A 288358-nucleotide genomic window follows, 5' to 3' on the forward strand; every position below is an offset into this window, starting at 1 on the left:
CCACTCAGGTAGACATTCATCCTGTTTTACCTAGAAGCCTCTCCAGCGAATCTTCACTTACCATGAAACAGGACGAAAGGAGGCCTGAGTCAGTGCCATTGAGCACCAAAGTCCCTATTAGACCTCCGGAGCCAGTAAAAGAAGTGGTGGATGAGAAGCAGAGAAGAGAAAGCTTTCAGACATCAAAACCTCTTGACATTTCCAAAACAGATAAACCTTTTAAATCCAAATCTGAAACTAGATGGGGTCCAAGGCATGGATCCAGAGGGAGAGAGGAAAGTAGCGATAGACCTGTGAGACGCTCTGGGCCCATCAAGAAGCCAATCCTCAGGGACATGAAAGAAGAAAGAGAAATGCGAAGAGAAAAAGAAGAGAAATTTGTAAAGCCAGAGAAGGAAGAAAGGAAGCAGTCTCCAGCTCTATCAATGCCCAGCCCCATTCAAACAGTGAAGAGTGAGCAAGATAAACAAAATGCGGAGGTGGCAAATGTACCAAAAGTGTCACATCCAAGTACAACCCACTCAGAGAAGTCTCCAGAGACGCCTGAACCCACACCCAAATCTGTGGTCCAACCAGCTTCAAACAATCAAGCAAACAAGGAAGAGAGGGTTGTTAGAGTTGTCAACAAGGAGCACTCTTCTGATAAGCCAAAACCAGACTCAAGACCTCCAACAGCTTCTCAACCACCTCCTTCCACAATACCACATAAAAGGGAGGCAGTCCTGCCCCCCAGGGCTTACAGGAAAGATGCCAGAGACAGAGACTGGTTTCCAGATCAAGGGTATAGAGGCAGAGGCCGGGGAGAATACTATTCTAGAGGAAGAAGTTATAGGGGGTCCTATGGAGGAAGAGGAAGAGCAGGGAGAGGACAGAGCCGTGACTATCCACATTATAGAGAGACAAAACCACAGTCTGAACAAGTGGCTCCTGGAGCTTTAAGGCGAAGGGAAGAAAGCGAAACACGCAGTGAAAGTTCAGACTGTGAGGTATTACCAAAGAGACGTAGACAACGTGGTTCTGAAACAGATTCCGACAGTGAAGGACGTGAGAGTGCAAGTGACACTCCACTTTCTGACAAGGAAAGTGCAACCAAAAGCAAGCCACGTAGAGATGAAAGGGCAGAATTAAAAAGAATACCCAAGTCTGCTTCAGCTGTAAAATCTGAAGGGGGAGCATTCAAGTCTGAGTCAAGGATTCCAGAGAGACACTTCTCAAGAGAAGATGATTCCAAAACAAAACCCGGCTTTCTTCCAAAAGGTGAGCCATCCCGAAGAGGTAGGGGTGCTGGTGGGTTCCGTCGTGGAGGAAGAGACCCTGGAATGCGTTCAACGCGACCTGCTCCACCGAGAAGATCTGCCTATCGGGACAATCAGTGGATTCCTAGGCAGCAAGAGACAAGACCACCACCTCCTCCAAGAATGGATGAAGTTGAAAATAGAAATCAAGATCACCCAATGCTGCCTTCAGGAGAGAAGAGGCCTCCAATTAAATTTGAAAGGAAGTTTGATCCAGCCAGAGACAGACCTAGAAGACAGAGGCCTACACGACCACCTAGACAGGATAAGCCTCCAAGGTTCAGGCGTTTAAAAGAAAGAGAGAGGGAGGATGCTGGCAAAACTGTCGAATCTACCGGAGTTCCTAGCCAAGGTGTGCCGGCATCAAGCACTTCTCATGAACTCCCTTCAGATTTCTCTGGTAACAAAACTCCAGACTTGTCCAATCATAACTCCTCCGATCAGGCAAATGAAGAATGGGAAACTGCCTCAGAAAGCAGTGACTTCAACGAGAGGCGGGAAAGAGATGAACGGAAGGCGGCCACATCAGTGAACACCCAATCTCCCATACCAGTGAAGGCCACCGATGGCTTGGCCCAGTCCCCGCCCAAAAGAGAGAGTGCTAAAAGGAGCTTCTCCAGCCAGCGTCCTGGCATGGATCGTCAAAATCGTAGAGGCAATACTGGTGCTCCTAAGCCTGGCAGACATTACTCAGGACCTAGGGGTGAGAGAAGAAGTGGCGCTTCTTTGCAGCGGCAAAAGAGAGGGTAAGTCTTTGTAGATTCAGGCTGCTCTTTAATTGTAGAGAAGTATTTTACATTTTGACGTGCAAAACTATTGTCATCTGGGATTTTTAGAGGCAACCCAGTCATTGTACGTGTAAATTGGTGTGAAATGATTAAACATAACCAAATGCAGTTTGCTCTAATAGTTTAATACACACCTTTTGTCTTTTTTGTAGGCCGTTTGATGACCATAGCCAAGGTTCAGCGGCTGTAGATTCATCTGGTGCCAGCGGTAATATTCATTCTTATCACTCTTACCACCCACACTCTGAAGAGGTGGGAAGCATGTCTGTACAACAAAAAGGGTTTAAGGAAACGGCAGGAAAAAAGAGAGAGGAACAAAAACCAGTTGTAAAAAAGCCTAAGGAGAAAGTAGATGCCTTGTCCCAATTTGACCTAAACAACTATGCAAGTAAGTTTAAAATGTATATGGTTAGATGGTCACAGTGAGTGTTGTATGAAATTATTTTGTGCAAATGGCTGCTTTGAACGATTAGTGGGGGGGGGGTCCCCATGTTTCTTTTTTTTTTCCCTTTTTTGCTCATAATATCATTCTATAAATGACTTGGTTTTGGTTGGTTAATTTGTTGTGATTTATCGTTGAACAAATTTTTAGAATGCAAGTCACTGGAAGAGAAATGTTATTGCGCAGAATAAATATGCTTTTATAAATATAATATAAATGCTTTTATACAATGCTCTGCCCAAGGACACATGGCCGGGGAGAGACTGAAAATGCAGAAATATTCTACGAACATTTTGTAATCTATGGTACAACCTGACCTGAGAAAACAGGCAAACGTAAGATGACCACATGTGGTACAAGATAACACTTGATCGTTACTGTAGACATTATGCAGTAGTGCCATCTCTTGGGAATTACTTAACACCTTTATTTCTTAAATATATATATATAATTATTGGTACACTCAGATCCACAACTGCTTAAGAGGCACATCTGGTATTTGGGAGTTGTATCTGTGCGGGTGTAAGAGGTTGTCTTTGGAAAAGGTATAACTGATTAAGGAAGGTTGTGATATCTCTAAAGAGATATTGGCTAAATTATTGGTTTTCCGTCTCTAAACCAACGTTTTCACTCAAATACCCTTGTGGCGTTGCTAGAATAAAGGAGACTCCGTTTTGTTAGGGTACCATAAACTTTTATTCTAAAATTAATATAAAGATGTAATGGTGTATTCATCTTTTACCTTATCTATTGTATTTAGTGGTACAATTCACTTTGTGCCAGCCACAGTGGGTTATATAAGGTATTGTAGTAATGTAAATACATGATAGGATTTTGACTATATTCTAATTTGTTTTGATATATATATATATATATATATATATAGTTCTTTATTGACTGTTTAATTCCCTTTTAGGTGTTGTAATTATAGATGATCACCCAGAGGTGACAACCCTTGAGGACTCGCAGTCCAATTTGAATGATGGGTTCACAGAAGTAGTCTCTAAGAAACAACAAAAGCGACTGCAAGATGAAGAGCGTAGAAAGAAAGAAGAGCAGACGGTACAGGTGCAATCTGTCTTTAGTGATCACAAAGTGGAGTAATACCCACTATGTGTATACTGCTCGCAGCAGCCATATTAACTTCCTCTTATTAACGTTATTGACATTGAGCAAGGTCTTTGAAATGTATAAAGTGTCAAGTGCTACATTCTCTCTTCTCCTCAGCATTACTTAAGGCTGTCATTAATTTTTTTAGGTGTGGAGCAAAAAGGGTTCTGGCGAGAAAGGAAGAGGTCAGAATTCCAAGCTTCCACCAAGGTTTGTGAAGAAGCAACAGCAACAAGCAGCCGCAGCAGCATTGCAAGTCCAGTCATCTACACTGTCTACTCCTCTGGCAACCCAAGGACCGGCAGCTAGCCAGCCTCAGACTGTCCAGCCCCAGACCACCGCAAACGCACCCACCAATGGTGCAGAGTTTCCTGGTCCTGTGAAAGCACCACCCGCCTCACAACCGCCTAATGCACTTGGTACAGATCTGTGGGAGAACAAGATGGCTGCTCCCAATGTTTTGAATGACTTAACCAAGAAACGTAAGTGTTGCAATAATGGTAAAACATTCACAATTTTTCTTGGTAACTTTGATTGACTGCTATGTTATGTTTTTTATGATGCTTAAGCAAGAAAAAACTTTGTGCTGTGAAAAAGTATTTGAGCCCTTGTTGATTTCTTCTATATTCAGCTTTGTCGAATCTTAAGTTTCAATTAAGTAGAACCGGTATTTCATAGTGAAGTAGGCTTAAAAGGTCTCAAAAAGCAGCGCATGCCACATTCTAAAGAAGTTTGCTTACCCGGTCTTAGTTTTTGACATCTATCTGTCTGGAAAGGGGTAACAAAGCCATAAGGCTCTTGGACTCTACAAATGGGCACAACTTGGAACAGTGGTGAACGTGGGTTATATTGGGTTTGATTGGACTTTTAAAAATGTATGTTGTATTAACTCATGTCGTCTTTTAAAAAACAAAAAAAAAAAAAAGTAGGATGATAAAACATTTAAATGTGACAAAAATAGAAGAAATCAAGAAAGGGGCAAATACTTTTCCACAGCAATAGTTGACACGGCGTTGTGCCAGCTCACACGTAACATATCTTTTTGGTTTTCTTTCCAGTTGGCCATATAAACCCTCCTCAGCCACCGTCCTCCAGTGCATGGAATAAACCCCTCACAGGGTTTGTACCAGCCTCAACTTCTGAGGTACTGTATTCTGTGAAAGTAATGCAAACATATTAGATTCTTCCATTTCTTTTCAATTAACATCTAGGTAACTCAAGTGTCCTATTTTCCCCCCTTTAGGCTGCTAAGAATGGGCACGAGGGAGCTGTAGACTTAACAATGGAAACTATTCAGTTTGGCGCTCCAGCATCCGGCAGCAGTGATAATGAAGTTGCTCCCTCTCTCCCCGATAAAACCATTGAATCTTTGCCAGAGCCCAAGGAGCAGAGACAGAAACAGTCTCGTGCTGGTCCTATTAAAACACAAAAGGTAATGCATCTATTGTAGCACGCTAGATCAACACACTTTAGCTTTAAAGTTACAGTACTTTTAACACTGTGTGATGTTTTTTATCCTTTTGTTTTTCGTAATCACTTGATAGCAAAGATAGTAGAGTACAGTTAATGTATGATATTTAGATCTAGGTTTCGTTTGATTTTTTTCTTCCTGGGAACTAGGTTATGTTGATAGGGCTTTAACAGCAATATCATGTAATAACTTTTGCCATTTTTTAGAATTGTCCAGAGTCTCTCAGGTTTAACTATTTTCTACAAAAACCTTGATAGTTTAGAAACACATTGAACGCCCCCCAGCTACGTTTGCACGCTTTTTAAGATCACTAAAAGTGTCTTACTCGCTCTCAAACCTTGCAGATTCCAGATCTCGGTTTAATTCAGAGCAAACAATATAAACCTGGACCCATTGGTAAGGAGCGTTCCTTGAAGAACCGTAAAGTTAAAGAGGTGCATCAGCCGGAGCCAGAGACTCAGGAGAAACCAATCTCGGCAAATGTACGGACGCCAGAGCCGGTTCCATCAAAAGACAGCAAAGCTGTAGCAGAAGTGACCACTGAGATTAGCAGTATGCTGTCGGTGTCTGCACCAGAGTTTGGAAGCAGCTCTAAGGTACTGGGTTTAATCTTACAAATTTACATGGTTATCAGTAAATCAGAGTTATGCTAAAATTATGTTTTTTTGCATACATTTAGATTTTGTACCCATCTTAACTTCCTACCGCACCGTAGCCTGATATTTGAGTGGCGTTATTTGTTTTACTGGGTTTTTATTTATAATTTTTTTCGTGTAACTACAAAGAATAGAAAATCCCATAACACACCTTATATTTAGAAAACTTTTGTTAAAGTGTTTATTTGAAATCTATTTTTAGGACTCTGTAATGGATTATACCAGCCCATCCACTGCGCTACCGAATACATCTGCATCTGGAAATTCCAAAATTGAGTCTACCTTGGTTCCAAATGTACGTTTGGTCCTTTTTTTGTTTCTTCCAATTGTGATCGTGGTGTGTGTAATGTAGAATTGGAGTAACTTCTACCCCTTTTTAAACAGTCAGAAGGGAAAAAGACAAGTGCATACCAATATTTAACACAGTAGAAATGCTTTTCTCATTAATCATATTGCACTATATGTATTTTTTCATCCTATCCAGACAAAAGTTAAATGTAATATGTATCAACTTAATTTCAGGTTCCTTTGCCCCATTCTCTTCCACTGACCAGAAGGGAAACTCTTCAACAGAGCTCAGGGCTAACGCCAGTGTCTCCAGCCACTGTTGATCTCACTCTTAAGGTATGTAACGATGTATAATAAGAGTGGACCTTGCTTTAGGATTGGTTAAAAATTCTACCAAAATATAGCTAATAATGTAAGTCCTGCAACAACTGCAGACGTAATATAAAGGATGAATGAATGACAACGTTCTTAAACATTCAGAGTGACTGCAATTTGTCACTGTTTAGGTCTCACCTTTTAATTGCTCAAAAAATATTTTTCATGCTCGCCTTTTGTTAAGTATTATGAATTTCTGCCGTCACGGAGAATTTTCAGTGTTTTTTTAAATTCAAAATGGAATCCTTATCCCATTTTGTATGTTGCTGGGGACCTTAAACAACACTTGGCGACACTTCCTCAAGGGCTGAAAAAGTGGTGTAATTATACAACTCCCTTATGTACAGGTTTTACCAGTTTATTAGTTTTACTGATATCCTGTATTCATGAAGATTTCTCTTTTCTTACAGATGGAGTCTGCACGCAAAGCCTGGGAGAATTCACCAAATGTTGCAGAGAAGGGGTCACCAATCACCTCTGCAGCACCCCCCATTACCAGTACGACAGCTGTGGGAGCACCCATTACCAATGCCAGTAATGGAGTTGGTGTGGCATCAACCAGCAGTGCTAATCCAGGACCTCCTTCACAAAGCACTGTACCATACAGCTCTTTCTCTAGTGCATCTATGCCTCCCATACCAGTGGCTTCAGTTACACCAACAACGTCTTTATCGGGTAACAGGACATAGCATTTATACATTCCATTGTGCCACTGATAAAACGTGCATTAGGCTAGAGTTCTGCTCTTTTAACAAGACTTCAAGGAACGTGTCATTTTTGTTAAATGTGTTGTATGTAACAACTAACAATTCAATGATTTTTATTTTTTATTAGTGTAAGTTTTTTTGGGTAAGTTTATCCAGGAGAAAAAAAAAAGATACTTGTGTGAAAAAGTACACCATCTCTGAATTCTATGGTTTTATGTATCGGAACATGACAATCTGTTCTTTATCAGGTCTAAAATGATTACTTTAAGTTATTGTTGCTGAAGGTGGTTCTACAAGCTATTTAATCATAAGGTGTACTTGGTTCTTCACACATAGCTTCTCCATTTTGGCTTTACTTTTGCTGAATAAATCATGACCAATTCATCTGTGGGTTGTATTTACCTATTATTTAGACCGACTAAAGAACAGATTATTTCATTCTAATGCTTTACATATCAGGACATAACAGAGAGGTTGTACTTTTTCACACAACTATTTTTTCAGGCATCCTTACCTGTGTCAAAATCTCTTCTGTGTAGGTAAGATGTGCGTTCTTGCTTACTTAGGCTTCGCTAAAATGAGCATGGTCATTGTGTTACCTTTTATGCAAGCATCTGGGCATCACTGTCTCCATTTTACTCAACTAAATTTTTAGACCAAATAGCTAATAGGCTTGGCTTTGGTCTGGTATACTTGGTTGATATGTTTATCACGTGCGTATTATTCCACTAATGTACGGTTTCCTTTGCCATTTAGGTGCTGGAACCTACACCACGTGCTCTCTTAGCACAAAAACCACCACAGGCTCTGACCCTCCAAATATATGCAAGGTGAAACCACAGCAAGTTCAAAGTAACAGCAACATGCCCTCCGCGAGCCACTTCTCCCAGCTAAGCTGCATGCCGTCACTCATGGCTCAGCAACAGAGCCCACAGGTTTATGTCTCCCAGTCTGCAGCAGGTATACTTCAACTTCTTACATCTGTTATTGTAACATATAAAGAATAGACTTCACAACTCCACAATGTGTGTAACTGCTTTCAGGTAGTGTTTTGCTCTTAAGTTTTCCTTATCAAGAGAGAATCGCATGGATAAAATGAAGCGATCGTGTCGCATTTTTTGGAAGGAAAGTGTTAAGTTCCTGATAAAATACACAGTAACTGCAGTTTTGATAACAATTTTGGGCTTCCTAACACGGCAAAAATGTCTATGAATTTTTATTACTGTATACATTAATAGCTGGGTAACTTTTTTTTTTTTTGTATTTCATCACAAGGGCCTACAGCTCAGATCCCTGCCTTCTATATGGATGCTAGTCACCTATTCAACACTCAGCACGCTCGATTAGCTCCACCAACTCTGACACAGCAACAGGGATTTCAGCCAGGACTGTCTCAGGTATCTTGTGCTTCATGGGGCCATACTTTGTAGTTTATTTGAACGGTTGTTTCCGTGGGAAGAGTCTATAGAGTCTCGGCTCCATACATTTTAAGAGGAACTAAAGCTACCCATTTATGTGTGTAAATAGAATGTTTAATGTTTGCTACTGTCTGCCTCATTTATATTTCTAAAGAATTCGAAAAATCTTTAGTGTTAAGAATACATCCTAATTTATAATGTTAGTTTCTGATCAATTAATAAATTTTGTCTTTAGATTCCAATTCCAATTTATGCCCCCCTGCAAGGACAGCATCAAGCCCAGCTAGGCTTAGGGCCTGGACCAGCGGTGTCTCAAGGCCAGGAGTTGTTTACTACGTCCCTGCAGCCATACCGGTAAGGGGATATTGCTGATATTCTACATGTCCTGCTTTGTTGAAAAACTTGTACAGAACTTTAGTAAGATATGAGCAAAACTGCAGATTGTACAGAGAAATATTGATCTTAATGGGGCACTTCAGCTATCGTATGCACTTTCATTACTATGATAGCTGCAAAGTCCCTTTAATTTCTATGATCCATTTTGTAAATACATTGGGAAGAGATTCTGCCTATTCTCAAACCCCCCCCAGCTAAATTCCCTGTAGGAGATGTTTGGCCGAACCTCTAACCCTCTTAGGGGTCTGTTCAAATACCTGTGTGCTTTTGGGGAATGTCGTCTCATTGATTTCAATGTGAGCACATTCCAGCCAATCAGTGGCAAGAAATGTCAGATCATGGAAGAAGAGGGCAGCTTTTTCAGCAGAATTGCAACTTTGTCAGATAAGTGCTTTTACTTTTTTGAGTACTCTGTAATTTAACATGCATTCTTCTATAGTAGGTGTCAGGGGAATTGCATTGGTTGTTGATCTGGTGTGCCTCTGCTTTTGTTTATTGAATACTTTTATACAGTCAAAAATGCTAATTTTCAGGTTTTTTTCTTCCAGGTCCCAACAAGCGTTTCTTCAGAATAGCCTCTCTCAACCCTCTCCTGTCATGTTATCTGGAGCAGCCTTGCACAATTTCCCTGGGCTCCAGCACCAAGATCTAGGAAAGGCTCAGTCTAGCCTAGCATATCAACAGACCACAAATACACAGCCAATCCCCATTCTGTATGATCACCAACTGAGCCAATCTGGATTAGGTGGTTCCCAGCTAATTGATACTCATCTTCTACAGGTTTGCACTTCACTTCACAAATTACTTCTAGAGTTTACGGTTTTGATGACAAGCTTGAATGTGGCTTGGCCATCAACATTCAGCTATCAAGACTTGTGAAACGTTGTACTTGTTTTTTCACCAGACACGGCAAGGATTGGGACAGCCATCAAGTCTGTACTCTGGACAAGTCCAGCAGCCCAGTCAGACCAACTTCTATAACACTACTCAGTCTCCCTCAGCACTTCAGCAGGTGAGCGTAACATGAGGTTTTACAATTCTTCAGTAAGTGCCTTGCGAACAAAATCTCTTGACACGCATCTCTTGAAATGGTGGCCACGAGTTCCAAACAGGCCTCTGTATGTATTCATATATTGACCTTAATATACGTGATCTGGAGCAATGCTTTGAGTATAACCCTATTTAAAATCCTTTCAGATGACGGTACCTTTGCAAGGGTCGCAATTGTCGTTGCCTAATTTTGGTTCCACAGCTGGGCAGCCTTTGATTGCCCTGTCTCAGACAATGCCCCCAACACCACAAGCTCAACACCAGACTCTGTCTAGGAGCCAAGTGAACCAGCCTTACAGAGGCCTGATCCCTTCTGGCAATCAGCATGGTATGATTGCTGGCCATGGGAAGGTGAGAACATAAATCCACGTAAAGCTTCTCTTCATGATATTCCGATTTTAAGAGCTCTAACAGTTCATTACTATTTATTGAACACCCTTTTTATCTCCTACATCTATACTTATCAGAGTGAGATATAGTTACATGGCATAAGGTAGCATTACTTTAGAGCGTGAACTCATTTAACCTCTTCAGTCCCAGGGGATTGTTGTACCTTGCTGAGATATTTTGCCAATTTTGACCCCTTTTCCATGTTTGATGTACCTACACAAATTACACATCCTTTTTTCCCGGAACAAATAGGGGCTTTTATTTGAAACCGTAGCAACATAGAAGAATTTCTTCTGTCGAACAAATCCCCTTATTAGACATGACCCACATACATTTCTTTTCATCTAGAGGGCAACATGCATCCCTTACATATAGTACCTTATATGGTAGTATTTTTAATAGTTTGGAAAGTTCATACTTACATGTTGAGTTATGGGATGTATGGACGTTTATTTTATTTTGTGTACAGATGTCTGATATGGATTTGAAGCATTATGGCTCTGCTTTGGATCATGTAAAGCCTGGAACGCCGCCTGTGGCTGGGAGAAGTACCACCCCCACCTCCAGTCCTTTTCGGTAAGTTTGACTTTAATCACATAACTGCTTGCAAATTTAGTATAATTGTAGGGATATGAGAAACTGAACATCCCTCTCGGTAAGCTGTCACTTTCCATGATTTTTTTTTTCCGTCCTTGTGATAAACCTTCATATGGTATTGCTATAAAGTTTGCGTTCGGTATGCTTTGTGTTACTTTTCTGTCCTTGTGTATTGCAAGCATTACGCTTGGAGTTCCAGTTTCATACGAATGTAGTCTTTTCTGCATTCATAAGTAAAAGTCTTCTGACCTGGATTGCTTGTGAATGTGTTCTGTCCTACATAATTTTACAGAATTGCGCCTCTTTTTTTAATCCACTATTCCTTTTCCCATAGGGCCAGTTCAACCAGTCCAAATAGCCAGTCCAGTAAAATGAACAGTATGACTTACCAAAAGCACCAGTTTTCTTCAGCGGCTGGTGTAAGGATGAGTCAGCCTCCCTTCCCAACACAATTCCCTCCTCAGGTAATAAGTTCTGTATTTCTGATGTTTAAATGCAGTCATCACGGGGTTGCAGCATGTTTAATTAATTTGAGGTTTGGGTTCATGCATACACAGTTCTGATGTGAGGTTGGAAAAGTGGTCTTATCACAGGTAGGTTCCCGTTTATTAGACTGCTGCATTGGATGCTATGAGGGCTATTTTTCATGGTTTGTAATATATAAAGTGGTACTTGATACTGGTAATCCTTTGGATATCTTGAGCTTACCCTTAGCTCTTATGGTTTAAAACATTCCCTTTGTCCAGCTGCAGCGTGGGACTTCATAAAGATTTCATTATTGCCTTATGGTGTCATTTTTTGGTACTGACGCATGGTACTGAATGTCATCTGGTCAGCATATTGCCTTTTTATGTTGGTCATACTAGGCAAACGAATGTGCTGGCGCCAACAATACTTGTGCTATTGATCTCTGTAACTTTCCACTTGGAATACAAATAGTACAAAGGGGTGTATAACAAATGTATTTTTAAGGTTTTGAAATGAAGTGTATTGAGGTGGCATGTTAAAGCTGTATTAGCTCATAAAATATTGATTTGTTAAGCAGGTATTTACTAACTTCAGTTGTGTGCACGTATAATCTAAATGAAAACAGATTATGTTCTCAGTCAATTAAAGTTGGAGTCCTTTTCCCTCAGATCCTCTCCCAGCCTAGCCTTGTCCCACCTCTGGTGCGTGCGCCCCACCCAAATACCTTCCAACCGCCTGTTCAGCGCCCACCTATGGGACTGCCCAATCAGATGCCACCACAAATGCCCACAGGACTGATGAACCATCCTCGCCTTCATCACATGTCCAGACCTCCCCCTGTTCCACCTTCAGGGATCCGTGTTACCCCTGCCCACGCTGCTATGAAGGCAGAGCAGGATTTGAAGGTCAGTGTGGTTTGTGGTCTTTTTTGGGTGGGCTAATCACTAATGGTCTCATCCCATCATCCCAGTTCATACAATATATATTTTATATATATTTTATATATATTTTTATTTTTTTTTGAAAGTTTTGAGTTTGTGCCATACTATTTAGCACTGACACAGTTCCAACGATTTGCTGTTGTGAGAATCTTAGATTTCCCAGACTGAATGGTTTGGAAAACTGTAAACTAGATGTGGTGGACGAGGCTAGTGACAGATTTGCAGTGCTTCTTGGCCAGGACCAGACCATTCTCTGGAGGCTAATACCTGTTGCTACGTAACCTTTACTTATTACATATTTCATATTATATTAATCTTTATGGGTGCATCTTGTTTTGGCTTTAAAAAAAAAAAAAGCTAGTTGCAATATTCTACATAGATCAGTCCATCCCCACTCTATTTTTAATTTTTTATTTTTTTTTAAACTTGGCTTTACCTTGCTTACTCTTAATTCATGGAACACATCTGTGTTTTTGGTTTTCTTTTTCCCATTCCCTTAAGGCAAAACAGAGAGCAGAGGTTTTACAGTCAACACATCGCTTCTTCGAACAGCAGCAGCATCAGCAAAGCAAACCTGTTTCAAAGCCTCCAAAACCATCTCAAGGCCCACCTAAGCCTTCAGACAACCTCCCAGACTCGTCAATGGTTCAACAGGAGAAAATAGAGGAGAACTCGCCGCCTGCTGCTCCAGCAACAGTGCCGACCTCCACAAAACCTATTAGAACTGGACCAATTAAACCTCAGGCCATAAAAACAGAAGAGACAAAGTCATAAAAGGCAGCATGTAGATGGTTATGTTCTGAGCGTTACAGAGTTATATTGATCTTTTTTTATCATTTGTTTTGTTTACTGAGTTACAGCAGCTGATAAAAGTAGGAATATGGGTGTAGCAGCAGCAGTTTAGCTAAGGATTGTGTGAATGAGACTGCTTTGGCGGCCCTTTCAGCATCTTAAGTTCTGAGAGGTAGAAGATTTTATTTTTTTTATTTTTTTTTCTGTTCAGATGGGTTTATTTTTTGACCCCCAGTTTTGCTCAGTTTGTCCCTGGCTGTCAAAGTCTGAAACCTGAATCCACACCATGGGACGATAGATTACAGTAAAGGATTGAATGGTTGGTTAAAAAAAACAAAACACTATAATAGTGGAGTTTTTCCATTTCATTAGCCACACGGAACCAGAATGAGCGTGCATTAAACATGATACATATATACCCAAACACGCTTTATGGTCTTGTTTAGGGTTCTGCTGTTTGGCTTCATCTATTGGGCTCACTTCTTCTGGGCTCAGATCTCATTGATCAATGAAAAATAATAGTGTTTAGTCTTTCAGATCACACCGGTCAGACTCTCCTAAAAACGTTCTAGTCTGTTGGATACGCTGGTGACAGATGAATTAAAAGGCACTAAGCATCTGATCTGCCAGGTTTAATACAAGCTGTCTGAGCCACTTACACTCACTTTGGCTACCACAAGACAATTATAAGGTCTACTGTGTAATGTCAGTGACCTAGCTGCTGTTATCTTTTATTTTTTTTCTTCTAAACACAGCTAAGCTAGAACAATTTAAAATATGCCAGTGTTGCTGCTGTCTTAACTGTTTGGAGATATCACTCTGTATACTGTACCTTTAAAATTCAACCTTCTTTTGACCACATTTTTGTTACTATTTTTTTGGCAGAAAGTAAAATCAAGATAAATCGCAACTTTTTTTTTTTTAAATAAAATAGAAATTGAAAAAAAAAACCTCTATTATTCTGGACCTTACACAAGACTGTACATTATGAAATGATTCAATTTTGTGGTAAAGTTCTTCGTTTGGGGAGGAGATCGTACATACGACAGGGAAGCTGGCAGATTTTTGCAAGCTATAAAGGTTTCAACAAAGTCCGAGATGATATTTAAACAGGGCAGTTTCGGTCACAAGAGCAAAGGACAATCTGCATTATAAAATACATCCATTAAAGTTGAGTGTTAGAGCAGCAGTACTAGTTTGTCTCTGTATATCAAAATAAATTCTGTTTGACACTCAAACTAAAAACTGGTGTAACAAAATTGAGTCTTGTAACTCCACTGGTGGCATTGAAGGCTAAGTTATTATTGACATGCCATTCACTGCAACATTGACTTAATTCATGGTTATGATTTCAAATCACAATTACATTTTGACTTGCGCATACCATAGTTGCTGATACACATAGGTACTTTCAGAGGCACAGCCATGGTTAAGTTGTACTTTTCCTGTTGGGTTTTTAATGTATTTTTTTAATGCAATTAATGGGTACAGCATAGGACATTTAAAATTCTCCCGCTTATGTGTTTGGCAGTGTACAGAATTTACAGCCAATCTGCCTTTTTTTTTTTTTTTTTTTTTTTTTCGTCCACTCACATGATCTGTTAGAAGAAAGGGGAGAAACATGCATTGTATTAAATATGTAAGCTCTTTATTTACGTTTAGGTTTGATTACAGGAACTAATAAAGTATTCTATAAGTGAAAGTGTCTGTCTAATGCATTAACCAAAGCACAGATATTAAACAATCCTGGGGCCAGTAGGGCTTGCTGGGAGGTCACATTAGTTTTGTTTATGCACATGCTGACTTTATTTTCTATTGGTTTGTGAAGTTGCAGTAATATTGGTACAAAATGAAACCTACAACCAACCTCTTTATAGTAAGTTAGAGTTGTTCAACATCCTAAAGTCTTCATATACTCTCAACCTGCATTAAAATTTGCAATTGAGCAGTAAGCCGGTGATTCGGCCGTGCCTTGTGGATGAGTAGCTTGCATCAATCAGCCATAACTTTATGACCACCTGCCTAATATTGTATAGACACACCCCCCCCCTTGGCGTCCAAACCACCTCTGACCTGTCGGGGTATGGACTTCACTAGACCTCTGAAGGTGTGCTTTGGCAGCCGGCCGCAGGTCCTTGTAAGTCCTGTAACTTGTGAGGTCTTTGTCCAGTGCATCCCCCAGAAGGTCGATTGGATTGAGATTTGGAGACCAAGTCAACACCTTGAACTTGTGTTCCTCCAACCATTCCTGAACAAATCTTTGCTGGAACGTGTCAAAGTAACATCCGCATGAATGGCAGGACCCAAGGTTTCCCAGCAGAAGAGTGCCCAAAGCATCACATTGCGTCTGCAGCCTTGCCTTCTTCTGGCATCATGTGCTCAACAGGGAAGCGATGCACCCGGCCATCCACATGATGTAAAACAAAAAGGTGATTCATCACAATTCACCTTCTTAGGTGAATTGAGCATAGGAACTCGCTTTCACCTTGTGAGTTCTTATGCTCACATGCCCATTGTGTAGGCACTTTTGGCGGTAAAGATGCTTTTTTGAGCAATCGTTTTGATCTCCTGCTGGTTCTACTTTGTGGTTAGTTTTTCTCTTGTGGTCACTTCAGGATTCCCATTTGGAGAGGTCACAACATTTCTGCAAATTTCCCTCCCCCCAATCAGGATTAGTAACGCTTATATGTGCAACTACCACCAAGCCAGCCTTTATTATTCCATATTCATTGTTGCTGTATTGGCCATCACCTTACCAGCATTTATTGTCCCTTGCATTTTCAACTAACTTGATGTATTTGTGTTGTATATTATGCTAACCTATCACTTTTTATCTACGTCTGACAAAACTTTTTTTTTATATCAAAATGTAGAGATTTCTCAATAAGTTCCTTTCACTATTCTGATGCAGGGAAATCAAGAACTTTCATTATATATAATACACATGTACACCATTTTTACAAACCTGACTGCCTACTTTCCAATCTGCCTAAAAAAAACACGTACATTTATCATTGCTTATGAAGTGTCTGTTTGCCCCAAGACCTTTTCACTACACTGATTGACAGTTTTCTTGAAGAAATAGTAATATACGCTGCATACTCACCAAGCCATAAAGTAATGTACAGCAATGGAATTGTATAGCTAAAGCCTATAACTTATGTCATTATGACCCAAACATACCGGTCTTTAGTGCGATACCAAGTAGTACTAAATCAGGACTTTTTTTTCAAAAATTATTTTATAATAAAGAATGGGATCCTAACAAACCTCAAGCCCACAGACCTTGACAAATATAACGAATCGTTGATCCAAACTCCAGGTCTCAGGAATGATTTTACGAGCACAAGATATCCTCTTATTGTCTGCACTGTCTAATAATGCATAATGTAGGCTCTTCCAGGAGCCAGACAAGCCATGTGCTATGGGTGCAAAAGAGGGCAGGGTTTATTGATAGCTCCACCCACTCACACCCTGTTTGTTTGTAAAATCATAGAAATATATAAAACATAATCATTTTTAATGATGAGAATATAGAAAGACACATTTTTGCTTAAATTTTCTTCTGTACTGTAAGAGCCACAACTGAACATTAACCCAATTTATGTTTAGCAACATCTCCTGATTACAGTCATACCCAACATGCATATATTATTAATGTTTCAGAGGGCCACGTCCATGCTTTACACATTAACCTATATTATGTATTTTAATACTATTGGGGTGTTGTTTTTTTGAATTACTTATAGTGGAAGGGCTATAAGGCACTTTTTTTTTATTATTTTTTTTTTTTTTTGCACTGTTCCTAGCACACTATGGCTTGGGAGCCCTTTGGGGTATCTGATACATTTGTATGCCAGTGATGTAAGGGTGACATCACTGGGCTCCTCATCAATTTCATTTATCTTTCAATTTCCTTTATCTTTCAATTTAATTTTTTCCCTTTCCTCCTGATCTGTTTGTGCTCATCATAATGTGATCAGTAAACATGGCTTCATGGCCCTGCATTGCTGATTGCAATAATTGCGATCAGCCAACAGGAGAAGCAATGGGGGAGAAGCTCTCCTGGCCTCAGGTGAACCTCCAGTGGGTGTCATCATTTCCCTGATATTTGCCAGGTTATAGTCTGTACTGCTTTCACATCATTTAGAGAATTTCCCCACATATCGTGATTTTTTTGATATGATGTACTGCTTAAAAATAAGCCTCCCCTTAAATCCTATCAGAGATTCATCAACTAAGATGTTCTTTTATTAGGGTATACACCTATGAGAAAGGTTAAGATAGATCTAATCAATAGGCTTAGTGCCTAAAATTTCCTGATCTGTCTGAGATCACTGTGGTCCCGGAGCTTACAGTAGACTGAGTTAGCTGGCAGATATCGTGTGGCATATCTATTTGTCTCCAAAACTATATTGTCAAAAACTTAGTAAAAAAAAAAACTAATTATTAGGCTCATAACTCTCACAGTTGATGACAGGCTGGCTTGACATGATGCAACTTCAGGGCACACCGTGTTCGGAGGTACTCATAGTTCTTACTCATCTGTGGTACTCATTTTGAAGGTGCAAGAAGGGCAACAAAGTTATTTGAAGTGTCAGATATTTGGTCAACATCCGATGTTGTTCTCCTAGAACACAGCTGCTCTTACAGATGCCAAGATGGGAAATGTTTTGGAAGTCAGTGGGTGATCTGGTGGGCAATCAAGGGGTTAAAATATAGTGTAAATGCTGTGGAACAATGTATCAATACGTTCTCTCACTCTCCCTGCAGCACAAAATTAAAGGAGAGAGAGGCAGATCATGGAGACAAAGATAATGTTTACTAACATTGGGTTTGTGACATGGATGATCACCAATCACAGCGATCACATGACTCGAGGGGGTTATGAGGCAGTAACCCTCATCATGAACCGGCAGATAGAGGTGCACACGGGGGCGCACTGCTGCACGTTCCATAGGACATCCTGTGTCACATAGGGGTTAAAGAAAGACAATAAAAAAAAGATTTGTTGAAATCGCTTACAGGTGTGCTTTGACATCGCAGAAAAACTTAATGCTATTCTGATGAACAACTCAAAAAGCAGCCCCCTGTCTGATGATCCACATCCTAGCAAAAATAGCCTATTGTTTCTTTGTTAGTACTTAAAGAACAAACCCAACGTACTATATGTAATAAAAATCTCACAGTTTTGTTACAGCTTATAATAAACTTAAACCTTAAATACCATTAACTTTTGCAATGAACCACTTCCAATCCACAATGATGTTCTATGGCATCCACCATGACAGCATGGATCGTCATGACAACCGACAAGTTCACAAGTGCTAACGTCTTCCTCGCATCACAACACAAATCATAGTGATCACAGGTGTTTAAATGATAAAATATGTTTTCGGTTGAGATGTGTCTAAAAACTAGATTTGAAAGGGTTAAATAGGTTTTGCGATACCCACAAGATATAAGACAAGGGCGAGACATATCACAGGCCGAGGAACAAAGGTGTTTTATTTATAAAGCACACTTATTCTGAAAAGTGGTCTCATCACCATAGCAACCGATGGAACGTTCCTGCAGTTTAAGTTATATTGGCTGCTATAGAAATAAAACAACTTTCCCAACTTACATAAATAAATATCTCTGGCTCCCCAGCGTCCAGCGTGCAATTTCCTGGTATGTTAGTGATCAGCTTCGTCAGGTGTAGTCTGCGAGATACACATGATTGCTGGGTGTGGAAAAGATTATTTAAATGTGGGCATCGCATAGACTTGGGAGTTTTTAGAAAATGGCTTCAGGTGGGAATGCAGGGGGCTTTGCATTTGTAAACATGGGTATATATTTTACTGGTGTTCTTTTGTAAAGTGGTTAATGCCAAACCATTTCCAAAGTGATAAATTGCTTTCCTGAATTATAGAGCTCAATCTGCCATTACAGTGCATTTGTTTCTTGTTATAGTCACTGCTTTGGGAGATGGGGCCCAAGCCATGTTTTTTTTATATATATATATATATATATATATATATATATATATATATTTCTTAATGCTTTAGTTGTTTTTGTGTAGTACAATTTATGTCAAAAAATATTTGTATTTTGTCAGAACTGTTGAAAAGACGTGAGAAGCTAGAGATGGACATTGATCATGCCAACAAGGTTAGTCTGTATCATTACCCACATTGTATGCATCCTGTTTTCTAAATATGTCTTGGAAGTTTATGTATGTGGCTGTAATAGTGCGCAACTAAACACAGGCTGCTGGGTTTGTATGATAAATAAGACTATTGCGGTTCCTGCTTGTGTTTGGTAATAAATATGTACATATGTGATATAATTACTGTCACCTCCAGTGCTTGCTTGGCAAGCATTTTGGGGATAGGGTCCAATGGGACACCACTGAGCACACGTATAGAAAGCTTCTTCCAATTTATGCCAATGGCTCATTAGTGGTGTAAAATGTCAGATCACGGAGGTTTAATTAGTGGCTTAATTTTTATGCTGATTATATAGGTTTAGCAAACGCATATGAGTACTTATGAAGTACTTTAAAATGCATTAATTGTTGGGTATTCTACCTGTGATACTGGTGTGTCCCTTTAAGTGTTAAATAGAAGTGCCCTGTTTACATCAAGTTAGTATTTCCGTTATACTTTATAAACCATAAATTGCATGAAGTGCAACATCTGATACTAATGGATAAAAGCTGTTTTGAGCTGTGTGGTAGGCAGAAATTCTTAGAAAGTCCTGAAAACAAGAACAATGTCTCTTTGATACAGGAGTACATAGGAGATGAGCCATTCCGGGATATCACAGACCTGCCTGCCAAGCTAGAGAAACTCAAATGTAAGTGGTATATGAATAAGCTCCTTTTGTGCCTGGGCTTTTCCCCCCAACAAAAAGGCAGGTACCGGTTTGGCATATGTCTATACTTTTTCTAATTATCTATTAAGGAAGCTGTATGTTTATATCCCCCTTCCCTTTCCAATACACACACACCTCTGGAGCACATATAATTTTCAGTTTTACCCAATGCAAATTAGTCTAGTTTATATGTATATTAAAAGGCATTCTAGGTAGCCCAGTTAGCAAAGGGCACTCATGACCCCATCCGTTTAAATGTAAAAGACTGTAAGACTGAAAGAGGCTATGGAAAGAGAACGGGCAGAATTGGATTGCTAGCAATCGGTTTAATGGAGCTCTCTGCTGAAAATGCATCATGGTGGATAGAAATGAACAGAGGCTGAATATGCTAGACCGTGCACTACAAGAGTGTAAAAACATGGCGCACAGAAATGCATCTCCTTCCATGAGGTTGCAGTTGACCAGGGCTGCCACTTGCGTTTTGTGAACTGAATTGGCATATTTCAACCTGTTAAAAGGTCATTGGTGCTTTCATACAAAGAAAGCCCTCCTTTCAGATGAACACATCAATATTTGATATATTCTAAATTTAAACCTTCCAGTCTCAAAAGAAAAGACAAACTCCAGTTTGATGTTAAACTACAATTAAATTTCCCAGACGACATGCATTTGGTTTGACATATTAGACACAAGCCAGGTGGCTGGAGTGGTGGTGTGGTAAATATCGGCGTTGAAAAGGCAAATAGGGCAGGAGGAGTGGGACTAGTCCTCTTGTGGACTGTTCACTGCTTCTCAGAAGGCTATTGATGAGTCAGTGGGAATCTTGGACGGAAACCTGCTCCCTCCTCTACACCAGGCAGGTCATGGCAAACTAGAAAGCATCCTTTACACAGTACATTAGGCACCAGTTGTCATCAATGGCCTTTTCCCTATAGACTCCTTGAGTTAAAGCTCCAGGGCCCTCAACAATATACTGTGCTCAGTGTCTGTCTGTGTTGCCCCCCCCCCCCCCCCCCGGCATGTATAAATCTCCTAAGGGAGTGACCTTCCTGAATGGCCATTCATGCCATGTTTGATGCCACACTACTCCAAACAGTCATGGCTGGACAGCAGCGGGGCCCTGAAATGCTCTCAGCAGTGTTATTGGCTCTGATAAGGTAGATGTACTTCATCTACCCTGCCATTGTGAATCATCCTTGTCTTAGTGTGCAGCATTACTGCTTCCATTGGACTGCCACACTCAGTGAAACATCCTTAAACGAATGAGCCTGGTGTAAGCTCGTTTGAGCAGGGCCCTCTTCATCTGTTCCTGTAAGTCAAATTTTTGCTATATACTAATGTCCTGTCTATCTGTTGTACAGTGCTATGGAATCTGATGGCACTATATAAAACAATAAATAAATGTGACTATGCAACTTCATTTTTTTAATTGATAGCTCAACTCAAAGATCATAGGTTTTAAAACAAAATGTAATAAAGCATTTATAATTTGGGTGTTCAGATTTAATTTTTTTTTTCTTTTCTCCTTCCAAGATGCATTCATGAAACATGACCCCACCAGCAGAGGAGAGATCGGTATGTATTTACCTTTCAAGAATGCACAGACTTTGAGGGCTATGTTGTTAAAAAACTAAGGAAAAGAAAAAATGTCGGTGCGCTAAGCTAGTCTCAGGCTCAAATAATACAAATGTATAATATGAGGCCTACCAAAAAACTAAGTGCTGTTATTTCAGCATGTGTATATATACTCTAAGACCTCCCGTAAACACAAGGAGCAATCAACCTGTGAATCTTAAAAACCTGTTCCAGGGAAACTTTCATATAACATAAAACATTCCCTCACTCCAAATCACAACAGTCCTATTCCTTTAATACATCTACTAACGTGGCAACTTTGGTGGTTCAAGAGGTAGTTCTCACAATATATTCTATTCCTTGCCTATTTTACTATACAACATCTGACTGCTATTGTTTATTTACAGATTATGTTTCCCTCCATGTCCTGACTCGAGGTCTTGGTGTTTTCAGAACATTGGCAGACTGGAAGAAGAGGGTGCAAGAGATTACCGGCAACAGTACAAATGTAATCTCATACAAAGACTGTGCAATGGCAATGTTGGGTCGACGCTCTACCATGTGCCAGAGGTAACAATTGGGAATTTCAGTCTTGGTGTACTCACAAGGGTGTTTGAATAGCTTCCCATGTCTTATGGGGGGGCCGTCAGTGATTAACAGATCTCCTTCGAACCCAGAGATTCTTATAGAAACCTGGCCAAAAGCTTCAGTGCCTAGTTGATGTATCCTTTAAATTAATGGGGGACCATTTGTCACAGCCCCAACCTCTATAAATATTGTTGTATGACACAAATGGAAAAGCAGATTTAAATGGTTGGGTAAAATCACATTATGGTTTTACCACTTCAGTATCTAGAGTTTCAGGTTTACTAAGCAAATGTTAGCGTGAATAGTCCGGATATGAGCTTTGCTGATATTGAAAAGACATTTCTTATGGTGGCAAGGGGAGGCTTGTTCAAATGGCATTTGGATAAGACCAGGGAACTTTGCAGTTGGCTTAATGCATTTATTTTCACAGGATAATGAGATACAATGAGAATGGGGCTGTTTTTGAGAAGAAACCTTGTTTATTGGACAACATGACTCCTATCTATGTCAGTTACCTGGAATATGCTGTGCATCCTTCCATTTCTTCTCCAATTACATTTTTTCCTCCACCTCCCCCACCGTCCCCTGCTGATATGGTTGCTGGAGGAGCAAAGGAGACCTATCCTGCAGCTTAAAGGTTATTTGGAAATATGGGCTAGTGGCTTGGCATTTGTTTTGGTACTTTGCTACATATAAATAAATTTGTATAAAATTTCATGCAGCCTGTTTTTATTGATATGTTACTGTATGCTCCAAAAATGGGTCTTCTAATGGGTTGTGGATGTTGGTGAACCAGTAAATTACAGTAAATCTAACCAAATACATTAGTGGCAGTGAGCAGAATTAGGTACTAAAGCTTTGTATCTAAATAGGAAAAGTACAACAATGAGGATGAAATGTTCTACCATTCAGTCTAAATTTGGGGCACCAATGCCGTTTACCTTTTATTGTTGGCTCAGCCGGCATTGCTTTCCACTAGGCAAATTTGGACTCTTGTGGGGGGGTACCCCTAAAGTCAGATTAAGAAAACAAAATGGCCAAACAGAATAAAACTGGCTCATATCCTGCGCTGGCAGTAAGTACGATTTAGTGGGTGTCTACAGAATCTGTTACATTCCTTAACTACTGTGTCTTACAGAGTTCAACTAAAGTGGATGGTGTTCTGTTCTAGTATTGATCCTTAATCAGCTGGATAGCAGGCTGTTCCAACGTTTATGACAAAATTATAGATGCCCCAATGGCTTATCCGAAGTCTTATAAAAATAGAGCAATAAAAAGTACTCAGTAATATTTGCATTTTGCCCAAGGTACTGGAAACCCTGGGGACACCCCTGTCTGTAACTCCATGGCTTAGCAAATATAACTTTTAGTTGAAGGAACAGTTGATGTGTATTATACACATGTAATGTAACTTCCGTTCTAATTAGACCATGCGTGTAAGAGCAAGTGTGTTATGAGATTTTAAGACATCTCGCCTTATATTTACTTAGATATTTTGTAATGCAACTCTGATTTCATTTATAGATGGCAGCTAATTACTGATGCAACATTAAATATTGCTTTACAGCTATAGCCTTGTGACATTTCAAAGAGGTTTGAGTCCTGAAATCAAAAAGTCAGGGTCGAGCCTCGACCCTTGTTGTGAGGTATGTGCAGTCACATAGAGCAGGATAAAGCCACAAAGATTAGTACTTCCTATGATGTCTCACACTGGCACCAACAAAATTGTTAAAATTGTATATTGATGATCTATTGATAGACTGACCTAGTAGATAAATATATGCCCATTAGTTATGCTACAGCTGGGGGTTCATACAGGTGTTTAGGTTGTGTGACATGTTGACATATGACCCCTGGTATTTGTTTCTCTCATCCACATGAACAATATGCCATATGACATAGGATTAAGTTTGACAGAGATTGCCTGGACATAGATCTGCCACAACAGCCTATAGAGATGGAATGACTAAAAAACTGGTTGCCAAAAACTCCTTTTCTGGAGAAACTCCCTCTCTCCATTACATTTCATAGTTATTGATCATGTACTACCTACGAGGCGGGGGCATATCTGAACTACTACTACGCAGAGAAGCGATTAGGATTGTGACACTGGACACTGTTGTACCAAAGGGACTAAATGAGTCTTCCTTGTGTTTTTAGATACAAGATTAAAAAAAAAAAAAAGTGTGGCTGGTATATTTTGTTTTGTTTTTAATGTTTACTTTGCACAATTATGCAAATCTTATTAATAACTTTAAAATAAAAATATCACATTGGTTGAGAACGATAGCTTGGAATATGTGGCTACTCAGCAGCATTGATGAAATCTAACAAATATGTATTTGTTACCTTGCACTTCCAATGTACAATTATGTGAAGTCTCAGTCTGGAAAAATCAATATCTTATGTTAACTATACTCTATTGATGTCAAGCTTATGCTTTATAGCAGGGGTGTCCAAGGTTTTTCTGCAGTGGGCCACTTCATCAGAATTGTATACGTGTGCGGGCCGCACTCCTTTTTCACTGTGAGAAAATATGGCCTTTAATAAAATATGCAGATTAAAATAAAGTAAATGACACAAAACCTTTACTTTTCCTCTCACTGATTTCTGGGCCTAGAAAGTTTTGTGACTACAAATTCAGTATTCTGGATGAGTAAAATAAAAATGAAAGTTCTATTTATCCTAGGGATGCACCAAAATGAAAATTCTGGACCAAAACTGAAAATTCAGGGTTCACTTAGCCGAAACCAACCCCCCCCCCACCTTTAATAAAAATAATCCCACAGTTTTAATAAAAGTAAGTTACACACACTTTTATTGAAAGTAACATACCAAAATTGGACAAAAAAAATCAACAATATGACTTGGCTAACAGCAATCACACTCCTTTTATACCCAGGCAACCAGTAAATGCTGGAACCTAGGCATGATGGGACTGTGATTGCTGTTAGCAATCACACTCCTATCGTGCCAAGTCAGCCAGTACATGCAGTACAGGGTGGCTGTAAGTGATGTGCAGACCCCATACTGCTTGCAGCATCAATACATAAGGGGGGCAGCTAGCCAGGTTTCAGTATGTACTGGCTGACTTGGCATGATAGGAGTGTGATTGATTGCTAACAGCAATCACAGTCCCATCATGCCTAGGTTGCAGCACTTACACACCCATGCTATCACACACACACACAAATTCATTCATTCCCTCAATTACGCATACTCATTCAAACACCCTCCCTTACCTGCACTGCAGCTTTCTCGACGCCGCTCACAGACTTCAGCAGGGGGCGTGGCCTCCCTCTGCGTTCTCTTGTACTGCACAGAGGAAGCAGGACGGGAGCAGAGTCATGTGATGTCACGTGAACTCTGCTGAGTTCCGCTTCCTCTGTGCAGTACAAAAGACCCTCCCACAGGTAAGTAGCAGGGCTCTTATGATGTCGGCTGCCGGTCTCACGCGGGCCGCACCTCGAGGTGCCGCGGGCCGGATGTTGGACGCCCCTGCTTTATAGCAAAGCAAATGTAAAAGACAGATAAAGTGTTATATGAAATAAAGAACTCAAACATGTATGCATGCTTTTGGGTTTATTTTATTTAGCTATTTCTGTACAGCAATTAAGTCATCTGCATTATTATTAGCACAGACTATATTTTACATATAGATGTAACATGTTATATTAACCATTATTACATTTTTTTTCTTACGTATTCAAAAAATATGTTTGATCTTTAGGGCATTCACAAATGCTCTATTAAGGATCCCTGTTTGGTTCAATTAATGACATCACAGTAATTATATTGCTTATTTATTATAAATTTTAAAAGGAATGCATATTTATATAAAATAATGACTTACAAAAACAGGACATCATTTACAAAAACATACCGTATTTGCTCGATTATAAGACGAGGTTTTTTCCAGAGCAAATGCTCTGAAAAATACCCCTCGTCTTATAATCAGGGTCGTCTTATAATCAGACCTCAAATAGGTCTGATTATGAGACTAAGATCCAGATCCCCCGCAGCGATGCAGAGGACCTGGATCCTCCTGTGTTAACCCCCCCCCCCCAACTTACCGGTGCTTCTGAGTCCCCGGTGCTTAGTCCGGGCTGCGTGTAGAGCTCTACACGATACAATCGCGTAGAGCTCTACACGCTTCCCGGACTAAGCACTGGGGACCCAGATGCAGGGGACCTGGATCCTCCTGTGTTAACCCCCGACCCAACTTACCGGTGCATCTGAGTCCCCGGTGCTTAGTCCGGGCTGCATGTAGAGCTCTACGCGATATAATCGCGTAGAGCTCTACACGATACAATCGCGTAGAGCTCTACACGCTGCCCGGACTAAGCACTGGGGACTCAGAAGCACCGGTAAATTGGAGGGGGGGGGGGGGGCATAACACAGGAGGATGCAGGGGACCTGGATCCTCCTGTGTTATGCGCCCCCCCAACTCAGAAGCACCGGTAAGTTTGGAAGAGGGAGGGGGAGTGTTAAATGGGGGGTGTAAGGCATTTCTGGAGGCAGAGTGCTCTGTGAAATGCTTTTTAACCCCTTTAATGCCACTCTGCCTCCTGAAATGCCTTAAACCTCCCTATATGCCATAATATGCCTTTTAATCCTCTAAGTGCCAGAGTGGCATATAGGGTTAAAAGGCATATCATGGGGCACAGTGGCATATAGGGTTAAAAGGCATATTATGGGGCACTGTGGCATTTAGAGGGTTAAAAGGCATATCATGGGGCACAGTGGCATATAGGGGGTATAAGGCACTTCTGGGGCAGATGTGCATAACTAGGAGGCAGGTTGGAAAATAGAAGGAAATAAAACCAAAATATTTTTCTCAAGCATAGCTTTTATTAAAAAAAGTGTTTAAATGAATTAAAATTTACTGGTAAAACTTTTTTCCTATAGGGTCGTCTTATATTCAGGCTTTTTCTTTTTTTCCTAAATTAATATTAAGATTTGGGGGGTCGTCTTATAATCAGGGTCGTCTTATAATCGAGCAAATACGGTATTTACTATGCGTTTAACTGTTTCTCTTTTTTTCTGCTGCCTATTTTTATGGTAAATAAAGGTTAATTGACTTGAAGGATGTTTATTACAAATACAAACCTTAAAAATAACATTGAGTTATTGCTCTAATAGCCCTTTGAGTTCTGAGAAAGTGGGACATACCTTCTAAGTGACCAGGTGTTTTCCCTACTCATACATAAAACTTAAACCTGTTTCTCTGGTATTGCTGTAAGACACCTATGTTTCCACATCCAGTCAACAGAATCTAAACTACTTTACTTCCATTAATTGATGAAAATTAGGATTGGTTTTGCTCCAGAGACAAATTGTAATGTGCTCCTTCTGCCTATTATCCATGTTTGTCAAAAATTATATTGACTTTTTTTTTTCTACAAATAGCTAAATTATTTTAAAGGTTTGGTGTCCCTTTTAAAGGTTAATTTCCCCTTTGTATGTTTGAAGTTATAACATTTGAAATTAAGCTTTCCGTTTAAGTTTTTCGCTAGCTATTTTCTCTTTGAAACTAAATCTAGTGGAAATGTGAACGATAATAACTTGTGTATTGTACTAGCAGGATTATGAGATAAATGAGAAAATATACAGATCAATAGCTCAACCGACATAAACCATATGCAAAATATTGTGTTAATTATTTGCATTTAGGTCTATATATGAAAGGAGATAGAGCCAACCGCTTTCACCTGATCCATAAGATTACTTGAAATTTTGCAAAGTATGCTGTATTTCATGCTCTAACACATACAATGAGTATACACAAAGAACAGTTTACAGTGTAAACTCTTATTATGGCATTATGACATTTACAGATCACTCCAGAATACATTTCAAAATGGGGGGGGGGGAATTCTGCTACCAAATTCCCTTACCCCCCAATATATATATATATATATATATATATATATCTTTGTGCCCCTTCCTTTGAATATTTAACAAAAATGTATAAGATAAATGGGTGCAGATACTAGGCAAATATTGGCAAATAATGGCAAATACCGTATTTGCCCGATTATAAAACGAGGTTTTTTTCAGAAAAATACCCCTCGTCTTATAATCGGGGTCGTCTTATAATAGAGGTCTGACTATGAGACTAAGATCCAGATCTCCTGCATCTCTGCAGGGGACCTGGATCCTCCTGTCTGATAACCCCAGCTGCTGCGGACAGCAGCGGAGGTTGCATATGTGCGTACCTTCTCACTGCTGGGATAGCCCGCCCACTCCCGGGGAAGCAGAGCCGGTCGGAGAGATCAGAAGAAACACCGGGACCCCGGCGGCACTGTACCGTCCCAAAGTCATCAGCGGATCCGGTAATTTTCTGGAGGTCATTGTGTGCGATCCCGTGGGAGCTGCAGTAAGCGCCTGGTGAGGCATCACAGTGAGTGAAGTGCCTTAGTTGCTTGAGTGTATATTAGTGTCTGGGTATCTAAGTGTCAGAGTGGGTATGTAAGTGGGTATATTAGTGTCTTGGTGTGTAAGTGACCCCCTATATGCCACTCTGCCCCATGTTATGCCTTTTAACCCCTATATGCCACTCTGTCCCATGATATGCCTTTTAACCCCCTATATGCCAGAGTGGCATATAGGGGTATAAGGCATTTCTGGAGGCAGAGTAGCATATAGGGGGTTAAAAAGCATTACATGGGCAGAGTGGCATATAGGAGGATAAAAGGCATATCAGAGAGGGAAAGTGGCATATAGGGGGTATAAGGCATTTCTGGGGGCAGGTTGGCAAATAAAAGGAAATAAAAACAAACAAAAAAAAAAGTTTACATGAATTAAACTTTTTTCCTTTAGGGTGGTCTTATAATCAGGCTTTTTCTTTTTTTTAAATTAATATTCAGATTTTGGGGGGTTGTCTTATCGAGCAAATACGGTTTTTAGCATTCCTACTAATTTATTCATATAGGGATATGGGAAAATTAGTTTCTATTCCTGGCAATAAAGCAAAAATGGAGTGTATCTGGATGGCATCAGAGCTCGTATAACTTACGAATAAGTAATATGTGTAATGTATGTTTCAGTGCCATGTGAGCTTTCAACCTTAAATATGTGAATGGTATAAGATGGGCAGTTGTTGCTATACCAGAGCCTTGGGTCCAATTAAGCAAACCTGAACTGGTTATCAAACAAAACAGGCAAATGCCCAATGGGTTAGGGCCCAATAACCCTCATCCACCCACTATTAAACTTGCGCCATTGTTGCATGCAGTTGCCTGCTTGAAACATATAGCTTCAATTTACACTTCTTCCTTAAGTTTCATTTTTTTAAAAAATTGTATCATGCGGCTACTTGTATCCAGCAGGCAGTTGCATTCATATTATATATGGGCCAGTGGTCTAAAAGTACCAGGGTACATTTTACATCCCAACCCACTCTTGCAACCCACATTAACTGTATTTTTGATTTACAACATTATGTTTGTGTTTTATAATAAGGATTTTACCATTCCTGGGTGTTGAGCTCTAGTCCCGGAGAGCTACAAGCGCAACTTTGTTACGCCACAGAGTTAACAATTAAATTTTCTTTGTGAAACTCTAACAGAGTTTTAGATCCAGAGGACTTAGACCGGCATGCCTGATATTGCCATTGCTTTGTATTCACTAGTAATATTTAGCATAATAGGCCACCTTAGTGGAGCTTTTCTCATTTTCTTCTCCTTGCCTCACATTGAGGTTTGGTATTTCTATTCTGCATTCTTTCAGATTTACTAACAAAGTAATTGGAATTTTACCCCATCATAAATAGTATTTTCTAACCTGTGCCTCAATATTCTGTCTCACTATGAACTTCTAATCAATAAATCTCAATTATAAAAATGAAACATGTAATATAAATGTGGTTTTAAATAGAATTAAGATTTCAATAGCAGCTCTGAATGTCACATAATTCTACAAAGCATTGTTTTTTTCCTCTCCGTAATTGTCGGATGTTTTTTTTTTCCTGCAGAAGAGGGACAATATCCAATGACCAAAGCACAGCGAATATTATAGGACAGTGCATAAGTGGTTATTTTTCTTTGCTTTCAACTGCCTAACTGTGGTAAAGCTTAGCCTTCCCTCTGCCACCAGCCACTCACCCACCCTTCCCTTTAAAATGTTATGCATTCTTGGCTTCAACTCACATCTTGGACAACCTCACATCATAAGTTACCATATTGTAATTGTCCCAACCATAAATTCTTTTCTCAGTCGGGTTATAATCAATCATACTGGCATAAGCATACTGATTCTGGAATGGGACACTTATTTGACGATGGACACCTGTGTGAGTGTCAAAAGCATGATTGACTGTGGTACTGGTGGATGAATAACTTCCAACAGTATATAAAGTACCACAGATCATGAATGCATTGGCCACCGACTGCTTACGCAGGGGAGTTTCCCAGGTCTGCTTAACTTCTAAAGTATTAGGGTCCAGTTGAGATATGACTATGGACCCTTTAGCTTTCTCAGTGCTATAGATCACCCAGAGACCTGTCTCATCAACAGCAAGGTCAATGTCAGTATATCCACCCCAAGAGTAAGGAAATTTACCATGGTAACCAGCATTTTGAAGTTCCCTCTGAACAGAAGCTGTTTCTGTCAAGAAATCATACTTAACCAGAATTCTAGATTTGCGTCTGGGGTAATAAAGAGAGCCTTTGTAGATAACAGCTCCATTGCTCTCCATGGGACGAGGCAAAACATAAACTTTAGTTGGGTAACCTTTGACAAGCTGATCTAAGTTCTCATATTCAAAGACTTGACGTATATCTGCTCCTACAGTATTGACCCTCCAGATGGTTTCTAGGGTAAAGGGGGATACTGGCTCAGGATCTCTCATCCATACTCCATATCTCCCAGCAATGTTATCAGCCTTTCTGTAGGTAGAAGGTTCACTAATCCAGATGAGTTCCCCACAGCCACCTACAAAGAAATCAAGTCATTCCATTATTGTTCTTTATTTCATTGTAAATTAATGTTGTGTGAATATAAAACTAACAGAAATTGTGGAGTGATCATATTTATGGTAATTATTTCATCTTAAAAGGAGTAGATCAGCTTTTTTTGTTGCCCTAATTGTGATCGCTATTGTTTTTTAAGAGCATGTATTACATGAAAAAATCAAGTGTAAATCATACTTGGGTTGCACAATATAATTGGAAACATATATTTTCACTGGTTAACTTAATGATGTGTTAAGCCTTACATTTATGGTCTGGTGGGGATTTCATAATGGAATATTATATGTTAACTACATTTATTGGAAAATATTTAGAATGTTTTGACTCCCACAATAGATGATTTTGAAAAAGAAATAATAAAAATCCTTACCACCAGAGTTTGTGTTCTCTGCACTTTGGATGGTAGAGCGATCCTCTGGAATCATCCTAGAAGCTGGTAGGGCAGTTAATTCAGACTTCAGCTCCTGGTATCCTGTACCATCTGCTCCCCAACGGGATGCTGAAAATACAGAAAACATTAGTTTCACACTTCACAAAGTATTCAGTTGGTTTATATATGCTTTATGAGACAAAAATGGGAAGTATTTTCCATTCATTATATATATTTAAAAAAAAAATTTTCACAATTTGATATCACGTGTGTGGAGACACTGGTACTTTCACTATATATTTTTTACTTCATATTAAATAGACACTATCAGTGTAGGAAGGGTGAGGCAAGAGAGGCACTCGCCTCAGGAGCAGCTGCGAGATGGCGCACAGCCACCCGATCAGCAGCTGCAGCACTGGTTGGGAAGATAACAATCCCCCTCTATCTGGCCCAACATTAGGGAGCGCAAGATCTGTCACTTCAGACCTCAGCTTCCATACTTTCTAATCACTATGCACCGGCAAAAGGATGCTGAGCGCCAGGATATGGAGTCATACCCCCGCGCTCTGCATCAATAGCCGGCCCATAGTTATTAGGGTGCTCCCACAACAGGATGGAGGATTAAGGATGAGAAAGGTAAGAGTTGGGGAGAAAGGGGTGTAAGGGCAGTGTATGTGTAAATATGTGTGTGTTGGTAAGCTCATGCATATGTGTGTGTGTAAAGGCAGGCAGTGTATATATATATATATATATATATATATATATATATATATATACGTGTAAATGGTCAGGTGTGTGTAAGGGCAGTGTAAAAAAAACACCTCTGGAAAAAAAATTGCTGAGGGGGCACAACTTTCCATTCTTGCCTTGGGCGAAAAAGGAGCTAGCTAAGGCTCTTGGTGTGCCCTAAGACCTTTCTGGACCTGCCAGCACCCAAGCGTCCACTGCTACCTTACATGTTCCTAAAATGTCTGTAGGGATTGTTTCCTATTAAAATATACCCTTGCAAAATAGTAAAACTTGAAAAATCAACAAGAATAGGCTGTAGATTTCTATGAGGATTACATTTCTATAAAGGCTTTGCACCAGAACTGCCCTTTATACACTGTCCCACATTTGCAGGCAGTGTGCAGCTCCCACATGGTCATTTTGTGATGCTCTGCAGCTGAGTGCCACCTGGTGGCCCCTCAGGTGTGGTGGGTGGTCCCTGGTGGGTAGTCCCACACGCCACCCAAACATGCTCCCTCCTGGGTTGGGCCATGAGCTCTCTACGCGTCAAACCACAGCAGGACACCAGAAATGTTGAGCTTATAAAAAATTTTTATTTTAAAATAGGGGATATCTACCCTAATTTGTTTTTCTTCATTCATATTTCAATAGTATATAGCCAAGTGAGTAGAAATATTACCTTATTATTAGTTACAGTGGTAGCCCCATGTTGAGTCCACGGCACTTAAAGGGAAAACAAAAATATTCTATTGCCCTGCTTATGCCATATCACACCAATTCTTTGCTCTCTCCATTGGCTTCCTATTAAATGGAGGATTTATTTTAAGATGGGCTTGTTGACATGTAAAGCCCTAAAGAACCAGGGCCCCTGTTACCTGAAAGAGTTATTATCACCAAATGTTCTAACTCGCCCCGTTCAATCTACACATCTTTCTCTTCTTTCAGTGTCCAGAGTGCGGACAAAATCAGGCTCCAATGGATTCTGCCATGCTGCTCCTACACGCTGGAACACTCATTCAGTCACATTCAGTCAAGGAAGCCTCATCTTTAGAGACTTTTTAAAAAAAAATAAAAGACTACAACTCATAGTTTCTCCCAAGCATTCAGCTACATCACTTTTATTGTTCCACATTAATGTCTACCCCTGTAAAGCATTTTGAGTCCCACTGGGAGAAAAGCTCTATATAAATGCCTGTTGTTGTTGTTGTTGCAGGTTGACCATCAAAATCTTCAGCAAGTATATTAGGTGGATACTTTCCACCCACCGGACTCACTTTTAATTATAATTTAATTTAAACACAACTAACTTTCTTATTTTGCCTTCCATGAAGTGAACACCAACATGTGTATTTTCTAAACACACAGCCCTGTGGAATTAAAATTTGAATCATCACTTACAAGCCATAAATACCTCACTGACACCTGATCCTGGGAACTTTCCAGTGTCCCGTTACAAGATCTTGCTAATTGGTAAAGCATCACTGAAAATGGGAAGCACATAATCTGTGATATATGACCTCATGAGGCCAAACTGACACTTAAAAACAATCTGCTTCAAGTCTTCCAATGTTTTTGTGCACTAATAGCAGCAAGATCTCAATTTTAACAGGGAGTGTTTATTGAAACCTAAGTATCTTGGTTTTCAGTTTATTAGGACTCTCTCGTATATATATATACAAACAACAAACACTTTAGTTATTAACCATTTACTACAACACAGCAATTGCCAACTGTGTTAAAAAAAAACAGTCCTTGGGAAAGCCGTCACTTGTCAAGAGATATGGATATTCTGAATAAAATGGTCTATTCACTAAAAGGTGGAGTTGTCAGGAGAGTTTGCCTGGGAGCTGTATTTTTTTCCTCCCTTACTTCACTAATTAGTATAGTTTCTACAGGGTGAGGAACTAAGCTAGCACTACATAATGCGTAAGTCAATTTTTAAATTACTTGCGATTCTTCAAGCTCCCGCTAATATTATTAAGATATAAATTCCATCCCTTCAAATTAGTTTTTGAACTATAATCTCGCATGCGTTATTATTTATAAGTCTCTAGACAAAAACGTCTTAGCATCATCATCTTAAAATTCTTGAAGTGAAGTTTAAGGATGGGTATCACTCTATGGGAGATCAGGATTGTGCAATCACATATTTTACCTACCCCCCTGGAAGCCATAGGATTAACACTTTCAGCGTAGGAAACTCTTTGGGAAACAATGACGGTTTTACAGATATCAAGTTTCAGATATTATTTTTGTGTTGTGTATGAGTTAATTTGCCAATATCAAATTTCATTTTTTGTAAAAAGAAAACTCCTGTGTCAACATGCTATTTTTATCAATAACAAACCAAACTCTTTTCTGCTAAATTATTTAAATCACTCTTATTGTTTGAAGAAGCGATTTGTGTTGAAAATAACCGGAGAGCATCAAAATGCTCATTATTTTCAATGAAGCAGATATTTGTGTTGCAGGCTTCTCACCATCAGTGACTACCCATGGACCCTAGAATTGAGGTGGGCTCTGCTATGAGATTCAAGTGATGTCCTACCACATTTACATCCTCCACCCCTTTCTATTAAATTAAGTGCAAGGCTGAAAGGACAGGAAAGGGTCCTACTTTGGTGTCCATATGTCCTTAAGCATCTTGATGCAGGTCCCTCACCTACCATAATCAGGCTATGTTAGGAATAAAGAGCTAACATATTCTGCTATACTATATAAAAGGCTGCTACACATGATGATATTAGAAGTTTGCATATACCAGTGAAAACAGCATTGTGGACACAGATTTTAGATAGTTGGGCTATATATATATATATATATATTGTTATTATCAAGAAAAATCCACAGAATGGCATCTACCTAAAAAAGATAACAGACATTGACAAACATGCACACCGATAGTCTTGTAAGCTAGTTGTGTACATAATACATGCATAAAGACAAATGCATAAACTAGCACACTTATTGTCACACACAGTGACATGTTCTTATGGATGTATCCATATCCAGTCTCACGCACATTTACATACGTTGACACATACCTAGTGATTCCTCAGCATTTATGTAAGGGGTGCTATAGGGGACCATGTGGTGCCCCCTTCTTTGTGGTGCCCTACTGCACCACTCGCACAAACCTAAGGCCAAAGCATACTTATATATGGCAGAACAAGATAACATGTATTAGCAAATGAATACAAATATAAAATGATGGGGCAGTTTCATTTGCATTAAAGGTATCTCATAAAAAAGTGATATACTCTTACTTGGGGACATTACATATTCAAGTTGCCCACGACAAACCCATAGGTTTCTACCTGCAAACATTGTGAACTTCTGTTTAAGTATAAAATTAATCTTTGCTGAGGTACTCACTTTGTCTTGGTGACATCTGCTGCTCCTTGGCCCTGGAAACCTCAGCAACCTTAGGGCATTGTCCTTGAAGAACTCTTTCCAACCTCGCATTCAGTGTCTGCTTTTCCTCTTCCAAAGTAGACTTCTCCTTTAACAGGTCAGAATAAGCCATCTCCAGGCTACCTCTCTGTCCTTCCCATTCATCCTTTTCCATCCTCAGTCTCTCTACCTCTTGTCTCAAATTTTCATGAGCTTGGGGGACAGGGGTTGGGAACCCAGATACCTCTGCTCCAAGAAACTGGTTAACCACCTTCTCCAGCAAACTGATCCTGGTTTTTACTAAGTCCATCTCTTGACGAAGGACCGAGTTTTCACGCTGAAGGTCTTGGATGGCTGTCATAGCCTCTCCAGGTTCTGTACAGCTGCCTTCTCTGGGACTGGGTACAGTAAAAGTATAGGTGCACTGTCCTTGGCGGTCATTGGTTTTCCGATATTGGGGGCTTCCTTGTGCCACCCATATGAGAAGTGAGAGCATCATTTGAAGACCAAGAGACCCCATTGTCTTGCACTGTAAAATATGCTGACACTGTATAACTAATTAGGAGCTCTGAAATATCTTACTAAAATTATATATGATTCTTTTTTAAAAGTATAAAAGTATATAAATGTATGCGGCCAGCAAAGCAAATACAGGGTTCTATGAGACTCAGCCTGTTGAAGTACTAATTCCCTCTTCTGTGCCTGTTCACTTTACCTTTCTTTTATAGAGTTGGGTTGGAAGAAGGACGAGGGGAGGCGTGTTTGGGAGGGTGGGTGCTGGATAGCATGAAAGGAATCTTCCAGATTCCTTCTCATGCATCTGAAATGAGGAGTGAAAGTGTCTGGAGTCATCTCATGTTGCAGCTTCTCTGTTTGTAACTGTGTCTGTTTACAGCAGGACTTAGCCAACATGTAAAATACCAGGGCTCTGGTATACCTAAAAGAACAGCAACAGGAGTGATTTAACCACGTACTATACAGTAGCAAATAATGCTACGATGATTTCATGTCTTTAAAAACAGAGGGCCAAAGGGTCCTATTATTATTATTATCAATTTATATATATATATATAAATCTTGTGGTAAAGTGTATGGGAAAGTGGTGGATGGGGTATATATCTCACCCGGTTTTCTCAGCCAGGCACGTTAGCAGACATCCAGGAGGATACATGCTGCTTTAGCAGGGCGTAGTCTGCTAGGGCTCTTTTGTTTAAAGGTACATGGGCTGGATTACTTGGATAAGTGGGAGAGCTCCAGTCCACACCCCTAGTCCACTATGGGTTTTCCTTACTCCCAGGAGTCCTCAGGTGAGGCTTCCTATGCTCATTACTGGGAGGAAGCCTTAAAAGAGAGGGCTGTTAGGTTTGTAGTGTGTAGGAGAGACAAGGAGCAGCTGCAGCCCACCAGGTATAAAGCGTTACCTATGGACAAACTTTAACTTTACTTTAACTTTACTTTAACTTTACTTTAACTTTACTTTAACTTTACATTAACTTTACTTTAACTTTACTTTAACTTTACTTTAACTTTACTTTAACTTTACTTTAACTTTACTTTAACTTTACTTTAACTTTAACTTAACTTTACTTTGTGCCAGACGTTAGGCTTGTAGTGGGATAGTGAGGTATCCTGATGTTTAGTTAGAGCCGGACAGGCTTAGAGTTTGTTTTGTCTGCAAGGTGCTCTGTGCCTACATCATTTAAATAAACACTCTTGACTTTTGAAACCTGCTGCCACTTGTGAATACTGTCATTGCTGCCCCATGTGTGAGCTGTTCCCTACAATATATATATATATATATACACCATTACATAAGTTATGGTGGGTAAAAGGTGATGGAAACCCTTCCACTTAAATTTAAGGGGTAGTAGAAGTATTATTAAACACTCATCTACAGACACCAGACAAGCCAGAAGTCTTGTTTTTCCCTCAGAAATCTCATGATGCTTTGACAACCACAAGGGATTCTGGGTAGGTGCATGCAAATAAGGTTAACAATTATCACCTTTGCCTCTATATCCACTTTATAATATATATATATAATTAGTCCCAACACCACGCTTATTACAGAACATTCAAAGGGTATCTCAAAACTAAAATACATTATGTAAAGAGGGCCCTGCTCGCAAGCTTACGATATTTTGATATGTCAGACCAATTACAATTGTAATACATTACAAATAATGAAACATAATCAGGGCTGTCAATTGAGTTCCCAAGCAAACCTCTGTTGTTGGGCCCCATAGATATATTTTGTATATTTGAGTGGACACTACATGCCTCAGTGATTACATCAAAGGAGAACTCACTTAACGCATCCTTAGCAGATATTATGGCCAAAAATGTCACTAAATGTTTTTATCACAGAGATGTATAATTAACCACTTACTGTACATATTCTTAAATATGCCAGACATTATGATTGCTAGACATGTGCACAGTGAGCAAAATACTTTTTTTTTTTTTTTTTTTTTTTTTACAAATTTGTTTTCAAATTTTGTTTATGACCTTTCGGTTAGGAAAAAATTTGGAGGATTCTTCTTTTGAAAATGATGCTGTAAATTTCTATACAGAGGACCCCTAATAGGAAACCCCCTAAATGCTGTACTGGTGATGTCATCAATGACAACACAGGGGTTCACTTGTGGCAATTCAGATCCATGGGGTCATAAAAGTCTGCTGTCTCTATAGAGTGTACACTGCTCTCTGATAGACAGGAGCGTAAAAAAATAAGTAAAAGAAAAGGTGCTGCCAGATAACGTGTACAGGGGGTAGTATGAGGGGTCAATCAAATAGTCATAGAGGTGACAACAAAAGTAGGGGAGAGGGAGATACTGAAGAAATAAATAGTGAGGAAGAAATAAGAAAGAGGGAGGAGAGAATAATGGAGAAATGATTGCATAATGCAGAAAGAGCGCCAAAACAGGTCGTAATTGCACCAAAATGGACAAAGGAATGAATATTCTGAGGATAACGAATATTCAGAGGTATCTTGCTCATCTTCGTTTTTTGTTGGACCCTGGCAGATGATGCTTTTGCTATTGTAAATCCCCTTGTAAAAATGGCCCTGCTTATATGTATTCAATCAAATGACACTGCTATGTTGCAGGCCATGTTTTCATAAATTCTCATTAGTTCTAATACATCAATTAGAGATTAAAGCAGATTCTTAAACTGTTATTTTAGATGCTATGCACATGAACTCCAGATAATAATAATAATGATAGATGTCGAAGCTTCCACACAGATCCACAAGGGGTGTCAAGAATAAGTTGCATGTAGCTAGTACTTCCACTATGGCTGGAAGGTCCACTATGACCTTCCAATATTCCTTAGGTGGGCTTTCAAAGCTTTTGATGTGTGTCAGTGTTTGTTGGCCAGGACAGAATAGTAGTGTATATTAGACTTGTGCATTCAGATTCGTATGAATTGCAAATTTACCAAACTTTGGTATATTTAGCTATTTGTAGATGACCCAAAAAACAATGCCAGACCCCCCCCCATGAATCAGATAAAGAAAACTAAGCAAAAAGATAAGATTTTTCATCCGAAATTCATGGGCCCACGTTCACTCACACTCTCTCACACGTTCTCATTGACTCTATCTCTTTCACGCTCTCTGTTTCCCTACCTTCTCTGCTGACCGCTTCCGCTGACCACTTCTCCATCTTCTTCTGCATTTTCTATCCTCTCTTCTCTCTATCTTCGTTCGCATCTCCATGGACATAACCCTTTCTCTATAATGACAGCACTTGCGGTGAAGTCCTCTCTCCGATCCTCCAATTGGGGTAAAGGACAACACCTAAAGTGCCGCCATTTTGCCCTCACTTGAACGGAGAGCAATATGATGGCGCGTGTCTGGTGACGTCCTTTCCTGAGATCTGTATCCACCATACCGAGGGAATATAGCCTATACTGTCCCACCATATTCACTGTTTTCACTAGTATGTATTATATTGGTGAGACATTCTGGAATTGTGCTGGAGAGGTAAACCTGTCTATGGGTGCACATGTATGAATCAATTACATTACTGCCATTAAAAATGTATCAGAGATCACCAAAGGGGAAAAATCTAAATGATTAGATAAATAAATTACCAATATAGATATATTTTTTCTGAAAAAATGCCCCTTGCCACTTTTACTCTAAGTAAAAAAAAAATGTATAAAATCATCATTATCCCCAAATCCCTTAAGTCAAAAGTATTAAAAAATATGTAATATGGGGTAATATGTAAACATGGATGTGGCCCTCTGAAACATAAAAAAATGTGTATGTGAGGTGTGACTTTTATCAGGAGATGTTGCTGAACATAAATTGGGTTATTTTTAAGCTGTGGCTTTAACAGGGCTAACACGGTTTATTTATCTAAAGAGATGTGTATGAGTTTTTTTAATAATGCCATTACCCCACTCTCCCTCGACCTCTCTCCCACCAATTGTTTCTCAAACTGGCTAAACTAATTTACAAGCACCTTAAACTGATGTGTCCTGTACCTTATCAGTCTCCATCTTGCCCCTTAACTCCTGCACTGCTGCCCATGTCTCACTTAGATGTTTGTAGTTGGCATTTCTTTTGACTTGACAAAGGGAGGTTCATACTCATGAAAGTTTGTCCTTAAAATGTAATGTTAGTCCATTAAAAGGGTATTATTTTTATATTACAATACTAATTTATTTTTCTTAAAATGTACACTACTGGACTAACACTGCTATATCAAGCTACATATATTATTGTACAAGAAGGCCATAATTCTTCTGAACAAAGTGATGTATAATTTGCTGGGGGTTCATCAATAATGCAAAAGGGGAATAATGCCAACATATGGCAAAAAGTACAAAAAATATTTTGGTCCTTTCGGACTGAAGGGGTTAAGAATCGATAAATTACTCAAATGAGTATTAGTGAACTTGTTTTGAAATGGGTGTGATTTCCAGTCTTTTTTTTTATGATGTGCCTCTGTTTTTACAGGCTAGTTAAAAAAAAAAAAAGAACTTAGGTAATTACAAGTAACTTTTTTAATGGATTCATAATTTTCTTTGTGACTCTAAGTATAAAGAATGTGTTGTGAAAAAGTAGATTCCTGGAACCTGTTAATATTTTCGTTCTGCACCCTGAATAGCCGATTCACTGAGGAAGGCTGGCAGCATATGTGCCGTTTGATATGGTACCATGTTATGTATGGACAGGCTCCATGGCAGACCCTTCAGAAATGTGATACTAAGACAGGAAAAAACTGATATTGGCAAATGTTTCACAGTCTTACAGTGAGGACAAAAAAAGGATGGGAGGTAATTGGCATAATTAAATTATTGATGAAGAGATCAAGGTGTCTTTTAATAATTCTACACTAATTAACTTAAAACATTTTACTCCTGCAAGCGCTAACTAGAGATATATATACAGTGCGCGCCACTAATATTGGCACCCTTGTGAAATATGAGCAAAGAAGGCTGTGGACAATTGTCTTTATTATTTAACCTTTTGATCTTTTCTTAAACAAATCAGATTGCTCTCCACTGAGTTTGTACAGGATTTTGAGTGCCAGCAACAGGTATGCTTCATAGAATCACAGAACTTAAAGGCAGGTTAGAACCACTCAGTCCTGCTCATTTTTCATACTGTAAAAGAAATAAGGTTAAAGGGGTAACAGCTGCAATGATTATTTTCAAGCAAAAGGAACTGATTTAATAGAAAATGAGCATGCAGTTGGTTTGGTAGGATACCTATTATCCTGCAGCACAATAACTTTTTTTTAAAGATTAAATAAACTGTTCGGTTCACATCAACATTTGTTGCATCTCTGTATCTACAGGAACATTTGTAATTCATTCCTTTTATTGCTTTCTTATGTGAGAATGTTTATTACTGTGTCCAATCAAGAAATATGTCCTTAAGTAGGTTTAACTAATATTACTTTCCCAGGAAGCAATTAGTTATGGTCTACTGCTGGGAATTAACTTCTGCTATCAGTAAGTCTTTAATTTGGGATCAAGTCTATTACATTTAATTATCATTAAATTAGTTTATTAGTGATTATTCAGTATTCACTATGAGCAAGTAGAATTTGCTTGGTAGTTGGGTTGCTAAACCCATGGATGGACAGTATTTGGCCCTTGTTCTCGCATATTACCCATTAACCCATTGGGCAGCTTTCATCTTTGAAAATATGAAAAATATAATATGACAAACTGGTGAGGCTTTTCTTCCCGATCTTCTTATCTTTTCTTTCATTGTTCATTGGTGAGATTTGTTCATTGTTCTGTCCACGAGGTTAGCTATCTTCCGCTTTTTTTTTTTTCTCCTTTTAGTTGTATACTAAAAAAAAATGCTGGATTTTTTTGTTTTGTGGAAAGCTTTATTTCACACAGTTTTTTTCTTTCAATGCCATTTCATAAATAAAACGTTTTAAAGAGTCTTCTTATTTATTTTGGAAGGATGAGTATGCAAAGAAGATCAAATATACTTTGCTAAAAACATGTAATTTTTTTAAATATGTGTATTGTGGCTTTTAGTTTTTAAAATTTCTTTGTAGCATGGCGGTTACTCATGTATCAACCTTTTACATTTGACAGTAGATATGGGGCAATCTCTGGCATCCATGTTCACATAATGGATGGAACAGTTTTCTTTCATTCTTTTAGACCCTCAAAGTCACCAAAATCATGTGAAAGGTAAGCATTATTGGTAGTGTTGTTCGGCATGGATATACACAAGGGATGACTAGAGTTTTGGTCCGTTCTTTGTTGTCCAGTTATGAGGTCTACTATTTTTTTTAAGTTACCAGCTAAAAGCAACAGACATCAAATGTCCCAGTTTTGGAAAGTGACTATTGGAAATGACCCATGAGATACATAGCAAATCAAGAACAGGTTTTGTTTATTGTCATTAACCAAATTCCATAGATTAGCTGGAACATGAATGGAGATTCTTTCTATTATGTAATATTGAGATTTTTTTCAGTGGAGAGCTGGCGCCTTCTGGCCCTAACCTCATCAACAGCTTTCTTTCTGGCTGCCTCGCTTTTACTGCGGGCTCACATAACATTGTCTCCCTAGACCAGTCCAGAATTGTTCACAAAAGGCGGTCCTACGTGGACCAGGCCAGTCTAGGTCAGACAAACCCCTTTGCCTCCACCCTGCCCCTGGATTTAGAACTGTTTCCAATTAAATTCAGCTTTTTTGGTCATAATCATTAAATGTTTTAATTTCCTAAGGGAAAACAAAAATAACTACAAAGACAATACAAACAACAACGTGGACAGTGGCCAACATTGACATGTTCCATTCAACAAAGAGCCCATTACTCCTTATCCTTGCGCATGGTATCATTTACAAAACCTGAATACATATTGGAGGATAGCCTTATTTAATGCAATGCTTCAAACATAAAACTCAAGCTAGCCCTGTCAAACGCACTCTAAGCATCCAAAGATAAGGGCAGTGCAGCTCTCCCAGAGCCACGGGACAAACGTATCAGATTAAGGGTTCTGGTGGTGTTGTGCCTGGCTTACCTTCCAGAGACAAAACCATTTTTTTTTTTAACAGGGCATGAATCTTTCAACCATAGTTTTTGAGAATTCATTTATGTCTTATTCAAAAAAAGATGGACATCTTCCTCTCTGTCTATGCATGCCACTTATCTCAAAGTACTTCCTAATTTTATGGCCCAATCCTTCTAGAGTGCTAGTGAGATTGTAAAATGGTGCCAAAAGTTTTTTCGTTAAGCGAAATGCTTGCTGTGATTGCTTATTTAACAATGTAGATAGCTCATCATGCTTCTCCCAAAGCTTGGCTAATGAACCTGGGGAGTTAAAGCAATAGTTGAAATAATAGCAAATCCTGTAGAAAAATTTATTTGTAAGATATATTCGTCTATAAATACATTCACAATAGTTTTTGTTTTGCACAGGGCTGGCATTGAAGGAATAATGATAAATAGACAGTCCCATGTAGTTTATTGGTTTAGATTCCCTTTTGTGTTTTACAAGCTGCTGAAATGATTGAATGGCCCACCCAGACACTTGACCTCCCCTAAGGGATAAGACAAAACTCTGAGGAATGTCAGGGCTTAGATCTTGCTGTAAGTATTAGAAGGTCATTGATGAAGGAAATTGCACTTTAATTTAAGAATTGGTCTCGCATTTTCTTTTGTTGTATCTGAGTACAGTGCATGTGATTTTCATGTTCTTATCTCTAAGAATTTCTGTTGTAATATAATGTTTTATTATCCTTATAGACATCTGTTCTTTACTATTGCGTTAAGATTCCAATTTTTAGCATTTAGGTTTAGGAAAGCAGAATAACCAGATCATAACTAAGCAAGTTACATAAACTTGCGGCCACAAAGTTCAACGACATTTAAATTTTAATTAGACTACGCTGGGAGCTCAACTTGCATACTGAAATACGGTGTATTTGAGTACTCAACCTGTTTGTCTCATTTTTGTCTTCCGTCGCCTGTATCAATACAAAGGGAATACAAGCATCTGTTTGCCTGCTGTAACATGCAATGGAGTTTATGCAAAATAGACTACATGTGTTAAGAATATATGCACACAGGGACTAAACCCTTCCTTTAATAGTTTGTTTCCCTTATATTGTGACTTTGGTCAGTCGTAGAGTTAATTTTTTTGCAAGCATAGAGAAATAGTGCATGTTTTAAATTTGGGATGCCAAAGGAGATATCTATGTAATCCTCCACTAGCCTTAAATGTAAAATATTTTCCAGATGCTAGTGAAAAATATTTCATTTTATATTATGTTCAGCTTTTCTTGTTTAATTTTCCAGACCCTAAAATCCAAACTGTTTGTGTCCTCGGACATTAACAGCTGGGACAAAGTAAAATAGCCTGGTGATGACTTAATATACCAATTATCGAAGTGGAAAAACAAACTTTGTGCACCTCAGTTTATTACATTACAATGGAAAAATCAGTTCTTCTACTGGAATGGGAGGCTAGGGGAAGAACGGGTTATTGTTGAAGTAATCCATCTAGAAATGTGTATATATAATTATTTCCTTAATGTTGTATTTCAGCTTAGGCTTTAATCATACTTCACATTATGTACTTGCATCCAACCATATACATGATTCATTAAGTCCTGGGTGGAGAGGAAACACATTTTGTATATTTGTTCCTTTAGACAAGATGAACAGTAGGACCAGTCCTACAAGATCCTCTTTACACAAGTGAATATCGTGTTGTGTATTAGGAGGCACTGGGTGGTCTGATAACAATCCAAACAACAGAGGAATAAACGTGTGTGTTATACATCTCATTCCGTTTGTCTTAAAGGATTTGATGATCATGTAAAGACCACTTGCAAACCATAGTAACCACAGGTAAATACGATGGAACTTATTGGTCAATGGCATACAATATATGATGAAGAAAGTAATCATCATCGCAAAAAATGTATCACAGAACCATTCACTATACTAGTCCCATACAAGGAGTTGTCCACAGTCAAAATCTGGATTCCTGGTTGGGTAATGTAGATTACACATGAGTTTGGTCTCTGGATTCTAGTTGCCATCTCTTAGAGAATGTGGTACATTTAATTTTTATTTTATATTTTGTAGTAGTGTCAGCTTAGTATCAGTTTTGTTTACTGTGAGGTGTCCTGATATTTACAATTTCCATTACTTGTAATCCACGTTTCATTTTTTATTGTCTTTATTGTGTTTTTCTAAAGTGATTCCTAACTTTTAACTTGTTGTTTTTGTCTTAAAGCATGATCCTTAAGTATATCATTAGTACTCTTAATATGAAATACCCATTTTCTTGAATATGTATCCATATCTATTTGTCATAATGCTCTACCAGAGTTTGGACTGGAGGCTAACACCAAAAATTACTGCAGTCTTTAATGGTCACAATTACTCTCAAATCTTTTTTGCCAACAAATAATCTATGTCTGGTTGATTATGGTCAAAGTTCTCTTGGAGGTCTATATCTTGGAAATCAATTTACTCCCTTTGCAACTGTTATGTTGACATAGATTGGGTCCTTCTCGGTCCTCATGGACTTAAGGACATGCAAACCTGTCTCAAGTCGGCATTTCATAATAGCCTTATGTACTACTTGACAGATATTACAGTGGGGTAAAAAAGTATTTAGTCAGCCACCAATTGTGCAAGTTCTCCCACTTAAAACGATGAGAGAGGCCTGTAATTTTCACCATAGGTACACTTCAACTATGAGAGACAGAATGGGGGGAAAGAATACAGGAAATCACATTGTAGGATTTCTAATGAATTAATTGGTAAACTCCTCGGTAAAATAAGTATTTGGTCACCTACAAACAAGCAAGATATCTGGCTCTCACAGACCTGTAACATCTTCTTTAAGAGTCTCCTCTGTCTTCCACTCGTTACCTGTATTAATGGCACCTGTTTGAACTTGTTATCAGTATAAAAGACCACAACCTCAAACGGTCACACTCCAAACCCCACTATGGCCAAGACCAAAGAGCTGTCGAAGGACACCAGAAACAAAATTGTAGATCTGCACCAGGCTGGGAAGACTGAATCTGCAATAGGCAAGCAGCTTGGTGTGAATAAATCAACTGTGGGAGCAATTATTCGAAAATGGAAGACATACAGGACCACTGATAATCTCCCTAATCTGGGGCTCCATTAAAGATCTCACCCCGTGGTGTCAAAATGATCACAAGAACGGTGAGCAAAAATCCCAGAGCCACACGGGGGTACCTAGTAAATGACCTGCAGAGAGCTGGGACCAAAGTAACAAAGGCTACCATCAGTAACACACTATGCCGCCAGGGACTCAAATCATGCAGTGCCAGACGTGTCCCCCTGCTGAAGTTTGCTAGAGAGCATTTGGATGATCCAGAAGAGGATTGGGCGAATGTCATATGGTCAGATGAAACCATTGTAGAACTTTTTGGTAGAAACTCAACTCGTCGTGTTTGGAGGAGAAAGAATGCTGAGTTGCATCCAAAGAACACCATACCTACGGTGAAGCATGGGGGTGGAAACATCATGCTTTGGGGCTGTTTTTCTGCAAAGGGACCAGGACGACCGATCCATGTAAACGAAAGAATGAATGGGGCCATGTATCGTGAGATTTTGAGTGAAAACCTCCTTCCATCAGCAAGGGCATTGAAGATGAAACGTGGCTGGGTCTTTCAGCATGACAATGATCCCAAACACACCGCCCGGGCAACGAAGGAGTGGCTTCGTAAGAAGCATTTCAAGGTCCTGGAGTGGCCTAGCCAGTCTCCAGATCTCAACCCCATAGAAAACCTTTGGAGGAAGTTGAAAGTCCGTGTTGCCCAGCGACAGCCCCAAAACATCACTGCTCTAGAGGAGATCTGCATGGAGGAATGGTCCAAAATACCAGCAACAGTGTGTGAAAACCTTGTGAAGACTTACAGAAAACGTTTGACCTCTGTCATTGCCAACAAAGGGTATATAACAAAGTATTGATATGAAATTTTGTTATTGACCAAATACTTATTTTCCACCATAATTTGCAAATTAATTCTTTAAAAATCAGACAATGTGATTTATGGACTTTGTTGTCTCATTCTGTCTCTCATAGTCGAAGAGTACCTATGATGAAAATTACAGGCAGGGCGTGGCCGACCAGCATCTAAGATGGACGCATAAGTCCTGAGCTCCCGCACATCGCGCCCGTTAATAGGCTTCGGTTTTCTGCAATATCCCCCAAGATGGGCAAACATCTAAGCTAAACACCCCGAAGCCATCGGGATCCAAGGATAGATCCGCTCTTACCTCCGTGCGCTCATACCGTCCGACCAGGACTCCCGCGACTCCTCGCAAAGCCGCCATCTTCCCCCACAAGCCCGGCTAGTGAAGCAGGCGACGAGGACCGCTGCACCTCAGACACCTCACACTCACCCGGTAGATCGGTTATGGCACGACAAGCTCGACTCCCTACCCTCTAAAGAAGACATTGCGACAATTATCGACCGCGCCACGCAAGGCATCCATGTGAGTCTTTCTGCTATACAAGCGGACATCCGCCATATTGGCGACCGCGTGGCCTCTTTGGAGGACGCGCAGCCAAAGATCTGCAAAACCGTCGACGCTCTTAATTCCCAGCTACGGGACCAAGCCGATGCTCTGGTGCAACTCACTAGGAAACTGGAAGATCTCGATAACAGGGGCCGACGAAATAATCTGAGGGTCCGTGGAATACCGGAATCGGTTGCTCATGATGATATCGCCCCGACGCTACAACTCATCTTTAATAAGATACTCAACAGGCCGACTGACAGTCATCCATTTTGACAGAGCACATAGGGCTCTTCGACAGAAACCCACGGGATCAGCACCCCCCAGAGATGTCATCTGCTGTCTCCAAAGCTATCCCCTGAAAGAAGATGTAATGCGACTTGCTTATGGGACTCGCACCCTATTACCATTTTACAGGACCTCTCACCACTCACACTGAAGGCCCGGAGGATGCTCCGTCCTGTCACACAAGCCATGCGCGAGGCCAATATCCCCTACCAATGGGGTTTTCCGTTTGCTCTCCTGGTCTGCCGTGGCAACGCTACCCATATTATCAGGCACGCCAGTGATGTCCGCCAGTTTACAGAGGACCTTGGTCTGCCAGCATGCGAGATCACCGACTGGGAGCCATCATTTTCTACACCAGCGACTCTACTGGATCCGTCTCCAGATTGGTCCCCCAGGCCGTAAAGACGGAAGAGGCATAAGAACCAGGACACCCCTTGATTACGACGCTCTACTCGATGGGGTCGCCTCCTTTTTGCTTCTCAGGAACTTCTTCGTTACCCCGGCAAAGATCTGACTGTTATTGTGACCCACGGACGCTATGCAGTACGGTCTCTTCCTTCCATTGCCTTGTCGCCTGACCAGGGTATCTTTCTCTTCCTTTGCTCGTAGGATTGTGTTTTACCGTGTATCCTCATCTATCGCACTTTCTCACCTGTACACGTGTTTCTCACTTACATTGCCGCCCGATGGCTGTATATACCACGTCTAGCGCCCTTTGTTGCTGTTTCCAGCGGGGTGCACTCACATTCATGTTGTCACGAACTATACTTACCCGTACAGCGGGTAGCCGTGTACCCCCTGCTCGACGCGTCCTCCAGCAACGCGGTCTGCAGGCTTCCCGACGGGGGCTTCGCGCATGCGCGAAAGCCAGTTCTCTTAAAGGGACCGTGTCCCGGAAATTGGGCAGGTTTCAGGGGGCTTCTGGGACTACTTAAACAACTGGCACCTTTCCTAAGGTGCTCAGTTGTTGTTTAGAGTTCCTGAAAGCAACTCAGCGGTTTGTTTCCCTGCTTCCCTTAAAACTCTGTTAACCCTTTCCTGCCTGTTCCTGATCCATCCTGCTCCTTGACCCTTTAATCTCTGTCCCAGTTCCCCTTGTTTGGTTTTCTCGGCTTTGACCCGTATTTGGATTTCGACCTCGGCTTTGTCTTAACCCCTGGCTTACTGCTCGGCTGCTCTGTGTTAACCCTCAGTCTTCTGGGGGGTCCATGTTATCCGTCTACTTACCCAGAGTCTACGTTAGCTCCTCGTCTGCTGTTCCTGAGTCCGTCTACTTACCCAGAGTCTACGTTAACTCCTCGTCTACTGTTCCTGAGTCCGTCTACTTACCCAGAGTCTACGTTAGCTCCTCGTCTGCTGTTCCTGAGTCCGTCTACTTACCCAGAGTCTACGTTAACTCCTCGTCTGCTGTGAAGTCTACATCTCCCGTTCCCTGCTCAACTCACTACTAGCAGTCTGCCAACAACCTGCTATCTAGTGAGTAGTGCATGGTCCGGCCTCCCTGCACAAGGTTCCTCCTCTCCTGGGCCAGGTAGGCTTAACACATATTTACGTTTTATATTTAATCCTCTCCTTGCTATGGGGGCTTTTTACCCAGGGCTAGATGGACCGGGACACTTCTCCTCTACCTCACTTTAGTCACCTTTACCGTAACCACCTTTGGCAGTGACTCATAGCAGGTAGATTTGCTCACCCCCCCCAGGGCCTACTTGCTTGGCCCGTTTCTAGGGTTCAGGCACAGGATTTCGACCTTTCCCAAGGTCGTCTGGCTCAATACTTGATGCTACGGCATCCAATATCGTTGCATACGATTGCTGTTATGGTTTTGTTTTTTGTGGTTTGTTTTTCTCGTTTACTTTTATTTTCCCTTAATTTTTTCATGGCTCCAAGGATGACACTGTCCCAGTAGGGTTCCTGCAGATGTCCGCCTAATGGTACCTGATATAATCAAATTTACATCACTCAATGTTAGAGGTTTAAATAAACCCCAACAGAGATCGAAAGTCTTATACACCTTACAACTCCAAAAAACTCATGAAAATCTAATAGGGAGTTCCGACTGACGGATAGATATTTCCAACACGTTTTTCTGGCAAGTGCCCCTGACTCGAAAACAAAAGGTGTTGCCATTCTTATCCATAAATCCGTCCCATTTCAGCTTCTGGACATCTGGAGGGACCCTGAGGGTAGGGCCATATTTCTGAAATGCTACATCGGTACTCAAAAGGTCACAATAGGTAATGTTTATGCACCTAACCGTAACCAGACCTCTTTCCTTTGTGGTATGCTGAATAGATTCGGTTCATTCCAAGATGGCTTGAATGTCTTTGGGGGTGATTTAAATATGATTTTGGATCCGCACAGAGACTCCTCCGCACACACATCATCCATTCCCTATTCTATCATCAAAAAAGTTAAACGGGCCCTGCACCTCCACCAGTTGATTGATACATGGAGGTCGCAACATCCAACAGCTAAGGACTATACCTATTACTCACACATTCATGACCGCTACACACGGATTGACAGCCTGTTCCTCTCGCACCACCACCTTCTACATTTGCACGACTCTGAAATTGGCTTACAAACCCTCAGTGATCATGCCCCGACACATTTCACACTACGCCTCATTTTTCATACACACAAACATTGGTGTTGGAGACTGAATGATAATCTAATAGATAATCCCCACCATGTTGCAGATCTCACAACGCATCTCCGCAATTATTTCCAGGATAATGTTACGGATGAGCCTCCCTTCCCAGTGGTGTGGGAGGCCCATAAGCCGGTAATGCGTGGTCACCTGATTAAACTGGGTTCCACTCTCAAGAGGTTAAAATTGGCCTCTATCCTCGACATCACACGCAAGCTCCACCGCTTGGAACACTCACACAAACTCACACTGGCCCCTGAGATACTGACCCAACTACACACTCTGCGGGAACAACTGGCCTCCCTCCTAGATAGCGCTACGAAATGACACTTCCTCTTGACTATGAAATTGTTCTATGAATGGGGGAACAAATCAGGCAAACTGCTGGCCAGGGCTCTGCGTGTTCAAAGAGCCTCCTCTTGTATCCCCAAAATTAGGTCCCCAGACGGTTCTGTTCATTATGAATCTCATGACATTGCTAAGTGTTTTCACTCCTATTACAAAGCCCTCTATGACTTAACGCCCCCGGCCGCCGGCTCCCCCGGACACTTAAACCGCGTTGAGGATTATTTAAGGAAATTCTTGCCCCAGCGCTTGGACAGGGATGCGATAGCCTTTTTAAATGCTCCTGTTACTGGAGATGAGATTCAGGCAGCGTTAAAATCTACTCCCCGTGGCAAATGCCCTGGCCCAGATGGTTTCACCACTGGGTACTATTGCAAATTTTTCCCCGTTCTGGGCCCACATCTAGTCACCCTTTTCAATACTCTGGCCGCTGGAGCGACGTTTGACCCCCAGTCCAATGTCACACACATTTCGGTTATCCTCAAACCGGACAAGGATCCGGAATTGTGTGCCAATTATCGCCCCATATCCTTGATTAACATGGACATAAAACTTTTAGCCAAGGTGATGGCTCTTCGTCTGCAACACTACATCCCCTCCCTTATTCATAAGGACCAGGTCGGTTTTGTGCCGGGGAGGGAGGCCAGGGACAAATCCATCCGCACCCTTAATCTCATCACGTATGCACGCACACACAACATCCCCTACGCCTTGGTCTCTATGGACGCCGAAAAGGCGTTTGATAGGGTCTCATGGCCGTTCTTATTTAAGGTTCTACAGAAGTTAGGTATCCAGGGCCCCTTCCTCAACCTACTAACTGCTCTGTACACTAACCCCTCTGCTCACATAAAAATTAATGGCATCCTTTCAGAGCACTTTACCCTGCGGAATGGCACGCGACAGGGATGTCCCCTCTCCCCATTATTGTTTATTTTGGCTATGGAGCCCCTGGCTCAGGCGATACGAGACAATGATTTGATCACTGGTTTAACCATTGCCTCCACCACCCACAAAATTGCCATCTACGCCGACGACATGTTGTGCATGATCACCAATCCCCCCCGTCTCCTTGTCACATATTATTTCGGAATTCAAACACTTTAATACTCTTTCCAACTATCAAAATAATCTGCAGAAATCGGAAATTCTCGGCATTAACATTCCTGACAAATTGCGTTTGACTATGTCCCGTTCTTTCCCCTTCAAATGGCAGGACACGGCCTTTAAATACTTAGGTCTATGGATCCCGTCCGATCTCTTACACCCGCGCACACCATCCTTCCAGATGTCTTTGGCATACCATGGGCTCAAGCACTATGTCTCCTCTTTTCTGCCGGATACCCGGCTCACCAGACCTTTATCGGGGTTCGAGCAACTCTGCCTATTAGATTCTGAACCCGCTCACTTGTTATCTCGGTTATACGCAATGTTGCAGACGGTTTATGGGAACACTAAGCCCTTTTATCTGAGTCTCTGGGAAAGGGACCTACGAATTTCCCTATCAGATACCGATTGGGACAAAATACTCCAACTCACTCACAAAGGTGCCATTTCTAGTCTGGTTCAGGAGTGTAATTACAAGCTTCTGTCCCGCTGGTACAAAGTCCCGGCTGATTTACATCGTTTCATTCCCCAGGTTTCCCCCCTTTGTTGGAGGTGTGGGGTTGAGGACGGCACCTATAGGCACATATGGTGGGACTGAGCTGATATCCGTACCTTTTGGCAAACTGTGGTGAGGGTCATACAGGATATTATAGACCCCGACTGTGTGACCTCGCCCCAGGGTTTACTCTTACACCACACACACTCCTCATTCAACTCCTATAAAAAGTCATTGGCCATACATCTGATTCAGGCAGCGAAGGCCACTATACCCCGATTCTGGAAGACACCTGGTCCCCCCCCATAGCTGCCTGGATAGCAAGGGTTAACCTTCTTTCTCACATGGAGGACCTGGTGGCTTCTGCTCATGGTCGTGAATATGCCAATGGGCTTAAATGGCTACCATGGTCGACTTTCGTCTCCTCTTCTCACGTGCTTGACCTCTCTCACAATAGTTGCGGCCTTTCCACAGTATTGTTGGTTGGCCGATTCTACTCTTGTGATACCTCTCGTATTCCGCTGTCAGGCCCTTAGGTTCGCGTCAATATACTCTGTGAATACAAATGTGTTATTCCCTTGGAGCGTGTTTATGTTCATATGTTTGTTCTTCTCCACTCACTGTTTATCTTGGACAACAACGTTGTGACATGTGCATTGCTACAGTGTTTCTCCCGATACTTTATTGTTCACTATATAGTAACATAGTAACATAGTTCATAAGGTTGAAAAAAGACCAAAGTCCATCAAGTTCAACCTATATACATATTGTGTCCCTACTGTGTTGATCCAGAGGAAGGCAAAAAAACTCTTATGAAGCAGATGCCAATTGCCCCATACCAGGGGGAAAATTCCTTCCCGACTCCAAATATGGCAATCAGAATAAATCCCTGGATCAACGTTCTGTCCCTATTAATCTAATATCCATAACTTGTAATATTATTGCTTTCAAGAAACACGTCCAGGCTCCTTTTGAACTCTTTTATTGAGTTTGCCATAACCACTTCCTCTGGCAGAGAGTTCCATAATCTCACCGCTCTTACTGTAAAGAACCCCCGTCTGTGCTGGTGTAGAAACCTTCTTTCCTCCAACCGTAGAGGATATCCCCTTGTTATAGATACAGTCCTGGGTATAAATAGGTCCTGGGAGTTATCTCTGTACTGTCCCCTTATATATTTATACATAGTTATTAAATCCCCCCTAAGCCGTCTTTTTTCCAAACTAAATAACCCTAATTCTGATAATCTTTCTGGGTACTGTAGTCCTCCCATTCCCCTTATTACTCTGGTTGCCCGTCTTTGAACCCTCTCCAGCTCCACTATATCTTTCTTGTACACTGGTGCCCAGTACTGTACACAGTATTCCATGTGTGGTCTGACTAGTGACTTGTACAGTGGTAGAATTATTTCCTTGTCGTGGGCATCTATGACCCTTTTGATGCACCCCATGATTTTATTTGCCTTAGCAGCAGCTGCCTGACACTGGTCGCTACAGGTAAATTTACTGTTAACTAAAACTCCTAAGTCCTTTTCCATGTCAGTCGTCCCCAGTGTTTTCCCATTTAATACATATTCCCAGCCTGGATTTTTCTTCCCCATGTGCATAACCTTACATTTATCTGTGTTGAACCTCATCTGCCACATCCCAGCCCAAGCCTCCAACCTATGCAGATCCATTTGTAATCGTGCACTGTCCTCTATTGTGTTAACCACGTTACAGAGCTTAGTATCGTCTGCAAAGATTGATACTTTACTATACAATCCCTCTACAAGGTCATTAATAAATATATTAAAAAGAATAGGACCCAAAACTGACCCCTGTGGTACCCCACTAGCAACAGTAACCCACTCAGAGTATGTACCATTAATAACCACCCTCTGTTTCCTATCACTGAGCCAGTTACTTACCCACATACACACATTCTCCCCCAGCCCAAGCATTCTCATTTTATGTACCAGCCTTTTATGTGGCACCGTATCAAATGCTTTGGAAAAATCAAGATATACGACATCCAGCGATTCACCCCGATCCAGTCTTGAGCTCACCTCCTCATAAAAGCTGATCAGGTTAGTTTGACAGGACCGATCCCTTGTAAACCCATGCTGATATGGAGTCATACACTTATTTTCATTGAGATACTCCAAAATAGCATCTCTTAGGAAACCCTCAAACAGTTTACACACAACAGAAGTTAAACTAACAGGCCTATAATTCCCCGGGTCACTTTTTGTCCCCTTTTTGAATATTGGCACAACATTTGCTATGCGCCAGTCCTGGGGAACAGACCCTGTCACTATAGAGTCCTTGAATATTAGAAATAGGGGTCTGTCTATTACATTACTTAACTCCCTTAGAACGCGGGGGTGAATGCCATCTGGACCTGGTGATTTGTCTATTTTGATTTTTTTTAGGCGGCACTGCACTTCTTCCTGGGTTAGACAGGCGACATGTACTGGGGCAGTTATCTCATCCTGCTGTATATTACCTGGCATTTCATTTTCCTCTGTGAATACAGCAGAGAAGAATATATTTAATAGATTAGCTTTTTCCTGATCCCTGTCTATAACTTCTCCCTCATTACTTTTTAAGGGGCCAACACTTTCATTTTTAACCTTTTTACTATTTATATAGTTAAAGAACATTTTGGGGTTTGTCTTACTCTCTTTTGCAATGAGTCTTTCTGTCTCCACTTTTGCTGCATATTTTATTTTTTTCCCGATAGCTTTTTAGTGCTTCCTCACTGCCTTCCTGTTTTAGTAGCTTAAATGCCTTTTTTTTGCCATTTATTACCCCCTTTACATTTTTATTTATCCACATTGGTTTTCTCTTGTTCCTGACTCTTTTATTCCCATACGGTATGTACCTTTCACAGTGAGAATTTAAGATATCCTTAAAAATCTCCCATTGAGTGTCTGTACTCTTGTTTTTGAGGACATTTTCCCAATTTACAGTGTTAAGGGCTTCTCTTAGTTGATCAAACTTTGCCTTCCTAAAGTTCATGGTTCTTGTGGCTCCTCTAAGAGTTCCCTTATTGAAGGACAAGTTATAATGTATCATATTGTGATCACTATTTCCTAGATGCCCCCTGACCTGCACATTAGTTACTCTGTCAGGTCTGTTGGTTAATATTAAGTCCAGTAGGGCGCCCCCTCTGGTCGGGTCCTGTACCATTTGGGACAGATAATTATCCTTACTTATAGTCAGAAACCGGTTTCCTTTATGAGATTCACAGGTCTCTGTTTCCCAGTTTATGTCGGGATAGTTAAAGTCCCCCATAATAACCACCTCATTGTGATTTGCTGCCTTGTTTATTTGCTTTAATAATTGATCTTCTGCTGCTTCCATTATATTTGGTGGCTTATAGCAAACCCCGATCAGTATTTTATTATTTTTTTTTCCATATATTTCTACCCATAATGACTCCACATTATCATTTCCCTCACATATATTCTCCTGCAGTGTGGCCTTTAGGCTGGACTTTACATAAAGGCAAACTCCTCCCCCTTTTCGTTTTTTTCGATCCTTCCTGAATAGACTATAACCCTGTATGTTAACCGCCCAGTCATAGCTATCATCCAACCATGTCTCTGTTATACCCACTATGTCATAGTTTTCTTCAGACATTATCAACTCCAGTTCGTCAGTTTTATTGGTCAGACTTCTGGCATTAGTAAGCATACAATTTAGAGGTGTATGGTTTTTTTCCCTATGAAGCCTATCCCTATTGACTATTCTAACCCCTCCCTCCGCTCCACCCCCAGGTACATTTATAAGCCCCAGCTTTCTATCTACACTATCTTCCCCTTCTATATTGTAGTTTCCCTCCCCCCCTTTACCTAGTTTAAACACTCCTCCACCCTTCTGGCCATCTTCTCCCCGAGCACAGCTGCACCCTCCCCATTGAGGTGCAGCCCGTCCCTACCGTAGAGCCTGTATCCGACAGAGAAGTCGGCCCAGTTCTCCATGAACCCAAACCCCTCCTTCCTACACCAGCTTCTGAGCCACTTGTTTAGCTCCCTAATCTCCCGCTGCCTCTCTGGTGTGGCACGTGGTACAGGTAATATTTCAGAAAATACTACCTTGGAGGTCCTTGCCTTAAGCTTGCTACCTAAGTCCCTGAAATCATTTTTAAGGACACTCCGCCTACCTCTCACTTTGTCATTGGTGCCAATGTGCACCATGACTGCTGGGTCTTCTCCAGCCCCCCCCAGTAATCTGTCAACCCGATCCGCGATGTGCCGAACTCGAGCGCCAGGCAGACAACACACTGTTCGGCGATCCCGGTCTTTGTGACAGATCGCCCTGTCTGTCCCCCTAATAATTGAGTCCCCCACTACCAGCACCTGTCTGGCCTGCCCTGCGCTCCTCCTTCCCTCCTTACTGGAGCAGACACCCCTCTGGTGGTCAGAGGCAGTGACTTGCTGCAGTACTGGTAACTCTGAACTAACATCCCCCTCATCTGCCAACCGGGCAAACTTGTTGGGGTGTGCTAGATCAGGACTAGCCTCCCTGGCGCTTTTCCCCCTACCCCGCCTTCTAACTGTAACCCAGCTAGCTGCCTGACTGTCCTGTACCTCCATCCCGCTATCCTCCCCCACCTCTATCCCCGAGAGAGCTTGCTCAGTGAGCAGCAGACTCCTCTCCAAGTTGTCAATAGATCTCAGTGTTGCCAGTTGCTCCTCTAGACTCAGGATTTGTGCTTCCAAATGAGCAACCCGCACACATCTCGCACAGCAATATGCACCCTCGAAGCGCTGATCAAGGATTGCATACATTGAGCAAGATGTACACCTGACCGCATTGTCAAACATGGAGGACATCTTGGCAATGGGGATAGCTCAAATAACTGGCAAAAACAGACAGTAAGGTGCAATATATATATATATATATATATATATATATATATATATATATATATGGAATCACAAGGATTTATACTTTACCCTCCTTCTTGCTTTTTAACTCCTTCTTTGCTTGTAACTCCTCACTTAGAGATGTCACTTAGGAGATTCGCCCCAGCTCAGGATTCGCTTGTGTGTCCAAGCTAAATGCAACTGCAAAAGCCAAACAGTCAATATTCCTACTGGGTCATATTGTCGTTAGATAACGGATGCTCTGTTACTTTAACCCTGCCTCTGGCAGTTTCCAACATGTTCTTTAATGCTCTATGACCCACATTTACATGACATTCTGAATGAGGTGCCCATGTTACTTCTGACTTGCATTGTGTCAATGTACTTGATATGTCTACTGTGATTTTGTCACATGCTTTGTCAATAAACAGTGTTAATACAAAAATTACAGGCCACTCTCATCTTTGTAAGTGGGATAACTTGCACAATTGGTGGCTGACTAAATACTTTTTTGCCCCACTGTATGTGGCTCTGGTATTTTAGGGAGAGCCTTCAAAGTTTGCTATGAATTTATATACACCCCAAGAACTTTGGGGTCTATTCGCTAAAAGTAAGATTTCAATTATGTAGGGCTAGATCCACCCTTTATATTGAATAGTGAAGAAATGTAGCTGAAACCATAGCTCCATTTAATAAATAAAGCAATTTGATTTTTCATTGACACCTTGTTCTATACTATACTGAGGCAAAAGAATTGGCCTTGAAAGTTCAAGTGGGACAATGTCAACATTACATATCTCATATTCTTTTGCCTCACATAATAACATGTCTCAAATGAACTAGAATGCGTATGAAGAACTCATCCCATGAATTTTGTGTGCACTGTAGATGAAAATATAGAGCCGACCATATGTTTGTTCATTTAGTTATTTCACATTCAATGTTTCAAGAATTACATAATTTTAAACTGAATTTGGCAGGCAGAAGCAACACTAACCAAACGATATATACTGCAGAAAGATGTCCATAAATACTATTTGTAATGTTTTTTTTTAACTTTATAGAAACAGTCGTCCATAATTTTTAAAATGTTTCTAGTGGACAGGATATTTAAAAGTATTGTTTTTAAATACTTAATATAAGGAGTCTACCAGATGTTTTAAAAAGAATGCTTGTAAAATATATTTAAGATTCCATTAGGGAAATACAAGAAAAACAAAAACTGAAACGAGGTGGAAATATTGTTGGCCACTGGTCACTCTTTGGTTTTCCATCACAAGATTCATGCAGTTTGTCGAGCTGCTTTAACAAAGTATGCCAGACAGCTACTGAGCAGACTGATAACTGAAAACTGACCAACAAAGTAAAAAGTGTTGACAATTTCTATTTCTCAAATGTTATTTTTTTGAGGGGGAATGAAAAGATGGACAAATGAAACAATGCCAATATTACTTGGCTTCACTGTTCTTTCAATAAAAGTTGTTGACGTCCACACTGCTGAACAGGGACAGCTCAAGGTCTTAAATCGTAGCTATTCGGTGGAGACGGCCTAGAGGAAGTTCATATTAAGCTCGGCTTTGTAGTTGAGTGACTTTCTTTCACGTTTTTGATAAAGTGCAAGTTATTATATTCTTTTCCACCCATAAAAGTTACCAACCATGGGCTCTCGCATATTTTTTGGTAGATGAGGCAAAGTTAAGTTTGAAATTGGTAATTCTGTCCATCCTCCCAGGTTCATTACGTGTGTTGAAATCCCTGACATATTGACATGTAGTGGGTGCACATAGTGTAACCAGTTGAGCAGTATATCAAAATCTACATGATACTATTTCATTATTAGTCAGGATAATTTCATTCTAAGATAGCAGGCTTTGGCTCGCAGATCCCTGTGTACTACTGTCTGTTTAATGTCACAGTAGGGACTCCTTACAAATAAACCATGAAGTTTTTCTAAATAAAAATATAAAGTACATATGGCACAAGTGACCCTCCATCTTCATCCAACACAAGACAATGCTATTCCTCCAACACGGCCAGTAAACATTTATAGAGATGTATTTAATAAAGCAAAGAATGAAAGAAAAAAAATCATGATACCTTTACAAGAAACATCATATAAATGATTAAATTATATAAATAACAATACAGTAATTAACATCTGATCCCAAATATACAAATCTGTTTTTCAAAACACAAGTAAGAGAAGCTAACACACTCAATTGGGCATTTTAATTATTTCTGTAAAGGAAGTAACCCAGTACTAAGGCATCAGCTAGTCTGCGTATGGTCTTCTGCATAGACTGGAACTGCTGCAAGTGGTCAAATATAGTAATTTATTCAAGGAATAAAATCAGAATTAAGCATACTAATAAGGGTAAGGACCAAGGTATAAACAAGCTGTAGGGCATTGAGGGGATAGGAAGGTTTACATTCTGCAATGTCAGGAACAGACTCTTTCATTGCCAAATCAGTATCAAGATATAAACCTTTGCTCCAGCATGTACAGTTTTGCTGCATTCTCACTAAAGCTCTGTGGTGCTGTTGAAAGCTGCTTGGCGAAGGGGAATACACATTGCCAATAATGGGTATTTAACCCCTTAATGACAAAGCCTGTACATGCATTGTTTTCAATGGGTTTAGGGACCACCCATGGTCCATAAGGGGTTAAATCCAGCCAGCAAAGTCCCGCACTAACCTGCATTCATCTGTATAGAGGGAGGGCACTATACAGTACATATCTAGCAGTGTACCCAATTGACAATTATGGAGGCAGTTATTTTCAGGAGCTGTCTGATATATAATAGTTTACTGCTTATAAACAGACATCTCTACATTTTCAACTGTGTACCGCGGCTTTTCATTAACTCGAGCAAACATCTGGTATTAAATAAAAAAGTGGTAAACGTCCTCTGCAAACATAGGGTAGACATCTGTAAAGTTAAAGAATATTATATGTTGCTTATGGGTGGATTTTGGGGCATTTAAGGGACACCTGTATCGGTTACATATTTGGGATCTATCCACTACATGGGGAAGAGACCTTTCACTATGCATTAAGAGGATTCAATGCTGCCAAGTTTGACCTGCTAAAAGGACACAATTGATGACATGATGCAGTTAAAACTGTGAAATTTCTGAAATGTGGTCACATTAACCAAACAGGCACAGTTAAAGCCGGTGAGGTTTATTCTATAAACTGGTAATTTGAGCATTTTAGTTCCCTGACTCAACTATGCATTAGAAAAGCCCACCTGCTGTATTTGTCCCCACAAAAGAGGCCTGGCCTTGCATTATATTTGGTTAGTGTAGGGAAAGGTCAAGAAAGTCATCTCACACCAATAAACTTGCGTTATCAGGAACAACTTAGCCCTTCCTAAATGCAGTATTTATCTTCAACCAGCTGCCCCCACACCATAATCCTTACTGCTGAGCATCAGGATATGGCATCATATGCCATTGCTCTGCTGTTTAAGGACCAGGCTACAATGATCTACAGAGGCTGTGCCATCTCGGCCATCTTCTGCAGTATTAATGGACCACCTGGCAAGTCCAGTGACCTCCCTCTTAATTGGCTTATTGAGCAGCATTGGTACACAGAGCGTGATGGCCCAAAAGAGTATGGCTTTTAAGTGGCAGGTCTGCATCCACATGCAGGAAAACTGGTCTTTGAAAACATGCCTGCGGGTAGATGGGATCACAGGACACTGCTCAATAATACAGGTGCAGAATTAACACACACAGCTGCCTCTTCAGGTGTAACAATGCAATTTCTTGCACAAAAGATTAGCAAATGCCCTTAAAGATTCCTTGAAAATCGCTTCATATTTCATAAGAAATCCAAGCTGCTAAATACGTTCAGGAAAACATTTTCTATCTGCATACAGGACCGGCTTATACTATGAATATACTTCAACCCTTTCTCCACAGAGAGATCACTACTTAAGAATTTTCACCACAATAAAGCTAGTGTGCTTGTTATTATGTGAAGAATGCAGTTATGTATAAAACGCTACGTTACGTGCAAATTTCAGTGTTTGTGCAAATCCATCTTAGTTCCAGCCTTTCCCTTCTTCGTGGTGCAACAATAAATATTCATTAGTATAAATGAGTTGCTTTGTTATACACCTAATGAGCAGATTCGGAAAATAAGATTCAGAAATACACATTGCATTCTAATGAATGACACCTGACCTGATGCTTGTGCAAAACAATTTAAACAAACCAAAATACAGATAAATAGAGGTGCTTGGGGTAGATTCCACCTTTGCTTGCTTTCTTGCTTGCTTGCATACACAAACGTCTCTGTGTTAGGTCAGGATCACCAATTGAGTGCCTTTTGCTTGCAGGTGATTAGCAATGTACTACAACACAATACATTGCACTCCTCTTGGGTGTAAGGGGGTTTAAACAACAACAGAAAATGTACACAGTTCTGTACAGAGGAACCGGTTGAAACCTTTTCTCCAGAATATTTGCTCATGAAGGTACTTGAGCTGATGGTTAGGAGCGGAACTTCATGATAAATGGAACTGTGTAGGAAGAAAAACAGAACAGTTACATACTAAGTTAAGACCATATTGCAGCGTAAAAATTATTCATAAAAAGACGGATTTAACATTAAATCTGTGACTACAATAGGGAACAGGGAAGCCTTGTAGGACCACTGCACGGGAAATTGGTGAAAGTTTCAAAAGAAAAAAAAAAAAAAAAGTACATAAATGGGTTGAATGCCCATATTGTGCAGCACCTTAAGTTCTCTGCTGAAGACTGGCATTCAGTCTAATCTTTTATTTTGGTATACAGATGGCACAATAGTCCATTTGTAGCATATTTCAAAAGTAACCAGATGCTATGTTCCTACTGTGTCCCTCCAACTTCCAAAAACCCCAGGCAAATGCTCAGACAAACAGTTCATCCTTACATCTTATCTCTGCACTTTTTGTTCCAGATTGTCATCCTGGCGTTATATAAAATTTTGCTCACTCTGGATTACCGAGCAGGTAACGTGTCCAACATATCAGCATTAAGAAATTACTCTGATATCACTACAGAGATTTTCATACAAATTCACAGATCGATGGAAAAGATTGGTTTAAAGTTGAATTGCCAACAAGGTAACCCAAGAATGCTACTTTGTGTCTGAGGGAGTTGGGGTTTTTCCATGCGTTACGCTCCATACATTTCCCCCACACGGTGGACGTGACATTTTATGGGTTAGTAAAATAAACAAACCCCTGCGATGAAGTTTAGAATAAACCATATGTGGGACACAGCCATTTAGCTCCTTTTCTCAGGATCTGCATGACTATTGCTTAATGTTAAATAATTTCACCTTTTTCTAATAACAAACTGTTGTAGATTGGTTCTGCCTGCTTTTGAAATGTAATGGGTTACATATGCTATTTTTGCATTATGTCAAATACTCTTTTTAAAAAAAAAAAAAAATCACTAAACCAATTCAACAAGCCATGGGTAGATTTAATAGATTCATGTAATTATGTTAAATTCATTCATTCACGTATATTGACCTCTGAAATCTGTGGATTTAGAAGTGCTTTGTTGCTACTACGTAGCGATTGGGAGCAGATCAGCTAAACTACATAGTCATGCACAGGCCCGGACTGGGACAAAAAATAGGCCCGGGCATTTAAGCCTGAGCAGCCCATTATTTATTTATTTATTGTTAAAGCCCACCCTTCATGTACCATCTTTGCATTTACTCACTCATTCACACAAATCATTAACACATTCATTAATGCAGTCTCACAAATCATTCAAGCAATTCATCCACACATTCGCATACGCATTCACACTACCCCCTCTCCCCATCTTATCTGCCCCTTCTCACTATGTTCCCCCTTTTCACTATGTACCCCCTTACCCACTTCTCAATATGTACCCCCTCTTATTATCTATCCCCTCTCCCCATCTAACCCTCCTCTGGCCCTTCTCACTGCACCCCCCTCCCTCACCCTACTTACCTTGTTGCCGGAGCAAGCAGCAACTGCGACCGGGCCCGCGGCAGGGCCGGATTGACTTAGGGGCTGATGGAGCTGCAGCTCCAGGCCCCTACCTTAAAATAGGCTCAGTCAGGACCGGACTACGGCCGCATTAACCCAGGGCCCCTTAAGCCCGCCGCAACTGTGACCGGGTCGGCCACTCTAAGGAGTCAGGAAGCCCCCACCAGGCCTTAGGGGTCTGCGGCCGCACAAGGCTTTATTTAACATGGAGGATGTACAGTAAAGTAAAAAAAAAAAAAAACAACCCCCCCCCCGATGTTTTAATTTAAACCCTGTGCGGCCGGACACCCGTAAGGCCGGCCCTGGTGGGGGCTTCCCGGCCCATTAGAGTGGCGGACCCGGTCGCAGTTGCGGCGGGCTTAAGGGGCCAGTGCCCCTTATGCCCTGCGTTAATGCGGCCGTAGACTGGGCCTATTTTAAGGTAGGGGCCTGGAGCTGGAGCTGCAGCTCCATCAGCCCCTAAGTCAATCCGGCCCGGCCGCCAGTCCGGGCCTGGTCATGCATGACTTACAGTGCAAGTTTTCTTTAAACCATGCTAATGATACTGCAGTCAGTAGCAGAGTTAAAAAAATAAACACTAGGTGCACCAATGAATCTAATGAATAGTGTGTGGAAAAGTAGGATTTGGACAGCAAGGATGAAGGACTACTTACCGATAATCACTAGCAGAACAAGGATAATAACAAACGCCACAATTACTTTCATCTGAAAGAGAAATCATACTGTCAGTTACAGAAAGCCTTCCAATCCAATAGGCATACTATTGAAAAATATTAAATATATACACAGCATGAAACCACAAACTCATTTCAACATGTTAATGTAAATGCTTAAATGTTAATGGGAACAGCTCATTCTCACCTTACAATCTCTCCACCACATTTGTCTTCTGAGCTGTCTTGATCTGCTGCTGAACGCTGTGGCGTTGTCAGATAAACTTTCTGTGGTTCAAAACAGGCAGGTTGCAATTAGCATTTAATAAATGGATGAAACAAGTGATTTATGAGATAAAACCACAGGGGAAAATAGAACATGTCATTGTCTCTAAGATAATAGTTGGAAAGCATAGGAAAATGACAGAAATGTAGCGTCCATGTTCCAACACAGATCTAGAGGAACAAGGAATTGAGGGGAAACAAATAAACATGTACTGCTGGCTACTAAAACAAAAGGTGACTTTACAGAAGACAGAAGCACATCGCTATGTATAGTCACTTCCATAGCTTCTCCAGGATCCATTTAATTTGCCGGCTTACCTGACTTGTCTTGCAGTTCATCCAACCGTTCCCCCCTTTCTATTACTTTGGTGATGTTTTCCTGCATAACATCAATGACTTCATCCACCTGGTTCTGTACTCTGCGAGAAAATCAACATGGCTGCAGTCGTTCTGTGCAGTAAAGCAGCAATCACCAACACAAGACGTTAAAGGAACACTAATTTTATGTAAATAAAACCATTTAAGACTTTTAAAAATCTCTAACGTTTCAAACTATGAAGCATCTTATTCTGCCTAACAGGCTAGTGTGCCACTGGTGTAGAAGGCTGCCAGCTCCCATCAGTCCTTAAACCTGTATACATTGCATGCAGGAGGAGATGTGTCTCCCTGATACTCCCTGGGAAATCACTGCCCCTTTACAAGTCACATACATTTTAGAGTTGTTCTCAATTCCAGAGAAAGGAATGCAAATTCCTTCCAGCAGGATAAAGGTTACTATCAATGTATTTACGAAGCGTCAACATGTCCAGGATCTGTCTATTAGACACGAGCACAACAAGTGGGGTACATTACCTTCTTGTCCGATTACGTTTGTTAAGTCTAAACGTGTAAAGGGGACAGGCACTAACAATCTTACACTCTACTTGACACCATGCATCTGTTATGTCCAAATGACCATAATTAGTTAGAAGTAAAGTAAGCTAAAAAAAAGTATCTCTCAAAACAACTCAAAAACAGCAAAACCGCCTTTAAAGCCTTCAAAAAATACATTTCCCTTTATTTGGAGGGGGGGGGGCAGGTTCATAACCTTATATTCAGTTTAATGCCGAAGATAAAATCTCTTGGCCATCGACATATGAATCCAGCTGCATGTGGCATTGATATGTCGGCATGACTCACGGCAGGATGTCTGCATAGAACATTATGAAACAGTGGCGAATAGCTTAGCATTATTTCATAGTTTGCAAAATCTGCTCGTCTTTCACGCTTACACATATAGTAACTGCGCAAGCGATATATTTTACCAAACCCTATTTACAGCAAGCGGATCACTTTCTTTCCTGCTGGGAACTATGTGCTTATACGCACTTTGTAGATTTACTGTCCCCTAGTCCTGAACTGGAAACCCTTCTGTTTTGGTGTCCCAAGAGCAAGGGTCGCATACTAGCATTCGTGACCCCCCCCCTTTATATTTTCCTTCGGGAGAAAGGATGGACTGGCTTTAAGCCCACAACTATATCAATGTCTCCAAGAGCTGTTGGTAATATATTTACCCTTTCAACATCTGAACTTGTTACAGTGGTAAGCAGCTCAGCAATTCAGAACAGTAAAAGGTTAGTCAAAGTGAAGGGGTTAAGGGTGGCACAGATGTTTTGGAACAAATTATTCACAGCCTTGCGATTGAAAAAACATCCTGTTTTGGCTTGCTTTAGACGGGATTTTATGTGCATTCCGGCTCGCTGCTTCCAAATGATACACGTGTGGATTGAGGCAATGTGCAGGACTGGCGACAGGACTCTCTTCACAATACATTTCTGGCATCTCCAATAGGAACAAGACAGCCAGTGACCAGAAGAAGCCCCAGAAATGCACAGACTCCGCTAGCATATCCTTCATTCTACTAAAATTTATCTCCAGCGCAGTGCTAACGCAGACAAGAGCCTGTGCATGCTTTTAATATTTATTCAGACCTTTTCAAAAGATTTGACGCTGCATACAATAGAGAAACGTAGTCAAATCATCTCAAAGAAACACCATAAACCCCCCCCCCCACAAAACCAGCAAGTAAACCGGGTAAAAAAAGAGCGCCAGATTACGCGCGAATGATCGAGAGCTCGGTGCAGGCTGAGAAAGTTTGTGGTGTTGTGCATCTTTTTAATGGCAACTCGATTTGTTCTACTCTGATGTTACTCTGAAAATACTATTAAAAACCTCTTATTATTACCCCGTCATACAGCTCACCGCACAATGTATTAACACATCACACGTCTTTTTGCCTTTAAGGCCAATACATCCTCACCCACATACGGCTCAAAGGTAATTTCACCCCATCTGCTTCTGTATAGCCGTTTCCATTTGCCTGTATATAGTGTGAAAACTAAGAGTTCTCAACACTGCTGATTAAACATGAAGTTGAAAATATCCCCAAGAACTGGTATTTCTTGGACATCATGATCCCCACATACACTCCTTCACTAGAAATTGAAGAACGGATAGTCACAACTGTTGTCACAAATAGGAAGAAAAGGAGGGTGGGTTGCTCTTTATGTATGAAATAGTTTAACAGTTTGATCTGATAAAAGGTAAGGAGGAGAGCCTAGAGAAGGTTTCGGTAACACTGGAACTTCAAAATAAAGGTGTTTATAACATAGGTGTGATATAAAGACCCCTTGGACAAGCAGTGGAGCTTGACCACCTAATAGCTGAAGAACTAGCTAAGATGTCAAACCAAACAGCTGGGTCAGCCACATGAAGAGTCACCCAAGATTTTTTACATGGATTGTATACCATAGTCAATTGGTACCAACGTGAACAACAGAACAGAAAAGAGGGATTTGGGAGTAATGATTTCTGAGGACTTAAGGGTAAGCAGGTAATACAATGAGGGGTAGAAAGAGCAAGCAGGGTGCCAAGTTGTATAGTGAGTGGTATTAGTAGCAGAATGAGAGAGGCTGTTCTATGACTGAGATCTCTGCTTAGACCCTACCTAGAGTATATTATAAAGCTCTGGAGACCACATCTCCAAAAAGGATACTGATATACTGGGGAGAGGTCAAAAGGAGGGCTACTAAAATGGTAAATGATTTGCATAGTAACAATCAAGAAGGACCATGGGATCTCAATATGTATAGCTTGGAGGAAAGGAGAGAGGGGAATTGTGATAGAAATATTTAAATATTTGATAATATTGGTAAATATTAGTAGAAGAGGGTTGGAGGTTTAGATGCAATAAGGAAGTTTTACTTTACTGAGAGGGTGGTAGGTAAATGGAACAGCCTGCCATCAGAAGGGGTAAAGGCTAATACAGTGAGAGAATTTAAACATACATGGGTTGTTTAGATATCCTAAATTTAAGACAAGATCAATGACTAACTAAGGTCTAATGCAGAGCATGTGGAAAAATGGGTAGAAATGGGCCAAATGGTTCTTATCTGCCTTCATATTCTAATCTATGTTTCGACGACCCAGCAACTTTTTTTCTTGCAGAATGGTACTGTAAAATGTGTGGTTGTTGCAGACAGATGATGTTTTGACTTATCTATACTTCTCTGTTTACCAAATAATTCAGATGTTTCCAATTAAAAGTCAGGCTCAATATTTTCGTAAATTTAAACATATTAAACTTAAAGCTAGAGACTCAAACTATTAATCTATGGAGTTTATAGGATAGAGAAGAGCAGGGCCGGCCCAAGGCAAAATGCCGCCTGGGGCGAATTTTAAAATGACGCCCCCCCCCCCTTATCTACCCTTCCTCCCCCCCCCCCTGTACTTGCCTTTCAGCAGTCCTGCGGCGAGTCTCCCTGTTTGGTCTCGGTGCCGGCTTGTAATGCCGAGCGCCGGAAATCTTCCGGCACTCAGCATTACAAGCCGGCACCGAGACCGAACAGGAAGACTCGACGCAGAGGAGAGAGAGGCGCCCCTTTCTCTCTCTTTCGCTTTAAAAAAAAAAAAAAGTGCCGCCTGGAGCGGTTGCCCCACTCGGCTCCATTGTCGGGCTGGCCCTGGAGAAGAGAACGTCATCTTGAAAGTTCAGATGGACCTCATGAATCATTTCATTGGATTATTCTATATCTTTTATGGTAGAGCGCAAACTTAATAAACGTATAAGCTAATTGAATTATATTACATACCATTTCAATGTTCCCAATTATCTTATGATCTTCCCTGAACATATATATATATTGATAACATTTGTTTGAGGGTTAGAGGCAATTCTTGTAATGAGCTTTACAACTACTGCTCACAATAACAAGTAAGTTACCTTTAGAAGTATGTTGATGAGAAACAGATACTGGGTAGTGCTGTGGATGCATTCGAAAATAAGCCAAAAACTCAGTTCTCTTCATTAATGCATTCTCCGGCCAAATATTTTATCTCATAATACTGAAATTCTTTCCTGGATAAATACTTTCATAATAAAGCCTCATCTGAAATCTCTGTGAAATGTAATAATGCTTATGAGCTTTAGCAGAACGCAATCATTCCACAGTAATTTTGGACCACAATGCTACAGGAAGATGGAACACAATCAATAATATTATTTTGTTTGATACAGAGTGGTTTTGGTGGTGGAGTTATTTAAAGGCAAGATGGATGCACCAAGACAGGTGAGCAAAGGTGACAAGTCCGGTGAATTTCTTTCCTGAGCTGACCTAAAGCCACCATGCATTAATAAAGCGAACGGTGAATACAACTGGGCAGTAATGGATCTGGTCCTCCAGACTTACTGTCTGATCTTGTCATTCCTTGGTCCAAACTTAGGTCCAGAAGGTCCCCTCCTGGCAAGAAAGAGCTTTCAGTAAGTGATATATCATGTGACTGCAGATATGTATCACATTGCTGATAGTCTGCTGTACAGTTTTTGTCTATCCCAAATGCCTACTTATACTGGAAAAAAACATTGAAAACCAAAAAGTACAAAGGGAAACAGCATTTTGATACACAATCACCCTTATTATGCTCACGTAGACTTTGTTAAGTTGAATTCAACAGGGTATTACAGGGTATTACAGGATGTAAGTGTTATATTTACTTTCTATGCACTGATGTTATATAGATATGATGGCTAGGTCTACTAGACAAGCACACTAAAGGTGGTCTAATAGCCATGGCATAATGATCATTCCTTTGTTGTTATGGCAATAAGACCACTTTTCAGCATAATCCCTTTTTCTACAGTGGCATAAAAAACCCTTTGGAGTTTCCTGGTTTTCTGCATTAATTGTTACTAAAGTGTGATCTGATCTACATCTAAGTCACAAATAAAGACAAACACAATGCGCTTAAGGTAATAACACACAAACAGCACTCGTTCATGTCTTTATTTTAACCCATTAAACATACACAGTTCTGGTGAAAAAAGTAAGTGAACCCTTGGATTTAACAACTGGTCGAACCTCCTTTGGTATCAATAACTTCAAACAAGTGCTTCTGGAAGCTGCAGATCAAACTTTGCACACATTTAGAAGGAGTTTAGGAGCCACTTAAACTCACCCATATTCCTAGAATGTCTGGTGTGAACAGCTCTCAGTCATTCCACAGCATCTCTAATGGGTTAATGTTTGGGCTCTGTCCACAGCATCTCTAATGGGTTAATGTTTGGGCTCTGTCCACAGCATCTGTAATGGGTTAAGTGTCTGGGCCACTCCAAAAGTGGATTTTCTTTTTTTGAACCCATTGTCCTGCTGCATCACCCAACTTCTAGGGAGCTTCAGCTTACTGACAGCCACCCTGACATTATCCTGATAATTCATTACCCCCTTGATGATGGCATGCTGTCCAAGCCCTTAATCATGATGCTACCTTCACCATTGGGATGGTGTTTTTTTGTGGGTATACAGTGACCTATTTACAACATACAAACATTTCCCCAGAAGCGTTGTGGAGTAGTGGTCGTGTCAAGGAGATCTTTGGCAAACTTCAGGTGAACGGTGAAGTTAAATTGGAGAGAAGGGCTTTCTCTGTGGTGTCCTGCCATGCACTTCATGCCTGTTCAATGTTTTGCATACGCTAGACTCATGGACGGAGATGTTAACAAGTCCCAATCATCCCTTCAAGCCTTTAGTCGTTACTCTAGGGAGATGCAGATGCTCCTTGAGAATAGCAAACTCAATGTTTTAGTGGTCAAAATAGCTCTAAAACACACATCTAATCCCATTTCATCAATTGGACTCTAGGATTGCTTACTCCCGACTCTAATTAGCTTTTGTTGAAGTGATTAGCCTAGGAGTTCACATACTTTTTACACCCCACCCCGGTGTGTGTTTGTGTTCAATATGGACTAGAACAATACAATAATTGTATGTTATTAGTTAAAACAGGTTTGTGTTTGTTCATTTTTGTAGCTTAGATGAACATATCCCAAAGGTTAAAAATGTACGTGTCCAAAGAAGGGTCCTCTGAAGCATGGAACGCTTAGGTGAAAATGTATTATTCTTTGAACATTAGCCTGTATTAATTTAGTACACATTTCACAATACTAAAGTGTAAAAGAGCCAAATGTAATGCAACACAGCTTTTTAAAAAAATATATATATTATTCCTGTAGGAGGAAGTTATGTAAAATGTCCACATTAAATGCACTTTTAATGGGTATCTTGAAATTTAACTTGGCTGCATCGTTAACTAAATAGAAATATAAAAAATACTGTTCTTTCTACTGCCTCGTATAATTCCAGATCCACAAGGAATAAAACCGAGATGAACAGACGTAGGGTGTATAAAGTATAACAAACAGGCTTTTGTGCCAAGACTGGCAAAAAAGGAGATTTTTTTTTTTTTTTAATACGCCGATGTGTAAGTAAAATATAATTTCCTCTATTTTTGTACAAAATGTCAGCTCAGAATGTATTGAAATATAGGAGTCACTGTCCTGTCTTTTAAAGTAAAGTGAGCATCATTATGAAATGTGTATTAGATTTTGTTATTTATCGATTTATATAGCATCATCATATTCTGCCGTGCGGTCCAGTGTGTAAACGGGACATAACAAGTGATTCATCACAAAGTATGGAGGGCCCTGTTCAAACTAGCTTGCAGTCTAAATCGAGGTAGGGGTATATTATACAAGAGGTCAAAGTGCCAAATGTTTGAGGTGGATCAGCCACATAAGGGTATCTCATTGTAAAAATATAGAAGATCTTAGGAGATGGGGTGGTCCATTAGAATCAAGGCTAAGAATCCCCGATTTAAAGGGTAAACCAGGAAAGACTAAAGTGTCTCAACAGATGCGTTGCGGAGGAAAGTAAAGACGGAGGAGATGAGACACAAATATGTAAATTAGGGCTGCAACAACTAATCGATAAAATCGATAATGAAAATCGTTGCCAACGAATTTCATTATCGATTAGTGAATCGATTTTTATCGATTATTAAATGAGGGTTTTTTCCAGAGCAAACGCTCTGAAAAATACCCCTCATTATATAATCCGTTTCAGTGACTCACAGCAGCAGCTCCTACTTACCAGCCCCTCCCTGTAATCACTGTGACAACTGGCCCCGCCCCCTTCCTTCTCCCAGAAGGCCAGAACCTCATGGCTGTGACACTCATCTAACTGTAAGTATAACATTAATATTTGGGCTACTGAAAGTTAGGGGAGGTGGGAGTTAATTTAGGGGCTGTTATGGTTAATGGGGTGTTTAGGGTTCATTTAGGAGCAGTTATGGTTAATGGGGTGTTTAGGGTTAATTTAGGGACAGTTATGGTTAATAGGGTGTTTAGGGTTAATTTAGGGGCAGCTATGGTTAATAGGGTGTTTAGGGTTAATTTAGGGGCAGCTATGGTTATTGGTGTGTTTAGGGTTAATTTAGGAGCAGCTGTGGTTAATGGGGTGTTTGGGGTTAATTTGAGGCAGTTTTGGTTAATGGTATGTTTAGGGTTAATTTAGGGGCTGTTGTGGTTCATGGGGTCTTTAGGGTTAATTTAGGGGATGCTGTGGTTGATGGGGTCTTTAGGGTTAATTTAGGGGCAGTTATGGTTAATGGGGTGTTTAGGGTTAATTTAATGATGAGGACTGAGGGTTAATTTTATTAATTTATTAAAGTTAACTTAAGGTGCAGTTAGAGATAAAGGGGGGCAAACTAAGGGGAATCTAAATCCTGGGGGCAGTGAAGATTAACCCAGTACTTATTTATAAAAGTATGGTCTGTGACTCTATGAGGGGACTATGAGGTATCTGGGGGTATAAGGCATATCTGGGGAGGACGGAGTGACATATCTGGGGGTATAAGGCATATACGGTATATAAGGCATATGTGGGGAGGGCAGTGTGGCATGTCTGCGGAGGACAGAGTGGTGTATCAGGGTGTATAAGGCAGATCTGGGGCCACAGTGGCATATCTGGGGGTAGAGTGGAGTGGCTTATCTGGGGGTAGAGTGGAGTGGCATATGTGGGGAGGGCAGTGTGGCATGTCTGGGAGGCAGTGTGGCATGTCTGGGGAGGATGGAGTGGTGTATCGGGGTATAAGGTGTATCAGGCGGAGTGGCATATGTGGGAGGCAGAGTGGAGTGGCATATGTGGGAGGCAGAGTGGAGTGGCATATGTGGGAGGCAGAGTGGAGTGGCATATGTGGGAGGCAGCGTGGAGTGGAATATGTGGGAGGCAGAGTGGAGTGGCATATGTGGGAGGCAGCGTGGAGTGGCATATGTGGGAGGCAGCGTGGCAAGCCTGGGCTCAAACGTGCATAAATTGGGGGGGGGCTGGTTGCGAAATAAAGGCAAGAAATGCATTTTATCAAAGTTTTTTTATTATGCTGTTTGTATTTAATATAATTTGTTTATTACATTATTTTAAATAAATGAAAAATGTACATTCATTTTTTTTATCCGATTAATCGAAAAAATAATCGGCCAACTAATCGATTATGAAAAATAGTTAGTCGCAGCCCTAATGTAAATACATTAATGAATTTAACAAAGGACAGTTAGGGTGTGAAATTCTAGAAATGAAATCATAGACTACAACTAGACATCAAAAGCTTAAACATAACGCAGTAATGCATGAGAGGTTGGAGCCTGCACAGGAACAAAGCGGTCATGGGTATAAAATAAGGCCGAAGAATAAATACGTGTGCATGCTTTTTCAGATTAAATAAAAAAAACTGTACAGCTATGTGGAGGTTGTTATTTCCAAGAATATAGTATATTTTTTTAATCATTGATGAGATACACAGCTTGCATGGCACTCTTACCCCTTATGTAATCTGAACCAGACATTAACGTTAAACAGATTCCAAATAGAATAGACTATACAATGGAAATATGTGTAATTGTATGTCACTTAGGTGATGTGGTACAAAAGAGGGGACCTGTTAGGACAAGAGGTCATAGTCTAAGGTCAGATGCAGTGTAGGGAAGGTTGACTTCATTGAGAAAATCAGGGTATGTAAGTGGAATGGCTTAAAGCTGTAGTGGTAGAAGTGAAGGGAATTTAAACATGCATGGGGCACGTATATGGCTATACTGAATATAAGAAAAGACCAAGGACTTGGTTTAAAGACTAGATGCGGCGAACGGTTTATACCTTTTTTGATGTTTAAGACCAGGAAATGACGTTTGCATATCAGTTTTGGTAAGCATTTTAAAACACAAAATAGTATTTTTGTGTACTTACAGGAAGAAGTCTTCTTCTTCATCAGAGTCTTCCTCTAAAAGGTTCCGCTGAAGAAAGAATATTACATATTATACAGTATCGGGAATAATATGTCTAATGCAGAATTGGTTAAGAGCTACATTCGGTAGACTAGGTGAAACCTCACAAGTCAGAAATATACCTTTCCAATTTGTTCCCTGCCTTTTGAGAATGGGATACGCTGAGAAGAGAGAGATTCTAAAACAAAGTGCTGAACGTGGAGCAAGAATGGTCCATTGGTTTCCATGGTGATCTCTCCAGGTTTGGCTTTTTGATGCACAGTTTTTCTTTATAGAGCCCTCTTTTTTGGGTTATTGTACATTTTCAGATATTACACTTAACAATAAGAAGCTAGCATGTCAATCATATATATATATATATATATATATATATATATATATATATATATCTTATATCTCACGCAAACCAAGTGTGTACATGGAGGTTAAGCTCATATATAGGCACAAGTATAATGTCACACATGGAAATGTATAAACGTCTATTCTATGTAAAATGCAAAATATATAGTACAACATAAATATTACAAATCACTCTGTATCAATTACTTTCACTTGGTAGAGCCGTTCTCCACTTACTCTTTCACTTTTCACTGAACCTGTGACCTCCTCGTCATTAAGGTGTCGTTTAAACTTTGGAGGCATATTCTCTCTCTTATAAGACAAGATCAGATTTTCTTACAGGGGTAGCAGGAAGATTGTCCGATGTCTGCAGCAAAAAAAGAAGAAATCATTGATACGGAAATTGACTTTAATGCACACATATAAACCAAATCACAGTTATCTTTGTTCAAAGTTTCTACGTCAAATATTTGTTTTTTTATTTTACAAATACCATAAAGTAACAGTAAAAATAACAGTAAAAATATAGTATTCAATAATAGGAAGAGAAGCTTTACATCCTTCATATTGCACATCTTGAAAATGACAACAGTGTGGGGATCCAGTCGATTTTACCACTTTGTTTTGTTTATTACACAGAGACAAAAGGAAAAAGGAACTAAGTCCTTGGTTTCTCCCAAAATAGCCCTTTCCATTAGACGTTGATATTTGATTTTATAAAACGACCCAAGGAATTTCTGTAATTTTCTTGCGATATATATTTTCGTTGCCAAGAATAGCTGGTCCACCAGGGGTCTATTTTTATTAAGTAGAATACTCATATCTAAATGGAGAAGCGCTCTTTCTGGTTGTGGCTACGCCAGAATTTCTGCTCCAAATATTCCCAACATTTTTAAATACCACTGTAGCTTAAATTCTACATAAAAGCAGAATGTATTATGTTTTTTTAATATCATAGAGCTTTGTCACATCTTGGGATCTCAAATGATTAGCAATCTCAAGCAGTCTCTTCATCAGGTATTGTAGGTAGCCTCACCAAGGGACCAAGTAACTATTGCCATGCAAAATAGGGGGGAGTGAATGCATATGGGGGGATTCTGTAAAATTCCCAATCCATTTGCAATGGAGACACCATGATAATTTAAATGGCCGGATAGATTTTTGGCAACAGATTTTCAGCCCCTGGTCATGCAACGTTACAGTAAACATGTCACAGTAACATTGATCTCTCCCCTCTATTCCCTAATGCAGGACCCATAGATAACACAGCTGCTTTTATGGTAACGCCACCAAACAACGATGCTACGGTTTAACACCTTTAATACAAATAGCATTTTCCGCCCAATGGAAACACTTGCAGGTTTCTGCCACCATAAACAGGACACGGTGTCATGATCTATACCTCACGTCACTGCTTGCAACAGTTCAGGTAGCACTGCATGTGTCTTGTTGATAACAGGCAGAAATTGGTGGCACAGTAGTTACCGCAGAAGAGATTAAAAAGTCTGCTTTCTGCTGTAACCTGAAAAGGTTTATTTTAAATATTTCATTAGGAGCTAGAAATCAGTGACCCTGTACTGTAGCTAAAGTGTCAAGATAACACAATACTCAGGGATCACAGTGTGTAACATATTAGATGTGTGATCTATGAGTGAGGACTCAAACTGAATCATTGTATATATTTTGTCTACATGGGTACTTCACATATTACACACAGGCACATACGATCTGTCTGGAGTGATGATATGGAACAATCCCCTACAGCTCGTGTATACGCAGGCTTTAAAGAGCAGGAAGCCAGGCAGGACAATGAGCAGTGTGCCACCATTACCCAGTGACCTGGATCTGCCAACGTAAGCAAACCTTTCCGTCACACGATCACCTTATTACCTGTTTGTCTGTGCCGGTCCCTCGTACACGTATCTTCTTATTAATGATGATTTAACATGACGATGCTTCACCCGACACATTCATATCATACGGTCCTCTGCTCCCTTTCCTATTCGCTTCCGGTTCTTGGATTTACCTGCTGCGCAGGCCCTTTGGAAATTGTGAAGTCAAAGAGTCGCCATCTTTGTACTCCCGCCGACATGTTCATTGCATTTGTAGTAGAATAGGAGGGTTGGGTTACAGCAGGGGGTGGTCAGTCGCAGCCTCGTAGAATAATATTTTATGACGTATGATTTATTTATTGAATGGTTTGGATATTCACAGCTTTCCCTTCAGGATGTTACTAGCTCAACCTCCCTTCATTTTAATCCATTTACCTGTCACTTGTGGATAACATAGCAACTAGCAATCCGAATGGGCGTTTCGGGGTCAGAGGCGTGGCTGTGGCGGAGTTTAACTGAGACTGGCTTTATAGCCTGAATAATATATCTTGTTTACACAATTTTATTAATAAACACTTGTTTTGATATTTATATACATATTACTGGGAGTGTAGGCCGTTCTTATACTCTTATCTACCAAACTGTGAACTTCTGGAAAACCTGGACCAGAGTAGGAAAGAGGATTATTATGTATTGATTTATATCGCCATCATATTCTGTAGCGCTGTACAATGCTCAATTAGAACATAACAGGTAGTATCACATAACAATGTCTGCTCACAAAAAGGTGCTGAGTATCCTGCTGCGCTGACATGACCAGTCCCCACTGCTCTTTTTATACCAATGTGTGATGATAATGTGTGTTAATATCAATTTTGTTGACAGTTCGGATGTCATTGTTAATGTTAAATCTCACCTATTGTAACAGCCCTGTGGAATCTGCCGACGCTGTATAAATAAAATATACAATAACATGATATTTTTAAAAACATTTAAAATATTTTTTATATTTAAAACATATTAGGTAGGAGGGGTGTTAATTGGTTAGAACTTAGGGAGAAGCGCCGATTCTCCGGGTCAACACCCAAATCCTCCGCCCATTTTCCCTCTAAGTTGGGGGTGTTTCCCACGATAGCTGGAACGCCCACTGACGGCAGTGGCAATGTCCCCAACATCAGCGGAAACATCTCCAACATCAGCGGGACCGCCCACCACTCTCAGCGGGACCACCCACCACTCTCAGCGGGACCACCGACTGAGTTAGTGGACAGTCCTGCAAGGGCAGGCTCTGGGTAGCCGGAGCCCACAAGTTATCAGGTATGATCATGACAGCTCATGTAACATCGCTAGAGTCTACAGAGTGACACACGTCCATACCTGGGAACTCTCTGTGTTTTGCCTAGAGACTCCGGAAAACTCCAGGTCGCACGAGCGGGGCTTTTGTGACATGCCCCACTCCCTACCCAATACCCCCTTAAACAGCGGTGTGTCCCACAATGTCAGTGGGACCGCTTACATTCCGCAAGGGGGGGGCTCCAGGTAGATAGAGCAATAAAGTTCCCAGGTATGCACATGTCCATGCTAAGGTTTGTGTAAACCGTTGGTGTATATGGAGTATCTATTGGAATATCTGTCTTCCCCTTCGGAATTTAGTAAATATAGATGGTGGTAGCTTCATCAGTAGCGGATATAATCTTTTGTGATATAAATTTTGTGGAGAAGGTTAGATGAATTCAGACTTCACCAGGCCAAGAGCAATACCAAGCTATATTGAGTATATTAGTAGACACTATGTGAGGTCATTGTGTGACCATAATTAATGTCATATGGGCGGTTATCACCACAATTTGTGATTATCCTCCACGGAACCATTTATTTAAAGTACATACAAAGCAGCTGTATCTGAGGTCATATAGCGAAACTTTAAAACATTCCACTAATTAAACGTTGCGTTAAATTCTGGTCAGCTGTTAAGGGATGTCCCTTTAACCACCGAAAGTCAGGACAAGTATTCCATGCTCTCGTTGTCAGTAGGCTGACACTTTGATTACATTAATTGATAAAATCTGAACTTTGGAGATCTGTCTCTGGTTACTTATAGACTAAATAATGGTGATTATTTACTATTTTTCATAAGGATGAGGTTTAAGAGTTAAGGACTGGATACAGGACCGTACGTAGGTCTTTTGGCAAGTGCCAGGGCTACTTAGTCATCCCCAGTCTGGCCCTGGAGGTTGCTACCATGAAATTCTGTGCAGCTGTTTACTTGGTGAAAGTGGTGTTTTATAGATGGCTTTCTAAAAATTTCAAAGTGTTAACAAGTCTAGAATACGTCACAAAAGATGAATGGCATGTGAAGCGTGGATTACAATGTTTATCTGACCTAACGTAAAACCATGTAGGTCTAGTCAACATAAGAACCACTTGTACATTTCCATCACAATTTTCATAGACCTGTCTAGTACAAATAACTTGTAAAACACATTTAAACTTTTAAAAACCCTATTTTTTGTAATTTGCTTGTCTTCATTGTGATAGAGAAAACTGGTGCTGGTACCCTTACCTGTCTAACAGACATGCCCAGACTGGCTATCTGGCACACAGGGAAAATGCCTGGTGGGCTACTGGCCAAGAGCGCCACACACTCAATGGATCTGGCACTCCAGGGGCTGCATCTTACATGAGATCTAGTTGTCTGCCACACTTACATCATCAGACGGCCGCTGGCTTTAAAGTGCCACGGTCACCCCATCATTGCCAGTCCAGCTATGGAAAACTGTGCCCAAAACCCCTAATTCTGAACACATCCACAAGTAGGCACGGCACTCAGCACACATAATCTTCTAGACCTAGATTGTAAACTCATGTCTTCATTATTGTAGGACAGTAGTGGTCACATTTTACAGTTCTATACAATAAACAGAATGAGGTAATGGTGTCTACAAATTTATATATATGCAAAATATACATAAAACTCATATATATATATATATATATATATGTAAACAGTCTCAGAATCTATATAATGATTCTTCCTTGTTTAGTTACCTCTCCCCTATAGTTAAGGTTCTGAGTGGATAAGGAGAAAGGGAGTAAACTTCAGGCAAATCCAAGTAACACCACTATTTTACAAATAATTAATAATATCTTTGAAATGTAGCCTAAATACTAAGTATGTGCAGAGGTAGTTGGACTGGTTACAGTATTCTGCCAGATATTGACTGGCGAGAAAGAACTATATTCCTGTATCTGGCATCCTAGCCTAGTCCTGCCCTGCAAATCACCCCAAGTGGTAATAGCGGTATGGAAATCCTTCACTTATTTTCCATTTGCAGGAAAAACTGTGAAAGTAATCAGTGTGACAGACCAAAACAACACTGGAATGGCCAAGAAGGGGTTCCAATGTAAACATGGACCTGCTGCTGTGATGTAATATTGTAGCATTTTAAGCAGATTATGTAAACTTCCTATGAAATACAATCACTTTCATAATGGTATATATTTAAATCTTTTAAAAGTCTGTATTTTAAGTTAAACGTTCACTGTGAACATTTTAGTTCTTCTTTTTTGGTAATCCGTGTTCACAAAAATGTAGTTAAACATAAGGGGCTATTTTATCTGTGTTGTTGTTCATCTGAGGTTGTATTTACCACATTTGTAGACCTCTTAAGTAACAGATGATGTTATTATCTCCTGGTATGTAAACCCAAAGAATTCAAAGGTGTACTTTCTTTTTCATAGGAATGGCATGAGAAACTGATTCACTCAAAGTTCCAATGATACTGGATTCATCCCTAGGAATAGGAGATGCTAATGTGGAGCAATGCCCGCTGACAAATGTCAAACATCCACCAGTTGAAATGCTGCACAGATTTGACTTGAAATAGGAATTCATCAAACAAATGCCTGAAGAAAAAAGGGTAATGGCTCCCAGTTTATCAGAACTTACAAAATAGGTGGCATAACTCAAATGATGTTATGCAAAAACCAGCAGTAAACATGAGAATCCCGAAACTCAGGTAACAGTCAAAGTCCAGAGCAGCATTTATAAAAAGCTGTTTATTGTCACGGCGAAACGCGTTGAGATTACTTTTAATTCATTTTATTTTATCCTGCATAAAGATTTTGGATCCCGACTCTACTCTGGACGTTTGACTGTTACCTGAGTTTCGGGATTCTCATGTTTACTGCTGGTTTTGCATAACATCATTTGAGTTATGCCACCTATTTTGTAAGTGTTCTACTTTTCATTATTAAATTTTGATAAAAGATATTGCACCATTTGGGTCTCTGCCTATATATTCCAGATTATAAGAAAAACTCAAATCCTATGGTCTTTTTGATGAGCCTCTCATACTGCTATTCTTGTGAGTGCATATCACACCAACACTATTAAGTGTGTATTTTTTACTACACTATTATTGTTGTTTTTGTTTTTTCCACATGTCCTTGCGCCCCAACCTTTGAAGTTTATAAGAACTCTCTAGAGGTTGTGCAACCTCCAGTATTTGAATATATTATGAAAATGCATTTTAGAAGAAAAATACAATTGTAAATATGAGCGTTTGGCTTGGCCATGCTTAAAAGGAAAAGGTACATTTTATTCAGCATGACGGCTAAATTGCAACAACTGACAAATGTATGATAATCAATTTCAGGGGTCAGGCAACTGGATTTTATATACAGTTAAATAAAAATATATAAAACCTGCTAAGCCCACAGAACAGTACATATGGTAAATGAAAGATCTCTTACACCTTGTGTTACTCCATACAACTAATGCAACTCTGTCCATTGGGGCTCAGATTATATTTAAAGATACAGAGCACAATTTCCACTCCACACAGTTATTGAGGTCTTTCTGTTAAAAAAAACAAACAAAAAACCCTAGCAGCAAATAATAGATGTCCATAATTTGCTTTGGAGTTTCACACCTCCACTAGACAAAGAGTTTAGTAACGTGTTCCAAAATGCAGATGATGAGAGCTTTAACGTGGTAGCACCTCAACTTTAACAAGTTTCCGAAGAACTGTTCCGGATGAAGTGATCAGACATTTCCTTCAGGGCCCGGTACCGATGAGAGATTGTATTCTTCACTTCTTTTGGGAGCTCTGCATACCTGTAATAAAAGGAAGTGAAATGTATCAGCGGGTCCACGGATTTATTAAATATTTTTCAACTATTATCTTAGTTTCCTGTTGTACAGGCAGGTTTGTGTGTGTAACCATAAGCATATTCCAAGCCTTTAAGGGTATGAGTGAGACGAGTGAATTCTAAACTTATAGTAAGAGTTAGGCTTGGCTCTTGTGCAGCTCAACAAACCAAGCGTGGGACCTTGTGCCGCAAGGGTTGACGTGTTGTATGCGCTAGCGTGTATTATCAGCGCATTAGTGGTTAATATACAAAACTGACCAGAAGCCATGCAATATTTTAAGGAAGACATTCTGGAACAAACTGTCAATGTTATAGTATCAAAACCAGACACTTCCAACCCATCCTAATGAATCATATGAATGCCCAGAAACAGACTTTTAACAGCTTTTAAAAGATGTGAGATAACCACACAAAAAGCAGAAGGAGCAGTCAAACTAATCAACTGATTTCCATCTAAATGTATGAGCAAAGTATAGTTAAAATGATACCATTTATTGGCTAACTGAGAGTTTAATTGCGAGCTTTCGAGACCAAGTTGTTAGGTCCCTTCCTCAGGCATTAATGACGTCTAAATGTATACAACAGTGCTGCATTAATGCAATGCCGAAGAGTTTTTGTAGCACATTGCTAATGTGTATTAAATTCAGTAAAAGTGTGACACCTAGTGGTCAGACTGTATAGAGCAGCACTATATACACTTACGTTTGTTCAAAGCCATCTGGCTGGAAACAAGGATCCCAACCAAAGTCCCTGGGACCTCGTGGAGCTACTATTTGTCCCTATGATTAAGAAGACAGGAAACAAACAACATTGTTAATTTCTCCCATAGTTGAAAACATCTCAATGGTTTGCAGCAAAGCACCCAACACCTAGATAAGATTACTGCAACAGCCTGCTAAAAACAGAGCTAACGCTCATTACGAGGCTTCATGAAGAATTTGCATGTGGTCAAACAAATAGAATCAAAACACCCATTTTCAGTCTAAAGGATCTGTTGTGTTCATATTCATTGGTTAATTACATTATTAAAAACCTACCAAAATGCAGAGAATAGGTGAATTTCCAAGTTGCCATACAAGCTAAGATATTATGAACCCTTTGGTGTTCTATAAGCCACGCTAGTTATGAGCAAGTCTCGTAGTTCAGTTTCTTTCCTTTTTGCTCTTGCATTAAAGGATGGCAATCGAATGATGTAAATTTTGCCAGAGGAATAAAAAAATGCACTTACAATTTAAGTGTGTTTAGCTGAAACAAAGGATGTTTATAATAATTAACCACTTTGATTATAACTGAAGTAACATCTCACATGGCTGATCTGCCTATTCCTGTTTGGTCAAAATACATTTAATGTGGCTAATGAATGGGTGTCTGAGATTTGACAGATGCTAGTAAGCTGGTGTGTGTGTGTGTGTGGATGTGTACATGATGATTCTGTATATGAGAAAACACCCTCATTGCTCCCCAGAAGCCACCAGATTACACAGAAAGATGCTTTTTTATTTCAGTCAAAATTAATATTTCACAATTCTTGCCTTTTAAAGGATATACTGTGGTACAGTACTGCTTTTCAAAATGGGTTAACTGAATATTGTACCAGAAAAGGTCAACTAGCCAAGGGTTTTATTTAGTGTTACTCTACTATAAAATAAATAAAACGAGTCAATAAAGAAAATCACAAGAATGTGGATTAACAAGCAAACTTCAGTGTATAACTTACTCGGCGGAAACTTGCCTTTTTAAATTTGTAGCACTGATTGCACGGTTTAATGTTAATATATAACTAAATTGAAAAATAAAATCCTTATACAAACCATAGTTTTGCCTCTAAACAGCAGCACAGGGTCATCTGGGTTTCCAGTGCTGTAGGCAAAAGTACAGAGGGCATAGGCAGATTTGTCCTCAAATCCAGCTAACATACGGTGCAGGCCTGTATATAAATCGGAAAGGAGAGGTTTAAAAATTGGCATCATAATGTTAACTTGGATACTTTCAAATCTGGATAATATGTTAATTGGCATTTAAACATCCCATGTGCGGGTAAAAATGACAAAAAAATTATTTGATAAAATGTTACTACTTGAAAGTACCGTATTCGCTCGATTATAGGACTTTTATAAGGCAATTCGCGTAGGCAACTTCCGGGGCGGTCAGAGAGAATTCCCTGGTGAGGGGAACTCTGATCTCGGACAACACACCGGTAGTCAGAAGCACCGGTAATTTTTTTTTTTTTTTGGGGGGGTGTTAAATGGGGGGCATAATGCATTTCTGTAGGCAGTGTTCTATGAAATGCCTTTTAACCCCCTTAATGCCACTCTGCCTCCAAAAATGCCTTTTAACCCTCTATATGCCACTCTGCCTCCTGAAATGCCTTATACCTCCCTATATGCCATATAGGGGTATAAGGCATTTCTGGAGTCAGAGTGGCACATAGGGGGTCAAAAGGCATATCATGGGGCACAGTGGCATATAGAGGGTTAAAAGGCATATCATGGGGCACAGTGGCATTTAGAGGGTTAAATTTACAGGTAAAACTTTTTTCCTATAGGGTCGTCTTATATTCAGGCTTTTTCTTTTTTTTCCTAAATTAATATTCAGATTTTGGGGGGTCGTCTTATAATCGACCAAATACGGTATATTTATAGTGTCTTTACATTGACCAATAGACCATGAAAAATAATCAAAACCTGTATTAAAAGAAAGAGTGAACAAGACAGAGAAATAACATAATATTATGCAGCTTTCTAAAAACTAGCTCAACTTAAGTTACTCCACTAACTGGTATTGGAATATAGCTATATTGCAAAATTATGTACGCTCCTGAAATAAGTTTTAATGATAAAAGCAGCATTTTAAAAGGGGAAATGATTTTGGAATGCATTAAGGGGTATCTCCCCCTTATCTATGTGTACAGACATAATATCAGTGGTGATTAATGCATTTTTAAATACAGATACATTTTAAACAATGTTAATAAAAGAAAACCATACTCTATATTGTGTGTGACAGAATGACAAATGATTATTAGTTATTGGCGGTCCCGATACCCTTGGAAATCCTACCTTCCGGTTTTAATTTTTCAAGAAACCATTTTCTGGAAGAAATCAAAGAAAGAAAACCATTGAGAGGAAGAACACATATCACATAGTAAGTATTACATCTTTTTTTTAATGTATTAGTTCAGATATATAATTTAAAAATATATTGTAATTTATTGTATGGATACAGTAATTGTACTCAAGACCACAACACAAAATATAATTTGTTTTTATATTGGTGTGTTTTAATAAATATACAGTAAATGTGGTTTTAAAAGGTATGTAAATTCCACAAATAAAGCATTTGGAGTTTCTTTGAACGTTGTTGTTACTCACATGTAGGGGCCAGGAAGGCCACCCAAAGCACCAAAGCACAAGCAGGTATCCTCTACTATAACTGGGCCTTGAATCTGTAAATTTCATAAGCAAAATTTCACAACGATTAGTATTAGGCTACAGTAGCAAGGTTATTAACCGGTAGGAACAGTTTATATCTTCCTAAAGAATTATTTAACTAACACAGGTCATTTGTATGCCACTTTTTTTTAGCATCTTACGTATCCATAGGTGGCAGAAAAATGTCAACTAAATACCAAACTAAATACCAAATTTCTGCAATGAGGTGCACTAAACAAAGAGGTAGCCAGAAGAAGTTAAAGAGGCTGTGGTCTGATACCACCCAGTCTGCCCCCCCCCTTTAGACTCAAATCTTAATCGATCCTTGTTCTCACCTTAGATTCAAGAAAGCCATATGCCTATGCTACACATTTTAAAATTCCCTTACTGTGTTAACCTCTACCACTTCTGCTGGGAGGCTGTTCCACTTATCTTTCACCCTCTAGGTAAAGTGAAACTTCTTGACCTTCTACTTTAGGGATTTTTGTTTTAACATTTCACTCCACTGAAATATATATGTTTATATCACAATCCCTCTCTCGCTTCTCTCCTCCAAGCCTTCAGATTGCTGAAAGTGCCAAAAGTCACACAAAAAAGTCCTAAGAAGCAATTTGTATCCACCGACACTGCTTTCCCAAAGTTTTTAACAAATCTTACAATGAACCATAGTTTTGGTAAAAAAAACAAAACTATAAAAATAGACCTAAGAACTTTTAAAATAAAATCTTACAAAAGATGAAAAGAACAGTAAAAGCAAGAAATTCAATGAAAAGAATACCTGTCTTGCAGCCTCCTTGCATTTTTGGACTGAAATCTCATCAGGTTCACCCTGGTATTCTGGTACTATATGCGAACGTAAAAGAACCCGTGTGAATGAATGAATTTTCAATTAGATACATTTTTTATATATAATATAAAGACTTACAGTCAATTTTCTTTGCCACCAATTTGCATGGAAATCTATCGCCAAGGATCTGAATGACCTGCGAATGAAATGCAGCGTACAGCTAATACTATAATCCGATAACTTCAATACTACACACACAGTAATATAATGTATTACGTGATCTAGATAAGCAAAGGCCCTTCTTTAAAAATAGTTGGCAGATAAGAAGTAGACAAGACACTATATATATATATATATATATATATATATATATATAAAATCACTACGACATAGACACCTATCGGATGGGGAATTATTAAATAATATCAACATATTGATATTTTCTGTCATCCATGCAAGCGCGCATTAACTGCGTGAATATCTCTTTCCTTCGTGGGGCAGACCTACAGGAAGCAGATTTAGGATAGCCTTGAGATGCAGAGAGATAGCACTTAGCAGACAGGATACATCTTCCAAAGGGATTTATTGGGTTTTTCCAGGCTTTTTATACACACACCACATGGGGATGGAAAAAAATCACCAACAGGGGATTGATTATAATTCTGTTCTTCAACGGTGAAGAGTGTCTGGTTGAAGACGACATAACATTAGAATTCGCATTACATTAACAGATTGACACTCTCCTCTCACCTAATACTCGTTGGAGTAGAAACGCATCAACACAATGTAAGCAGATTTGCCCCATGGTGTAACACTTTACAATATTGGCTTTCTTCCAGCCTACGCTATGCCGTCCAGGGATACAGGCTGCAAAAGGTCAGGAGTAAGCACCAAGATTGTTCATGGTTGACATTTACTGGGGTCTGTGGTGGACCATTTAATGATGTTCTATTGACCTTCGCAAACCTTGTCACTGACATCGGTGTCCTTGTACGGACACTTTGCCTATCCCTGTAAGAGGTCACCTGATCCATATGCATTTATGTGTGTGACATGATAATATATATTGTGTGGAGGAGTAGAGGTTTGCGCCAGATGCATGGCTTGTTGCTTTGAGGAGTTTGAGCCAACTGGCTGTAAGCCTCACTATCCTCCTGACAGTGGCACTTGGGGCGGTTTGCGTAGCCTTTGCCATCTTTCCCACACTGGCTCTGGCAATGTTTGGCCCCAGTTACCAAACTCTAACCCACAGTAGTTTGACAGGCAGCGTCCCCCCCAAGTAACAGATCCCCACCACACATGGCGCATGTCAATCCATTCCTTAACGGATTTGTTCTTTTAGTCACTCGGAAGCCAAACACAAAGTGAAGTCAGTAACCAGCAGACATGACAGCTACATGCATGCCATTTACTGCACAGGATACACTGACTGCTATTTATTCCGAATCAGGAACTCAGAGCTACGTGATAAGGAAATATTTAAAGCCCAGCGCTGTGCTGATGCCGCATTACGGATACTGCCTTCTGTATACTAATAGGCGCTACATGCAGGTTCATTTTACATCAGACGCATTCGGCGTAACTGTTAAGTAATACTTGTAGATAACGACCATTCTACCTCCTCAAGCTTCTTGGCATTCCCTGTCACAAAGACAACACTCCTGCCTGCTAAAGCTGCCATCGCCGGTTTCGCGGTTATTGAAGTACAACACGCGTTAGACAAGCTCCACCCACTTCCGGGTTCACATACTCCGCCTTCCTTGGTATACATCTACCAATGAGAAAGCACTCCGGCGATCGTTTAGTCAATGAGAAAGAAGACTGTAGGGGATTTTGTTAGCTGACTGGCAGAGCTCCGGAAGTGTTTATCTGTTTCCTCCACGTGTGCTGAAGGGACCCTTCACAGGCACTGTGTTGGCAGCCCAGAGCGTAGGCTTACCATGAATCTACTTCCCAAGAACACCAAGGAGTTCGCATCAACCGAGTATTGGGAACAGTTCTTCAGGAAACGGGGAGAGCGATCCTTCGAGTGGTATGGCGGTTACCTAGAGCTGTGCGGAGTACTACACAAGTACATCAAACCTAAGGACAAGGTGTGTCCTCGCATCTCTAGGGCCGCCTGTAAATATTAGCAACGCGCAAACTAGCATACGTGCAGCGTATACGGATCACGATATTTGCTATGTGTTAAGGCAGACGTCCAAATGGCAATATAACATCTGCATCATTTATTGTCCATAATAAATAAAATATTTAATTGAAACCTGAGATTTTATACAAACTGTTTCCACTTGCTCTTAGTTTGTCAAACTCCACTGTGTTTTCATTCCAAATAAAAAACAGCTCTCAACTAGAATCCAGAGGAATTATGAATTTGAGCTACAGCTTTACCAATGGCATTACAGACATGTACATATTATATATTGCCTATTCTGCTAATATCATCCATCTTGCTATATAATGCGTGCCACTAAAATACATTTAATGATTATGAACGCTGAGAGATCCCTTTAAAGCATGTTGCGTCCCACAGTTTCCCCCCTCATATGCATTTGCCTCTTCTCTGCCCCCCCCCCCCCAGCTATGCCCTGTGCAGATGTGTTTCACGGACCACATCTCCCTGCGCGTGATGTACTCACCACGAGTCTTCACCAGTGATTGATCGGATTGGGTCTATTCAGCATCCCGTGTGGGGAGCGCTCCTGTTTTCAATGTGTGCGCTTTCTGCCACTGGCTGGCTGCACTAAGCATGCAAATGCTCATTTAAATATCCTACGGTTTTTTTCCTCTTTGGCAGGTTTTAGTGGTGGGCTGTGGTAACTCCGAGTTGAGCGAGCGACTCTATGATGCCGGATGTCAAAACTTGAGTAATATCGATGTGAGTGAGGTTGTCATCCGTCAGATGAGCGAGCGTAACGCCAGCAGACGTCCTATTATGACGTTCCAACTCATGGATGTCACGCAAACTACATTCAGTGACTCCCACTTTCAAGCAGTCCTGGACAAGGGTACACTGGATGCTATCCTGACTGACACAGAAGCGAGAACTCTGGAAACGGTCCACAAGATGTTTTCTGAAATTGGTAGAGTGCTGCAGTGTGGAGGACGTTACGTGTGTGTCTCTCTGGCTCAAGCCCATGTGCTGGAGACATTGGTAAGACAATTTTCCCAAGGAGGATGGATGGTTAGAGTTCATCAGATTTCAGAGGGCAGCAACAAAGAATCTGGCAGCAAATTCCCCATGCCAGTCTTTGTCTTTGTGATGACAAAAGTTAGGCAGGTGCCTGGCTTGCCTCAAGTTTTGGAAATGATGTCCGATGAGGAAGGAGTAAAGCCTGTGAGATGTAAAAGCCCGGAAGAACTAATGGAAGCAGCGAAGGAACGGCAACGTTATGCTCTGTTGAAAACGAGACTGAACCAGAACCAAAGCTCTCAGGAGGTTTCACTGGACTTGTGCGATGGAGACACTGACAAGAGTCGTTACACTTTCTACGTTGTAGACAGTCCAACGATTAGATTATCCCACAGTAATCATTTTGCCATATTTATCAGTGAGTATGTGATGTGGGCCTCATCTGAGGTGTTGTTACCTTAGAAGTAATGTCCGCGTGCAAATTGAAAATGGTGATTTACTCTCCTGGGTTAAGTAAATCAGTGTAAAAAACGAGCACACATACTTACATGTACTAGTAAACTATTGCTGACAAGATATATTTTTAAACTAAATAAAATACCCATATTTTTAGGGTATTTGAAAGAAATATAGTTTGTGTGTGCAGGAAGTAAAAATAATAAATTAATAGACTTGTGTGCCCTACCTTCTCCACCAATTGCTTTCGTGTCCTTGTCTCCTTTTCCTCAGCTTTGCTTCTTCCTCTCTGTCTTCTTTCTTGATCTGCTTCTCTCGCTATCCACTGTGTTATCCCGTCCTCCTGGAGCACTTCCACAACAGGGTGGATGAACGGGGGGAGGTTGTCCAAATGCAGATGGATCTGTGGAGAAAGAAAAGTGTTTCTGTGTTTCTCTTTCTCTGTGAATTATTCTGGCATCTTGGAGTACTTCAGCAAAGGGGTCGAGCCACAGGGCACCCCATGGAGACAACCGCTCCTCTATTCCTCCAATCAGGGCTGAGGTTTTGCACCAAGGCTCTACCCTGTTGCAGAAGCTCTCCAGGAGGCTAGGTTAATGGAGCGGATAGCTGAGAGAAACCGACCAAATACAGAAGAACAAGCGTTTGGTGGCGATTGTAGGAGACATAGAGTGAGAGTGAAAAAAACAATGAAATGCAAAAAAATGTGTAGCTCTCTGATTTATCAAATTGGGGGCCCTCTTTGTTTTTGTACTTTCATGTGAATTAATGAAATTGGCAAATTCCAATGCACAAATCTAGAAATGAATACAGTGGTGCAACAGCCAATTTCCTAGAGTTCTAGGAATAACATAATCCAGAGTAATGCCTTTATCAACAACAGTCCTATCTTGGTTTACAAGGTGTTTCTTATGTTTCTGACTTCTATGTTGATGGCAGGGAGGTTAGTTTATCCCCACCACATAAATCATTTTTTTCCTTTTTCATAATATTTATTGGGATTAGACGTTTGCAGTGTATTTTATTTCTTTTTTTTTTTTTTATTAAACTGGTGAATGTTATAGTTATTTTCTGTTTTGCTGTGCAGGAGAGATGCCTATTGCTGTAGTGTCACATGTACAGATGTTTGGGGTAACAGTTTTCTCTGTATAGAACAGTCATTAAAAGGGAGTCTATTGATCTGTGGCATAGTATTGATTGCTTTTACAGCTAGTGCAAGCAAGAGAAAACAAACACCATGCTAGAACCCACTTGTGAGCCCACCTGATTCTCCTTTGGATTATAATGTGTGAAAAGGGTTTTTCAGAGCAGTGCTTCAGTGTTAGGTTTACAGTTTTCCAAATAGTAATTTGTTCATGCAAAATAAACACACCAAATACCTTTTTATTTATTTATTTATTTTTATTGCATATTTAATTTTTTTTTTAAATTGTACATTTTCTAGTCCCTCACGGCAGAGAAACAGAGTGGCTTTTTGGATCGGAGAAAGGGCGGAAGCAGCTTGCAGGAAGTGTTGGATTTCGTCGACTGATAATTGTTGCCTTGCACAGGGACCAGCAGTATGATGGCATGGAAGCTATTCAAGCTGAGTTATCCGCTAAAGTCCTCGAACTAGCTCCTCCAGGATTGCCAGATAACCAACAGGTACACGAAATCTCCTATTTGTTATCAATATATCCTGTTTGCTGGAAGCCTTGGGAAATATTTTTTGCCTATGCCCGAGGAGGTATAGAGCTTCTCTAAGATCAGTGGTGATGTCTTTCCTCCTTGGCATTGTGTCGACGCACACCTGGGTGCTCCAGACCAACAAACTGCCAAATCTTCGGCTTTTATAGATGTGGTCAAACTTACTGATGATCAGTTAATCAAAGGCATTTAATTAGCAGCACCTGTCCGCTGCTTAGCATCGTAATTCCCATGGATGCAGTAAGAGTGTACTCCATTTTGGCTTTATTTTTGTTGAATAAATCATGACACAGTGTGATATGTCATGTGTTGTTAATCTGTGGTTCTATTTATCTAATTTTTAGACCTGCTAAGGAACAGATAATTGTTATGTCCTCCTTAATTCCATTAAATTCAAGGAGAGTGTACTTTCTTTTTGCACACAGCTATATATTTGTTCTAGGACATGTAAACCATTAGTGGCCTAGATCATTTTCTTTTTCCATTTAGTTTTTTGATTCACATTTTTCTTTTTGCACACATTATTATACTTCAAAGCTTGGACTAAAGTATTCTCTCCTCTCCCCCAGGTCCCCTTTTTATCAGCTGGTGCTGACATTGGAATCCGTACAGTACAGTATCGGGGCAAGAGCCAACTAAGTGGCGAGTATGTGGTGGAGGATGTTAAAGGAGATGGAACAAGCTATTTCCGGCGTCTTATATTTCTCAGCAATCAGAATGTAGTGCAGTCTGAGGCCCGGCTACTTCCAACCAGTGGTAAGAACTTGTTTAGCCGTAATTATTTTCTCAAATTCCCCCCTGCAGTGCAGCTTCTTAATTCTTCATCATTGCTAATACTGCAGCAACACTTTAGTTAGCATAGGTGAATCAGCCAGGAAGGTTTAGTCTTCTTTTTTTTGACTGTGCTTTTTACATGGTCACCCTTTTGACCACATATGAGTAGATCCTTAAAATCTGCATCCGTAATTTCTTGTGTTCTGGGGTACAGCTGCTAAAACAAATCTACTCGATAATTTTCCTGATTGATTTCTGTATTCTACCTTTGTGTGACAAAACACTAGGTCAGAAGAAGAAGAAAAAAGACAAGAAGAAAATGACACAGCAAAATCCATCAGAAGGATCAACTCCACTCACGCAGCCTGTGATCGACAAAAGCTACCTGTGCTGTGAGCATCACAAGGCAATGATCTCTGGACTGTCCCTGCTGGCTAACAAAGGGCTACTGCCAGGTATTGTAAGTGCTGTGTGGGGGAGGCTATAAACTGCTTGAGGTCTGCCATAGACATTCGTGTTATTGTTATGTCTTTCGCAACCTTAATTGGATATTGCTTTTTCCTGTTGAAGTATTAAGAAGTACATTATTTCCATTGACAGAAAATCCCATATCTGTTCTGGTGATCGGGTTGGGTGGGGGCAGCTTGTCCCTCTTTATACATGACTATTTCCTGGGTTCCCGAGTTGAGGCTGTTGAAATTGACCTGTCTGTGCTGGATGCGGCCTGTCAGTGGTTTGGTTTTTCTCAAGATGAACGGATGGCCGTGCACATCGAGGATGGCTTAGTGCATATCAATAACCTGGCAGAGAAAGGTAATGGTTGTGTATGTCGGTTTCATTTTCTTCATTCTGTTTGGTAGACATCTGGTTTGTTTTATACACCATATTCAAGACCATGACCATGTGATAGGAGACACGTACAAAGAGGTGATTCACTACATTTATCTGAGAATTATAAGTCTCACCAATTACCGTGCAAAGACACTGGTTAGGTGGCTGTGTCCACTATGTTTATGTCTTTCAAGATAGTGTAGCCACTTTCTTCTATGGAACCAATAAAAATGTCACTTTTAATTTAGCTTGTCTATCTACTACATCAATCTACAATGTTTTCCCATAGTTTCTGTGTGAAGCTATTCCCAGAGATTTCATATCCTTTCATTGACTTAAAGAGAGATTTTACAAACTGCTACCTCATACATGTTGTTTGTCGTAATGTAAAATGTCACGTCTAATCTTTATATACCTGAACAGTGAAATTTAGCTACAACGGGCCAAGGTTAAATGATGAGTTAATAGTCAAGGGAAAAAAAAAACCTAACAAAAAATACAACTTTTGTGTAAGTGCAAACTTTTTTTTTTTCTTCATGTCCCAAGTTAGAAATGATTGCCATAATTCTTTCTGTATTTTGAAATATGCCCACCGGTTTTGGTTTCACACCATACCACCTCCCTTTCCAGGTGTGCCTGGTTATGATGTGGTGATGATTGATGTTGACAGCAAAGACTCGAGTGTTGGAATGAGCTGCCCACCACCTGCCTTTGTAGAAAGGGGTTTCCTGCAGAACGTACGCAAGATCCTAAAGGACGATGGTAAGGTTTAAATGATGTGCATCAACCCTACATTGTTCGTATTTTGTACAATAAGGACCATAATTGCTGTTGGTGTTTTTACCATATGTATGTTCCACTGTAACTTACCACTTACTGCTAACCGCACCTCCTTCCGGGTGCAGCGGAAGTTGTCTACACGAATCGCGTAGACGTCTACCTGCTGCCCGGACAACACACCGGGAGTCAGAAGCACCGGTAAGTTGGGGGGGGCATAAGACAGGAGGATCCAGGTCCCCTGCAGCGCTGCGGGGGATCTGCATCTTAGTCTCATAGTCAGACCTATTTGAGGTCTGATTATAAGACGACCCCGATTATAAGACGAGGGGTATTTTTAAGAGCATTTGCTCTGGAAAAAACCTTGTCTTATAATCGAGCAAATACGGTATATATATATATATAAAAAAATCAGAACCTGACACTTAATGGACTTTAATAAACTGACCTTTTATCACAATTCCTTAACTGTAGTTATCCTGACTTGTATGTGTACATATACAACATATCACAATCCTTTTTCACTGCCTATGGTGCCAACATTGTTAGTAAAGTTTGTCTTTTCTCCTTAGGCATCTTCATTTTGAACTTAGTATGTCGTGACCCAGTGCTGAGAAACCAGGTGGTGAAAGTTCTCCATGAAGCTTTTCCTCTAATTTATGCTCAAAAAATTGAGGAGGAAGTGAATGAAATTCTGTTTTGCCGTCCAATTTTGGAGAAAAAACTGAGCGCCTCAGAACTAATAGAATCTGCAAAAAATATGGAGAAACATTTACGGAAACCCGGAGTTCTTTGGGACCCAATTTATAATCTGGCCGATATGTTGAAGTCTGTAAAGATAGTTTGAGATGGAGTGTATTGGCTACATATCTCAAAGCTATATTTGAAATGAAATTCATTCTACAGAACCATCTTGTATTCTTTTTGGTACATCATGCAAAGACTGGCATTGGAACAGCACATTTGTTTACAGATCCATAAAGGGGAGAAATTACGGATGTGTTGCGCAATAAACTACTGCATCACATGTGCTGTATATGAGGCACGGACGGCTTTAATATTGTAGATAATCAACTGGTCAATAATGGTTTCCGCAAAGAAAACAAAAACACATTGTCTTGCTTTTATTAAAAATGCTAAAAAGTTACAAGATCCTTTCTCAAATCGGTATTATCAAGTAATGTATAAAGTTACCAGGTTTGTACATACATTCCTACATAATCTAGAAATGGGTTATGCTCATACTAATAGGAAAACAAGATTGAGGAAAAACAATACCCAAGCTGTGGAAAAAGGCTTAACAGAACTTAAGGAGCAGTATGAGAGGCAAATTAGAAAATGTGACCAAAAATAGAGGCTTATCCTATACAAAACGTAACAAATAAGGGAAGACTGTTGTAATGAAGAAAACAAAGTTTAGTTTGGGATACTGATGTATAAATACACACTATTGTGATGTAAATCACCAAATGCCGGATCAATAAATCAGGGGCAATAGACAGGAGGCAATCAGAACTTTAACTGCGTAGCTTTTCTATATTTTTCAGATCACAAATGGTCTTTCAATACTGCTGTTCCATAGGAGCACTGAGTATGATTTGTTCCCTATAAGCTGCAGAATTGAAATGGTTAACTCCTCATGTGTTAGGGGAGGGTCAGGGCTGTTCCCCACACTCGAATGAGGAGTGCAGAAACTCCCTGAAGGTGTCTGTGGCAGGTTACCAGCGATCGCATTGTTGGACCTACAACCCTTCAACATGATACAGGAACAGTCCTGTTAACCCAGAGAAGGGCTGGCAAGTAAAACCAAATGTCCACTGGCCCATGCTTGCCAATTTGGGCCAACCCTGTTTGATGAATCTGGACGGACCTGAGGATATTACCCCATTGTGCTAACCTATAGGGAGAAGAGGCAGACTGGTACTCAAGCTTTCAGTAATCAACTCTGGAATTAGCTATTGTGTCACTAGATGGCAATAACGTGTTTGCTAAGCAGCTGTTAAGATGGTCCACTTATCTACAGCAGAAAACAGTCACTTTGTTACTCCAGATGTTACTTAACTCCTGGATGACAAATAAGTGTACTTGTCATATCTGCATTGCACTGCACCTCCTTACAAGGTGCAGTGCGGCAGCCGGGCCAGAGTTCCATAGCTGCAGCTGGGTAAACCCGGTTTTAGAGATTGGTAATAAAACCAGGGTTCCTGAATGAGCTCCCTCTCTGTAACCACCACCGAGTGTTGCCCGCCACAAGCTTAATGTACCCCCAAAAGAACGACGTGGTGGGGCAAAGGGCGTCCGTAGCAACGCTGTTCCAATTGTCGGCAGGCATCGCTGCAGTTCCTAGTCGCCATGTAGTTCCATGAATTTTGCGGCTAGGTCCCGGTCAGGCGCACTGAGCTTTTCCTGGCTTGTAGAGCCCCCATAGCTGGCTATTCCATGGGAGTCTGGTTCTGGCAGACCAGATGGGGGTTCACTGTCACCCTGTGCCCCCCAATGAGCAAAGGGTTACTTAGACATAAGAAGGGACTGGGGAGGCAGGTAAGGAGTCTGCCCAGAAATCCAACAGTGCCCTCCCCCAACTAAAAAAAATACCCCCATGAGTCCTCAGCCTTAAAGGGCTAATGTGACATATGTCATCGGGGAATTGTTTTAATTCATATGAATGTCCAGAAACGAGGAGGAACCCCCAGCTAAACCAAAGCAGAGGGTTCTGATTTTTTATTTGTTCGTGATGAGAAGCTTCTTTCTCTACAAATCCATCTGGCATGAGCAGTGGAGATTTGAACCAGCAACCCTTCTAATGTCAGGTTGTTCACCTAACCATCATGCTGCCGGGTGGTTTGGATCACAAGTCTTTCTACCTATCAATGGACATATGATACCTGTCTGCTTCTACATCACCCGTGGCTCACTATGGGTGTACATACACAGCGCTCTACTCGCTCACCAGCTGCGGTATGAACCTGTATAACCCCTAATTACACTAATAAAAGTAAATTATAATAACTTTCTAATATAAATACTCCTAGGTCACGAAGAATAAAGGCAGTTCTTCCAACAAGTAGACTTTCTACAATGCCAGAAAATATTTGAGCCAAAGTAAAGCTTCATGTACCCATATTAAAAAAACTAAACAAATATTCCAACAAATGTATAAAAAAAAACCCATAGGCACCAAAATTGCAAACTTGTTGTGTGAGCCACATGCTTTATAAGAGATTGAGTGAGAAATGGCTGTATGAAAAGTGGAATGACCTTTGTGAAATAGTTTTACAAATGCATGTTTATGGGTCTGTTTTGGCTATTAAGCATTCGCTGTCCACATGCGCCGCTGACCTGCTGCTCCTGTGGCAGGTTGACCTGACATGCTCTGCCGCAGGCTACCTTGGCAGAAAAAAGTCCAGCGTTGCCCTGCCATCATCAGGTCGCAGCCACCTTACAGTGCCAGGGCCGCCCAGCCATGGGTTCAAAGTTTAACTTTAACTCCAATGCAATTTGATTTAATGTAAAACATACAAGCAAGAAACCTGACTATTCCCCAAATCAAATTGCGTTGGAAAGATGAGCTGCCATTCGTGTGGCACTGAATGGATGTAGACTTCAATTTAGCCATTCACAGCAGTCTTTGCAGCACCGTGAGGATATTAACCGGTACATTATCGTGTTACTGCCCAGCGGGCTTACAGAACGCTCCAAATATCTGCCCTCCACACCCTCGCCCTCCGGTACGTTCTTCATTCGCCTGTCCCCGAATAAAGCAGCTCTCGGGATAGAAGACAGCGGCGCCTCTACTGCGGGAGGCTGTTTGACGCGCATGCGCAGTGGACGCCATCGTCTTCCAGCACCAGAGACAGCAGCCAGCGGCGGCGAGCCGGAGGACTCGCAGCTGGAAGACGGACAGGACGGTGTGTGGAGCCGCCGTACCGATACACTGGCTTGTGGCAACCATCTCATTACCACAAACCGTCCAGGGGCTCCAGTCGCAACAGCCGAAGTTCTCTCCACTCCTCCTTCGCTGCATGCGTAGTGGGAAAGAGGTGACTGTAGGAGCGGTGCGACAATCGAACTTTTATCTGCCCTCCTCATGGGTAACAGGGGCATGGAGGACCTGATCCCGCTTGTGAACCGGCTGCAGGACGCCTTCAGCTCAATTGGGCAGAGCTTTCACCTGGACCTGCCGCAGATAGCCGTGGTGGGCGGCCAGAGTGCGGGAAAGAGCTCGGTGCTGGAGAACTTCGTGGGCAGGTGAGGGGCGCGGCAAGCGCGAGCGCGCGCGCCGCGCGGCTCTGTAGTGAGCAGCGGGAACCGGCCTGCGGTCTCGGCGAGGAGCGCCTCGCAGATTCTCTTGCACCCGGGCCGTTTCTATTTGTTTTCAGGCCCTCATTATTCTAATGATGTCTTCCAGGATATATTGGGTGCATTTCCTGCGAGGCTGGACTGGCAGCATTTCACTAATATTTTTCTTTGCCTGCTATGCCTCTTAGATTTTACTCCTTGAGGTATTTTATACAGCACTCAGTGAATCTGTGCTTTCTTGGCCACTAAAAACTCTACCTGGCTACCAATGTCCAAATGCTCTTTTGAGCAGTATTCCTCAGTTTTTCTCCTATCCCCTTATGTACTTAGGCCCCTATTCATGTGTTTAGGGGAACAGGGGAACTTTTGGCCTATGGGGTAAGCCCAGCCCCGTGGCCCAGTAATACTGTGACAATTAATGTAATACTAACTTATTTTTTCGCCCAGCAGTTACAGGGTTAAATGTGATTGTACAGCGCAGTGCTCAGTACAGTGAGGGCAGATTGAGAGCCCCAGCAGAACTCAGTGAGAGGCAATTCTCAACCCAAAAATACCCCCAGTTTTAAAAAACAGAGTAGGATGAAGCCAGGAACTGCTGCGGGAAACCTAAAGGGCTATGACTGGCTTGGTTCACAAATGTAGCCCGTTTATGATACATTGGGGGTGTATTCACTAAAAGGAGAGTTGATGGGCCAACACTGGTGTCTCCAGGGTGAAGGGCTAAGCTGACCCTGTAGAATGCATAATTTAGTGTGTGATGAGACTTTGAAGAAATCTTTCAGCTTTAACTATGTATTATACAGGGCCAGTCAAACTCTTCCTGCAGCACAAGCTAGGGATGGCCCTTCATCATGTATAATAAAGCTGAAACACAACTTCCCCATCAGTGAATAACAGTGCGGCAGGCGGTGGCTTTACTATAGTGTCATGGTCGAACCAACACACTGGCAAACGATTTCATGAAAATCTCATTCCAGTGTGAGACTGATCGCTGTGTTACTGTGTGATTACTATTACCATGTAAACATGTTTGGGCTGTAGTATAGCTGTCCTTTATTTCATATTCCTTCACCAATGCAGTCTTTATTATTAAAGGGCAGATCGCTGAGTATAATGATCAGATTGCTGCCTACATTGCTGCTACTACAGCAAATCGCTCTTATTTTCTTCTTGCCACTAAAGGAGTTATGTTTATAAAAACTAATAATAATAACTTGTATCGATATAGCACCTTTCTCCCAGCGTGGATCTCACCTTCTCAGAATTAACCGAATTGGCAGCTGAATAATAGATGTTCTCGTGGTATATGTATGGTTGTAGGGTGGAGGTACTTATGTGGACATTACTTCTGAAAAGGGATCTGAACGGTTATAAAACAGAAGTCATGACAGTGTACTGGTATAAACTTTGGACTATTATTTTTTGTAATTTTAGAGATTTTCTCCCACGAGGCTCAGGCATTGTAACAAGACGTCCGCTGGTCCTTCAGCTTATAAATTCTACAACAGGTAAGACTATATTTGTGTTTCTTCATGCTTTTACAAAAAATAGTTTACATATTTATATATATATATATATATATATTTGAAAAGCAGTACACACTTTTTATGCTTTATTATGCAAATGTTGTATTAGTTGTTTATAAAGTAGAGCAAGTGACAGGAAAACAAATGTGTAAAAGATCGTTTTAGTAGTAGCAAATGCATTTTATTTAAAATATGTTAAATCCAGAGGTGGGTATAACATATAAGCACATTAAGCATCTGTTTAGGGCCCCAGTGAGAAACCGGATAGCACTGACCTATAGAAATGTGTTGAAAACTACAGGTTTTTGTTTTAAAATGTTTTTCCTTCCTGCATCATTGGCATTTATAAAATGCCAAGTACTGTAGTGCTGTTTCCTAATGTGGTGTTAGATAAGAGTTTGTTACAAAGCAAACATTACAAAAATATAAGAGGGGGTCCTCCTGGAGATTTATAATTTAATGGTTGCAGCATTGGATACTAAACTGAGATTCCGTAAACACCTGCATTAGGTTCTTTGGAAGAGACTGAGAGAACAGTCAGGAGATAGAGGAAAATATTGAGTAAATGCAAAATTGGGCTGCAGGTATGTGGGCATTTGAGAAGGTATGGTGTCAAGAGTAGAAAGGTGAGTCTGAAGTTACTCGGACCTGGACGCAGGATTTCTTTGGTGCCCTCCCCCGCCCCTCCCAACCAACAGACACACAGGCTGGCTCAGTTTTGCTTAACATTTTCTCCAGTCACAAACAATAATTAGAAGTGACATTTAGAATGGATGCGGAAACAGTAAGGGGAAAAGCTTCAACTGAAATGATTGCCAATTAAGCTTGCCATTTAGAGCATGTTTTATATTTAATGTAACATTCAAAGTTGTTAGAAATACAGGAGTAAAATCTGTAATGCAGTGTGGTTTAGGCATAATGCTTTGAAATATACACACAGAAATGCCTCTGCCGTATTTGAAATTGCATGACATTTCACATCAGAATTTATGGACTGGATATTAATTAGCTCAGATGTAAATCAGCATCATTTCAGGGACACTGTTTCCCATGGGTTGAATGTATTTGTGTATACTTTCTATATATATATATATATAGATAGATAGATATATATTGTGTATAGTTTTTATATCAACAACACAGCACACATTAAATTAAAGCTGACAAGCCGTGCCTTCTATTGTATGAAAAGTTTGATTCATTGGTGGCCAGATCTAACTGAAATATGGATGCTTGTAAATATTGTGCAAATTTATGAAAAAAAATATGTATATGTATTTGACAAGTAAGCTAAACATCACCAAACATATTGTAAGTAAAATGCTTCCAATGCTGGACCAGCTTGCAATCAGGGGACCATTTCGTTTTGAACAGTGCAAACAACTGGTAACTCCGCATATATTATACTTATTACTGACTGGTTGCCTCCTAAATTCTACAAAAGTGTGTCCAATATTTCTTAATTGATCAACTTTCAAATAACTCCCTATAAAACTGATCAAATGGTTAAATTAGTTGTTGTACTTCATAATGTTTAGTGAAATGTGCAAAAAACATAAGAAAAAAAAGAATTCATTTGATTTTTTATTTCTTGTTCGGTGGTCATTTCGATGGTAATGTTTTTCTCTATTTTCCGGTATACAGAATATGCAGAGTTCCTACACTGCAAAGGAATCAGATTCAGTGACTTTGATGAAGTGTGCCAAGAGATTGAAGCAGAAACTGATAGAGCAACAGGAATGAATAGAGGCATTTCATCCATTCCTATTAATTTAAGGATATATTCACCACATGGTAAATAAAATGATTTATTTGGGAAATTTAATTTTATATCTATTTGAATTTGAGAAATGGTCAAATAAAATGCAATAATAAAGAAAACTCTAAATCCGAACATATAATTTCCAACATGGAAAGCAATTTTGGAATATATAACTGATTAATTTTAGATTACATTCTGGAACTTGGTACTCAATTTATTTTTTGCATGACTGCACATTACCTCATTAACTGTATGTATGTGAGCGGGCATGTATATGATTTAGTCACAAATATCAATATTTCTTTGATTATGATTGCTGTTTTCTGATACATTCATTTGAAGATATTTTTTCTACAAATCATTCATACAGTGTTGAACTTGACTCTTATTGACTTACCCGGGATTACAAAAGTTCCAGTGGGTGACCAGCCTCCAGACATCGAACATCAGATCCGTGAAATGATAATGCAGTTCATCAGCCGAGAGAATTGTCTGATACTTGCAGTGACGCCCGCCAACACAGATCTTGCCAATTCCGATGCCCTGAAGCTGGCTAAAGAAGTGGATCCTCATGGTATCTGCCAAATAAATAAATTAATAAATCCGGGCTAATAGGCCACAGTGTAGAATAGTCATCTTAAATGAATACATTTCCTTTTTAAATATTTTGGCTATTATTACTTTTGCTGACATTACTGCATGTTTTAATTCCTTCCATTGGAATTAGTAACTGACAGACCCTACTAATCACTACTAAGACCCTACTAATGACTATTTGTTTTATATGATGTGGTGAATTAAGAAATGAGTAAGTTCTGTGCCTAGCTATTGCTGTTCTTTTTCTAGAATTGAGCTATATTTTAACATATAACATATTAACAGTATACAATATAAACCTGTGAAGAGGTGGGATTGTAGGATTTTTTTATTGTCTGGCTCATTACATGCACTTGGAAATTTCAGCTATTGTGTAGAGGGGACATAACTTGCCGTACACTTTTTAATGGCAAGCAATGTCATGCGTTCTAATGTTTAGTAGCAGCAGATGAAATACTAGTTCTTACAAGGTTTGTTGTTCCGATAGTGTTTAGTAATGAAATGTAGCATTTATTCTAAAATATTTTTTTAAAATATTTGCAATTATTACATCATTACGTTATTATTATGTGTTTCCATACCTTGACACCATATGAAATATTTGAAAGTCCAGGTAATTTCTGAGTGGGATAAAAAAAATCATTTGTACAGCTGACTGCCTTTTAAGTGTGACTTGATTTTGTACTCTTGGATATCTAACAAGCCTCTCAGTTAGTTTGGGAAAGAAGCAAGATTTAAAAAGGCTGCAGACACAAGCGCCAGTAGTTGCCACTCTTTTTGGACGCCCCATTTTATTGCTAACAATAGTTCAGGCGTGCGTTAAACTGGCATCAAACCTACAATACTATAATGTATCTGATAAATAAATAATTTAAAAATTGATATGTTGGGCTGTTAGTGTTGGAATAAATGGTAATATTGTCTATAAATGAGACAGTAATTCCATAAAAACGTACTTCACAGGCAGACCTGTCCACTCAAGTTTAAGTTGTTAGTTACATTATTAACTGAACTGACCTAGTTGACCTTGCAAACCAACTTGCCTATTCATTGTTGAAATGTCCAGCGTCCCATTAGGTTGCCTGAGTACTTGACTGGATGTATCCTTTATTGAATAGACCCCAGAGAATTAGAAACACCGATATATCACTCAGTATCAAAGATATGAACATATACCAGTAGTTATAGTGTTAAATGCAGTTTGTAGCTCTGCTTCATTAATGTTATTTAGCAGGCTATAATCCTAATAATCGTGCATGGAAATGACGGTTGGACACTGAACATAAATAATTCTGAGAGTTCTTGGCTTTTGTGTTGGAATATTCATGCAGAAAGACATGCGCATGATGCTTTTCAACAAATATCAAAATAATGAATTCTGTAATTTAGATAAATGTAATATCACTTCAGCCAAAGTTTAGACCACAAAAAAGGGAACAAGAACAGGTGGCTTCCATTGGATATGATTTAGTATTAGATAAGACAGATATTATATATATTTTTTTCTTTTTTTTCTCGAAGCGTTATTTACAGCCACTTAGGATATCCTCATTAATTTGTTTTGATGTGGTTGGAATAATTTTGCCTTATTTCAGGATTGGAAATAATGTTTTCTCTGTGGAATGACTAAGCTGCTGTTTCATGCTAGAACAAGAAGCATTTTATCTGCATTTTTCTTGGCCTCGCTAATGACTTTAGAGATGGCATTTAAATTCAGACACTGTTTCTTTGACCTGAAATAGAAACTGCTCTTGGCAAAAGCTTGTGTTGTTTCTCTGCATGCAAATAGAGACATTATGCATACAGTAGCTGCAATGTCATTATTTGCGGCAGAGCAGTAGCACCTGTTAACAATCGTGGGAATTGCTTTTATACGTTTATTGCTATGATTGCAATTATTATTTGTGTTATCATTATTGATTGCTTCCCATCTTTTTTAGTCTCCTGCAATGTGCTCTTATTAGGCATCTGTGAAATGAATGAAAAACGTTCACAACCAAACTTTAGATATATTTTTAATCATACATTTTCATAACGTGAACTTATAAATAATATACTTTTTTATGAATGGACCTAAAGGCATTGAATTAGTTTAGTTTTTACAAAGCTCAAAAAGCAGTATTTTAAAACGTTAAAAGCTATTGTCTAGCTATCACAACAAATCATTTCAGAAGTCAACTGTAGTTTATAGTAAATAAGTAAATACAGGGCTAAGTATTTTATATGCTGTGGTATCACTGTTTCCCAAGTGGGCATCCGTGTTTCCTCACTTTCTTTTTTCAGTATGGATGGACAGTTACCATTATGAAGCATAGTCTTAGGGACAGGAAATAATTGCATTAACTTGAAAACATAATAGAGCATTTGGGGTTTCCCTGTAGGCTGGGAATGGGGCATGGATGCTGACCACCTGTTGTAAATTCTTTGCATTGAACTAGCCTTTATGCATACATTAGATTTGTATTATACAGCGACAGAGGTCAGAACATGATATATTGCTTTACTTTTGTTTTAAGATTGTGCCAACCAATATTAACCCCCCCCCCTTTTCTATCTAATGTAATGTAATGTTAAGCTCTCGGTCGTTTGTCTTGCTTTGATTTTTATATAGGCACCTGTGACTTTATAAGCTCAATCAGATTTTGAGAAGCCAGTGAATGTAAGAATCTGATAAATGTCAGCACTGTGTTCTTGCCAAGAGAAGAACCTCTTCTAACACTGTGACGTATACGGTGCTGGTGCTGGCAGAGAAAGACCGGATGCAGATGACGCAGCAGTCTGCTTGTTTCTTGGCTTTTTTTCTCTAGTGAAGAAGAAGAAAAATGGTTTAAACTAATGATCTTCCTACAATCTGCATATATTATTTCCAACGTTGACAGGGGTCTTGTGATACAATGTAATATAATGCGGAAGCAGAAGAGCTAGCAGTTATAAATGACAGTTCAGCCGTTCAACCATGTCACTTAGAAAGTCCACAGAAACATTCTGCGTCTTGAGTGAAATACTTTTGAAACAATTAGGGTTACCTTTTCAAGGTGCTGTTACACTTACTCTGCTGAATTTAACACACAAACACCATTACAAACCTCATTCCTGGCACTGATGAATGGCCAGACCCTGCCTTGTTTTTTTTTCTTCCACGTGATCTATAATTGCAGCTCATTCGGTGTGCTCTGTTGAATGCTCCTACCGTTATTTTTACCTAGACAGTAGTCTTGTACGTTTATGAGACTACCTCCAATTCATGCTGCTTAATTTTAAAATGACAAACAATACAGGAAGGGGTTACACGTTACATACATGCTGCCGTTCATGGTTTTCTTAGTATTTAATATGGTTTGCTTCAAAGGTTTGAGAACAATTGGCGTGGTCACCAAACTAGACCTGATGGATGAAGGGACCGATGCACAGGAAGTCTTGGAGAACAAACTGCTTCCTCTTCGCAGGGGTATTGCTTCTTTATTAAATCGTTAGCATCAGGACTACCCTTAAATGTTGCTTTCAGTTTAATATTCAGACCAGGGGCAAAGTCCAAAGGGGCTATGTAGATAGCGAGTATGGCCATGTTGCATGCAGTTTGAGTTTCTGGTGACAAACATTATCAGAATGCTCCAGAACGCAGTTGGCAGCAATTGTACAGAGAGTGAAAGAAGGGTGATATCCAGTCTTTGCATGTAGATTTAAAACTGAGCATTTGTAATGGTATTTTCCCAACTGGAGAGAGAGCAAGAATAAACTCAGTTTATTTATTGATAATAAACTTTAAAGAAGGAACGCTCTCATACGTTATCACATACATTGATTATGTTATTGGAAAGTCTTATACTTATTCATTGATGAAAGTTATAATGTCTTCTAATTAAAACTATCCTCATCCTTAGATATTCTGTGAAAAAAGGTTTGATGCAAAATTTACGTTAAGCTATAGGAACATTAAGCTCTTGGCACAGCGAAGTGCCAGGAAGTTTCTGCTATTTGCATAGTGTTACTAACCCTTTAAATGTCAGACACTCGTTGTTTGCCCTTTAATGGGATTCTTTCTTTTATTCAAGGTTATATTGGTGTTGTGAACAGAAGTCAGAAAGATATTGATGGCAAAAAGGATATTCAAGCTGCATTGTTAGCAGAAAATATTTTTTTCCTGTCACACCCATCTTACAGACATATGGCAGATCGCATGGGAACCACATATCTTCAGAAAGTTTTGAATCAGGTATTTGAATCATAAGATTACTATAAAATCATTATCCCCTTTCACATTTAAAAGGGGAACTAAGGTATTTCTGTAAGGGCAAATATATTTGAAGATGTTTACAAGATTGTTAATTCAACATTAGAAGCCATAATTTACAACACAACGAGGCCAAACTATTTGTTTAATGATTTGTGATCCTGTGTATGTCTTTTCTTTTAAAAGCAATTAACCAACCACATACGTGATACGTTGCCAGACTTACGGAGCAAACTACAAAGCCTCTTGCTATCCATTGAACATGAAGTAGAGGTTTACAAAAATTTTAAGCCCGAGGATCCATCAAGAAAAACCAAAGCATTGCTACAGTAAGTGTTGTAGGGCTTGCGTTTTGTTTGTTTTGAACAAAAATAAATATGTTTTATAACAGTTAATGTTGTAAGTGCCATCATGTTACGTTAATGCCCCCTAATATCATTCCATGTGAGAAAGACACATTATTATAGTCCAAATATGTGCCTTGTACATCTACACCGTTCACTGTGATAACAATGGAGGCCAATAGGAACAATGGCATTATATCTAAACATGTTAAGATTAAAAAATATTACCGTAGTAGGATTAGCACAAAATGGGGATTTTGTGGGTAGTCAATCATTTGTGTTACTTTGCAAATTGAAACTTTCATTTAGTGTTGATGCAAGGATAATATCAGTATTTTTTAATGTTGGATTAAAGCTGCTCTTCCACTTTTCCAAAGACTGCATTTTACAGTTCAGTACACTAAATAAACCTAGGTAATGGTGTTGAGTGACAAGGAAGTTACTATGCTATTACCTTTTGAAGCAAACCTTAATTTGCAGAGGTTAAATAGTTAGTAGCTTTAAATGGAAATAGCTTCAGGAGAATTACAATCATTGAAAAATACTACTACTGCTAAACATAATGCTGCAGCTGGTTTAAAAAATATGTCCTAAAAACTGCAAATGTGACGGTTTTGTTTTAAATCAAATCTTATGTACTCGATATTTTTCCTGGCAAATTACTCTTTGTTTAAAGGATGGTGCAGCATTTTGCAGTGGACTTTGAGAAGAGGATTGAAGGATCTGGTGATCAAGTTGATACTCGAGAACTTTCAGGTGGTGCAAAAATCAATCGCATCTTTCATGAACGTTTCCCATTTGAGCTTGTAAAGGTAAGCTTTCAAATGCTTAACTCAATTTTTATTAATTATCTACATCTCCCCAATTAGATAAAACCATTTAATAAAGTTAACAAAGAAAGAATAGAAGCTGAATAGGAATTTTTAGTAGGGGGATAAAGTATGAAGTAAGGCATTTTGTATGTTCACGTGCTCTAAGCATGTGCTTATTCTGTTCACACAGAAGTTCACACAAAGCAACGACATTAATGTCAAAGAAGTTTACTTTAGAAAGAAGTAAAGGAATCCTGGAAATTTAATTTAGTTTGGGAGGACAAGATCTTTAAAGATGGAAAATAATTTCTGAGCAGATACATATGTATTATTTTCCATTACGTGTACCCCACTCAGCTTTGGAAGATCACAGAGACGTGTTATCTTAATGTTATCCTATTATGTAAAGAAGCCAATTTACATTTCAGGTGCATTAGTAACATTATGGCAACAGCATAACAATAAAAGCAGAAAGAACAAAACAATAAAACTAGTTTTAAAACCATTATTGAAAAAAAATAATTGTGCAATTTGTTTATATTTTGATAAACCTAGCAACATTTTTGGTTGTCCTGTGTTGGGCTTACATATCAAATGTCTGTATAACTCTTCCAAAAAAAACCAAAACATACAAATGGTAAAGATGTGTTTCTCATAAAATACAATATAATTATGGTGTCCCCACCATGTAAAGTATATAGGAAAGAAAGGTGTCCAAAAATGCATAAAAAGGTACAACGTTTTAAAGGACTTGGAAATGTCCTCTGATTTGCAAACATCCTAAACATAGGATAGTGTTGAGCTTTGAGTGTCACATAAGTGATCGTTCTGAAGATCTCTGTAGGGAAACCCAAGTAGATATCTTGAAAGCTTCTAGTAGCTTCCCTCTAGCCTAGAGGAAGCCAGCTGCGACGGGTGAAACGTGTTGCTGACTTGTTCATCATTGTTGCCGATTTCATGCTGCACTTTTTTCTGCAAACCCTCATGTGAGGAATTTGCTACTATTAAATTATAGACTGCTTTCATATATGATGATTTTGGCTCTTTCCTTATTTGGAGGCTCTCTTATTACCACACTGGGGAGCTTTCAAGATATCTACTTGGGATCCCTACAAAAAGATCACCTATATTGCATTCAAGGCTCAACATTATCCTGTATTTGGGATTTTTGCAAATCAGAGGACATTGCCAAGTCCTTTAAAAGGTTAGACCACTCTATGCATTTTTTGACACCTTCCTTTCCTATAGACTTCACATGGTAGGCGCTACAAAAATTCTATTGTATTTTATGAGAAGCACATCTTTACTATTTGTATGTTTTATTAGATATGTTTATTTCTGATTAAGGGTATCACAGTTCAGATTACAGTTTCACTCTCACTTAAACGCTGTATAATTCTGTTTGGTTTCCCGATTTGTAAATTGCTTAAATTTAACTTGATCAATCAATTAATATCGATCTATGTTTTAACTATTCTTCAGATGGAATTTGAGGAGAAAGATCTCAGAAGAGAGATTAGCTATGCAATCAAAAACATCCATGGTGTCAGGTGAATATTTCAGAGCACAAATTACAGAGACTTCTTTCCTTCGCAATCTGGTTGTGGATTTTCTGCCTGCTTTTAAAATTATTGGACCTTAAAAAAAAGGAGAAACAAAAATTGTTTATGCAGTGACTGAATAATGAGACATAGAGAGCATTTTTCTGCACTAATACGTCTTTAGAGAAATCTTCCAGAATCCAACAGGTGTCTGTTTTTTGTTACTTGGGCACTAATTGAGATGTTGAATTTGAGTGCAGGAAGCCTATAACATAGCAAGAAGCCACAAGCCAAACCCAAGCCAAATATATGCGAGCTATTCTAATGTGATGACAACTCAGCAATTTCTGGGCTTTAAAGTGCTCAGAGGTTTATTAGAAGGGATACAAGGGTAAGAAAACACAATCAACTTTTAGTTCCCTAATGAAACATGTATCAAGAAATCTGTGTCCCAAATAAAAACTTCATGCGCTCTCAAGTGCTTCAATAGTTTTGTTTTTATTTGCCTAGTCCCGGGGAATCCAACCAGGCTTTTGTTTGTTTGTATTTTACAAGTACATGTTTACAGGCTTATTATGCAGTTTAGCTTATTATTTGTTCTATAGGCAGAGCAACATCTTAGTTTAGTGTGCAATACCATCCTATACCAGGACGCTTTGCACACTAAACCTGGCAAAACCTGTTGCACAAATAAGTGTGGCCATATCAGTTTTTCTTTCTCTGTTTAATGAGCTCCATCCTTGATTTCCTCCATGTAGCAGACCTTGATTTCACTTTGGCATTCATTTATTTTTTGCTTGTCACAACCTTATTGGCTTGTTTACAGTTACAGTATAGTCTTATCCTTCTGTATCTTGCCTCGGTTTGCAGAGGTCAGGGCCCGAGTGGGGATCAGCAGCCAATAAATGGAAACGTCTTCTGAAAATATCCACACAGTACGCACCTAAATTTTTGCAGCATTTGGCTGCATGTACTGAGCAGGATCTGTCATACGAACAGGTACATGTATGTGGGAGGCACTGGCCCAGTGGACCATGCCGTGCCTGCCTGAAGCCCAATGTCTGGGAAAAAGGGGCTGATGTGGTGAAGAGCCAGGGTTCTCCTCCTGGTTTCCAATAACCAATGCTTGCTGAGTACCCAGGAGTGAAAATTCTGGCTAAAAGGGTCTGCCACGCGAAGTGTTAGGTGTAACTAGATAGATTTTCTTCACACCCAGTGTCTGCCCAATATCCTTTACATTGTATTTCCTAAAAAAATCTACAAGCAACTTTGGGTAATGTAATTATAGATGATCTTGTAGTTCTATCAACTGAACAGCAGGGGTCATAGAAACAGCAACATTAAATTGCTGTTATCTCAATAAATGAACTAAGAAGTTTTACCACTTTATTGATGCACTAGTACAGATCAACTTCACAAATGTATGGAAGTAGTAGTTATTTTAATTTCAATAACTTTACATACATTATATGTGTGTTCCACAAAATTAATAGATAATTGGCACAGTTTAATTTTTAAATGCATCCAAAATAAGGGTTTAATAATTAAGATTTAATGATCTATCTATTTTCTAGATAATTGCAGGAAAATAAAAACACATCCTAAATTGATCCTGAAGAATAAGTGATTCAGCTCTCAGGGCACATAGTTAGGAAACATGCGCTAATTGTTCAACCACACACATTCCACATATATTTTTTATACCTCGGGTCCTCTGAGGGCTCTGCGTCGTATCTTAGCTGCTTCTTCCCAATATCAGCCACCTCTGCTATTTGTCGATGGTACATCACATACAGGGTCTTGGCTTGCCGTGATACTTTCTCCATTGAATTCTAGGCATTCCTGTAGTCCATCCAGGCTGGGCTTTGAGTTCTGGGCGACTTCAACTGGTGCTTGGAGCCTCTGGTGTTGTCCTCAATGTCCTTCTGAGCTGCGCTCATGCATTGGTCCATGTGGTCCTGTAGCTATGATGCCTGATATGACTTTCCATGTTGTGGGGAGGCAGGCTATTGGTCGGTAGTTGGGGGATCTTTCATGATCACCACTGTTCTTCCTTCTGTTAGCCAGTCTGGGTAGGAACCTGTTAGCAATTTGTTCATTTGTACTGCTAGGTGTTGATGTACCACTTTTAGTCTCTTCAGCCAGTAGGTGTGGACCATGTCTGGGTTAGGTGCTGTCCAGCTCTTGATGTTATTGACTTATGTTGGATTTCTGCTACTGTGATGATGACTAGTTCCTGTTCTGGGATTGCTGTGGCCAGCTCTCCTGTCCTGTCCTGCAGCCACTTTGTATTGATGTTATGTGTATTTTCTTTCCCACACATGTCCTTCCAGTATCACACCGTTTCTGCTGCTAGGTGGTTCTGCTGTTACTGTGGTGTTGCACTGCAATTGGGAGTACACCTTGGATGGTTCTTTGGAAAGCATTTATCTTTTTGGCCTCTGCTTCTCTAGTGTATCTCCTTAGTCAGTCGTAGGCAGTGCTGCAAGCCTTTGTTTAGCAGTGTCTAGGGCTTCAGATGGAGTTAGGTCCTTGTATTTTCCAAGTATGCGAGTCTTGTTCTTAACCTTCGCACCCTTCTGTAGCTCTACCAGCTGGCTAACTTCTCTTCGGGTTGCTTTGATCTTGTCTTCCAATCACACTTTTCCATTGAGGGGACGTTCTCTTGTCATTCCTGAGTGAATAGGCAAGCACTTCCAGGATTACAGCAGCTGTAGTGTATACCAGTTCATTGAGTTATGGTGGTAGTAGGGATGGTTGTGAGGCATCTGTTCTCCACTGAGCCTTGGTAATCGATTTCGAGGGTTGACTGTAGCTAGTTTATCCATGATCTTATGCCTCATCTCAGCCTCTGTGCTCTGCAATGGCAGAGGTGGTAGCAAAGTTTCAGCTTCTGATGTCAGCCACACAGTTTGTTGTTCTTCTGGGTCTCCTTGTGGTTGGGTTGTACTGTGCTGGTCAGTCTCAAGTTGTGAGAGTATAGAAGTAGGTCTTCTATCCATCCATAGTTATCTCATACGCTTCATATATCCCCTCTCATTTGGTCTGCTGTGGTAGTAGCATTCTGTCAGTTCTAGGTTCTCTTGCCCATGTATGGTTTCTTCCAGTAGTATATATATATCTCCATAAAAAAAATACCTTGTCTCATATTATCTTCCTTACAAATACCAGAAGACATTTTATGCTTGTTTAAGCAGGGCTTCTTCACATTTTATTGCAGTTTGGTTAAACTTATAATGAGAGATGCATTTAGGCACAGCCCTTCATAGTGTATATTGGCCAGTTACAAGGAAGATTATTGATCTCCCCAACCAGCCCAATGACAGGTGGCATGCCAGGGGCTAATACTTTCCTATCAATCATTTGAAACCATGCCTCATTCATAGCTACCATTTCTTTGTATGTTGCATCTTTTACTAACTCGCGTATCCTCAGGTTTCTGGGATGAACATTTATAATAAATTATTTACAATAATCTCTGCTTCTTGTCTCTACAGAACTGGACTGTTCACTCCAGATATGGCATTTGAAGCAATAGTGAAAAAACAGATTGTGAAGCTGAAAGGACCAGCACTGAAATGTGTGGACCTTGTGATGCAGGAGTTAATTAATACTGTTAAAAAATGTGCAGCTAAGGTATTCTTCAGCACCTCGTCTTTCTTCAATATGTATATATATATATATATATATATATATATATATATATATATATATATATATATGAACACAGAATTAGATAATAAGCGTAGTTACACATTTGCCATGCAAGGTGATTTTAATATAGATTTATGTGCAATATTCCTATCTATCATTTTCATAGAACTGGCCCTAGGATTGTTAAGAAACTTTGTCACTCAATAATATTTAAACTTTTCTTGAGAAATCACAATTTCTAGTTCTAATTAATCTCATAAAGGGACATACCTGCCCCCTATTTGTATGAGAGATCACTAAAGAGTAACACAAACAACTTGCCTTACAGTGAATCCATGCTCAGACTAAACCCACACACAAGAGCTGTGAGTCTACACACAAAATGCAAAGGCATTAACAACCTCAGAACTCCTTGACTGAGTTTATTCAAGAACTGAACATACACTATATGGACAAAAGTACTGGGACACCTGACCATTACGCGAACAGGGACTTTGATGACATCACATGATGACATAGACATTAATATGAAATTGCTTCCCACTTTGCAGCTATAACAGCTTCCACTCTTGTGGGAAGACATTGCTGGATGAGTTTGGTGTGGAAGACCTTGACTGGCACGCACAGAGCCCTGAACTCAACCCCACTGGAAAAAATCCCACTGAAACACTTATATATATCTTTTTGGAAAGCCTTCCCAGAAGAGTGGAACCTGTTAAAGCTGCAAAGAGGGGACCAACTTCATATTATATGTATTTAGAATGTGATGCAATCAAATTGCCTGAACTACAGAGAGCTAAAAAAATAATAGAAGTAAAACAGCGCTTCTCATGGGCACATGAGCTCCACTCCCTGTCAGATGCACCCCAGCTATTTAGAGCCCCAAGAATTAATAGCGTGCCCTATGGTGTGCCACTCAAGTTTCAAGTTTTAACTTGCACCATTGCAGAGGAAAAAACTCCATCAACATATCAGTCTGATCCTGCTCCCATGGGCATTCCAGGACCAAAATGCCAGGCAAATTTCCTCTGCCCAAGGGAACAAAGGTGAGTTCTCAAACCTTTTTGTTCGTACTTTCACCCTATGGGGATCTCTTCCGGTCCAAGCCCAGACGTGGACTTCCTTCCTCGTATGTCCCTAAAAAGGTAAAAACTAACAAGGCCAATAAGGGTCTGTGACATACATCCTCGCACAGAGGAAATTTTCCTCATGTTTTGTTTCTGGACTGCCCTTGTGGGTAGAATCAGACCGATACGTTGATTTGTCATCTGTAGTTGTACAATTGAGCTAAAATTTAGGATGTTCCCACCCAAGCGATGACACACTATAGGGCATACTATTATGTGTCTCTCTGTTTTTGGTGGAGTATTTCTTAAACATTTTTTTTTGTATTTCTCAGCAGAGTTAATCTCAACCTACTCTGCATGTATAAACCTCCACAGAGAATTTGTCTTCCCCTTATTAAAATGCTTAGTTGAATAGCCAAATATACAGGTGTCAGGTTACTGATTAAACCTATGTCTTTGTAATCCATGATCTAATGTACAGTTTAAAGAGTTTATTGGCACTCTGACATTGAGTAGGAATTACCCAACCCCTCCTTCCCATACACAAATAAAATAAACTCGAGCTCAGCAGGAAACCTGCAAGCCAGATGTGAGCCATTGACCTCACTTCATTCCACCTATCTTGTACTAATGAACTTAGTAGGAGATTGCCCATTGGGATTGCACATTTTCTCCCCCAGGTTATCCCGAAATCTACTAAATTTTGATATGTGGGAGTATCACGATTCAACTATATTCCTTCTCTCTGTAATGTCTTAAATTAGACAAGAGTTCTCCAGTTCTCCCCCTCCTATGGTGCAATAAAGAACCAACCACCTGAATTGCATGCAGGGAAGAACTGGCACCTTTTGACCCGGGAGGCAGGCAAAGCCAAGTGGCCTCATTGGCCTCTTCACCCCCCTTCGGTAACTTACACACTGGCACACATTTTACACACTAGTACACACACTCATGCTACAAACATATGTAGACTAACACACTCAAACATACATTTATACACTCATGCTAGCACACACATTTACACACTTATGGTAATACATACACATTTACACATACCCACAAATGCCAACATATACTCATGCAAACACATGCACATTCATGGTAACATATGCACATTCTCTGTAACATACATGCATAGATTCACTATATGGACAAAAGTATTGGGACACATGACCCTTAAACCAACATGGACTTTGATGACATTGTATTCTAAATACATAGACATTAATATGAAGCTGGACCCCCTTTGCAGCTATAACAGTTTCCACTTTTCTGGGAAGGCTATTCACAAGATTTTGGAGTGTTTCTGTGGGAATTGCCCATTCATCCAGTAGAGCATTTGTGAGGCCAGGCATTGATGTTGGATGAGACAGCATGGCTCACAATCTCCATTCCAGTTCACCCCAAAGGTGCGATGGGGTTGAGGTCAGGGCTAATTACCAACTTCCTCCCCTTGGAATAACACATTTATTGTGTCAGCCCCTTGGACAGTAGGACAGTATTAATGCATTTGTTATATTACGTGGATTTTAGTTGGCCAACTAGAAAATTGGAGTTCTGTACTTTGCTACGAATGATGTGGTCTTCTTCGACCATTTATAACTCCCATGCACTGCACCTTCTTCTGCCACATTGATTTTATCTAGATTGAGTCTAGGTTAATGTTTTATAGCACATTTCTATATTTCCTAAAACAAAAATTCCTTTTCATTGTCTATTTGTAAGAGACCAATAGTAGTAATAATTAAGGTGTCTGTGTACTACAGTTGTGCATTATGATACTTGAAAAACAATTTAACCGAATGCCCTTATATGCTAGAACATTAAGTAGTAATAAACTAGTTCCAACATTTAGTTTCTCCCTTCAGAATAGTATAAGAAATCAAATTATACCACATATAGATTATACAGGACAGGGTCACAAAATCATTGTTTAGTCCACACTACAATAAATGAAAACAGGGGCAAGAAGTTTGATGGGATGTGTGGTGAATTATTTTAATTAGTACATCAGCAATTATTGTACATTTGGAGAACTTTCCAAATTTCATAAAAACTATACCCTTCTGCTCACTTAGTAAAAGTAGAGGTATTGACACTACTACAGAACTCTGCTGGACTCCAGGAACAAGCACATGAAGGCCTGATATGTTTTACCTATTGCTTTTCTTTGCCTAATGTAAACAAGTAATCGGAACTCTGTACCTATGGCCTTGGTTACATGCCAGCTGTAACAACACTTCTGAATGCTTTTGTGTGTATGGATGGTGTGGAAAAAATGCTTATAGGAAAGACTTGATTTAAGAAAAGAAAATAGTTAGCAGTGGTATGCAGGTAAAACATCTTAATATGTTAACTGTGATGTATCGTATATATTAAACACATTAGAAATAACCTTTCTATAAAGCAGAAGGACATCCTTAATGCCTCACATGGACATCTTAACACACTCTTCCAGGTATATAGATATTGACGGCAGAACCAATAGTCTCATCTAGCTTCCCGTTTTTTAACGGCTTTTTATGTATTCATTCTTTATGCACATTTCAAGCTTTCTCAGTTTCCCTTATTATGCATGTCTGTACCACCAGGGCCGCCCTCAGAAGTTTTGGGACCCCTTACAGAATAAATGGTTTGGGTCCCCCCCCCGATGACCCTCCCTCCAAACCACCTATTAATGTTTTTTGTGGCAAAGATGGAAAAGCTGGTATCTTTGCTACATATATACCAAAATACCAGTTGTACTGGAAGAATTCTATCTATGTTGTGAATTCAGTAAGGGGAGATCACAAAGATGTGTTTGAGTCCAGGAAGTTTAAGATTGTCTAAATCTAGTGTAACTAGAAACAGTATATTCCTGCAGAGCACTTTATAGAAGTCAGAAACACGCAGGTCTGTCACATATGGTATTTTGGATGCATGTGACAAATGTGTGTCACACCACATGGATTAACGTAATTGCTAGCCTAGAACTTCTGTCTGGTAATATCAATTATCCTTTTCCTTGTTTATCAGGTTTTCTGCACTATTCTGTCATCTGTATTTTGTGGGACCCTTTGTCAGGCTTGAATGTTTAACTGTCTATGACATTGCCCGGTGCTGTATACACTCGCACAAAACCATGCTTAATTATTTATTGGTGCTACGGGCAGTAGAAATTCCTTCTCACCCTGTTTGAAACAATAGCCTCTGACAGTTGAGTTATATGATGTCCTTCTCTTTATGAATGCTTGAGGAGCAAATGGGGCAGCATTGTACTTCCCAAGAGTAAGTTAGTCTACAGCAAGAAAAATGGGCAGACTACAGGAACCGAATGGTTCTGGTGTAAAATTCGGTGATTTTAAAATACTTATTTTTCAATACAGCTTTCTGACTATCCAAAACTTTGTGAAGAGACTGAAAAGATTGTTACTTATTGTATTCGTGAACGAGAAGGAAAAACCAAAGATCAGGTGAGTAACCTTGGAAGATAAAGATAAACTCCTGAATTTCTGAGATCCAGCCTGGTCTTGATTGGACCTTCATAATGTGTACTATATTGTGTAAGTAACCAGCAAATCACCTGCAAACCCACTCTTTAGTGAATAAGTTCTAGAGAAAGGATAAGATAAATGCATAAACTCAAAATAAAAGACCACGACATTTTGTATCCCTATATTATAACACAAATATACCAACTGTATAAATTGCAAAGAACAAGAGGGTATAGCATATTTTTTAGGCACGGATGTGAGGGTCTAAGGAAGGACAGGCACAATTTGTAGGGAACCAGCTAGAACTTGTTTGAAAAGACTTCTAAGAAGTAAGAAGACCTCATAGTAAAAGAGAAGTGGAAATAAATGGGGTAGGTTTAAGGGAAGGAACTGGTTAAAGTACATGATTGAAAAGATTTGTGACTTGTTTGTAGTGCAGCATGAATATAACACACCTGTTTTGAGCAAAACCTGATTCACCATCAATCTAATTATATTAGAAATGTGAGAAACCTGTTTTATGGCACTTTTTACAACCAAAAAAGGAGCCTTACATTAAAAGAATGTAGTAGTGTTGGCGCCTAATGGTATTTAGTTTTTGTTTTTAGGTACTGCTTATCATTGATATTCAGCTGTCTTATATTAATACCAACCATGAGGACTTCATTGGTTTTGCCAAGTAAGTTATATGTATGTTCCAAAGTTCACTGTTACATTGATGTAATGTTATTCTGACTACATTTGTGTGTTTCTAAAGGTATGGTACTGGAGGAGGTCTCTGATATTTATTGAGGGCTATAATCTTATAAATTACCTAAATTACTTATTATTTACAACTTTCTGTGTTAGAGGTTCTACTATGATATAAAAAATGTCGTGTCGGTAAAAGTGATTTACAACCATAACATGAACCCATTGCATCAAATTGATCGGGCAATATTCTATACCAGTGAAGAACTGGTATGCTTTGTAATATCATGAATTCCACAGCTGTAATGACCATAATGTAAAACAAAATGTTGCCCCCTCACCACCAACCAATTGAAGGTCGCTGTCATCGCTGTAAAAGATTTGATATTCCAAGTCTGCCCCCTGTGCACAGCTTTATCTCTTATATCCACCACATTCTCTCAGGTTCAGTCACAGATTCACTAATTCCCACATTTGTATCTCTAGTTATGCCTGTTCAAACATTAACTCCCTTGTTATTTAGTCACCTGTGACCCCTTCCTATCCACTCTATCAGCCATCAAGATTATTGTCCCATAGTTTTATAGGAAACTACTGCATTTAAGGTACCATAAGGCTAGATGGAGAGGGCAGGGTTCTCAACTCCTGATGTATCTGTATATATTAATGTATATTTGTTATCTATGTGTTAACTGCACCATTTAAATTGTACAGTGCTGCATAGTTTGTTGGCGCTCAATAAATAAAAGATAATAATAATAATAATAATAATATATCATTATTGCACAGAAAAGAGGTGAATGTGTACTTACTACAGACATAATTCTAGTAATGCGTTTGGTCTATTTTTTAGTGCACAGCAAAGATGCAACCAAATAAAGAAGAAGGGCCCAATAGGAAATCAGGTAAGATCTTAATCGCAGTGACCTATAATGTAGCCTGTAAGTGATGATGACCAGTGTTTTCTAACTGTAGTTATAAAGTGTTATAGCAGGCAAATCCTTCTTTCCTTGCATCCTGATGATTTTCACTTTTTTTAAGGCAGTGGCAGGTATGAACAAGCAGATGTTCATGATCACGCAGAAACTTGTCTGTTCGTTATATCACATTACCTGCAATAATCATATGGAGGCATGGCCACACATCTATGTGTGTCACAATACATTAAATTATGCAACATATAAACATTGTAAACTTTGACACGATTGGTGCTTTCACTGAGCGTCCATCCTCTCACAAATGTAAGCAAGAAACAAATTATAACGATTATGTTTTTTCCCACACATTTTGTGAACTCTTATTTATTTAGCATTTTTATTTCACCTATATTAGGACGTTAACAAAGTTCCTTCTACTTGCTTAAAGTAAGTATGGCTCCTGACTTTCCAAATTGCCTTTCAGAAAAGAAACAACTTCAGTGCCCATATTAAGTAGTCAAAGTGGGATGATGCTAACATTTTGTACAGAAGAACTGTAATTCTTTAACAAATGGAGTTCTATGTGCTGTCTTGTGGGAGTATATCTGCTTTGTGTATTCACAATATTTATTAACAAGGCTACAATCTATAGGCAATGCTTGTTAGTACAAAGCGAATTATTCAGTAGATTGACTGCCTTCTCTCTGCTTCAATGTGCATGTTCCCACGTTCAAATTAAATAAAGCAGCACTAATTTCTTGACCACTTTGATTGCTGGATATAGCTGAAGAAATAATTAATGGAACTACTTACATTACATCACTAAAAATAACTAAAAATTAACAATCATAAATATATTCAAATATACATATGCATTTTGTCACAAATGGTGTCTGCCTTCATAGACAGCTGCCTATCTTTTGGGAGTAAATATGTTTCAGTGAAGGTTTAAGATATGTTGTTTGCAAAACAAGATAACAACTGTAGATTGTAAGCTTGTGAGCAGGGTCCTTTTTACATAATGTATCGATTTGTCTTAGTCTTACATTGTTGGTGCTAAACAAAATATAATAATAATAAAACAACCTGAGAATTGCAAAAATAGAAACATAGAAAATTTACATAGAAAAATATTTAATTACTGCTTGCCTAGTTATATAACATTTAACTGCAGGTGCCATTTTTTTCTCTTTGTTGTTATAGTAAAGTTAGAGCAGCCACAAAAAATAGCACCTTTTAATCAAAAACAATGGTTAGTTTTTAAAAAATATTTTTTAATAAAGTGGTAACGCTAAGGAGCTATTTTTTAAAGAATATATATATATGTATATATATAATTTTCCATTTTTGTTTTTGCACTGTTCCCAGTGCACTATGACGCGAAATCCCTTTGGGGATCTCTCGTAAATTTTTTATGCCAATGGTGTCATAGTCAACTTGATCTCCGGTGTAGCGACAGGTAGATGTCCCTGTCGCTGCAACAGAGTCAGGACGTACAGGTACGTCCTAAGGGGACTGAACGGGTTAAATCAATGTTTTTGTTGATTATTTTTTTAATAGCAGGACAGACAATGCCAGAGAAATAAATTTACATAAATAATGTACTGTTTAAGTTTGTTATGATTATTCTAAGGCTATTTGGCATACATTTTATACATCTAACACATCATTTAGTATGATTAAAATATACAAATGGGAGAATATTTTTTTGCCTTTGATAACTTGTATACCACTAGGTATATATAGAAAAAATACCCATACATGTGTTTGCTATACCTGATTTTGGTACTTATGCCCCAAATGTTATCTAATTCCAATTCCATGATCCCTGTGCTGTATATAAGACATATGAGTTTATATTGGCTCCCGTGCTCTGCAGGAGTGTGATGTCATAGCTGACCACACTGCATTCAGAAACTTCATAGAGCGCAAGGTGCATAGGAACAGATTATTACTGGCGGTGGTGGCAAAGATCTCATGGTCTCATAAAATATCAGGTGGGTTAAATCAGTGGTAAAGTTGGAAACTTGAGTTTGCAAGACATAATTATACTACACGGAATGCCCCTTTACCAGACTCAAGAATGGTTTCGATTTTTAAACACTATTATAGACCAAATATATATATGAACGCAGCTGAAATTCCTGTATTTTAGAGTTTATGCTGTTATGTACAATTGGAAATTATTCTAGCCTTGGTGCACGAATAATTATAATTTTAATAAAGACAGGAGGCGAGTATTTTGCTTATCTTCCTTTACTCTCACAGTAGCAGCAAAGAAAGAGTTAACGTCATAAGTGAAAACAACCAATAGAAAACATCACATAAGAGGTATATAAACCCCTAAGCCCTCCTCCTCTTCCTCTTTCGGCGCTGAGAACCGTACTGAAGAATGTCCACAAATTCTGTCGAAACCATAAACTGACTGGAACACCGAACCGAACGGGCAAACCGGAACCAGAATCCTCCAGAGAGAACGGTGGAGTCAACGAAGCTCAAACACGGGGAGCCGAAACTCTAACACGGCATGGACAGTTCACGCTGAAATAAAAAGAGAGAACGTAACAGGACCAGATATCTCCAAGACATAGGAGAATGTCACAAAACTACAATAAAAAACCAACACATCCTCCCCACCGTGACAAATGAGCAGATAAAACACAAAAAAACAGGCACAAGAAAAACCAATAAACTTACCCCAAATAAGGGAGGGATGGGAGGGAAAATACTCGCCTCCTGTCTTTATTAAAATTATAATTATTCGTGCACCAAGGCTAGAATAATTTCCAATTTTAAGGCAAGACAGGAGGCTTCCTATTTTGCAGTTTTAACGCCAGAAATCAAAGCCACCGCCGCGGAAGAAACCGGGCGAAAGTAAAACTCTCTAAAAGTGGAATCCCGGGACCAATCTGCCGCCTTCAGAATATCGTCCAACGCTGCCCCGGACCTAAGGGCGCAAGACGCCCCAGCCCCCCGAACCGAATGCGCCCCGAAACTAGCGTCCACACCCGCTAGAGAGAGGAGCCAACGAACCCAACGGGCTAGCGTAGGAGAAGAGACAGCCCGAAATGGCTTAACGTAGGAAATAAGAAGCTGAGAGACCGAGGTAGGGCGTACCATGGCAGAGCGAGACAGATATGACCTAACACATCTGGCTACACAGATAGAAGGGTCTGCAAGAAAGTAAGGATAAAAGACAGACGAGGAGAAAGTCTTAGTCCTCCTGTGGATCCGGAACACCAGACCCTCCGGGGAGAAAGAAACGCAGTGAGTATCAAGAGCCCGAACGTCGGAGACCCTGCGAAAAAAGAGAAGACACAACAAAAAGGTAAGTTTCGCCGACAATTGACGTAGAGAAAGGGACTCGTTGTCCGGCCATGACCGCAGAAAATCAAGCACTACAGCCACATCCCACAGAAAAGAATAGCGAGGGGCCGGAGGCCGGGATAAACGAATGCCGCGAAGGAGGCGGCAGACCAGCGGAGCTTTACCAACCGGCTCGCCCGAAAATCCAACATGACCACAAGAGATGGCCGAACGGAATACATTAATAGTCCGGTAGGATTTCCCCGAGGAAAACATATCCGCAAGAAAATTAAGCACAAAATCTAAAGGGGCTGAATGGGGATCCACTTGCCGTCCCACACACCAAGCAGTCCAGCTGCGCCAAGCTGCCCAGTACGACTTTCGGGTACCTGGAGCCCAAGACTCGTGCAGCAGGGATTGAGCCGTCTCCGATAGACCCGGGACAGATCGGGGTCCCCCGAGATAGTCCACGCCACCGGGAGAAGTCGATCCTCCTGGACGAGGGGGTGAAGTTGGCCCTCCGCGCCCGACAGCAGGTTCGGAAAAGATGGAAGAGCCAGAGGGTCCCGGACCGACAACTGTAACAGAGCCAGGAACCACGGCTGTGCATGCCAGAGGGGGGTCACTAGGACCAGAGAGCCCCCGTTGCGACGCAAGTGAAGGATGACCCTCGAAATGAGGGCGAAAGGGGGGAACGCGTACGCGCCCGAGGTCGGCCACACCTGCATGAAGGCGTCCGTCGCCAGGGCCTCCGGGTCCGGAAGCCAGCTGTAGAAATCTGACGTCTGGCGATTTGTCCTGGATGCAAATAAGTCCAGGTGAAACGGACCTCTCCGACGTTGGAGATCCTGGAAGACCTGACCGTGGAGCCTCCAATCGCTTGCGTCTCGCCAATGCCTGGAGAACCAGTCCGCTAGGAGATTCTCGACTCCCGGGAGGTACTCTGCCTGCAGAGTGATATTGCGAGCCAGACAAAACTCGAAGATGTCTTTTGTTACTTCCGTGAGGCGTTTGGAGCGCGTGCCCCCAGACGATTGATATAACGGACTGCTGAGAAATTGTCCATCCGCAGGAGGAGACAGCAGTTCGAACGGTCTTTGGCTAGACTTCTGATCGCAAAGGAACCCGCAATCAGCTCCAGACAGTTGATATGGAGCGAGCGTTCCTCCAGAGACCAAGTTCCTCCGGTCGCTTCCGAGTCGGAGGCAGTGCCCCACCCCAGGAGGCTGGCGTCGGATTCGAGGACGAAGTCCGGCTGGGAACCAAAGATCGCACGCCCGTTCCAGGCCTCCATGTGACGGAGCCACCAACGAAGTTCCTGCCGCACTTCCTGCGTCAATGGGATAACCTGGTCGTAGGACGGAGTCTTCCTCAGATGGTGGGCCTTGAGGCGCTGGAGAGCCCGATAATGGAGCGGAGCGGGAAATATCGCTTGAATGGAGGACGAAAGGAGGCCTACCACCCGAGCCAGGAGGCGAAGGGAGCAGAAGTCGTGGCGGAGAAGAGACCGAATCTCTTTCCGAATGGACACTATCTTGGATCTCGGAAGGTGAAGAATGGCCGCCTGAGAGTCTATCTCGAAGCCCAGGAAAATAACGTGTTGGCTCGGGACGAGTTCCGACTTTAGAGTGTTGACAATGAAGCCGAGTTCGTGAAGGGTCTGAACCACGAACTCCGTCTGCGCGAGAAGAGTGTCTCGGCAACCCGAAAACAACAGGATGTCGTCCAGGTATACTATACACTTGACGCCCCTGGATCGGAAGAAAGCCATGACCGGCTTTAGGAGCTTTGTAAAGCACCATGGGGCTGAACTCAGGCCGAAGGGAAGGGCCTTGAACTGCCAAACTTGCCTGCCCCAACGAAACTGGAGAAAACGTCTGTGATCCGGGCGAATAGGGACGGAGAGATAGGCATCCGTGAGGTCCAACCTGGTGAACCAATCGCCTTTTGACATAAGGTCTCGGAGGAGATGTATGCCCTCCATCTTGAAATGGCGATAGACTACAAAAGCGTTGAGGGACCAAAGATTGATGACGGGACGGAAGTCTCCGGTGCGTTTGCGCACCAGAAAGATAGAGCTGAGGAATCCAGTGGGACCGGGAGCTCGTTGAATAGCCCCTTTGTCTCGAAGGGCGCGGAGTTCCGTCTCTATGAGGGCCTGATCGGTCGTAGACCTGACAGGGGGGCGAGGTCTGCGAACCTGAAAGGGTGGCGCGACAAAGTCTATCTGGAAACCCCGGACCGTTTGGAGGATCCAAGGGTCTGAAGAAATCCACGCCCAGTTGTGGAAAAAATGCGATATGCGTCCCCCAACCCGAAGAGGGAAAGAAGGAAAGGAAACATTGTGACTTACCAAAACTGGAGCGTCCTCTGGGGAATCCCTGGGCGCCTCTACCTCTGTAGCTTCCACGAGGGTTGATGGACCTTTGATGGTAAGCTGGTCTGTATGAAGACTGTGGTGGTGGGAAATTCCTGGGGCCTTGAGATGCAGAACGGCTGGCGGCCCGGCCCCGCGGTCGTCCAGCCCTCCCAGAAAAATGAAGGTTTGGTTGGAAAACTCGTTTCATGGAGGTCTTGGCTTTATTCCAAGACGTCATCAACGACACGTGGCGGTTAAGCTCCTTCACGAAAGCGTCTCCGAACAACAAGCCGTTAGCGGCTGCTCCCAAGTCCTTGGTGCCCAGCTCGGCCAGGCGGGGATCCATGCGAAGGAGGACAGCTTTACGTCGCTCTGTAGCTATGGCTACATTTGCGTTACCTAAGAGGTACACTACTCTAAGGGCCCAGTCACGTATAGTTTTGGGGTCCAGGGGGGTATCATGCAGAAAAGCCCTGTCCACCAGGGACAATATCTGGGTGACCGGTCCTACCAGATCCAGGAGTTTATCCTGTGCCGATTTTAGGCCCTGCTCTAGCCCTCTTCTAGGGTCTTTCTTATTTACGGATAAAAGAGCGACCACATTGGGGTCAAACTCAGGGGTAAGGGCCACTTTATCTGGAATGGACGGCCTGGGGCATTCGGCCCTAAGTTTATTCCGGACCTCCTTAGGGAGAGATTTCCGAAGCCATTTATGGATATAGAGGGCAATATGTTCAGGGGGAGCCCACTCGGTGGCCCTAGGGTGGCGCATGGTGGTGGGATCAAACAGAGAAGACCCAGTAGGGTCAATGACCGGGAGGTCAGAAGACGTGGAGGCCGAATGAGATTGTTGGGGATCGGCAAGGTGGGGCTCATCCACCAAATACTCACGGACGAACCCGGAGTCAATTTCTCTGGACGAGGCCAGATTAACAGATAATTCAGATCCATTGGAGGAATCTGCCCGCCATTCGTCCACTATAGATAGTGGGTCATTAACAGGAGTGCCTGAGGTTTTTTGGCGTTTTGCGGGTGCCTTGCCCTTGCCTGCTGAGATGCTGCTGCCCTTCCAGGGGCGCTTAGAGCCGGAGGCCTCTCCTTCTGATTTATCAGAGTCAGGTTCTGACGGGATATTAGTAGTGCCAGAAGGGACAGGAGGTAGTCCTTGGCTGGGTAGAGAGGCCGACATTTTTGAAAAGAAGGACTCCACAGAGTTTGAAAACTTAGATTCTAACCAGGCCATAAAGGCATCCTGGGAGGGCAAGTTATCCTGTGACATATCGTCTGCAGAGAGAAAATAGATAATGTCAATGTAAGGGGCAGGTTCTAAAATCTTGGAGCACTCCAATATAAATAATATGTTTTTCACAGGAGCTCAGCCTGGAATATGTAAAGCCGATAATCCCCAAGGTAGTAATGAAATATGTTGGGAACTAACCTATAGCAGGAACTAGCCTGGTAAGATTAAATTGGGAAATATATGAAAAAACGCGGCTCACCCGAAGAAGAAGGTAGAATAACTGGATACCGTCTGAAGCGAAACCGTTGGTGTAAACAGTCACCTGCAAAGGAAAGAAAAGATGGCGACCGGGACCTGCAAAGAAGTCGCGAGACCAGGCCGCGACGCACGAGGTCCTGGCAAAAGAAACTGCACGCCGGCGGGATGGCGGCTGAACCGTACAATAAGAACCGCGAGAAACACGGAGGAAAAGAAAGCAGGTAAGGAAAAACCGGTCCCGAAGGGTAGGAACAAAGAAGCTGGGAAAGTAAGGCAACCTAAAGAGGAGTGAAAAGAACGGAAAGGATAGAGAAAAAGAGGGGGGGGGGCCGGAGGAGTCCGGAGAGGCCCGGAGAGATCCGGAGACCCGGAGGGGTCCGGAGGGAAAAACGGGAATGAGAGAAAGTCTCCCTGACCACGGACCTGAAAAAGAAGGAGGCAGAGACACAGAAAAGGCGCAAAATATATAAATATATATATATATATAGCGGTACACGACTTATAATAAAACCAAATTATTACGAATAATAATCGAAAAATGAAATAAGTCCTGAGGTAAGGAAGAGGACTGACCTGCAGCTACGGTGAGCAGCAAAGAAAGAGGAAGAGGAGGAGGGCTTAGGGGTTTATATACCTCTTATGTGATGTTTTCTATTGGTTGTTTTCACTTATGACGTTAACTCTTTCTTTGCTGCTACTGTGAGAGTAAAGGAAGATAAGCAAAATAGGAAGCCTCCTGTCTTGCCTTAAAATTTAGATGACAGAAATCTATAAATCTTGTTTATAACTAATCTCTCCACAGTCACTAACATTTTCTTTTTCATTGATTTTCAACTTTGTGCTGCACTGAGACATGACAATGGTTTCTTTGTAAAGTCACAGGTTAGTCTGTCATATGTTTAAAATAACCAACTGAACACTTTATATTTTGCCCAGCGCTTCTAGCAAGACACTGGATGCTGAAGATCTCCCTCGAGCATCACTTAACCGTGTATTTTGTGTGGTGAGATGGACACTCAGAGTGTGGTTGGGGGGACAATGGCACTTATTATTGCCATATAATATTTTCATGTGAAATAAACAATATAGGGTGCAACTATGTGCCTTTTATTTTCATCATAACCTTGTGTTTCAAAGCCTCATTTAGTGTAGTGGTCCTACAGAACTAACCAACACTATATTTTGATACTTTTTATAACCATCATTCCATTTACCAAGATGTCTTTGTGTGAATTAACCATGTTTCCACCTGGTTGCTTTTTTTATTTCCTTTTTGTAATTATTTTATATTGTCTCATACCTTTTAGCCTGCCCTCATTACACATCATGAAGTAAATTAAGTAAATTAAAGTTATGCCAATATTTTAAAGCCACCTATTTTGGTTTAATTTCTCTTTCCGCCATGTGATTTCTTCATATTCTTAAAGTTGGTCAGGTGTTTGTACATCGCATTTTTTCTGCATCCAGTCATGCCACCTTACCAATTAATAGTTGGGTAATTTACAGACTGTTGAAAACAATAACACTATTAACTATTTCATAAGTGAATGTGTACATATTTTACAGTCTGTCATAAATCTGCAGCTTTTTGTGCCATGAGAACATGAAATAAGTACATATGTGAGTATTTGGGGGCCAATGTCTTTCATCAGCGCTAAGAGCACAGGGACCAGAAACATCTGCCACAAGCTGTTATTACATGCTTTCCAAATAGAAAATATTTAAAAATGCACTCAACGAACAACCTCTGTGTGGTTTTCAGACTAACTTCTTGCCTGGCTTTATTTCATTGAAACATATATCATGGTTCTTGTCATGCTGGTGATTACATTAATTAGCGTGTGAATGTATTTCTTAAAGTGCAGTTGTGTGCTATACAGGTGTCGTGTCTGTGTTTTGTAGGGAAAAAATGATGTACATGTTGTACTAAGCTAATCAAACCATATTTATTTTAGGTTTTGTTTCATGGCTGGGTGTGAGTTGGCCAAACGCTCACAATGAACAGTTCACATCTCATGATGAATTACGTGAAATAGTGCCCATTGTGGTAGAATGTGTGTGCTTGAGTCATTTAATTAACAATTACATTTGCTGGTAATTTATTATCGTGTACAACTGAGGTGTTTTTTGTTTTTTTTTTTGCTGTAGGAGATTCTTGTCCCATGTTTTATTTGAATGACAATAATTATGAAAATGTTAATATTTAATATGAAAGCGCATACATTCAGCTGTCTAAATTGAAAGTTGAAAAAGAAGCTGTTTAGCTTTCTAATGATCATTATCCAACGTGGCTGGAGTTTTATGAGGAGTCTGACACATCCCCAGTTTTTCTGTTTGTGAATGGCTTGCACATTGGCCCCAAAAAATAGAAAGTGATCTGGAAACAATCATAAGGACATTCCATAGTATATGTTCTAATGAGCATTAATTGCAGCAAAAGCACATGCAGACGTTTAAAAAAAGATCTCGTATTTCCACATTTTATTGCTTGATTATATTTAGCCATAAAGAAAAAGCTTATCATCCATTAAGATAAATGGATGTTTAAAGGGAAATGCCCAGATGTGCCACTCGGCCACTACCACCCCTGGAATTTTCAGACAGATGTTGCTTCTACCTCCGCACAAAAACATCTAGCATGGATAACATAGCCATTGACATAGAAAACGTGGCATAGTATTAACACTGACAAGGTACCATGTTTTTCAAATAAAAACAGCTCTCCTCTGTGATGAAAAATATATACTGTGACCCTTTCATTCCTCAATTCAAAAAATAAATACCTATGTTATGCTGGTTTTCTTTTCTTGTGAAATGTTCAGTTTCCAGGACATTTAACTGGATAACCAGTACCTTTTTGGGGCAAACCTGCTAACTGTTTTTGACAAATCAATGCGGTTAGGGTACTCATGGGATATTCACAGATAATTATTAGCTGCATCTTTATCCCGCTGCATAGTGGGAAGATACAGCTTTACATAATGAGCCATATATCCACTCTCTAATCAGAATTCTTTGTTTCTAAGTGCTGTCCTTGCTGTGAATGCATGTGAAAATTTGAAGCTTTGGTTCTTTCCCTCGCTTCCTTCATTCCATCTGATCATGTTACACCTCACTAAGAGTCAGGGCAGCTGGCAGGAATACTGGGAATAGGACCCACGGTGATTTACCAAACATTCCTGTGACATACAAGGGCCCCGGATCCACCTGGCACTTATACACCAGGCCCACCTTGATAGCATTTAGGATTATAGTTACGTGCAATCTATTGCAATTTGACAACCCTGTATATCCAAAAGAAAAAGTGACAATTGGCAGTTTTTTAAATGATAATAATGGCTGGAGTTGGACTGATTTCCACATTGTAGGAACTGAAACACCAATGATAATCATATTGTTCTCATTAAAAAATACTATTAAGCAGAGTTTGGTGAGCTATAACCTGCAAAAAGGACCAGTATCTCTTCCTTTGCCTTGTCCTTATGTTAATTTAGTAAAAAAATATATGCTATGGAAGACAATATTCAAAAGTTTAGATGCCCCTTCATCCATAAAAATGTAACTGGAAAAAGCATGTGTCATTTATTCAGACACTGAATGTTTTGTCAGTTTAGGGGAGTAAATTGTAGTCGTTGCTCGCTCTCTGCATTGGCCACAACCTCTCCATGATAAAAATGACAGAGCGGTTCGCTTCTAACAATCACAGGGCATTTTTAGAAAAGAGCACATTTTCCTGTTGTCCTGATCTTCACGGGAAGGGAGGGAGAAGGGTATTTTTACAAGCCTAAGTAATCTTTCAAAGTCACTTCCTTCTGTGACTTTATTAATGTAGAAGCTACATGAGTTCTTTATAGGACTGAAGCCAACTTAATACGGCTTTATGAAACGTAGCCGGAAGGAACTGTGTCATCCTTCATTCAGCCTGTCCAGAGAACCTCGCTGATGGTTGCGATATTATCTCCTATCCTTGATGCTGGTGCATGTGTTTCCCGTCTTCCTGATTTACTCCTTTTAGTCCTTTTAATGCCAGGGACTTCCGAAGCTGTGCATTGGCGTGTGAGCTTTTCTACGGCAGAACAGGGAGACACAGAACAATATTGATCTATCCAAAATGATCTATTATTAAAGCTTGAGAAAATAATTTATCTTTCAGTAGTTATTCAGGCTAATATTATGGATCCCACATATGGAATATAGAGAACTGGTGTAAAAAAAAAAAGAAATATTAGAAACACTATTATTACTATTTTTATTTGCTGAAAACAGCAACAACATTCAACTGCAGTGTTTTAGAAGAACAGAAAGACAGGCAGATCTAATAGTGTTAAGATCTTCTGTGATCTGTCTGGAGCCGGCATCTTGATCAGCTACAGCTGTGGCATAGGATTCAGAGTTTAAAACTGACACTTTCTGATCCAAAGCCTTTTCTGTATCCCTGCGACCCTATGTCATCAAGCCTCCCCCTCAGAGCATATGAATCTGATGCGTGCTGACACCCATGAATCATATAAACTTAAAGAATTGCTTATTTGGGGCAAAATTGAGGGAATGGCAGTTTTTAAGAACTGCGATCCTATAGTGTCTACAGACTAATAATAAAAATAGTAAAGTATAGAGAGCAGGGCATGTGCAGCCTCTTCTCTGTTTAATACAGCCTTCTGTAAAATAAGAGTTTAAGGAACAGTTGGGGAAAATAAATGGTTCCTTTCTTGTTTGATAGCCCACATATTGCGAGAGTAAGTTGTAGATTTTTTAGAAGCTCATAAAATTTAACAGAATTGTAATTTCAAATATCCCCACATCCCCTTTGGATTTTTATGGAACTGAATTTCAGTTCAATGCATATATTGCTCAGAGATATTCTAATAAGGATAGTCAATTTACGGTGTTCTGAAAGATGATGATTAACCTTTTATTCTTTTTTCAGGTGATTCGAAAGGGCTGGTTGACCATAAGCAACATCAGCATCATGAAAGGAGGTTCCAAAGATTACTGGTTTATTCTGACAGCTGAGAGCCTTTCCTGGTATAAAGATGATGAGGTGAGAGCAATAATGAGAGTAGGTTGTTATTCTTGCCATCATTTTGTTATCTGTTGTACACATTACTAAATGCCACATAAACCATTTTAAAAGTCATTGGCATGCTCAGTGCAACGCATTTTCTATTGACTCTGAAAGGATTAATCATTAGTTTATTTCCTATGGAATAATATTGAACTGGGCTACATACGGTAGTTATAACTCAACAATCCACCTATAATCACTGTTGTAATTTACTAATTGCTATTTTTCTTATAAAGATTTTTCTAAAAGCCATCAATGTAGTTAAGTGGTAAGGGACCCGATACACTGAATGCATTGGTGCCTCTGCTTCTGTCAGGATGAAGAGGTGAAAGGGATTCTGGCAGAGCTGCTCCTAGTGATGTCGCCGGGATCTGAGAGATCCGTATGCTTCTGCAGCTACAGATCTCTCTTCTATTTCTCCCGGTACACAGTCCATTAGCGCAGTGACAAAGGAAGCATTGGGGCATTTCCCCCCCCCCCAGAAACCAGCAGATAGTAAGAGAAGAGACAGATTTCCCTGAATGCATGCCAGGGGCTTTCAATGGTAAGCTTGTATAAGCTTATATACCTGCTGTCACTCCTACCTGCAGTTGGAATACCACTGGATTTCTTTCATTTTTGTTAGTTCTGATAAATTCTAGGTTGAAACTCTGGTAAACTTACTTTTGAAAGACATTGAACCAACATAAATAACTATATTTGAAAAGTGATACTCATGTACGAAATAAGTTTTAGGATGTCCAAGATATAGATTTGAAGTATCTTAATCATTACTAGGTTAGCTTTAAATTAGAAAACATTACTTACTTGAAATCTACAGGGAAATAAGTGTTCTATATATTTTGTGTTGCCAGCGCTTTTAAATGCAGAGGATGAAGCCTTTGTAAGTGTGTGTGATACAATGGAATTAATGACTAGCTCTGATAATGTCTACTTATACTTGTGTTATTGAGGAAACCTGATCAGACACCAGGCTTCAGCTTTAAATTGTGAGACTGCTATGTTTTTGCATTAAAAATGTGGTTTCACTTGAGCTCATGTTCTATAAGGTCTCCTATTTAGTGACCACATGCTTCTGATCCTTTGCCTGACATTTTGACTGTAGAAAGAGGTCATTTTTTTCTCTCAATTTCATTGAAATTACTCACAAATTCACTAACCACAAGTAAGTAAAATTTGCGGAGACAGCCAGTGATATAGAAGGCATTACTTGGAATTAGCCATTTCAAGCATATAACACTGAAAAAACACAATCTTAGTGATTGAATGGACAACGTGTATCTACTTATAGTTTACTTGTTTTAGTATATAATGTCATCAATAAAACAAAGTATGAAACCACGTCTGTACATATGAAGAGATGTAATACTTTTTCAGTTTATGAAATTGCACAACAAATTAGCATCAGTATAATGCTGTGATGTACGTTGTGGTGGTTTTTAACATGGAGAATATTTGGGGTTTTATTGGCACCGTTTGGTCTCTTTAGCCATATCATGTAATAATAGTCACATTCTGTTAGACCCCCCAGTGTAGTTACTGAGAGAGTTACATAATTGGAACTTAGAGCACATTTATGCAATTTTGTAACCATGTTTTATTTAATTTGTATCAATGGTGCCCTATTAGCCTACGATTTGCTAAAAAAAAATCTAGTAAATTTAGAACAACAATTTACAGCTAAGAAAATCACAAAGCATCTAATGTGTAATAAGGTTTGATCACAATGTAAGTAGAAATGAAGTGCCGCATAGAACCGTTATTTCTTCTAGTCCTGTTAACTTAATGAGAATTGGTTTGCCTGGCCAGGCTGGAAGTGAGAGAAAATTCCTTCTTAATTCCTAAAGGCCGCAAGGATTATCCCCCACATTCCCTCTGCTGTAAAAAGAAATGTCTGCGTCTATCTGGAACACATTTCCGATGTGTTGTTAGTTTTCCAGTTGGAATTTGAAAATGAGACCATCTGGTATGTAACGTTGTTACCCTTTTTCCAAACAGTGGGCCCCCAATGAGCCACAAAAATAAAGGCTCTGTTATCCTTTAGCTGTCGCCCATAACCCTCACCACTGGAATGAGCCCAGTTCAGGAGGGATCTGCCTCCTTTAACTAGCTTTCATGTTAACATTTTCACTGCTGCAGTATGTTACTACGACATCAAAGCGTGTGGAATTAATTCTATAGAATGGGTAAGTGGCGGATGATATGCATGAGCCACATATTGCAAGCAATGGAGATAAAATAGGTTCATGATCACCCAATGGTTGATTCATTTAATCAGCTGGCCATTCATTCAGTTATTCTTTTAGCATCTTCCAAATGGTGACTGAACGTTATTTTATTAAGTCTATAAATGTCTAACACACATGTGAAGTCAGGAGGGCGTTTTTTGCTACTATCGGGTATGCACTAAGCATTATCAGTAAAGTTATTACCATCGTGTATTACATGCTGTATTGTATATTGTATATTTCCTTTGACTGTTTTTTTTTTTGTTCATTTTGATATATTTCCCCTTGAAATACTTGGGTAGATTTACTGTTAAAACACATTAAATCTAGCCTTATTTTCACGCTGTGAGAATTTTTTTTTTAATAGCATAAGAAAAAAAAACTATCCAACTTTTCACACATTAGCACATATTCCTTTCTTAAAGAGCAGTGTCACAAAATGGAAAAAAATAATGTTTTTATTGTGGACGAGGGCTTATTATCTTTTGCCTAACTGAAGTTCCAACGTGATTTCATCAAATGGGCAACTAGTAAAAATGTACATTGCAGTCAACATAATAAAGCCGTCTCCTGGTTACAAATGCAGCTGATGATGATGCTCGGGTATGGTAAGTGGTGATGTGGTTGCTATGGTTTTCCAGAGCTGCGCTGTCACTGGCTGGTTGTCATTCAGGCTGGGTTGTCATGTGACTGCCTTTCTGTGCCTGCTGTACAGGTGAGAGGATGTTCTGCACAGCAAGTGTAGACAGGCAGACACATGACAACTCCCCCCAGCCAGGCTCACGGTTCCACCGGCACAGGCGGACGACAAGACGCCTGCATTTGGCTTTACAATTTAAACTTTTTTTTTCTTTTTTTTTGGACGTTCAAGTGAACACAGGAAGTAAAACATACAAAAGACAGTATAAACATTCAATCATTACAGAAAGTCGAGCCGATAGTTACACTTTATTTACAATAAGATACATGGTTACAAAAAATCCAGCATTGAATGATATACACATATAATATTAAACAATATATTTAATCATGCATGAAAAAGCAAAACAAGCAGTCATGTGTATTCTTAATTGTGTATGATTTTCATTATATTAATCCTCTGCTCTTCCCTTGTGATGTGGTATTTGCTATAGATCTGCATGTATACAGGGCACAATAAAATAACTGCTTAATCTCTCTGTTGAGAGGCAGCAACCAGACTATTATCACCTAAATATTCTCATTTTACCCCCGACATTTCTGGAAATCCAGCCTTTTTCTTGAAGACATATAAACTTTATCGTAAGGAAGAGAAATGTTAACACAGACCAAACGGCCAAAGGTTAGATATTGCAAAAAGAATGAATGATTAAATTAGTGTATGCATACACCCTCTTTTAATACAGAGATAACAAAACGATGATGACGATCTAAACAATTTGAATTCACGTAAAGAATACAATTGTGAAACTGGAGATTTGTATATAGGGTAATTTTAAATTGTGACTGTCTAGTGGTTTTGCCGCACCTTTGTAAGTGTCAGGGGGTTAGAAGCAGTGGCAATTATACGTGAATATGTAACGTCAATGACTTATTACAAACAGAGGGTAATGCAGTAGCTCATGCAGTAGTTTTATGCAGTACGGGGATCTTAATAATAGCTCAACTGAAATATATTCCTTTTGTTTGGACTTATTATAACAGTTCAACATTTATTTATATATATATATATATATATATATATATATATATATATATATATACTAAATATTATTATATCATTATATTGTATAATTCAAACAGGCTGATTTTAGTAAATAAATGGTTTAATAGAAAATTATGGTATAAATATTCCATCCATTTGCTAGTTGGTCTGGGCAGCGCTTGCACCACACTCCCATGGCCTCCCATGTACGATGATGCAGTAGAGGCAATGGATTAAAGCCCACAGCTGGGGAATGTCATGGGAAACAGAGTTATCAGTCATCAGTCCGCTAGTTATTTCAAGAAGCCCAGGATGACTGGCATCTCTGTTTGACAGGAGGTACTTTCAAGATATTTCATTAGTTTTGCTAAGTGAATACATTATTTACACGTACAGCTGGAGTGCATGTGCTACTTGGGCACACAGTATTTTAAAGACATGGATGCAATACTGTTAAATTTGGGCCAAATGTGCTCTAGATGTATAATATTAAACCAGTGAATTCCAATTGTTTGCTACACTTAATGAATGTAAACATTTTAAAACAATATTTTGATTTACTTTATTTTAGTTTACTTTATGTCTGTTACATTCAGTATGTTTTCAGCTCTCCTCCCTATGTTGTGTTATGTAGTGATGTAATTTGCTGAAGTGAATGTTTCTTCAGACTTGGAAGCTGTGTGTGGTCTGTCTGCAGCATAGATAAGAGTAAAGTTACCTGATGTTCTCTTTTCTTTGTATAAACATATTTGGAAAGGTTTAGAAGGCCAACACCGCACAGGAAACTCTCTTGCCCTCTTAACAGATGGGGGGCAGGAGAGAGACATATGGAAGCCTTCTTTCTCCTGAAGGCTGACTTCCCGTTACAGTTTTAAGGGCAAAGTTTAGAGTTTGTTGTATAAATGAAAAGTCACACTGTGCATGGAAGATGCATCATGTATGCTGGCCATTTACCCAGTTCCACAGCTGTTTATTGTTTTTCAGTTCTGGAACTTGATTGATACAAAAAGTCTTTGTTGGATCATGCGTAACTATGATACAGTTGGGCAATTTTGCAGAATTCTGTTTGCTAAATTTGACATTTATGTCCTTAATATTATTATTAATTTCCAGTTTTCCTGAATATTAGTAAACTTATTCTTTGTTAAATAGATTATGTTTTTCAAATGCATGTGTGTTCAAAAAGCCCCCCCCACACACTGTTATGGAGGATATTGAACAATGATGTAAAGCTTAAATAGATTGTATTTTTAACGTATTGATGTTAGCTTTATCAGAGTTATTTATCTAATGTACCCTTTAGGTACTTGTGAGAATAATGATAGCTTACATAGAGTTTCTAAAAAAATATTATTATTTTTTTTTATTTTCATACAAATACATTTCTACAAAAAAAAAAACTAAGAATATTTTACGTATGTTAACTTATTGAAAGCAAATTGGAATTGAATGATTTGAGTATTGCCGGTAGCATGATATTTTGCTATAATTCTTACCTCATGAATCACAGCATGTATCTTAGTGTCAGTTGTTGACCTTTGGAAATAAAATGTTAATATATACTGATAAAAATATATTTAGTCTAAAATTGTTCAAACCTTATGACAGATTACTGCACTATGTTATCTCTATGTATTTAAATACAATATTTCTTTAAAATAATCGCTGCAACTGATAATATTAGGTATTATAATAATACCTAAAAAAATACATGTTTTACAAATATATAAATTATTTATTATTATCATATTATCTATGTTTGAATTTAATTTCTACTGTATTGTTTGTTACTATCTAAAAAAAAACAATAGTATCATTTTAATATCTTTAGGCAACATAAATAATGTTGGGAAGGTACCCCTGTATGGTACAAAAGTGACTGGTTCAGAATAGGTGACATTTACAATCCTAATCTCATCACGTATAAAATAGAATACATTTAACTACATTTTGTGAACAGGAAGTGTTTTCACAAATGATTAGAAAGAGCAGTTTCACATCTTATTTTTGACAATTATGCATTTTTATTAATTATTTATTATTAATTATTCTTAAAGGTTGCGGAGGTTCTTAAAAAAGCATTAAAAATATTAGATGTTGCATTAAATATATTTTTTAAAAAAGTAATTAAATAAAAATAATAGTCAAAAAAACTTCTACATTCTAGAAGCCTTACTTGGTAGCAAAACATTTGATAAGTTATTTGTTAAAATGGTTACTTTTTTTTTTTTTTAAAAGGAGTTTTACTGTTTTCAATATTTTTTTTTCTGTGGTCTACACATTCTAACTTGGAATAGCCTTGTGCTGGTAAATCAGGCTGTTACATAGTTTGGAATGAATGAAATGAAAACATGCGCGCCAATGACTATTGATGAAACCCAAGGTGCAATGTTAAAAAGAAAGTGTGAAAAGAAAAGCATGCATAGGTTCATATTATCCCAGAAAGCGTGCATCTGTGGATGTATCTATCTGTACACTTAATATGCTTTGAGAACTGCTGCAGCATATTGCTTTGCACTGCAGTTTCAAGAAGCGTTAACTAGGAACTTGATTTTTTGTATGGGCAAAAAAATAGTTTTTAAAATAAATGCACAGCAATGCAAAACTGTGATATAACTCTGAGATTATTACAGAACCAATCAGTGTATTTTTTCATTTAATTTGCATTATCTTATCATCACACAGTGTGAAAATGCGGGATGAAGGCTTCACTAGGGTTCACTAATTTGTTGCAAGAGAGGCAAAACAATATTTTGACAATGTTATTTATTGTTACTATTTCAATTACTATAATTCCTGGAAGCACGCTTTCATTGTTTTGACACACCTATTGAAGTTCATTACATTCTAATTGATCATTATAGCTGATTGCATCATTGTAGATGTTTTTTTAATTATCTGCAGACTGCAGACCAAATGTTTCAACCATTCAATACCAATAATTGAAATACGTGTTTGATTGCATTGCTAAATAATCAGTTAACCCATTTATATAAAATAATTTGGATTACTCTAAATTGTGACTGTAAACATGTGAAACAAACGTGGTGTTCTTATTACATCAAAGCATAGATTAGCTGTTGCTGATGTTATTCTTACCATTCTTTCTCAGCTTTTAAGTACATTCCTATCAGAAGCATAACACTATGTTAAAGTTGTCAAACGTTTTCTTGGTTTTCTCTTCACTAATAAACCATTTATTAGAGTAAAACAACAGGGACCTGGGCCAAAATATTTTTTTACTCCAAAATAGTGCATTTAGTATTACTTATCAGGCCACATCTTTTAATTTTGTTTATATAAATGATTATTTACTAGACTTAAACTTCAATATGGCTTCAGTTTATTTTATTTTTGTAGTAATCATGTGACACTATATGTAATTAAACTTGATCATCTTTCACATATAAGCATTCCCGTAATGTTTCCCGTGTTGAAGGTAGAATACCGTTATAATAATGAAATAGCACTAAAGCAACAGTCCACTTTCCTTATGAAAAAAATTGCAGTGAACACAAGGATGTTAAAAACCAGAATTGCCCAGTTTCCCCAGCCATATACATTTAACATTGACATATTAAACAGTTTCATTGTTTTTAAAGCTATATTTATATATGTATACGCTCATCACTGAACATAGTAATTCAGTAGAGTCCCCAGATGCAATTTTGACATTGCATTGGAACAGCAAACTGGCAAAAAATGTAACCTATGCCCAAGAGACTACAGGCCAGTTGTTCCCAAGATAGGCCTTACCAGATTGCTTCCCCTGCAGCGAGCGGAGTCCTTCTGTCCTGCGTTTCCTATTTCCCTAGTGTGCATAACCTGCGGAGAGAAACACTTAACATAAAAAAACCTCGAAAGGTAGAACACTAAGTCACATTTCCATGGCAGCAGCAACCTGTGTTCTCCCTTTAATCCATGTCGTTGCTGTCCCATGCCCAGTCTAACCAATGTGCAGACTACTGTACAACAGCATTGTCCTGAACAGGTAGTCTGAACACTGGGGCGACGGAGCAGGCTCTCTTCGGAACACAAGTTTTCTTTCACTTTTTTGTTAAAATCCTTTTTTCTTCAGTCTTCGTTGGTAATATTTTCCCATTTTTCTGCTTTTGAGGCGAGAGGCGAAAACTGGGAGTCCTTTCTTTTTTCCTTTTTTTTTTTTTTAAAGAAACCCCTCAAATTCTACCAACGTTGAAACACATAGTTGCAGAAAGTGTTCTGATTTCCAGTCTTGACGTGGCACATTTGCAGCAGACTGGGGATCTGGCAATGAATTTAGGACCAGGAAAAGGGGGAGGGCTGGGCCTGGGAGTCCATATATGGGATGATGTCACCCTTGGGAGGTTTGGGTATGCACTGTGCTAGAGGAGAGACAGCTAGGGTTGCTCGTGCTAAAGACATAGGTCTGTGTATAAAATGGTACCAGATGTTTTAGTGTAATGTTAAGCAGTCATTTCATCTTGAAGCCAGATTTTTTTTTAGCCCGAGCGAGGCAGGAAGTGGGCCCCAGAATGGAAAAGCTGTGTTAAAAAAATAAATAAATAAAGGCAAGCTGTAGTTAAAGTGCAGCCAAATGAAAGTGAAGGGACGACGACCCTTCTTTTCATTGTTTTAAGAGGAAGAAATACAGAATGATTGTTTGTGTGATACACAAGCTCTTCAACTCCACAGGGGTTGAGGGGCCTGGTGTAATTTAAGTTTGTCACTTGTATATGGATCTTGCTACACACGAGTTAAATATTTCTGTGTGTATATGCATGTGTGTGTTTTTTGGTTTTATCTTCAGCGGGGATATGTTGTCTCTTTTTTCATGTCATTCTTTTCCTCCAGTCTTGCAATAGCCAGCAATATGTAGGCTGCTCAACTAGACCTTCAGAGTAATTACAGCCACTTCCTGAAAGTGAAGCCCCCATGATAAAGTCTGGAAAAATGGTCTTTGTCATGGCCTCCACGTGAGTAATTAGTTCCACATGTGGCTTCTCCGCTGTTACCCTCCTCCCTCTACAAGCCTCTAGCTGTTTAGACTAGCTGATAGCCAAACATTTTTTCTCTAGATGATTACTCTAAAGAAGTTTTAAAAGGTTTTGCTTTAGACTTTCAGAATAAAACTACATCTCCAGTGTCTTAATAGTGTACGCTGCTAGGTAGGCAACCTCGGTCAGTTAAAGCTTGACAAAAAATAATGTGTTCACACACAATTGTTGTTTTTTTTTGTCAACTTTCTAAAGAAATAAAACTAACATACCATTGCTTTATTCTTTCTAAACATATGTGATTGTCAATAGTTTTATTGAAGTATAGTTCTCAGATATCATCTATCTATCTATCTATCTATCTATCTATTGTGATCCATACATTTCCACACACCCTATATGCTTCTGCTGTTTATAGCTTATATGTAGTTCTGTGGGAGCTTTGAAATTCATAAGAATAGTGGCCTTAAGTTGTAAAGATATAAATCTTAAATAATAATGTATAGCAATAAAAATGATAATACCATAAATAAGAATAACAACAACTTTAACTTATTTGTTTTCATCTAGGAAGTAACAGCAATGTGTTGATTTGTCAATGGTTTGTGGCAAGAAAGTTTACAGTGTATGACATTTCCTCTATAAGACTGGTGAATTGGCTTGTTTCTTAGACCTTTTTATTTAGAATAGATTCCTGTTTCTTTCATAAAAACTGTTCCATCAACAAAGCATAGAGCACATCGTACTGAGTCATCTTACATTAGATTAATATAGAACGGTAAATGTGCTTGTCTCTGTGATTCAAATTTTCACTTCATGTGATGTGAAATAATTAATGCAACCAGATTGATTCAGATATTGGAAATACATGTAGTGTAAACTACACTTGCAACCTGCATAATGACTAATATATTTACTAAAGAGTAATTTGATTCACTTTATATAAGTATTTTGCTACATTAGCATGTATAGCACTAGTGTAACTGTTACCATTTAATTTCCTTTTTGCTCCCATTCTATATTCACCTATGAAACTAAAATTCTATTCCTTTATTTGCACACTCACCTATCTTCTCAGGCAGATTTTATTTTGGTGTTTCCATGTGGCATTCTACGGGTAGGCTATGACACTAATATAACGCCTTTATATAACTCAATAAATTATGCAAAACACTAACCACTGCCTAGTTTCAAATGAAACAATTTATTGAAAATGAATGTACAATACATAAAAATAAATTACCCAAAATCCTTCTCTCAAGCAATGGCAACCCTCCACAATGGCTAGTGGTCACATTAATGCCTCCCTAGACTTATGGTGATATATCATTTCACAGAACTTCCACGATCCCTTTTAGCTCTTTTTTTCTTAGCTTGATAGTTCAAAAACTACTCTAAACTACCATGCATCTACAGTTTCCTTGAAGATCAGCCTAGTGTTTTTGTGAAATGTGTAGTATATATGCCAAGAAATGTATGCTTTTAAGAAGGGCTTGTTATTAGTTAGTCATTGTTTTTTTTTATCTGACAGCATAGTGCATTTACTTAGTGCTTGAAATTGATGTTTTGCATTTGTATGGAAAAATTCTGTGATCTACTAAATGCAAATCAGGATGACTTGCAGAAAATAACACACTTTCTGTAGAATGGTCATAAGATTCATTGACTGCATTTCAGGTTGTACCACACCTATGTCTCCTGCCATTCTAGCATAGGTGCTAGTGACCCATGTCAGCTACACAAATAAGAAAATTGTTAAACAATTAAACAATTGTTGATAGAAGACCAAGGACTTTGATGATATACTGTGGAGGCTCGGGTAGCTAATGAGCTACAATTAGATAGCAAAGCACTTGCCAGAGGGCTAGATACCTGTATATAGGAGGTGCCACAGGTAGATGCAAACCACAGGTAATCAGCCAATGCCAGGTTCCGTACACTAACTGGGTAGTCAGAAATAACCAGGGTCCTTACAAAGAGCAGGTAGTCAGGAGAGCAAAGTACAAAATCTCTAGGGAGAGAGTAGTCAAACAGGCCAGGGGTCATAAACAGTTTCAGGATACAGATTAGCCATGAAACAATCACGCAGATTCGTCAGGAAGCAATGCTGGATATCACGGCGCACCCCCTTGTGCACGTCACAGATGTTCCAGCAGCCCAGCCTGACCGCGCCAAAGACCTAGGGTAGATGCCAGATACATGGACCTTGCTCAGGCTAGCTGCAGTTTTGCTGCGGGTAGCAGGTTTCCAATGCGTGATGGTTACATGACTAATCAAAAGCACTTAGGAGGTGGGCTAGACTCCTTACCAAGAGAAAATATACAAAGAAGATCAGGTCTGGGGGTTCTCTGTCCTCTTATGGATGATATCTTCTTCATATATGTTGCAGTGATTAAAGGATGATTTATCAATGGATCACACGGTAATCTAATTCTGCAGACCTGATCTTCTCCATGTGTTTCCTTTCGTAAGGAGTCTAGCCGACCTAAGTGAATTTCCTTTTGATGTCCGGTTGGGATGCTGAGGGTTACTCCCGATCTGAACACAGAGAGTGCAAATATCACAGTTTAGATGCCACTTTAAGTTTTATATCAATGTTACATGACCCCAAGTTAAGAGCACTGCTGCTTCCACAGTGTTTGAGCAACTGTAAGGAAGAGCACCACGTGAAATGTGAGGTATGAGAGTGTAAGGTGTAAGACACTGAGGTGTGATTGATAGAGTTGGGTGTGATGGAATGAGTATGTTTTAGTGTAAGCATGTGTGAGGTGGTATGTATGTGTAAGTGTGTGTGAGAGGGGATGCATACGTGAAAGCATGTGTGTCATGTCCCTCACCCTTACCTGCTCTCCTCAGCTGTCCTCCGTCACTGCTGGTCTCCTGGAAACTCGATTGTGGTAGCGTGGTAGGCCAAAACCACGGCCCAAATTTCTACAAATTCCAGGGGGTGACTTCCAGGTGTTGCCCAAACATAATGCAGTATACCTGTGGAGGAGAGGTAACACCTTTAATCCCCATAAACTATCCACCAATTAAGGCCACATACAGAACTAATGAACCAGGTGTTATGGTTTCACCCCTGCCTGGTGGCCAATCCAGTAAGGAGCTTGTTCAATACAGGGAGGAGTAGATAACTGCAGCACTATGAACACTTTACTCCAGTGTTCCAGAACTTTGGTTCCTGTATGTCCATGGACTTCAGCTTCCTGTTCTCCTCTGCTTGCTCTGTTACAGATCCTCTATTGGATTCTCTGTTATTTGACATTTGGCTTCCCTATTGGACAACCCCGTTTGCTTACCCTTGCCTGGACTACCGTTTACTCTGATCGCCGCCTGCCCCTGACCTATTGAATTGTTTACTGACACCGCTTTGGACTATCTTACGCTCCCAGCCCAATCCTGACAGCCTGTTACTGTAAGACTATTTATAAAATGGCCCACCATGTTTGTACACTTTAATATATATCTTCACTTTTGTCCGCAGTAATTTTTAGCTCACTTGAGTCAAAAAATAAATAATGCGCTATGATATGGTCAAGAATTTAGTGACCATTCACTAGAATTCAATCTTCCTTGACATGGTAAATATTTTAAATAATCAATGTCAATTCCATTTTTATGGTTTCCTTAGGGGCACAAACCTAAAGTGACATTTGCATAAAAATAATAGCAAGACTCTTCTTAATCTTTAATAATTATGTATAACTTTATGGTGTCGGAAGATATGTTCCTGTCGGTATACTGTTTAAAACTATAAGCCCCTTATTCCTAAAACAGTTCTGCGACTTCTCTTAGTACCTGTTCCACACAAACACATAATTTAACGTATGGAAGAAGTATAATTTAATAATCCTTTCTACTTGCATTACACTGTGTGTTTAAACTGTCTTTAGAAGAGAGTTGTCTATGCCGTAGAGCAGGGGTAGGCAATCTTCGGCTCTCCAAATGTTGTGAACTACATTTCCCTTGATGCTTTGCCAGCATTATGACTGTAAGAGCATTATGGGAGATGTAGTCCACAACATCAGGAGAGCCAAAGATTGCCTACCCCTGCTGTAGAGTACTCTTTGGATAAAGTCTTCCTGACTCTCTTTCAAGGCTTTTGTTTTCCTGAAATTTAATTCCCCAACCATTACTGTCCCACTGTGAATTACTCCACCTCCTAACCTTTTCATCAAAGTAGGTTGTTTAGGAGTTGATTTGACTTCCTTGTCTGTACCAATTGATCTTAAGACCAACACCAAAACATGCCTTTTTATGTTATGTAACATCTCAAAAATTCACCCCTTCTTTACTTAGAAAACAGTTATACATATCCAGAAAAGTGCTGTAACCTTCTTTAACCAGGTATCTCACATAGTGGCATTTGCCACCATCAGCCAATCATTAACACTATTGCTATCAGCTTTCCCTTAACAGAGCAGCTCCCAATAACATCTCATTGGCAAACATATCCCCATGCATGTTGTTCAGTCTGTCTTCTACCTCCACTTCTTCTTTACTCAATAACATCCACTCATTTTCACACTACCAATTGTCTTATGCTGCTTCTCTCCATTCAACTTTTTCTTTTCCTTCAAAGTTTAAAATCCTCCTTGAAACCTTGCCATTGAGGCCTACAAGCTACTTCACAGTAAACCTAGTAATCTTCAACATGCAAAATAACACCAATCCACTCACAGTGTTGTAGAAATCAAAGAGAGCACGTTGATAATGTTAATAGATAAATCTATTTATGTATCTGCCAGACCATAACAGAAATACTCATTACCAAGGTAACGATATGCACTAGTACTGGTTTATTTGCAAGGTTTTAGGTGCCACCACATAAGCTTTGTGTTTCATTTTGTAAACAAATATATATATTGATTTTTGGACCTTTACATTAATTCTTATAGAACTATCTTGCTACCCTCTTTGTAGAATTTAAAGTCTCACAGACATGGCTGTCATCCTTATTTGTATGTATTATTTTATTGTGTATGAATTTGATTGTCAATGCTATTGGTACAGGAATGTGATACACAACGGACATTTTAAATAGTTATTGTAGCAAGAAGGCCTAGAGTTGCAAATATACACTGGAACTGAGTTCCAACATGTAAATATTACCATGCATCCCCAAAGGGTTGCAGAGTGTGTTTATACAAGTCACAAAACCCCCTCCCTCCCCTTTCATTAAAATTTAAAAAGTTAGAATATGTTAAGGCTAATTATGTACCCCATCACTCACAGAATGGAGGAAGAAGGGGTTATTGTCAGTTCCCACTTGGTTACTGTCACATCGTGAAGACCGGCTACTGGCAGGCAGGCTGCTGCCAGCTGGCGCACGGTCTCCAGGCGACGTGTACTTACCCCATAGCAGACTGGGGTAGTTGGTCTTACTATATTAATTGCTATTTTATTCTTTTTTTAAAATCTAAACTTGATCTAAGCACTTGTTTACTTCTGTGATAGCCATTGTAGTTTTCAGTTTCTATTTCCTGTAAGGTTATGTTATACAGATTTGGAAAAGCTATGAGTTATAACGAATTCCAGCCATGCAGGAATAAACATTTGAGTAATGTTTACAAGGAGATATATATTTTGTATTTTACTGCCTATTGATTAAAGTTATCACTTAAATTAGGTTGGAATACAAGGTTGCTGCTAGTTTGCTGGGGATAATTCTTTTTTGAGGAATAAAGTAGATTTTCTCAATGCAGACATGTGATGTAAAGGAATGCAACTTCCTATGGTGGCTGCAGGTTAAAGCAGGAGAATTAAAACTTGTTGGAATTTAGATATGGTAATGTAGTAAGATCAGAATGCCAGGAGTCGAGTAATAGTTGTAGCTGACAGGGGGGTCAGTTTTTTGTTTGTATTATACCACTGGTCTTGGGAGAAGATATCCAGGTAGAAACAGTATTAATGAAAATCAGCTGAAAACATGGACTACAACCTTATTTTGATAATATTTCTAATAAGTGGTGAAACATGGTAACTCCTTTCATCAAAAATACTGACCTGACTAAAGATAACTCACACAGTGGCCCAATATGCAGCCCACCAGCCAGTACAAAAGGATCAAGTCCAGGAAGATGTTGCTGATGATGATAAGAATGATGGTAGCAGGTCCCAGGTTCAACTATCAGAAGAGACTGGTCATCATCCAGAACATCCCGCAACACAAGGCCATACAATATAGGGATGAATACATTTGTATGTTATAGATGGGGGAGTATCTATCTGTCCAAAGAGGTACAGGTGTATAAGTGTGGCAAGACTGTGCAAGTGTTTAAGTTCTCATGGAATGTGGAAGTCTGCATAATGAATGATGGTATATGTGCTAGCATTGAAGTAGTTAAATTGTTACTGCTGTACTGTTTTTTTGCCTCTCAGTGCATGTGTAGGTGGGCCTAGTTTTGTTTCTGTAGACATGATAATACACAATGTCACACACAAAAAAAAGAAAGTGACCTTTCCTGCACCTACCCACAACTTCCGCATGGTCGAAGCTCTGAACGAGCGAAATGCACAGCGTACCGAACTGCAGCAATATTTAACAGTGAGTGCATTTAACACCTGTGGACTGTATTTCACTATTGGTTCTGTTTATGTTTTTCTCTTTAAGATATTTGCCTCAATATACATGTATATAACAGGTTCTGTTTGATTTTTATTAGATACTACACTGAGCGCACTTTATAACTTTTTGGAAGGTTCTTTAGACATGTCTTGTGAATTCCAGTTTTGGTGGCTTAGAATGTATTTGTAAAAATGTATCCATTATGCTAATGAGTTATTGTTTTCCACTGATCTCAAAATATTTTTTTGGAGTCTTTATCAAGTTGACAGTTATTTGGGAAACAAAGATGTAACTGAATCACAAACTATTTGCCTGCTCACCAATTATGTATCTGCGGATTTTCTCAAATGCAGAAAGCAATTTTCTCAAACTTAGTTCCCAAAAAGTAATTTAAGTGTTTGAAATGTTAGTTATGATGGATCTTATGAAATGTTACTTAAGATGGATGGGTCTTGCTGTAGCAGAATAATATATCCCTTGGCTTACTTTTGCTGAATCTGGGGATAGTAGGAATAATTAAGAGCTTGCAATGGTATTAGAGTATCTAGAGATATTTTATTTCAATGTTATAACTGCAAATTCTCCAACATAAATGTGCATGGTGCTTAGTTATTTTTGTGGCATATGATAAATATATACCTTTTCCATCCTTTTTTGGCAGAGCAAAGCCCGCTACTGGCTTAGGATGCCTGGATGGGACAAAAATAAATACTATAGTGGAGTTTCCCATGGAAAGAATAAGGGAAACTTGGGCAGATCATAATTTGCTTTGCTAAGCCATGTAAAAATGGGGGTTAACAGCGTTTCAAAGGGGAAGAAACAAGCCTTGCGCTGACACAAGCTTAATGTAGCACCTTAGCGGTCATTCTGTGTTTCTGGCAGGGCTATATCAATACTTATAATACCAGCCCGTGAGAAATAAACTAACAGGTAGAACATATAAATAATTTTTGTTCCATTACTGTATAATTGTGTGAAAGTAATGTTTTTCTTTCCAGTTCTTCCCAAATGTAGTGTGCAACATTTTTTCCAGTGTGGCATATATTAGTATATGCCCACCCATGTGAAACATTACATAGTACACTGTAACATATGTCATTGTGTCTTCCAAATATCAACCATTCCTCACCTATCTGTGTTTAGCGCTGTCATATTATCTTATAAAAATATATATATTTTTTTTCAAAATACCTCAGATCTTTGTAAATCTGCAGTATTATAGGTACCAATGGCTAGCCATTATATAGGGAGAAATTGGTATTTGTATGCTTATTTTATTGTACTTTCAAACTTTAAAATGTTGTGGATTTCCGGGAATGTTGCAATGACTCGTTTGGGATCTATGATTCAGCTGCTGTCTGCTGTACGGAGGTCATCCTGGGGTTGTGAGCATTTGAGTATTGCCCAAGTGAATATTTCATTGCAATGATAAGTATAGCATCACTGGTTGAGTGCACGTTACATTTGCAGAGGTGTGTAATGTAAAATATAAATGCGACTTTGCTTATTTGAACTACAATCGATTAACATATTTCTACAAATAACCAAAAAAAAGAGAAAACCCTAAACCTTTGTATGGCCGAGGTGAAAAATGATTTGCTTTTGAAAAGTAGCAGGGTGCTGATAAGACACTAGAATTGGATTATCTTGTCCAGACAAAATCTTGTGTGTATGATGTAAGAACTTACAGCCTGTGGCGGTGGTATAATGTAGATAACCTGATGTCATTAGATATGTTAGATTAAGGAAAGAGTAAATGAAAGAGGTCATCCAGTTTGACTTAATCAGGTAACTTTGATTGAAGGGATTTCCATTATATCCATATGTTAAAGGGTTAGGCTAATGATGTGTCTGAACATCAAAGTAGGGGTTTGTTAAAGGGACACTCCATTGTCCCTTACAGCTCCGCCAGTGATGAATACATATTTTAGTATCCATTCTACAACCTGTGGTAAATAATTATCAACCAAGTAAATATATCCCAGTGAAGTCATAAATACATTTTCTGCGCATGATTGTGGGGAACCCATTAGACCCCCTGGAACTCTCATGCAGTCAGCGCTGGAGCCTGCTGGTGGTGAGCGTAGTGTGCATGTACTTTACCAAGCAGGCCAAACACATCTCCTGCAAGCTTAGGGGCTGGAGAGTGAAGAAAGAAAGAGGCAAATGCATATATGGGGGAATTCTGCAGAATCTCCCCATGCATCTGAAAGGGGAGGCAAATGACAATTTAAATGGACCACTCAGCTATCAACTATACATTAAAGGACATATGATGGCTGGAGTATCTCCTACAAGAAAGGGAATATTGTTTCAGCTCAATGCATAATATTTGCATTTTATTCCTGATTGAACTAATCATAGTTCCCTGCCAACTTGCTCTCTTGCTGGAGCTCACCTTTGAAAAGATGTCATGTGATAGTTGGGCACCACACTATTACCGTTTACAGCAGAGCCTAATTAGTGTTAATTACATATTGCTGCAAATCACCAGCAATCCAAGCTTTTTCTACGTATATACATTTTCCCTATTGCTGACATTAGTACTACTAACTAAGTACTGCAGTATGTGGGACCAGGGCCGGACTGGGACTGAAAAGCAGCCCTGGAAAAATTTGGAGACCAGCCCCATATAGTTTATCTCACGGTGAAGCTCTTATACCCACACGCACCCCTTATACACACCCGAGTCACACTATGTGCCATTCTTTTTATCTCATTATTTGTATTAAAATGCCAGAAAGCAAAAGTGTTAAAAGGCCCTAATAAATGAAATACATTACACATAATAGGATCAAAACATTTACTACTGCGAACATTGTTAGAAGAAAGAGTTCCATTTTATTCAGTGGAACAAAACACTGATCACATTATTCTTCACGATATTCTGGTAAGAAACTTTTATTTCTTTATAAATTCATGTAGACTATTTTTTTCCATATTTAATAAAAGCTATGATTGAGACATGTTTGGTTTTTATTTCCTTTCATTTGACAACCTACCCCCGAGTTATGCACCTCTGCCCCCAGGCTTGCCAATCTGCCCCCCTGATATGCCTTCTAACCCCCTATATGCCACTCTGCCATATAGGGGGTTAAAAGGCATATCATGGGACAGAGTGGCATATAGTGGGTATAAGGCATTCCTGGAGGCAGAGTGGCATGAAGGGGGTTAAAAGGCATATCATGGGGCACTCTGCCTCCAGAAAAGCCTTATGCCCCCCTATATGCCACTCTGCCTCCCTGATATGCTTTATACCCTCCTATATGCCACTCTGCCCCATAATATGCGTTTTAATCCCCTATATGCCACTCTGCCTCCAGAAATGCCTTTTTCTCCCTATGTCACTCTGCCTCCAGAAATGCCTTATACTCCCATATGCCACTCTGCCTCCCTGATATGCCTCAACCCTCCTATATGCCCCTCTGCCCCGTGATATGCCTTTTAACCCCCTTTTTGCCACTCCACCTCCAGATATGCCTTTTGGCCCCCTATATGTCACTCTGCATCCAGAAATGACTTATACCCCTATATGCCACTCTGTCCCATGATATGCCTTCTAACCCCCTATATGCCACTCTGCCATATAGGGGGTTAAAAGGCATATCATGGGACAGAGTGGCATATAGGGGGGTATAAGGCATTTCTGGAGGCAGAGTGGCATAAAGGGGGTTAAAAGGCATATCATGGGGAACTCTGCCTACAGAAAAGCCTTATGCCCCCTATATGCCACTCTGCCTCCCCAATATGCTTTATACCCTCCTATATGCCCCTCTGCCCCATGACATCCCTTTTAACTCCCTATATGCCACTCTGCCTCCAGAAAAGCCTTATACCCCCCTATATGCCACTCTGCCTCCCTGATATCCCTCAACCCTCCTATATGCCACTCTGTCCCATGATATGCCTTCTAACCCCCTATATGCCACTCTGCCATATAGGGGGTTAAAAGGCATATCATGGGACAGAGTGGCATATACGGGGTATAAGGCATTTCTGGAGGCAGAGTGGCATGAAGGGGGTTAAAAGGCATATCATGGGGCACTCTGCCTCCAGAAAAGCCTTATGCCCCCCCTATATGCCACTCTGCCTCCCCGATATGCTTTATACCCTCCTATATGCTCCTCTGCCCCATGATATACCTTTTAACCCCCTTTATGCCACTCTGCCTCCAGATATGCCTTTTGACCCCCTATATGTCACTCTCCATCCAGAAATGCCTTATACCCCTATATGCAACTCTGGCATATAGGGGGTTAAAAGGCATATCATGGGACAGAGTGGCATATAGGGGGGTATAAGGCATTTCTGGAGGCAGAGTGGCATATAGGGGGACACACTTACATACACACACATGCCGATTTTTTTTGTTTTTAACAAATACAAAAAAACATTATATAGTACAAAAAATACATTATTTTACTCACCTTCTACTTCTCCTGACTTCCTGGTAGCTGCACACTGTTCTCCTCTATGCTGACAGGATGCCACTGACCTGACATCCGGTGCTGCACCAATCTGAGTGCGAGGGGGCGGAGCTTCCACCTCACGCTGCTCCCATCGCTATGCAGCCATCAGACTGCTGGGAATGTAATCTAAACGGCCGGTGCGTGCTGATGCCGCCGGCCGGAGCTACTTTAACACTTTTTTTTTATTTATATGGTAAGCTGGATCGGCTTGCCATATAAAGTAAAAAACAAAGTATTAAAGCAGAGCCGCCGGCGGCATCAGCACGCACCGGCCGTTCAGATTACATTCCCAGCAATCTGATGGCCGCATAGTGATGGGAGCAGCGTGAGGGGTGAAAGGTCAGTGCGAGGGGGCGGAGCTTTCACCCCTCACACTGCTCCCATCACTAGACGGCCATCGCACACGGCTGCTGGGTGCTGATGCCGGCCGGCCGCATCAGCACCCAGCGGCCGCTTTGATTAGATTTCGGGAAGCCTGGGGGGCAATTGCCCCCCTGCCCAGCCCGCCCCTGGCACCGAGGGAGGCGTTCATTGCCATTTGCAGCCGCTCAGCGGCTGTCTTCATGGTAAGTATGCCGGCCGCCCAGCCCACGGACCTTCCGGCCCACCGGGAAATTTCCCGGTATCCCGGTGGGCCAGTCCGGCCCTGTGTGGGACGTGTAAACTCATGTAGAGGAGTCAGTTACTCGGTTATACATCCCACATACAGCACTGTATATGTCATTGCCAGAAATATGTGAAAAGTATACATGACTTGGGAAAAGAGGCAGATGCGTTCATTTCCTTAGCATTAGTCTTCTAGTTTCGTGGCCTTCGTATTTTTATAAGTAGAAAAAGCATTTTGTTTTCAATCTCTTCTTTTTCTGTTCAAATGGTATTGGACCATTTTTATTGAATGTAGATTTTAGTATTATGAATGTGTCTATAGCAAAAATGCAACCATTATATCTATATATCTTTGTTGACAAGTGTATTTAATAAGGATATGGGAATGGAGAAATGCAGTATTTCAATAGCACGGGATGTGCATGTACGAATGAGTACATTCTCCAGTGTAGGGACTCAGTCCATGTGGACTCCTTGGTGTTTTGTGTAATTCTTGAACGGTCATGGAATAAAAGAAACACGTTCGCCCTTCTGATAAGGTGTCTGAATATACTGTTTCTCTTTACCACACTCTAAATATGTACTCCATTCAAGGATAATAGCGTGAAAATGCATGTTTTGAAAATCTGAAATGAAACGAGTATTTATTGTTCTCTCTCACCTTGTTATAATACACCTCCTTTGCTCAGCTGTATCTTCCTCCAGGCTCTGCAGGGGAGGTAATTGTGGGCATTCAGTTATTTAATATGCTGGGTTTAGATAAATTGTAAAGGTGTGGGCATTTTGTTGAATATACAAAATTGACATTTTTTTTTTTTAATATTCATTCCATGAAGGGTAAATAGGGTCCTGCTTATGGCACCTTACAGTCTCTTGTTTTGGGGCTATAGTGTCCACATTTGGCCCTCTGTCATCCATGTCTTTTTATGATCTTGCTTGTCTACATACAGATACCTTGCATTGCTTTGGCATGTGACCTAAGTATTTCACAGCAATCTTGTGAAAAGAAGTGTTTACTTCTCTATCATATATCACGTGATGTAGGAGAGGTATAAAGGTGCTGAGGAAGTGTTATAATTAAACCAGGTACATACCATGCTCCGGGTCTAAACTAAATGCATAGATGTGTTCATTTGCATTGCCTCTAATTTTCTCATTGTCCATTTAGAGTTTTTTTTTTGATACACGGGGGACGTGGTTTCAACTATAAAAAGTCTGCTTGCAGCATGCTGGCATACAGGTTTTCTTTTATGTATTTATTACACGTTTTTTGTTGTTACATTTCAACATATAACAGCTAGTTAGGTGAGACAGCGTTACTATGGTAACAGCACATAATTTGGACCTGCAGCCATGAATCCATCAGAGCATGGAGGTGTGATCTAGTTTATGAGGCTCTGGATTGGCTTTTTTTCCTCCGTTCCTTTTAACGTTTACAGCACCAACCCAATTGGTTATTGCTTCTCATCATCTGCTTGGTGAAAGTTTTTGACAAACTATTAACCTTAATTTTTTTCAAAAATACATGTTATAAAGCCAATTATTTTACTTTCTCTTATTCCGTTTTGTTTTATTTGCAAACAGTGCAACAAATTTAATATAATATAACAATTACTATAGTATATGCATTTGCTGTATAAATAATTGACCGGCCATTGAAGTGGTGTGCGAATGTTAGTAATGGCTATGCTGATCATAATTTCAACAGTCTCATAAATAACAACCATAGCATAGCAAATAGGGTAGTGGTGAATTGTTCTAGATCATCGGGGAGACGCTGTGTAAAAGCTAATGTAAATGTGTGACACACATGGCAGTTGTGGTGCTTGTACGGTGCTTGAACGACTGGGTGGCTGGGAGAAAAGTGAGTGAAACAGCGCTGCAACTCCCTGAAAAGCATCTCTGAATGCACAGATGTGCGTTAAGTGTGTTTATGCAATGCGAGTAGATGAACAAATTTCATTTTTTTAAGTTTACAAATCTTGATTTCTCCGAGGTGGTGGGATGTTTAAAAGGAATGCAAACTTAGTACATCTGGCTTCCTGTGAGAATCGTATAATTGGCCAAGTTTGAGTAACAAGATTTTTCTACTACTTACTAAAATATGGAAGCAGCGCACTAAACTGTGCGCACCGACATATAAAAACAGCGTGTGCTCATCAGTTACTAAAAAAGAGAAACTCAGCATTGTTAATGTTTTCAGGAAAAGCCACCTCAGGTGTTAAGCATCTATAAGGAGCACCAGGAAAAGAATTGTATTTTGGTGAAGGAAATTATGCCGGTATTTGTATTTCGTCCCCATGTATATTTCTACATATTTTGATCAAACTCATGGCTAGTTTTTATTTTGTTGAGACACCAATATACATGTAATGCACATAGTGTGAGATATAATAAGTCCTTGTCGTGTAGGTTAGAAGATACATTATGCATATGTTGTATCATTTGGAGTGCAAAAAGAGTGATTAAGAATACAATGTAAAGGTAACAGTGAAATAAACCGAACATCTGTATAAATACATTTCATTGTAAACAGATTTTGAAGTGGCTAGTTACTTTACTTTGACAGTAATCATTGGCAGTCTGAGAATTGATTGAAATGAATTACAAACACAGACACATACACACACCTACACACACACACACACACGCACACACACACACACACACACTACTACTACTTGCTGCATTAAAGATTGGACTGTCCAAGTTTTCATATGAAAAGGTACAGCCATTTAAAAAAAAAAAGTATAATCAGGAAAAATAAATTTGGATAAAATAGTATTTATTGAGAAACTCTGCAGCCAGAACACATTGTATTTACTATTCACTATATAAAGACAGACTGGATTTCTGTAGCGTAGCTTAGTTTTGGTTATTTTGGTTTCTTATAAAATGGAACCAAGCAGAAGGAGTTAAACTTAAAACTTTTTTTTTCTTCAGTCTAAAGTCTGCCAGGAATATCACATCCAGACATAATGATAAAACAGCACTGACAGGGGTGGGTGTGGGGGACAAAGCATTTAGCCAGCTGAGGACGTCTGGAAGAAGTGAGGGGCCCTAAAGCATAGCCAGGGGCTCCGAATTAAGCCAAACGTTTGAACAGGAAATGCCAAACCTGGATGTCATTATTTCTTCAAAAAAAAAAAAAAAAAAAAGCGAGAAAGAAAGGAAAAAACTGCTTCTTTTTACGGACTTAAATGTATATACAAATATTTCCATGGTAATTGTTGTTTACAGATGATGATTAATGGCATTTTAGAGCTGATGAGGGAGGCAGTATGGGCTTTCTCTATCATTTTATTTAACACTTCAAACTTCACTTCATACTTTCTTACTTACTTTTGAGCAGCAGTTCTCTAATTAGTTTTTTCTGGTGGCCATCAATGTGCCCACAGCCATTTTCTGGTGGCCCCACACCAATGTAAACCCCTATACTTACAATCATACAACAGTCCCGTTTTTTCGGGCATTGGGCACAACAAAAGCAGGACATTGGGGTGCGTATTGGGGAGATCGTCTCACTGGGGTCCAAGCAGATGATAAATCAGTGGAGGTATGTGCTGCTTCAAGGTAGATATTCAGGTAAGGCGGGCAAGTGTCCATGCGCCTCCCCACCTCATATCACACTCCTAACATAGGTGCCCTGATTTGGACAGCTGAAATGTTGGGGGGCACATACGATTCTCGGCAGAACTAATGCACACGATGTTCGTAACCAAAGGACACTCAGACAGTGGATCATGTTCCTTTCGTATCTCTTACCTGAGAATGCAGTTGGCCCTGCCTTTCCTGCATTTTTCCTGGTGGCGCATTAAAGAACACACATCAGCAATATTTGATGGGCACGTTTGAGTTCACATTTTTTTTTTAAATAATATATATGAGTGTTTATTAGTCGCATTTACAGTAGCGCTGCTAGTTTGAGTGACACTCTTACTTCCAAGCTTCGACTCCCAGCGTCCTTATTAGAAGTTAGGAGGTATGCAAGTATGTTCATTATATGGTTGGATATTGGATGTTAAAATTCTCAAGCTTTTAATAAACCAAGTTAGTTACGCTAGCAATTCATCTTTGGTGTATCAGTAACATAGTACATACGTATCTAAGTGGAATAAAAGCATGCATTTGTTCCCAAAGCATAATTTCTTTGGAGCTATAGTGAGTACGATAGTACATTGCTAAACAGCTGAAATATCTGTCCACATACAGTTATTTGTGTTCATTCTGTTAAGTGGGGCATATATATTAAGTGCTGACACTTTATAGGAAAGAAATGGAATCCTCACAAAGCAAAAAGCACCTGATGTAAATGTCGCTATGATGAAAACTAAAAATCACAAAAATAACACAGAATGTTTCATTCTTCAGCTTCTTGTGACTTAGTAAGTCTGCCCCCGGGGGTTTTCATAAAGTATTTTCACTTTATTTTGATTGTAAATTATTGGTAATTAGCTATTCTGTTTTATATTAGTCCACCACAGTCTTCTGCTTCTGGCATTAATCTTAAACCGTTTTGATCTGGAGCAAACAGATCAGCCGCTGTCCACAGGCCCACATTTTTATAATAACAGCCTACATCGATTTATAATGTATAGATTTTATTAATTCTGTAGATAACACCTTTTTGCAATAAGACGGTTGTTGTTCAAAGCTCTGTTTTGAAACCTGCACAGTACTTTACCTGTTAAAATGGATGCAACATGAATGCAAATACCAAAACTGTACCGACACATACAAAGAACAAAATATAATTGGAAAGAGTTTGGAGACTGATAGTTTGACTCTTTTGGCCCTTGTCATTAGCAGTGAACAAACCATATATTTTTTAAATCTATATAATTAAAATGATTGTATTTGGTATTTCATTTTTCTTGACTACAAAAGTTTTAAGAATATCATTTTTTACGCTTGCAATGCTCAATTATACTGAATAAATAAGCAGTAACACTTGTTCCTCTGTAGTTAACAAGGTCAGGTAAGAGCCGTGCACACCTGATTTGAATAAAACTGTGACAGAGTCCAACTGGCCCCCTCACGGCATTTTTTCAGTCACGCTGATTTATAATTGCTGCACTCCAGCGCGAGTTCATGTTTGCAGTCACAAGCGAGGCACACAATACACTTATTGATGGCCATATGGCACCGTATGCAGGAGCTGGTGGCACTGTGCTTTCTCAGATACTCCTTGAGTTGCTTACAGCCCTCTCCAGCTGCCAAACTCATTTAGGTTTAATTGAGGTGAAGGAAGTAATGCTGTGCAATGTTGGCACGGTGTAAGATGTCCACTGTATGCAGGCTCATTGGTTTGTTTTTGCTTCTTCTTTCCGAGTAGGAAAAAGAGAAGAAGTACATGCTACCTTTGGACAACCTGAAGGTCCGTGATGTGGAAAAAGGATTCATGTCCAGCAAATACATCTTTGCACTGTTCAACACGGAGCAAAGGTATGATAAGGACAAAACATTTTGAAATAAAAAGTGACGTATTCAAAACAGAGTAATTGGTTTCCACACCTTCTAACTACAGATGTGTTGCAGACTGAAGAAAAATGCAAAACTTTTTTTTTTTCTAGATATTTAAGGTGAAAGACCATTGTATGTTCAGGTTTCCTATGGAGGAGTACATTACTACCAAGGGTAATCGCCAGACAAATAAACACTGTTGCTGCAAAGTGCGAACCTACATAGAATTGTTATTTTTTCTTCATTAAATAAACCAAAAGCAAACATAACAGACAAAACTGATTATAAGCATTATACACAATAACAAATTGTGCCAACAAAATTAAATCTTCAAAACGTGGTCCAGGTAATTTTGTTTACCTTCCTTTTTGGTGAGTAAAGAAGCTACACTCCATATATCAAGCATCCTGAACATAACTTTCTCTATGGTCTTCCAATTCCCTTCCACATATTATTATTATGAACTTTTATTTATATAGTGCCAACAATGTTTGTGGCACTTCTTACAATACATGCATTCAAAGAGTTGGACAAAACTAGACCTAAAAGACTAAGACAAACCGATACATTAGGAGGCCTTGGCTCGCTAGCTTACAATCTAGAGGATAGGCGAGATATTTGTTAAAAAAATATGAGTGCCTTTTAGTGAAACAATAAACCATTTCAATGCAAGAACGGCATCAAGGAGGCAAACATTGCTTGCTTCACTGATGCCTACGGGAAAATTGTCCCTGTTTGCAAACCAGGGGTTAGAATGCAGAAGAACTTACACATAGTGAGTGCAGTTATCAGTTTTGTTTGATGATTTCCCCAAAAGTGATGGTTAGTCAGGATTCCATCAGCTTTTTGACAGAAGGATAAAGGAACTATTTCTTTTTGCATTAGCTGATCAAATGTGAAACGTTATCTTTCTCCCTTCTTTCTAATTACAAGAAGATATGAGGGTGTCTGCAATTCAGTTTTTTTTTTACAGTATCAGGGAATTATAACTAATTTTTTAATTGCCACATTTTGATTGGGCAACCAGAAGACACATGCTATGCCAGGGCTATTTCAAGCAACTTTATTCAGCATGAAATAGCACACCAACTAAAATAATGGCAGAATATATAGCAGAATGTCCTCAATCCAAAAAAAACTGTTTAATAGTATTTCAAATAACCACTAATAGGTATAGCTATAGGCCTTCATCTATAAGTATATTAAATAGCAGGAGACCTGAGCTGGTCAACATCCAAATGTCCGGCTTTCATCTAATGTCACTTGTGCAGAAAAACATGGCTATGGTTTGTACTAAGGGTGTATTTAAGAATTATTTCTTCTAATTTGCATTGAGAATGAATACTTTTGTGACAGGCTACATAGGTATATAGCTCACACTGTGCCCAATATATATATATATATATATATATATATAACAGAAAGGAAGGGAAACTGCACAGCATTTGAATTGCTTCAAATACCTGCCTGTAAGAGTGTAATTATTTCCAACTTGGAGCATATAATGGCAATGCAGTTGGTTCAGTGAAGCAAGTGTTCCATTAGCTCTTATTTCAAGTTGTAAAGAACAGTAAACAAACATCTATTTAGGTCCACTATATTGTCACTTTTTACTGTACCCGGAAACATTTTTTCTCAGAATTCTGGTGTAAGATCCGAAGTACATAGGAAAACTTCTGAACGATATAAGGAGGAACCTAACAGGCAAACTGGAGTAAATGTAGCTGCTCTTAGATTTTAGAAACAAGTCATACCAAACTTCTGGAGCCCTTCAACAGCAGTATGCCTCAGAAATTTCATACGAGATGATATTTTTAAAAGTAAAGTTTTACGAAACACATGGGGAAGTTTCTATAAAAGTTTTGGGAATTTACCAAGAGGTGTAAAATTAAAAAATGCTTTTCACTCTTTCATTTATTCCCTTCCTCCAATGTCCTGTTTTACCCCTTCACACTCCTCTCCCTGCTTCGTAGATATTTGCAGGAGTCATATGGTTTTCATATACTGTAACTTTCAGGCGTTTCCTGTTTTCTCCCGTCTAAATCATGAATGCCGGCCTACCCAGAAACCCTGCTCTGCTATGTATTGGCGAGAAGGGGTTCAGGATTCAAGCACCTTTATGATGTACTTGTATTCCAAAGTCAGAAATGAACTCCATTTCTTTCCAAGTGCATTGTTTAATAACTCAATATATGACATACTCTCCTCGTATATAAGATAATCCCAGGATACAATGACATTTAAAATGATATATATTTGGCAACAAGAGATGTGCAGACAACTAAGATAAATCCACATAATATTAAAAAATAATTGCTAGTGGATAGAAGATATGCAGTCTGTTATAATAACGTGGAAATTGACACTAATATTGCTTGCAGCAGGTGTAACGCAAATCATGGGAAGAGCCATCTGCATGAGATGGTGTTCAGGGATCAGTGACAATAAATCATAGACAATCCCACTTGTATCCTGTTGGCACTCTATATAATTGTGCACCTAATTAAAATTGTTTAGCTGCCGACCTTCACTTAGTTGTTTAAGTGAATCCTTATTATAGCAACGTGATTAAATGAGTCACAGAACATCCAAGTCGTTTATATGGAAACCACATTTTATAAAGCGATCACAGTTCCTGTCATTGGGCAGCGCACCATGACTGCTCCAAGTTGTGTCATTTGTAGATAGTTTCGCTTAAAGGTAGATACAGAAATAATATTAAATTCCGGGTCCAAGTCGTGAAGGTAAAATACACTTCTTGCCCCTTTGACCTTAAAAGATTTTTCAGATGTTTTATTAACGGAATTTTGCTTTATTTAAAACAAATCTTATTAAATTATTATAAGTTATATTACTATTCCAAATGTTTCCTTTTCTATAGAAATACCCTCAAGAAAAGCTATGTAAAAGGTCATGTTCATTGGTCACTTTGTGCTCTACCAAAAATCTTATGGTGGTAAAAAAGAGTAGTCGCGTATTAAATACCAAATCTTCTTGTGACAGGTGCAAGCCTCATTGTAATATTATAACCTACCAGTACAGTCAAAAATGTATGGAATTTGAGTCACCAGAAGGCAGAAAATGAACAAATGACATTGATAAAGTACTTTTAGATACTTTTATAAAAGATACTTTTATAATAAATTAAAATTGAATATTTTAGTGGGGAAACACATTACAATTGTGAATTATTAATTTTATGTATTTTTTTGTATTTTTTGGCAATTAATTCACTGATTAACTAGTGTAAGGTATTGAAGCTTAGCTGCATTATGACCACCTTATATGATATATATGATATATGATATACCGTATATACATTAGCTTTCAAAAGTTTAGGGTCACTTAGCTGTTTTCATAGAAAACAAGGATATATATATATATATATATATATATATATATATATATATATATATAATGTAATAATAGACAGATTTGTATATTTAGTTACTGTTCCCAAACAAATTGCAGACATTTGGGCAAAATTAATTACCGTGCAAGATGGCCCTTGACTTTAGGTTCTTTGCCTTTTTTTTGTGATGTTGCCCTTTTATAGTTGCATTTATCTGATATGTTTTGTGCAACAAAAGAAATATGTAGCATTACATCATTTTAACAATTACCCTAATCAGTTATTTTTGTCCAAAAGAATTAACAAGCATACATCCCTTTAATTACTGCTTACATCTGATCGCGTTTAGCCAAAAGGAAATAATTAAGTAGAGTTTGGGTTCCATATATATGACCATTAATGTGCACACAGCTATTTTATCATTGCATAAAAACAAACATGCCGTTATTCAGGTATGGGGTAAAACATCTGTTCACAATGGGTATTATTTGCCTGTATTTACTTATACAATCCTAGTGGTGTTTTAATTTTTTTATTATGCCGGAATGGCAAATGTAAATGGTGTAACTAAAACAATAACAAATTATGTTTTTTTAAATTTTAGAATAGACGTGACTTTCTTTTGGTCCAGGATCCGACACTGAATGTTTGAGGACCTTCATTCCTATATTTAAGACGTAGAATGACTTTGCTTTAGTGCTTACATTTTGAGAACAGGATATAACATATACATTTTGATTCAATACTTTGTATTTTAGTGTACTAAAAGCCGGCAGAGCACGGTGACAGGATATATGCTACTACAGCAGAGATTCCTGGGAGTTTAATGCTTGGGAGATGAAAATGTATAATTTGTTCTTGTTGTATGTGTTGTGTTCTTAGTGGAATATATTGAATGGTTTAGAAATATTCAGGATAGTGAATTTTATCATATTAAAAAACATATTGTACATAGTCTGTTAACTACATATTGTACTAGTCTGTTAACTACAAATAGTAATTATAAAAGGCCTGTCAGCCCACTATGTAGAGATTCTTGATGTTCTTTTCTTTCATCCCATGCCTGGTAGTAAGTAAAGCCCATTTTACATGGCTTAATGCTGGGGAAGGAAGGGCTTCTTGGAGTGCATGTACACACACAAATATTGCATACACATTTATTCTGTACCATTGGCCTGCCTGATAAAAGATGCTTGCTTGACTTCATCAAGTGGAAGTGTAACTGATGACTAACAAAACAAGATACTTTCATTAATGGAGCCATTAAATGCACACATCTGGGTAACACCTTTAAATGGACCCGCTCCACTTTGCAAATGCGTGAAGGGATTTGTCAGCTGCATTTGCCTCTTTCACTAGCCCCTAGCTCCTTGGCCTGCAGGAGATTAATTTGGCCATCACATCCACAGCCAGTGTGGATATGCAGAATATGAACAGCCAGCAAGCTCCAAGAAGTCTACCAAGACCTATCCCCCTCACACGCATGCACAGAAAGCATTGATTTTAACCATCCAAAACTGGTATGGAAATCGCATAACAACGTGGCTGAAATTGACTTCAGCTTTGGGGCTGCAGTTTCTCATAAAAACAAGTGTATTTTTATTATTTTAATTAATTCATGATGGTGATGGGGCTGCACGGGGGAACTGGAGTTACTTGTTAATGTTGTGATTGCTTTTATTTGGCCTGGTAGATTAAACATGCACCATTTTGCATATCTTGTACCCATAAACACTGAGTCATTTCAGTCACACAGCTGCTGTTTTACCCTGCCGCCTTCTTCGGTCACCATCTTTCACCCCATAAATCTGAAGATGTCCTACCTTAATCTTTGATAATGATAATTTGACATGTTAACAAATGCAATGCCAAAAGGCAATCCCTTGTGTTGAATGCATCCATACTTATAATGTTATAAGTATCTATTGTTCATCTTGACCATTCAAAGGTCTCTCTATAAAGAGGGGGTTTTATGTAGGTCAAATTTCCATGTAGGCCAAAATATTTCAGATCTCACTGGCTTTATTTGACTTCAGAGCTGAAAGTTTCCATTGTACCATCGTCTGCTGACATTGGAACAGGATAGTATTTTACACTGGTTTAGTTCTCTTAAGACAAATTCAAAACTCTAGTATTTTTGATGATTTTACAGTAAAGACCAAATCCATTTCCAGAAACCACAGTTATGGGTGGAGATCTTACTTCTTGTGTTTCGCAGAAAAAAACTTTACTTACTCCTTTTTAACTTCTTGAAGGGATTCTGTTAATTCACAGTATTCTCAGAACACAAGGTCAGGCTCTGTGGCTAGAGAAGCTGAGTCTTTTCTGCGTGTTATACATTCCATACTAACCAAAAAAAGAATGGGGAATCCATCCACTGATTATGATATTATCCCCACTTACATTTTCTGTCTTTAAACATCTGCATAAGAGGTTGCATGTAACTTCTGCCATCGTCATGGTCAAAGAATATTAAACAGATGGCGATACTGTCCTATGAAGATTTTTTTCTAAAAACAGTGTTATGCATCAAAAGAGAGACTGGATGTATATGAGGGTTCATAAACCATACATATTTAAACAGAGCACCAACCTTTTCTTATTTTTCATAATACAGTTATGCCAATTCACAAAAACATTATGTGCTGAAATAAACAGTATATGGAAAGTATCAGATTCAGGACTTTGTCCAGCTCCTCCATCTGATATACATTTCTTAACTTCCCACTAGAGAAACTATCTGATATAATGTAAGCTATTGTAATTTAGGGTAGGTTACCCAAATACCATTGGTTTGGAAGCTGTGCCAAATGTAATGTTATACCAGATGCTGTTTTCTTCTGGTGTGTTTAATGACATAGAGTGTGATTTATAATGGAGCGGCAAGCCAAGATTTTGGTTAAGGTAACTTAACCAAATGAATTCTTGCAATAAATTCTAAAAATAAAATCCAACAGAATAACACATGACAGTAACAACCTAGTTTTAAAAAAATGCCACCAAGAGTATCACAAGTCAGACACAGCTTTATACATTTCGATCTGGCAGATGAGCTGCACAGTATTACAAGGAGTTGTATGCATTCCCCCATGATCTAATACATTATTTTAGATTTTTTTAAATAATATTCAGAACGTAGTACTTTTTTATGGTTTTGGCTTTTGTACTCGCATATTAATAATTGCTCATCATAATGGGAAAAAAAAGAATTGGAAACTAATGGGTAAAGATTAAGGGGTTAATTTAATAAATGGAGAAGCTCTGGTTTGGAATGACCTAAAAGAGGCACGCCCTGTTAGAAAATGTTAGTCACACATTTCAGCTAATTCAAAGCAGATGGATAGTTTCATATAACAAGTAATTCCAGAGTCATCACGTCTACCCTTGCTTTTACTGTCCCCAACTTTCTCTGTTCTCGTTTTGCACTCTGCATCTTCTTGAACTATATATTTTTTTTATTAAACTAAGTTAGTGCTACCTGAATTTGTATTTTTTCTGTTCCGCGGCGATATTGTACATGTACATTTCTTTTAAAATAATCGCCTTCTTTTTTTCACACACTGACATTTTTAGGACAGGATGATATTCACTAATATGAAAAATTTATTCTACCCTTTCTTAAATATATCCACAGTATTTATGGTAAATGCATATCCAATTAGTGCATTTCACAGCTGTACTACACGCACTGCCAAGAATGCCTTCCTAAATTTAAACTGATATTTACAAATAGGTTAATATTCTACCTCAACTATCTAGAAAGGTTTGTATTCACATAATGATGACACAAGACAATATATGAGTTAAGAAGTCAACTTGATATATGAAACAAACGTTGAATGACAAACAGGGTGAGCGGCAATCTTAAAGCCACATAAAGAACATATAGACTGAGCACTAAAATATATAATATCCATAGAAAACCAGGCTAAAATGTTACTAGTAAAATAAGGCCACCAGTATATGGCTTCCTGGCACGTACAGAATAGTGCGAAAGCTGAACACCTAACCGCAAGGATATATAGGCTGTGGACTCCCAAAGCCACTTGGATGTATACTACTTGGGCAGTTTTCTAGGTATACAGAGTGAGAAGCATCTGTACCTAATTGAAAAATTGGCATGGGCATTACAATGTAAATTCACTTGCCCCAAATGTATTGTATCCCAAGGTTATTGCAGATGCTTGGTCATAGATCTTTGCAGAGCAGATATTGTTTAATATAATATAAATTATATCCGCAAACACCCCAATATGACTTATGTTTTCCTAACTCCATACTCCAATCCGTATCTTATGATGTACTCCAATTATGCTTATCTTGTGTCATCCTGCAGTAATTTATCATAAACATAAACTGTTGTCATGATTGAACATGTTGTCATGAGTGAACTGGTCAGCAACAATGGCCAGAAGAATATGTCACTTCCAGTACAGCATAGGCACACCGCATGATGTGTTTGCATATACTATAATCAATGCTATCGGTTACAGCATGAGGATGTAAAGACTAGTGCCATACCCATATCCATAGCCATAAAAGTGGAACAACTTGTAACACTGTCCTGTATAAAAAAAAAGACAGTTTTTAAGCAGGTTGTCAAAAACAGTGAAGACGCAAAACGTATTTGTAAGTAGAAGTATTGTCTCTTCTCATTCATTCACTGTTTTGCGTGGCAGGAATGTTTACAAAGATTACCGATGCCTTGAGCTGGCCTGTGACTCCCAGGAAGAAATGGATAGTTGGAAGGCGTCCTTACTGAGAGCTGGAGTGTATCCCGACAAATCAGCGGTAAGGAGAATCCTTTGCTTATGTCTGTTATCAGCAATTCATTTTTCAACATCTTTCAGAGAACTGTAGAATAAACGCCCGCGTCCTAACTTCCTGATTTCACACTCCTCAGTATAAAGTACATTTGAAGATGTTTAAAAACTGCTGATTACGCACCAAACAGGTAATGGGATGAGTTTTACTTGTTAAATAGTGTTACTGCTGTAATTCCGCTTTGCCAAGGAATGCAATAGTTCTAATCACATATTTGTCAAAAAGGAAAATATTACAATAATAACTTAACAAGAAACTTTTTTTGCACATCTATTGTTCTGTCCCATTCGTCCTCTGGCCAAGCCCCAGAGAAGCCTCCTCTTCACTGCTTTTTAGTGAAATCTGGTAGTCTTGTGCTTGATTCACTGATCTAAACTTTAACTGGTGATAAAAATGATTGAAAATGCATTGCTTGCTATTTAACTCCGTGACTAAACCCCACATGATGATCAACGCTGGGGTCGCACAATATTAGATCATCAAAACTGTCCAAAGAAATTCTAGGTGATGTGGACAGCTGCAAATTAACATCAATACCGGTGACTGGTAACCCTTGTAATGTCTACACACAAACCTGGCATGAAATGCTAAATTGTATGCCAGTGAATTAAGAGTTGCCTGTAATGAGTTTCCTCTGTGGCACAAACATCTGATCATGTAAATTAGATCTTTTCATTTGTTCCTATTAGACACACGGTGTTTAGGACATTGAAACGGTGCACACGGTGCTGGAAATATATATTTGTCACCATATTCTAGTGTGCTTATAAGATCCCATACACATCAGTGTAATAATAATCACTAAATTCAATGCAGCTCTGCAGTCCGTTCTGAATATGTTGGTAATAGATGCCGGAAAAACTGCATATACCCCCCAAAATAAATAAAAAGAAGGAGTGACGCAGACGATGTGAACAGCATATATTTGCATAGGAAAAATGTTAGTTATACAACATCTCATCCTAGCAAAATCAATAACAGAAAATATGCTAAATGATGCCACTAAACATGGTATGGGGCAGAGTAATGTATGGTAGCCTCATGTATATAGAATAAGTTATTTGTTAGTCTACATTTCTTCAAAACAGGTAAAAAAGGAAACAAGATGGTTCATTGAATCCTGTAGGTCTCCGTGAATTGTCAGGTTTACATGACATTCTTATTTTTAGCAATGCGTTCCCTTTGAGTATTTTTTTCCCCCGTGTGTAAAGTTTAATAATTCAGTTTGCACTGCAGTTGGCAATATTATTAAAATGTGTTCATTTATCGCAAAAGGCTTTTTTTCCTGTTTGCTCTTGATTTGAGGACTTGCCTTAAACCTGACCCCAAACTATCCAGCCTCCCAAGTTGCATTAAAATGTGTATTATTGCTTTTCCTTTTTCCAAATAATATTTGTGTCGGAATGCCAGAGACAAATCCCAGGCACCGTCCTCTTCGGCCTTAGAACAGGATATCCATTTACCAGCAAGCTCAGCGCTGGCTTTATGTATCTACACTATATCCAAATACAGGCCAGGCTTGCAGCAATAACTGCAGCTTTGTGTCCAACCTTTCCAGACTCGATTTCTCTGAGGTGCACCCATATTTATTTTGGCTTTATTCCCTGCTACACAGGACACAGAGAAATTCACATATGCAGCTATAAATGGACAGCTTAGGTGGTTCACATCTTGGTTTGCTTATTGCAGGACTCTTGCCTCAACTGCCTGTTACCCCCCTTAGTTGCTGCCTTATTCTTAATATATGAACATATGTTTCCTTAAATCCGTAGACCACTACTAGCGAGTTCCAGAAATCCTTATTTTTCTTTTTTTAATGTCTACATTGCATGAAACTCGTACAGCATGGAACTGCTTGCAAACGTTAATGTCTAACCTTTGTGCTACTCTACGTTCGTATCTGTATTGCTGAACATTCTAAATGTTTGCATTTCAAACAGGGGCGTAACTAGACGCCTCAGGGCCCGGGTGCGAGAATCTGTTAAGGGCCCCCCACCCCCTCACCCCCCCCAAAAAAACATGATTTTTACCCAACAATTTTTTTTCAACTAATTCAACAAATTCAATTTACATATTGAATCATAATCAAAGAAAAAGGGGCGCATGTACAAAGGGCATAATCCAGGGGTGTCCAAGTTTTTTCTGCAGTGGGCCACTTCATCAGAATTGTATACGTGCGCGGGCCGCACTCATTTTTCACTGTGACAAAAAATATGGCCTTTAATAAAATATGCAGATTAAAATAAAGTAAAATGACACAAAACCTTTACTCTTCCTCTCACTGATTTCTGGGCCTTGAAAGTTTTGCGACTACAAATTCAGGATTCCCTAGATTTATTCTAGGGATGAACTAAAATGAAAATTCTGGACCAAAACATTCAGGGTTCACTTAGCTAAAACCGAAAATGACCCCCACCTTTAAAAATACTAATAAAAACTCACATGTTTAATAAAAGTAGGTAACACACAATTGGACAAAATTAGCAATATGACTTGGCATGATAGGAGTGTGATTGCTGTTAGCCTAGGCAACCAGTAAATGCTGGTACCTAGGCATGATGGGACTGTGCTCGCTGTGATTGCTGTTAGCAATCACACTCCTATCATGCCAAGTCAGCCAGTACATGCTGGTACAGGGTGGCTGTAAGTGATGTGCAGACCCCATACTGCTGGCAGCATCACTACACAAGGGGGGCAGCTAGCTAGGTTTCAGCATGTACTGGCTGACTTGGCATGATAGGAGTGTGATTGCTAACAGTAGTCACAGTCCCATCATGCCTAGGTTCCAGCACTTACACATCCATCCAGTAAATGCTGGAACCTAGGCATGATGGGACTCTGATTGCTGTTAGCAATCACACTCCTATCATGCCAAGTCAGCCAATACACGCTGGTACAGGATGGCTGTAAGTGATGTGCAGACCCCATACTGCTGGCAGCATCAATACACAAGGGGGGCAGCTAGCCAGGTTTCAGCATGTACTGGCTGACTTGGCATGATAGGAGTGTGATTGCTAACAGCAATCACAGTCCCATCATGCCTAGGTTCCAGCACTTACACATCCATGCTATCACACACACACACACACACACACACACACACACACACACACACACACACACACACACACACACTCATTTATTCATATAATCATTAATTCACAGATTCATTCCCTCAATCACACACACTCATTCAAACACCCTCCCCACCCCCCTACCTGCACTGCAGCTCCCTCGATGCCGCTCACAGACTTCAGCAGGGGGCGCGGCCTCCCTCTGCCTTCTCTGCTAAAGCACAGAGGAAGTAGGAAGTCACGTGAACTCCGCTTCCTCCGTGCTGTCCAGAAGACCCTCCCACAAGTAAGTAGCAGGGCTTGAGGTGCGGCTCGTGTAAGATCGGTTGCCCTGGCTGCCGATCTTACGCGGGCCGCACCTCGAGGTCTCGCGGGCCGCATTTGGCCCGCGGGCCGCATGTTGGATGCCCCTGCCTTATTTAAAAAAAAAAAAAAAAAACGTAAAAAAAAAAAGATTTCGGGCGGCCCCTTGGCTTGGGCCCCCCTGCCGCCGGGGCCCGGTCGCAGTCGCGACCCCTGCGACCCCGGTAGATCCGCCACTGATTTCAAAGCTGAGTATTTACAGAAAAAGAATTTTATGTATTCTGCGCATTCAAAGTCCTGTCCAGGTGGGCCAGCAAACAAAATAAATATGCTACCTAAATATTTGTTTTTACTAGAACTTTGGATGCGAGTAACTGAACAGGCCACTATTCTATTTTATATATTTTTTTTTATCGTCCTTTTTAAATTTGGAAATCATAGATATGATTTTGAGAAAACGCTTCTGTGTAGCTAACGCTTATTTCAAAGCTTGACATTCTGAGCATCAGTGTTTTTTTAATGCATCCTGGGAAATATCGCACAATGGTAAAATTAATAAGAAAGCTGATCTGGAACAACCTTGTATATATACTAAAAAAGGATTTTACTAATTTTTAGTATTTCTACAACTGACATCTCCCCACCCTTCCCCAGAGCACAACCTGAAGTGGAACTCCCTGTCTCCTTTGGGTGCTCCAGAACCTATAAATTACCCCAAATTTCATATTGTTACTTACAAATCGTTGACAGTGACGCAACATTTTATGCAGGAGGAGACGTCCTTATGGGATGGTGTTACCAATACAGAATATTTTCTTACCAGCATAAAATGTACCTTTCTTACATTTATTTTTTACTCTGAACTTAATTAAAAATTGTTTTTATAAAAAGCAGCAGAAACATGTTCTACTACTGTAATGGATACTTTGTAGAGGGCCCCCTTTACCTATCTGCTTTCTGACCACTATTTCAATTATGTATTGAGCCTCAGGACAGACCACAAGCAAGGCTATCATAAACCAAAAGACTGTTTCTAGTGAAAAAGAGGAATAAGGCAGGTTAACGTGACTATTACCAGGAGAGAAGGGAAGCAATTTCAAAGAAAACTTCAAAGGATCTTCTTGATTTTGAAAGTCTGTTGTTCCTTAGTACCCTTTACAGCAGAATTCTAACTCAAACCCCCACACACAAATAGCCCCCTTAGTTAGTTTTGTAAATTAACCTTCTAACCCCTTTACTGCAAAATATGTTCTGAATTAAACAGAACCACCCGCCACTGCCATACTGAGTTTTGCTAGCCGCTCACACTTTTAGCTGCATGTGGTCTTTCCAACCAACGTTCCTTAATTTGTTAAATTCCTTGGCATTTCTTTGATATCCATCTCACAAACTACAAAAAATCAGCCCTTACTGTGAAATTATACCGTATACATATTATGTTAAGTTTGCAACTTGTGGAATAGCTTGAGCGGTGTCTGATTAACGTGTCCTTTGAAGCCCTACTAAATAAGGTTTAGTGTACAACTGTTTAAAAGTTTTTGTCCAAAAATATATTACCACTACCTCTATTATCTATGCTCTATATAAACCTTGGGGAGTTTATATATATATATGTATGTGTATTGTAGATATATATATATATATAATGTATTGTATAAGTTATTTATTTGATCACCTGGATCTGATTATGCCTATGATGTTATATCTGTATATTATATATGGTTTTATTAGTATAAATGTGTATATCTAATGGAAAAAATATCTTTTAGACAGTGAACTATGATGCAAGCATCATCTGTCAAGATTATTTCTATTTTTGTCTATTCATTTTCTTAAAAAGTGTTATGCAGCTATATGTCTTTTGCATTGTCTGTGGTTTACTGTATAAAGTATAAAGAAAATTTCTTATTCAAAGTTGATGTGTTAGAAGCAGGAAAAATAGGCAAGTGTAAGTATCAGAGTGACTTTGACAAGGGCCAAATTGTGATGGCTAGACGACTGGGTCAGGGCATATCCAAAACTGCAGCTTTTGTCATGTGCAGTGGTCAGTACCTATCAAAAGTGGTCCAAGGAAGGAAAATCGGTGAATCGTTGACAGGGCCATGAGCAGCCAAGACTCATTGATGCATGGGGGGGGGGCGAAGCCTAGCCCGTGTGGTCAAATCCAACAGACAAGCTACTGTAGCTCAAATTCCTGATTGTAATAGCAAGGTGCCAGAACATACAGTTCATCGCAATTTGTTGTATGGGGCTGCATAGCCGCAGACCAGTCAGGGTGCCCATGCTGACCCCAGTGCACTGCTGAAAGCGCATACAATGGTCATGGGAGCATAAGAACTGGACTACAGACCAAAGGAAGAAGGTGGCCTGGTTTGATAAATCACATTTTCCTCTACATCATGTGGATGGCCTGACGTGTGTGTGAATAACCTGGAGAACACATGGCACCAGGATGCACTATGGGAAGAAGGCAGCGAAGGCAGTGTGATACTTTGGGCAATGTTCTGCTGGGAAACCTTGGGTCCTGCCGTTCATGTGGATTTTACTCTGACATGTACCACCTATCTAAGCATTGTTGCAGACCATGTACACCCTTTCATGGACACCATATTCACTGATTGCATTGGCCTCTTTCATCAAGATAATGCACCCAGCCACAGAGCAAAAATGGTTCAGGAATGGTTCAGAAACACAAAACAACGAGTTCAAGGTGTTGACTTGGCCTTCAAATTTTCTAGATCTCAATCCAATCAAGCATCTGGGGGATGTGCTGGACAAGGAGTCTGATCCATGGAGGCCCCACCTCGCAACTTACAGGACTTAAAGGATCTGCTGCTAATGTATAGGTGCCATATACCACAGCACAGGTCTAGTGGAGTCCATGCCTCAACGGGTCAGGGCTGTTTTGAGGGCAAAAGGGGGACCTACACAATGTTAGGCAGGTGGTCATGATGTTATTGGTGTATACTGTATATTAGGCATTGCTCTTGGTGGAGCTAGACTCACACCACTCTGCAGACATGTACATCAAATATTTCTCACATTTTATTATCTTAGTTTTACGTTGAACTTCTAGAATATGTTAACAACTGTATTTAATTTACAATAATTATTTATTACTGAAAATGTTCACTTGGAAAGAAATTTCCCTTCAACCTGTGTGAAATATAATAAGCAGTATGAAGTCTTAACAACTTACTTTAATTTATAGGGCCAGAGCAATTATTGTCTTTTTGCTATGTCTTTCTTCAATCGTTATTTCCCTCTTTCTCATTTGATATGACCAACCTTGGCCTTCAAAACAGCATCAATTCTTCCAGGTACACTTGCTCATAGTTTTTAAAGGAGCTCGCCAGGTAGGTTGTTCCAAACATCATGGATAACTAATCATAGTTCTTCTTTGGATTTAGGCATCCTCAGACTTAAAGATGTTGAGATCAGAGCTCTATGGGGGCCATAGCATCTATTGCAGGGCTCCTTGTTCTTCTTTACAGCTAAGATAGTTTTAGCATCTTTGGCTATATGCTTGGGGTTGTTATCATACTACAGAATAATTTTGGCGCCAATAAGATGCCTCACCGAAGGTATAGTGGATAAGTATCTGCCTGTACTTCTCAGAATAGAAGAGACCATTCATTCTGACCACATTCCCAACACCATTTGCAGAAATGCAGCCCCAAACTTTGCACCCCAGGCCCTCAGGCCTTCGGTAAACAAACTACCTCCTTCAGCAACCAAATATTGAAACACTTTACTCATCAGTCCAGAGCACCTGCTCTGATTTTTCTATACCCCAGTTCCTGTGTTATCTAGAATCATTGAGTTGCTTTACCTTATTTCCATGTTGGAGTAATTTACGTTTTATGTCTTCCATGAACCCCACTTCTGACCAGACTTCCCTGGACAGTAAATGGATGTATCTGGGTCCCACTGTTTTCTGCCAATACTGAGATGATGGCACTTCTGGACATCTTCCGGTTGCAAAGGGAATTAAGCATGATATGTATTTAATCTTTCATCTACTGTACTAAGTTTCTTTGGTAACAGTTTGAGGCACTAAGTTAGAAAGTTGCATTTCATTTTCAAGTTTAAATCAAGCTGGTCCCAACAAGTGTCACTGCCCCTAGTGTGCAAAGGATGAGAAAGGGTAAGACTCCACAAGCATCCTGAAGAGTGGCTCTTCAACCTTTCCTTGCCTATGTGGCATGTGCATTGTAAATCTTAATGAACCCAATCATAATGTTACTGCCTTATTCTAGGTTCATGCTTATTTGTCCCCAGATATGGTAAGTTTTCATCCAGGTATCGGCCAAGCACATCCAACAGATACTCACTAGTATAGTTGGGTTGGAAATCCACAACTTTAATTACTGAAGCAATTATATTACGTGTGTTGGTGACAGAGTGTAAGGGTTTAAACTGTAGGTGTATTGTGATAAGAGTGTGATCTGATATCACCAAATCCTTGATATCTGCAGAAACCATATGTTGCAATTTGGCTGAGGATAACAGAAAATAATCAAGTCTGGTAAATTAATCATGAGATGGTGAATAGAATAAATTATAAAAATAATTGCTACGCCTCTGCTTTTTTTTTTTTTTAGTTAAAATACACATACCTCTCTATCCAGCTTGCCTTTAACTTGGCATGTTCACTTATCTGTTTAGTTGGTTTCTCATACAAATAAGATGTGCCTCTTTTACTGGGTTATGCAAGCTCTAGGACAATAAATAGCAGAGGGTGGGAGTTAGATCGGCGGTGTGTTGTGTCTTACTGATTAATGATGTCAGCTGGGTGTTTGCTTCATGGTGTGTAAAACGTTGTACCTTATTGTTACTGGACCACCTTTCACACTGAGGAGGCAGACCCTGGTAATTTGGATTGCAATATTGATGTAGAAGACTGTGCATTACTTGTGGCCGATACTCGAAGGCTGAAAAATTAAAGACCAAAATAAAACATATTAATAACCTATCCAACAACATTTGGATTCCAAAGAAATAAATGTGGGCTTAACCAAATGCCAAAATTGAACCCGGTTTATAACAGGGGCTCTGTCCCATAGGCATATCACCCTCCACTGGATATCTTCTTATTGAATGTGTCTAGCAATAATAATATATACAACACTCCAGTGTTTTGCCGCAGCAGATGCTGAGTAGTCTTGGTGTGGTTGGTTTAGATAAAAAAAAGGTTTCTCTGTGCTTGATAGCCTATGAACAGCTTTTGGTGGCGTAGTTTAAGAGGCGTTTAAGTGGCCTTCTCCTTAGTTTGGGCAGGGCCCACTCTGTTCATTCTTTCTATCATAGGTTTCCAATCTGGTGTGTTGGGAACTAGAATCTATGGTAACAAGTTCTGGAGGAAGTTGGTTGCTTGAAGCTGATTCGGGGTTATTTATTTGACTCATGCTCTCTAAGTCTTCAAGTTTGTTCTCCAGGGACTCACTTTTTTTCTTGAAGTGTAGTTACTGTGTGTTGAAGATTATCTATGTCGGCTTCACATATAGATACACTTGATGCTACTTCTTCCAGGCGATTGGAGTTGGATTATAATTCTTCCAACATCGAGTCGATAGACGTCTGCATTTTGTCCAGCTAGGACGCAGTTTTTGCAGTCAGCAGTTCCACAACTCTGCATCTGTGCATCGTAAAATTGGTGAGGACGGAGGGAGCAGGTCCCTTGCTTGGGATTTGTCTTTTTTTTATCGCGTTGATAACCATACACGGTCACCCACTTGGTAATCCGGAGGAGGTGTTCTCTTGGAGTCAGCACACCGTTAATGGCGATATTGGGCTTTCAGGAGAATATCCCGGAGGTACTGCCAATGTTTGTCCATGTCAGACACACGACTGTCGACTGCTGGCACCGAGGAGGAGGAACTAAAAGACGGAGGAGGCAACACAACAGGGTGATAGCCCAAGGCAGCAAAGAACAGGGTACAGCCGATGGACTCATGAAGAGAACCGTTGTATGTCATTTCTGCGAGCGGGAGGAGAGAAGACCAGTTGTTTTGGCGTTCGTTGCTGAACATCCTCAGGTATTGTTTGAGTGTTTGGTTTGTTTTTTCAGTCTGTCCATTGGTCTGAGGGTGATATGCTGACGATAAATGGAGCTGTATGCCGAGTTTATGGCAGAGGTGTCTCCAGTAGCGGGATATGAATTGTGTACCTCGATCAGACACCATGTGGAGAGGGAGACCGTGAAGACGGACGACGTGGTTGAGGAAGACGTTGGCCAGTTGCAGAGACGAAGGTAGGCGCGGTAAGGCGATGAAGTGCGCTTGTTTGGAGAAGTGGTCGACAACCACCAAGACAGTGGTGTTACCTTGCGACTTGGGTAGATCCACGATGAAGTCCATTGACACGTGTGTCCATGGGACCGTGGGAATGGGAAGCGGATGAAGGAGACCTTGAGGGCGCCTCCGAGAGGTCTTCTGGCATGCGCAGGTGTGACAGGCTGCAAGGTACGCTCGGATGTCTTTGGCAAGGGATGGCCACCAGAACGATCTCCGAATGAGGTAGTCTGTCTTCCGAAAACCAGAGTGACCGGCGAGAAAGGACTTATGTCCCCAGTGAAGGAAGTCCGTACGGAGACTGGGAGGGACGTAAAGACAACCCGGAGGAGGACGTCCGGAAGACGGGATGGCCCCTTGGGACATGCGGATTTTGCTCATCGTGCGGAGGGACAGTCCGGTGATAAGGCGTGTGGATGGTATGATGGGCTCGTTGGTCTCTGTGGTTGTCATGTTGTCTAGAGAGTGCGTCGGCCTTGACGTTTTTGGAGTCCGGTCTGTAAGTGATGTAGAAATTAAACTGGTTAAAAAACAACGACCACCGTGCTTGTCGAGGACTTAACCTCTTAGCGCTCTCTATGTACAACAGGTTCTTGTGGTCTGTCATGACGACTACGGGTTTTTCCGTGCCTTCTAACAGGTGGCGCCACTCTTCGAATGCCATTTTGACGGCTAGGAGTTCGCGGTTACCAACGTCGTAATTCCGTTCGGCCGCGGAGAAACCTTTCGAAAAGAAGGCACAGGGATGGTATTTCGTGGTTTGGTCATGTCGTTGCGATATCACAGCCCCTGCCCTGGTTTGGGAGGCATCAACCTCTAGGAGATACTGTTTGGAAGGATCTGGCCGTCGTAATATGGGGGCTGAGACGAAGGCTTGTTTTAGACGGTCGAACGCCTGTTGGGCGTGTGTGGTCCACAGAGACGGGTCAACTCCTTTTTTAGTCATAGCGGTGATAGGAGCGGCTATGGTAGCGTAGTTTATGATAAAGCGTCTGTAATAATTGGCAAAGCCCAGGAAACGTTGGATGGCTTTGAGTGTTAGCGGGAGGGGCCATGCGGTTATGGCCTCAAGTTTAGCAGGGTCCATGTGAAGACCTTCGGAGGAGACGATGTACCCAAGGAAGGGCAAACGGGTCTTCTCGAAGGCGCATTTTTCGGCCTTGGCGTACAAACCGTTCTCCCGTAGCCTCTGCAGAACAGCCTTTAGGTGACGCTGGTGTGCGCCGAGTGTAGGGGAATAGACGAGGATGTCGTCCAAGTATACAATGACGTGGGACAAGAGCATATCCCTGAAGACGTCGTTAATGAAGGCCTGGAAGACCGCAGGAGCGTTGCACAACCCGAAGGGCATGACCCTGTATTCATAGTGCCCGAAGCGAGTGTTGAAGGCCGTCTTCCACTCGTCCCCGGACTTAACGCGAATCAGATTGTAGGCGCCCCTGAGATCCAATTTGGTGAAATAAGTAGCCCCTTTCAGGAGGTCGTAGATCTCTGTGATGAGGGGGAGCGGATACCGGTTCTCAATCGTGATACGGTTTAAACCCCTGTAATCGATGCATGGCCTTAAGGAGCCTTCTTTCTTGGCCACGAAGAAAAATCCAGCCCCGGCAGGTGAAGAGGACGGGCGAATGAAGCCTTTGTCCAGACTTTCTTTGATGTATCTTTCTAGGGCTTTGTTTTCCGGTTCGGAGAGAGGGTACGTACGTCCCCTTGGTGGGTTGGACCCAGGCAACAGTTCGATGGCACAATCGTAGGGCCGATGTGGTAATTTCTCCGCATCTTTTTTGGAAAACACATCCAAATAGTCCCAGTAGTGTTTTGGTACCAGGGTTCTGGGGTCTGTGGGTGTGATCTCAAGGATGAGATTGAGTCGGCGACAGGGCACGACACAAGACTCTTGGCATCGGTTGATCCATGCCAGTATGTCTCCTTTTTCCCGATGCGTGGGTTGTGCTGACATAGCCAGGGATGACCCAGGATGAGGAGGCATGAGGAGACCCAGTAGGGTCAGGGGTTTGGTTTCCTGTGTCACGAGTCCTGATCCCAGAAGAGAGCCGTCAACGGAGTCCACCAGAGAAGGCGCTTCTTTGGTGCGAAGCGGTATGTGGTGTTCCTTAGCCCACTGGAGATCCATGAACATGCCCGCAGCTCCGGAATCTATGAAGGCGCGGGTGGTCACTACGCGATCCTCCCAGCGGATGGAGATGGGCACCGTCAAGCGAGTAGCGGGAGGAGAAGTAACACGATATGTGCTTAGGGTGCCTTCTCCGGTACAACCTAAGCGTTGTCTTTTACCGGCCTGGTGGGACAGGAGGGCAAAAGATGGTCGGCTTGACCACAGTACAGACATAGCCCCTGTGTCCGTCTGTGTTTCTTTTCAGCCTCGGAGAGTCGACGAACGGTCCCGATCTCCATGGGTTCATCGGCAACGGACGAGGGGGAAGTAGTAGACGGAGATTTTGCGAGACCAGAGGTGAATAGTCCTGTTTTTCTTCCACGGTTGTGTTCATTCATCCTTTCAAGCGGGGCAGTCCTCAAGGAGGTACGGTTCTTGCTCCACAAGGGGAGATGCCCACAGCAATGCTTCTCCTTTCAGTAGCGAAATAATAAACGAGACCCTTTTGGAGGACGTCTGGAACACTTGGGGATGGTTACGGAAGTGGAGCATACATTGATTGAGGAAGCCACGGGACTCCTTCGGATCCCCGGAACATTTTTCAGGTAGAGGAAACCGTGCGACGGCCCACAGCGAGGTCAAAAACGTATCCGAAGTCGAGGCAGGCAGATCAGAAGCATAAACGGTATAAACAGGTCCGAGGTCGTAGGCAGGCAGCGCAGAGTCGTAGTCAAAAAACAGGCAAAGGTCGGTACACAAGGCAATAGAGATATATCAAGGAACAGCACACCCAAAAAGCAATACACTTTGTACAGGTAAAGAAAAGGAAAACAAATGGCGTTTAAATAGGAGAAGGTACTCACAGTTAGGCCGCGGCGTGGCGTGTGTGGCTCGCGCGGCGTGACGTCATCGCGGCCGCGGCAGACATCCGACCCGCAGTCCGGGGAGGTGATGTGCCTTACGGCGCCGGCGGCAGTGACGGGCGCTCCGGCGCGATCCCCTGAGGTACGTGCCGCGGCGGCGTGCGTGACAGGTTCAGGGTCCAAGTGAAATGAAGTGGTTCTGGGTGAATGACTAGTAGTTACATATAGAAGTAAGCACGATGACGCATATTGAAACCTGGCAGTGTTAAACTGGTTGCTTGCCTTCCTTGTTATGTGTCAAGTTGCTGACATATGATCTGTGTGGGAAGGAGAAGTATGATCTCTATGTGGCTTTCATTAAGTTCGCTGCTTGATAGGTGCAACAGTTTTCTTATTTCTCCCTCCTGCTTGGTTTTACTGGGAGTGAAGTAGTGGATAAGTGATAGGTTTGATAGCTGTATACCATTATCACCTATATAATAGAAAGATGGTGGCTTTTAGCATTAGATACTCAGAACAGTATATTCAATATGTCTGTTCCAATATGTGTCAGACTTTTGACCTGTACTTTTGACATTAAACTGTCTTCAGTAAACTAACCTTGTTAGTGAGTTTGTCTGTTTCTCACCCAGTTTTTTACTCGTACACAGCTGTTTCTGTTTCAGGTAATGATTGTGTTTTAACCCACATATTAAATAGATGATCATTAGAACTTGTCTGGTATAATTGTTTAATCTTACCTAAGTATATCCCTTCAAAATTCCTGACTTTGTGCATGTGTTCCTAGAAGTATTGATGTTTTGCAGAAGTGTTGATGGATTGCTGTTTTGAAAAGCAAAGGGTGGTCACACCAAATATTGATTTGATTTAGATTTTTCTTCTGTTCGGTCACTTTGCATTTTGTTAAATGACAAAAGCGTGTATTTTTTCTAAACCATTCTTAATTTACAGCATTTTCACACCTGCCTTATACTTTTGCACAGTACTATATATATATAAGTCCAATAGTATACTACTGCACACCAACCAATTTCTTGCATTCTTGCAGCCTGGTGCTTGGTAGAGTAACATACAAAAAGATGTTTCACTCTTTAATGACTTTCATCAGGACACCGCCTGATGAAAGTCATTAAAGACTGAAATGTTGACCCTAATGGAGCATCATTGCATTATTTAAAAAGAAGGCCTGAGTGCTGGTAAGTACTTGTGTATTTGCATATATATATATATATATAATGGCAAAAGAGGTTTGCACAAATGCACAGGCACACTCTGGTCTTTATTTTTGAAGGCGGTTTGAGCTGTTTCTTACTGTTCCTCTCCTCAGCTTCCAATCACAGTGAGGATAGATGCAGAGACAAAGATAGTTCTTACAAGTATTGACTTTGTCATCTGACTGTATTTGTGTATGTCAGTGGCTGTAGAAGCAACCACATGCACATAAGTGTAGGGGATCTGCTGTAGAGTGGTTGCTCCAGGCAATCTTTTGTACCAGGTACGTCATTGGTCACAATTCGAAAGTAATGTCCTAATTATGAGACTGTCATGACATAATGGCATGCTGGAAACATTCTAGTCCATGAAATAGCTGCCTTTATGCAAGCTCTTCCTATTCTCCTCTTCATTTCCTACCAAATATCATATTCATTTATCCTGCCAGTGCAAACTTCAACCTACCCCGTCCACATATGAAACAAATCATGCAGTTTCACACTGATATCATTGGTCAAAATCATGATTCAAGGTAGAATCTTGAGAGATCTTGATTTTGACTTCATCTATGTAAATCCTAAATACGGTATTTAAACTATTAACTGTTAACTGTATACTGAATTGAAATTGCTGAAAAATATGATTGCATTCTAAAGTATTAGGTTTATGACTTTTGTTCTAGAATTAGGAATGAGGCATAGTTTCAGTTCCTCATATTTTCCCAAATATCTGCCCAAGCTGTGATTTTCTTATTGGGTAGGTAATTGTGTTGGGGGATAGCATGACTGTTACATAGAGATAACTGATGTGGAAAATAATGTGTTATTTTTATTTTATATTACAAAAAGAGGTATGGACATTTTAATGATTAAGAGAACAATCAAGGAAACTGGTAAACTTTGATTTGTAGCAAGCATCTGTGTACCAGGCTTTCATTTAATATAATGTGCCTTTTGGTGTTAAAATACAAGGCATGCTTAGTCAGTGCTGATGCACATTTAGAGTCCAGAAACTCAGTCTTATTCTGCAGGTTGCCTTCTGATGTTCCTCCTGAGGAAATCCAACAAATGCCTTTCTTGTGACTCAGTTACCAAAATGCTTTCTTCTGAATTTGTTTATTATAACTGAGGAGTTCCCGTAGCTGACCGAAAACAGATCTTGCACTTATTCCCTCAAATTTCAAACCAGTGAGACACTAAACTTTCTCTGTGGTTTCAATAAGCTGTAGTCTGCCCATTTGAATCTACTGGGTGGGATTGTGTTAGTTTCAACATTAAGCTTGTAGTTTCTAGTGTTTTTCCATGAAAACAAAACATCATACCGTATATGGTCCACAATTATTATTTAATCTCTTTAGCCACAAACACATCTGACATTAGCCTTATGTTATTCTGGCTTGGGTTTTTGTCCCAGCCCCCTGAAAAAGGCATTAGTATATGAGCTTCAGGTACACTCTCTACAGGTTTAAACTGCATTGATACTATCTATTTTATTTAAATGTTTTTAAGGATGCATGCTAACTTGTAATACACTTTAGCGGTCAGTTTCATTGACCAAGGAAAATGGGCAATTTTAAGCTACCTGAAACTGTATCCACTGTAATACTATACAAAAAAAGGTTTGAGACCAACTAACCGAGGAAAGACAGTCTCTTCATTGCCTGTCCTATGGTGCATCGCTGCTTGGGGCATCTCCTAGATCAGGGGTGTCCAAGTTTTTTCTGCAGTGGGCCACTTCATCAGAATTGTGTACGTGCGAGGGCTGCACTCATTTTTCACTGTGAGAAAATATGGCCTTTAATAAAATATGCAGATTAAAATAAAGTAAATGACACAAAGCCTTTACTTTTCCTCTCACTGATTTCTGGGCCTAGAAAGTTTTGTGACTACAAATTCAGGATTCAGGATAAGTAAAAATGAAATAGTTCTATTTATTCTAGGGATGCACCGAAATGAAAATTCTGGACCAAAACATTAACGGTTCACTTAGCCAAAACCCAAAATGACCCCCCACCTTTAAAAGTAATAATAAAAACTCACATTTTTAATAAAAGTAGGTAACACACCACAATTGGACCAAAAAATTAGCAATATGTAATAATTAGCAATATGACTTGGCATGATAGGAGTGTGATTGCTAACAGCAATCACACTCCTATCATGCCAAGTCAGCCAGTACATGCTGGTACAAGGTGGCTGTAAGTGATGTGCAGACCCGATACTGCTGGCAGCATCAATACACAAGGGGGGCAGCTAGCTAGGTTTCAGCATGTACTGGCTGACTTGGCATGATAGGAGTATGATTGCTAACAATCCAACCAGTAAATGCTTACACATCCAACCAGTAAATGCTGGAAGCTAGGCATGATGGGACTGTGATTGCTGTTAGCAATCACACTCCTATCATGCCAAGTCAGCCAGTACATGTTGGTACAGGGCGGCTGTAAGTGATGTGCAGACCCCATACTGCTGGCAGCATCAATACACAAGGGGGGCAGCTAGCCAGGTTTCAGCATGTACTGGCTGACTTGGCATGATAGGAGTGTGATTGCTAACAGCAATCACAGTCCCATCATGCCTAGGTTCCAGCACTTACACATCCATGCTATCACACACACACTCATTCATTCATATACTCATTCATTCACAGATTAATTCCCTCAATCACGCATACTCATTCAAACATCCACCCCACCCCCTTACCTGCACTGCAGCTCCTCGATGCCGCTCACAGACTTCAGCAGGGGGCGCGGCCTCCCTCTGCGTTCTCTGGTACTTCACAGAGGAAGCAGGACTGGAGCAGAGTCATGTGATGTCACGTGAACTGTGCTGGGTTCCGCTTCCTCTGTGCAGTAAAAAAGACCCTCCCACAGGTAAGTAGCAGGGCTCTTGTTGTAGCAGGGCTCGAGGTGCGGCCCGCAAAAGATCGGTTGCCCTGGCTGCCGATCTTACGTGGGCCGCACATCGAGGCCGCATGTTGGACGCCCCTGTCCTAGATGTAAGTTTCAGCCTTCATGGGCTTTGTCAGCGTGTTCTGGTTGTTATCCCTCTGAGTACAAGAGAACAAGGAGGTCCACATCCGGACTCACCTTTCCATTTCCATTATAGTACCACATCTGCTCTTGAGGATGTAGCCCCAGTTACTACTCGTGACGTGCACATTTCCAACCCCGGCACGGGACTGTAACCCAACACCTTCGACGTTGTTCTTGCACTGCTGAACTTAGTTGGCGGAAGTCTCATTCCACAAAAACCTACTTCACCTCCCTCATCTTCTCCTTGTCTCATAACCCTAAATGACTCTTTAGAATTTTCAATTATCTTCTTCGACTTATCACAACTACCCCTTCCACTAACCTTTTCCACATACTTCAATGATAAAATCGGAACTATCAGATATGAAATATCTGTACAGTCCCCATCACCCTCCCATCCTTTGTTACATTAAAGCAAGTATCTGCTGTCAAAGGAGAGGAGGTACACCCTCTTCTTCTTTCCTCTTATCCATCTTACCCAGTTTCTGTCATCTACTCTTGTCCCTACTCTAGCTCACATCTTTAACCTCTCCCTCTCTACCGGATCTGCCCCATCCTCCTTCAAACATGGTACCATTACTCCAATCTTGTAAAAAGTCCTCCCTTGACCCGACTGATCTGTTCAATTACCGTCCCATCTCTCTACTTCCTCTTCCCTCCATGCTTCTTGAAAGAATTTTTTATACCCAATGAACCAAGTTTCTTGATTCCAACTCCTTACTTGACCCTCTTTAATCTGGTTTTCACCCTCAAACTCTACTTAGACTGCCCTTACCAAGGTTGCTAATGACCTACTCACAGCTAAATCCAAGTCACTACTCCATGCTAATCCTTGAGAAAGCTTTAAAAAGACCTGCGTGTCGAAACGTTGCCTGTGTGAAATAAACTCACCTCACCATTGAAGTGCTGAGCCTCTGCTTCTTTATTCCAATGCACAAAAGAGGACAAAGAGGCATTAAAACTCCAGAACCATGCTGCATCACCGCTTCCACGTGCCATGCTACTCCGTTCCTACTTCCTCTCTCTCTGTGCTTTCTGTAAACTGGCTGGCTGTCTTATTAGCTAATGAAACTAATTCATGCATTCATAAACATAATTGTATTGGTGTCTGTGCTTGAGGTCAGTTGCTTCCCGAAGCAAAGAAGATGAAGTCCATCTTGTCCAGTTAGTAATCCTACAAACATATCCTTCACTTGATGATAGTATCTCCATTGCAAACATGCCTTTTATTGTTAGTGATCAGTTTACTTGATATACTGTAACTAATAATGACCATATACGTTGTCATGATACGACAAGCTCTTCCTGGATTCAGTTTTTATACAAATATAGAAAGGATTTCTACATGTTCCTAAAACAACTGCTACAATTATATTAATTGGTGTTGCCTAATCATCTCTGGTTATTTGATTCTTCTCTAAATATTTGTCTTTTAAAGCAGTAATGCAATTTGTAAATTACTATTTTCCCTCAGTCTTCAAATAACCATTTTTTCTAATTATGTCTGCATTCCATGTCTGCAGCATTATAGCATTTCTGTGACAGGCTGTGTGTGTCGTTGCTGACAACTTCTTATGGGTTATTAGGGCTACAGCCTGCAGCAACTACATAAGTGAAAATCAATGTACTGCTATCAATACTAGTGATAATATGAGCTACTTGTTACTAGGTTCAAATAAGACTGGAGCACTTTAATTGATTCACAGAAAAAGGACAATTCCGATACAAATAAACCTTTCCACGATTGCAAGTGGCTCATTAAGTAAAAATGTTAATGTCACTTCAAGGGTTCTGACCAATGTTATAAATTCGAAAAATTTTATTTCTTAATTTTTTTCTTTAGTTCTTTATATGGAAACAACCAACATTGCAGTTTCACTAACAAAGGAATTGGCACACACACCCAGCAAATTGTATTTAAACATCCCTATCTGGAGCATATATATTGTGGATTCTGTCACACTATATGACCATGTACTGCCTAGCCCACCATTACAACAAAGTAATGGAGCTGGAGCTGATATAGCTGATGGAGCTGATATAGTGGGACTACATCACTTTTAAACCCACTGAGACTCTCTTGTTTTGTGTGACATGACTGCTCAATTGTTTTGTTTGACATGACTGCTCAATGCAACAGGCTTTATTCAATACTCCAGTGGATTTGGTGAAATCTGATGAAATGATGCATTACTGTATTTATTGGCATTATAAAAACACAGACCCTGTAAAAGCATTAAAAAAGTGCTGAACTCCTGTAGGTTTGGTTGCATGTGTCATTATTGTGGAAATAAACTTATGTTCATTAACAGCTTGAAACATAAGTTAAAAATTGGCTATTTGCATCCTCCTGATTCTAGTATGGAAAACATATATACTATATGTGTTTGTTGGACATCCTGTCCCAAAACCATGGGCATTAATGTGGAAGCACCCCTTGTGGCCTCCACTCCTCCGAGAAGGCATTCCACAAGATTTGGAGTGTGTGGGAATTTGTGCCCATTCATCCAAAAGAGGATTTGTGAGGTCAGGCACTTAAGACCTGACCTGCACTCTGTGTTCCAATACATCCTAAAGGTGTTCAGTGGGGTTAAGATCAAGACTCTGTTCAGGTCATTCAGTTTCCTCCCCACGAAACACAACAAACCATGTACTTTATGACACACAGTCATGCTGGAACAGGAAATGGCCTTCCCCAAACTAATGCCACAAAGCCGGAAGCATCTAATTGTCTAAGATGTTTGCATGCTGTAGCATTAACATTACCCTTCATTACAACCAGAGGGCCTAGCTCGAACCTTAAAAAACAGCTCCAGACCATTAACCCTACTTCACCAAACTTTTACAGTATGTCCTGTTTTCAGTAGGTAGCGTTCCCCTGGCATCCGCCAAACCCAGATTCTCTGAGGAATTCCGGGATGTGGAGACCAAAATGTGGGAAGTATAGGGTATCAAAGGACAATCCAAGAATCCTGGTCAGACAGGCAATAGGCTGGAAGCACTGTTCCTGAATGATAGGACAAGCAGGGTCAAAATTTGAGAAGATCAAGCAACAAATACAAGAACATGCTGTGGTACAATGTATCGCTAAAACTGAGCAAGAGAAAGGGGCAAGTTACATTTTACAAAGGACATTCTAATTAAGATCATGTTAAGAAGTCTGCACATCATGGGCACAATGGAGATGGTGGCTGCAGCTGTCTAAATTAAGTCAGCAGACAACACTTTAGACTTGTAGGGTGTGCACCCCTTCATAGCGGGAATTCCTGAGGTGCCAACAGTGGTCTGAGGAGGCGGCATGATGGATGCTCACATGTTCCTGACAGTCCCAGCCTAAAGGAACGACCCGGATGATCAGGATGTTGTTTGTAGAATTGGGATTATGAATGAGGTACCGAAGTTGTCCATGTCGGATTCTGGAATCCAATATTTTTTTTTATTTCATACAATTCCTTATCAACAAAGACAGGGACCCACAGCTTCACCAAAGAGACAAGGAATACAGGATGGATCTTATGGGTTTCTGGTAATTATAGATGGGCTACAAGAGGGTTGATCCTCCTTTCAATGACAAAAGGCTGTATGAAATTTGGTACTAGTTTCTTGGTAGAGCGGGATAATCATGCGTGTTGTCTAACTTTGTTACAGAAACAGTAGGATGGAGGGATGTGCTGCGAGTTGTCCACAAAAAGTTTATAGGATTGTTGAGCTCTACATAAGATGTCACATACCAAAGAGTATGTATGTGTCAGCACGTGGATGTGGGCAGACGCAACAGGCACGTTGGGGAGAATAGGTGAACTTGGGAACATAGTGGATTTGAAGCCGTATGAGGCATAAAAGGGTGACATTCCTGTGAACCTCTGTAAACTGTTGTTAACGAACTTGTTGTAATGTGACCCAATCATCTTGTAGATAGTGAAGTAACAGAAATACTGTTCTAAGGTTTCTTTTTTCATTTGCTTACAATTTGAGCTTCAACAAAGGTCAAGTAATCAAAACCTGAGACAGAAGCAGGTTAAATATTTTATCAATACCACTCATTTGCATAACTGTTGTGTTCTACTTATTAAATCCATCTTCTCCTAGTCAACCCAAGTTAAAACATTTCTTAAATTTGCAGATTTCCTTAGCATCTGTTTGTTACAAACTAATTTTAATCCCACTTATAAACACCATGTTCTTTAAATAATAGAGCTGCAGCTGGAAATGATGGATTTATGTGTCTCTCAGTGATGGCAGGGAACTAGGTAGATTATGTCAGTTGTTACCCAACCCGTATGCTGTTTTGCTATTGCCATATTCTAACACCACATTGAGCAAAACTACAGGATATTTACACCCCATATCAAAAACGTGAAATATTTTTTACGCTGTTAATGCACTGACCTCCTTTTTTTTTTTTCTAATAGCTCGCCCAACACACATTTCTTGAGGCGAAGAGATCAATGGCTATTTTTAATTCTAGCATTTTCTTGATGGGGATAATGTTGAACATGTGTCCCTGCCCTGCTTAGCCAGCAAAAGTCTCCTATTGCAGCCCTGTAATTTAAACAAAGAAAACTCCAAAAGCACATACAGGATATAAATGATGGAGGGGGGAGAAAGAGCCAAGGGCTGAAGAGAGAGAGTGAATTCCAGTCTGCTTCTGGAGGCGGACACAAGGGAATAAAAAGTCAAGAAAAACTGAGTTTCAGGCAAAAAAAATATTTGTTCAATACATGATCTTATTGTGTAAAGCCCCATTTTCCTCATTGTGTTACTTTTCAGTATTTTCTACAATACAGTGTTGTGAAACGCAATGACGGTTTCTACTTCTGGATGGAATGGACACGTTGAGGCATGTTTAGAGGCTGGTGTTGCAGAGATGCATGGGAAGTGTCTGTAACTGGTTGAACGGGGGAACTCTTTCAGTGCCAGAGTAATCCTGTTTTACGTTTCTGGCACTCCATGTATTTGCTTTATATTGGCTAAGATGTTGAAATTTAATTGAAACAATATTGCAAAAACAAAGGGGTAGCCTGTGATAGAGCCAGAAAAAAAATAACCTCGCTATGAAGGAAGCAGACATCTTTTTTTCTGTTCTGAATCTTTGTGTTAAGGACATTATATGAAAGTGAATTGCATGAAATAGTTTAATGCCTGCTTTTAAGGGCTCTGCTCAACCCGCTCACCTAATAAAAACAAGCTTGCAGCTAAATAAAGCATTGTAAAACTCCTTCGCCTAACTTTGATGAATTAAAGTCAGCATATGTAGCTTTGGGTATATTTTCTTTGGGGCCCTTTCACTGTATCAGTTCAAACTCTCTTACCTTCTGCTATGTCATATGGCACACACATTGACCAGGAATGGCTTGCAGGAAAGGAGGCTTAAAACAAAACTTTTTATATGTTATATGAGCCTTTATTAACTAAATGGAGAGATAGGTCAGTTCAAATTTAACCCTTTAAATTTAGTTACTGAGTAAGAGAGTAAGGGGGCTGCCAATAGGGGCAATTAACTTGGTCAGACACAACAAAGCCAGTTAATTCTGTTTGACCCTGATGAGATCTGCTGGGCAGAATCTCAGTTGACATTTTAACGACTTGCATTAAGTTACATTTACCATAGCTTTTTTTCTGCTCCTTTAAATATATGTTCAGTAGCATACAGCAAGTGTCATTTGTATATGTTATTCATCAAAATTATCAGTGCAAAAGTTTTATAGAGCTGGCCTAGGGTGTCCAGAACTCGGAATGTGACACACTGGGACCAGAGCAGTTAAAAACAGGATCATATGTTGACTGGCACGGGATGAAACACAACGCAACACACTATAACTGCAAATTAGGTGTAATTATAGTATAAAAATGGCAGTATATATATATATATATATAGACACATATACATGTTTTGGATAAGGTAGTCTTAAACAAATACTCTTATACATATTGCACAATACATATCATGGCAAGTATTTGTACGATTGCAGGAGCTTGTGTATATTTGTTATTTTATTGGTATGTTTTATATGTTTATCCATATTACAATTAAAAGAAACATATACTCTATGTATCTTCTCACTGTTGAAATCAGGCCTGGACTGGTCTGCTGGCACCCCAGCAAATGCTCGGTGGGCTGCTGCCAGACTACACCCCATACTCACCCGACCTGCCTCTCCAGCAGCAGATCAGGTGCTGCAATGTACAACCCCTGGCTGGATATATCCGGGCACGTGATACATGAGCATAAAAATGTAATGTGCAGCCTATTAAATAAAGCCATTGGCAACATTGTCATTAAGGAGCCACCAGCTTTAAAGTGCCAAGGCCACCTTGTTATGCCCAGTCTGGCCCTGTTGAGAATCTCTCGGGGATCTCCCCAAGTGTAACAGTAAGATGTGGACCACCTTGTTCACTGTGCCTGAAAGAATGCCAGCTGCACCTCACTGGCATGGTCTATGCAGGCTGAAACTTTGAGGTTAGTTTCAGGTCTAGACTGCCTTGGTGTGCTGATGGCCCGGCACAGCATCCACAACAGGGATGATGACAGGACAGAGATGATTCAAAAAATAACTTATTGCAGTTCGACTAGTCCTTCTAACCCTAAGATGAACCCAGTCATCTGAGCTAAGGATTCCATCAGCCTTATGTAAAACAGGTCCTCTATGCCTCTTATTTGGACTAATCATGGTGCTTATACATGTAGTACATATTCCATAATTGATTCCCTTGATCTGATTTCAGACAAACTGGATACAGTGAAGAAAAAATGTATTTGATCCCCTGCTGATTTTGTATGTTTGCCCACTGACAAAGACATGATCAGTCTATAATTTTGTATAGACAGAAGAAACAACAAAAAAACCCCAGAATAACTCATTTCAAATAAGTTATTAATTTATTTGCATTTACTCAGTGAAATAAGTATTTGACCCCTTTGCAAAATATGACTTTGCAATCACAGAGGTCAGAAGTTTCTTCACTCAGCCAGGGCATTGAGAATGGGTCATGGATGGGTATTCCAGCATGACAATGACAAACACACGGCCAAGGCCACAAAGGAGTTGTTCAAGAAGAAGCACATTAAGGTCCTGGAGGGGCCTAGCCAGTCTCCAGACCTTAATCCCATAGAAAATATGTGGGGGGAGCTGAATTATAGACTGATTATGCCATGTCAGTGGGCAAACGTACAAAATCAGCAGGGGATCAAATAATTTTTTTCTTCACCGTATCTACCATCTATTTTCTCAATCACTATGTATTAAAAAGTTAACAGCACTTTTTTCTTCCCAGGCTGTTGAAGAAGAAGGATCTCAAAATGATAACTTTTCAATGGACCCTCAGCTGGAGAGACAGGTGGAAACCATCCGTAACTTGGTGGACTCTTACATGACAATTATTAACAAATGTATCAGGGACCTGATACCAAAGACATTAATGCACCTGATGATCAATAGTGTAAGTAACACAATATACGTTTCTAACTTACATTGCCAGAGTTTGTATGATTATGTTAATGTAATCAAAAAATTAAGTCTGTAGAGGCTGCCAAGTCTTAATGTATGACTATGGACTACTACATATGTCGGTTAGCCAGCAGGATGAGGATTATTTTAGAAATATTTAGCTGTATGCAGACAGGCATGTATTTATACAGTCATAGTTGGAACCATACCACTATTAAAGGCAGGGATCTCTGTAAAGACCAGAGCGCATCATACCACATTCATGCCCACGTACAACACAAGGACCTTCCTATAACATCAGCACCCCGCATGTGCGGTACATACCTTGCAGATTTATAGTTTTCATACAGAATTTTATCTATAAATTCTAATTTATATATGTACATTAAAGATATAAATAAATTGTGATAATGGTTTTTACTGGTTTATAAGACTAACTTGGAGCCACTATTAGCAAATAAAAACAATTTTTTGTTATGTGATGGCTTTTAGCCATTTATCAATAAATGTCAGGTATGTTTTAAGTCGCTGTTGAATAGAAAGTATATTTTACCTTAAAAGGCCTAATTTTCATGCCTCATTCTCAAAATACCAAGACCTGCATAAGTACCTTAAACGTACTTAGGGAAGACAATATAACTCTTTAAATGTGTTGTGTCCTTAAAACGCCTTATCTTTTTTCTTTTTTCTTTACATGTCATAATTAATGTTGGTTGTATATCTCTCCTATATGTTTCCTTGTACAAAACAGACCCAGATCCAAGCTGATCCCCAGGAAGTGGTTTTCTTGACAAAGTTAAAGCTCAGAAAAGCCCTTGAACTTCCTCTCTTTGCTCCCGTGAGCCTTTAGGCAGCTCCCACAAGACGGCCAAGGAGACTGGCTGCATCTTATCAAATACTTCCCCTTGCAGATTAAGACACAGAAATCTCTTCCATGGGAAGACTCTCAAGAGGACTTTGAAAGGATATTCTGATAAAACATACATTCCTTTTAACCTTAACCTCTTCTTTAGAGAACCCAGAACACCCTGAGCGCTGATGTCCTTGTGGACTTTAACCCTTCACATTGTTAATCCCATCAATATACAAACACCGTGGTTTCATTTGAAAGAAACCCAGTATTATCGGAGGCTTTTCTGCATATATATACAATGGTCCCATGCCCATGGCCAAAATTAAGCACAGAAGCACAAAACGAAAAAAATCTTGTCATGCTTCCTATCCATGGATTCCAGTTATCCCTGTTTTTATTTTTATCCCTTGAGCTTTTCCATGACCACACTGTATATTGTATGTGTTGATGATGGATTTGGCTTTGTTTTATTGTTATATGGTGTGCCTTGACAAATAAAATGTAAAAAAAGGGAAACCATTTGATCAGTACTTAACTGAGCTGACAAATGATATATCCAAATGCATATCTTATTTGTAAGATATAGTATAAGATGCAGAGTAACTTTAGATTTTAAGGCTTTGGATGTCTCTTCTTCAGATATAATTCTCAAAAGAAGGGACCTCTGTTATTTGTTTTGATGTAATCTATTCAGTGTGCACACCCCATAGGTGAAAGAATTTATACATTCAGAGCTCTTGGCTCATCTGTACTCTGAGGACCAAAACACCTTGATGGAGGAGTCTGCAGAGCAAGCTCAAAGACGAGATGAGATGTTAAAGATGTACCATAACCTTAAGGAAGCTCTACAAATCATTGGAGATATTAGCTCCTCCACTATATCCACTCCACTGCCTCCTCCTGTGGATGATTCTTGGATGCACTCGCGGAGGTAACCTGGGATTAATTTGGTAATAACTGGGGACATGCCAGTGTATCTGGTCCTGGCCAATCATACAACTCCCTCTTGAAAAGGCGTGGCCACACAATCTCAGTGATTTGCATTCTTAAAATGCATACCATAGTCTTTGGGTGCATGAATGTTTGGAAAACTGTAATGTGGGACCACATTCAGATTTAGAAAGTGTGTAGGAGGTAGGTAATGAAGCAGGACATAGCTCTGATTGGGTAATACAATAGCAATTTGGATAGAGTTTACAACTTCAGTTTAGAGTGTAGTAGTCATTGCTCCACGTTGTGTTATACTTGCAATTACAAAGAGTTTTGTGGATCTATTTATATGCTCTTTTAAAAGCACTAAGTCATCTAAGTCAATGCTGGAAGGTATTATTGATGTAGATTTATAAATGGGCTACAGATGGCTAGTAATTCAGTGAGCTGTAATGAATAAGTATTTATTTTATTAATGTGAATGTTATGTAAAATAACTCATTGAGCCAATGAATTAGTGACGCTGTTATTAATTGTTATCATGACTAAAAGTCAGTATTGCTGCAGGTCTCCGCCGGCTAGTCCAACCAACCAGAAAAGACCTGCTCAACAGGTAACCTCAACAAAACCACCTGTAGGTCGTAGCCCTGCTCCTACTGTCCCAGGCAACCAGATAGGTGCTCTTACAGTACCTACTCGCCCAGGACCTTTACCACCTATTCCCAGCAATAATGATCTATTTATGATGCCACCTCAGATACCTTCAAGGCCATCTCGTGCTCCACCAAGTGTTCCAAGGTAAGGAATTACCAATCATAGAAGACAGCATGATTGTAGGAGACATTAACCTACCAAACTGACTTTAAAATCTCTAACTACATGCGTAATGTTATTCACCCCATATCACAATTGTCCACTCTACCAAGCAAATATTTTTAATGCGCAATGTCCATTTTGCTTGTGCTTCTGTCACATTATACTTTTTTCCACATGCTTCCACTGATGAAGGCAGCGTTTCCAATGACAATATCTGTGCATGCAAAAGGGTTTCTGAAATTTCTACCAATAATGACATGTCACATGACCGGCGGTTCCAACCAAATGGAGTAGAAAGGGCCCATAGTTATTTTCACAGTAACAACCATGTATGGGGTCTATGTTGCACGAATAAGTGTACACGCCAGATGTCCTATAACAACAGATGCCTCAGGTTTACACTTAAGCACAAATGTCTGTTCTAGAGAACAGGAATGGTGCTGATAGGTCAGAATAATCAGACCCTACTCTGAATGTAAAATAAATATTAAAAAATATGATCCTCTCTCTTAAGTAAGGATCACTACATGGTGCAGGCAGTCTATATGGCTGGTTGTTACTATGACAACTTACAGCACTGAAGAAAGTAAAAGTGCCAGTATACTGGCACCTATTGTAAAATTACAAATAAGAAAAATGTATATGTTTACCAAGTTATAGTGTAAACTATTCCTAAGATTAACTAAATGTAGCTATAGAAAAAATATGAAAACTGTCCCAGGCTTACAGAGAGACACGTGTCCTAACCCCCAGCACTCGAAGGGTTACACTCGTGGTTAGCTTAAGAACTATCCCTATTGTATCTGCTTATACTTAAAAGAAGAGTAGTTGGCAGCAATAATTCATAAGTACCTTAATTGATTTACCCACCACTGGATTTCCATCTTATGTTTCTTTAGGCACAAAGCTGCAGTTGTGTATGTAATTTAAAGTGCCTTTTTAGAGAAATTATAACTATTCTGATCTAATTAAGGTTCTGGCAATGGGACATTTTTGTCCCAACCATCTTATTTTTCATTGTACAGTCCTGATTTTTGTGCAACTGTTCCACCAGACCATACAATTGTACCAATTTTGGGGATAGTAGGGATCATGGGCCAAGTGGGAAAATCCTCTGATCTCCCTTGATTGTCACAGCAAGCATTTGCAGTACAGCTTTCACAAAGCCACCTTACTGTGCATTTCATGTGAGCGCCGAAATGCTGTCAAATGGGCAAGGGAGGTGGGTGGTCGTGCGACCATTGATCATAAAATGGGAACTACTCATAGTTAATGTTTAATTCTTTACTTTTACATAAGGAATCAGATACACTAAACAAAGCACTTCATGGGAAAGGTCAGAAAATGTAAATATGATTTTGATTATGGGTTTATTGAGAAAGTAATACATGAAACATGTACTTTAGGGCCTTTCGCAATTGTTGGCTTACTGTCCACGTGGTTAGGGTGCCACCGGGTTCATTGAACATACTGTATGCTTTTTTTTTAATGTCTAAATAGGCTGATAGAGCCACTAGCTTTGTTCATTTGCCCATCTAAATATGATATATATGCTGGAATATGCTCACCTGTGACGCTTCTTTGTCTCAGGCATTCCATCAGGCCCCGTTAATGAGTTACAAGAGACAAAAGAATATAAGGGATCTCCTGGTACGGACTGACCAGGTAGAGAGCTACTCAGAGGGTCGAAGTAAATTTAAGAACAATGGGAGTGTCAGATGTTTGGGATGCGTCACATGTGGACATATGACTCCAGGTAAAACATTTGCACACCCACATACGGGCAGAGTTTACAACATCAGACATCGGATCACATGCAAGACTGAGTATGTGATCTACAAGATACAGTGTCCTTGTGGCCTTGCAAATATAGGCAAAACAGAAACTACTCTAGGTGAGTGTATTAGGGGTCATAGATCCAGTATTAGGGTAGCTTACAGGGATGGGGAGTCTGATAAACCTGTGGCAAAACATTTTTTGGACCTTAAACACCCTCTGACATCCCTCAGGTTTATAGCAATTGACCACATCCCGGAGTCATTAAGAGTGGGTGACCGTGGAAGGCACCTACTACAGAGAGAATCATACTGGATCTTTCATTTAAAGACAATGTCCCCCTTTGGATTGAATGAAAAGCTCACATATACATCCTTTTTATGAGTTATCTCGCGAACTGTATATAGTTAGTGTCCAATGCCTGTATGCGGCCTTTTGGAGTAGGTACTTAGGGAGTAGAACACTGTGTGTGACTGATATGTAACCCCTAGTGTCTTTATGTTGAATTTAGATTTTTCATGAATAAGGAACTATGTTCAATAATAATGGACACATCAAATTATTAAACATGCCTTATATCTATGCATATTTGAATTAGGGACTTTGAAATTCCATTGATATGTCCATTTAATAATATTAATGGTGATTTAAAGTGAGTTGGTATTGCATGTTGCATTTGAAGGCACCTTTTTAGTGCTGCATCTACAGACATGCATGGTTTTTAATGTGATTTATTTATGTATTTTAATAATAAAAGTATATAATGCTTATGTTAGGGGTTAACACCTGGGAACATACTTGTACTGTCACTTTAAATTTTGGACTAGTTTTTATTTTGCACATTTGCTATTTGCACCATTTGCATTATTTGCAGTTTGCACATTTTATTTGATAGTATGTCTAGCAAATAGACTTATATTCACTATACCACATATTGTAGATATATTAAACATCTAAAGTTAATCCCCAATCATGTTTGCACATTATAGCACTTTAAATTTAACCTAATGAGCTCTTAGGAGTCTCAGAACATATTTCACATCACTTTAAAACATTACTGATTGTGCACAAACTGAATAAACTATGTTACTATAGTAACCGGAACACAATAATGCTACACTGCACTTCCGGGTATGTGCGGTGTTATCACACACATGCTCACTAACGGCATTGACACGCCGATTTCAGCACACACACTTCAGATTGGTGAGTTCTCTAGCTATTTTATTATAAATATGTGTTTGTTTTATTTCAAATATATGTCCTGAGGAACGTCAGCAATGACTGAAACGTCGACTTGACTTTGAATAAAGAGAAATTGTTAATTTTAAGACCTGGAGTGCTGATCATCTTTTGAAAGTGCTTTATATATATATATACATATATATATATATATATATATATATATATATATATATATATATATATATATATGAGATCAGAGTAGTACAGAAATATCCCTTGTTTTATTGTTAGAGATTTGTTCTTTACTTTAAGGGAACCCAGTGCTGAAAAAGTATATAAAGGTGTATTTTGCTATAGCCTTCCCCATTAGTCTCATGGTAAGGTAAGCCTAACAGACAAACCTGGCCTTAGTGAATTCATGCAAGTATCAGTATAGTTACTCCACACTGTTTAGTTTGATATTTCTGATTGGTATAAATGGAACACAGATGCCATGGACTATAACATGCAGAATTGCGGTTATTGAGTGGTTGAAGATCTGATATCAGCCACCTTCTCCTGTCTTCAGGTGGCATGGTTACATAGCTCTGGAAACCAAGAATGCTGTACCGAGCTCAAAATGGTCCGTTTTATAAGCTGAATGTGCATCTTAACAGGATATGTTCCAGTGTTACTTCCTTGGGATAGCATAAAACAGAGGATGATATCAGTCGTCCACTGCTTATCTTTGACATAAAGGTTACCCCGTCCTCTTTACATAAAACCAGATATAAAGATTATTTTGTATGCATTTGGCTCTAGGAAGTTAAGAATTTCCAACAAAGGCCTCTTTACTAATAGATAATGAATACAAAGTCAGATTTGACACTGAACAGCTATCTGCTGTCTTACTGATTATGACAGCAGTATCTTTTGTTTTTATCTGGTCCCCTCAAACTGCATTGCGATCACTAATAAAATAAGTGATAAAATGTAGTAGCGTGTAGTATTTGTATGGTATTTTTTTTTATTTCTGTGTGAGACAGTTTTTTTAAAACAATCTGTAAAAACCATTTAAATAACATATGGAAAAGTAATACCAAGCAGAAATAGACATCTTTGTATGTAATCTTTTATTAATGTTCAGAATTATTAATGTTCAGAATTTGAATATTAATGATGATAAGATCAAAAACTATAAGAAAACTTTTATTGTGGTATTTATTATTATGGAAATAAATCGTCCTGGCCCCGATATGTGTTCTTAAGTGATCATGCTCCCACTGTATATGTTAGAATGCTTTTAAGATGCCTGCAAGCTGTAGCACATGATTTGCCAGTGGAGACCCGAGCCGTTAACATCTTGACCAACAACTTCCCTTTTGACACTTATGCCGGCATTCCGTTTTCCTACTTAAGAGGAAATAATTACCATCATTAAAAAGCATAAACCTATCTCAATGAAGAACGTTTCAACTAAACTGTCCGTCTGCATGAAGCCACATGGCTTTACGTATTGTATCTTTAGTAAGCGGTTTGGTAAGTGGACTTCACAGTCTATGCCACACAACCTCTTGAAATCTGTTTTAAGGACATTGTACTGACATTTTTAGGAATGTTCATGAGATGTTGTATTCCATGCTCTTACTGTGCTGCTTTATCCCAGTAATTCCTTTTTAACTAAGTTCTCGGGTCTGCAGTTCCTGTTACAGTATTATATGTCTCTTTCACAGAGCAACATTTTTTTCTCTCCCGACCTCTCTGTCATTTTTTTTTCTCCCTCTCCACAACCCCCTTCTCCCTCACATTTCCCCTGCTGAGACCCGCTCGCTGGAATGCTGAACCTGGAACACACCACCATTCATCATTTAACTGGAAGCAATTTGGATCGCTAGTAAACTCGTGAAACCATTTTACACAGGTCCCTTCTAGCTTTTTTTTCAATATTATTTCCCTCAGCCACTTCATTGCCAGTGTTTCTCTAAGATTTCTGTGACTGAAGAACTGCCGACATTAAAGAGACCGGCTGACCTTGAATTCTTGTAGCCAACTTGCTTTAATTGCATGGGTTTTTTGTCTAACTTTGGAACTTTCTGATTTGTATTGCTTTTCACTTGATAATGGGAGGTTGACATTCTTGAACATTTGAAAATTAAATTAAAATTAAATGTTGCATTATATTTCTTTGTTTAATATTTACATTGGCAAACAAACACTATGTAACTTGAAAGAGTAGAAGAGTGAGACTAAATGATTTGGACAATATCACATTTACTGCCAGTGAGTGCTCATTCACAAATATCACATCGGCGCTCAGTCTCATGAAGCAGTGATCAGGACTCTTAATGCAGGGATCAGTCCAACAATGTAGCATGTTTTAACTCCCCACAGTCTCACATGTTCCACATCATTAAATGATGTCACATCTTACGGAGCCGAAACATAATTATTATAGCAGAGAGGAGAGTGTATATAGGGGGATTCAAACTTGAGAACAGTCACTACCTTACACTCTAGTACAAGTACCTGCCATTAATGACAGTGGCCTGTACCTTAATAGAAAAGGTTTTAAAAATCTCCATTATAAAATGTATTAATTACTAAGTTTCCCAGTGCTTATTCTCGCTACCTTTGGCTTTTAGCCAAGAATACATATGTACAAGTGGAAAGTGAGCCTGTCTGATTAGGGCATCGAATTCGGGACCCTTAATAAGGACAAAGGACCTTTCACTAGATCCATACTAAGGACCTTACACTAGATCCACACTAGATGTTTCAATAATTCTACTTTAAAAAAAGAAAAAAAGATATCCCAAGTGTAATAATAAAAACAGAAATACGATTTTTCTTAAATACAACTAATTCTGTTTAAAATACCACTGTTCTTGTATGCATTTTCATGGTTTTAATAGTTTTGTATTTCCTCCCATTTCATCTTAAACCATGATTTTGCCATTGCTGTTGCTCAAGTACATTATACGATTGATCTCCAGTGTTATGAAAAGATGTGTGTTAAACAGGGCTGTGCCAACACAAAATTAGATCACAGGCGCAATGATTACCCTTTGAGCTTTAAGGTCCATGTGTGATCTGCACAGGCCCAGATGATTTGGACAATGTGCCTTTGTATAACACTCTACAGAAGCTTTGCAATAGGTTATCCAAGCAAAGCTTTTGTAAATCCCCACCTCCAACAACTGCAAAGAATTCCTTCATTATTGCTTCCCCTGATACCCCCTACCCCCTTCCTTTTCTCGATTACTAGCAAAACAGAAGAAGGAGAAACAATCTTCCTGAGGGTCAGAAACGTCAGGGCCTCCTATAGGACTCGCACAATAATCCTTTGAGTCCTAAAAGTAAATTACTTGTTTTGTTTAGATTGTCTTGTGCTTAAGATTTCTGGCTTGAGCTTTATTTAATATATAAAGACGTGTAACACAATAATTCAGGTTATGAAATTAAGGTCACAGTAGACCAAATGATAAAGAGTAGCCCTGTTTATTTATTTATTTTATTTTTGGCCATTAGTACATATCCCTGCCAGAAGCTTGACCCTGGAGCAGAGCATACATTTAGTATGAAGAGACAACTGATCTTGAAGTACTATGAAACACTTGGAGTAATGTGATCTGTCATTCATAAAGATCACCGGAGGGGTCACTAAAGGAAATGCAGTTTGCTTTACTGATCCCTGACAAGAAAATCTAGGTGTACCTGCACCTTTAGGGGGTTAGATCTTAATAAGCGTTTAAATGTTAGTAAGAAACTCTGATGCCTATTATTCTGTGGATCCTAGAGGTCTGACAATATTATTTCCATCTTGTAAGTAAATATTTTGGACTCTTTAATATAAAAAGTTATTGCATATTCAGACCTCTGAGTTCCCAAAGCCTACCGTATTTGCTCGATTATAAGACGAGATTTTTTTCAGAGCAAATGCTCTGAAAAATACCCCTCGTCTTATAATCGGGGTCGTCTTATAATCAGACCTCAAATAGGTCTGACTATGAGACGACTAAGATCCAGATCCCCCGCAGCTGCAGGGGACCTGGATCCTCCTGTCCCCGGTGCGGGGAACTCTGATCTCTGACAGTCGGGGAAGGTCTGCGCGATGGACGCAGACAACCCCCGCTGCTAGCCACGCCTCCTTCCTGCTGCAGCGTAAGTGCGTGGGATCTACACGCTGCCCCGGCTACATGACAGGGAAGTCAGAAGCACCGGTAAGTTGGGGGGGGGGAGTGTTAAATGGGGGGCATAAGGCATTTCTGGAGGAAGAGTGCTCTGTGAAATGCCTTTTAACCCCCTTAATGCAACTCTGCCTCCAGAAATGTCTTTTTAACCCTCTATACGCCACTCTGCCTCCTGAATGCCTTAAACCTCCCTATATGCCACTCTGCCCCCTAATATGCCTTTTAATCCTCTAAATGCCAGAGTGGCATATAGGGGTATAAGGCATTTCTGGAGGCAGAGTGGCACATAGGGGGTCAAAAGGCATATCATGGGGCACAGTGGCATTTAGAGGGTTAAAAGGCATATCATGGGGCACAGTGGCATATAGGGGGTATAAGGCATTTCTGGGGCAGATGTGCATAACTGGGGGGCAGGTTGGAAAATAGAAGCAAATAAAACCAAAATATTTTTCTCAATCATAGTCGTCTTATATTCAGGCTTTTTCTTTTTTTCCTAAATTAATATTCAGATTTTGGGGGGGTCATCTTATAATCAGGGTCGTCTTATAATCGAGCAAATACGGTATTTATTGATTTAGATAGTGCCATGATATTCCTGCAGGTGGGTTGTGTGACTGACATTGGCTACATCCATTTCCTTTGTTAAGTAAATCTTTGTATGTTTATCCCAAAAAAGTTTTTTTTTCCCACAGAATGAGTGTGCACTAAATATGTGCTCAGAATCCGTACAGAAAAGGGACCTGTAGTGCAATGCCTAAGCCTAGATTATTATGTTGTGTTAGTAGTAGCTGCTGTGTACACAAGTTCAATGACAGTGGTTTTTACTTACATTTAATACACAACCTTAAACGCTAAGAAATACTTTTATATTACACACAAAACCTGAGGTCCACGTTTAAAGATCCTGGTGATCACTGGTGGTAAACAGATCAAGACCTGAGAACAATCCCTTTAAGCTATAAACGCATAATGATAAATATTATGTTTATCCATGTCTTAATTTTAGTATTTTTATTTGGATGGCAATATATAAAATTATCCCCAGCATTATATTGGGCACTATTGTGGCAGCAAATATGGTTTTTCTATATCCTTGTATAAATGATGATCTGAACTGGAGCATTAGTACACATAGATGGATATAACAGGAATTAGGTACACCTAGATGCCTGAAACGGATACATTGTATTGTACACTAAAAACGTAGTATTGAAGTTAGTTCCTGTGCTAACAAGGCTGCTTTATATTCTACCTTCTGGGTATTGCTTTACCTAAAAAAATAATAGCGAAAGTCAGCACGGTTGAAGGAAACTTGTTCTCATCTGGTTTTGATATACACAATAGTCTAGACTGACATTTTTTTCTTGGTGGGGCCTGCCCTGGTAAGCCCCTGACCACAATGTATTTATTTACACCGGCCTCTTAATGCATTTCAGAAAACTATACATTTTAAGCATTTGCCACACCAACCGTTTGATCACTCAGTTTTAATGTTCCAAGCAGCTCCTCTTATTTCAAGTTTTATTACAGTACTTTAATACTTACTATTTCCTTATTTACTGATCGTTTTTTGTGAGTCAATTATTTTAGCTGATAGATTTTTCTGTAATTGTGTTAATTTTTATTAGGACATTGACCCTGGATGGCCTATGGAACTTTGTAATATGTTTTTATTGTGCATATCCAGAGGGATAACAAACCATACCTTTACTTTGTGTTCACTGCCTTTGTCATCTGCTAAATATAATATATATATATATATATATATATATTATCATTATATACAATGTGCAATAACCAATCAATAATACATATAAATTATATCATCTACGTTACAATAATGAACAAACACAATCTGTTTAATCTTGTTTTATTGTATTGAATACAGCATTCAAAAATTCACAGGATGTCAACCCCTAGGCCAGGGGTGTCCAAGTTTTTTCTGCAGTGGGCCACTTCATCAGAATTGTATACGTGCGAGGGCCGCACTCATTTTTCACTGAGAGAAAATATGGCCTTTAATAAGATATGCAGATTAAAATAAAGTAAATGACACAAAACCTTTACTTTTCCTCTCACTGATTTCTGGGCCTACAAATTCAGGATTCTGGATAAGTAAAAATAAAATAGTTCTATTTATTTTAGCGATGCACTAAAATGAAAATTCTGGACCAAAACCGAAAATTCAGGGTTCACTTAGCCAAAACTGAAAGTGACCCCCCCCACACACTTTTAATAAAAGTAAGTTACACACAAAAATTGTACGAAAAAATTATATATTGTGATTGTTAACAGCAATCTCAGGCATACCCAGATTCCAGCATGTACTGGTTGGCTGGGCATTGTATTTTTTGTCCAATTTTAGTGTGTAACCACACTTTTATTAAAAGTAACACACAACAATTGGACAAAAAAACCTTGGCATGATAGGAGTGTGATTGCTAACAGCAAACACACTCTTTTTATCCCCAGGCAACCAGTGAATGCTGGAACCTAGGCATGATGGGACTGTGATTGCTGGTAGCAGATTGCTGTTAGCAATCACACTCCTATCATCCCAAGTCAGCCAGTACATGCTGGTACAGGGTGGCTGTAAGTGCAGACCCCATACTGCTGGCAGCATCAATACACAAAGGGGGCAGCTAGATAGGAGTGTGATTGCTAACAGTCCCATTATGCCTAGGTTCCAGCACTTACACATCCATGCTATCACACACACACAAATTCATTAATTCACAGATTCATTCCCTCAATCAGACATACTCATTCACACAACCTCCCCCACACCCTTACCTGCTCTACAGCTCTCGATGCCGATCACAGACTCCAGCAGGGGGCGCGGGCTCCCTCGTTCTCCCCACAGAGGAGGCAGGACTGGAGCAGAGAATAGACCCTCCCACAAGTAAGCAGCAGGGCTCTTGTGATCCTGGCTGCCGATCTCACGCGGGCCACACCTTGAGGTTCCGCGGGCCGCATTTGGCCCGCGGGCCGCATGTTGGACGCCCCTGCCCTAGGCTAATCACTTCAACAGAAGCCAATTGGAGTTAGTTAAATCAGTAGGAGTTTTAGAGCTACTTTGACATAAACAACATTACAGTTTGCTTTTCTCAAGAAGTATCTGCTGATGTCAACATTGCTTTTACAAAGAATTGTTGATTTGCATAAAGCTGGAAAGGGTTACAAAGGAAACTCAAATAGTTTACTTTTTCATCAGTTCACAAGTAGACAAATTGTTTATGAATGGAGAGGATTTAGTACTGTGGCTACTTTCCCTAGAAGTGAGCGCCCTGGCAAGATGACTCCAAGAGCACAACACAGAATGCTCAATGATTTGGGGCTGCTTTGCTTCCTCAGCTTGCCATCGAACAATTAGTTCCCAAGTTTATCAAGCTATCATACAGGTTAGTGTCTGGGTGGCTGTCCGCCAGCTGAAGCTCAGTAGAAGTTGTGTAATACGGCAAGGCAATGACCCCAAACATCCATCTTTCAAAGAATGGTTGCAGTAGCGTACCTAGCGGGGGGCGGATCCCCGGCAGCCTCGTCACTTTTTTTTTTTTTACACGGAGGCCTTCGCGAGGCCTCTTACTCCGCCGCAGTGCCGGCATGTCATGCTGAGCGCCGAAATATGACGTCATATTTCGGCACTCAGCAGTGAAGCAGCGCAGCGGCAGAGCAGGAAGCAGCGGCAGAGCAGGAAGATGGAGACGTCGTGCTCCCACCGCAGGACTTCTGGATGGTAAGTCCAAAACCTTTAACTACAAAGGGGGAGAGGGAAGATAGTGAGAAGGGAGGGAGGGGGGTAGATAGTGAGAAGGGAGGGTGGGAGGGGGTAGATAGAGGTGGGTAGATAGAGGAGAGGGAGAGGGGGTAGATAGTGAGAAGGGAGGGGGATAGAGAGTGAGAAGGGAGGGGGAGAGATAATGAGAAGGGAGGGGGAGAGATAGTGAGAAGGGAGGGGGAGAGATAGTGAGAAGGGAGGGAGAGGGGGTAGATAGGGAGAATGGGTAGAAAAGGGGGAAAGGTAGATAGTGAGAATGAGTGAGAGAATTAATGAATGTGTGGATGAATTGTCTGAATGAGGGAGATAATTAATGAGTTTGTGAGAATGCATTAATGAATGTGTAAATGTGTGTGAATGAGAGAGAATAAATGATTGTGTGAATTAATTATGTGAATGAAAGTGTGAATTAGTGAGTGACTGTTAAAGTGTTTGTGTGTGTGATAGATGTATAATTGATTTGTGGAAAGGCAAAGATGGCACAAGCAGGATGTTTGAGCCTTGGGGACCAAGATGACACAGGCAGGCTGTTTACGGGACAAAGATGGCACAGGCCGGGCTGTTTGGGGACAAGTTGACTCATGCTGGGCTGTTTGGGGACAAAGATGGTAAATCCTATGTGTGTAATCTGGGTGCTGGTCAGGTTCTATGTGGGCAGTGTGGACGCCAGAGCTGGCTTTGGGTTGTGCAACCTATCATCTATGCCTGTAGTTTTATCTCTTGCTATGTTTCCATATATTATTATTGTATACCTGCAAATACGGGATTTGTATGTCTGATTCTATGCCTCCAGTGCTGAGTTCACATGTGTACAATAATAATAACAATATATATATATATATATATATATATATATATATATATATATATATATATATATATTTGCTAACAGCAATCACACTCCTATCATGCCAAGTCAGCTAGTACATGCTGGAATCTGGGTATGCCTGGGCATGATAGGAGTGTGATTTTTTTTGTCCTATTTTGCTGTGTTACTTACTTTAAATAAAAGTGTGAGATTTTTTTATGGTGGGGGGTCATATTTGGTTTCGGACAGGTAAATGCTGGATTTTCGGTTTCGGTCCAGAATTTTCATTTCGGTGCATCCCTAAGCCAGACAATGAAGTGGTAGGCCTACACCACATCAATGTTTGGCTTAGTATATAGTAGTAGTGATAGGAGTTATGCTGCACTATTATCAGTGTCTGGCTTAATGCATAGTTATAGGGATTACGCTGTACCACCCTCAATGTCTGCCTCAGTATATAGTGGTAGGTGTTATGCTGTACCACCGTCAATGTCTGCCTCAGTATATAATGATAACAGTAATGCTGTACCACCTTCAATGTCTGCGCCAGTATATTTAGATAGAAGCTATGCAGTTTTAAAGTGTTTGTGTGGGGGGGTGCCACATACAGGATCTGCCCCAGGTGCCAAATACTCTAGGTATGCCCTTGTTTGGTTGGCCCAGTTAGAGCCCATGCCTTAACCCAATAGAGATGCTGCAGAATGACCTGAGTTTAAGCAGTTCTGTAAAAAGTAAGGTTCCAAAATTCCTCCTGAACGTTGTGCAGGTCTGATCTGAAGCTACCGGAAACCCTTGTTTGAAGTTATTGATGCCAAAGGAAGTTCGACCAGTTATTAAATCCAAGGGTTCACTTACTTTTTCCACCAGCACTGTCAATGTTTAATGCATGTGTTCAAACAAGACATTATCATTGTTTGTGTGTTAGTAGCTTAAGCACAGTATGTTTGTCTATCACATTTTATCAACAATTAATGCAGAAAACAATGTAATTCCAAAGGGTTCACTTACTTTATCTTGCCACTATATTTACATGTATTCTATGTTCATGTTTCTGAGAGTAAGCACTGTCTCAGTTGTGTAGATCAATTAAGGCAGTGGGTTAATGACTTGACTGAATAAAAAGAGTAACAAACTTTTTATAGCACATTAGTTCATTACATTTCCATGTCTCTAGTGGTCTCAGAACTGAACTTCCAACTCTGATTCTCAAATTGCAATCCCCACATGCATACACGGCATACACCCGAAAGACCCCAAATCCATGTCACCCTGTCCATTTACCAGTGTGAGCAGTGGTACATTATTTTACCTTCCTGTGGATCTATACCTCCTTATTTGTTTGTGTCTGATTGGTACTGGTAGCTTTATAAAAGGAGGAAATAGAGAGAGAGAGAGAGAGAGAGAGAGAGAGAGAAAGATGTTGTAACAGGGGGTAGCTTGATGTAAAGGTTTTGCTACCACGTACCACTCATATCAGCTACGAAATAGTTCCTTACCCTAAAATCAAATGTCTGTTAAATGACTGCACCAATTAAAGCAATACGTTTAACCTCTATGTCATTTTAGTTTTGATGCTGAACGGTCTACTTCAGGCACTTAGTCATTTAGCACAATAAGGCATGTGTCAAAAATGTATACTTAAATATGTAAGTAAATAGTAAAAAATAAAGTAAGGTTTCCAATAAAGTTCAACCTTCCTGATATTTGCTTATTGTGGCTGCCCTACTTAAACCTTTTCTCTAAACTGAAGCTCCCTGCCAGACCCAGCCAAATTAGGTCTAGAATTTCCCAGAACCTCCAGTGAAATATATACCTGCTCCAATCTACAATTTTTTCATAAATCGAGTTTAGATGTAACCTGTTTATTTTTAACTATGGGCACAGGAGCATGCAAAACGTCATCTGTTGGCGTCATTATCTGCTCTGTCTCTGCGTGTCTATGGTTTTTGACCTCTGGACTGTTTCCTGACCACGACTTTTGCCGCCAGCCTTGACTGTGCCTGTTTAGCATTATGAAACTTATATCCGCTTGCCATTGACCTTTGCACCATTGCCTTGCTCAGCCTGCCCTTATTAACAGTGTTTGCAAGGAGAGACAATTTTTTTCGATGATTCACTACCTCATTTGTTTGTGCTGAGATCACCTGTATGTATTGGTGTGCTTATGCTACCCTATTATGTGTATTTGTAACCCTGGGCATTAATTCCGTGATATCCCATACACCATACATATGTCCATAAACGAGTTAAATAAATGCTTCAAGAGAAGTGGTAAAAAAATTGTATTCTCATTCAGTAAAAAGAGGAACCTTGTGAACATAACACTGATCTCAGCAAAAGATTCGTTAACTCTGCATCATATTTCTGGCACTCAGATCCTGTGGTTACCATAGTACAGGCACTGCTAATTCTCTCTGCCTGGTGGTCCTGTACTCTTTACAACAACAATAGTGTACTTTTTGGCTTAAGCCCTTCATTTGAACATATGCATGCTATATATCTTTCCCACCATATTGCTTAACCAAATGTCAGAGGAATTTGATGTTGTTTGAATGGTTTGACCTTTTGAGTGCCTTCATTTAGGGAACATCTAGCAGTTGATACAATGAGTTGTGAGCAACCTAAAGCTGACCTCTCAAGCTTGTGTAAAAATATCATCATTGTCCACATACCCACCAACCCCAACCACTACTAAGGCTTAGGCGAAATACTCCAATATGCTTAGTTCTAGAAGCATCTGATGGTCAGCACCATCTTTTTTTCTATACTTTTTTCAATAATATTTTGTATTATTAATTTCATCTTTAAAGCATGCATTATAATGGGGACACATTGTTATGTTCTTCTTGTAAGTAATGCTGTGTTTGCCCATCATAGTAAAATCAGAAGTATTTCTTTGATTTTCACACCACCAATACACATAATTCAAGATCAAATCATATTTTTTTGACAAAATAAATTCTGTATATTAAAATGTTCACATGTTGTGCAGTTCCATAAAATTCAACATATGGGGGCCCCTGTCCCCAAAGTTTCAGCCAGGCAATTGTAATACATCTATATAAATTTGTATTTGGTGCAGTGTACCGCTACTTTCTTCACACAATGCAGCTAATATAATGTTGGCCCTCATCCAGTTTCTTTTCAAGAACTACTTTAGTGCAGGAATACAAACTCCAGATATTTTAAGGACAGCCGTGTGATTTCTTTTTATGTCTATTTGTTGTTTGATATTTATATTACGCAGATGGTTTATAACATAACCAAGTGAAGTGTCATGAGAGGTTAAAGTACAGTTCTTTATTAAAACTCATTTGCAGCTGAATAATAATAGTGAAATGTAAGTACAGTGCTGAAAGACCCACCTGAGACTCTAAATTCTTCTGGCACTATGTAATTCTCTGTGGCGAATTCCAGTTGGTGTGGTAAGTATTACTAGAACAGTCTGGATTCTTATTGTTCAAAGAATGGTAACTATATAATATGTAAAGTTTCGGTTTGTCGGGCATTTTTATTAATAGCGTGGTCATATTAATTCCGAAGTGGGCTAGGTTTAAGGTCTGGGAGTACCAGGTGTGCCAGTCACCTGTTCACAAAATGCCACTCACATTTTACACAGCTGCACAATTCAAGGCAAATGAAGGTATGTGTTAGCCAGTAAATGGGGGTTATGGGTAACAGTTTGGCCAACTTGCACAGAAGAGGTTGAGAAAATAAGTATAAAGCAAGTGCAGCCATTCAAGGTATACAATATATCCTCTCCTGTACCCTTTATTAGAATGATGCATTATGTGGTTCTACTGTTCATGTTCTTTAGTCTGAACAGTATGTGAAAGTGTTCAAGGTATCCAAGATGGCATATTTCCTAAAGATCCTCTAGCTTCCAATTATTTCCCTTCACCACAGATGTACTATATGTGAAACATATGTGGCATCCAGAATTTGGCTTTTTAAGTCTAAGAGTATGTAAGAGTATGTGTTCCTTGAAGGGAACCCCTGGGTTCATGTCTGAAGTGGTCATATCTGCATGTATGTCTTTTCATACTTCTTGCAACTTTTCCTATCCTTTCCTCTCAACTACCCAGATCATAGATATCCTCAATGATGTCATGAGGACACAAAAGAGGGCTGCTCTTATTTGAAGATTTTGTGTCACTGCCTTAAGTAACTTTGTGTGTTTCCACATATAGCCACTAGGTTGCTATCCTAACAGCGACATTTAGGCAGAATTTACTTTCTGGTTGGATCTATAATGGATCCTTTATGATATACAGTATGTGCTTTCTATGGTATTGTGTGTTGGACATATAAACCAGTTTATGCATTTGAGCCTCTTTGGTGGGACTTGTCCCCTGGGTTGAATGTTGTAACCCTCCCCTGTACAGACTGTACTGACCCATGTGTTGTAAGTGTTCAGTAGTTTTATTTATCTTAGCGCTAGAAATAATTTAAGTATTTTACACACCTGAATATAGGTTATCCACTTGGATTCCTTTAACAAATGACTGAGGTTTGATATTTCATTTTAGTAATTCATTTAGAGTCTCATTCATCTCTTCATCATTAATTCATTCATCTCTCCAGTGATCAATAAAAAAAGAGATCATTTACATTTGGTAAACAAAACATGTTTTACATGGGACTAATGACCTTCCTTTTGGATCAAATGAATTACATTTCATAAAGCCACCTGCCTTGAGCTTTATATCCTAGCTACTAACTGATATAGAAGGGTTATGAAAACCAAGATTTCTCTGACATTTTTGTGTCAGGAAGTTGCGGGCGTACTATCCATCAGAAACCAGAAAAGGGACCCGTTCAAAAAAGACCTCTGTGCCAACACAGAGGAACACAGGACACATGGCGGGCAGCACTTAGCCTAAGTGAACAGTGACATTTTTGGTTCAGATCCCTGCAAAATTAACATTTTCCTGAGTTTTAGATCACCAGAACACAAGTACTTAATATTATTCTTTGATGATCATACAGTCCAGAGACTTGTTTATGCTCATTTTAACCTTCTTCTTCTTCTATTATCTATTATTCTTTAAGCTATTTGCTGTTTGCTGGATTCCATAACACTTGCGCTGTTACAACCTTCATAGAGAAAACTAATAATTGCAGCTGCATATTGTCCCTAAATATCACTAGAAATTACAAAAGAAATAAAATATGTTACTAACTTAACCATGTGCTAGTTTTTTTAATAGATTCAGAGACATGCTGTAGTGGAAATTTCCATTCCTAGTTGTGATTGTAACAAAAATAGAGACTGTGCCAGAGTAATGCCTTGCACATAGTTTTATCTGTGAACAATTATGACCAGTAATTGTAGCTTTCAGTCCTCCACATTTAAACCATTAAACTACTTGTAATAAATATATGTTACCAGGCAAAGACCAGCCATTCTATGTATGTGGAATCTTAATATCGCAATATTTAAACAGGCTTAGGAAGAGTTTTAAGTGAAAAAAAAACAAAAGTGGAAACAAGGAAGAATGGCACAGGAAACGCAGGTTGACAGAGGCAACCACCAACACCAACAAATGTCTGAGCAGAAAGACTAGCTTGGATTTTTATAGGGTGCTCAGTACTAAGTACAGAATGCATTTCATCAAAATCCATCATTAAACAAAACATTCTTTTTAGATACAACTTTTATTTTGTGTACAATTCGTTAACAGATTAATGAATGCAGCTCCAGAGGATATTGCCTGATATTTCAAGTCTTTTGTTATAACTTGACTGTTTTAAGTGTACTGTGGCTTATTTATATGTTGCTTATCCAAATTACACTTTTAAAGCAGCGTTACCTCCACGTTTCACAAAGATCCCTCTCTAAACGCTTTCCAGATGGTAACAATTTTTGTTTGCTGCCAACCTGAACTCGAGCGTACTCCCAGTGGCTACCTCTCAAATATGTTCCTGTTTTCTACAACAAAGGCATGGAGCGTTTCCTTGCAAACTAGTGGATCAATATCTAAAGACACATGTTAGCATTTGTTCAGTCCTATAAATCCTTGAACAAAACACGGTTGTGCTGTGTTGATTGCCTACAATATAATTTAGAATCTGCAGTACAAAATGGTATTAGTACTGTATTGCATAATTCTCCCCATACCCTTTCTTTAACCATCCTAATAAAAAGAATTCCCCCCCTAATTGAGACATTTGTCTACTTTTTTTGGAAGCACCACTGGAGAGTTTGTGAAAATGTGAGCACCACGCAGTTCTATTAAAAAAAATACCTGCCTTCTCATTTAACCTGTCATCAAGGTCATGCGCGCCATGATCAGGTACCACAGTATGTCAGTACTGATCCATAAGTGACTCTTATGGGTTATTACACATAGTGGGTAGCTCATAGATGCTTTGAAAGTTGTGTTATCTTCAAGCATGCTTTGTTGCAGTACTACTTGTCAGGCATGATTTAAAATGGTTTATATACCTGATGGAAATAATTTAAAACCACTTTGATCACGCACAGGCTAAAATTATTAAATGCATTCTGTAACATTTAAAAGGGTTCACTTTTAGGGGTAATTGATGCAAGACTGCACCAACAAAGTGAGGAATATATCAAATATTAGTATGTCTTTGTGCAACCTATGTCTACTTTCTGTATGGTTTCTCCAAATCTGCAAATTATAAAGTCGAATATAAACTGTACAATCAAATTATTTCTGTTGCAAGTGATCTAGTGCAGGAGGCAGATCTTCCATCTTCTGTCATTCACCCAGAGTGACACCGTTCCGTTTCTTCACAACAGATGCGTGTGCGCTAATATGTAACGTTGAACCCACTCTGTCTTTTCTCGTCTTTTGCCTCTGTTTGGATATTAACCAAAACGTAGCCTTTAGTATCTTGTTTTCAATGCTGTTTACTTTGTTGCACATCGGTCTGTGAATAAGAGTTTCTCATATTTTCAAGAATTCCTTTTCAGTATTTACCTTTATCCCTATTGAATCATGCATGGCAGGCTACTGAAGCCTAGATTCAGTGGTTTCTGGCAATGGGTTTGGCAATTAGTGAGTTCTTTGAGTAGGTTGCAGTATTGTGGCTCCATAGTTTGGGTGTCATTTTGAACTTTCATAGTAGTAGACGGTAGGTTTCTGTTTCTATCATTCTTGTAGTAAACAAAGATGCATACCGTCCAACATTTTAAATGGGCAGAGAGATTTTAGGTGGGGGTGGTTAGAAGTGTGGCTCAAAGCCATGACTTTAAAGAGACTTTTATGAGACTTTGGGACCTATAGCTAGCAATGTATTTAACTAAGTAAGACATGCCGAAGAATTTGCATAATTTAATTGTAAACATTTTTTGCTATTTTGTATATACATAATTGTGACTTGTATGGCCGTAGAACACTGTGATTCACTCGTACAGGGGCAGAAAGATGAGCAGAGGAATTGAAGTCCCAAAGAAGTTCAGTTCCTTAAGAAGTTACGCTTCAACCAACTCTCATGAAATAGTGTTGTCACTGGGAGGGCTCTTACTGGAAACCACATTGTTATGCAAATGAAACCCAGAACTGCATGCACAACTAGACCGTTGGTAAACCGTAGCGCTTAAGCAGAAAAAATAAAAACAAATTAAAAACATTCCCTTGAATGCAAGGATCAATGCTGTTTCTGAAGGAGGACATAAATGCAAAAAAAAATAAAAAAATAAGCAGTACAGCTGTTGCAGAATTTCTGCACAATATAAATATTCCTGAAATGTTGATTTGATGTGGTGGCCAGTCATTAATCTCAGACTTACAGGAATAAATAAACTAAATACAAAAAAAGGTATTTGGCAGCTCCAGAACAAAATATAATCACGAGGGAGGGACGTTCTGGGAGAGCCCTGGTAACACTTTATTAGTAGAAAATAACTAAATTGATGACAGGTTAATGTAGTTTTTGGTGCTGTCCAGATTCTAGAAATGCATTTTTCTTTTTTTCACATACACTCTGGACAAAACTGAAACAAAACTGGTTTAGACTATTTCATTAATATTCCCAACACATTTTAGTGGTTGTGCGATGTATGTCCTGAGGCTGCCAGAGTACATTAGTATGCCCCATAACAGCAAACCACAGATAGCAGTAAAAATAGCTTTCACGGGATTGAAGACCAGGGTGTCCATCTCCAGTACTCGAGAGCAGCAAACACTGCAGGGTTTCAGGAGGATGTATAACGCATTCCGCTTGACATAAAACCTAAAATCTGGCAAACCTTAAATCTGGAAGCCCTCAAGGCTTCAATAGTTTACCTGTAATTTAAGTGAAATCCTCCATGTTACAAGGAATGCTTGGGTTGACATAAGATTCCTAAAGTATGTAGGACAGATCCATGGTGACCACAGTATATGTTAGCCAGTGGTAACACCTAACATCATATTTTGTATGTTAATTACAACCGTTTCATATTTTTAGGTTTATAGGAACAACAGTGTACTGGTCAAAAAAAAGCAAGTGTACCTCGCTCATCCTCAAGACCCACACATGGCTCAGTGATGGTCCAGAATGAGGTGATACTTAAATCACCACTACTGACCATTCAGATACTTTTGAAAATCATTACCACTGACTGTGTCCAAATACTACTGGATGAACTATCCAAGACTTGAAATAGCAAAAGTATCCAAAATAGCCTTGAGAATATACAGTACTTCACAATGTCTCAAAATTATGTTAGGGATTAACCCATGTTTTGCTTAAAAAACCCACTTAGGAATAGCCTCAACACAAAGCAATGTCTACTTTTAGATACTGTAAGGATTTTATGATAGAAGATTCTGATTCCACTGGGAATAGCTTTTAGAGATAAAGCCAATGTGTGTGTAATATTCTTAACCTTAACCTCTTTATTACAGAAAATGTTAGCATTAGCATCTCAGCTAGTGCTGCAAAGAATAACAGCAAAGCCGCAATACTAATTATGTTTTAAATAACACTCATTACGAAGGTGTGAAGTGTTTTCTCTGTTGCATGTGTAAGGCAAAATAGGCATAAAATCTTTAACAGTCTCATAACGTGTCCATTTGAGATGTAGCAGGACGGAATTGCTCCTGTAAAGAAAGTTAGGGGCAACACCATCTTTCAGTGTTCTCCCCCCTTCTCTCCCTCCTCTCCATTCCCTGTCCTCTAGAGACTGTCTCTTGGCTTCAGACTAAACATATAATCGGGCTGAGTCATATATTTACTCAGAACTATGGCAGCAGCAGGGAGGTGCTTTCAGTTGCCATAGCCTGTAGTCTGCGGTGACCCGACACATCATAGAGGGAAAGTTAGGTCTGGATTGAAAACTAAAGCCAGAGTGCCCCCTACAGCCGGTTTGCCAGTACTAGAAAAAAGTTGTATTTGCCCTGGTCAACATTAGGCCGTAGGCTTTTGAGCTCTTTCGCAATGTGTAGACCAGTGGACCAGTCAGTGTCCTTTTTTTTTTCTTTCTAATTTTGAGGACACTTTTAATTCGAAAAGATCCAGCTTGATCCCATGAGAAGATCCTAGAAAATTTGATTGTTGGAACACCTAGGCTTTTCTGTCTTGTCCTGACCACTAGTTACTATAAGATGCATATGACCTATAGCCTCCTCCTGATGATGGCTGATTAAACTAACACTCTTTATACAAACCTTTTACATAAATGAGAAAAACAGAATGCAAGTTAGCACACATAGATATTTTGTGGTAAAATAAGTCTCTTTTAATATTATTATTTTACATAGCCCCTAATCAAAATTGCTAGCTGAACCATTCCACTGTTATTGTGAGAGGATTGCCGGGGTATTACGTGGACCTTTCTAGGTGCTCATTACCCTTTGCCACTGGTGTCCCTATGATTGTGCTCTGTGACATCCCAACCACAAAACCAGTGCCTGTTATAACCAATACCATCACTGAATGGCTATTCCTGTACCAAACAACTGGCCATGGCTAGACCCAAACACACCGTATGCCAAACTCTGGCACAAACTGAAACTGAACACGTTGTATGACAACTACACGCGAAAGGGAGGGCTACTTTACCACCCAATACTGCCCAATTGTGTCAATCGCTGGTCTTATGACACCACCATTATTTTACATTTATCAACATTAAACTGCAGCTCCCACATTCACAAACATTCTTCTAACTTGCTTAAATCATTCACCATTTGTGTTGTTCCACCCAGAATGCCTGCCCTGTTGCAGACCTTTATATCATCCATGAAAAGACATACCGTGCCATTAAGACCTTCTGTTAAATAACTAATACAAATATTAAAAAGTACAAGTCCCAGTACTGATCACTGGGGTACCACACTAGTAACAAGTCCTTTTTCCAAACATACACCATTAACTACAACCCTCTGCCTCCTGCCACTCAACCATTTTAGCATCCAAACCCAAAGACTGCAATTTATTTATGTGTATCAGTGTTGTATGCCTTAGTAAAATTTAGTCCTCCCTGGTCTAACATTTCAAATTATCAAAGATGATTTTTTTTCACCAATTGGTAGGCATTCATTGACCATTTCTAGGTGACTTCATGAGTAATTTGTAATATGTAGTACTAATGCAATTTCCATTACTTTACCTGGTTATTCCCTGCCAGGAAAATATATATTTGCCATTATGTCAGATTTCTATTTTATCAGCTACAATATAATACACTTTTATATGAATGTAAAATGTTACTAATATTAGAAGTAGTTTGACCATTCCGAAATATAACCAATGTTATCTCACTACATTACTTTAAGAAACAAACATTTGCATGTATTGTGGAAAAAATGTTCACCCAGCGGCATCTCTGTAACATTTCTGCAGAAGCAGAGATACAAAATTAGATAAACATTTTAAGCAGAGAGAAAGCAGACGTTGAAAAAAAAGATACAATGAAAAAACAGCTTTTGTAAAAAGTATAAAACACTTTTTTGCTTTAACTTCCTCTTCTTTTTCTCTCTCTAGCCGGAGACCTCCTCCTTCACCCACGCGCCCTACTATCATACGTGCTTCAGACGCTTCCCTGTTAGATTAGGCCAGGTTCTGGCATGCCACTTCATTCTGATGATCTGAATATGCACGTGTCTTGTCGCTCACATATTGTAATGATTTAGTTCCCTTATTATAGATACATGTATGACATTTGGTTCTGTGACCAGTTCTCCCTTAGCACTTTTGTGCTCCGTGTCATGGGGTTTATCTTCAATCCACTTCCACATTGTGCCAGGAGGTTATGAGACTTTGCCTTAACGTTCCCTCCTTAGGTTGAGTATAAACCATTTTTAATGTGGCTGACTTCCATGTTTGTGTCTTTCTCTGAACCATAACATCTTTTTACATTCTTACAATACTGCGCAATCAGTGGTGTTAAAGATGTATTTCAAACCTATATCTGTGTATTATCATAGAACCGAATGAACTAATATTTCATTGCGACTGTGCCTTGACTCTGTCAGTCAACTGATACCCTTGGAAACATCAAAACGATCTCATACCTGGGTCAATGGACAACAAAAGCACTTTGGGTTTAAAAAATATATTCACAGGTATAACAGCACCATCCACTTTTTGTACATTGAAGCCTACAATCTATAAAATATTTTTCAGGAGAGATCAATCAAAGCCCATCAAGTCCGCCCATTGTAAAGACTCACATCCTCTCCATGTTCCCATATAAATAACGCATAGTGTTTTACCCGGGACATATAGATTGTAAGCTTGAAAAAAGCATGGACCTCTTCCCTTTCTGTACCAACATGCCTTAACATGTTTTAAAACATTTTATCATTTTTATGCATTGTCACTTTTAATGTTAATGTTAATTTTCACTCTTCCTTGTTGTAATAGCCCTATGGAACCTGCATAAAACACAACGTAATGAGAAGTTCCCTGCCAGGGATGTATTTACACCATTTGCCTTTAAACTATAGCATTGTGCTTTTCGATGAGTATCAGTATAACTACTTAGTTATGAGTTATGACTTTCATTTAAAAAATGCTAAAAAAATATGCATGAAAATCGATATTCACAAAGGTGATGTGTAAACGTGTGAAGGTTTACCATTTTCCCACTGGCCGCAGTGTAAAGTCTATGATGGAATATGTTAATGCATCAAGCCCATATAAAATAAAAGACACTGGTTGGGTTACGTTTGTGTATTGAATGTTTTGTTTATTTTTACATTCTGTATAAGCTAAATGCATCTCACCATCAAGGTCATATTATCCGATCTATACTTATAAGAACACATTGTAGTTAGAATTAAATTGTAAAAGAACAACATTGAGATAACCTTTTTGTTTTAAAAGTGAGAAGAAAGAAAAGAGAAGAGAACGGGAAAAAGAAAGAGGGGAATAAGTAAGGTAGCACAAAAGAGTATAAAGACTGAAAGGGACATCAGGTGATTTTTTTAAAATAATGAAGGAAAAATAATTTCTCCAGAGGTTACAGATGTTCAGATCTCATGTATCTGTCCCCTTCATCCTCAGATGGGACATTAGAAAAATGTGTAGTTGATTTCCCTTTTCGTAGAAAAAAATAACATGGTATTCTGCATCGTTGTACAATGGGTAAAAGGTCAAAACAAGTGCATCATGGAAACAAAAGGTGAAGAGAGCTTGCAATCTAATTAATGTTCTACCTGTGCAACTACACATCAGTATAAGACATATCTTTATTTCTTCATTAATTGACTCTGTTGCCATTGCTAAGGTATGACTGGCAATCCTTCCGAAGGATATTGTATATCTTACAAGCACATCAGGAAACGTTCCTACCCTTAGTTCTCAGGTATGCACATCTACCTCCACCTAGCCAGGGCAATGCTGACTTTCCCTCCATTCCCCATGAATGAGTGAAGATTGTGAGCATTGTCTTAGTAGACCGCATGTACATCTCTAGTACCTACTCATGGTTCATGTGTAAGACAAAACAGCAGTTTTAAACATGATCTGGCAGAAAGATGGCCGTTGTTTGTTACTGATAAATGTACTCTATATCGTCCACAAATTTAATTGAGAAGACGTGGCCTGCCAGACATTTTCAAAGCACTTAAAATAAACCAATCATCAATTAGTGACAAGAGGTCCTCTTTTGGCTTATCTACTGTGTGCTTCCACCACAAAAACAGGCAGAGCGCAGATGTATCAGTAACAAATCTGGGTAAAGATGGAATTCTATTATGCAGTTATAATACAGGGGCTACAGCCGATCCAGCTGTAAGGGGCTCCTCATGGATCTTCACTGTCTGTCCCTACCCCTCTGTGCCTACATTTCTTGCTAATTACCTCGCGCTTCCTGCTGCTGGGCCTTGCTCTACACACCGGGCCTGCAGCAAGCAAGAACGGCAGGCACAGAGGGTATGAAGAGGGGACAGAGGTATCGGCACAGGGAGATTGGCTAGGGGGCAAATATGTAATGATCATGGGGAGAGAGGCAGCAGACACTGGGGGAGACAGAGGTGTACAGGCGCTGCTGGGGGAGGAAGACATGTAACGACGCTGGGGGATAGGGCAGCAGAGGGGTGAGGACGCTGGAAGGAGAAGCAGGAACACTGAGGGGACAAGAAAGCGGGTAAGAGTTGCAACGCTGATGGGGGTGCCCAATCGCAAACGTACCGTACTTGTCCCTAAAGTTCCTGATTGCACCACTGATCACAAGTATATGTTTTAACATATTTCAAATTATTACACAAGAAAAACATGTTTCTGCCAGATTTATATGTGTCAACCGTATAATAATTGCTCCAGCTGTGTTTCCCTTCAGCCGAAAGGCTATGGCATTAGATGGGAGATGTTTGCTCGCCCCAACCAGCCTATTTACACTACGGAGGCTGTTCCAACTCAACCTCATTAAAAGGCTCTGTGTGCCTTTAAAAAACGTTATGCCGGGATATGGCTCCATATCCTGCTGACCTGTTTCTTAAAGGCGTGCGGTGCCTTTTACTGCCTAGAATTCTTAGTTTTGCAATTTTTTTAATTCAGAGCAGGGTTGTTTTTCTTTGATTATATTGTTATAAGTATTGTATTCTGTTGGATTTTTCATGAAGGTTACTGATGTTTTGACAAAAGTACAATGCCTATTTCCAGCCGCTAGGGTGTACTGTTTCTTCAACTGACTGCTATAAAACGAGTGTTGCTGAACATGAATACTTATTAAATAATGGGCAGACTAGATGGACAATGGTTATCTGCTGTCAAATTCTATGTTTCTGTGTGCTTTTATTTGAGACCACGGTGTACACCTCGGGTTTTTTGCAGCAGGAAGAATAAGCGGTAATAGCCCATGAGTACCGACATACCCTCTAGATTCTAAGGGCCCCCCTTTACCTCTTGTAGTTGAATTGTTATGCTATATATACTACCTATGTCCTGTTTACCCATTGTACAATAAATAATAATAACAATGCAAAATGCAAACAATTTTTGTTTTGGAGGAGATTAAATTGACGAAATATTTCTTATACACTACATCCTACAATGCTCTATTTTCTATTTATTTTAAAAACTGTTGTGTTGGAGGTCTGTGCAGGTTTTTTTCACACTTCATAGCTCTGGCTCCTGCTGACAGAGGGGAGATCAGGCTGTCATCAGATTCCAAACAGTGCAAGACATAATAAAACATACTGCACCCATAAGCAATGGTCTTTTCAACATTTACTATCACCACGCGATATATATCTGAAGCTACATATAGACACTTTAGACAATCATGAAAAGGTGTGAAAATTATAGACAATCATGAAAAGGATTCAAGGCTTTTACTTCCGATATAAGAAATATATGCAATAAATCCTTAAATGCTTATATAAACTATTAGATTTTATTACCTAAATTGCAGAACTGTTAAGGCTTGCATGAATGTAAGGCGGATTTTTACTCATCATTGTTTCTGACGCTGTTCAGTAATGTTGTGTGTTTCTAAGCAATCGCTGTGTCAGTGCTCCTGTAATTACTATTGTGCATTCGTGGGAAAGAGGAGGGAAGATCTAGACATTATAACCTTCCAGATGACTCCTCCGCCTTCAAGACTGTGGGCTTTAGCTGTTTTATTCATACAATAGCATCATGGTGGACATCCATAACCGTGCATCTAGCAGTAAGGTAAGAACATAATGTGAAGTCGTATGTTGTATTAGAGGACATCTATTAGATCTATTAGCATGGAAGGTGCCGAGGCTCTCTCCCTTTGGAAACGGTGTTTATCTTGCAAGAACATTTGCTAACTTGATGAATGACAACATGCAAAGACTCATAATGTACTGGTTCAGGATATTATCAGTTATGCATAAGTATGGAAATGGCTCAATATTTTACTATTCTAGACTTATTATGGCATATATTTGCATAAGTGCTGCTTTTTAACCCACTCCAGAGAAGGCTTCAAAATTTATACGAGAGTCTCATAGGGTTAAAGTTCAGTCGCACCTATTACGCTCCTTGGTGAGCAATATAACCATTTAAAATTAGCATGGAAGGTGCCGAGGCTCTCTCCCTTTGGAAACGGTGTTTATCTTGCAAGAACATTTGCTAACTTGATGAATGACAACATGCAAAGACTCATAATGTACTGGTTCAGGATATTATCAGTTATGCATAAGTATGGAAATGGCTCAATATTTTACTATTCCAGACTTATTATGGCATATATTTGCATAAGTGCTGCTTTTTAACCCACTCCAGAGAAGGCTTCAAAATTTATACGAGAGTCTCATAGGGTTAAAGTTCAGTCGCACCTATTACGCTCCTTGGTGAGCAATATAACCATTTAAAATTAGATAGGACTCGCCAAAATTGGGGTACTTTGATATAGTGGGGGTTTAGCAATATATGGTTATATAGTGTGACAGAAACCCCAATATTTATCCCGCATATAGGTGCTTTTTTACTTGGTGTACGCTCATTTCTTGCTTTGCTCGGGGAACGTAGCCATTTCTTTGTCTGGTATTAACGTTACACGCATGTATGTATAAATGATGAATACGGCCGCTATGCTGAATTTGCAAATTCAGTGGAACTTTTCATGCGATTTCATTAACTACCAAATATGAAATTACACTAGCAGTCTGGTGAAATTTGTTTTAGTGTCTGCTTTATATAAATGGTATATGCTTTCTTCAAGAATTTTATTTTGTGCTGTATTTAAACAACGGGCCCCAAATGAATAATTAAATGATGAGCGTATGCAGCAGCAATTGACGAGAAGCACAGGAATAGTTTTTTCAGCAGCAGTTTTTTAGCCGTGTAAATTGTGTTTACTCTTCTTGCCACCTTCTATCAAATGATATTTACACTGAGCAATTTCATCAGATAAACGTTTATTAATTTGGTAAGTATAACAGCTAATTATAAAAATGCTATTGTACTTAATCTCATTATTTAACAACAAACACTAGAAACATAATTCCCAATTCAATGTCCAAACCTTTTCCAGAAATAATTCTAATCCCGTGAACGCTTGTACGGTTCAAATTCTTTTCTGGGAACACTTGTGATACAAAAAGCAGGTTATGTACAAACTGAAAAGATTTCCTTAAGTTTCTGTGTTACTGTGTGCGATGAAACCTTCAAAATAAAAAAAATAATTTGCTGAGCAGTTTAGAAAATGCCATAAATGTTTTGTCTAAGTGGAACAGCACCTTAAACTTAAGGAATTCTGTGAAATAAAACAGCCAGTTTCAGACTATACTTATGGTTGCATTAAAACAGTTCACGTAAAACCTCTAAAAAGGCGTACGACATGGCTAGAACCACACAATTAAATAAGCCAACCGTTTTGTTTGATGTATTCTTGGTGCTAGCCCAGCTACAAACAAACATAGCCATGAATTTATTGTGGTGTAGATACAGAAGCTGGGTGTGTTTTGTAGACATTCCTAACATTGAGGAAAAACCCACACGGCATACATGGCCACAGCATGTCCCTTTAAACCCTATGCGGCCATATATAAACATCCAACAAAGGGTGGTCCAAGACAAAGAGATCCCAATGGTCCAACACACTTAACAAGCCTGGATTATAAATAATGTTCTGGGTAAAAAACAAAAACAAAGCTAATATATACAAGATGATCACATGGCTCAGTGCTTTGCTTACTAAAAATATACTCAACAGATACAATACTAAATATCATTTGCTTATACAAAATAAAAGTATCTGGAGTGTCATACAAATAAATGTCTGAGTACATAACGGTATTTCACAATAATTCAGCAATTTAAATAAAAACATTAAAGTAACAGGGTTGCTAATTTGTGGAGAGGATCCACATCACACTATGGCACATACAAGAGGGGTGTTTCTCATACTTACTAAAGAATTAACCCTGACAATGTGTTACTTGGTGAGAATTATAGGCAATATATTATTTTTATAATTTATAATTATGATTTAAAAAGTAATTGCAGAATCAATGGTCAAACAATGATTCAGTGTACTGGGCCATGGGAAGTTTGGACATCCAATACGGGTAGCAAAACAGCTATTGGAAAATAAGCCTACAACAAACTAAAAAGACTTATTTTTTTCACACAAATGTCTCATGAAACAAAAAGACCCTTTTGTTGTTATTTCTACAATTGAATCAACATGTTGCCGTTTTTTGTTTGAAGAACTTAACTCCTCATACTTTACATTATTTTATACTATAAGTGAGAATGCATAAGGATTTGTTTTGGAGTGCTCAAGTAAACAAATAAAATAGGATAATTTGATACCAATATAAAAAAATATAAAATGTGCAATAATTTAAAAACAAAAAACATTACATTAATGGAAGGCTTGCTTAAAAACAAATATAATAATAAAAATGTATCTTAAATGTGGTTCTTTTTAAAGGAAACTACTCTATAAAATGTGCTTTAGGAACAATCACACAGAATTGGTTAGTCCATAAATATGATTTGAAGGTTGTGAGATAAATGCTTGAAGATACAAATCAAATGGGTAGGTAAAAGGGATGCGTCTCTACATACCAAATCCCCTTGATACAAAATAATGAAACAGGAATACAGGAGTGCTATTTTTATAGGTGAGGTATAGTCCCTTGACTTCCTCCAGTGGTAGTTTTAGGGTAGCGAACCTCATTCTTGATTTCTGCATTCTTCAGTTGTCCACTTCCACTTAAATAAAGAGTTTTAAAATGTTTACACAAAATATCACATTAGAATAATGGGGACACTAATATATTCCATCATATTGTGTATCAAGACATTCTCTTAATTGAGGAACTGAGAGAGGTCTTCCTTAATTTCTGCTTCATCCCAAGGACCATGAATGTTATCTTTGAACAGCTGTAGCTGGATTAGCCAGTACGGACAGAGAAATGTCACAGAGAGGAGCAGCAGGAGGAACAGCAGGGCTCCTACTCCTGAGATACTAAGAAGTCCAAGCAGAGAAAAGATAGCAAAAAGAAGCGTGACACATCTGTACGTCCTGGGAGTGTAAGCTCTAAGCTTCCTTTGTAGACTTGGCCAGAGTGCAAAAATTTGGATGGCAAAGGTCACCATAGCAAAGGCATGAAGGGAGCGAGGAAGACGGGAGGCAAGACACACGGAAGCGAAGATGGCCACGTTTATAGAAAGAGTACTAGAGACTACAGCTGCATTAGCCCCATAATCGAAAAAGACAAGGTGCCCAAGGAGCATGAGGACAGACATGGCATAAATAGTGTCAGTGCTGATAGATTCAGTCAGTGTCTTGAGTACTGGAGAGAAACCGTACGTAAATGCCAAAAATACAAGAGAACTTTTGAGGTCATCCCAGCGTGTTCGCCCATTGTCCTTTCTCCCTGAACCATGGTCTACCGCATCAAACAGTAAGTAACCAAGGAGTGTGAAGGCCAGTCCCACCCCAAAGAGCCTTAGAGGGGACAGCAGATCCTGATCCATGTACCACCAGATGACACAGAACACGCAGACGCTGCACAGTTGCTGGATTACTACTGCAGATTCGAAGACCACAGACCAATAGCGATAATGACGCACATAAATGTTCTTCCTTAGTTCCTCCAAGAAACTCTGATCAACATAATTGTCAGGGAAAGGCTGTCGTTCATAAAGAACTTTCTTCCAGACAGGGCAGAGACCAACTGGATCTGGTGGAGGACTTTCTTCTTTCCATGGCATATTTGTATAGTGCCCTGTGTAGGGGCTCTGTAGTACAGGACTCATTTTCCTTTTATTAAAGCAAATGTAGATTATAATGGGATCTGGGACCTAAGAAAAAGAAGAAGAAAATTTTTTTTGTAAACCTCTTTGTAAACCCTTTTTTTGGCTTCAATAAACTTTGGAAAATACGATATTCCAACATAGATCTAAAGTTATTTGTAATTGTAAATTTCTCTGATTAGTCATCAGTTAGTTTAATTGTAAGAGGTTAATAAGAAAAATGTAGACAGACATATTGGGTTGGGAGAAGATGGATACCTTAGTCGCAGTTGATAACATAGAAAAAATGATGCAAAGTTACTTAAGCTTTAAGTTTAAGACAACTACTTGCATATGACCACCAATATTTTTTTTTCCAGGCAAGCTTAGATCGTACAAAAGCCTTTGCAGCCAGCTTACAAAAACAATTTTTCTACAGATACATACTATTCTCAGTGATTACATGAATGGCCTAGGGGTCTTTGGTAATTTCTATGCAGAAACTGTATTGATGCTTCATGAAATGACACACTATCCATTATTCCCACAAAAGGTGGCAATTCTACATATTGACCGCCTACCCAGACAGGACAATTTGTTATGTGGACCCAGAAGAAATGGTACAGTCCAAACGCAACTGGAGATTCAAAAAAGGTAAGCATTATATGGCTCAGGACACATGCAACATTCTTTATGTTGTCATAAATTGTCCTCTACAATACAGCTTGTGTGTCTAAACCCAAGGTCACTCCATCAACGGCGAGCATTTGCTTTCAATCAACAAACACTATCAAGATCAAGTCCCAACCTGCAGCAGGAACTAAAAGTCTTAGTCACATCACTTATGAAGCAGAGCTCTGCAGAACATGTAAGTGAGACTAGAAGTAGTGATGTCATAAATGTTTACATTTTTTAACAGCAAAATATGCATTGGAGGTAGGGTTTTTTTATGATAATGTCATTACATGTGTAACACAAAAAGTAAAGTAAAGGTCAGGTAGTAAAATGTTACTGTATTATGCAAAATGTTGTGGGTAAGAACTGCAGCAGAAGCTCACTGTGGTTGCATCTACATAATGTGTGGTGAAGTCATCAATCTCAAACCACAGCTCTCCAGCAAACTCACCCGACAACGACACCAATGTGACTAATGCAACAGCATAACACAAAGAAACACATAACTCATGTTTAAATGCTGTATTAAAAGCACATGTGATATCACAATATGGCGGGGAGGTACTGTGACAAAGTATGAAAAAGGCACAAAACACTAATTCTATGCATCCACTCTTTATGTGAATAATATCATGTAAAGACTGGCCACTAGGTGGCACTGTGCGCAAACTTAGCACTTTTACACTTCTCAGGTGGAAAAAATTAGACTGTAAATAAAAGTACTATTAAAAATAAAAAATTCACAATGTGAATAACCACTATTTCAATACTGCCTTCCCTGTGCAATATGCAAAACCACACTTTTGAGTACATTCATTCCTATAAGCTTAAGAATTAAATTTAAAATACTCCCCTAATCGATCTTTACGTTCTTCCCATGGGCTAAGGTGCTCCAACTCACTAATCACCTCTTCCTTTTCCCGTCTACAAGACTTTACTTGTGCTGCCCCATACCTCCATTCTCTCAAGATTGTAAGCTTGCGAGCAGGGCTCTCTCCACCTAATGCATCGGTTTGTCTTAGGCTAGGTTTCCACTTGGTTTTTTTTTTGCTAAAAACGCCCATAAAAACGCCAATAGCGCCACCTGGCGTTTTTTTAGTGAAAAAACGCTGCAGCCAGATGTTCTTCAATAGGAAATCGCACGATGCCATATCCACTTGGCGTTTTTTTGTTTGGCGTTTTTTCAGTCCTCTGGCGTTTTTTGCTTTTTTGGGCTCTGTGGCAGTTTTTCAAAATCGCAGCATGTTGACACTCTGGCGTTTTTTGCAAGGAAATCTTGGCGTTTTTCTCCAATAGAAGTCAATGGGAGAGAAAAAAACGCCATGAAAAAGCTATGTGAGTTTTTTGCCTTGGCGTTTTTTATGGCGTTTTTTTCCACAGTTACAATGCAGAGGATGGACCCAGTATCTGTGTGTCCTACGAGAAATAGGCTGGAAACAAACAGTTTCACACAAAACAAAGTTCATATTGAATTTTACACCATTTGGACCAAACAAACATACCCAACTGGATCCTGCCTGCCAAAAGCAACAGCAAACAATTTGCACCATCATTTGGGGCCAATCTTCCTAGAGGAGCAGACATTCGGAATAAAGCATGCCTTACAAACCACAGAAAAGAGACAAAAGGGTCCGCCGGGGCGTTTAAGTAGAACTCTACCAAGGAAAGGACATCAGGAGGGGGCAGATACTTGCCATTTATCCTAATCCCTTTTAGCTGGGTGAAACGTCTAACTTGTAAAGGCTGGAAAAACTGCCTAAGGTCAAAAAAAGCAATTTCCACAGAAAGGCTAAAACGCCAGAAAAAACTCCAGAAAAAAACGCCAAAACGCAGGAAAATGCAGTGGCCGTTTTCTTGGCGTTTTTCCTGGCGTTTTTCATCAAGAAAAAAACGCAGGACAAAAACCCAAGTGGAAACCTAGCCTTAGTCTGTCAATTCTCGTCTTGGCATACCCCTTGAATATGTATTAAGAACTGCATAAATTGTTGGCGCTACATAAATAAATGATATTTTAACTTAAATCAAACCAAAGACAATGTTAATGTTAATTCGCTCTCATAGCAAAAAATGTTTTAGTTTTAACAATCCCAGTTAACACAAGCCAGCCCACGTGATTTTGCTACTTCCAATGCAGAGTATGCCTGAAGATGAAAATCATGTCGGTACGGGGACCGTATCAACAACAGAAATATTGACAGTCGATCAGCGTGAGGACTTCCCAGCAGCCTTTCAATCACAGCATGGACACATGTTAAAGGCTAGGTGAGCCTATCTTTTCACTAAGTGCTAGTATCCCTGCAACGATCTTTGCATGGGGAGTGGGGAGAGTAGATTAGCTGAATGCCTCTTATCTACCGTCAAGTTCTATGTTTCTATCAGTTGGAGGTGCTAAAAAATTTGTCCTGATCCAGCCACTCGGGTGAGGGGAACAGATGTCATTCCTGTCATCTCCAGCAGCATGAAACATTTTTTCACCTTCAATACAGTTGTATGTTAGGATTAAGCACAATTTTTTTAGCCGATGCTAATTGCTATAAGGTCCTGTTTATGCTAAGGTGCTGTTCCTTCTAGAGGACCTCCTAAAATATCCCCGGATAAGGTCTGCATTGTGTAGAGAAAAGTAAAACAAAAGCTGCCATTATATGTTTTTCTTTTTAATGCTACCTGTCTATTGAAAATTGTATTTAAAAGTTGATTGAAATACTACAGCTGCCCAGAAATAAAGTCCTGTCATTCTTTCAAAGCCCTCCTGTGTGTATTACATCACAGCAGTCTGACCGCCTATAGTCACTCGCACCAAAGGTGTTCCATGGGGTTGAAGTCAGGGCTCTGTGCGGGGCGGTCAAGTTCTTTCACACCAAACTCATCCAACAATGTCTTTATGGACTTTGCATTGTGCGCTGGGGCACGGTCACGCTGGATTAGAAAAGGGCCTTCCCCAAACTGTTCCCACAACGTTGGCATAGATTGGTCCAAAATGTCTTGGTATACTAAAGCATAAGATTTCCCTTCTCTGGAAGTAAGGGTCCTAGCCCAGCCCCTGAAAAACAGCCCCATACCATTATCCTTCCTCCTAACGTTCACCCCGGCATCTGCCACACTCAGACTCACCCATCAGACTTCCAGAGGAGAGCGAGTCTTCACTCTACAGAACAGATTTCCACTGCCCCATAGTCCAGTGGCGGGGTGCTTTATACCACTTGATACACAAGGCATTGTACTTGGTGATGTGATACACAAGGCATTGTGTACTTGTACCACTTTGTGGCATAATATCTGTTTATAAATAATCCACAATTTTGGATTCAACTTCTTAAGTTCTTGTTCTTGGCTATAATGCTCCTATCTACCAATATGGCAAAATACTAAAAATCACTGTCTAGCTGCATGCTTAGCACGGTTTAGCTACGAGGTGCTTCCCCCTTGGCTAATAATTAAGGACGTGTGACATACAAGAATTATGTTAAGCAACCTAAGTTGTAAGCACTGCAAGGTAGTCATTTTCCTGCGTGCCATCGAGTAAACCCAGGAATATCAGATTAATGGTTCATGTGCATACATAAGTCACATTAGACTCACAACTGTCAAGTCAGCATTGCTGAAAAGCATGTAGAAACTTCGGTGTAAAAATAGCTAAGGGGGCCTGGGATATTTGCTTTTGAAGCATAAAATAGTTCCACTTGACCTACTGAGGCAGAAGGTTCGCTTGTTTGACCTTTTCGGAGGTCAATGTTTTAGGCTGCTACACAGCTCCAGAGTTAAGACTGCTATTACTTCACCTACCATTTAATTACTTTCATAATAATAAAGGGCTATTCCAATCCCCCACCATATATATATTTTAACGCACATAGACATCCATATTCCATGAACCCAAGTGCGTTATATTACATGGAAATACATATACATTTATTTTCTCAAGCACACAAATGTGAATATTGCTGCTTATTCTTATGTTAATATGGAAAAATGATTGTATGTAAGTTTTTGACATAAGGAGGCAGGATGACTTTGCATGCTCCACACTATATAAACCACTCGCTTCAATGAATTCAGCTTGTGACCTACTGATGAAGCTGGCGTCTATGCTGTTGAAATGCGTTTATTTACTTGACTAGTGAGTGTAGTGTAGAATGACTGCAGATTGATCTTTACATTAGCTACCTTTAGAATTGTTCTACAGGTGGGAAGTAGTCAGCTTTATAACTGGTGATGGCCTCTGAACATGTTCTAGGAGTACTATGATTAGGTAGGAACTGATGCTACAGTGCTTTCAGGGGCAACTATTCTAGCCCTAGCCTTTAATTATTCATTCTTAGGATATCCTAATGTGTGTGTAGGGGTATTATTGTGAGTGGCTACAACTCTTTTTATGTTGAAGAGGAAATATATTAATAGCAGTTACATTTTATTTATTAGCCTTACTCTTTTTATATGCTATAAACCTAATGGGGTCTATTCGCTAAATGCAGGGTTTGCAGGAGAATTGTGCTTCAGGTCCTTGAGTTCATAATAAATAGTGAAGTGAGAACTCCCTTTAGTGAATAAGCCCCACTGTCATGACAGTGTTACAGAAAAATGAGCATACGTGTGTTTACCTATGTCATTTAACATAGCAAGGGTAGTAGAAGCATTATTAAACACTCATCCACATCTACCAGACAAGCACAACCACAAGGACTTCTGGGTAGGCGAATGCAAATAAGGTCAACAATGATCACCTTTTGCCTCTCTATCCACTTTATACATGGATTCCTTTACATGCAGAAAAGCCAATGTTGTCATATTCTGGCTTTTCTGTGTCCATAACCTCTACTTCCAAGTATGTATTGGACCCAACCACATACAAAGTCTCAGTGGTTGCTGATACAGATGTGCTTCTTTACACACTATCACCAAACCTGTGAACTCCCCAGTTCAAGCTGCCCGGAGCCCTCCCTTTTCTAGGGGAGTGGGAGTGTAAGTGGGCACGGGTAAACACCACTCCCTCATTCTGGAGATGTATTAGAGGGACCATAGAGACTCTGGGAAACGACACTTCACTCCGAGACTCTGGGTGAAACACGTGGAGTTCTGGGTATGACTTGTATCACTCATCTATAGACACACTCTAGCCCAGGCCTAGCCAGGCAATAAAATACAAGTGAATGCAAGGCTTGATACTACTAGCTCCATATTAACAATAAAAACATACACACACAAAAAACGTTTGTTTTCACAAAATTTAAAAAAGGGATGTAAAATGTTCAGCTGATCTTATGCTAACAGACAAAAAACCATCATTTTTCACTACTGGTCAAACACACTTACAAATCAATGGAGGAAAGGAAAACCCTGTTAATGAAAAACAAGCAGTCAATAGATGAAATGATGACAGGAAGATTAACAGGCACCTGAAATGTATTCATCAATCATCACCAGGTACTTTGTTTTTCCTACTTTCCTCTTTCAGTGATGGCTTATGTGCTGGCTATGGCAAGGCAGAGAATGATGCCAAGCATGTAAAAAGGACTAGCTTTCCACAGCATTAGTGTGAACAATGTATAATAAGTGAACTGGGGGTTAATACTTGATGTGAATCAGTTATTTAGGCATAGTTACGAAAGGAACCATTTTTAATCCTGTGAAGCAGCATACAGCACCACTTATAAGCAAGCAGGACAGGCAAAGTGTGAATGAGGGCAAGCGTCCCTGACAAGGACTGTGTTAGTCACTGGTGGGACATTCACATACCGACTATTGCTGTTACATATATGTATTTAAAGTAGAATTAAGAGTCCAGAAGCAGTTCTTGAGAGTAATTACTTGGTCACAAATTACATTTACCCTTTGCAGAATACAGATAAATTGCTTACTGATACAGTAAATTATATTATGATGCCAAAATACTACTTAACACTTTTTTATAGAAGTACTAATTAGTGTGTTGCTTTTAATTAAACATGCCCTGCTTATAGTCTCATGAGGTTCTCTCTCTGCATGCGTCTCTTTAAAGGTTGAAGCCCCTACGGCCAGTTCATATCCAGGGACCGTCGGTGGCTGGGTGCCAAGGCATGTTACCAGGTAAGATGTGTCTTCATTTCAGTAACAGAACATCTCCTGTTCTATAACCCAGCCACTGATCTGAAAGGGCATTAGTCGTATAAAGCATGGTTTCCCAAACTTGGGGTCTGGAGTGAGTAATGGGGGCACAAAATACTCATCACTCAGGTGTGCCAGGGCTGTCACTCTGCCCTCGATGTACAATCACATTCAACATAGTAAGAATCTCAAGAATCGAAATACAAATAAGGATCAGATTCCCTCAATGTATTACTGTTTTCAAAATAGGTATTAAGCACCGCTGTATTATTAGGCCACATGGCTGTTCTTGCCTTGTGGGCCAAAAGTTACTTGCCCTCCTGTAAGGGCAAGGGCAACACTGGTCTAGAGAAATATGTGCCGATAGCAGCAGTAATAACATTCAGCTCAGTTTTTATCTTACTGTAACTTTTACCCACTTTGGCTAAAAGACTAATCTCAGATGCTGAATAGTTAAAGTGAAGATAACTTGCACTGGGACCCCTGGGGCACATATCTGCGCTATATTAGCTATAGAAATTCTCTGTCCTGCAGCTTCTTTGGAATAGGATTTCCATGGAAAGGCAAGATGCATCCTGGGAGCTCTCATTTAAGACTATGCATGCTATATCTATCCTGTGCTTACACGTCAACATCCTATTGTACATTTCTATCTACACAGAAAGGATCCAGACAAACCCAGCTCTGGACAGTCTAACCAGGCTTCAACATCAGTGGTTTTCTGGCCAAACTCCGATTTCAGAAACCTCACGATTTAAATCCCTTGCGTCCAGGACTGGGCACAAAGTTCAAAAAAGTAAAGGACTATCATAAAAAGAAGAGAAATCAGACTGCTCATCTCAAATTACACAGAAACAGTGTATAAAAGCAACTCATACCTGGAAATGCAAGTTTAACATCTTCATACTTTGTGCATGAGTTGCATTTTTGCAAACATGACCAACTTTACAGGTGTACTTTGTCCATTTTATGTGTGCACTATAACCTTTAACAAAGGGTATGTGTGATTAGATTCTATACCTTGCACTGTACGGAAGGACCTTGGGCATTACTGACCCTTACTCACTCATTTATACACACACACTTAACATACACATGCTCCAGGGGCACCAGGGATTAGCTACTTAAAGATAAGCCAAAGGAAGGCTAGTAGAGCATTCCATGATCCGTTGCACATTATATGATGAATGCATGATGTCATATGGATGAGGGATCTACGGTCTGTGCAGCTTCTGCGGACGTGTCAATATACAGCGATTCTTCTGCTGGGCTGTGTCATGCGGTGTGGACGGATTTGATGTTATCATGGCTGTCTTTATTATACATTTTAGTCTCTTAAATCTGCCTTACCCAAACCTATTGCCTTGCTTAGCAGGATCCAGATCACATAATTCTGTACATGCTATTTAAAAGCTTTAAAGTGTAATATAAAGGTGTTATTTGGTCAAGTTTAAAAATCAATGTATTCTCGTAATTTATCAGATCATCTGATATGAAAGAGCAGGATGGTGGGCTTTGCTAACAAATGAACATACTGGAGTGGAACTGTACACCAAACAGTATAGTATATAAAATAACCTAGTTCCCCAGTAGCATTTCCCCTACTAACAAATGCATTGCAGATCATCAGCCAGCACAGATTACCGAATTTTCACATACTTCTTTTTACTAGATTCAGAAAATTTGTGGGAAAGGGCCTGTGTTTCCCAGTTATATATATAACTTGTGCACTGACCTAGGCCAGAACCCCCCAGCCACCCCCTCCATGTTCGGCATCCTACATACAATAAAAGTCTCTGAACCCCTTTGAGAAACAGCATCGGTATATGACACACGTACTAAAAGGACACAGTCTTTTAATTGTGTAAATAGGCTGCTTGGGAGAGCAAAGATCTCCAATCCAACTGGCCCAATGAGCAGTGGGACACCGGGGGGGGGGGAAATCTTGACCGTCCATGAGGGCGATCTGCCTCCCTGTTTTATACCATGGGGATTGCCGCCCCCCCTGCACTTGCCACCATAAGCTTAGGCCTAGTTGGCCTAGGCCAGAATACGTCTCTGGTGTTACCCTGCAAACATAATACTAACAACCGATAAGAGAGAAAAAATAAAAGCGTTACCATTTACTGTCCACATCAGCTAAGTGTTTAAACACAACTGAGTTGACAGTTTGCCAATAAAAAAATAAAAAATGACTGTGCATTTCTTTCTTCCAACACACTTATTGTTCTGAGTCATGGTGCTCCATTAGCGCTTGTGTTTATTCTGTATAATATTCTGCATTCAGTTCATGTTCTTATCATGAAGTTACAAAGCTTTTGACGTGTCACTGGATAAGTAAGCGGACGTACTCTTGGATATGCCACTGCTCTGATCAAAGTCTAGTGGTTCACAGTGACATAAGCACCACGGACTTCATCAGGATACATAGCAGTCAGGGCACTGGGTTATATTTACTCTGCGGTGGGAAAAAAACCCAGCATGATTTAATAGATAGCGACGTGGCAATCGGACTATAACTACTCACATCTTCTTAAGTTACGAGCCAAATTTATCACCCAGCATGCAAACACCATAAAATACTTCCTACTGTGTTGTTCACAGCATTCAACCTAATAAAAAGAGGCATTTCTTTTGGAGTCTTTCAAACACTAACCAGGGAAGTTTATTTTATTTTTAAGAAATATACAAGGCAAATGGTTATAGTCTTCTAATGGGCCAGAGGCCATGGCCTTTTCCTAGAAGAGCCCACGGAATAGCATGATTGACAATGATGTTTATAGAAGGGGAAATAAAGTTGTTTGTATGTTCTGGATAAAGCAGTTGTCCTTGAGAGGACATGCGGACACACCTGAATGTCTGTGGTATTCACGAGTAGGTGCAGTTTTTCCAGGGTATTTAACTCTGTCAATTGTCTTCCAACACCTGATCAATTGTGAGAATTTCTGGTAGAGGGCAATAAATACAGGTTTTAAGTTAGCTGCCAATGAGAAGTCTGTGTTGTGCTAGAAACACATAGAAATGTAAATGGAATGCTATGTAATTATAAAAGTATGTTCTTTTTAAAGTATTTACATGGTGATATAAGGTCAACTTCAAACGCTTAAAAAAAACATTGCCCAGCGGGAGTTATGAAGAGAACCCGTCCAACAGACTTTTAAAATGTGAGAATTTATCTAAATGCCCTTGAAGGACAGGAGATGTCACATTATGTTATAACTGAATCGTGTCAATGTTACTTGTCAGCCCTATTACTGGGCCAACCCTTCCTGACTAGTCCCCTCTGTTAAAATGTGTCATCTCCTTACATCCAATGCTGGCAAAGTCAATATTTTCAGGCTTTTGATTTTTGGCTCTTTTGGAAAGTGTGGTTGTTGTGTTGATGGGAAATCCACACTTTACACCTGTATATTGCATTCATTCAACAGGTAAGGAGACTGATACAATCTCAGTGATTGAACTATGCACTATACAAGATTATCTAAGGTCTCCATGCACATGAAGCTTCCCGGGGTTCGGTCTAATAACGTATAATAAAGCGAGAGACTTAAAAACACAACTCTAATGCCACCTGTCCCTTTAGTGAATAGAGCCAATAGTGGTTTTCATGATAATACTAAAAAAACGTTCAAACCCATTAAAAACAATGCATTGTGGGCCTGTACATGTACGGGCTTTGTCATTAAGGGGTTAATGTGACAGCCATATCAGCACGTGCAATCTGTGTGCTGTCTTTGTTTTTAAAACTGACCGTGGTCAATTTATCAATAATGACCAGACTTTGCATTAAAGTGCATAATGTTAATAGGTTTGTAACATAACATCATGATTAGATATAATGCATGGCCATTAAGAACATAATAAGGTGAAATCACTGTGTATTACACTACCTTACCTACCCTTCAGTATAGGGAGGGTGTGGAGGGATTTAGTGCTCTGGAAAGATTCTATTTGCAGATCAGAGCGACCTGTCTTTTAATCCAGAGCCAGATAATATCAACTCCACGTAGCACTGAGATTAAAAATACTCTGTAAAGGTGGTTAAGATTTAAACTTGTCATGGAAGTAAACGCCCTCTTAATAGGCACCTAAAAGGGTTATTTTTTTTTTATTTACATCTTATGTCAATGTTGATGATGTATAGGGCATTCAGTTTTAAAACCTGATTATGCAAATTAATAAAGACAGAATTTTGCTATCAGGGCATTTCTTACATTTGCCCCTTCCCCGCTGCCCCAGCTATTTTGCACACAGGAGATGTGTTCAGCAGAATGATATACTTACTGCCAGTCACCTCCTGCACTGGCTTGGCAAACACTGTAGGGTTTGCACTATTCAGACACCTGTGCGAATGCAAAGCAAGCGATCCCATTCAATAGGAACGCTTTCCTGATGCTGACTGGCTGCTTCAATCAGCCAATCAGTGGCAAGAAGTGTTGGTCCCTGGAGGAGAAGGGGAAATGCAGCAAGAGGGCTTCTATGTCAGGTAAGTCTTATTTTTCCATTTTGAAGAGCACTTAATTTTTTAAGAGTACCTAATTATAGTACTAACAGAATGCTTTAATATGCTTTCTTTTTTATTGGAGATGTCAGACATTTAATAAACAGCATTTAACATGGTTTACTACTTCAAAACAAACTTCAAAGGGTGCACAAAACTACAATTTTTAGATTTTACTGTGTCTTTTCCACACAGTAATTCTCCTTTATAGATAATAAATATGTTTTGGAATCTTCTGTACACTTTCTACCTCCTTATTTTTCTAATTTTGTTTTTACCTATTTTATGGAATGGAGACATTTATTACACATAAGTAAAAAAAAAAAAAAACACAATATCAAATTAGAGATTTCCTAAAAAGTTTATCTAAGATTTGAGCGAGTGTATTTTACACAAGTGCATTTTATACCTTTGATGTTTCCATAATAATCAATCATTTTCTGCAAACAGGCATTTTCTCTTATTAAGCTTGAGGTCCTTCTGTGTCACTGGTCACAAAGCAGTTTGGAAGCTTAGCGAGACCATAATATTTAGTCAATTAGTCCTTCCTCTTGTAATTTATGCCTATCCCTTCCATTAAACATTCGCTATCACTATATTGGCCTACCACAGCTGATGGAAGGTTATTTCATTTATCCACCACCACAACATGTTCTGGCCCAAGGGGCATGTAAAGCCCATCAGCCGCTCCCCAAATACACACATATGTACACACACTCACGCTAACACACTTACACTAACACACACATCCATACTAGACTTGTGCATTTGGATATTAAGAGCTAGGGTGTTTGTGCACTAATAATGCATTCTGCCAGACATATTTCCCACAGGAGCAAGGGGAGGCCGTTCATTTATCGGTCAGCCTTGATATTAGCCATCACCCAGAACATTTTCTGCACCAGACCCAGTTTCAAACATAATACCAAGCGGTCATATTCCAGCAGCATGCATGCTGTTATAATGCTCTGTTGATCACTGTCTAGTTTATATATGGTAACCAAGTTGTTCCATTTACAACGACAACATCTGCATTTACACAAAGAGAAGGGAGATAATGTATGGGTTTCACTGCAAAAGCGATCTCATTCCGGTTTCTTTTTTGCAGAATAATAGTTAAAAAAAAAATCTTCTGTTACTAAGCAACCAGAATGCATTGTGTGCATTGTGGGCGTAGTTACTAGAGGACCGGAAGTAAGGGTGACATGTCATTTTTTTAAATCAGGAAGACACATGCTTTAAATGACATTTATCATTTCTGCTACACGCTAGGGGTACGGGCCATCTAGTATCTGCTTCCCCCTCACTGCTGTCAAGTAGTATAACGGAGTATAATAAACACATGTTCTAAACAGCACATAACTTACTCTTAACATACAGAGGATACATTCACTGAACTCCCCTCCTCTCCCCCACATAATTCGCCCAAGCTGCTAGTGTTATCTACGGACCCCTAGGGACACAGAATAGTGCTGGAGCGGCTCGTATATTAACCTTTATCACCCGTGCCCCTGGCTTACCTTTAGCTAAAAACAAATTCGTCAACAGCGGCTATTGACCACCATCACAGCAGCGCCGGCAACTGACTACAACATCCAGACTGCATCGCGAATATCATGTGACTTGCTGGTGAGCGTCATTGGGCGGTAAATGCGATGAGGCGTTATTTTCCGCCTGAGTTCCTATTGTACAGATAGTTATGTTAGGCAGACGAAATTGTTCGCTTTCGCTTATTATTTTGCAGAGCATCTCATGCTGATTTCTGCTTAAAGCTGTTAGAGCTGAACAGGTTTATTACCCATATTATTGGGACTGGATCTGTGATGCTTTATCACCGCAGTGATGTCAAATGTGTATCACTATAGCAACATAGAGCATTTGTATGTTATATACATATTTGTACAACATATTCAGTAGTTCAACACAGAGAAGGGATACAATTCAGAAGTTAAATCAGCAATGTTACTCCTGTCCATATCTGACTACAGATTAGATGTTACATGCATTTATGGAGTGCATCCTTTGCTTAGAGCCCTTTGTGAATGGTGGAGTCAATTAAGGTACACTTCAGTATGAGAAAATAATTCGCACACGAAGGTATGTGCAAACAAGAGAGATTAATCAGCCGTATACAAGAAACCCGCCGTTTCCATGACAACTTTTTCCCACTGCATTACAGGCTACACACACCGTTTATCCTGTCAAACTACAGAGAATGCACTGTCTCCGTAGTGACCATTTCACACAACACTCCCGGCTTCTTCGCTTTGGTATGATCCTTCAGACTGGCGCATCTCTTATGACAGGAGGGGGGGAGTTAACAAGTTCTCTGCCACAGGCACATGGTGAAAGTGGTTTTTTTTCGTTCTTTCTGTATCACAGAGGCCCTGTTGTTTGGAGGAGACGATGCAAGCACCTCCCTCAAGACTAAACCAACACGTTCGAAGAGGGAGGGGGAGGCAATCGAATCCATTTCCTGATTGGTGGATGCGGCTGACGCGTCTTCTTCCACCTCAGCTGGCCGTGTAGTTAGAAGCGCCCCTAGGGTAACGGCCGCGTTGGACTATTTTCTCGCGTGGTGAGGCTTGAGGAGTGGGTGAGGGGGCTTCTGGGACATTGCTGTCTAGGGCTCCACGGGAATTCGGTTTCACTGGAGGGTTGAGCGCCGTTGTTCCATTGGAGGGGTCGGAGAATGCTGGCGAGAATGCGACAAGAAGCCGGGGAAAGATGACGAAGCGACTGATGATAATATTCAGCCTCTTCCTGATCTCAGTCTTATGGTGAGCGACACATGGAACGACATAAGTTACGGTTTAATGAGGCGGTAATCCGAGTGTCTCAGGCTGGGTGGGAGTTGGACGCTCCTACCTGTGAGAGCGCACGTTTGCCTACCTGTAGCCATCGAGTGGCCCTAATGGCAGGCAGTGGCCCTCACTGACAGCTACGAGTCCTGGTTGCCGGGGATCCCTTCCCCACACAGTTCATGTTGCTTTGCTGATGATGTATTTGTTGCTCAATAGACTATCTGTTCTAGCGTTAAAATATAGTCATAGTAAATCACTTCTCCCATCATGTATTTTATTATCTTTTATTCATATGGCGCCAGCAATGTACGCAGCGCTTCTTCCACTAAATACATGCAAAGAGTACGACAAAACTAGAACTCACGTGCGAATACAGACCGCTATGTTGGGTACTGATGGCTCGCTTACACTGCTTATGTTTTGTGTTCTACGTAAACCTGAATATAGTTCAGGTTATATGATATATAATATATCATTTTATATGATATATAATTATATGATATGTTTTATTTTCCCGGCACTAAAGGATTCCACAGACCTTTGCATTGGATATTATATACTGCGTTCTAAGCAGAGACAGAAGCTTTGGAGCCACTGCTCGCTATAGATTTTAATGTAAAGTAACAGTTTGTGTTACACAGAGTCCCTGTAATTCTGCTTAATCTTTAAATGTCAATATTCTTCAGGCACATTTCCTCCAGTGGCGGGATCTCCGTTGGTATGATGGGTACATGTGGGGCCATCACTTCATCCTCTTCTCCTGGGTTACTGTAATACTGAAGTATACTTTTTGTATGCTTAAAACCTCACAGATATAGGTTTCTTTAATTCGCCCGTCATCTTGAGAAAGATGGGTTCTCACCCGTCAGCCCATGTTTCATTGCATGTTTTAACAGCTCAAGTATCTGCGATGGTAATGTCGGAGCTGGAAGCTGGGTAGTAGTGGGACCTTAACTGCAATATATGATTGACTGGAGGAGTAAGCATTCTTGAAGACTGTGCAGGCCAATCTGGCATGCCAATGATTCCCACATTCGGGTTTTGGAATGTCCGTGACGATCGCGTTCACAAAAGCTAACTACTGCAAGCATAGAATAATTTAGTGTTGAAGATTCCGTCTCTGTGAAGGGGGTATGGAATAACTTGGCTTGTGTGACACGCGGAGCTGCTCTTGTGCCGTCAGAAGTTGCTGAATATTGATTGTTGGCCACTGTGTGTTTTGTATAAGGTGATCGTTTCCTTGTGAGAAACAATTGCTTATTTCCGAGTCATGATCTTGCGAAACTTGAATAAATGTAATCCATGCATTACGTTCATTAGTCATATTTTGAGGCATAGCTGAGAAATGCGTTCTTATTAACAGGTATTGATGAATCATGTATTTGGAACAGCAACCTGTGCATAGTTTCTGTTCTGCTCTACTCTTTTTCACCTTTTCGGGCTCAAGGAAGCTTATTCACATCCAGCTAAAACATTATCTCCCCGTGTCACTTATCCCAGGTGAAAACTAAAGGGATAGTGTATTCAAATACTTTTAAGTATTGCAATATGCATTTGGTAGCTATTGGAAAGAAAAAATGGGGACAGCCTCCGATCTGCAGAGAAGGTAGGGAGACATTGACACAGATTGAACGAGAGCCAAATGGGAAAAGCCCTTGTGAGATTGCTCCGAACCAAAAGGGCAAGAAATTAAAGTCGTTAGAAACCAAATGGCCTAAAAACAAAAGAAAAAAATGTCAGTCCATTTGCACGAGTCTACTCTGCCCCTCTATGCATTCTGCCGGCGATGGACGATGTATTTGGGCTGATGAATCCCTCCATGGATTTACACAGGAAAAAAAAAAGGTGACACTGCTATCATGCACATAAAAAAATAAAAAAGCTGAGGGCAAAAACCTGTTTTTTGTTGTTTTTTTTTTAAATTTTTTTCTGTTTTCACTTTTTCTCCCTTGCTTGTTCTTTTAATGCATTCTCTTTGTCCCAAAAATGATTGGTGGATATCTTTTCTTGATACGGGATGATTGTGGGCATCTACACTTATATGTTGCCTCACACTAAGTATTGGAGTTTGTCTCCCTGTCTGCTAATTCCCCCATTAGATTCTCCAGACCGGTAGCATACATTGTTGGATTATTCAGGTTATAGTGTGATGGGTTTACCATAATGTGTTTTCAGTAAACAGATCTCTTGTTGACATAGCAAAGTTCTCAGTAACATTGTGTTGTTATAGTTGGATACACCTGAAAGATCAGTCGTATCTGCGTATAAAACACTTTCTACAGTACACAGCTTTAATGAAGCCTTGATGAAAATAGCTTTGGTTCGGTTAAGTACATGACTGGGGATCGCATTATACCCGCTTTCATACTCCAGGTCAGTTGGTCACAGAGAAGGCCCTTTCCTAAAGCGTTTTCTAATGATGCCTAAATGCTGTGATGGCCTCTTAACTGCACTGATTTGTATATCATATATTATTTGATATATAATCATGAAAGAATGTGAAATGTTTAACTGTATAAAGTGACTAGACTTCCCATTGGACCCCTTTTGGCTTGGAATGAAAGTGTGTGTGTTTGTATGTATGTGTGTGTGTGTATATATTATATATATATATATATATATTTATATATATATGTGTGTGTGCAGAGGTGACTTTACGTCCTGTCTACTGCATCAAGCGTGGGACTTTTGGTTTTCGTTGTGCTCCTGAGTTCCATTTTTCTTCTCTGAACTTTCCTACTTGTATTTGGTTGCAGAAGTGAATATATTGTGTTGGGGAAGCGATAAAACTGTACATAAAAACAGATTATACAGCTCTTGCAAAAAATAGCTCCCGTTGATTTAGCATAGCGACCCTGAGATACTGGATCTGTCACAAAAACCCCACGGACACGTCCTAAATTACTGCGGCCACCTACAACTTTCCTTCTCGCCCCTAGTTTGCCCTGCTGACGGCAACTCACCAGATACCAAAGATCGTCATTACTGTCCAGAGGCACGGAACCTGTGTGCTTTGTGTGCCCAGATGGGACATTTGTATGTTTGAATTGTAAATGACTATCCTAACAGCGCAGTGTTACATAGCCCCTGCCATGTACAAGGCAACACCGCAGCGGTCATGGTGCAAACGCAGTTATTGCTCTGTTCTGGTAATAAAAATGGTGCTTGTGTGCCAATATTTGTATCATTTTACACCTGTCCTTAGCTGGCTTCCCACTTCTGCCTTTATCAGAGCAAGTTACTGTTTTACGTGGAATAAATTAATGATCTCAATATTGTGGGAAGAAATTGATGCCTAGCGTCTCCTGTGATCGATTGCACCGCAGTTGTGGCCATTGGGGTTTTTTTTTTGCACTTTTTATAGTTAAAATATAGTGCTGCCTAGAAAGGAGCAGATATTAAGACAAATTATGCATGAAAATCCATGAAGACTAAATGAAATACAGAATTAAGTGTGTGTGTGTGTTGCGCGTGTGTTGCAGTATAGTTTAGGTTAGTTATGGTTGTGATGCTCTCGCAGACAGTATCTTTGTCAGATCACGTTATAGGAAGGACCGGCACAGCTGAATGCTGAGCGGCACCATATTCTCTGTGTGACTTCGGGATTATTTTCTATTTGCATCGGGCGCAGTAACAGTAATTTTGCTGACCTCCATAAATTTTCGTGTTGGATCTGGGCATTGAGCGCTAATCTGTGGAAGTTTGCCAGTCTGATTAAAAAGCCACCCGTACTGATGCTAAGAAAATAGAAGCTGACGATGTGCGCTTGTCTGGTTTGGGTGAACATCCACAGATGAAATCTCAGTTTCCGCTTACAATGTAACAGAAGCTTTGGAGAGATAAGTCCCATCTTAAACAGTATAAGCAAACCTCTCTGGTAATAACCATTTAAAACTCTGCAGATGGCCAACTACTTTAATATCTTGTTTAGCGTTTGCGTTATAAAACATATAGTGTTTTTCACTGTGTAGAAACAGTTTAAAGATTTTCTAATATAAATAAAACGAAGTCCTGGCTGTAGCTGAATGGACTTGGCTGGTCAAAGATGGGTGCAGATCAGAAGTGAGCCGGATCGAACACCTTCTTCTGTTAGCAGACACTGGGAAGTCTAGCTTGGCACGTGACTGAACAAGCTGAGACCAGGCTTTGGATTGGCCATGCTGTGCCCCCTCTCTGTGTGCTGACACATCGGCCATTTTAGCAGAGGCACCACTAGGTTCGGTCCTGGACCAGCCACTAGAATCCAGCATAGAATCCTATAATGTAGTGAGTGAATAGAACCAGTTGGCCCATCTAGACTGCTCATAAAGCATTGGGATCACATAATGTGCTAGAATCACAAAGGTGACTGCAGACATCCAGCAGCGAGCGCTCCCTGACTGATGTCTGGAGATAGTTGCAGGTATAGTAAAGAAGGGAACATTTTGCTGATCCCTGACAATTCCTAAACACGTGTGTGTATATATGTATATATGGCGTTTTGTTATGGATGCACCGAAACAGAAAATTCAGCATTCGCTTGGCCCAAATCAAAAATTAGACAAAAAAAATCAATAACAATATTAATACCACATTATTATACCATATTTGCTCGATTATAAGACGACCCTCCAAAATCTGAATATTAATTTAGGAAAAAGGCTGAATATAAGACGACCCTATAGGAAAAGTTTTACCAGTAAATGTTAATTCATGTAAACTATTTTATTTTTTTTTAAATAAAAGCTATGATTGAGAAAAATATTTTGTTTTTAATTCCTTTTATTTTCCAATCTGCCCCCAGGCTTGTCACTCTGCCCCATAAATGCCTTAAACCCTCTATATGCCACTGTGCCCCATGATATTCCTTTTAACCCTCTAAATGCCACTGTGCCCCATGATATGCCTTTTAACCCTCTATATGCCACTCTGCCTCCAGAGATGCCTTATACCCCTATATGCCACTCTGGCATTAAGGGGGTTAAAAGACATTTCATAGAGCACTCTGCCTACAGAAATGCCTTATGCCCCCATTTAAACCCCCCCCCCAAAAAAAAAACAACTTTCCGGTGCTTCTGACTCCCGGTGTGTTGTCCGGGCAGCGTGTAGACGTCTACGTGATTTGCGTAAGCAACTAACGCTACAGCCGGGAGGAGGTGCGGTTAGCAGCGGGGGTTGTCTGCGTCCATCGCGCAGACCATGCCCGGTGAGGGGAATGCTGATCTCTGACAGCCGGGGGTGTTAAATGGGGGGCATAAGGTATTTCTGTAGGCAGAGTGCTCTATGAAATGTCTTTTAACCCCCTTAATGCCACTCTGCCTCCAGAAATGCCTTTTAACCCTCTATACGCCACTCTGCCTCCAGAAATGCCTTATACCTCCCTATATGCCACTCTGCCCCATAATATGCCTTTTAACCCCCTAAATGCCAGAGTGGCATATAGGGGTATAAGGCGTTTCTGGAGGCTACGCATCGGGGACTCAGAAGCTGGGGGGGGGGTGTTACAGGAGGATCCAGGTCCCCTGCAACATTGCGGGGGATCTGGATCTTAGTCTCATAGTCAGACCTATTTGAGGTCTGGTTATAAGATGACCCCGATTATAATACTTTCAGAGCATTGTTCAGGGCATTAAAAAAAAAAAAAAGAAAATCGAGCAAATACAGTATGTGTGTGTGTGTATATGTATGTATGTGTGTATATATATATATATATAAACGGCAATCATACTCCTATCATGCCCAGGCAGCCAGTACATGCTGGAACCTCACTATGCCATGCTACCCCCCCCTTACACATCCATGCACACACATACACACTGATTTACAAACAAACTTTCATGCATACTTGCATAAACCCTCCCCCACCCCTTACCTGAACTGCAGATCTCACTTGCAGACTTCTGCAGGGGCCCGGCTTCTTCCCTCTGCAACTTCTCTTGTCCCGCCCCCAGAGGAAGAAGCAACGGGGCAGAGTCATGTGACGTGCATTCACGTGACTCTGCTGGGTTCCTGTTCTCCTGGCCTGTACAAGAGACACTGCTCGCACACTGTGCGACCAATGTGCAGGTAAGCAGCCTGGCCACTGCGGACGATTATTTTTGACCGTTTTTTTTTATTATTTTAATTTGGGCATTTTGCCGGTAATGCCATTTTCAGACGATATATTTTGGCCACCGATATATCGGTGCATCCCCTAGTACTTGTTTTTATTTAAAAAAAAATAATTCTCTGTACCTTTTTTTTGAGTCTTATTAGGCTTCACTTTTTCTGCTAGCGTCTGTTCTAATTTTATCACAAATACCTAAAAGAAAGGTTGTTTTGCGGTCGCTGATCAGTCTCCGGACAGAATGAATAGGCAGAACTCTTCGTATTTACTTTAACGCCTAACGTATAATGTGTAACTGCCGCCATCTTTAAAACTTCCACAAAATTTTAAACATAGGATGGACTTAATAAGTATCCACAAATAAAAAAAAAAAAAATAAAAAAATTCCAAGAGTCTTTAACTGTACCCTTTTATACATCTTACAACGAACGTCGCTGTTGAGAGGTATTTGCGGTAGGCCCTTTGGGCATTTAGATAGAATATTGTGAAATCTTTTTACATGGTTTGCCTCAGACTAGTTTCTTTGTATACTCCTTTTTTGTGTAATTAAAATAACCTGTTCCTAGAGAGGATCTCAATAAACAAAACTGAAGAAAACAATGTTGGCTCGTTTTATTAATTTTATTCTGTAATAAATTGGCAAGTATCCAAAGGGTTTAAATAATGTCAGGATCTAACATTGTGTATACCACGGTAACACCCTGACTTTAACACATACGGTTAATAGATGTGTTGGAACATGTTTGTGACATAGTTGGGGTATTTTTAGCTGTCTAACATATATTATCATTTGTTGATCTTTCTGTGCTTTGTAGCCTTTGACTTGCCTGTAGTATGTATATGTGTGTGTGTATGTATGTGTGTGTATGATTATATATATATATAGCAATGTATGGATTATAGGGGTTCATTCTGTTTCTTATATATAGCATTTTGTTCAGTGGAGTATGTTAGAAATATAGATTATTCACTTCGCTCTCTCGGTACTGTACTTACTGTAGTGTACTTACACTGAAAATGTTGCTCATAACAGTATATGAACACATCTGCAAAATGTGTATTGTTCTTGGATGCCTCAAAGCTTAACAAATCTATATAGGCTTCCATAGGCTGTGATAGAAGGTAGAAGGGACTCCCCCCACCTCTACCTGCAAGGAAAATGATCTTTAGTCTATATAGCCTTTATAAAAAATAAGCCTTCAACTACACTTTGAAATTAATCTCAAGCAAATCAGGTAAAGCTTCGACTTCAAAATTTTACAGTCACTCACAAAACTAACGACAGATAATATATTGAATATTGGCAGGTAAGGTTTCTACTTAATTGTAAGTAACAAGCCATGCTTAATCTGCTGACTTTTATGGCTGAACACAACTCCCTGTAAGGTATTCAAAGACCCACTCTTGCTGATCCAATTGACCTCTAAATCCACAGGCTGGCTACCCACATTCTTATGGAAGAAGATTTTGTTGGCATAACTTTTTTTTTTTTTGGACCAGTTATATCCAATTACATTTGCAGGAACAGCATTCAGTTGCAAAAAACTGCAATTGAAAGGTTGTGTAATGGGGTTTTCTGGTAATGGCTTCTTCTAAACCAGCTGTCTAGTCCACCAAACCCTTGCATTTTAATGTATATTAAATGTAACAATGCATTTTACGGCATGTCGGTTGGTGCCGACGTTATCTTTTATTTATTAAGCTCCATCAAATAACACGGTGGATTATTTCAGTTTTGGGGTTAGAAAGTGAGACCCCTGGTTTGTTTTCAAACCTCCTCCCCCTGGACTGTTACTGAAAGCAGAATGTGTACTTAAGTACACTTCCTCTCTGCTTCACCTCTCCTATTGGAAGCGATTTCCTGTTTGCTGGTCCTCCATCGGTTTTAAAGGGAGGCCTACAAAGCGTGTAGAGGAAGAAGTGCTTTTAAGCATATGTTACTATCATACTTGGTCCGGCCCCAGTCCACATATATAGATATAGTAACATTTGAAGTGGAAGGGTACGTTGCACCCTCTTGTATTTGATAATCTGATTTGAATAGAAGGAAGGTTTGTTTTTTTTGTGTGTGTTTTTTGTTTTAAAAATTGCTAAAATTAGATTGTAGTGTTAGGGTGTGTTTGCACGAAGGCCTGCAGCAGTTGGTGTTTCGTGTTTTCGCATCAGATTGTCGCACACTCCTTGCATCTGTTCTGCCAGCTGCCTTCTAAATATGATAGCAAAACAATCTGCCATAACTTCATTTTTCAGTTCAATCCCCCGCTCCCAACACAAATCTGTTTGTATGGAGGGGCGATTTGCTCTGATTATGATTCCTGGTCACACACCTCAGTCTTGTACTTTCATTTGCCTTGGATAAGATGTGGCTGCTAGGGGCAGGTTGTCCACGTTTTAATAGCTCACCCCCCCTGGCATTCAGCAATTCTCCTAATGTAGACTAAAATGTAGCCAAAAAATATCTTTTTTTTTGTTTTCGTCATCCGTAACAAAAAGTACTTTTTACAAAAATAGTATATGTGAATCTCTCAGAAGTCTTTATTTAAATATTTTGGGTTCTTTCCCCTCATTAGGTCTCCAAATCAGCATGTGTTTTGCAAAGAGGACACTACGCTTCCAGCATCACAAATCGCACAAACTAATAAAGATCCAATAAGTGAAGATGAGCCCACCAAGGAGAAGGTAACAGAAATGATCAGCGCTGTTCAACAATAAGTGGTGCATTATTATGCTGTGGTGTGGAAGATTATGTAAATTGTTGATGAGCACACCGATAGTGTCAGGGAAACGTGTAACTACGATACTGAGTCCCTTTCTCTCCTCATACTTGAAGATTGTGGGGTTATCTTGTGAGATTTGGCAGGCTTGTGGAAGAATGTCGATGAGGTGGCTTGTTTGATGAGAAACATTTTAAATACAGTGGATTTAAAATGTGATGATTCGGGTCGTTGCCCCTCTGCATTACACAACTTCTACTGAGCTTCAGCTGGCGGACTCCTGTACGATACGTTGATAAACGTATGCCTCGTTGATGGCAAGTTGTGCAGTACCTGAGGCAGCAAAGCGGCCCTAAATCATGATCCTCCCTCCACCGTACTTCACTGTTGGGATGATATTTTCATATGGGTATGCAGTGCCCTTTTACACCATATGGAGTCCTGAGTGTTCTTCCTGAGCAATTACACAACCCTGAAATTCAGTCCCCACAATATTTTCCCCAGTAGTGTTGTGGAGGTCAAGGTGCTCGTTGACAAATGCGATGTTAAATTGGAGAGCATCAGCTACCACGGTGGTTTCCAGCCATGGACTCCATACCTGTTTAATGTTTTGCATATGGTAGACACGTGAATAGCGATGTTAACCAGTTGCTATGATTCCTTCACCCGTTACTCCAGTTTTCTGTTTTACCTCATTGAGCGTTCTGTGTTGTGCTCTTGGAGTCATCTTGCCTGGGCGTTCACTTCTAGGGAGAGTAGCCATACTACTAAATCCTCTCCGCTTAAACAATTTCTTGTTTGTGTGGACTGATGAAAATGTAAACTCTGACATTTCCTTGTGACCAACAAGAACAATACAATGATTTGTGTGTTAGTTAAAACATTGTGTTCATTATTTATATGAAGATCAAGTAATATTTTAACACACATACTTAAATGCTGGTAATTCCAAAGGGTTCACTTATTTTTTTCTTGCCACTTTATGATGGACAGCCAGCGGTAGAATGTCCAAAGTGCCCAATAAATGTAAAAATAATTGATATTTTATATGTACAGTAAATGGCAACTAACACTAAAATACTGGTGTATCTCATAATACAGTGTAACAGACTGGTGCTTAGCTAATCATTCTTGTATTAATATACACTATAAGTTGTGAAAGATGACAAAGGTTAAACAAACTCTTCGTGTCACCATGACCAGGATTTGATGACCCGCTAGTGATTAGATGTTCTGCGGGGTTTCTGTTTTTCTGCTTGAATTGCATCTATTGCAGTCGGCCATGCATGGGCAGAGGCCGAGCGTGTCTGTCCTCGGGGCTTTCTCACGGCAGCGAGCACGACACAACTTCTTGACACCACCACCACCATGTGATGTGTTGATACGCCTTGTAGATGACATTAATCACAGCTGTAGCCACTCCTGAAATGAAGTGCCGGCTTCTTCTGTTGTCTTCCTTACACTCTATTCTTTCTCTTTAATAAAATATTGTCTTGTTAAACTGTCTCTGTGAAAGTTGCTAATTTACCCTGCGGTATCTTAGAACTTTACATGCCGCTAGGCTTCTGCGTCAGCAGTTTGTTGCTTCAACCATTCTTTTAATATTACAGGAGGCAACCCAGAAGCCACAAATCCCAGATATATTGGAAGCAGAGCCTATATCTGCAAACCAAGTGGTAGAGGATGTTGTTTTTGAAGACTGTCCAAAAGATGAAAAGGTGATTACCGTTCCCTTGGCAGAGGGAGCCTTTAAAAGTGCTGGTTCAGTTTATGTATAGAAACCCATTCTATCAGTTTCCTCTCATTTTATTCTTAGACTACAGCTTAGAATTAATTTTAGAAACCTAGTATTGACAAGATGATGTAAATATTTTAAATTTTTACCTCGTCAAGGAATTACCTTCAATCAGTTCTTTGGGGGGGGGGCTAAGTAATGGTGGAAATGGTGATATGTTCGGTAGGATAGGTATAATGGCGATTTAAAATCTGGATGGAGTTGTGGAAATCTATATAAACTGCTTGCATGGAACCATCAGTCATATGATTGTCATTGATTAATATGTTCTAATAGCTTAGCGACTATTTGTATTCTTACCTATTATTGACTAAACATAAAATGTATTTTACACTTATTTTTTTGTTTTTTTTTGTTTGTTTTTCATCTGGTATGCAGGAGAAAAAAGCAGAGCCAGTTGTAAATGTACCTGCCGTAAACACAGACGCCGAGGATCTGGAGAAGGCAGCTGTGCACTTTGCTCCAAGCATTGAAAACATTTCCAGTTCATCTACCTCAGAGATACCGCCTGTCCCGCTGCCAGAGTAAGCCTGTTTCACATGTTTATATCATGCATACATACTATAGGTGTGTCACGGGGGTAATTAGAAGTTATTTAGTACCCTTCAGCTTGTTTACCTTGTTCAGGACATCTCACGGCTGTGGTGTAATTGCTAAGTACAAAGCAGACGCGGAAAATCTGCCGGCCATTACTGTGTCATAACAATTGTGTTCCAGAGTCTTAGCGTGCATTAGGCGTGCGTATATCGATTACAGTTTTACATAGAAGGATGCTCTGTGCCAGTACGGGGTCTTTGACCTCCTTGCAAAATGAAGGGGCTTTATGTTCTGCTCGTATATCATTTTTTATCTCATAGCTTTCATAATACCACTTCTGGTTTCTTGCACTCCATATTTTCATCAAGATTGGGAGCTGAGGTTATAACCAGCAATGTTTAGCATAGTTTGAGTGCCCAAAACAGGGCTCAACAAATGCTCTGCAGATGAAAGGCCAAGCGGAAAATGCAGGAGCCGTAACTGCTCCACCGCTAGCGAAGGCTCGTGTAATGTCACGTTACGTGACTCCTCTGAGCTTCCGCTCACCCGCAGCTCATGGGAAAGAAACGCTGGCTCTGTATAGATCTACTTTCTGGATGCGCCAACGGGCTCTGTAAAGAGATGGCTTCTGGACTCACGAATGGGCTCTGTGTAGAGATGGCTTCTGGGCACTTGAATGGGCTCTAAAGCGAGCCAGTTTGTATGTTTGGCAAGTGAAACTCTGGGCACAAAGATGTGTTTCCGTGTCTAACCCTGGCCTGAAGCATTGTGTAGTAACTTGACATATTTAACACTGTGTTGTGATATATATTTGTGGTTCAATTTTGAGTTCCTCATTTTCCTATACAATAAATGAGATGCCAACCTATAATCCCAAATAATATGTTCAACTGGACACTTAATATTTAGTTTTAACTGCTCTGTTAAATGTGCTCTCAGAAGTCGTAATTTTAACGATCAGATTTTATATTGATAATTTGTCATTATTTACATGTTTATTATTGGTACTGTAAGCTTGTCAAGGAAAACAATGCAGTACTAAGGTTGCTTATTTAAGGGCATATTACACATTTTTGTATATTTTGCCAAACAGTGATTCTGATTAGTTTGTGGGTTTTTTCCCAAACCTCAGGTTTCTTTCACAGTTGTGATGGAAATATTAAGAAATGCTTCTAGCTCATATAGACTGTAATTTATAATTGGCACAAAAGGCAATTAGGGTTTCTGGCTGTCACTTGCGTTGGATATCTGTATATCTCACTGCTCCTTTAGTTAAATTAGTACAGTGTCTTCCCATATGCCTGTAGAATTTACTACGTATTAATCTACTTCCAGTATTTCACTATTGATCTACTTCCAACATTTAACCCCTTCATGACAAAGCCCGTAACATGTACGGGCTCACAATGCATTGTTTTTAATGGGTTTAAGGACAACCCATTGACCTTCAGGGGTAAAGCACTTTAAAGGTGGGCTGGGGTGGCTCAGCAAATGCTCGCGTTGAGTGTATACGTGTTGTATGACTGTGCTTAGTCAATATTCTTGATGTCAGACTTAATATAGTATAACCAGCAATCTTTCTTTATGTTGGGAAGGATCTTGAGTATCCTCGGTCTGGTAGTATGTTGAGCTGAGTTGTCTTTAGGTCATTTAGCAATCTTCTGCAGAAATAAGTCTATAGTACCAGTATATAGCTCATCAGATACTATAGCAGCTGGCAGTGTGCTGCTGCTGCAGAATCAATACTTTACCTAGGTTTTATATTAAAATAGACACTCCATCTGTTAGCTGAAGCAAAATACACTTCTGTAGTAGCTGATGTCCCAGAGATAATTTATCTGTAACTGGCTACTGTCACAGTCCATTGTATTTAACGCTGATGTTCGTTTGGTCAAAGCTGGACCTAACATTTTTATGGTGGCTGCTTGGAACACACTGATGGAAAGCGGTTCTTCAAGGCACTATCAGTAAGCAGTTCATTTATTACTGCTGCTTACCTCGGAAGCAACATCATCTGCATTCCCTTCACGAATATTACTATACTTTATAACTACCATGATTCCAATACCTTCCTAACAAGCAATCAGAGAATTGGAACATGCCCTTCCGAATTTGAATTTGTTGAGATTTATTAAAAAAAAACAAAAAAAAAACCCTGGCGTTTTTTACCTGTTCGCCCAACATCATAGCTTTTGGAGCAGCTGGTAAAAAGCATCATCTTGCTTACCTTTACAACCGGAGAAGATCTAGAATGTACATCCCTGACCAATTTTGGCAGGCATGGCTTTAAGAATTCCCGGCTGGGTATGTTCTGCAGGGACCCTACCTAGTTTTTTTTTTTTTTGTTTTTTTTTTTCTACTGCGTTCACGTCCTGTTTTTATTTTGTTTTCTAAGGTCGCATTCTGTAACACCCAAGGGGTAAAAAGGCTGTTATTTCTTTTCCTTTAGTGCAATAGAAAATTCCAGTTCTGCTCTCCCCATAGTCAGCTCTAGTGAAGCTGAGCAGTCAGACGCTGACTGCGACATTGGGGGGGCAGTAGAGGTTGACCCTCAGAGTGAGCCCTCCTTTACCAACCCACCAACGAGGTGAGTATTGAAGTAGGCCAAGCTTGCAAAAGTCAAACTCATTAACTAAAAACGAACCAAAAAAAGGTAACGTGTCATCTGCTGCTATGTCCAGCCGCTCGCATGCTCTGCTCGCTTTTCTTCTGCATTATGATCTACCACACGTTCATGTATGAGCAACATGAAGGGAGTTGCCGCTGGAAAGCCTCTACGATATTCTGGTCGTCATCCTCTTTGCCGCTTCTCAGACTTCTTTATTTTACCGTTTCCAGCAATTGGAGCATGCATTTTTTTCTGCTTTCTCTGCTCATTGCCATGTCAGCTGCTGCCTTAACACTCTTGTAGTTGCATCCCTGATGTACGTCTATCATTAACAGTGAGACTCTTCAGCTTAGTGCGGCAGGTAAGCGTTGCAGCGGGAGGATTATTCATAACCCAGAGCATGTTGTATGTTCAGTTGTTGACGGAAGCAGCCGGGGATGATCTTTCTTGTCTGGTATCTTGGGGGTACCTTCGTTTTTGTCTGTGTATGTACACTATACCGGAATTAAGTATGCATACGTGTAAATCATGCTTTCTTGCAGGCATATATAGATCTGTCATCCAAATGTTTTGTGTCTTTTCTTTCTTTTGTTTCCTCTTTTTTAGACTTGTAAATGAACACGTTGAGAACGCCTCTGTTACACACAGTAAGAAACTGGTAATAGAGACTCCTGAAGCAGGGACGGAAAAGCAGCCTTTATCTCTCAATGGCTCCGATGGGCTTGAACAAGAGGTAATTTTACACTAGACATTACATTTAGTGAAAGTTCCCAAAGTCGATCGCCTGTATCAGTGGGTTAGTTTGTAATATTCTTAGATACATATGCCAGTATCTAAAGGCTCACAAGTAGATCAAAGCTACCAGTCGGAGATCCTCGGTTTAAACTTTTTTTAATTTGGCTGCTTTGCTTTTGTCTTTTATATACATGGCTCCCAGGATACAAAATCAGTGATCTCATGACCCAAGTGATAAATGTGACTTTCCAAGCATTTTTCCCCTGTATGTTAATGTCCTATGGGCTGCCAAATGTAAATGAAGACTTTGGACCAACGGTAGTCTCCCTTTTCTGTTAAAGGTGCAATTCCATTAGGTTCCTTAGCCCAGTGATAGCTAGCTAAGAGGTAGTTCTCTAATGGTCCCCACAAGGAAATAAGGCTCAGTGTCATGAGAATGTTTATTTCAGCAACCAGTCAGCTGCCCCTTCTTTGTTTTGACGTCGGTACCGATAGAAACATGAAACCATACCGGCTCCTCTTTCCAGGTGTTCCATTTAATGTCTGAACATCATGTAGAAATGTAAAGTGTGCAAAAAGTATCTTTTGTGTAAGCAATGTTTAAGATGGCTGGGGCTTTGTGGTTCTTGTTCTATTCAGGTGTGATGCCAAATTTTTAAGGTTTACATTTCAGATTTAGATGTAATTTTTTGTAATTATGGGATTTGCAGAAACCCGAACAGAAGGAAGGAGCTGCAGCCGACCCAGCGACTTCTGCGAGCTCAAAGGACCCTGTTGACATTCCAACATTCGATGAATGGAAGAAACAAGTTATGGAAGTTGAAAAAGAAAAAAGTGAGTGTCTCTAGCAGACAAGGTGTTGGATCCATCAATCAAAATTTCATATTGGCTTCTACATGGTTTATGCTTTTGTTGGCTAGTCCATTCTAGAAAAAATCTCTGAAACTGTGTATTTGTGAAAAGGAATTCCCTGGTGGCATCATAGGTAGAAAATATTAGTCAATTATCTAGTAGCTTTTTTAGTTTGCAGTGTGGTTGCGACATTCGTTCACCTGAATAGCTATATATTCCAATTCATTGTTATTAGCTATTATTGTCTTATCTAGCGCCTAATTGCTGGTGCCTGCAAATGTTTAATTTTGTGTGTGTGTGTGTGTGTGTGCAATATCTGTGCTGACTGCGGACCTGTCCTTGTCACAAGTTAACTTTTATAATATACATATAGGATATCTGACTTCCAAATTATAGTGCGTGTATATATAATTTACGTGTGTTTGGTTAAATGTCAGCTTTTAAACATAAAGCAAATAAGTATGGTTTTTAAGGTAAAGAATAAATTGTGTGCTGCTGCTGTTTAGCACGTGGATGGATTTGGCTTGTATGTTAAGCATGTGGTCATATCATTCCATGTGTTGCAGATGTAGAGGTCTAAATATAGATGCCTATAGAGATGTACATAAATGGCTACAAGCACTATCTTATAAACAAAGATTTGGATTTGTCTGAATCGTCAGGGACAGTCTTTCTATTGTTTTCCTCAGAGGTTCCCACCGGCTATAAAAAGATTAATATATTCACTTGGCCCCCTCTTTTTTCTCCCCCCCCCCGGATAGATTTGATTTTGGGCACCCCCCCCCCCCTCTGTATAAGTAATTGTCACACTTTGACTTCCAATAGTGTTTTTTGTTCAGAATCTCTTTGAAGATTTTATGCAATTAAAAAGGTTGGAAATATCCCAACTGAACTGATCGCAAGAGCTGTTTTTTTGTTTGACCTTCTTGTTTTGAGTCTAGTCTGCTGTAGATATTAATAACAAAAGACACGGCTAGAGTTGGATGACGTTCGATGATCGTACCTTGTGGCGCCCGCAAGGGGTAAACTGTCAGCTAGAAAACTTAAGTGTCATCGCGGTTTACAATCGCATTTATCGCAAACACAAGACAAGAGTTCCATCTATACAACAAACCCGTCTTTATAGCCCGGTTCCCTAGCCCATCTTTGTCTTCCTTGCCAACAACCCTTGCATTGAAAGGGATAGTAATGTGTTCATTCATGCTGCATATGATCCACATTCCACCTTGTGTCTCGGTATATGTTCATGAATTATTTGATGGAAATCTGCTGCAATTATGCCATGCAATCCGTAGGCTCGTTACGGCCCTAATTTACAATCGAATGGAGTATGACCTCTGTTTTCTAAAAGCAGGAGAAACATTGATATATTCATTTTTTTTTAACTTGGATTTTGCTGTGATATTTTTTCCCTAGGCCAGTCAATGCATCCCTCTTCAAATGGAGGACAGCACTCTGTAAAGGTCCAAAAAAACAGAAACAACTACGCTTCGGTGGAGTGTGGAGCAAAAATCCTTTCTGCCAACCCTGAAGCCAAGGTAACATATATAAACTTGCAATGTGCCTAAAAGGTGGGGATATTCAAAGCTCAGAAGGTTCCAATCAGGAACTTGAGGTCACTATCCCATTCATGTCGCAGAATAATTCTTTAATATCTAGTAGTAGCTCGGATTACCTAAAGAACCTTCAGTGCAGAGGGCATGTAAATCACCGTAGGTCTCCCAAACTGCTGATTACATTTATAAAGCATAAGTGTTTTCCACAGCATGGTTACAGTAGTAGTTTGACAATAGGACATGGACAGTAGACGTACTGGTATGCATGAGGCAGAAAGCCCCGGCGTTGTGAGTTTACAATCTGGTATTTTGAGAGGCTTAGGTATTTATATCTCGGCATAGAAGCCATTCAAATATATTTACTCTGTGTTTATATGGATTTGTCTATGTATTTTGTGTACACACACACTATGGTTCAAAAGTTTGGGGTCACTTAGAAGTTTTTGTCAGTATAACATAACATCAAGTGGATCAGAAATAAAATGCAGACATTGTTAGTGTGGTAAATGACTATTATAGCTGGAAACGGCTGATTTGTAATGGAATATTCTCATAGACCTACAGAGGCCCTTTATCAGCCCCCATCACTCCTGTGCTCCAATGGCACGCTGTTTGCTAATCCAAATTTAAATTTAAAAGGCAAATTGATCATTAGAAAAACATTTTGTAATCCTGTTAGCTCAGCTAAAAATTTCCTTTTTCCATGGAATAAAGCTGTGGCCCCAAACTTTTGAACGCCACCTTCCATTGGATTCATTAAAAGGTGATATATATCTTAGACTTTGCGAGATATATATACAGATTCTAGTGCATGTATGTATGTCTTTAAAGGGACTCTGCAGCCATCATATGCACTTAAAAGCATGTTCTAGCTGTGTTGTCCCTTTAAATTTTTTTGCTTTTCTACCTTGCAAATGCATGGATGGATTCAGAATCCTCCTGGATACATTTGACCCGTAGTCCAGCTATTTTCTGTGCAGAAGTTTTGTTCAGCCGAACACATTTACCTGCACAGGAAATACTTACTGCCAGTCAGCTCCAGCGCTGGCTCAGCAAGCACTGCAGGCAGGGACCTCGATGGGAGTGCTTTCCTGCTGCTAACTGACTGCTCCAGGCAGACAATCGCTGACATGAAATGTAAGACCTTGGAGGAGGAGAGAGCAGCTGTAGCTACAGAGCTGCCACTTCTTTGACAGGCAAGTGTCTTTATTTTTCTTAAGAATGCTTACTAAAGTACTCACGGTACTTTAATATGCATTTTCCTTTTGTAGGGCTGTCAGGGACAGTAAACTGAAGCTCTAAGTACAACTAACGAAATAAAAATACAATTGTATTTGGAATCAGAGTATGTTTTCTGTTTATTACAGAGCACATCTGCAATTTTAATAGAAAATATGGATCTGTACATGTTAAATCCTTGCAGCACAAAAATATGGTGAGTTTATTTTAAGTGGTAATATTAGTTTCTACCTTTTTCTGTAGAATAACAAATAATTGTCTGAAATTACTTCATCAAAACTGTATACGGTAGTATAGATTAGCAATTAAATCCCGTTTTTTTATGATTGGAAATGACTTCTGTTTTTCGTTTTGATTAAAGCGATCTGGAAAAGCTTATGTAATAACTGTTTAATTTTTCCAGGTTTGTTATAGAGCTGTGTGAACCCATTCAGGTGAAGCAACTTGATATTGCGAACTATGAACTCTTTTCATCTACTCCAAAGGACTTTCTAGTTTCTATCAGCGACAGGTACGTACGCTGCAGTTATTTCTGAACCATTTTTACATGTGGAAAGTTGGGATTTTAAGTCCCAGAATTAACTATGCGTTATAAAGGACCGTCCGTGGCTAATTTCTCTGCAAGAAAGCCAGAGCTGGCACAGCATAATGCATAGCTATCTGTGGAGTGACTTTGATTTAAATACACTTTATCCAAGCTGTTCCTAATGTTAAGTCGGAGAGGTGACACCGCAAGACCCCCTTTAGCAAATAAACCCCACCGCCTTTAAAATTGTTGTATTGCACCGTTGGCTATGTGCAAGTGTAATATCAAACTTTACGCACTGCTCGTAAAAACTCCTTCCATGATCCGTACTTCAGTTCCCATGTGTCGGCCTGGTGAATAATGCATGCGTGTTATAAGTAACTATTATAGCCCTGGTGCTGGCAAAGCTAACATCTGCTTATAGTCCCAACGCTCTCTAGTGGCTTGGCCTTGTCATGTACATTTTCACACGTGACTTCAGTACTTTGAATAAAAGTGCATGTTTTGGCGTTTCAGGTATCCCACTAATAAATGGGTAAAGCTGGGTACTTTCCATGCCAGAGATGAAAGAACAGTGCAGAGCTTCCCACTGGATGAGCAGATGTACGCAAAATACGTCAAGGTAACAGATCCTTAACTGTATGTTATTGTAGAAATGACATTTAAGCATCTCTAAAAGTTAGGCTATGATCCAGCATGCTAGTGTCAATCACGTACATTAACACATCAGAGCACCCGTCTGTTTAAAATATGCACCTTTTTTTTTTTTTGTAGAGTATTTTTTCCATTCTTAGAAAAAAACAGCTCCTCCTCATTAACTATTTCTATTATTGACATTTGAAATAGGTGTTTACTACCCGCTCTTAGATCTCTTCAGCCTTCATACTCTAATAAGGCATATAAAACACTTTATTATTGTGTGTGCCATACAATCCATGGTCATATGTCTCTGAAAAATCTGTTTATGGTTTTGATCATAAATTCCTTACTATAAATGAAGTCTTCTGTAGATCTAAAGAATAATTGGAAGGCGGAAAAAAAATTATGTGCGGACCATTAATATGTCTCTTTACGCTTGTATAAAATATTTACATCCAACTGTAATGTATTATAGTGTTAAAGGCTTATTGACTGTTTAAAACAATATAAAAATCCACAAAAATGAAACAAGCGGAAATCAAGCTGTTGCTTTTGTGCAAATTCATTCAAGATGAACGCAGGTTCTAGGTGGGGTGGGCAGCAAGATTATGGGATAATGGGCTAGGATCCTGCGTTGTCTATGCTGTTCTTTGAGTCTTAAATGCGCTACAGGGTCTACACCAGGACGTCTGCAGCAAGAGTTAATTGTCCCTTTTCTTCTCCTTTGCTTCTCTCTGTTGGAAAATTAACCCCATTTTACCCCATCTTGGTAGCCAGTTTCTTTCCAAATCTGTTTCTGATGCCTCTGATTGCTTGCGCTTACTCTTTCACTTTAGCCAAGTAAATAAAGTTGTAGTGTTTTACTCGCTTGCTTTGCACCATAATGAACTTTTCTCCCCTTTAACAAATGCTGTAAGTGCTGGGGTACCAAACATCATTTCTCTGTGGCTGAAGATCCAAAAGCTTTTAAGGATGACACTTGGCACAATGCTAAGAGAAAATCCTAAAGCTCTAGTTACTCTTTAATGCCTGGGTTCGTCACGCCGGCTCCTAATTTAGTATAAATACTTCTGTTTAATATAGGAGCTAGCGTGCATTGGGTTGACGGTTCTGATCCATCTAATGTATTGAACGTGTCGATTCTATAATGCTGTATTGGAAATATAATTCCTAGTACTATTGAATTCCCAGAGGCTCCTTCAAAATTGAATACTTGATTAAAGTTACATAGAGAATGTAAAAGGAGTCCTGCAAAATGTATATGTTTATATACGTAAGAAAAAAAGCCTACTTGGGATATATATTCGTACTGCGTTTATTTTTTGCTGTTTATAGTGGGACTTGCCTGCTTCGTTTTGAATCCCAAAGTCTTTCCGGTGGACATTGACCCACGCTTCCAGTAAAGCACGCTCACAAAAGACTTTGTTCCTTTTTATTGCCTTTTAATAGTGAAAAACTATTCTCATTCTCAATCGCTTACTGTAGACAGGGTGTTTTCCATGTTGGATCAGGCCGGGCGGTGAAGTGAGCGAACGTTTCATCGGTTGAATCATTGAGCTGAACGGAGCTGTAGAGGTTCCAGATTTATTTGGCAAGACTACTAAAAACACATTAACATCTTCAAACTAAAGAATTATAATTACGATTTATATGAATTAAGGCTAAATCATGGGCTAGCAGCACAGCTAGTGGTAATGCACAATTCTTACCGTATAATTTAAAGAGCCATAGAACACAACTACATACAAACATTACCAGTCACGTACATGAAACACTTTGATTCCATAATCTTAGAATAATCAGAGTCATTTTTAAAATGTATTTATAGCTTTTATGTGTGGGCTAAACTCTAGCTAACCTGCGCTAGCGTGATCGTCAATGTGGTGAAAAGGCTAATCGTTTTTTTTTTCTGAAATTCTGTAAGGAACATTGTATTACCCAAAAGCAAGAGACCGGTTTCTGTTGACCAACCTAGGATTTTGTTCATTGAGTATTTTTTAGGTAGTACTCTCAGCTTGGCCTATACCCCCCTTTGGGTTTGGGCCTATTTTGACCTTTAAAACATTTTTTTCCGAAAGGCATTCATAGAAGTAAGGAAACCGCTGACTGCCTGAAGGCAAACTGCCCCGAATGTGTTACCGTGATGAGGCGTTTTGTTCCGTTTCACTGTAGGCAAGCTGTCATGCTGAGCAAACTTGCATCTAAATGTGTCAATATGTTTGTGCAGAATCAAAGCCAACAGGATACCAAACTAACTGCTAGCAAACAAAGTCAACATTCTGGGGCTCGCTCTTTAATTTTCGGGCACCAAATGTTGAACGGCACAAAGTATCCTTGTTTTTTGGCATCTCTTACTGATTGTTAGTCCTTTACTAGTCCTAGTTTTGATTTTAATTTTTTTTCATGAGCGATATCTCTGTATTTTGGCTCCTGCCTGTTACAGGACATCCTCGTACATAAGCTCTGCTGGCTCATTTACCGGCCATGGGGCTAGCCAAACGTTATTTACACCGACTCAGGACTAGGAGAAAAGGATGCTTGGATACTACGAACCCGATACTTCTTTTCAGACAGTGAAAGTTACCCAATGGGGTATCACGTTTCAGACGGTTGTATCAGTGTCTAGCTGCTACCGTTTTAGATGTGAAGGATGAGCTAGATTGTCCCATAGGGTGGGAAATGGCTGCTTATATAGGTTATGATTTTCCTCCTTTCTAAATGAATGAGCTTATTGATTAATGCGGTGTCTGCTGCCGCTGCCTAGCAAATACAAACGCTGCTGCTTCCCGTATCATGGAGCGCTTGAGGTCCAAGCCAAATCTGGACTGCCGGCAAGAAGAAAGACGAGCCATCGTGGTGGCTTCTCTTTAATGTGTTCAGCTGGGGTGGAAAGGGAAGGAAGTAGAAGCAGATAAAATTATTTTTCTACATCGACACTACAGTGAAGTCTATCAGATGGGTAGAAGACAGAAGAAATCAAATAGATTGTTCTCTCCAACGCAAATGTTATTCTGTCGGATTGTCGGTGTACGCCGCTTTTAGAGCATGGCTGCATGCAAGCTTTCCGCTAGGCTTGTTGGATAAATTGGTGTTTATGTGAAGAAAAGGGCTTAATGTATTTGAGGTCTACGCTGCTTTGCCATATGATGGTGCTATAAACAATACATATTGCTTGCTAACTATATTAACCTGTTGCTGCAATGACTCCTTGGTGGTAAGGGGGGGGGGCTCTGAGACGAAGCCTGATCTCTACTTCAGAGAGGACGCTTGTCCCTGGGGTTAATAGGCCCTGCGTTCAGGATTCAGCTGGCTGGGTTACTGATAAAGCATGAAAGATGAAAGTAAAATACTACAACTTTATACTCCTTAACCGCTTGGTTTCCTAACGACCGTATGTAAATGCCAGTTCCTTAGATGATACGGCTTGTTGCATGTATCTTATTCTCTGTACTGACACTGTTTTTCTCTTTCCTTGTTCCTTTATTTGCTTCAGATGTTCATCAAGTACATAAAGGTTAGCAACGTTCTCTGAATGTTTAATGTGCCGCTGATTAATGCATGACGTTTTAATACATTGGCGAATCTGCACTGGCTTGTAGGTGCACATGATTGAGCCGAGCACGGCGACGCCGCCGCATACGTTTCGTGTCTAATTTTATGCCGTTTCATTTAGGTGGAGCTCATCTCGCATTTTGGATCGGAGCACTTCTGCCCATTGAGCCTCATAAGGTAAAATGAAATGACCAGGTAGTGATGTTTGAAAAGATTTTTTGCCACGTTATATGACGTTTAGATAAGAGATGAAGTTAAATCTGGCTATATTCTAGAAGGGCTATATATATTCTAGAAGGGCTTTAGTATTTTACTAAAACCTAGTTAAGTGTTTGAAGAACTTTTTGATGGTAGTGCTCCATTTCTTTTCACTGTAACTTATAATCGAGTGCACGATACACTTAGCCAATGAAACAATGTTTTATTTCCACTCTATGCCAGTGTGGTAAAATGTTACGTTTTCATTTTCCCAGGTAGTTACTACAACTACAGCTAGTTTTGGTTATTGCCATGTGTAAACATGTGGCCAGTGGATATTATAAATAAATAATGAAAATATTATATAAGCCATCAAAAGACAGAAAAAATAATTTTGACCACTTTTTGTTTTGTATAGGGTTTTTGGTACCAGCATGGTGGAAGAATACGAGGAAATCGTTGACTCTCAGGACCAGTCAGAACGCCAAGAACTATATGATGAAGATGAAGGTAGCAGAACTGAAACAAACCTTAAAAGATCTCATAAGTTTGTAATTAATTGCCTGATTGTATAGAGAATCCGTTCTGCGTGAGGAATGATTTCGCAAGTTGGGTTCACTCATCCAAGACTTTATTAAGTGCAATTTTAATAGTTAGCTGTTTCAGTTGAACCTGCTTATTGTGTTAATTGATCTGCATTTTCTCTCCATAGATTATCCAATGGATCACAACACAAGGGATGATAAATCATCTAAAAATCTGCTTGGTTCTGCTACAAGTGAGTGTGAACAGAACCTTTATTAAAACAACCAACCATCTCCTGATCGAGCTACAATGGGTGCTGTTTGAACTACATATACCATGATACACAACCATGCTCGAAACCTGCTGATACAATTCTCTATTTCTGTCAACCTCATCCTCCCTTAATATCATTGAAGCTTGTCTCTTTTACCTCGGCTGTTTTCTGTCAGTGGCCAACACTACACACACACACACACACACACACACACACACACACACACACACACACACACACACACACACACACACACACACACACACACACACACACATTAGATCTGGAAGCAGACATGCCTGTCTTCTGCTGTACCTTTCGCTGTGTTGCCACAAACCCCCTCTCTCCTCTAACATCTCCAAACTAATCCTGAGTGACATCGGCATACCTATCAACAATCCCTCTTTCTCTGCTGCAGCTAAACTTTTAACCTCTTGCCTCTAAACGTTTAACCCCTACCTTCGTTGGTATCTCATAGTGGACCATCTCCTCCTCGTGATCCCCAAATTGACCTGATCTCCCGCCTCTGTAACATCTCCTAATTCTCAAATTCCTCTCCTGTCTGTCTATCTGACTACCAGCACTTCCAAGGAGGAGCTTCTCGTTATTCCCTTGTCTTATATATATCCATAACTATATTCTTCCTTCGCGTCACATCACCCACCAAATCCTGCCACCTTCACATGTAAAATGTGTCCTCACATATGATGCCACTAAAATACTAATTGCCTAATTACCCCAGTTTTAACCCCTTCAGGACCGGGATTTTGATACTAACGTGTCGCTAAAGGACCAGAGCCGTTTTTGTGTTTTTGCCATGTCTTTCTTCAACTGTAATTTCTCTCTTATCAATTGGTGCACCCACACAAATCATATATTGTTTTTTTCAGCACAAGTAGGGCTTTCATTTGAAACCATAGTAAGCTGGGTAGTACATTGTTTTGTTTGAAAAAAAACTGGAAAAAGTGGGGAAAAAATGAAAAAAAAACATTTTTTTACAGTTTTGTATACATACAAATTGTACACACATTAAACCAATGGGAAAAAGTGATCCCAAATATATTCATTAAGTTGTCCTGATTTGGAAACCACCCAACATGGCCAGGATTTTTATCTATTTTGACCAGTATAGGGCAAATATTGCAAGGCATGCATCACGTTTTTGAAATGTAATTTTTTTTCAAATTTGGCATGGTAGTCTAATAACTGCAATAGTTGTCACAGATACTGATTACCCCCCCAAAATTATATGTTTATGAACAGTAGATAAGTCAAGGTGTACAACTAGGGTCATTTTGACACTTTTCAAACAGTGATTTTATCGCCAATTGCTGCCAAATTTTGAGGTATTTTTATATTTTTGGGGGTTTTTTTGCATATGTTGCAATGTTGCTTTAGATTTTATATTATATTTTGTATAGAATATGTGCAACTGCAGAACAAAACACCAAATTGTGTTCACCAACATCCCCCGGTTCCAACAAGGCCTCACATGCATGGTTCATGCATTTTTTGAGGAAGCTATGAGGGCAAAACTGGAACATGCGCATTTTCGTTTTCACATTTGGAATTGTCAGAAATTGGTTTCCTGGGCCCATATCCCATTTGGGACATTTTGGAAGCCCCCTGCTGTAAATTACCCCATAAAAGTATATATTTATGAACAGTAGACAAGTCAAGGTGTTCAACTAGGGTAGTTTTGACAGTTTTCAGCTAGCCTTTTCTTCACTGATGTCTGCCAAAGTTCACGGAAAATTTATTTTATTGCGTTTTTAACAAATACATTTCAATGTTAACATTTATTTCTTGCACAGCATATGTGCAACAGTGGAAGAAAGCACCACATTTTGTTCACCAACACCCCCCGGTCCCAACAAGGCCTCACATGCATGGTTCATGCATTTTTTGAGGAAGCCATGAGGCCATAACTGGAACATGCGCAAGTTTTCAGAAATTGGTTTCCTGGGCCCATATCCCATTTGGGACATTTTGGAAGCCCCCCCACTGTAAATTACCCCATAAAAGTATATATTTATGAACAGTGGACAAGTCAAGGTGTTCAACTAGGGTAGTTTTGACAGTTTTCAGCCAGCCATTTCTTCACTGATGTCTGCCAAACTTCACAGGGAAATTATTTTATTGCGTTTTTAACGCATACATTTCAATGTTGCAATTTATTTCTTGCACAGCATATGAGTAACACTGGAAAAAAAACACCACATTTTGTTCACCAACACCCCCCGGTTCCAACAAGGCCTCACATGCATGGTTCATGTATTTTTTGAGGAAGCTATGAGGGCAAAACTGGAACATGTGCATTTACATTTTTTTAAATATTTTTTTCATCAGATTACTTGTAAGTGACAGGTTTAGGCCGCTGACATCAATCAGGGAGACCGATCAATAATCAGCGACTTAAAATGTCACCGACAAGTGATCAGGTAATAATTATGATTTTTTCATTTATTAATAATTTGTGTTTTTTCATAATTACCCTAGATGACCCCTCTCTTTTTGTAGAGCAGGGTCATCCGTGGGCTGCCATAATGATCCGATCACTCCTATTGGCCAGGAGCGATCTGATCAGCCCAGCATTTGACCTGGAAGCACCCTGGACTTTCAGGTCATTGCTGTTATTTTTTTTTTAATTATTATTATTATTTTTTTTTAATTTATTTATTTTTTAATTTTTTTTTTTTAAATTATTATTTTTTACATTATTTTTTTTAACTCTTTCAATGCTGATGCTCCATTGAAGCACAGCATTGATTGATATTTAGTCCCCACAAGCTTGTGGGGACTAATATTAACCCCTGCAATGCTGCGATGGGGGTCATACACAATCGCAGCATTGAAGGGGTTAATTGAGGAAGAGGGGGGTAGGGGTTAACTGAGGAAGGGTGGGGGTGGGGGGGGTCTGGTCTCCACACTCATGTGGAGACCAAAGAACCCTGTCTCCCTGTCCCTGAAGCTGCCTCTGGCAGCTGGGACACAATCTCCAATAGACTGGAGATTGTAGGGGAGGAGTCTCCAGGCAGACCACAGTGAAGTCCAGGCTTCCAGGCAGACCACCAGCAGCAGAACCCCCTAAAAAAACGGGAATTAACCCCTTCAATGCCGCGATCGCTTGTGTGGGGACCCCTTCAACACCCCCCCCCTTCCCTGAAGCTGCCTGTGGCAGCTGAAACCGCGATTGCAGATTTTTCTGCAATCGCTGTTTCTGCCTACAAAATCACTCCGTGGGAGTGATCGTGGGCTTGGGGGCGGGCTTAGACAGGCTGTGCTGTCTGCCCAGGACTCCTGGGCAGACAGCAGCAGCGCCCCCACGATCACCGCGATTGTGGTGATGTGGGGGCGTTTTTTGGAGGAGACGTACCTGGTACGTCCCGGTCTACCGGTGACTGTTAACCAGAAAGTACCAGGTACGTCCCGGTACTGAAGGGGTTAAACTCCTTAATGCCCACCTGTTCAAATAAGCATACAGTCAATACTCCAAATACCCACTGCATCTGTTCTGGCCACCTTTGAGATCTCCACATGATCTTCACTGCAATCCAGTCATCCTCACTCAAGCTGTCCCTCACTTTCTGTTATTCTTCAACATCTTCTTCTTCTGTACCAGTTTGTCTTAATGTGTTTATTGTTAATTATGTTTTGTTTTTACACTCGCTATTGTAGTAGCCCTACAGAATCTGCTGGCGCTCTACAAATAATATGTACATGGCATATTCCATAGAATGTCATTATCCGTGATGCTCACGTTGTCGGTGTTCCTACGTACGTCCCTTTCAAGGATTCTCAAACTGCTGTTCTCTGTGTTCTGTGCTCCGATGCTCTTATGTAGCGCTGAGCTAAGCTGCCGAATGTCATTTGATGTATTAAGTGGCTTTTTTTTTTTTTTTTTTTAATTGCTCATTAAATTGACTTCTTCTGCTTTCATGTCCATCCTTCCATTCAATATTAGTTTGTATAGAGTACATTTTTACAAGATAGACTTTAAATTACATGTCACGTAACCAGCAGAAATAGTAGACCTTAATACAACAGGCGAACCTAACCGTGTGTAAGATGAGACCAACGACTGATTAAGCATTGAGTCTTTACAGCAGGAAAAAATGTGCAGACTAGATCTGCCTTCAAATTCTAGGTTAGGCGTTGTATTTTTGATCATCTTCTCTAGATAGGTCCACAAATGTAATGTACAGATCATATATGTTAACATCAGGCTAGACATATATACACACTTCTGTTTAGAACCATAATGGAAACCACTATTATTAGAATCAGGCCATATCATGTATTTTTTATATACTGTTATATTAGAAAAAAAATTATACACGAAACGCCCTACCCGGCCGCCGCCATTGTAAGTTCATGGAAATGACCGCAGATGAAGTAATGTTTGCTTGTGTTCCCTGCATTCTCTTCAGATGCCATTATTAGCATGGTGAATAATCTTGCTGCTAACATGCTGGGTGCGAATACTGAGGAAGAAATCACTGAAGGGAAAGGTAGCGCTTCAATGATAATTTTTATATATATATATATATATATTATTTAGTAACAAATAAAATATGGGTCTTTTTGTTTTAAAGCACTTCGCCCATGGAAATCATGGCACTAGAACGCGATTTTGAGTTGATTTAGTGATATTATGTCTCCTGAAGGTAAAGTGTGTCATTGATGCCTCCACGAGTTTATTAACGAAATAAGAAGTGAAGGTCTTAACCAAGTGAAAGATTAGAAAAGAAGCTTGTGCGAGACATGTTATTTATTATGGCTTGCCCTTCACTGTGGTTCGGCTTCTGCTTGGGCCATAGACCTTCAATAATGCTTGTTTACAATGTATTCCACTGAATGACATAAATGATATATATATATGTGACTAATGAAACTTCATAAATGTCTCCGTTTTGGGGTTGTTTTTAATGCCCGTGGTGTAAGCAGTATAGTGATTTTTGGAACATCAAAGCGTTTGTGTTCATGGAGGACGTATCTCACGCTTGTATGGAAACACTCTTGAAACATGTCTACTGCAGGGCTGGTTCAGACATGGCTTCCCTGCAGAACGCATGTCTTGTTAGCGTTACTTGCTGAAAAGCTGTTTCTCCCTCCAATTCTATCCCCAGTGATTGTATTATTGCTTAATGCTTTAGTCCGTAGCTTTTTGTACGTCCGTTGGGAATCCTGCGAGAGCTTTCTTCAGTTCACTGTAAACTTAAAATAAACTGGAATTTGTTTTTGTTACACCCGTAAACCTAGTACTGAATGGGAGCAGATCTGAAAATGTATCCGAAACCCAAGATACAGCAGCAGCATCTGAACAGACGCTAACTATAACTCCAACACCAATGTAAGTTCTCTTATCAAAATGAAATACAGCAGAGTTGTAGATCTGTCATACTTTCTGACAAGCACATTTTTCTCATAACCCTGCAGGCCTATTCATATGGAGATTAAGCAATGAAACAAAGTAGGATGTTCTACTATAAAATGGAAATGTTGAGCAGTTTTTACTTCTCCTATATCAGTGTGTTTGTAGTTGTGCCATCTGTTCTTTTAAACGTATGGCACTTTATTTTGGGCTAATTCCAAAGTTTGTTGTGACATATGGGGAGCATATGGTTGGAGTCTTGAAGAGCAAATGAATGTCTGACGTGTGTCTGTATTAATCGAAGTGGGTTTTCTAGGTTGGATACCAGCATCTCTGCTCCTACAATACCTGTTGCTGAGATGGAGGCTCCAAAAGAAAACCCCATAGTTCAGTTGGTTCAAGATGAGGATGAGGAACCACCGATTCAGTCAACAGTCATTCTTCTACCAAAGGGGGATCAGGAAGAAGAAAAAGTTGTCTGGTTTGAACACGAAACCCAGTTGTATTGCAGTGAACTTATAACCGTTTGCTGCATCTCCAGTTTCACTGAACATATATATAGATGGTGTTCCGCCATTGTGGCGATTCACAGACTGCGTAGTAAAACGGCAGAATACAAAAGAGAGGAGGAGGAATCTCGGGCCGCTCAGCAGCCTCTTGCAAGCCCAACTACTACCGCTGATTCAATTATAACTGTTGTGCCAGAAGCATCGGAAGTGAAAACAGAAAAAGCAACAACAGACTTTATTCTGGTTAATCCTGGAGACGATTTACAATCTAGTGATAATATTGAGTCTATTGATTTAGAACCTAGCCACACACAGGCAGTGTCGTCTCAGGCTTTTGTTTCAGACTTAACATCTGATGTAAACTCTGCATCAACAACGTCTGTACTAGAGGCCACCAAAATGGACATTGCCTCAACATTGCACACTCCATCATCAGAGGTGACACTGTTACCAACAAAGGAGCTTCAACCGAGTGAGACTCTGGTTTATGGTGAAAAAACAACTGTCATCTTGGAGACCAGTAGTGTGCCGAGCATCCCGGAGGGCAACATCAAAGAAACTGACTACGTTGATATTAAAGCTACCGAGACCCTTCCGCCCCCCGAAACCAGCACGTTACCAACAGAGAATGAATTTGAAGAAGCACAAAAGCCTGTAATGAATAAGACTATTGAAACCCCAACTCCCCTAGAGAAAAAGGAGGAAGAGCAGACATCCGATGATGTGACGATCCCTGGCAACCTGCAAAGAACTACTACAGACTTCTATGCGGAACTCCAAAATTCCACCGATCTGGGCTATACCAATGGAAATCAAGTACATGGCTCCAATCAAAAGGAATCTGTTTTCATGAGACTCAATAACCGCATTAAAGCTCTGGAAGTGAACATGTCTCTTAGTAGCCGCTATTTGGAAGAACTTAGCCAAAGGTACGTTTTATATCTATATACTGTATATATTATCATATCACTTTATATTTTAGGCAACCTCTTAGCTTTGTGAGTTTGTGTTTTCATTCTCATGTACTTATTTAGTGTTTTTGTATATATATTATGTGTATTTAATTTTGATACTTGTTTTATTTATATATATATGTATGTCGTTTTTGGTTTCCATTTATATGCGAGTGGGAAAGGTATTTGCAGCGTTTTGTTGAGATAAATACTGTCAATTTTTTGTTTTTAAAAAGTGGTAATGTGTTTTTTGTTTTTTTTGTTAGATATCGTAAACAAATGGAAGAAATGCAGAGAGCCTTCAACAAAACCATATTGAAACTTCAGAATACTTCAAGAATTGCTGAAGAGCAGGTAATCCCTTTTTTCCCCCTCCGTTCTTATTTTCTGCATTATGTCTTAGTGTTAATGTTTTGTTCAGGGGTTAATAACCTGTTACAGGAGGACAGGGCGTAGTTCAATCCTAGCATTTACCGCTTTTAACCCTTCTCGTCACTTTTTTTTAATATCCTGTCTTTTGAACTAGCACATATCCTGCTGTTACCCCGCAGCATGTATACAGAGTGTTTATTTTGTTGACAACTACATGGAGGATGCTGTTGAAGATAACTAATCTGCTTGCCCCTTTCCTCAGGACCAGCGACAAACGGAGTCAATTCAATTGCTGCAAGCACAGATCATTAATATGACACAATTGGTTTCCAATCTGTCAGAAACAGTCATTGAACTAAGACGTGAGGTAGGTGCCATTTAATTGAAGTGTTTGATTTAAATGTTGTTCTTATTACAATGAGAATGTTTAGCTGTGCCCATGTTATAATATTACGTATCTTCAGTGCATTGATGACATAGAAAAGGCAAATATTGACTGATCATCTATTTTAAAATCTCCCAGGAAAAACTGACTATGCTCTAGTCTATTTTATTCGGATCAGTGCTTTAAATTTGATTTAAAGTGTTTGATTTAAATGTTTATAATGAACACTTATTGTTAGGTCAAATCAGCCAATTTTTGATAACTAATTCTGCTTATGAGCTAGTTTCTTTGATGTCAGATTTTAATGTCTCTTCACCAAGGTTTTGTTATCACAGATGAAATTGTTTCTTACATTTTCCTTGCTTTAACCGAAGGGCTTATACTTTTAACTAGTATGCTTACCGAGATTTTGCTTTCCCTGCAGGTGTCTGATCGGCAGAGCTACTTAGTAGTTTCTCTGGTCTTGTGCGTTATCTTAGGACTACTGGTTTGCCTTCAACGCTGCAGAAACACTGCACAATCCAATGAAAATTACCTCTCCAAAATACCTAAAAGCAATAACTTCCCCAGCCCCAAACGGTAAGAAGCTTTTGCAAAAACCTTCTTGACTTCATAGTGTGGTTACCCATACATGGGGTCAATAGCTCATCTACTATAATCACAATTGTATTGGCTCCATAAATTACATCTTTATGTCAAAGCTAAATAAGTAACAAAATTTTTTTTTTTTTCTTTTTCTTCAAAACATGTGAATGTATAATACCTGCAAAGAAACATAGTGAGGATTCAGGCAACAAACTAGGCCATTGATATATATTTTGTTCTCTTTGTTTTTTTTTTTGTAGCTGCTTCTCTTCCTATGACGATATGAATCTTAAGCGGAGAACTACATTTCCCCTGATTCGCTCCCAGTCGTTTCAATTGTCCAGTAAAGAAGGTGTGTATAGAACAGGTATTGACAATAACTCTGACCAGCAGATTAGTCAACTTCATCAGTATTCATTTTCAGCACGATATGGTGGAATCATGTGCTGTCGAAGGCTTTGCATTTGACAAAATCACCACTTAGATGGCGTAGTATGGCAGTCCATTGACCGTCCATTTACTATGCCTTTTGATTTGTTTTTGTAAAGCAATTGATATGAAAGGTTTGGGTGTAGCTGGTAATTAAGATTCCCGATGGATTGAGATTTCAGTGTTTTTATAATTTCTGCTTATACTTTAATACTTGGCCCTGAAAAGGAGCTGTGTGCCAGCGTTAGTCAGGGAGCTTGACAAGGAAGAGAGAATTACACAGAAAAACAATTTAAAAAAGAATATTAGGAATGCCGAGTTTTATCCAAATAGATAAGCTTTTTTTTATTTTTATTCCTTGTTGCCATGCTTCATATTACATGGTTTGTTCTAAAGCTGATTTAGAAGTTGCTAAAAAAATAAAGCAGTCTATGTGGAATGAAACTAGAAACTACAGTTGAACTTTTTATTCCAAAAATGATCTGTCAGTTTAGCATATGAACTACCCAAACCATTCTGGATCACGCGCCTCAGTCAGAACCTTGGTTTGTCAGACTAATTGCTAATACGCTAATTAATGATCTGCGCGTCATCCTGCTTTGTATCAGGACAGTCTATTCCATGTGGCGCTGTGAACCAAAGGTACTTTCGCAGTCAGTTAAAAGTAGCCTCTGGTTTGTTTGCCCAATACCAAGTCTTGTGTAATAAGGTTTATTGTTCTGTTTATTCTTCAACAACTTTAACACATCTATCTATCTATCTAGTGGATCCAGATGACTTGTACATTGTTGAACCATTGAAATTTTCTCCAGTGAAAAAGGTGAGTTCTCCCTTTATAACAGAGAAAAAAGAATGTTAAAGAAATATGAGACGTCTATATATAATGTGTAGAGCAGAAGCAAATACATGTCTGCTTTAGCCAACCGATATCTCCATCTGTAACTGAACTGCAGTTACTGCAGTTTAAAGGCAATTAGCAAGGTATTGACCGCATTACATTAGTAGCCATCTACTGATGCCATACGATCAGCTTTTGGTATCTGGGCACATTGTGTCAGAGCAGTTACATTACAGTATGATATAGAACCAAAGGGCAGCTGTTATATTGGCCACAAACCTGTCGGTTTTCATCAATCCAAACCTTGATGAATTTTCCAGCAAAAACATTTAGAGGACATGGTGATCTTGCTGATTCTTTCATCTGTCGCTGTGTTTCCTTCTTCTGTGGTCTGTAGATTTAGCTTAAAGTATAACTGCAAACCTTTAAATTCTGCCTGTAATCCGCTTTTTAACCAATAGATGGCATGTGAATTTTAGGCAAAAGACGGCTGGCTTTAATATGCTAGAGATTATTTAAACACACTTCTTACCAGTTATTTGCAACGCTAAAAATCCTATCTACAATGTCAGGTACATTGCATATAAGATCAAAAGTCCCGCTTCAGAAACATTTGGTGGCGCTCCAGTTTCTGTGCAGTGTTTGATTATAATTGGTGTACCTGTTGCATGCAAACACATCTACTTTAATGCTTCCTTTCAAATCTTTCTTTGAAGTTTATTTTAGGAATATGCAGACGAGACTGTGAGCCTTAAATAGGAACAAATAACTTTATAGAACAGGCATGTTTTCAAAATGCAGACTTTTATCTGTGTTCTTGTGCAGACTGCAAGGAGTAGACCAGGGGTGCAAGCCTATTCCTCAAGGGCCACAGACATGAAATCATTGTATCTTTGCCTGATAGGATTTAATTCCTGTCCTCAAAGTTGGGATATCCGAGAATTGTGGCCCTTAAGAACTAGGATTCGGCACACTTGATGTAATGTTTTTTTACTCGCTTACATTAACTTTTTGTTTCAGAAAAAACGATGCAAGTATAAAAGTGAAAAGATTGAGACTTTGAAGCCAGTCGATCCATTGAAATCTGTCCCAAACGGGGATATAAAAACAAAGAAGGCTTTCACAAATCAAAGGGACTTCTCTAACATGGGGGAAGTGTACCACTCCTCCTACAAGGGTCCGCCATCAGAGGGCAGTTCGGAAACCTCTTCCCAGTCGGAGGAATCCTATTTCTGTGGCATCACAGCCTGCACGGCCCTGTGTAACGGACAGCCCCAGAAGAGCAAAACCGAGAAGAGGGCCATCAAACGCAGGCGCTCCAAACTCCAGGACCAAGGAAAGTTTATCAAAACATTAATACAAAATAAGTCTGGGTCCATGCCCAGTCTGCACGATATAATCAAAACCAATAAAGACCTTGCCGTGGGGACATTTGGGGTTACGACTGTTTCTGGTCATCTCTAAAAATACATGATTGGATTTCAGCCACAGGGTATCCCTTTCTTTTTATACGATTTCTGGTACTGCAAAGAAGAAATATCCATCTTGTGAGATTTATGACAGCTGATGGTACAACCAACCTGGGATTATATTCCCTGCCTGATGACACAAAGGATTATTTGGATTGAAGATTATTTCCGGTTTTTGGACCTTTAGTGGAAGTAAACAGACCATCTTTTGTTGTTTTTTTTGAGAATTGTTATATAGGATAGTTTTGTTTTTTCACAGTTTAATTACTGGGGGAAATAACTCTTTGATGCCCAGTTTGTTGGGTGGAACTTAAGCTCAGCATCCCTTCCCCTACCCCAACTTTGTTCTTATATTTGCACCTTTTTCATATTTATGTGCCTTCTGTCTATTTATAATGCCACTGGAGAGGAAAGCACCAAGTAAGAATGTGAGGTTTTGGGGTTTTTTGTGTGTTGCCCCCTACCATTTCTCTTTTTTTTTATTTCACGTGGTCTATGCTATGATGGGTAAGGCCATATCCCGACAGAATGTTAAAAGTAACTGTGTGAAAGCAGCGTAGAGGATGACAGTGTGTAGTTATGTTAGAGTAGGTATTTATTATCCCAATGACTTTCTTAATGAAATCTGAGCTCTAAAACGTGCTGACATTTTGAACACGATTGTGTACACAAAATCCACTTTTGCCATACTCCACAGGCAAACTACATACAACGGAGGACAAGTGAAGGAAATAGAAGGGGGCTGCTTATTTTTGGAAGCTCCTTACTTTGCCCAGATCCACTGACTCTGTATTTTGGTGTCTGTATCTGGCAACCTCTTCTAAAGTGTTCAGCATTTCAAGAGTTTGAAACAGAATACAAGGCTACATCTATTTCTCTATAACCAGTGTTACATAGGAAATAGCGTGCCATATCTATAAGATTTCATCCGCGCTCCAGAGGATGTGTGATGCTTTAGTTTCAGAACGAATGAGATAAATATCACATGTAAGGAAGATTCAAGTATTGATCATCTCTGCCATTTTCTTCATACTCATTCACTACAGGTTAATAAAGAGAGCCCATTTTTTAGTAATCAAAAATGATATATTTATATGTAACTGATTTTAAGCAGCCAAATGGTAATTTATATAACAGAGTGAACGTGATTTGTTTTATTACAATGAGAATGTTTAGCTGTGCCCATGTTAAAATATTACATATCTTCAGTGCATTGATGACATAGAAAACGCAAATATTGACTGATCATCTATTTTAAAATCTCCCAGGAAAAACCGACTATGCTCCAGTCTATTTTATTCGGATCAGTGCTTAGGTGTCTGAAATGTCAGTTGTATTTGCTTTACTCCGTTCTCGACAAATTTTGTAAATTAACTGAGGAGTTAAAAAAAAAAATCAGTTATGTAGGATTATGTAGGATCAACCATCATGTCTCAAAACATTTTGAGTTTCTGATGCAAATGAAACATTGAGCAGTTTAAACTCATGTTTAAATCCAAGTCATTCATATATAAGCAGTATTCATACGTGAGTGACCAGCGATAAAACCACAATATCCATGACCCAGTGTCGTCATGAGAACGAGGCATTATGAATAAAACACTGCTTTCCCGTGCATTGGATGATTTGTTAGGTTTATGCGTGCTCATAGTCGGAAGACAGCCCAATACAAAATTCAGTTGTGTCGCTTTGTCGGATGTACACAGCCAAATGATTCAGATGTGTCCCATGGACATGATATTTTTAACGCAACTTCCCCTTTTTCGTAAAGATTCTATTTGGAGGTTAAAACCTGTCTTGGAAATATTTATCCCCCTTTCACTGGCTTTTCCAAATACTCTGCAGAACTTTATAATATTTATACCCCTATTCTGCGCATTGTTAAGGGGACTGTCTATATATGTAATTATATGTGTATATAGGAATTCTTGAAGAAAACGGCTCACTTCCATACCCTTTGGCTGCTTCGTGACATCTGTCGGGCAGCCGGTGCCTACTTCTCACAAGCTGCTAATGGCTTTCCTAGCAGGTCCCTCACCATACCGCTGTTTGAACGGAGCACTGTCCCTTCAGGTTCTTGATTAGAGTTCAGATGATCCACTTAGACAAAACACATTAAATGCACCCTGTAGTAGGCTAAGTGAATAAACTTTAGCAGGTCTTTCATTTAAAGATGCTATCTAGAACGTTGTGCTTGATTCTGTGTTCTTGGCAAAAAGAATGAATGAACCACATTTCTACATGATTTTCAACAATTCTGAGAAAAACATGGATACCTAACACTACTATTTTGCTTTAAATGCTGCTTTTAGTTACCCTGCTGAAATCAACACTTTTGTAAGTGGTGCAGCACCTTTCCCGAGCTTGGTTAGAGTGCATGTAATCTCTTCTGTTTCACTTTATAGTGAAGCCCAGGTATAATTTTTATTATAACTACTGCCGTCTACATCACCTACCTAGTGGAGAAACAGAATCTCTGAATTAAACTATTTTGTTTTACGATATCATGATTAATGATTCCGCCTGATCTCCCTCCCCTTGTAAAAGTGTTTCATTTTGGATGTTTTTTTTTTTATTTTTTGTTGTGTTCCTGCAGAGTTTTGATCAGTTTGGCTATGCTGATGCATTCTTCATCCTGCTTTGAATAATCCAGATGTTTTTTCCCCTCTGTGTTTATTTCCTTTATTTATAAGCCAGCACTTTCTATTGTTCTGTGTTTGAATGCACCCGTGTAGTGGCCTGAAACTAGTTCTGTAACCTGTCCTTTTAGCAAGTGATGCACAAAAGCCCCCATGACCTACTTATGATGGCGTGAAGGAAATGCCTTGCATAACAATAAGCCGCTTCTCAGTTTTTATTTCACCTCCCAACTCTTAACGCCAGTTTTCAAGATATGGTCATACTTTTCAAAATCTTTATATGCAATTTTTGGTAACTTCATCTTTTCTTTATCATGGTTCTATCGGATTTATAAACAGTCACATAAACAGTCAACTTTATTTGTCATGTTGTAATGACAGGTGACTTTAGATTGGGATTGTAAATAATTTTAGTCAAAGAAGAGTACAGAATAAAGTATATGGTATATAGGATCTGAAGAGCTCCTCAGCCAAATCAAGAAGGGCAACTAAGGAATGACCATAAAGCTTAAAACACAATACCGTGCGTGACATCATACACAGATCATTAGTACTGTTACGACAGTCGCAAATATAATTAAGCCTCCAAATAGGTTCGCGTGTGTTGCATGTCTGCTACGTGAGCCCAGGAGGATTGTTTTTCCTTATTTCTCGATTTTGTGTGTAGTGTCGCAGTCTGCTGCCAGGAGGTAAGGAATACACTTGGAAATATAGTAAAATCTTTACACACTGTGGCAGGATTTAAAATGTGTGAGTGTTTTATAACCTGATTTTCATATAATATTCTGACACAATCACTCAAAAATAATTTAATGCGAAGCGGTGTAGTCATTGCAGCCAAATAAGAATGCGGAGGGGCTGATTTATTGTACAAAAACAGTTTTCTGTATTCCCAGAGTTGTTGTAAATTGTGTATTCACTAGTAGATCTACTTTACATCCTTTTTGGATACCGACCGCTTGAAACGCCCCGCGGCCTAGTGTGATTAGTAGCAGATGCATGCGGACCAACTATAGAACTATAGATAGCGGCACCTAGAACACACCTTGTTCTCCTCCTTGGTTTGTGGAGCAGTAGATTCCAGGTTACTTCAGAATGTGTCCTGTTTATATTTTATGAACAGCCTTACTGAACTTTAATATTAAATAAAATGTAACTGCACACAGGTTTCTCTCAAGAGCATTTTCAGTTTGAGTTTGTTTAAACAATGGTTCAACGTCAATAAGATTTTTGAACAATGCAATGCATGTATCGGCACCTGTCTACCCTTCTATTCCTTAAAGTGGGGGGGGGGTCATGTCCAAATTATAATTGTATTTCTCATATGACATGCCTGACTTATCAAAGCTGGTGCCATGTATTTGGACATCTCTACAGGCACCAGATCTGGAATCACCAGTTCACATTCTCCCAATGTTAACACCTATTCAATGCAGCTGTGGCCCGTCATGCTCTTGCGTCAAAACAATTGACAAGGCCGTTCCTTTAAGAGAAATATACTTCAAGAGCAATCAACGAAGAAAGTTAGTAAAGTTCTCACGTTGATTGCACTAAGTTTAGCTCACTTCTCCATCTTTTTCTTGATATGGTATGTGTTATGTGTCAACAACTATGAGAAACATAAAATCTACATTAAGACTATTGGAAGGTAGACTTGATGTTACAAATACTTCATTGCTAACTTATCCTGGGAAGCTCATTGCTAACCTCTTTGTCCTAGATGAACCAGAAGCATTGTCCCCTTTGGCAGCTAAACCGTTCACTCGCATGTCAGCGTAACATCATAGTCAAACTAGTTCAAATAGTTAACCTACGTTTCTGTATATCGGGGTAGCAGATAGTCATAACCTTTATCTTCTGTTTTTAAAATTGCCAATGATATGAATAATTTCCTTGGAAGCTGAGTGGTGGTCTTGGAGCATATGTGTTTGACTGATTTTGAGTATTTTCCCACTTTATATTGGTGCCCCTTGATATGACACCTGACACTAGTTTTTGTTAATGAATATCATGCTTCTAATCGGTGATGTTTATTATTTTTTGTACCCTACCCCATTTTGTTATGGTTTTGCTGCTTTCTGCTTTGTTCACTAACACCTCACATGGTTCCTTTTTAGACCAGGCGCTTTCTTACAAAGGTCTGCAGGAAATGCACAACCCGTTCAGCACCCTGACCTTAAATCTTAGACCAGACTAGAAGAAAATGTGCAAAAAAAAAATGTTTCTTTTCTATTTTTTATTGCTTAAAAATGTGGTTAAAACAAATGTAACTCCAGAGCCTTAGTGCAATTTAGAAACTGTGAATTTCCAAATAAATCTGAACATTTTGTCTTTAATGAGTGTTTTTGGTGTGTATTTCTGTTTTGTAGGGTACCAGAATAGCGATAACATTGGCTTTGCCATTGTTAAGTGAATAGTCCTTATTTAATCAGTTTCCCTTCTTGAATTTCTCTCTTCTCGTTGCCCAACCTTACAAATGCTGCCTGAACCGAACAACTGCTTAACTGTACTGCAGGTGGAATAATCATGTAAGACACTTAATCTATAAACACAATTACCTAGGTTTATTTAGTGTATGGAACTGTACATTGTAGCACTTAGGAAAAGTGACAGACATACTTTTTTTGGTAATAAGTATAAAATGTATGTGTATATTTGCATAATTAGCATACTTTGGGAACTCTTCAGGTTTGACCTAGAGTCTTTAAGTGAAGTACTGATTTGCTGGTCTCCGGGTCTTTTGACCACATCTGCTTCCTCTGTGGTTCTAAAAGCTCTAAAGTAGGTTGCCTTTCTTAATAAGTTACAGTCTAGCGATTTTTCTTTCTTGCACGTCTGTTGGGCAGATAATGAGATGGGCGGTTTTCTCAAGCTGACTAGAGAGAGCGCTTCCTAAAAGACCAAATTTACTCTGTTCTACAGTTAGAACAAACAAGGGCTCATTAGTATCAGCAGGACCTTAAGGCTTTAAGTGACTTCATCAACGTTATTCTGTTATAAAATAACACTTTCAATTGCTTCTTCCTATCCCATGCTACGTCTGAAATAAAATTGACCTGTTTACAGAACCCCCCCTTGGCTTCTGACAGAAACCCTCTTTAGTGACGTTTAAGCTCAAGCCGTTTAGCAGGCTAGTGACATGTAGAGAATGCATAAGATTTAGTGGTGCTACCTGTGAGAAGCAGTAAAGGCAGCTGTTGGGGGAAATATGTCTAACAATGTGGTGTGACAAGCAATTTAGTTCTGTTGCACCACAGTGGGATGTAAATGTCCAAGACATTGACTCAAGCCACACCTTGCAGCAAAGTTTGACTTTCCTAGTATCCTCGAGGCCCGTTCGGAAAGAGCTGCTTCTTGGTCAGAGGAGTCTTTGTATGACCAGGACAGATCTGTATCGCAGGACCAGATTCAGCATTCATGTTTTCTACGGGCATTTTAGATCAGACTCAGACAGTGAATCCTGTGGTTTTTGAATAGTCTGTCCTTTCTGCAGTGTTTAAATCCCAAATATTTATTTTGTACATCTCCCACAAAAGTGCCACTTCAAGAGCAATAGAACAGGGGACCTCGTTTCTTTGCCGCTCAAGACATAGCACGGTTTCCCAACCAATAATGCTTATTTTTCTGTTGGCTCCTGAGTGGTCTTTGTTGAAATACCGATGGGCAGAGTATGGTGTAAGTTGCTTTATAGGTCATATAATTTAAGAGGTATTCTCTCCATTGAGTGGCAAGGAATAAGGCGTTCATGTTAAGAATTAACAAAGAATTAAGAAAGGTCAAATCACTTCTTTAGTTCTGAAACCTCAACACTTAGTAGATTTGCTTTGCTTGAGGAAAACTGTAAAACACCTCTACACTTTTCGTACGAGCAGAGGTGTTTTCTGGTACTTTTCTAAACTAATCCGAACCTCTAGAATGATTTCAGGGCTAAATAGAAGAGGCACCACAGTGTTTGAGCAACAGAAAAATGCTCTCATGCAGGGCCCTTTTTACTTGGTCTTTCAATCATTCTATACAATATAGAGCAATATGTAAAACTATAAATTGCAGATACTGTGAATAAATAATACTTATTCCAGTGATTCCATAACAGGGGCTCCACCAGTTCCCGGTACCAATGCTCATCGCTGCGGAAAAGTGAAAAGGAGGTGTTTATTGGTACAATTAAGCACCACCTTGTTATGTGTAAATGTTTCCTTTCAAGAATAAAAAAAATAAAAGCAATAAAATAACTTACCTTCAGCTACCAAATGAATTAAAATGCATATAATGACTGGCGTCCCCCTTTAAAAGAAAAAAAATAAAAAAAAATGCCAAATTTCTCCCATATGTAAAGCTCATAAATTATCTAATTTAAATCTTAAACTTCACCCACCTAGTAGGTAGTGTCATCACACAAAATGCATCCCACACGCTTGTGAGTAGTTTATTCATGTGGGATTGACTCTGCTAATGAGTAATAATTTACACCGCAGCCATCAATGCCGATGCAACTATAAACATGGCTGCAAATGTATTTTTTTCCCATGCCTCTATAAATTTGAGTATCATAAGGGCACCTTATAAAGTTTAAATAAAATTATCCAAATGTTTACATTATTTTTGTAGTTAAATGGACACTACAGTGTCCCGTATAACCCCACCAATGAACAATGCAGATTAAAGTAGTTTGTAAGTACTTTTATATACATTATTTTAGCTGAAGGGAAAAAGGGTACTTTTCGTAGAAGCTGCAACTGGAGCTGCAGTACACCATGCTCTTTATAGACCCGTTTTCTTGAAGCAGCCAATCGGTGGCAAGAAGGTCTTCTCACTGAAATCAAGGATTCTCATAGAATTCTCGGAATCTTTCCTATTATCTCTCCTCTGTAATGTTGCTGATTGTAGCTTGGTGGCTCAGGTAGCCTTTGCAAGCGTGGGTATAGAGCTAGAGAGAATGTCATGACAGCAAATTGAACATGGGCCAGCTTACACTATCTTACCAGACACCGATCTTTAAAGCAATAAAAGCGATTGGCAAACAAAAGTGGCAAGCGACAGGTAGTTTTAATACATTCGTTCAGTTATGACAGAGGCCATTCCTGTTCAAAGTGCTGTTCGTTTACAGTAACTTTGCAACCGAATGGGAAAGAAAGGGGATTTGAGTGACTTTGAACGTGGCATGGTTGTTGGTGGCAGACGGGCTGGTCCTGCCTTGTATTAGACTTCATTTTAAATAACTACATTTTAAAAGAAACATTTATTAACAAAAACACTGTTAAAGATGGACAGGAAGGTGCAGGGTGTGGGGCTGAATTTACCGTATTGGCTCGTATATAGGCCGCACCCGAATATAGGCTGCACCCTTAAAGTTTGGTGCTATTTTAAAGAAATGATAGATATGCTTTATGCCCCCTAGAAGTGCCACTCTGCCCCCCTGGTGTCTAGTGGGGCCGGCAGCGGAGGTTGTCCACGGCTGCCGGAGAAAAGGATCCAGGTCCTCTGCAGCGCTGCTTACCCGCAACAGGGATAAATGAAAACGGAACAAAAACACTGCATGTCCCGGGCGATACGAACTGCGCATCCCTACGCAAAAACCCGAATATCAGCTGCACCCCCACTTTAAAGACCTAAAGTGGGAGGAAAAAGGCCTGTATTCGGGCCAATACGGTACTTAAGTCCTGGTCATTTTTCACAGTTTGCGCAGGGCTGGTCACCTTGGCTAATGCAATATTTCTATCAGCTTGACCAAAACTCTGAGTTGGTTTGGCTCTGCCGTTTTCTTTGTTCTATTAAAGTGTTCCTTTAATGTGGTCAAAAGTGTTGCTTTGTATTGGAAACTTTGACTATGAAATGCTAAAAACCACTAAAGAAACCATTTAGAGCGGAGATCAAAGACTTAAAAGAGTACATCTTAAAACACTGTTTACTGATCTATATTATGACATTTTTCTGTTTTTAGAAAATAGCTGAGTATCTATTCAGAAAAAAAAAGTATTAGTAATCTTTTCATGGGTGTCCCCTGAAATTACCGTATTTCTCTATTTTTGATATTAAGAAATTTGTAGAGCGGTGACATTTTTGGTTAATTGTAACAGGTGAAGTATAGGTAACAGGTGAACAATAAACCGTTACAATGCCGCTAGTGTGCGGCACATTTTGTGGGGTTCTAGCCCCATGAATATTTTAATGCTCAACCCTAATAACGACCCCATCGCCATCATGCTCCAACCACATTCCATATATTGCTATTCAATGTGGTTATCTCTCTAGATGTAATCATTTTAGACGTCAAATGTGTCTGACACAGAAACTGCTTTATAAAGCTCTCCTAAGTAACTGAATAAAATACTAACCTTTCTTGAAGGTGTATCCTTACCACCAGTTGCTAATAGACTTGTGCATTGCAAGAAAATCTCTTTGTACAAAATTTTCGTTTGTGGTGTGTTCATTTGGCTCGGGTGAAATTCGTGGGCCTTTTTTTTTTATTTTTGAAATTACATTGGGGGAGGCATTCCCAAAACAGGAGGTCCCTGACACCTTCTGGACTCCCCTTTCATAAAATTTTTGTTTTAACCCCCCCCCCCAGGGGTTAGTATGGTGAAAGTGGTCCTGCATATAATGCTGGATCCCCCAGAGTAAGGACATCAAAGAGGAGCAGCACAGACATCCCAACCTGAAAAAATTCATTTCAGGCAGGTGGCTTCACCAGCTATATTACAGAATTTGTTTTTCTCTTTCAAAAAGTTCCGCAGAGTAAGGATGGTAAAAGAGGTGGTAGTAGTAGTAGTAGTAGTAGTAGTAGTAGTAGTAGTAGGGCACTGGGCCTGGCAGACAGGCAGTGACAGATGTTGGGCACATGAAGCCCCATGGAGCAGGACTGAAAAAAAATTATGAAAAATCATCACTCAGAGTAAGGAGGAGACAGAGCAATGGCACTAAGACTTCAAGTGTGGGGAGAGTTGTGTGCTCTGGGGATTGTCTGTGTGTGTTGTCTGTCACATAAATAACCATCTCACTTTGAACACTGGTGAGTGAGCATCAAAGCAACTGCTGGACCACTTAAGAGAGGCCTGGCCAGACAACAGGGTCGGTACCAGGATGTAGTGGTAGTTTCTCAAGATCAGCCTCCACCATTTCAGAGGCACGCTTTGGGAAGCTTGGGTGGTATTAGTACCTACCACAATATCGAGGGCTACTGCCCAATTGGGTGATGATCTGGTGGTTTTAGTGCAGCAGCTCTGCATGGGTGCAAGGGATTGGGAATAAAACTTGTGGCATGCCCCTTTTGTGCTGCATCCCATGCCCCCTATGGACAAGCATGTCTCTCCAACTTTAAAAATATTTTTTCATGCCAACTTGCCTTTAACCTTTGGTTCACAGTGGGTGGCCAACATGTACTCCCTGGTGTCCCTGATGGCATGCATGCAACTTTTCAGCCTACTGATCAGCTTCGCAACCTCACCTTGTAATCTTTTGCCTGGAAAAACCTAATTTTGTTCCAGCAAGTCATGTTGTTCAAGGTAGGCAAGTAAGGGGATCACCTGGCCCAAAGTGGCTGTGCTCTGGCTTAGGTCCCCTGTCACATCCCTAAATGGCTTCAGGACCACCTGCCCCATTAATGCCCATTCCCCTCTGCCCAATGGGCTGGACAACCCAATGCTAGTAAGTAATCTAGGGTAGGCTGTTGCAGTGAATGTCTATGCCCTACCTGTCTCTGGTAATCAGTCACACTCCTTGAGGTAGTCTGAGGCCCCACCACACCCTTTGCTCTGGCAGCTGCTGCTAGTGGTGGCAGCTGTTGTGGGTTTGCTGTTGTCGCCGATGCTTTCAGTTTCCCCCCTGAAGCAATGCTGCACTGTGGTGTGTGTAGGTGTTGATTCATCCCAGAATTGGTGCAATGTCCTTTCCCTTACCTCTGCTCACTACCTAATGACACAACTTGCACTGCACTCATTTCCCAAAATGCTCCCACACTTTACTACTACTTTATTTTGTTCTTTTTTTTCTCTCCATAATTGTATTTGTTATGGTGGTATTGGTGGTAGTGCTGTCAGTACATTAAGGGGAACCCGTGGCATAGGTAGGCCGCTGCTTCTGCACAGTGGAAGGAGGAACACATTGAACAGAAAAACTGGAGGATGTGTCACTTGACTCATAATCTAAATACAGGACATTGTTGTCATTGACAAAGATGACTATATCCTTTTCCAACTGGGCAGAAGGTGGAGTAAGGTCCACTCCTGCAGTAAGAGTAGACCTTCCCTCCTCTTCTTCACTCTGGGGCAAAAATAGATATTCTACTATCATCTGACAATGCCACTGCTTGCTGACCCCCTGTGCTATGGAGAGTGCTGCCAGTGCATACAATAGTTGTTGCTCCAGGGGTGGTAGTGGTAGCCCCTTGGATCTTCACCCCTCAGTGAGTCCTTAGTTGTAATTGTGACTAAACCCGTGCCAAACTTTGGTAGGTGGTTTTAACACTAGCATGAAGAACATATGGTTTTATTCTAATACAGACAATTTGTCAGACTTGATAAATATGTCAGGGTATGGATCCGCAATTCAGAGCTGGTATCACCTGAAGGGCAAATTACAACATAGGAACAGCAGGAACATAGCTCAAAAAGGCAAGGCAGAATCTTAGTCAAGACAGGCAGAGGACGGGATACTGGAGCAAGATTTGAGATGTCAGCACAAAGGGATAAAGCAGAAATGAAGGTCAAGGCAAAGGTCTGGTACACACTTCAGGATCCAATAACGATGGTACATCAGGATTGGGCAATAACACTCTGAGACTAAAGATAGCACTTGCATTGGTAAGTGAGTTTGTGTATAGGTATAAGGTGAAGGAAGTGCACAGCCAGCATTAAAACTGTGTGTATTCCCCTTTAACAATATGGGGCAAGCATTGCCCTTTAAGCCTTTGCCTATGTGCACCACCTGGAACTACATTCCAGCGGCACCACAGGAGAAGAAGTTTCCCCCACCATGTACCAGCGAGGCGAGATAGGAACAGCTCTCATCTGAACCGCTGCCCTGGGGTACCTGCCGCTAATACTCCGCCTAGCTGGCCAAGTCAGGGGCCAAGGGGCAGGCGTGACACAATTGAATTTCTTTCACATGGCATACCTGGAATCTTCCCTGGTCAGGCTACCCCAGCTACAACTTGTGATGAAAACATTAAAATACACGTAGAGGGAATTGAAAAAAATTGTTCAAAACGATTCTGCTCTTTATTACTTTTACCTGGTGTGTTTTCAGAGAAAGAACTGGGTAATTCTGAGAAAGGGCTCCTTCGTCACATGACAATCTTGAATTTTTCTAAGGTGCTGTGGCCTAGCTTTTGAAATAGTGGATATATAATAGTAGTAATGAATCAGTACCTTTAACTTCTGTGACCTGTACCTTACCAGTCTTTATCATTCTCCTTTACCCATGTACTACTGCCCATGTGTTACTAAGATGTTTAATTGTTATGATCGCTTTTGACTTGATAAAGGGAAGTTTACACTCTTGAAAGCTTGTCCTTAAAAATAACTGCCAATTGAAAAGATATGATTTTATATTGCAGTACTCATATATATATATATATATATATATATATATATATAATTATTTTTTTTGCATCTACACTCATAGACCTACACGGCTATACCAAGCTATATATTTAAACTTTGCAAGCCAGTTGAATTCTGTGGTGCTCAGAGATAACTAGTGTTCCTATCTACCACGTGAAAGATTTTAAGGAGGTGTTAAAACATCGTGACCGCACTGCTAAATTGCTTATTGTTTCAACTCCACTTGGTCTTGCGCCAATGATATTTAATTGTTTGTTTCTTTACTCCGTTACTCTTCCTTGTTAAAGATTGTCCCACATAGACATTATATGGACTTTTTAGTATAATAAGCAAATAAATCTTAGTATATCTTAGTTTATTTGTTGTTCTCAACAACATAGTAACTTTTAAGAGGTTTTAATGTCACGGGACAAGTGTTCATGGCCAAAAAATGTGAATATGGGAAAATCTTACAAGGTTAGATAATATTTGTAAAGACGGTTTAGATAGCAGAGTATTAGGTATGAGGTCTTTAGTTATTAAATTGTTAAGGTCAGGTGTAAGAGTGAGTTAATGTGTTTATCATGGTGCGATTTCATGGTCTTGAATCATACCAATGTTCTGTGACTCATTTGGCCTGAAGCCATTTTCATTTTACTGCAATTTTAGTTGATGCATTTGACACTCTAGAATTTAAGTAATCTATCTGTAATCACTATCGTTTAGGGAGTATAGAAAAACACCAATTATAAGACTTGTACAAGGCTGTGCGATGAATTAACTGTAAGAAAGAACTGTCATAACTGAATGTTTAAGTGATGTAGTGGCTCAAATTTGTCATTGTGGAGAGTCACAAAGCCCATAGTTGTCTAGTGACTTGTAGATGTGTGTGCATTTCTTCCATTTGAGAGATTTGGTATCACAATCAAATAAGGTCACGCACAAAAATGTAACTAAAGGTAAATCGCTAGACAGCTCAAGTGATTTCTCGTAAGAGTTTATGGTAGATTCTTGAAAAACCTCAAAAAAAAAAAAATGTCAATGTCACATCACGTGAATAAAAACATATTTTCCATTCTACTTCAATTTGACCATCATCTTCTTTTTTGGTGGATATTGATGGTTTCAAAATAATTTCCTTTCAAAGGGAAATGTTAAGCAATCTTGTACTCTCGCTTATGAGTTTCCAAGATGGGATGTGGTGTGTTGGTTTTTCGTTTGCCAAGACAAATGTATGTATTAGTTGCCATTCTAAACAGAACTAAATCACAAAAACCTGCGATTGTCTACAAAATCACAACCATGACGCATGCATACCTGACGTCGCTGATGACCAAGTCCTTTCATTTCCTCTTGCCCATATGGTTAAATTTTAGTGCCAGAAAAAGAGCAGAACTCCAGCTTTATGGGAACTGGTCGCATTGTGGGAGTAAACAATAAAGAGTGGGAAGACTTTATTCACGTTCTCCACACTCAGAGTAATATACAAATTACCTAATATAAACCGAGAGACCTGAATTCAAGGTTGTGTTTGGTGGTATTTGAACTATAGTTGAATTAACCTGTGACTTCTAATGCATGAAAAAGGATCTTGCCCCTGAATAAAAGCAGCCATCATACTAATATAATTTATTTATTTACTATTATAACAAGTAGTGTTTTACACAACAGTTTGGACTTTTAGAAACCAATGGTTAGGAGGGCCTGCTCAAAAGAGCTTACAATCTAGAAGACTGGATGTTAACCCATGGAGGGACTATGTATAAAATCAAATTTGTTTTTAAGATTTTTTTAAAGTGCTGTTTCAAAAGCAGCGATTTAATAATCAATAAGGTAGCGAATAATACACACATGTATAGCGTGTGTAATACAGACAAATACATGCATATTTAGACACCGCCATCACCAGGGCCGGCCCGACAATGGAGCCAAGTGGGGCAACCGCTCCAGGCGGCACTTTTGAAGGGGCGGCACTTTGCCACCCCAAGCCCTTTTTTTAATTTTTTTTAAAAGCGAAAGAGAGAAAGGGGCGCCGAGTGGTTTTCGCTTACCAAGCTGTCAGTACCCGCTCGGCGCCCCTCTCTCTCTCCTCTGCGGCGAGTCTCCTTGTTCAGTCTCGGTGCCGGCTTGTAATACTGAGTGCCGGAAGATTTCCTCATAGCCGGCACCAAGACCGAACAGGGAGACTCGCCGCAGGACTGCTGAAAGGTAAGTACGGGGGGGGCAGGGACGGAGGGAGAGGAAGGGTAGATAAGGGGGGGCGGCATTTTAAAATTCGCCCCGGGCGGCATTTTAAAATTCGCCCCAGGCGGCATTTTGCCTTGGGCCGGCCCTGGCCATCACTGTCACAGACCTCTTGCTGCATATGCACTTTAGGGTAGCCCACAGTCACAGTGACCATGCAGTGTCTCTTTTATCATAGTGTCCTGTGCAACATCACACACTCACACATTGGGTTACACTCACTATGGTCCCAGCTGTGATCACCAAGCAGAGCCAGATTTCAACTTCCCCTAAGGTGCTGGTGGTAAAAAATAACCATCCCATCTCACAGCAGGGCTCCTTTCTGATATTAGCTTTAGCCTTAAAAAACATCAGTTTGATGGCCAGTGGTATCTTCCTTATATCTGGATCTTTTGTATGTCCCAATTTGTGTATATGTGTGCTTACATTTTTATTCCCTTCCAAGAATCGTAAAAAGAATATTTACTTTTGATAGCCTGATATCTATCATAAGAAATGCAAACTGAAAGCACATATCAGTTTAAGAGTGTAATACCAAACGAGTATGGTTTTTAGAGGAAGAAGGGAGGGGGAAGGTGGATTTCTGAAGAGGTGTAAGAAGGAGGAGATGCGTGCGACAAAAACCTATAAATGTATGTGCGCATTCATAAAGGACAATACCTTCTTCCTCCTGCAGCCCAGCACGTCGTACAAGGTGGACAAAAAAGAAACTGAATATTTCCCTTTATGCAGTGGATATCTACATCAACTATGCATCAGAACCAGAGCTACTTGCACCCTCAAATGTTTTGGACTACTCAACATGCAAACCCCCCTTTACCAAACCACCCCAACATGTTCCTACCACAACCACCTTTCCCGGACTTAAGGAAAAAGAGAAGTAAAGATGGCACCTGTACTTGTCTGCTGATTATTTTCCTTCTGGTTTTGCTTGCGCTCACTGGTGTTGGATTGGGAACCTACAAAATTGTAGAGCTGCAGAGGGAACTGGAGCAGATCAAGGAGGTACAACATATTTTGTGCATACTTCTTGATTTGCTGATGATCAATATTGATTTGGTGATAAATAATTCTTCTTACAAATATATAAATGGTTAAACGTCTTCTTATGTGTTTCTACACTGTCATATTGTTACTTGAAAGTACATAAGTAGTTGTTTCTTATAATAGTAACTGAGTAACCCGGTATAGTTCTCGGCCAGTTCCAACATATGTTCACAGAGCTACCGCCACCTGGATCTGCCACCCTAGGTTTAGGGCGTTGTATATCTTTGTTACCATCTAATTGAGTAGATACGTGTAAGATAGAATAATAAACGTAAAGTTTCTTCAAGCCATGTGCAGAGGATGGACTACCCCAAAAGAACTGAAATAGGCTGGGAAGGACTGGAATTAGAGGAGGTGGCTCAAATGTCACTACCTTGTCTGTAAATTAAACACACTGACCCAGTGGCCCAGTACTCACCTCTGATTGCAGGAGCCTCTGGGCAAAATCCAGAGAGTTCCCTGGTATTGACATTTCTAACCTGCTTACTTGGCCATGTAAGAAGTTAAGAAACAACAAAGATGGTGTCTAGATGTATGCGATACAAATGGCTCTTATCTGCTATCAAATCCTATGCTTTTTTGGGGCGTTTATTCAGTCAATGGTGAGTTGATGTGACATCTCACCCACTAAACTGCTTATTATGAAGGGTCCTCAAGACTGTCTTTTTAAAATGCACGTTTAAAAAACATATGGGGAACAGTTTCCAGAGTTTAGCTATGGAGAGTCCTGCTCTATTTCCACCTGAATTGTGCTATTTCCACCTGAATTAGCCGTACCACCATACCTGGGAACTTTATGGCTACGGCTACCTGGAGCCCCCCTTTGTGAGATGAGGGCAGGAAGTCCTCCTGATGTCAGTGGGCAGTCCAGCTGAGGTCAGTGGGCGGTCCTGCCGAGGTCAGTGGGTGGTCCCGCCGATGTCTAGACAGAAAATATAACCGAGTTTATTTTTAATATCTAATCACAAATATCTCAGTAGTTGGGTCACTCTTTGGGTTCCTGAGTTTTTGTGTTGAACCTGACCATTTAAGTAGAGAGGGTGATGAATTTGTAGCTTTACCTGTAGTACAGAAATAGCTTGGGTTCAGTATAAAATGTATGTTCTTTCTTAAACAAAGGTATGCCTGAAGAAGAAACCTAGATAGTCTCCAAAGCTTGCAATCTATTATAATTTAGATAGCCAATAAAGATATAATTTTTAGCAATTTTGCCTTTTATTTCAATGGCTAACAAAATTCAGCTCTATAACCTCCTTGAGTTTGAGCACTGTGCTAAAATGAGTACAAAAGTTCACATCAAGATCCAGAAAACAGAAACAGAAAAGTAAATACCTATTTTTTTCAATCAACTCAACTGAACATGTCTATCAATTATGTGTAATATTCCTTGGTCCATCATGTCTCACTTGTGTAGCTAGTGACACTGCTAAGCTTTATAATGCTCTGTAATTGTTTATACACAGTATTAGCACTATTGTGTTTTACATTATCGAGTATTCCCCTTGAGCCCTCAAAGGGGAAAAATGATATTTTAAAGCAAGTATATTATTTAAACAATTTTTTTTGCAGATTTCTGGTGATACAGAAAACACTCCAAGCATGGAAAAGCTTTTGGGTAAGTTATCTTTATGACTTCTACAGTGTATATTGCAGTTATCTCAGCACAATCAACAAGTATGCTAATAATATCATAATAAATATAAATATAGTAAAACAAAGCCATTGAGAAGTATGGAGAAATTACTTTTGGACATTTCAGAAGCAGGT

The 288358-nt window shown here is 39.8% G+C and overlaps 9 protein-coding genes across 11 annotated transcripts in view; 5 read left to right on the forward strand and 4 right to left on the reverse strand.

Moving 5' to 3' along the window:
- Window positions 1–13166, forward strand: part of LOC149283332 (protein PRRC2C-like) — a 26731-nt gene extending 13565 nt beyond the window's left edge. Inside the window, exons 16-35 of the mRNA XM_089497712.1 lie at window positions 1–2041; window positions 2236–2471; window positions 3442–3593; window positions 3784–4117; window positions 4694–4797; window positions 4879–5067; window positions 5451–5702; window positions 5965–6057; window positions 6285–6386; window positions 6836–7100; window positions 7889–8092; window positions 8417–8529; window positions 8786–8904; window positions 9495–9726; window positions 9851–9964; window positions 10144–10347; window positions 10856–10962; window positions 11318–11447; window positions 12120–12356; window positions 12894–13166. The exon at window positions 1–2041 is cut by the window's left edge and continues 230 nt beyond it. Coding sequence (XP_089353838.1) covers window positions 1–2041; window positions 2236–2471; window positions 3442–3593; window positions 3784–4117; window positions 4694–4797; window positions 4879–5067; window positions 5451–5702; window positions 5965–6057; window positions 6285–6386; window positions 6836–7100; window positions 7889–8092; window positions 8417–8529; window positions 8786–8904; window positions 9495–9726; window positions 9851–9964; window positions 10144–10347; window positions 10856–10962; window positions 11318–11447; window positions 12120–12356; window positions 12894–13166 — 5501 coding nt within the window. The remainder of the gene's footprint in view (window positions 2042–2235; window positions 2472–3441; window positions 3594–3783; window positions 4118–4693; window positions 4798–4878; window positions 5068–5450; window positions 5703–5964; window positions 6058–6284; window positions 6387–6835; window positions 7101–7888; window positions 8093–8416; window positions 8530–8785; window positions 8905–9494; window positions 9727–9850; window positions 9965–10143; window positions 10348–10855; window positions 10963–11317; window positions 11448–12119; window positions 12357–12893) is intronic.
- A 17185-nt stretch (window positions 13167–30351) lies between these two features.
- Window positions 30352–36189, reverse strand: MYOC (myocilin). Its single transcript, XM_089497737.1, has 3 exons — window positions 35652–36189; window positions 31551–31676; window positions 30352–31139 (listed from the first exon to the last, which is right to left on the reverse strand). Exons 1-3 carry the CDS (start codon window positions 36187–36189, stop codon window positions 30352–30354), a joined length of 1452 nt encoding a protein of 483 aa, XP_089353863.1.
- A 25725-nt stretch (window positions 36190–61914) lies between these two features.
- On the reverse strand, window positions 61915–74663 carry LOC149283334 (vesicle-associated membrane protein 4-like). Its single transcript, XM_089497753.1, has 7 exons — window positions 74598–74663; window positions 73984–74030; window positions 69100–69150; window positions 64691–64791; window positions 64296–64375; window positions 64088–64139; window positions 61915–61943 (listed from the first exon to the last, which is right to left on the reverse strand). The coding sequence occupies exons 1-7, from the start codon at window positions 74661–74663 to the stop codon at window positions 61915–61917; spliced, it is 426 nt and encodes a 141-aa protein (XP_089353879.1).
- Window positions 74664–81202: 6539 nt separating this feature from the next.
- Window positions 81203–87258, reverse strand: LOC149283335 (inosine triphosphate pyrophosphatase). Its single transcript, XM_089497735.1, has 8 exons — window positions 87183–87258; window positions 85703–85760; window positions 85556–85620; window positions 84718–84791; window positions 84406–84437; window positions 83158–83273; window positions 82049–82125; window positions 81203–81311 (listed from the first exon to the last, which is right to left on the reverse strand). The coding sequence occupies exons 1-8, from the start codon at window positions 87243–87245 to the stop codon at window positions 81203–81205; spliced, it is 594 nt and encodes a 197-aa protein (XP_089353861.1). The 5' UTR covers window positions 87246–87258.
- A 246-nt stretch (window positions 87259–87504) lies between these two features.
- Window positions 87505–94068, forward strand: LOC149283336 (eEF1A lysine and N-terminal methyltransferase-like). 3 transcript variants are annotated; one of them, XM_089497747.1, is made up of 8 exons: window positions 87505–87657; window positions 88362–89115; window positions 90598–90797; window positions 91409–91595; window positions 91901–92068; window positions 92214–92432; window positions 93075–93206; window positions 93794–94068. In XM_089497747.1, exons 1-8 carry the CDS (start codon window positions 87505–87507, stop codon window positions 94066–94068), a joined length of 2088 nt encoding a protein of 695 aa, XP_089353873.1. The 3 variants fall into 3 exon arrangements, with proteins under 3 accessions (XP_089353873.1, XP_089353875.1, XP_089353876.1); XM_089497749.1 differs by having other exon boundaries at window positions 92214–92426; XM_089497750.1 differs by having other exon boundaries at window positions 88362–88662.
- Window positions 94069–97308: 3240 nt separating this feature from the next.
- Window positions 97309–211392, forward strand: LOC149283337 (dynamin-3-like). Its single transcript, XM_089497713.1, has 20 exons — window positions 97309–97469; window positions 98955–99028; window positions 100691–100840; window positions 101179–101382; window positions 104755–104853; window positions 105458–105618; window positions 105823–105965; window positions 106657–106792; window positions 108275–108342; window positions 111831–111969; window positions 116420–116506; window positions 117136–117206; window positions 118071–118122; window positions 130225–130338; window positions 156229–156338; window positions 164388–164499; window positions 188703–188867; window positions 190439–190659; window positions 191226–191456; window positions 211209–211392. Exons 1-20 carry the CDS (start codon window positions 97309–97311, stop codon window positions 211390–211392), a joined length of 2682 nt encoding a protein of 893 aa, XP_089353839.1.
- A 9990-nt stretch (window positions 211393–221382) lies between these two features.
- LOC149283338 (phosphatidylinositol N-acetylglucosaminyltransferase subunit C-like) lies at window positions 221383–222336 on the reverse strand. The gene has a single exon (XM_089497754.1). The coding sequence runs from the start codon at window positions 222334–222336 to the stop codon at window positions 221383–221385; it is 954 nt and encodes a 317-aa protein (XP_089353880.1).
- Window positions 222337–242410: 20074 nt separating this feature from the next.
- LOC149283339 (SUN domain-containing ossification factor-like) lies at window positions 242411–271117 on the forward strand. The gene is made up of 24 exons (XM_089497714.1): window positions 242411–242418; window positions 245029–245137; window positions 246783–246890; window positions 247346–247491; window positions 249954–250091; window positions 250719–250845; window positions 251558–251681; window positions 253116–253237; window positions 254623–254690; window positions 254898–255005; window positions 255537–255642; window positions 259153–259173; window positions 259333–259388; window positions 259828–259919; window positions 260122–260187; window positions 264639–264719; window positions 265471–265561; window positions 265899–267020; window positions 267311–267398; window positions 267679–267783; window positions 268226–268380; window positions 268647–268738; window positions 269580–269635; window positions 270674–271117. Exons 1-24 carry the CDS (start codon window positions 242411–242413, stop codon window positions 271115–271117), a joined length of 3633 nt encoding a protein of 1210 aa, XP_089353840.1.
- Window positions 271118–286294: 15177 nt separating this feature from the next.
- LOC149283340 (tumor necrosis factor ligand superfamily member 6-like) overlaps window positions 286295–288358 on the forward strand; it is a 3050-nt gene continuing 986 nt past the window's right edge. Inside the window, exons 1-2 of the mRNA XM_089497715.1 lie at window positions 286295–286549; window positions 288161–288206. Of these exons, the coding sequence (XP_089353841.1) occupies window positions 286295–286549; window positions 288161–288206 (301 nt within the window). The remainder of the gene's footprint in view (window positions 286550–288160; window positions 288207–288358) is intronic.

Source organism: Sceloporus occidentalis, unplaced genomic scaffold (assembly GCF_023333645.1).
Source record: "Sceloporus occidentalis isolate IW3139 unplaced genomic scaffold, rSceOcc1.0.p SCAF_106, whole genome shotgun sequence".
NCBI classification, from domain to species: domain Eukaryota; kingdom Metazoa; phylum Chordata; class Lepidosauria; order Squamata; family Phrynosomatidae; genus Sceloporus; species Sceloporus occidentalis.

Bases quoted from the DNA above. Each gene is read 5' to 3' on its own strand.
- MYOC (XM_089497737.1), bottom strand. From the start codon at position 36,189: ATGGGGTCTCTTGGTCTTCAAATGATGCTCTCACTTCTCATATGGGTG. The intron at 31,677-35,651 runs GTGAGTACCTCA...CTGTATTTTCAG, and splicing joins GCAGATGTCACCAAGACAAA to CATCCCGTTGGGGAGCAGAT. The intron at 31,140-31,550 runs GTGGTAAGGATT...ATTTCTTTGTAG, and splicing joins TGCAGAGAACACAAACTCTG to GTGGCTGTGGGGAACTCATC.
- LOC149283334 (XM_089497753.1), bottom strand. From the start codon at position 74,663: ATGCCTCCAAAGTTTAAACGACACCTTAATGACGAGGAGGTCACAGGT. The intron at 64,376-64,690 runs GTAAGCCGGCAA...TTTGAACCACAG, and splicing joins TGAACTGCAAGACAAGTCAG to AAAGTTTATCTGACAACGCC. The intron at 64,140-64,295 runs GTGAGAATGAGC...TTTCTCTTTCAG, and splicing joins TGTGGTGGAGAGATTGTAAG to ATGAAAGTAATTGTGGCGTT.
- LOC149283335 (XM_089497735.1), bottom strand. From the start codon at position 87,245: ATGGCAGCTTTAGCAGGCAGGAGTGTTGTCTTTGTGACAGGGAATGCC. The intron at 84,438-84,717 runs GTGAGTAACAAC...GATTTCTTCCAG, and splicing joins GGCCTTCCTGGCCCCTACAT to AAAATGGTTTCTTGAAAAAT. The intron at 81,312-82,048 runs GTAAGTGTATAT...CTTTTATTACAG, and splicing joins CCAGATGGCTTTGAACAAAC to GTATGCAGAGCTCCCAAAAG.
- LOC149283336 (XM_089497747.1), top strand. From the start codon at position 87,505: ATGAATCTACTTCCCAAGAACACCAAGGAGTTCGCATCAACCGAGTAT. The intron at 87,658-88,361 runs GTGTGTCCTCGC...CCTCTTTGGCAG, and splicing joins ACATCAAACCTAAGGACAAG to GTTTTAGTGGTGGGCTGTGG. The intron at 92,433-93,074 runs GTTGTGTATGTC...CTCCCTTTCCAG, and splicing joins CCTGGCAGAGAAAGGTAATG to GTGTGCCTGGTTATGATGTG.
- LOC149283337 (XM_089497713.1), top strand. From the start codon at position 97,309: ATGGGTAACAGGGGCATGGAGGACCTGATCCCGCTTGTGAACCGGCTG. The intron at 108,343-111,830 runs GTGAATATTTCA...TTGTCTCTACAG, and splicing joins AAAAACATCCATGGTGTCAG to AACTGGACTGTTCACTCCAG. The intron at 117,207-118,070 runs GTAAGTTATATG...TCTATTTTTTAG, and splicing joins GACTTCATTGGTTTTGCCAA to TGCACAGCAAAGATGCAACC.
- LOC149283338 (XM_089497754.1), bottom strand. From the start codon at position 222,336: ATGAGTCCTGTACTACAGAGCCCCTACACAGGGCACTATACAAATATG.
- LOC149283339 (XM_089497714.1), top strand. The intron at 250,092-250,718 runs GTGAGTATTGAA...CCTCTTTTTTAG, and splicing joins TTTACCAACCCACCAACGAG to ACTTGTAAATGAACACGTTG. The intron at 265,562-265,898 runs GTAAGTTCTCTT...TGGGTTTTCTAG, and splicing joins ACTATAACTCCAACACCAAT to GTTGGATACCAGCATCTCTG.